The sequence below is a fragment of the Astatotilapia calliptera genome, chromosome 1 (assembly GCF_900246225.1).
Source record: "Astatotilapia calliptera chromosome 1, fAstCal1.2, whole genome shotgun sequence".
Classification (NCBI taxonomy): domain Eukaryota; kingdom Metazoa; phylum Chordata; class Actinopteri; order Cichliformes; family Cichlidae; genus Astatotilapia; species Astatotilapia calliptera.
The window spans coordinates 22,550,572-22,838,929 of NC_039302.1; the positions used below are offsets into that span (position 1 = coordinate 22,550,572).

At 39.8% G+C, this 288,358-nt stretch overlaps 11 protein-coding genes across 26 annotated transcripts in view; 3 read left to right on the forward strand and 8 right to left on the reverse strand.

The window, feature by feature from the left end:
• Window positions 1–50,857: 50,857 nt before the first annotated feature.
• On the reverse strand, window positions 50,858–107,252 carry kiaa1549lb (KIAA1549-like b). Of its 3 annotated transcripts, XM_026170039.1 has the most exons (24): window positions 106,029–107,252; window positions 82,117–82,470; window positions 78,610–79,086; window positions 78,368–78,483; window positions 74,216–74,435; window positions 73,769–73,902; window positions 73,035–73,203; window positions 69,202–69,261; window positions 67,893–68,044; window positions 67,254–67,425; window positions 66,507–66,670; window positions 66,016–66,051; window positions 64,211–64,401; window positions 59,195–59,325; window positions 58,162–58,286; window positions 57,494–57,723; window positions 56,567–56,699; window positions 56,359–56,397; window positions 53,490–53,858; window positions 53,313–53,404; window positions 52,847–52,995; window positions 52,499–52,650; window positions 51,655–51,729; window positions 51,191–51,251 (listed from the first exon to the last, which is right to left on the reverse strand). In XM_026170039.1, exons 1-23 carry the CDS (start codon window positions 106,246–106,248, stop codon window positions 51,700–51,702), a joined length of 3,915 nt encoding a protein of 1,304 aa, XP_026025824.1. In that variant the 5' UTR covers window positions 106,249–107,252; the 3' UTR covers window positions 51,191–51,251; window positions 51,655–51,699. The 3 variants fall into 3 exon arrangements, with proteins under 3 accessions (XP_026025805.1, XP_026025814.1, XP_026025824.1); XM_026170020.1 differs by lacking the exon at window positions 51,655–51,729 and having other exon boundaries at window positions 50,858–51,251; window positions 106,029–107,251; XM_026170029.1 differs by lacking the exons at window positions 51,655–51,729; window positions 56,359–56,397 and having other exon boundaries at window positions 50,858–51,251; window positions 106,029–107,251.
• A 3,623-nt stretch (window positions 107,253–110,875) lies between these two features.
• hipk3b (homeodomain interacting protein kinase 3b) lies at window positions 110,876–156,586 on the reverse strand. 3 transcript variants are annotated; one of them, XM_026170059.1, is made up of 16 exons: window positions 156,214–156,586; window positions 144,297–145,599; window positions 125,520–125,643; window positions 121,715–121,834; window positions 121,149–121,235; window positions 120,451–120,635; window positions 120,200–120,359; window positions 118,827–118,950; window positions 118,586–118,707; window positions 118,215–118,348; window positions 117,394–117,561; window positions 116,964–117,284; window positions 116,728–116,874; window positions 116,277–116,539; window positions 115,032–115,171; window positions 110,876–112,984 (listed from the first exon to the last, which is right to left on the reverse strand). In XM_026170059.1, the coding sequence occupies exons 1-16, from the start codon at window positions 156,284–156,286 to the stop codon at window positions 112,514–112,516; spliced, it is 3,942 nt and encodes a 1,313-aa protein (XP_026025844.1). In that variant the 5' UTR covers window positions 156,287–156,586; the 3' UTR covers window positions 110,876–112,513. The 3 variants fall into 3 exon arrangements, with proteins under 3 accessions (XP_026025844.1, XP_026025836.1, XP_026025855.1); XM_026170051.1 differs by having other exon boundaries at window positions 118,586–118,710; XM_026170070.1 differs by lacking the exon at window positions 156,214–156,586 and adding an exon at window positions 155,791–156,192 and having other exon boundaries at window positions 118,586–118,710.
• A 1,899-nt stretch (window positions 156,587–158,485) lies between these two features.
• Window positions 158,486–169,238, forward strand: cstf3 (cleavage stimulation factor, 3' pre-RNA, subunit 3). The gene is made up of 20 exons (XM_026170083.1): window positions 158,486–158,723; window positions 159,303–159,407; window positions 159,579–159,674; window positions 164,564–164,596; window positions 165,179–165,276; window positions 165,356–165,422; window positions 165,511–165,545; window positions 165,627–165,753; window positions 165,852–165,929; window positions 166,041–166,203; window positions 166,467–166,576; window positions 166,709–166,825; window positions 166,918–167,136; window positions 167,233–167,335; window positions 167,463–167,532; window positions 167,632–167,827; window positions 167,941–168,091; window positions 168,212–168,306; window positions 168,437–168,497; window positions 168,678–169,238. Exons 1-20 carry the CDS (start codon window positions 158,697–158,699, stop codon window positions 168,875–168,877), a joined length of 2,151 nt encoding a protein of 716 aa, XP_026025868.1. The 5' UTR covers window positions 158,486–158,696; the 3' UTR covers window positions 168,878–169,238.
• Window positions 169,239–169,472: 234 nt separating this feature from the next.
• depdc7a (DEP domain containing 7, paralog a) lies at window positions 169,473–177,413 on the reverse strand. Its single transcript, XM_026170096.1, has 9 exons — window positions 177,121–177,413; window positions 174,490–174,952; window positions 172,766–172,872; window positions 172,453–172,645; window positions 171,744–171,964; window positions 171,475–171,617; window positions 171,272–171,397; window positions 171,073–171,151; window positions 169,473–170,959 (listed from the first exon to the last, which is right to left on the reverse strand). Exons 2-9 carry the CDS (start codon window positions 174,942–174,944, stop codon window positions 170,736–170,738), a joined length of 1,548 nt encoding a protein of 515 aa, XP_026025881.1. The 5' UTR covers window positions 174,945–174,952; window positions 177,121–177,413; the 3' UTR covers window positions 169,473–170,735.
• A 5,176-nt stretch (window positions 177,414–182,589) lies between these two features.
• On the reverse strand, window positions 182,590–196,733 carry qser1 (glutamine and serine rich 1). Of its 2 annotated transcripts, XM_026170107.1 has the most exons (13): window positions 196,129–196,733; window positions 193,798–193,907; window positions 193,535–193,672; window positions 188,887–192,198; window positions 188,221–188,543; window positions 187,879–187,995; window positions 187,669–187,802; window positions 187,401–187,585; window positions 187,148–187,285; window positions 186,944–187,041; window positions 183,808–183,954; window positions 183,540–183,635; window positions 182,590–183,364 (listed from the first exon to the last, which is right to left on the reverse strand). In XM_026170107.1, exons 1-13 carry the CDS (start codon window positions 196,236–196,238, stop codon window positions 183,224–183,226), a joined length of 5,049 nt encoding a protein of 1,682 aa, XP_026025892.1. In that variant the 5' UTR covers window positions 196,239–196,733; the 3' UTR covers window positions 182,590–183,223. The 2 variants fall into 2 exon arrangements, with proteins under 2 accessions (XP_026025892.1, XP_026025899.1); XM_026170114.1 differs by lacking the exon at window positions 193,535–193,672.
• Window positions 196,734–198,447: 1,714 nt separating this feature from the next.
• prrg4 (proline rich Gla (G-carboxyglutamic acid) 4 (transmembrane)) lies at window positions 198,448–202,332 on the reverse strand. 2 transcript variants are annotated; one of them, XM_026170135.1, is made up of 7 exons: window positions 202,317–202,331; window positions 201,747–202,204; window positions 201,469–201,632; window positions 201,348–201,375; window positions 200,338–200,479; window positions 199,740–199,910; window positions 198,448–199,639 (listed from the first exon to the last, which is right to left on the reverse strand). In XM_026170135.1, the coding sequence occupies exons 2-7, from the start codon at window positions 201,883–201,885 to the stop codon at window positions 199,612–199,614; spliced, it is 672 nt and encodes a 223-aa protein (XP_026025920.1). In that variant the 5' UTR covers window positions 201,886–202,204; window positions 202,317–202,331; the 3' UTR covers window positions 198,448–199,611. The 2 variants fall into 2 exon arrangements, with proteins under 2 accessions (XP_026025920.1, XP_026025912.1); XM_026170127.1 differs by having other exon boundaries at window positions 201,747–202,332.
• A 3,623-nt stretch (window positions 202,333–205,955) lies between these two features.
• On the reverse strand, window positions 205,956–211,009 carry eif3m (eukaryotic translation initiation factor 3, subunit M). The gene is made up of 11 exons (XM_026170148.1): window positions 210,887–211,009; window positions 210,109–210,241; window positions 209,418–209,556; window positions 209,197–209,320; window positions 208,943–209,037; window positions 208,708–208,791; window positions 208,516–208,615; window positions 207,970–208,051; window positions 207,375–207,518; window positions 206,648–206,708; window positions 205,956–206,184 (listed from the first exon to the last, which is right to left on the reverse strand). Exons 1-11 carry the CDS (start codon window positions 210,926–210,928, stop codon window positions 206,061–206,063), a joined length of 1,128 nt encoding a protein of 375 aa, XP_026025933.1. The 5' UTR covers window positions 210,929–211,009; the 3' UTR covers window positions 205,956–206,060.
• A 6,496-nt stretch (window positions 211,010–217,505) lies between these two features.
• wt1b (WT1 transcription factor b) lies at window positions 217,506–228,832 on the forward strand. 4 transcript variants are annotated; one of them, XM_026170178.1, is made up of 10 exons: window positions 217,506–217,691; window positions 221,819–222,142; window positions 223,330–223,452; window positions 224,152–224,251; window positions 225,500–225,580; window positions 226,073–226,178; window positions 226,261–226,408; window positions 226,505–226,594; window positions 227,239–227,331; window positions 227,465–228,832. In XM_026170178.1, the coding sequence occupies exons 2-10, from the start codon at window positions 221,839–221,841 to the stop codon at window positions 227,584–227,586; spliced, it is 1,167 nt and encodes a 388-aa protein (XP_026025963.1). In that variant the 5' UTR covers window positions 217,506–217,691; window positions 221,819–221,838; the 3' UTR covers window positions 227,587–228,832. The 4 variants fall into 4 exon arrangements, with proteins under 4 accessions (XP_026025963.1, XP_026025973.1, XP_026025954.1 ...); XM_026170188.1 differs by lacking the exon at window positions 217,506–217,691 and adding an exon at window positions 218,549–218,566; XM_026170169.1 differs by lacking the exon at window positions 217,506–217,691 and having other exon boundaries at window positions 221,300–222,142; window positions 227,239–227,322.
• A 7,681-nt stretch (window positions 228,833–236,513) lies between these two features.
• rcn1 (reticulocalbin 1, EF-hand calcium binding domain) lies at window positions 236,514–242,688 on the reverse strand. The gene is made up of 6 exons (XM_026170201.1): window positions 242,106–242,688; window positions 240,189–240,382; window positions 239,887–240,065; window positions 237,864–237,924; window positions 237,041–237,240; window positions 236,514–236,683 (listed from the first exon to the last, which is right to left on the reverse strand). The coding sequence occupies exons 1-6, from the start codon at window positions 242,324–242,326 to the stop codon at window positions 236,576–236,578; spliced, it is 963 nt and encodes a 320-aa protein (XP_026025986.1). The 5' UTR covers window positions 242,327–242,688; the 3' UTR covers window positions 236,514–236,575.
• An 18,247-nt stretch (window positions 242,689–260,935) lies between these two features.
• pax6b (paired box 6b) lies at window positions 260,936–281,874 on the forward strand. 7 transcript variants are annotated; one of them, XM_026170221.1, is made up of 14 exons: window positions 260,936–261,107; window positions 266,943–267,131; window positions 270,181–270,234; window positions 271,110–271,133; window positions 273,591–273,721; window positions 274,023–274,058; window positions 274,143–274,358; window positions 274,727–274,892; window positions 278,143–278,301; window positions 278,605–278,687; window positions 278,775–278,925; window positions 279,501–279,613; window positions 279,866–280,007; window positions 280,716–281,874. In XM_026170221.1, exons 2-14 carry the CDS (start codon window positions 267,119–267,121, stop codon window positions 280,799–280,801), a joined length of 1,374 nt encoding a protein of 457 aa, XP_026026006.1. In that variant the 5' UTR covers window positions 260,936–261,107; window positions 266,943–267,118; the 3' UTR covers window positions 280,802–281,874. The 7 variants fall into 7 exon arrangements, with proteins under 7 accessions (XP_026026006.1, XP_026026014.1, XP_026026039.1 ...); XM_026170229.1 differs by lacking the exon at window positions 260,936–261,107 and adding an exon at window positions 266,578–266,726; XM_026170254.1 differs by lacking the exon at window positions 260,936–261,107 and adding an exon at window positions 269,827–269,900 and having other exon boundaries at window positions 266,823–267,131.
• A 1,962-nt stretch (window positions 281,875–283,836) lies between these two features.
• Window positions 283,837–288,358, reverse strand: part of elp4 (elongator acetyltransferase complex subunit 4) — a 56,534-nt gene continuing 52,012 nt past the window's right edge. The window contains exon 10 of the mRNA XM_026170274.1: window positions 283,837–285,923. Coding sequence (XP_026026059.1) covers window positions 285,795–285,923 — 129 coding nt within the window. The 3' untranslated portion in view covers window positions 283,837–285,794. The remainder of the gene's footprint in view (window positions 285,924–288,358) is intronic.

Below are 288,358 nucleotides of genomic sequence, written 5' to 3' on the forward strand. Positions count from 1 at the left end.
CTAATTGTGAGTCAACAAAGAGTCTGGACTTGTTGAATATGGATTTCTATATAGGTGACTTTTATTTTGGTTTGCTGGCTTTTCTAGTCTCTAAAGCAAATCTCTTTGTGTTTTTGTTTTATAAAGTACATGTAGCTTTTAATCAGACCAGGGATGTTATGCCTTAAATAACCACACGAGTTAATAGAAGCCGAGTGATGAAATTGAATGAGTAATGAACTGTCAGACCTTCAGCAGTTATTCTTTAGTTGCCCTTGAGTGGGACACTTAGCCACAAAAAGCTTCAAGAGAGCCAGTCATTCAAAAGCAACAGCAGGAAACTGTGAATGTGCTACTAGCAAGTTACTAACAGGTATGTCGGTGTGCAACTAGTGATGCAAAATATAGAAATGTTGAAAACGGCCTTTGTTCTTGGTAACAATTTTTGGACAAGAACAGATGTCATTACTTTTTCTTGTATTACTAAATTTGTGTTCAGTTGGATGGCACAAAAGTAAATGAAATAACACAACATTTGTCTAGTCTACATGTTGGATGGACAGAACTATGTGAAGAGAAATGTAAAAAAACAAATAATTTTGACTGATCACAGTTGTGCACATGATTTATTGGAAAGGCCTAATATGGGCAAAGAAGAAAGGGGATAGTTTTTAAGGATTCATGACTTCAAGTTAAAATCATTCGATCTGTTGAACAGAACACATGTGGCGTGTGGATGTGGTGTTATCAGCACACAAGAGTGTTGCTGTTGGTCTAGACACCCACTGCGTGGTTTCCTCTAAAGTGACGCCATGGTCTGCTGGTTGCTTGTGAAGTGGTTTCATCAACTGCCACATCTAAGGCATCAAATCTTAGGACAGTTTTCTAACAGCTGGTCTGAAAAAAACAGATCCTATCTTTTCTGGCTGTCATTTAAAGCTGCCATTTTGGCTTATCTATTTTTTTCCTTTTTTTTTTGACATACAAGAAATTTTTTTACTTGGGCAATATGTAAGGCATTTGTCATTTTTCAAGTCCATAGGAAAACAAGTCTACCACTCATTTCCACTATGGCATCAGTAAACACTTTCATCGGTTTATAGTCTTAAACACCCTTTAATTCAATTTAATTCAATAGTTTCGAGTTATTGCAATAAGATAAGTCCACTAGCTGCTTGTAATAGCTTTACTTTTCACATTTCCCCAAAAAGTATCAAATATTCTTCTTGAGTTTCTTTTTTTTTTTCATTCCATGTCTGCTTGTGTAGGTGAAAAATTCAAGATACTGCTCACGGATTTAAGGAAGAGTGTGGTGATATAAGTGCCGTCTATCATCACGGGCAAAATCTCATCATTATACTCTTTCTCCACACACCTCTTATTTTCTCTACCGCCTTTGAAAAAAAAAAATCCCCTGTGCTTTGTTATTTTCTAAGAGGAATAGAGGTCAAGAGGGAAAATGAAATTAGGCTCTCATTTGAACATGGTGGAGCAGGAGAGTGTGCTCATTAAACAGCCAAACCCCCTGCTGCAAAGTCATTAAGGCCATATTTACCATGCAACAGCAGTATGTGCAGAAAACCTAAGATTTACCATGTTGTTTCCACTTAATTTGAAGGAGAAAAAGAGGTAGCTACAGAATAATGCTAGAAAAGAGAAGGAAAACAAATATGAAAGTCACAAAATTGTATCATTAAATGTTGATTATAGTAATAGATATACAGTTCAGACATTATTACTGTGTACATTGAGTTGAGAGGCAGAGTCATTCACATAGAAATGACCCCTTGATGTACAGTAGTATGCATAACGACTGCAACTGTAATGTCACTCAGCTCAGTTCAGCAACCTTGGTCTGGAGATAGAGTTAATGTCTTTATTTCCACCATGGCTTCATGCATTCAGACCCCCATCTACAGCTTTGGAGGTAATGCATTTTGATGTCCCTCTAAAAGCCTGAGTGAAACATGTGCTGTTGGGAGACCAGCAAGCGTACAGGGGCTATCACAAATGATTACATTCAGCCAGAGGGTGACGGGGACCGCCAGGTGCTGGGGCTTGTTGAAGCATTACTTATTGAATCCTGTCTTTAACGCTAAGGAGACTCAGGCCATATCTAAAAGGCTTCGAGGAAATCACACAAAATGTCAGAAACTATTACATGTCAGCTTCTGAAACACGAATACCTTGGCCAAAGTTTGCCACAAGTTATATACAGGAGCTGTTGAAGACTTGTTGACTGGGGACCTAGCATAAATGTCTTTGGACAATCCCAAAAAGTTCATTGTGTTCATCTGGACATAGTGTTTTCAGTTTAAGAAATGTTTCGATATTTTTACAGGTGATTTACCAAATCGGGTCTAAAAAAGCTAAACACAGGCACAGTCAGTTAATTTCAAAATCAAGCACAAAAAATAAGACTTTTTTTTTCTACATTAACTATCACTACAATTAGTACTAAACTTCACACTGCAAACCTTAGAAAATTATGTCACATGCTTCCTTTACATATTATTCTTCTTATATTTTGCACCTTCAGAAATGAACTCCCAGAAATACCAGTATATACCTACAAGACTGTCAGTCACAAAAATCTCTGAATTTCCACCTCTTACACACAATCTTGTCACTTTGTTCTCTTTGCACTTTATTAATGTCAAAATCAAGTTTACACTGGTACAATACATTACTAAATCTGGCCCAAACCCTCCTAAACAGAATATGACCAATATGAGGACAGATTTCAATATTGTAAACTCAGTCTCAGGCAGCCTGAATCTACAGAGAACCTTTTTCATTTACTCCAAGATGTTCAGAGCAATGTTCAGTAAAAAGCATTAAACTGTTCTTAAAACACAGGGGGATGTGTTTGAATGTAGCTGGAGTGGCACCATGGTGATAGGCTTGATCCTCACCACTCGAGCAATGTAAATTTGTTGTAAAGGCCAACACATTATAGATAGCTCTGACAGTGAAACAGTCTGTTTTCATACTCCACAGCTTCCTCCATTTGACTTTTTGCCACTCTGTGCCACATCACCTCATCTGGCAGCCTTCTTGGGAGGCTGCCATGGTACATCTGACTGCTTCCCCTAGGCCAATATCTTCCCAATTTTTTTTTAGGGGACCCACTTTTTAAAAAGGAAAAATGCAGTCTAACTAAGGGAGGATTCAGGGTCACCTAACCCAACCCTAACTATATGCTTTATCAAAAAGGAAAGTTTTAATCCTCATCTTTAAAGTAGAGAGGCTTTCTGCCTCCCAAATCAATTCAAACTGAAAACTGGTTCCACACAAGAGGGGCCTGAAAGCTGAAGATGCTCTGCCTCCCATTCTACTTTTAAATACTATAGGAACCACAAGTAATCCTGCAGTCTGAGAGCAAAGTGCTCTAATGGGGTGGTGTGGTACTATAAGGTCATTTAAATAAGATGTGGTGTGATTTTTCAAGACCTTGTATGTGAGGAGCAGGATTTTAAATTCAATTCTGGATTTAACAGTCAATGAAGAGAAGCCAGTACATGCTATGCTCTTGCTGTCTGTCAGTACTTTTACACCAGCATTTTGAATCAACTGAAGGCTTTTCAGGGAGTTTTAGGATATCCTGATAATAACAAATTACAGTAGTCCTGCTTAGAAGTAATAAATGCATGAACTAGTTTTTCAGCGTCACTTGGAGACAGGATGTTTCTAATTTTAGAGATATTGTGCAAATGGAAGAAAGCAGTCCTACATATTTGTTTAATATGAGCATTGAAGGAAATATCCACAAAAATGACTCCATGATTCCTCACAGTGTCACAGAAGGCCAAGGTAACATCACCCAGAGTAAGCACCTGCTTAGATACCACATTTCTAAGATTTTTAAAGCCAAGTACAATAACCTCAGTTTTATCTGAATTTAGATGCAGAAAATTAGAGGTCGTCCAGGTCTTTATGTCTTTAAGACAGTCCTGCAGTTTAACTAATTGGTGTGTGTTATCTGGATTCATGGACAGATAACGTGGGTGTCATAGTGAAATTGTAAGCTATGCCTTCTAATGATACTGCCTAAGGGAGGCATGTAATAGTGTAAAAAAAAAAATGGTCCTATTACAGAACCCTGTGGAACTCCATATTTAACCTTAGTATGTGACGAGGACTCTCCATTTCCATGAACAAATTGGAGTCTATTAGATGGATACGATTTAAACCACTGTACCCATGTCTATTGGAAACTCTACTTCCAATAGACATGGGTTCTACACAGCATGTTTATCTGGATTTAATCATTAGTTATTATTAATCTCTGGCTCTCTTCCACAGCACGTCTTTGTCCTGTTTTCCTCCCCTCCCCAGCCAGTCACGGCAGATGGCTGCCCCTCCCTGAGCCTGGTTCTGCTTGAGATTTCTTCTTCTTAAAAGAGACTGTTTTTTTTCCTTCCCACTGTCATCAAGAGCTTGCTCAGAGGGGGTCATCCAATTGTTGGGGTTTTCCCTGGATTATTGTCTTTACCTTTACCTTGAATTATAAAGCACCTCAACGGCAACTGTTGTTATGATTTGGTTTGATATAAATTAAACTGAGTTGAAGTGAATTAAATCGTGTAGTCTTCTTCTTCTATTCAGATAAATTTTTCAAGGAATTGTGAGTTTATTCACATTTATCATCATCATACTACACTAATGACACTCTCCTGGGGTCTTAATCACCACTCCGAACTCATCCATCTTTCCCAAGGACCCCACATTTCTCATGACGATAGCTGGAACAGATGGTTTAAATCTCTTTCTCTTAGTTCTACGCTTAGTTCCAGTACTCTATCCCCATTGTTGATTTCATAGGTCCTCAGAGATCTATTCACTATTCAACACTATCAGCTGGTTCTATGTGTAAACAATGCAGCACTCCAATTACAAAAAAAAGAAAGTAAGCAAGAAAAAAGATGCTTAAAGTAACAAAGTCACAAACCTATTACTAAGTGACAATAATTGGGTGAGTGATTTAGAAAACATGTATTAGAAAATACATTTCATGAAGTGAACATGATCCAAAACACTACCATCTTCTTTGGGACAAAACTAAGTTAAGATGGAATGAGATAAATTGGAAAACCTTTGGGGGGTCAGAGGAATTTAAATTCAAATTTGTTTTTAAAAGAAATGGAAGTTTTGGAAGAAATGTATTCCTCTGGAATAAAGAGGTAAGGAACCACTTCAGATTTCAGTTGAGGTGATATGGGGGTGCTTCAGTGCCAATGGAATTGGTGTCCAGGCCAATTGAAAACATTTTGAGCCTCATGAAACAAAAAAATCTCATAAAGAAAACCCATGACTGTTGAGCAGCACTGTTAAAAGAAAAGGTGATGCTACACAGTGGTAAACATGGGGCTATCCTAATTTTATAAAAAGCCTGTTGATGCCATAAATTATTTCTCAAAATGGCAAATTTTCTCAATGTAAACATTTATTGCCACATAAAATATGGGTTTGTGAGATTTGCATATCGTTGCATCATTATTTTTTCTAATTTGGGGTTGTATTTTTCAGTGGCCGTTGGATATATTATACATAAAAATTGAAATACAAGACATCCAACTGTGCGGTCTGCTTTAAATGTCACATTAACGTCTATCCTGTCAGTGCTGTGGCATTCTCCAAAGTCCCTTTGTGTAGCAAACTCATCTTTCAAAATATTTTTGTACAATAGTTTGTCAGTAGAGAATCTCAGTTCATTATCTATCATATTTTCCAATAAAACTAACGGCACATTAGTAGATTTCATGAACCTGATATGAATACTTGTTTATGATACTATTTTGTTAGCAGCATTTTCAAAGAGACTTTGACCTTTTCGCAAGCTCAGTCTTCCACTTGTTCCTGACCTTTGGCTGGGAAACCACACGTGTTAGCTGAAGATGCTCATGTTCTCTCTTCTCAAATGTCATGCCCAGAAGCACTGCAGGTCTGTATCTCTTATCTAAACACTGCCTATTTTGTTACCACTTAAAAATCATGTTGGGATGCAAACTCATTTAAAAGGGTACCAAACGGTCTTGTACTATATGCTTATAATTGACAAACCAGTTATTACTTGATAAGATGAGTATTGCTCCTCAGTGCAAGGGCTGATTTGATCTTTAAAAAAAAAAAGGGGGGGGGGGGGGGGCTACCAGACCAAATGTATTCATACATATAGCAAGACATTCAGAAAAGACTTCAGCAAAATTTCCTCAAGCAGAATATTGTATTGTTTTATCTTCTGATTTCTATTTTTACACAAATATAATCAAATAATCTATGTGTATGGCAAAGACAAAGACATAGCTAATAATATCCAATATTATGCAATATCTAAAAAATTTTTCGGTGATGTTTAGACAGTTTAAGACAGATTGATTTCTATAAACTCTGTTCTCCAAAACAGGTAATACAGACACCTGTTCAGCACTGGACACATCTGACAATGTTTGACAATTAAAACATGTAGGCGTGGGAAGCTCAGTAGGTAGAGTGGTTGGTCCATGATTGGAAGGCCATGGGGCAAAAAGTTAATCAAAAGTTAAATATATCCATTGCACAAATATCATACATGATCATATTTTTCATATATAACATCTCAATGAACCAGTGTACTCGTGTGGGTAATTTCTAACTAAACCATTTTTGTTATGGCCTTTTTACTCGCATCCACCAGTATCCTAAAACATATACATGTTCGGAAGGCCTTAGAGCACATGTGTCGAACTCCAGGCCTTGAGGGCCGGTGTCCTGCAGGTTTTAGATGTGTCCTTGATCCAACACGGCTGATTCAAATTGCTAAATTACCTCCTCAACATGTCTTGTAGTTCTCCAGAAACCTGCTAATAAACTAATCATGTGATTCAGGTGTGTTGACCCAGGGTGATATCTAAAGCTTGCAGGACACTGGCCCTCAAGGCCTGGAGTTCGACACCCCTGCCTTAGAGCTATGGTAGCACCATCTCATTATAGAAAGATCACTACTGAACAAGTACATAACCCATAACAAAAACAAAAACTGAGTTGTAGACCCAGGACCATGACAGAGCAATTACATTATAGCACAAAGAGAATGGTATGGACTGGGTAGGTACAACAATATGTCATCTGCAAATAACACAATTTTTTGTTCTCTTTAATACATGACTCTATGTAAGTTAAGCATTATCAGTAGATCTAGAAGCACTGTGAAAGGATATATATAATATATAAAAAGATCTATAATATATCAAGAAATAGCATTCTAAAATTAGGAGACTGCTGATAGTTTTTCCTGTGTATCACAGATATATCAGGGTTTGGGAAGAATGGCTAAATGTTGCTGAATCCCTTCAATGACTAGTGTCCAGCTGGACCTTTCTTCTTCTTACCTATATTCTCTGTCTATGTGAACAATACAGATTTATTAGGTCCTATTAAACTTTTTAAAGTACATATTCACGTTTTGTAGTATGTTTTAACAATGACAGACATTGAATCTCTCTCATTGAGCTGAGTGCTTCAGAGATGAAAGTGTGGAAAAACAGAATGCTAAAAGCCAAATAATTGCACATGAGTGCCTTTGAAATAGGCCAGTTTCTTTTGGGGTCAGAAAACCTTCATTAATAACATCCATATCCAGCATATACATATTCCATTTTATTCATTGCACAGCACTCAAAAAACAGCGTGTGATAGTGAAAAAGAGACAGTAAAAAGAAAAATGACTGAAGTCTGAATAGATCTGCTAAACAACACCAAATAACAGATAATGATTATAATACATTCAGACTGAGTGCAAGACTCAGAGAGTTTGGGCCTGACATCTCACTGTAAACACAACTGTCCTATTAAGTAAGATAAAGCACTTGCATCAGCTTCATTCTTTCATTGTTGCAGAAGCTTAAAATTTTGTATCATGCCAAGAAGTAACTTTTGTTAGACTGAACTATTGTAATGTGATTGAGGCATAAAGGCAATGATTTACAACAAAATGTTGGTGAAAGTTTAATTAAACGGGAATAGAAAAGTACTTCATTCTCTTCTCTTTCCTTACACACTTCTTGGCTCATTACATACATATCCTTTAAGACATTAAATGGACAAACATCATCTTAAGTGAAAACCTTGTGATGTTATTTTTAATGCTAGCCACAGCAGAAGAAAATGTAATCCCTCCTCCTCTGTGTTCCATCTTCCTTCCATGTATACCTGTAGACATTAACTAGGTCTCACAATCAAACAATTTATCCTTTCACAGACAATCCACACTAGTCATTGTCCAATACAAATTGTCAGACATTAAAGCTACGGGGCTGCAGGCACTCTCTATCCTGAGATGAGCACACACCCATCCACTTGCCAGCACTACACCGCAGTCACCCAAACACACTCAAACACACATGCACATGCGCTAAAAGACACACTTTCATACCACCCTCCAGACAATAAACTGATGCATTTCTCTCTAACATGTACATTCTAATATAGATTTGGGTAGCTCTCAGTCTCAGGGATCATCACAACAGCGAGGCATTACTTGCTTGTTTTCTCTCATCACACAATCAACTCCCCCAAACCCCAGTACCTTCACATGAAACCACTCTTCCCATTCCCTACTTCCCAATATAATCTCTGCCTCAGGTGTTACTCATCACTGCCTGGCACGTTGGGAGGTGTGTTTCAAAAGAATATGGACAAAAGAAGCGCATGGTGCATGTGTCTGTCGCTGATACGTAACTGCAGTAGGAGTTTAAGGCCCCAGAAGATGCCACGGGCAGTGTGTTGACAGCCTTCTAACACATGTTGACTGATGATAGTCAAGACAGTTGGGTAAAACGATAGTAGGAATTGTTTTAAAAAAGAAAAAGGCTATAACTGCGATATTCCTTCTATCAGTCCTGTAAAATTAGATTATCATTTCTATGAAGTAGCCTTTTTTTGAACAACCTTCAATGCCTGAAATTTGTGAGAGCAGAAACGTCCGTTTGTTTCACGCAAAGATAAGTCTGTGTGAAAGAAAAAAGATTTTTCTGTGCTGAAGGGTTACTATGAGTGGATTGATAGTATAATATTACAAGACAAAAAATAAATAGAGAGAAAAACAAGACACAGAAAGACAAAAAGACAATCTTAGGACTAATTTCATATTGCAGGCACCTTTTGTTTAAAATGACTCCTTTGGGTACAGATGTTGTCATAACTGCAAAGAGAGCAGGTGTGACAGAAATCTGAGATAGCAGCAGATGTTTCAGTCACTTCACTAAAGATATAGGCTTACATAGCATCACAGTCTGATGCAGGCTTGCAGGCACTAAATAGAAACATAGAGCAAGAGAGGCAACGAGGCGAAAATGGAAGGGGAAGTGGGGAGGAGTGGGGTTGGCCATTTCAAACCACACTAATGTAGTGGAATAAATCCTGCAACAGAGGTGGATAAGCTTACATAAGGGTCGCTCCCAGTGTGGAAATTATCATTTTTAGACCAAATATTAAAATCAACAATAGTAAACACTGAGACTATCCACATGCAGGGAACATAACTTTATTTGTGATTTGGAGGTAACTACACTGTTATTTCCCACACTTCTCATGAAGGCATAAATGTATATAGCACGGTCCTTTCTGTTATACCATTGCTTAGTTCAAAACTGGTAGATTTAAAAGGTTTGCAACGATTCACAACTTTTGCAGACTGGCACGGATGCGAATGATGAATTTGGATGCTTGTTGCTTAACAGTTCTCAATAGCTCTTTGTTTGAGTCAGGCTCTGGCCACAGTTGAGGCCCACTCAGCTCCAGTGTGCTTTCCTACACCTGAATACTAATGAAGAGCTTGTGATCTTAACCTGACTTTGACTTTAGCAAGGAGGAGACAATGTCAAGCACTCTATTGGTCTGAGGTAGAGACTTGAATGAGGCTGTCTGACACAGGGCTGCAGAAGATCAGAAACAGAAACAGTACAGGGCGAGTTGACGTGAACGAGTGGAGAATGTCAGGCTGCAATGAATCGATGCAATGCACCGATTCTGTTGTGGCTTTAATGATTATGTAATGATTCATTTTTATTATTTTTATTATCTCCATGAATAGTTCAGCGGACACCACTTGATCCTCTATGTACTCCAGCAGCAATTAAACTTGTGTTTTCTATTTGAATTACAATAAAAACAAGTGGGAGAGAGGGGAGTTTGGAAAGTACTAGATTCTGAACCGCAAGTGTGTAGAGCTGACTGATCCCCTAGAGACTGGAGGCGTAGAGCTCTATGGGGAACATTTGTGATGTTTTGCAACTGGAAACAGGAAAAATGTAGGCCTATCAGGGATCAGAGGAGGCTGAAGCACACTATGAGGAATATAAAAAAAAAAGAGTAAATCTCCCACTCCTGGCTTTATCTCTGTGTGTTTGTCCATTTGTGTGTTGCTTAGAAACATACCAGAATCTCTTTTAACATGGTCTTTTGACGTGGATGTCGGCTGTTGGCCATGCTGACTCCCACTCACTTTTACTGCACTCTAGAGTATGCTTTATACTCAGCGTTTGATTGAACAAATCTTGATTAACGGTTAGTGCCAGTACTTTCCAGTTTAAACAAAGCACAGTAAAACATTCGGTGTGAAGCGTAATACTTATCCTAAAACTTTGAAGCCTAAAATGTAACACAACCAAAGAAAAACACAGTTGATATTGATTCAAATAAAATTAGAAGTTCATATCAAATGACTACAAAACCAACGCAAACCTCTTAAATGCATAATGGGAGCAGAATTTTAGGTAACAAAATAGTCACACTGCGTTGTGAGCTGTGGATTATAGCAGCATGAACTACAAGTTCTTGTTTGTTTACCAACTTAGCACTGATCTATAAATCATTCAAGCATAAAAAAGGCAGCTAACTATGTTAGGTTAAAAGTGTGTTATGGCTGCATATAACAGAAAACTTAGCAAAGAACTTAAATTGTATCTTAAAGTAAAGCATCTGATTGGCCACAGCCTCATTTTCCAGCATGAATGGAACGTCCTAAGAAAAAGAAGGTTGTAGAACTATTCCTGAAGACTACTTAAGACTAATTATTTATTTACAAGAAAGCTTGCTTAACAAGGACAAGCTATGTTGAGGAATAAAGGTGGTCATACAAAATATTGACTGTATAAACCCTCTTTTTGCATTATATACAATGTCCATGTATGTTTGCAGATATTTTAATTAACCTCTGCTCCCTTTCCTCAGTTTCCTAGCAATATCCATGTATATAGAAATGAGGGCTGGCTCTAAAGGATCTGTGAGCTTTAATGTAGTGCAAGAGAAACACTGCAGCAGGATAAGCAATCACACTCTTGTCTCACATGACATTTGATCTTGTTTTTCTTTGTCTCCCACCAGCATCTAACAATGTTTTTATGATGCATCTGGAAAACTGGAATATGTGATTTTATAAAAGAAATTATACTTTTCAAGCAAAGCCAGCATAAATTGGAAGAGGAAAAACTGTAGGAGTTCTTTGAAGAAAAGAAAATCTATCCAAACTAATTAAGGAACCGACTAGAATAATACCATCCTCTCAAACAAAGATTGATTAATCAGCGCAATAGGCGGGTGAGACTAGAAAAAACACATAACTCAATCGCTGTTCATAATTTGATACTATCAAATAAAAACCTCATTACATCTAATAAACTCAGTAAGTTCCCAAATCTCCTCTGAAATTAGAGAATAACTGTGCCCTGGAATAATGCATAAAAAAGATCAGCAGCGAACTGATTTAAGAAAAGAAAAAAAACATCATAGTTCTCAACATTTAACCAACACCATAAACTTAGAGAGGAAATTGGATTCAAACATGGTCTCTGATACAGAAGTCCTAATTTTATTCAAAAACCTATTAACGTGATGCATGGGGCAGTTTCAAATTATTATTTTGCTAAAACAAAGGTAAATGAAAGAAATACAAGCATTTCACAGAGCAGAGGGAAAAGCTCAAAGGAAATTTCTTGATGTGTGACAGACCATGCAGTCTTTAGGCAAAGGGCTTCCTCAGCACAGACCACCAAGCGAGGGCACAGAAACGTACCAACTCCATATGACAAATGAGCTCATATAGGCTTTTAACCTTATGAAAATCATTCCTTAACTAAATTCAAAGCCCATCCACCAAGCATCTATGAATCTATTTATTCTCAATCCAAGTCCTCCCTTCTAACAGTTCATCTTTTTTCATCTTTATTTAAATCTACAAGTAAAATGACACTATTGAGTTTTAAAAGATTATCTTTTGAAAGTTTGTTCTGGGGCCAGATAGGCAGCATTTACAACAAAGTCTGCACAAGGTCAGGAAGAACACACAAACTTCACAGAGAAAGGCAGCATCAGAAAAATGGTGTGTGGCTCTCTTCAATTTCACTACATTGATGTCATTGAAAATCTACCAAAATAAAAGAGAAATAATTTTTGTATTGAACAGCAAAATATGATTAAACTGACAAAAGTCAGAGTCACGTAAAGCGCTGCATCCCAGTCTACCTAATAAATCATCGACAGAAGAAGCAAGATAAATGTAATCCCAGTGGAAGGAGATTTTAATTACACCTATCTGCTGCATCACTTTCTCCCCATCCCATTCATTCATTGTCTTTCAAATAATGTGTCTCATCAGTGCTGACAAAATCATTCTCCATCAAACAAGGAAGAACAGCATGTCCTTTTATAGCAGCGATGTAATTTTCTGTGCTGCTGAAGAATGGTTTTTCTTTCAATCTTTGGAAACTGAAATTGTGTTATATACAGAAACTTGTAGTGAGTATAGAATGGTAACCTTGGAGATAATTAATAAAATCAGCTGGTTTTTAGTAAGTCTTTGAGCTGACTGTCCAACAAAATGCTTTTATCTAACTATCACATAATATGTAAATTGAAGTAGGATACCTTCTGATTTTAAGCAAGTTTTACCAATTAGCAGGTAACTGGAAACTGGGTAAAAAAAATATGACTTTTAAAACTATTTTTCCGCACCATCTTTGTTTAGTTGTATTCAGGATTATTTGAGTGCAGTGTCTCTCACTTATATTGCCTCTGCTTAACAGAACTCATCTTGGAGATGGCATCATTGTGAAACATCCACAAAATCTATTATTCACACCTTTGAGGAGTGCAAGCAAAACTTTCATGAAAGGTGCAATATTATTTGACTGGTATACTGCTAGTTGGACATAACACCAATAGTGTCTGGGATAGAGCTAGACCTTAGAAATCTAAAGAGGACTGGTTTTTCATATGCAGCAAAGAAGTCCATCTCTCTCAGCAGGTTGATGATAAACCACAAGAACAACAATGCACATACACAAGCAGCTCATTTCAGGTGCTGCTCATTCACACCCTGTCAAGATAAATGTAGAGATGAGTCTTCAGCAAGAGAGCAACACCTTGAGCCAGTGGGGCAGTGTTCGTGACTGCTTTTTCCCAAAAAAGTCACGAAGCACTTAAGCTATTAAAGTGCCAGAGGTTTTAAAATGCTATAATTATATTATAAATTTTTATATGACATACAAAAAGCAATGCTTGAACTGATTTATTGCTACTATGTTGTAAACTGATAAACGCGTTGTTAAAACAAGACTGTGATATTTTTAAGAGCCGTTTTATGACATCACTTTGTAATTCATGTTTAAGCTTGTTTTAGTGCCTTGTGTTAAAAGGCATTCTTTATTTTACATGACGCTTAGTGTTTTAAAACTACAAGACTATTTCTTTTAAAAAATATTCTTTTATGAACTACTCTTCGTTAAACTTTGTCACAGTCTTTAGATTTGGATCCTTCAGTTTTGGATTCTTGCTTTGAGATCAAGTTTGGTTAACTTTATTGCTATTTTCAAAAACGTTATATTTTTCATTTTGATATTCAGTGTTATTCCTTAACTTTGTTGGTATGACAATGCTGACTGTCAGTTTCGTGTTTTTGGTTTCTGCTGTTCTTCCTCTTGTTGTTGTTATTTTTTTCCAGTGTTTTTCTTTTCCTCTGTTTTGTCTGCACCTGTCCTTCTGTGTTCCCCCTACATTAACTCATTCATGTTTTTCTTTTCTTTTCTTCCATATTCCAGTGTCTCCTTGTTTCAGTACTGTCAATTAGTTGCAGTGGATTTGGCTTCCTTCCTGTCTATTCCTCCTCACCTGATACTGCACCTGTGTAACCCCCATCTGTAACAAATTTCCAATTACGCCTCTGGATCTGTAAATGTGTAGTTCTGTGTTCCTCAAGTCATGTGTTTACTTGTGCACAATCCTTTTTGTTCCTTTCAGATTTAGTCTGCCTTGTTCTTCTTTTTCGATTAAGGTTGTTTTTTGTTTTGAATTTTTTTTTACTTGTCAGCATTTGTTTCCTCATTTCAGTGTTTAATTTTGAAAGTTGTGAAAAAGAAAGGTTTTAAAGGACACCTGTGAAAAAACTAAATACAACCACAAATCAGTAGCTTACATAATACCACCATTGCTGACAATTATCTCTTCGAGTAACAATTTTCACTATGACTATCAATGTCTCACATCACTGTGCAGGAATGCAGGCTGACTCTTCTTTATTATATCTGTTGTATTATTGTAGGGTCTTTACATTATAATATAAAGCGCCTTGATGCAAATGTTGTGATTTAGCGCTATTGTTTCAGTTCACTGAGGTTTGTGGACATTTATTTATTAATGCACAGCTCTCTTAAGGTCATGCCTCGGTATTTCAATCAGGTTGGGGTCTTGATTTTCACTAGAACCCTGCTACACTTTCTTTTCTTTTCCAGCCATTCTGCTGAAAATTTGCCACTGTGTCTGGAATTGTTCTATTGTACCACCCAGTTTTGGATGTCACACGGAGATGTCCTCACATTTGACTCTAGAATATCAAGGTAGACAACATAAGCTGCAAAACAAGCCCAAATCATCACCCCTCTGTGGTGGTGGTGGTGGTGGTGGAGGAGGAGTGAGGATTTCTCTAAATGGTGCATTGTGGCAAACATATTTTTCCATTTTGGTCTTGTCTGTACAAAGGTCACTGGGTCTCGTTTATTAACAGTGTGTATGCATTTTAGTAAAGATTGTTGTTGTCATTGTTGTGATGTTTCCCAAAAGTAAAGTATAAAAGTACAACACTATACCACCAATGCTAAAACAACACTAAACTGAAAGTGCAGGTTTTCACCTTCTTAATTTACACCCATTCCACTATACCCCACCTTTTATTTTCTTAAATAATCTTATTTGTCATTAAAAATGGCAAATGAGATTATTTGCAGCATCATCACCATGATAAAATGGGTCACACGTGGTTATCAAAATCTCATTGTTTTCCCCTGCATTGCACTAAGGGAAGCATATCAATCCCTAGCAGTTCTTTGCACCCATTGCCAGAAAATACCTCAAATGGCATTTGGATAATGAGACTATGCTGTGAGGAGTTGCATTATCATTCAAGATTGCTACAACTTATTCACTCACAAGGTGAGAGCAGTGGACACTGCTGTCCCAAACCATGATATACAGAGGCCTCAACATCCCTCTCTCTTCGGGTGGTCTTTGATTCAGAACATCCGTAGAGTTTATTTACAGGACGTGCTTGCTACCAGTGGAAAATGCAGCCAATAGCATGGAGAGGATAAAACATTTTCTCATTACTTCTCATTAAAAACAGAATCTTTAATGAGAAAAATGTGAACATGAAACTAGAAATTATTCCACTTGATCTTATCTTTATCTTCTGGAACTTGAAACTAATATGGTTGAAACTAAACTTACCTATGTCTGACAAAACAATATTGTATGAGAATACAGTGTTTCAAAGTGGATGGCAAGGGCCAAAATGTTCAGTTCAAGAGGGCCTCGAGGTGGCTATGTCCACCTTTAATATCCTCTCTGTGAGTGCACTAAGAAATGTGAGAAGTTGTTTTGTATTGTGTGAGCCAATAGTCATACGGTGATACTGATACCTACTACTGTAAGAGCCCTCTGCCCAGTCATGTTCTTCTTGCATATTTTAAAGATGTTGAAGCTGGCCTTGTGAATAAGTGAATATTCTACATGCCCCCTTTGCTTCAAGCATCATTATTTTCTAAGAAAGAAAAGAGGAGTTTTTTTATTGAAATGTTTTTGGTTACTTATAACACCATCCTATTATAAAATATTACAAAACAAACTTACACATAATGGAGTAGTTCCTCGTTTCTGTGAAGATGTTTCATTGTAAATGATGTTGTATAAGGACTATGTCTACACTGTGACTGTGTAGACAGTCTGACATTGTTATTTCTAAATGATTCTTAATCTGCAGTTGCTGGTGCCTGGATTTCATACTGTCTAATCACATTGTTTGCCAACAAAATCTTCAGTGGCAACCTTCTGTTAAGCACTAAAATCCTGCCTCAGTCCTGCCATCACTATGTGGTAGTTGTTGGCTTCTGTTACACAATTTCAAAAAGAAAGTTGAAAGATTGAAAGTCCCATATAGTGCCTGATGAAACAACATCATTACTCACAGTTTGTTCTGCCAACAAGGAAATATAGTTGCTGAAAGATAAAACATATGCATACAGTAACATTTTGACTTAGATGTTCATGTTCATTTTTAAAAAAGAAGAAGAAGAGGAAATGCAATTTATCTATATAGTGACAATTCACAACAACATCATGAGGCTCTTTATACTGGGGTAAATATAGGGTATATAAGATAGAGTATCATACAATGCACAGTATACTGAAGGAAAACCGATGACCAGGTGATTCTTCATGAGCAAGCAATTGAAAACAGCAGGATAAAAGAACTGCCCATCAATAGGAAGACACCTACAAACAAAGATCAGGAAGGGGCAACCTTAGGGGAAAGATGAGAACAAAAAGTGGGCTTAGGGAAACTAAAGATATCACACATCTGTCACACATGTATATCTATATACATAATATCTATTTATATAGATATTATTAGAAAAAACAGATATTTCATTACAGCAGGTCATTTCTGTCAAATTGGGGTTTTTCTGTTATGTGACACAGTTCTTGCACAACTATTTATAAACGAAAATATTTACATATCTAAATGGCCTGTATTTGTATAGGCCATTTAGATATTAAGTACATATTTTCGTTTATAAATAGTTGTGCAAGAAGTTCTAAGAAGTTATTGCGCAATGACAGCTAACATAGGCTCCAGACATCCAACCCGCATAAGCCGAATAAACACTCAAGACAACAGGTGGCTGAGATAAAGTGTTAAAACGATAAAAGAAAAATAGAGACCTAAAATCAAATCAGTGACCTCTGACACTTCTGTAATTTAGTGTTGCACCAATGCACAAAACTGCTGGCATGGTATAAACCTTGGTTTGGGAGTCTGGGTTGGGGTAATCAAATTTTTTATTTTATTCACTATACTTAAGACCCCAAACACAAAATGAATAATAAATATGGCTGATTAGAATAAAAATATTTCTTAATAGTTTTACTAACTGTTAAAATGGCTTTTAAAATGAAAAAAAAAACCACACAACAGAAGATAAAAAGGGGAAAGATAAGATAAAGTGTGAAATTACTAATGATGATTTACAATATTTTTAATCTAGTATTTGCTGCTAAGTCTATTCAACATATTGCTCATTATTACACAAAGCAGAGCAAAGAAAAAAGGGAAATCCAGTATGTACAAATTTCTTTTTAATTTCCCTATAGAAACTCTGTGTCATGGTCCTGGGTCGTTGACCCAGCGTTTTGTGTTTTGTGATTATTTCCCTCTGTTCTAGTTATTCTGTGTCCTCCCCCCTTGTGTCTGGTTCGGGTTCTAGATTTCCTGTTTTGTTCTGAAAGTCTGTGTCTGTTGTCATTGTGTTCAGCTTGTGTCCTCCAGTCATCATGTGTATTCAGATCAGCTGTTCTTCCCTCCTGTGTGCGATTACCCGATTACCTTGTGTGTGTGTGTGTGTGTGTGTGTGTGTGTGTATATAGTGGGTGTCGGTCTGTGTTCGTTGTCGGCTCGTCTGTGTTTCTTGGTATCCTGGTCCTTGGTCTGCGTCTCTCTGCTCCACTCTCCGTTTTGTAAGATTTCAGTTTGCTGCATTTTGGGTCCTCCTTTTCCTCCACTCCACACGGCTCACTCCGCCAGCCGTGACACTCTGTGTCCTTTGCATCACCTTCGCTAGTTAATTTGAACACTTTTTTTCTTCAAAGGCACTTACACTACACTTGAGATGGGTGGTAATGAGATAAATTGCAGGACTTCATTTAAGGCACTTTTTTGCCCTTTAATCTAGTATGTGGAAGGAAGCGTGGCACTCTGAGGGGATCAATAACCCTTTTTGTTGTAGACGTGTTTCCAATAATGAGACGCAAGGAAGCATGGAACACAGGCTTAGACTTAGATATATATGCAGACATTTTCTAATTAATCTACAGATTGCTAGGTTCATTATGCTATACTACTATATGAATACCCTTCATTTAATTCATAATTAGATTTTGTTTTTTTCCATAATGTAACATAAAAAGTACAGCTTGAAGCCCAAGTAGGAATCTGACATCTAAAAGCAATGTTCTCCATTGGCTTCCTTGTGTTTGTGTATGTTTGTATGTGTGGGGGCTGGGACTGAGGTAAGGAGTCAGAAAACAGTGAAATAAAGCCAAATGTCAGTTCCAATTAAAACCAGCTAAACTAAACTGCATATTTTTTTCAGGATGTGCTTTCAACCTTGCTTTCATTATCATATGCTGCCTTCAAGCAGGTTACCCTTATCTGCATTCACCTGGAATGATTCCTTAAAATAATGATGGCTGATGAATTATTGAGTGATTTTAGCTTGCTATCTATAATCTATAAGGGCACATTGCATTGTACGCAGTGCAACTTAAACAGATGTGAATGCCGTTCTCTCTTTGTTAACACTGCAGTCAAACATTTAAACATATTCAGTGATTTTTTTTCCATAAGATTTTTTTTAGGCAAAGAAAAAATAGAAATAGAAAAATGATTGCAAGTTTACGTTGCATCAGAGTTTCAAATCGTACTGACCTGGACTTTGTGTTCACATTAATTTGTTTAAAAGTGAAGACTTACATCAGGTAAGGAATGCATATCTCCAGCTCCATAACCTGCATTTTGAATTTTCAGGAACAAGCTGTTAAACTCACAGCTGAACTATGAGCATCACAGCTGTAATAAAAACTGCTTCTTGTCAGATTAAAGGTGCTGCTTGCATGAAGAATGTATATTTCCATATTTCATATTCTCAAGACTATGAACTATATTAAGGGGTGAAAGTGTGTTTAAACTAAACATTATGCATTAGTAATGTTCACTATCATGAAATAAACTAGGACCCGAAATAAATTTACTCGAATCGGAGGAAAAGAAGATGAAGATTTATTTTTTTCACCAGTGGTTCTTATTAATATGATCTACGCAAAATAACACATTTGAGTGGAGTAAGCTGTTCATATGTAGTCCATCTTCATTTCTATATAACACATATCTGCCATCCTGTTGGTTAAGTTGTCCAGTGTAAGTCCAAGGAAAGGAGTCTCTAGTAGGCTACACTTTGAATCATTCTCTGTCACTCCTTTCCTTGATCTTGTGATATTTTCCACCAAGGTCAAGGAAAAGTAGGTAGCAGGTAATTTTTTGCAGCTGATCAACCTGTTTTCCTAAGGGCATTATGGAACAATACATCAAACAAACAAAGTAAAAATAAGAAACATATAGTTTTCCTGTTTTTATTTTTAACTGGATTGTGTATGGTAATCTCAATTTCTCTATCAGTAAATACAAAACATCTGGACAGTTCAGTCATTTAAAGCTTAACTTTAAAAGAAAGCAAGTAATGCGCCCTTTAAAATAGGTCATTACAAATCTAAAATTGTCCTCCCATTAATTATTTTCATTAATTTCGAAGTTTGGATTAAGTTATTTGGGGATGCAATAGCAGCAACAGAGTCACTCAGTTTCTCTGGTTATTACTGAAACTCATTTAGATGCAGAGCTTGGTACTCCTGCTGGGTCTGCATTTGGCAAAGCTCATTCAAACATCAGGAGGACTGCGGCTGGATGGAGTGAAATGTACCGGCCTGTTTGGCACACATACAACCATATAAACAAGCTGGCAAAAGATTTTTTTTTTTTTTTTTGTATAATCTAGAACCAAATTAAATATAACAAAAATAACACAACGCCTTCAGAAATGTGGTGCTAAATCTAAGATACATTATATTAATTATACAAGACATTACATATTTTATATTTGGCCACAAACTATGTCTTCAGGTGCCCTACAAAGTGAAGTTCTTATGCATTGCCGGAGAAATATTTTACAGTTTTTTACAGACGCTAGGACACATTTCTCAATACTTAGGTCACTTTTGCAAAACTCTTCACACAATCCTCCTAACTGACCGTCAGCTTGGCAAAGCAGTTCATTTCACATTCAAAATGCACTACAACTACCAAAACACTTTATTCAGGTCTCAAATAAACTCATTCTTCCAGAACACTAGCAAAGGTTGACAGCCGACAAACACACTTTGTCACCCACAAAACAATGACCTAAAAAACACTAACAACATGTAGCATTACACAGTGTTTTCTTGTGTAAAACAAGGACACATCTCTGTTTATAATTTCAATATATGTTACTGGAATGAATCAGACATCATGCAGAATTCGTTAATATTTGTTTATGTATTTTTATTTTTTTGCACTAAGAAATCCCAAAATACAAGTATTTATATACACACCATCCACTGATGAACATACAATAGCAATGCTAATCAACCCGGTCTTCTCCATTTGGCCACAGGTTCTCATCCACATCACATCTAATGTCATCTAGGGCAATACACCTAGGAAAGAATCTCCTGGCATGCCTGATCCATCCCTGGCAATCTTCTGCTGATATCTCCAGGCATCCAGCATTCATTGCATCCAGGAGGGACATTTGATCATGTGGATGATGGTCGTAAACCTTCCACCGCCATGAGGAAAAGAATTCCTCTATGGGGTTGAGGAATGGAGAGTAAGGTGGGAGGAAAAGAGACTCCATTCTGGGATGGGCTGCAAACCACTCGGTGACTGCACGGGAGTGATGAAATGCCACATTGTCCCATACAATTATAAATGTTGGCTGATTCCTTCTCTCCGCATCCCTTTCCTCACCTAGCACAACCCTTCCATAGAGATCATGCAGGAACGCAAGGAGCCGTTCAGTGTTGTATGGCCCAATCAGTGGTCTGTGTAGCAGCAGTCCATCAGATATTGCTGCGCACATTGTGATGTTGGCACCCCTCTGGCCCGGGACATTCACTGTGGCTCTCTTCCCAATCACATTCCTCCCTCGTCGCCGTGCTTTGGCCAAGTTGAAACCTGCCTCATCCACAAAGATGAAAATGTGGTGCGTTTGCCTGCCTTCAATCTCCATGACTCTCTAACATAAATCCACAAGGCAACATAAGCTGTTACAGTAGTAAATTTGTATAATTGTCTTTGTGTGTGTTTGGTTTTGTTCAAAAACAGATCTGTATTTTATTCTGATCTTACCTGGACATACTGGTTCCTGAGTTGCTTGACATGTTCAGAGTTCCTCTCAAAAGGCACAGTGTACAACTGCTTCATCCTGACCTGATGTTTTTTCAGGACTCTAGAAATTGTTGTTACGCTTACACTGTGAATATTTGCGAAGGTAACGTTGTCTGCCAAGACTCTTTGTCTAATTTCAGTGAGTTTTATCCCATTGTTTCTGATGACCATATCAACAATGGCAGTTTCCTGCACATCAGTGAACATCCGTCCTCACCCTCCTGTGTGAGGTAACCGTTGAGTCCTAAGCAGGAATGCAACAACAATTACACAAAAGCTTATTTACTTCTGAAATGTGCAAATGCCCCTGCAGAATACAAGTTACCTGTTGGTTTGCCGGAAAACTCTAACAATAGATGCCACTGTAGAGCGTTGCAGATTTGGCTGCACTCTCTGACCAGCCTCTCTCATTGAGTGACCATGATTTACTACATGATCAATTACAGTAGCTCTGATCTCATCTGAGACTACAGCTCTTGATCTTCCTCTTATTCTTCTTCCACCACGCATACGTATTCCTCGCCCCCTCCCAGCCACTCTTCTTCCTCTTTCAGCCACTTCTCCATTTCTGGCTGGGTCCATGTTTACGTCACAAAACAAACCTATTCAGCAGTTGTATCCTTTTGTAATGGAATTGAAGGAGTAACACCTGTGTAGAGGTTCATCTACAATGGGAATCAGCTGTGGCTGGTTAAACTGCATTTTTAGATTTAAAATATGTTTCAATAAAATATTGCTGTTGGATTTTGCTGTCTTTTCAAGTTTTGCATTGTGTTATTGTTTTGGCCATAAGTTTAACAGTTTTGAAAACAGTATGTAAGCACATGCAAAATGTCCTGTCCGTACAAAGATTTTTGGCAGTTGATGTGTCTGAGTGAGAAGATAATTCATGAAATTTGAGAGATGTAGTCATTGAATGCATTTTGTGCCAAAACAATGATAACTGGTCCTCAGTTTAGCCCACATAGACTTCTGTTGTGCTCACTGTGTGAGGAGTTTTGCAAACGTGACCTAAGTATTGAGAAATGTGTCCTAGCGTCTGTAAAAAACTGTAACTAACCAGCCCTATATTTATTGCTGAGAAGATGCACACAATGCTTAAGCCAGTTAGGACCTGGAACCTTAGTATCACGATGCAAGAAGACTTTAACTATAAGTCAGGAAAATTGTTAGAAGTGTAATAGTTTGTTTGTTTTGGGGGGGGTTTATTTGTTTGCTGTTTTTTGTTTGTTTTTTTCTGACTGCTTAAGTGTAGCCCTAAAACTTCAACATCACCTTATGTTTTCCTGAGGTAGGTGCAGTGTGAATGTCGAATGGAAAGTATGTGTAGTTCTGCATATCAAGCTATAAAAGCTTAGAGTTTAGCAAAAAGTATCTTATATAGTGTGTGTATACCCAGGAGAACAAGTGCAGAACCAATAATTTGTCTGTTGAAGTGAAACTAAAACTATGAGCTTAGAATTTGTCTTGCAGCTCTGACAAATTCAGAGGGATCAAGGTTGTTGTGTTATTTGACTCTTTTTGTCACTTGGACATTCAGACTCAAAAATTGGACATTTAATGACACGTCAGCATTCATTAAACAGTTTATTAACTTCAAAAGAGGTTAAGGAATCACTCCCGAAAACTACTTTTTCCTCTTGATCTTGAAGAGAATAAACTCAATGGTGACAAACTGCAAATAAAAGCTCACCCCAACCATTCGCAGCAGATGGCCCCGCCCCTCCCTGAGCCTGGTTCTGCTGGAGGCCTCTTCCTGTTAAACAAGAGTTTTTCCTTCCCAACGTTGCCAAGAGCTTGCTCATAGGGGGTCATATGATTGTTGGGTTTCTCTCTATATATATTATTGTAGGATCTACCTTACAAAATAAAGGTGACTGGTGTTGTGACTTGGCCCTGTATTAATAAAATTGAATTGAACTGAAATTGAAAAGAACAGTCACTGACCATTGCATACTAATCTAATGTTTATCTCCAGTACGTTGTACATATGATAGATTTGCCACTATGGCAACATGTTGGGCATGCCAATCATGCACTGACTGACACAGCCGAGAAAGATTTTTATTTACAGTTACAGTTAAATAGAGTTTCCTTTGTATATATGAATAGCTTGTGAAAGCTGAACTATTCAACACAAAGGACAAATGCATTCCAACTGAACCCAGTATTTCAATACAAATGGTACATATTATTATTTTAATAGATTAAATAAGAGAGATGTGATAAAAGTGTCTTGTAAAGAGAACGCCAGTAGAATTTAATCCATCAACAGAAGTTAATTGCTTGGTGATGACAAATCACCACCAAGCAATTAATCTTTAGCAATTTATAAAGAAAGAAACTGAGTCAAAAAATCAAACATTATAAGATTCCCCCTTTACTTTTCTTACTAAAGTACTTTAAGCCGAGCTCTATCTGTGCCACTGTTTTCCTACTCTTTACAGTCTTTATGTCTTTTACCCATCTTATTATTTTCCTTGACCAGCTTCTGATGCGACTCTCTACTTTTTTTGTACTTTATCCATTCATTTATTTTCTTCTGCTTATCCAGTTGAGGGTCACAAGGAGGCTGGAGCCTATCCCAGTGGTCATAAAGTGACAGACTACCAGTTTGTTGCAGGATGAATTGCCAATTAACCTAACCCACAAATGTTTTAGAACTCACACCGACATGGGGAGAACGTTAAACTCTACACAGAACTTTCTTGCTGAGAGCTGATGATGAGAAACGCTGTGCTGCCCACTTTAGAGTGTTTTATTTTATTTCCAGCTATGCCTAGAAGGCAGAGTTGAGGCTGGTGGTTTGAAAGTGCACTTTAATGAAGTTGCTATGTGAAGACCTGTGAGACATCTGTTCGTGATGTTGAATGCTCTGATAAGTCTCAGAAGAAGGTTCTGTTTAGGTCATTTTGTGACTGAACCTACAAAGGCACACTGCTAGTTTTCACTACTGTAAAGATGATATGCAGCTTTGCATCCCTTTTAACCCCAATTCAGTTCAATTCAATTCAATTCAATTTAATTCAATTCATATACCAAATATATAGCAAATCACGACAACAGTTGCCTCAAGGCACTTTATTTCGTAAAGTGAAGACCCTATAATAATAATGGGCATGAGAATGACTCAGTGCATTCAGTGACAGTACCCATAACATTAAACGATGGATGGCACTGCAGCTAAATATGAATAAGACAGAAGTGCACACTGATGCATCTACAACAATCACTACGATACACCTGAGCTCCTTACCTGTTGTGCCAGTATTACAAAAACCTTGGTGTCACTTTTGACACCTGACACAGCAAACAAACATGTTATTTAAGTTGCCCGCTTGCGTTTTATGCAGATTAGGAGACTCAGTAAGGTCAGCTCAATTACATTTAAAAGAAATCCAGAGATAGCCATAGGTGCTTTTATCTACTGCAATTCATTATATGCATATTTGAGCCAGCATAGTTTAAACAAACTACTGGTCACCCAAAATCCAGCAGCAAATCTTACTAAAACCAAAAAAAGAGAACACTTCATTGTTAGCTTCCTGTCACTGTGATCATTTTTAATTTATTACATTAATTAATTCAAAATTACTACTTTTTTTAAGATTTGCTTTAAATTGACTTGTTTGTTTAAATCGAGTTTTGCATAATGATAATAAATAAACTTTGAAATCTGAATATTTTTGTTTTTGATACAACTATGACCTTGACTTTAGATTATCAAATTCTAATCAGTTCATCCCTTTGTCCAAGTAACTGTTTGTTCCACTTGTGAATGAGATTCCCCAAAGGCATTCCTAAGATATCTTATTCTGAGGATGGAACATACGGACGATTCACAGCCTGAAAATATAACAGCTCAGCACAAAGCAGCATAGTCCTGTTCTGAAGTCTGGCTATTTGTGGCCACATGCTTCCACAGTGGCTGAAATACATAGTCTCTGGATGGAAAGTGACAGCCCATAAAGAGCCTGCATCATGATGCAGTGGATGATTAAGAGGCAATGACATTTAACATGCAGTCCTCAGGAGTTTCACAAGGACACAGCAGTGTCCTCTCACTCCTTCCACTAAAGGGGTACAACAAAGCTCTCATATCTACTTCCTTCCCTGTCCACTTCAACAATGTCAGTTTGTTTGAGTGTAAGATATGGGATTGTCAGTATTCACCGAGAAGGGTAGTAGTGTGATAGAACTGCAATTTCCAAGCTGTGGGTTCTTTCAGAATTAGAAATCATTTCTCCCCCTGTGGAAAGAGGCCACCTATTGTACAAATCCCTGCCTTGCTGAACCTGAGCTAGCCAAAATAGTACTGTACAGAGAGAGGACAGAGATTTTGGAGCTCTTTAGAAAAGAATACCATATGGCTGCTATTAATATCAAATATGTTTTCACAGACGTGAGTCAAAATAAAGAAAGAAGTGGGACTAATGTGTTCATAAGTGCTCACAGCTATTTTTCATTTTAGTTCAGTATAGATGGAACAATAGATGCAAGTTGCATTTGAAAAGAAGTCAGAGTCAGCCAAGCACTTCTCTTTGAATAGGACTGCATCTCTCACACAGCAAAAGAAAAAAAAAAAAGAAATGGACATGTTTAAGCAAATAGCAATGATTACAGTTCATTTCTATTGTTTGCAACAAGCGAGATAGAGCACAGTCGACTGGACACATTGTCACTACTAATAATGCTGTTTCACACATACACACAAGCATACAGCATTACTTAAAATGTTTGCCCATCAAGTCAGCCGAATCAACAACATTAAAAAATAATGCAGGACTCTTTTTTCCTGAAGAGCTAACAGTTGTAATTTGAAAGTTTTCACTGATATCACATGTTAGTCTTCATCAGAAAGCACGTTCTTAATTTTCTGAATAGTCACGACTTATTATATGAGTCACTTAGTTATTAAGTGACTCATAAATTTGGCTTCCCTGAAATGAAGACAACGTGGTGCACCTCTGTAAGGCTTTGCCATAAAAAACATCTAATTGAAAACCTCCACTAGACTAAGACTCACTCGAGCATTAAGCTCCAAACACATCTGGTTGTCCAGGCAGCACACTGGTTAAGAAACATTGTAATGGCTCTAGGTCACTTATTTATAAATGTGTTATTCTGCGATATTTACGGGGATAACAAAATTGCAAAATCTGTTCATAATTGTAAGACAGTTTCTTCAATACCTTAGCCATGTTTCAAAATGCAGAAAAAAGTTCTTTCTTTAGTAAATGTACAAGCTATCTGCTGTTTTCATGCATTTTAATTTAAGACGAATTTAATAAACTCACTCTAGTAACAGCACGCAATCTGTCAGAGTGACAATGATAAATAATTTGTTCAATTTCTACAACTTTTAAGAGACTGAAGAAGCAAACAAAATTGCACAGTAATAATTAAAATAATTAATAATATTTCTCCAGAGATACTTCTATTCTCCTTAATAGTCTTTCAGACCTGTGCTCTTGACGAACATTAAATAGAACATACCAATTCAAAAGAAAGCCCAAACCCTGAAAAGAACTGACAGCTGTATCCTTGAAAAGGCTAAACTAATCATTGCATTCTGACAGCCCTGAAATGCCAGACGTTCTCAGGTATTATTTCTTTTATGCTTTTGTGTCTATATACATTAAAGAGCAAAGTGAATGTCAGGCTTACAAAAATACAAAATGTGTTTTTACAGTCAATAGACTGGGTAAAATGTATTAATTAGGAACCACTTGGCAGACTGGCTATTGTACCTGTTATTTCATCCACGGCACATTATCCGAATGAGAATCCATCATTCCAGAGAGAGGGGAGGAAAAAAGGTGATGGTCGGTATATTTACATGGTCTTGTTGCTCAGTATCCTCGTATTTATTAGGGAGCATGAAAGCCTCACTGTGTTGCTCTCTACAACTCGCACTATTCATTACTCCTCAAGTTAGAGAATGTGGATAATTTCATAAAAGACATTTCTAACATGAGGTTTAGTGCCGCACATTTTCATTCATTGTTTTGGAAATGCTACACAGTAAAGAAACAGAACAAAAGCTTCTTTTTTCTTCCCATCTCACATTAGCTTACACTCCTGTGGAAAAATCTATAAAGAATTAGGATAAATGTCAAAAGCATTCTGGTGAATTCATGCAGTTTTTCACAGCAGTTTTGTGCAACACACCATTTACAAATTCATAAGTTCCAGTGTGTAATTTTTAAACATACAGCAAAGGTTTTAAGAAACTGGCTGTTTAAGTTCACAAGTGATCCCAATTTTATTTTACATTAAACGATAATGACCCCACAGCCAGGATCATACAAAACTACAGCTTTAGCAGCAATCACTTGAAGCACTAATTTACTTTTTTTAATTTAATTTTTACAGGGTCTGACCTTTCCCTGAGCTACTGCAACAGTTTTTCTTTTTCGGTTGTAGATTTGTTGGTGTCATTGGAATCAGTGCCCTGTTGCTTGACCCAGTTTCGGTCAAGCTTTAGCTGTTGAACAGATGGCCTCACATTTGACACTAGAATAATCTGGTCAACATACGCTACTTCATTGTCGACTCAATGACTGCATGGTGCCGAGGCCCTGTGGCCACAAAACAAGCCCAAATGATGACCACTGTGCTTGACAGTTTGTATGATGTGTTTCAGATGATATACTGCATTTGGTTTTTATCACATGAGGCCCTATGCACTATGGCCAAAAATCTCCACTTTCGCCTCATCTCTCACAAAACACGTGTTCAGGTTTTTCCCTAATTGTACTGTCGTGAATTTTAACCTTTAAAATTTAACTGAGGCCTGTAGAGTCAGAGAAGTAGCTCTTGGTCTTGTCGCAGTTTCTCTGAATTTTACATTTGAAGCATTTAAAAAAGGCTATTTGGATGAAAGAATTGTTCATTCAAGGGTGCAAATGACTTTTGAACTAAATGATCTAACATTTTACCCTGATTCCTGCCTGGGGTAATACAAAAGACATACCACACACTTAATTTCCTTATTTAAAAAAAAATACCCAACTAATTTTCCCACAGCCGAAGCAGCTCAGTAAAGAATATTAAAAACTGTTATGACCCTCTGCAGGAAGCACTAGTCATACAGCCATACAGTTTACATGTCCTGTTCTCAAACAAACTAGATAATCCACAAAAAGTTGTAACTGTCGAAGAGCATTAACCTTTTCTTGTGAAAAACAGAAGTTTTGTGTCAATAATTAGATTATTGCCACCAAAATGGAAAGCCCCTTTGATATCGCAAGACAGGTTTAGATACTCTGAATGACAATGGGCTCAACAACTGTTCTCACAATTATCTCATTTCTTCTTATCCTATACATTTTTACCATTATTTCTTTATAACTGAATTCTGTCCTGCATTAAAGTGAAGAATTAAAGTTTTTGATTGTACTTTGTGAATTAAGGGTAGCGTGTATTATGAAAGAGAAATATTTTTCTTTTAATAGACACACCATATAGTACACAGAAAAAGTGAAAGAAAAGAACTATTTACACAGCACTGCACATAAGAAAACATATGGACTAGTGTGAAAAACATGAAAGTTATTGGCATATTACAGGCACTATGAACTAGGTTGTGATTCACTGGAAAGCCTGTTGCTCCTGATCCTAATGTTCTCCTTTGCAGTGTAAAGAGGGGAAAAAACAGTGTTTATCCAACAACCATCTTAGATGTCCATAGATGTCCTAAATCATTTTCAAACATTATGAAATAATGAATGAATGAATAAATGAATAAGCAAAGGTATTTTTGGTATACACGAGTTTTAAAAAGTATGTTTTGAAGTATCACTTTGAGCCAAAGCAACTGAGAAAAAAAGTGTAATACTGTAACACGCAGATGCCTTGAAGCCAAAAGCCAAGATTACCCTTTCCTTGAAAGTGAAAGTGTGGAGTGAATGCACCATGCCAGATGTGGACATGGGATCAGAGTTCACCTATCTCTCCCTTCTAATAAGTTTTTTTTTTTTTTTGACTGAGGAATTTGTGCAATCGCTTCAGCGAGGCTAAAGCACAAGGAATCAGTCACTAAGTCAAAGTCACCCCTCAGAGAAAAGAGACAGATTGGGTCAGTATCACTGTCAACCTTTATAAGGCAACAGACAGGAACCGTGGACATCTTACTGAATCTGTCTCATCATTTCAAAATCATTCCTACAGAGATTGTCGTGAACTGATTAATTTAAAAAGAAATAAATTATTATGAAAATTGAGCAAGAATCATGTCGTTAAAAACACCTCCACATATAACAGTATCGGAGGTATTTAACAAGGTATTCATGTATGATATGTAATAGGATGGTCTAACAAATGACCAAAGCAAATGACATTGGACGTTTTAAGTTATAGTTGTGTAAGCAGGAAGCTAAACACATTGTTTATAATCATATTCACCAATTTAACTCTCATTACTCCAGTGACAAATATAGCTGCTCTACCATGAAGTCATAATCTCAGTTATAGTGTAGTCAATATTGATCTCATGATTATTTCAAATGATTGCTAACTTTGTGCTTTGGAAACACATTTAGATGGCCTTTAATAAATAAATAAATAAAAACTTGTGTTTTTAAAGTGGATCCCTAAATACTTAAAAATAAAATTCACCTAAAAAAAATGAAATGTAGAATTAAAAATATAATTTTGCAGCCTAATGACTGGCTGTGTTCAGTACTGTAAAAAAGATCAACTCATATTAGTTAAATCTCAGAAGTTTGAGAAAAAAAATCATAATTCTGACTCTTTGTTCAGAATAAAAAAAAGAGGTGTCACCACTTTTTTTTTTTTTTACCCCCAGTGGCCCTAATCCTCTTCCATAGGCCGCAGCCTCAGTTTCTACCTTTTCATATTGCTAAAGTAGAATTACTGTGTCGATTTCTGCAAAGTCTTTTTGTGCTGGTTTTCATCTTTCATCTTTATGTTGTTGACTTTGTACTCATACCTAAATACTAAGAGAAAGATCATATGTGTGTCATCATTAGCATAGGAATTTGCGTTGGTGTGTGGAACTGGAGCCTAAGGTTCATGTTGTTAAATGGTGATTATGTGACCGTTCATTTCAGGACATTTTACAGAGTAACACAAGTAATGTAACAAGTTGTACAATGAATTCATTTCTCCTGTGAATAATTAACTAACATACTGCATTACTTTGAAAAAAAAGTGTTCTGTGTAATATGTGCAATACTTATTTTGAGTAATGAATCTCAGTCTCATACTTTGATGAATCTCAAAGTGGAGCCAATGAAAACCTAATGAAAGTGAATCTATAAGGAATCGAATCGATAAGTGAATCTATAAGGAATCGAATAGATAAGTGATATCGATAATGGAATCAGACTCACTAAGTTATTATTAATTTCCATCTCTAAATAACAATTCTTTCCATGTAAAACAGTGGAACTGGCAGTGATATTTTTAAATGACCTACACAATGGATGCTTAGTAGTAAGTAAAAAAGGTGGGTTCACTAAAATATATAATATTGTAACCTGATGTCCAAACTATTTTGACATGAATAAAGATGCTCAGAGTAAGTCTCTTGTGGTGTTCAGGTCCTCAACCCCTGTGGTACAAATATGGGTCTGGAGAGGATACAGTAACACATCACAGTGCACCACACCATCACCTTGCAACTACATGCATTGGTTTAAATTTTGCATCTTGACATTCGTGGGTATTATTCACATGACGTCCTTGATTGCATTAGCATACAAGAGAAACACTCTAATCACTAAGCCATGTGGACTTCAATCAGAAGAAAATGGACATAATAATAGTGTTTTTTAATAATCCTTTTTTTTAGCATCAGATGCAAAACACATGAATTTAAATCATGTTTCAGACTACTTTGAGAAACAATGCACGAGGACATTACAGCTGCCTGGTCAGGTAGAAACGTGTGGGGTTTTTGTGCAGCATCAGGGATTAATACCACCCCCACTGAGCTGAGTAAGTACCTATTTACCCAGAGAGCAGAAAGGCAGTAACCTAAATACTGCTTATTTTGCAGTTCTGTATGGACCAAAATCCCTGCAAGAGGGCAATGGAGGGAAAAGGGGAAACAAAATAGAAAGCAACAGAATAATGTCTTCTTTCTCATTTTGCCTGTGGAGTCCCGCCTCTGAGTAGTACTGCTTGTGGTTACTGTGATTTACAGAGCACTTCCAGTGGAGATCCATTAGCAATGAAACAACATACCCTCGATCCAGGAAGTGATTTATGTATTCAATAAGCCTCTCTGGTACTCTGGCTTTCATTCCTTGCTTTGCCTCATTTCACATTCTTTTTTGTGACAGCAGCAGTATGACAAGTAACGGTACACAATGTAGGAAGTGCAATTTACCAGGTGATGCGATTGTATTCTCACCTACGTAGGAAAACACTTACGTAGGTGAGAATACAATTGCACCAGTAGCCTTTCTTTAACAAAATGTTATGTTAGTTGGTTTGCACTGATAGCACATTGTGTCTCTGTGAATTTTAAAGAGACTAGTCGGCATCAATACCTTAAATTTGCGAGGTTCACCTGTGAGATTGATTTTGTTGAACTGACTTTTTTAAAAACTATACGGTGCTTTAAATCATCATCCATATCGATTGAGATTATCATCTTCATTTTGAACACTGGTTAATGCTGTTTTGGATATTGCACTCTAGTGACTGAGAAAGTCATACAGCACTTGATCAAATCTGTTCTCTTTATTTGTCTACTCTAGTGTCACAAAGGCTTCATTAAGTAATAGCTTTAGTGCTGTCAGCGTTAATCTCGTTAAAATGACGTTAACGTCATAACTGCATTAATGTGCATGGGGCTGCACGGTGTCAACGTGTTAGCACGGTTAGCTTGTTAGCGCCGTCCAGCCACGAGCCACGATAACTTGCTAATAGAGATTTGCTGCGTTAATGCGGTTATGGCATTAACGTAATTTTAACAAGATTAACGCTGACAGCACTAAATAGCTTAATACCCGTCACTGCAAATTAGTGAAAAAGAAAATTGAAAAAGAAGTTGCTCATTACCATAAAATTAGGTAAACGTAAGTCATATGAAGTACAGCACATCAGTGTTGGTCAAGTTACTTGAAAATAGCAATTAGTTACTAATTACTGATTACTTCTCCAAGAAAGTAATCCCATTACTTAACATGATACACAACCTGAATACATAATAAAGCAACAGACCTTTCAGCCCAGTTGTATTTTTTCTGCATAATCCAGCATACAAAATTGAATCAAATGAAAAAGTCTCTTTTTAAAAATAGTTTTATTAGTTTTAATCTTTTAACTTTATGCACATTGCATCAAGCAAAATTTTAATTATATGCAACAGTCTTTGACCTGAAGACATTTGTTTAACATTTAAACCTATTTTCTGCATATTCCAGCATATAAAATAAAAATAATTTTTTGTGGTTACGCTCACTCTTTCAGATAGATGCAAGTAAAACACAAGAAAAAATAAATAAAATCAAAGATTTAGCAGCACTAAGTCCTGTTGCTCTTAAATCTATTTTCACCTGTTAAGCAGGAGCGGAGTTGGTGGAGGTTTGCCCGATGCCGGCCATGTCAGTGGGGGGATCCGGGGGTTTCTCTGTGAATTTCACATTCCCGTGCTGGCTTGCGAGATGCTTGCTCATATTTGAAGTTAAATATTTTGCTGTAGAATAAAGTTTTCTTTCCACTCAGAGTTTACAGCAGATGTTAATGTTTTTGTCACTTTTTACGGATTCAAACTCAAAGTAATGTCAGTACTTCCAAGCTTTAAATGCTGCATGGTCGTACTTTCTCCCGCACTCCATATTATCCACTGTTGATCTACACTTGTCTGTTGCTCCATGGACGTCGCACACTTGTACGTTATTATAATGAGACATTCTCACAAACAAAATCACGGTTTAGTAACGCAGTAACGGAAAATGCTTACGGGAAAGTAACAGTAATCTAATTACTTTTTTGCAATAGTAATCCCTTACTTGGTCGTTGTTGTACTGGTTGTTACTTGAAAAAAGTAATCGGATGACGCATTACTGCCCATCTCTGCAGCACGTAATGTACGCATCATTATTTTTTTAGTAAAAGTTAAGTTTGAAAAAAATTGCACAACCTTGCTGCTTTCATAGGAATTAGGAGGGTGAGCAGAAGCCAGGTACTGCTTATCAAATACAGTTGATTAATTCACCATAAAAAAAAGTATGAGCACCTCTATAAAAGCTGAATTTTTGGCAGTTTCCTAGTCTGGAGCATTCAGGTGTGTGTTAACACAGTGTCAAGGACAAAAGACATCAACAAAGATCTTAGAGAAGCACTTATTGCTGCCCATCAGCCTGGGAAGGGTTATATTGCCATTTCCAAACAATCTGAAATTCATTACTCCGTGGTGAGAATGAGTATTCACTACTAGAAAAAGACAGCTGCCAATTCTCCCAGGAGTGGAAATCCGAGCAAATTCACCCCAAGGTCAGACCCGGCAATGATCAGAAAAACTACAAATACATAATAATGGATTGGATTTATATAGCACTTTTCAAGGCACCCAAAGTGCTTTACAATGCCACTATTCATTCACACACTGGTGGAGGCAAGCTACGGTTGTAGCCACAGCTGCCCTGGGGCAGACTGACAGAAGCGAGGCTGCCATATCGCGCCATCGGCCCCTCTGGCCAACACCAGTAGGCGGTAGGGTAAAGTGTCTTGCCCAAGGACACAACGACCAGGACAGAGAGCCCAGGGATCGAACCGGCAACCTTCCGGTTACAGATGTGCTTCCCAACTCCCTTAGCCACGGTCGCCCCAAGATAAGAGCTACATCTCAGACTGTACCACCATCTATTAGGTTGTTAATATTAACATATATGATAGTGCAATTAGAAAAAAAAATGGAACTAATGTGGCTTGTTTGAAAATGGTTTCCAAGGAGAAATCCTCTTCTCTCCAAAAAGAACATGGCAGCATGACTTCATCTGAACAAACTTTAAAACCTCTGGAACAATGTGCTTTGGACAGGTGGGATCAAAGTGATGATGAAAATGTACAGTGCCAGTATTCTGGAGTCAAATGTAAGGTCATTTGTCTGACAGCTAAAGCTATGCCAAAAACGATGTCTAGTAGCAGTGATCAAGCAATGATTCCAATCACACCAAAAAATCTACAACAGAATTGCTGAAAAAGAAAAGAAAGTGTTGCAACGGCCCAGTCAAAATTTCAGATCTCAACAAGACTTAAAGGTTTTGGCATAATTTGAAAGAACTGTTCATAAATGGTTGTCTGCAAACAGCAACAATGGGAAGAAAAGTGGTGATAATTCCTGCACAATGATAAAAAATAATCAGGTCTCATCTTATCTTAAAAAACCCTCTAGTACCATAGAGCAATAGTACCCAATAGAGCGTTTTCCTCTGATTTACTTGTGGTTCTTAGGGTATCTAAAAGTATAATTGTCACGGTCTGCGGGGCAAATCGAGCGGAGCAGACACAGGCGAGGAGACAAAACTAGAGATGGACCGATCCGATATTACGTATCGGTATCGGTCCGATACTGACCTAAATTACTGGATCGGATATCGGAGAAAAATAAAAAATGTAATCCGATCCATTAAATATCACGAAAGCACCTCACAAAACTTGCAACACGCCGTAACTCACCTCAGAACGTTAGCACGTCGGAGCAGTATGCATCACGTGATAGAGCGGCTGTGGCATGCGGGACCTGTCGGTGGTCTGGATAGCATGTGGAGCTTCGCTAGCAACCCGGCATTTCATCTCTGACAAAGTTACCCCGAGAGAAGTAAAGCAAGTGTGTAAGTCCATCTCTGAATGTTTGTAAAGCATTCCTGCGTTAAGCTTAACTAGCGACTGCCTCTCGCTCTCCGGCTGCTACTTCAATCATGAAACTGCTTAATGATCAGCTGATCGGCTTTTCTGTCGCAAGTCCGTGTCTCTTGTTTGTTTTTGGCCCACTTTGCACCAGAAAGAGGAAACCAGCGGCTGAACAACAGCAGCACGTTTAAGCTTGATCAGCTGTTGTTAGAATTTATTTAATATTACTTTCTACTCCAGGATCTTTTTCTACGTAGCTGACGCTGGTAACTGTGCAGGGGCGGATCTAGCAAAGTTTAGCCAGGGGGGCCGATAGGGCATTAACAGGGAAAAGGGGGCACAAAGACATAATTTTCTTTCTTATTCTCATTTAAAATGTCGAGCTTTTAATTATTTAATATTTATCTGAATCTTACACCCAAAGTTTTAATCTGATGTAAAATGTATAGAAGTCCATTATTGTATATAGTAACTGTTAAGTCTAATATACCCTAGTAAGCTATAGTACTTTTTCCTTTGGGAAGGTACCATCTGTGCAGTCTGCAATTTTGTTGAAGAAAGATGTTGAATCTATTTAATATTTCTTGAAAAATAATTGATTTCTGTGCATTTTTTTTTCACACTGCATCAAATTAAGGTTGATTACGTCGATTAAGCATCATGAGGTGGAGCGTGAGGGGTGGTTCCCTATTTTTTATTTATTTATTTTTGTTGTTGCTGGGAGTTGGAACCCTATTAGTTAGGTTGCTTAATATTTATGCTAAGTACTCTTTAAAATACCAGAATAGGGAGGATGGTGCAGGTTTGAGTTTATTAGATTGATCAGTATTGCTGAACTATGAAATATTTTTTTTGCATACAGGTATAACAGAATAGCTTTAGTGTAGTTGTTGTTTTAAACTTGAGTATGAACTTATACAAAATGCAGCAAGATATTTAAAAAACAGTTTTGTTGATTAAAAAACATTATATCGGATTCATATCGGTATCGGCAGATATCCAAATTTATGATATCGGTATCGGACATAAAAAAGTGGTATCGTGCCATCTCTAGACAAAACTGAACTTTAAACAAAAGGCAAGCCTTTATTATGGCTGAAACAAGGTGGCATGACAGCAGGGACAGCGGCTAAACTAAACTAGAGAAACTAAGACTCAACTACAAAGCTTGTGAAGATTCTGACTGTGATGACATGGTGGCAGGTAACACAGATGACATGACAATGAACAAAGGGAAACGGAGCACTTAAATACACATGTGAGGTGATCAGGAGAACTGGAGACACATGAGGACACAGCTGACTCGAATGAAACATGATGATAGCACAGGGGAGAGTAACACTGGATATGTTAACATATGAGACTTTCAAAGTAAAACAGGAAACATGACAGACACAGACTAGACACTGATCTAAAACTTGAGAACAAAACTCTTAACCAGAACAACATGGAAACTTAGGATTATAATGTTAAAAACAGGACAATTAAAGAATCAGAAAATAAACCATAATACATAAAAAACACCAAAATACAAGAAACTGAAAATGCTGTGTCAAAATGACCCAAAACCATGACAATAGTGGGAAGCAGAGCCTTCGGCTTTCAGGCCCCTCTTCTGTGAAACCTCTACCAGAGGTTTCATCCTGTTAAAAGGGAGTTGTCACCAAAATGCTTGCACATAGGCGGTATTCTGACTGTTGGGTTTTTTCTGTTTTCTCTGTGTTATTGTAGGGTCCTTATCTGACAATATAAAGTGCCTTGAGGCAACTAGATCTAGGTGCTAAATAAATAAACCCAAATTGAATAAAATTAGAAATTCCACCCGCTGCTTTGGCATTTTGGTTCCATTTTTGTTATAATTTCAAGACTTGGTAAGGGCTGGCCTTTTTTTGTTGTCATACACACATAAAACCTTTTGTTTTATCATGACTTTAACCCACACACTAGCAAAGGCTCACAGTTGTAACCTTGTGTTTGGACCATATATGCAAAAAGACACTAGACCTTCTTTTTCATTTTTTGAAAGGTTTGTCCTATCTAGGCAATAGAGTATATGGAACCGATTTAAATAACTTAATCACCCTGTCAGCATGCACTTCACAGCGGCTGTGGCAATCAGCTGATAATGTTACTGCTCACACACTCTCAGCAGAGAGTCACTCATTTCCCATTCACTTCCCTGTGTGCGGTCACAAATCACACACAAGGCCATCTTCTAACATGGAAGGTAATCTTATTTTATGAATTATGCTGAAATTTGTTTATCCTTGTTATGTATATGAGTTAAAGTAATGCACAAATATTTGTAGTAACTCTCAGACATGATTTGGTGACTTCTGACTGTAGGTGCAGCATGTAAAGGACTTGAAATTTCCAGAGTAAAAAAAATGTAAATATTCTAATTACCATCACGTTAGGGAACCCAATAAGCCTCTAAAAATCAAACCACGGCAAGGATGCACAAACAATAACAGTTCAAAAGAGAGGCCTCTTTTATCATCACTCTACACAAAGCAATTAACTGTTGGGTCATACACAATAAACATAGTAAAGAACAAACGTGACAGCCTCTGTTGAAGTACTGCAATTAATTATTTTCATTATCTGTTGACTTGGTGGTTATTTTGCAATCATTCAGTTAATGCCAATCACAACTTTGCAGAGCCAATAAGGCCTTTAAATGTGTCATTTTGATTGGCAAAGGAAAGCAATTAATCAGCTATTTTGAGGCATTGTATTGGTTTTTCCTCAAGAAATAAAATGATAAAACCTTTTTGTTAAATGGCAAATATTATGCTAACTAGGCACTGATTTGGAACTGATTTTAAAAGGAAAACAGCAGAATTGATCTGAACTCATTCAAACAAGTTAATTGTGAAAGTTTTAGAATAATAATTATTTACTTTTAATACAAGAATGCAATATCTAGATTACTCTTGTTCTTTTGGCTCATCACTTTACAGGTTGCCAAAACAAGAAGATGGTACAGTATGGTAGCAACCTGTTCTGTCACATCAACCCTCTGCATGTCCTCATTTACTACATCGTAAATCTTCTCTGTGGTCTTCATTCTTTTCTCCTCCCAGGCTGCTCACTGACACCTTATCACATGCATGTCTTTTCTACATCCACAATGACGCAGTGCCACTCCTGACACTCACTATACTTCTACATCAGCACTCTCAAAGTAAATATCACATCTGTAGTACTCTTTCGCAACATGAAACTATACTGCTGTTCACCAATTGTCACTTCTCTTCTTAACCCAGCTTCAACAGTCTGTCATTTTCATGGTGTGGCTCATCAGCTTTATCCCTTTTTGCTACAGCTCTGCACATCACCCATTTTATGAAAATCAGTACCAGCCATCTTTCCTTTGCTTTCCTCAGGCATCCTCTCACTCTCCAGAACTGTGTTAAACAACCTGTTCAAAAAATCTACACCTCATACATGAACAACTATGTCATTTGGACCAACCGCCTTTTTGCTTTTCTTCTTTAGCTGGCCTCACTTCCCCTGTAGAGAAATGGTAAAGATATTTTGTTCCTATATAATCTGTAGAAATCTGCAAAAATAAACTTTTTGTCTTGAAAACATTTTTTTTAATGTTTAGGTTGCAACAGTAAAAGTAATCATAAAACTAAAACTGGCCACATCATGACATTTCTAGCTGGGAATATTGCAAAGAAAGCAGCACACAAGTGAGAAGGATAAAAGACAGAAGGAGGTCCATTGAAGAGGACTGGAAACGGAAGGAGCAAATACATAAGAAGTGGCAAGTGAGGGCCAGGCAGCTAAATTCTGCTGACTACTCAGGTTTCAAACAGCTGGGTAGGGGAGCTCAGCACTCTTTAACATATGGTATCACTGAGCAATTAATCTACAGAGGGAAAGTATGGAAGGACAACAGAGAGAGGTAAAAAGAACTGGCAGAAGGGGTCAAGAAAGTGAGAAATCAGCAGAAAAGATTTGAGGAAGAAAGAAGGCTGCTTACAGTAACACCCATTAATTTCCCAGAAGACAGGTGCAGGGGATATTAATCCAAATAAGAGAGGTAAGCTTTGCCAGTTTTCAGCTCATGCTACAGCCAAAGCTCTGCATATTCCACCCAGCCAAAGGCTTTTAGATGTTTCCCATTACAACCGAGACAGGGCTGGATTTTAATGGCCAAGTTGCGAAGGAGGAACCAGCCTGTTACTCACTACTAAGTGGCTTCCAACCCAGTTCAACATTAAGTATAAAGACTTTTGATGGTTTTTCCTCATAAATACTTGGAAAGACATACAGGGGCAACACTTTTTTTCTGGTGTGAAACAGTAACAAACTTAAAAGCAGTGAATATTTAGCTGTTAAGCACCTACGTCTGAGTTCTTTCCTTAAGTGTGAGTGGAAAACTTGACATTTTTCTTTAATAGGACACATTCTTGTTATTATAGTCACTTGAGCCACTTGCCAGAAAAATTTAATGAAACCCTTAATATGAGCACAGAGCTTATTTCTTTAAGAGCACAACACATCAAAGTGAATAAATATAGCCTGACTGTCTTCACTTGTTTAACACTTAACTTATTGTATTTCATTCACCGAAATATCCATGAATTGGATAAATACAAGCATGAACTACAGAGAGGAACACAAAGACAAGCATTGCACTAACTACTGAGCACTTACAAGACTTTTCCTGTTCCTATTTCAAGAGATTGCTGTGTTGTCATGAAGCACAATGAAGCTATATTAGCTGCTATATCCTCAAACTGATGTGTAAACAATGATGTGTAAGTTTGAGGTGATTTTTTTAAAGTTATCGAGTTTGTTTTCTATGTTATTCGTTATTTATTGCTAGTTTGAGTTTCTAATTGCTGTTTTAGTTTATGTATTGAAAGTCTACTATTTCATATATACTATTAATACTAGTTTTTCTAACATTAAGTATTTTGTTCCTGTCTTATCTATATTCTAGTAATGAGTCTTAGTCCAATGCTGGTTTCTTAGTTCTACATTTTGGCAAATCCAACACTGAACCAGTTTCACGAAACTTAGCAAGCAGTTTGCTAACTGTAGCATGGGAGATGGGTGGTCTCGTAGGGTGTCTTGCATTGAAATCTGCTGCAATGACTGCGTTCACCAGATATCAACACAATTTCGATCCACTCCTCACGTGTTAACCTCTTCGACATGTCAATGGCTGTGAACAAAGAGAAACTTGTAAATAACTCATGAAAGAGTAAAGTTACGTTGAAACCAAGCACACCATTGTTTTTCTTGTGACATTACCAATAAGTTTGATGTGTCACATGGCCCTCTTTCTATTGAAAAGTTGTATCCAAGATGGCCGACTTCTAAATGGCCACCATGGTCACCACCCATCTTGATGAGTTTGCCCCCTCACATATACTAATGTGCCACAAACAGGACTTTAATATCACCAACCATTCTAACTTTGCTAGTTTTGAAGTCCAGTTATTGGAGATGACTGCTTCCACAACCACTTTATGTGTGTTGGTCTATCGACCGCCAAAATATAACAAGTGTTTTATTTCGGACTTTCCCGACTTCTTGGGTTCCGTTCTTTTTAAATATGATTCCATTCTTATTCTTAGTGATTTTAACATACACATCTGTTGTAAGAATGACCTGCTTGCTAAAGACTTTCTTGCTTTAATGGACTCTTTTAACCTCCTTTAATGGGTAAATGAACCAACCCACGTTAAAGGCCATATTTTGGACTTGGTCTTTACGTATGGCCTGGATATTTGTATTAAGGATATAAATGACGCTGGGATTTCAGATCATTTTCTAATTTCCTTTGATATTGGCTTATCTGCCGCTGGACTGCAGCCTGGAGCACTTTCTCGTCCGCTACGCGTACTCAGCTCTGAAGCTGTGTCAAAGTTTGCTGTGTCTTTTTTAGATTTGGCGCCTATAATTCCTGACTGCTGCTCAGTTATGCTGATACTTTGCTATCATTATTTTCATCTATCTCTGATTTGGCTGTACCTGACGACTGTTCTCTCTGTTCGGTTGATGGTTGTGCTAATATCCTGTTATCTGTTTGTTCTTTTAGTCTTGATTCTGTTGCTCCCATCAAAATGAAGCACCCTAGAGCCTACTCTCGTTGCTGGCTAAATGATACTACACGTGCCTTATGACGTGTCTGTCGCCGTGATGAGAGGAGGTGGAAAAAAGATAAACTTCAGGTTTCTTATGATATGTTATGGACCAGCCGCTCACAGTTTCAAACTGCTGCTAGAATGGCTAAGGCATCTTTTCTTTCCAAAGTCATTTTGGCTAATGGTCACAACCCTCGTATGCTATTTAAAAATTTTAATTCTGTTGTTAATCCCTGTCCTGATATGCCTTTACTGTATTCACAAGCTCTTTGTGAGCGTTTTCAAATTCTTTTTTTAGATAAGGTTTCATCCCTTAAGCTTTCCTCTTCGTCTGCCTCTTATCCTGTCTTTTCCTCTGAGTGTAATTCAACTTTTCATCAATTTGAGCCCGTGTCGCTTTCGACTCTGAAGCAGCTGGTTGATCAACTGAAAAACACCAATGCTGTGTTTGATATTCTCCCATCACGCATTGTTAAGGGCTGTTTTGATGTAATTGGACCGAGCATTCTATTCTTAATGAATTTTTCTCTACTCTCTGGATGTGTCCCACTGGCCTTTAAGCATGCTGTAGTCCAGCCTATTCTGAAAAAAAAAGAATCTTGATTGTTATGATCTTTTGAACTATCGACCAATCTCTAAGCTTCCGTTTCATTCCAAGATCCTGGAGCGACTAGTTCTTTCTCAGCTTCAGGCATACTTAGACGCGAACAACATTGCAGAGAAATTTCAGTCTGCCTTTAAGCCACGGCACAGCACTGAAACGGCCTTGCTTAGAGTTCTCAATGACCTATTTGTAAGCACTGACTCTGGACGCTCTGTGGTCCTGGTTTTTTTGGACCTTTCCTCTGCTATTGATATGGTTGATCATAACATTCTTCTACTAAGACTTGAGCATACTGTGGGTATAAGAGGCACTGCCCTCAACTGGTTTAAATCTTATCTTGCTGACAGGTCTTTTTCGGTTAATTTGGGCAACTTCTCATCTTCCTCGGTACCTGTACACTGTGGTGTGCCTCAAGGATCTGTATTAGGCCCTATTCTCTTTTCGCTATATCTGCTCCCTCTTGGAGCAATTTTTGAGAAGTCTAATTTTGCCTTTCATTGCTATGCTGATGATATACAGATTTATTTTGAGATTACTGACGATCTTGCTATGCCTTTTCACTATTTTCGTGAATGCATGCGTGAGGTTAAAGGTTGGTTCAAGAGTAATTCACTTGTCCTGAACGAAAAGAAAACGGAGATCGTGGTGTTTGATAGTAAAATCCCCCGTGATCAACTGTGTGCTGCTCTGATGCCTTTTGCTAACTCTCCTTCTGATTATGCCAGTAATTTGGGCATACTACTGGATAGCTCGCTTAAATTTGACAAGCAAGTGTCTGCTGTTGTGAGGTCTAGTTTTAATCAGCTGCGCCTCATTTCTAAGGCTAAGCGCTATATTCCGCACATTGACCTGGAAAAACTCATTCATGCATTCGTGACTTCCAGGTTGGACAACTGCAACTCTCTTTACATTGGCCTTTCCTCCACCCTTCTCGTTAGATTGCAGACTGTCCAGAATGCGGCAGCACGCCTTTTGACAGGTAGCAGGAAGTTTTCTTCCATCACTCCTGTTCTTGCTGGCTTGCACTGGCTTCCAATTAAATACCGTATTCAATTTAAAATATTACTTTTCACCTACAAAACCATTAATAATTTGGCGCCGAGCTACCTCAATGAGCTTCTCAGGTTACACACTCCTGTCAGAGCACTTAGATCTGCTACCCAAATTCTTCTGGAGCAACCTCGTTCTCGGCTGAAGTCTCGCGGTGACCGCGCATTTGCTGTAGCTGCCCCGGTCTTATGGAACAACCTTCCTGCTGCTATTCGGGCGTCTGACTCTATGCCACTGTTTAAATCACGGCTGAAGACTTATTTGTTTAATCTTGCCTTTCCACCTAGTTAACACTTGGTGTGCGTTGGTACATTTTTATCCGTTATGCTTGTGTACTACTTTTATATCTTACGATTGTCAAGGTTTTTATAATTGATACGTGCCAGGTCCTTTCTCTTTTCCCTCCCATCTCCCTTTTCCTATTTTATTTTTGTCAAGCACCTTGGTTTTTTAGTGTGCTTTATAAATAAAGTTTATTATTATTATTATTATTATTATTATTCCCATGTTATTACGGTGTATCCATATAAATGGCCCACCCTGTATATTATTAGTAACTGTATTAGTCTATGTTGCTGTGTTCGCTTGTCCCTGATTTCTTATTCAGTAATTTTCTTCAGGTCTTTGTTAGTGTCCTTTAGCTATTGCCTGTTTTATCTTGAAGGTTTGTTTTCTTTTGTGTTTAATTTTAGTTTTACTTCCTGTCTTCTCCCTCCTTTGTGATTCTGTGCTTCTCCCTGATTGCTTTCCCCGGTTGTTTTTCTGCCCTCACTTGTGTCTCTTTCTCTAATTAGTGCTCTGTATATACATCCTCCAGTGTCTCCCACATCTAGTTTATCTGTTAGGTTCCTCTAGCTGACCTATGTCACTGTGCATCTTGTGTTTTTACCTTTTGGACTTTGTTAATGCGCAAATCTCATCATCAGCCTTGATTAAACAGATTGCTCTTGTTTGTTACTCCTTTGTGTCCTACATCTGGGTCCTCTCCTAATCACTATCTCTGGCAGATAATAGAGAAGTTGGTGGAAAAATAAATGTCAACTTAAAGGTATTTCAAGCAAATTAGTTCATTAGTTGATCAGTTTAACCAGACAAATATTTAGATTTCTTAATTTATTTAATAAGGTTAATAACATTTTGATTCTCAAATGGTCACACAAGTAATAAAATACAGAAATCTCAATCATATAAATGTAACAGCAACTGCAATACATTATTATCATATGATTTGTCTGTTAAGTATCTTTGACAGCCCCTAGAGTAGCGTACTGCAAAAACACTAAATATGAGAGTGCATGAAAGGAAAAGCAAAGGCAGAAAGGGACATCCAGTTATTTTAGCTTCATGGAGTCAGTTATGAGTGATAAACTTTGGAAAGTTTTAAACTTAGAGTAAGCAGGTCATGGCTGTGGTCCCCTCATTTTTTTAAGGAGGTGGACTGAACTTCTGCAGAGTGGAATTCGCTATGATGCACCGACTGGAGTAGGCAGATATAATCAATAGAATTACATGAAATGGCAGCCTGAATCACACCACACACAACCACTGTACTGAAAACCCTAAAGGTTTGTCTATTTAAAGCTCAACTGCCCTGACACAGAAAAAGTTGTATTGCTTTATTTACTGTACGCGCATGATTCATGCAAACTGAAGCATATGCTGCAGAGGCACGACAGGCACTAAGATAATTTTAACGTTCTATTCCACCGTGTAGTTCAGAGGCGCCTCAGTTAATGAGACTCAGTCTGTCTGGTTCTGAGTCTGACTTTCAATCCACCACCCACTGAGTTCACATATTAAAATTATACCACTGGGGAAGAGTTCAGTCAGTGGAAAACAATGTGTCATTTTCATCCATATCAAATGATATGGATACAAGAAGAAAATGTTATCTTTGGGGATATCCGTTGTCATTAGGTAATTTAAGGGCGAAGTGATGTATCATTTGCCTCATCGGGACCTCCTGACGCATACTAATACCAAAACAGTTACACTTCATTTCACAAATTCTCTCTGCTCCCAGCAATACCTCAGTCAGAATTCAGTTTACGAGTTAAAAGTGCAAACATAGTTGTGAATATCAATGTGAGAAAATGTCACTTGTGGTATCACAGGAAATTTGTTAAGTTACTTTCAAGTTTGTTTTCCACCCTGGACCGGTCCTTGTACTGATCATTATCAAATCTCTGTGCTGATGTCTTCTCAGAAGTCTGCATTATAATTACTTTAAGCAGCCTTTATTAGAGATAATGGACCTTCAGAGTTCGATCACATTTAATTACAACTGACAAATTAGGCTCTAACTATATCTACACTCTACCTGGGAAAAAGAATATCAAATACAAGAACGACTGCTTCCATGCGTTGTGCATTTCATTGAATTAAACGAGGATTCGGGGAAATAGATAAGAGTTAGTCAGGAGAGGGGACACAAAAGCAGAGGTGTGGATATGAGGCCTAAAAAATTGTGCAGCAACATCAAAGCATGGTGATGGACAAAAGCATCTGAACCGTACAGATTTGGTATTCTCATTAAAATCTGCCAAAAGTTTTAAGTCTCCCCACTTTTCTTCAAACCTTAATGTGTATTTGGATGTGTATGTGTATTTGCATTGATAACTAATATATGCAGTATATATGGACACAAACTGGACATGTTATGACACAGAGCTGACTTTAGAATGTGTCATATGAATGATGATGGTGGTCTAACTTCTAACGAATACATATACATCTTTCATGGGGCTAACAGGATTGAACTGTGCATTTGGAAACCACAGCAGCTGCAAGGTTTCACATCACACTGGTTTAAGTTGAATTATGGTTTAGTCCCTGGTTTTTCTTATGTCACAAATCAAGATTGCATTTACAAGTCACAAACAAAATTCCCACTCTCAGCAGATTCATCTGAAACAACCTTCTGCTATTTGATCCTGAACATACTTCAATCTGCACAACAAAGGTGAACAAAAAGACGTCACTTTGATTTTTGAGTGAAGGAGACTCTGATGTTTATGGCAACAACAGGCAAGAAACATCTCAGTCTTGTATATTCCCGTCTGTGCATCTATTCTTGAGCAGATTGCATTACTAAAAAAAGATTTAAATGCAACTTGATACATGATAAAATTTCGTTTACTTTTGGTTCATTCTACTTAATTGTATCGTATAATCCAGTTTTGTATAATTTTCCTGATACTGTGTCCATCTCATGTAACATTTTGTGCATATTACCAGTGCAGCTCTCTCTTTATGCAAGTAAAGGCGATTTAGATGTGTTCTGACTTGGAAGCCTATTTACCATTTCCAGAGAGAGGGCGTTTGTTTGCATGGCACTAGGGAGAGCCCTAGTGGTAAAATACTGAACTACAGATTTAATGCATTATTTTTGTACACACACACACACACACACACACACACACACACACACACACACACACACACAAAAGGCAACAGTGCCTGGCGCTCATGCTGGTACACAAAACATGACGATAATAAAATATGACATACATAAGTATTTTTGTCAATAAGGTCATATGAACAGAAGCACTGTATTATAGTGAATTAACACAAGTCATTTGACCTTGAAACAAGAATATGCTAGCTCTTTAGTTATGTTAAATTTCTGTAAAAGTCTGTAATTGTTTTTTAAATATTTCATCTCAGATTCTTCTGTTCTGTTTTGGGACCCGCACCTGAAAGCATCTCTGTGGTAGAATGTATATTAGGCTACATTGCCAGAAGTGCTTGTTAATATTTCTGATTTTAGAAAAGCAAAATGACTTTAACTCCATTCCCTACAGCTGCTGTAAATATAGCCAACAAAGACATACACCTGAGTCTCTAGGTAATTTTACCTCATTTTTTCAACAAGAAAGGGATGGTTATAGGCAGGGCTGCACACAAGTGGTCCGCAGGAGCGCATTCGGGGTCAAAATAAAAGACGCGCACCAGATAAGAAGTTGGAACGCGCGTTTGCGTACAGTATGATTATGACTGTTATTAGTACTGAAGGAAAATAAAGCTACATTCAATCCGCCCTGCCAGTGATATGATTCACTGCAGCTCAACTGTCAAAAATGGTATGTGTGCAAAGTCAAACACTATATGTGAGTAGAGTAAATTTGAGTATGCTCACCTGTCAACATGACAGAATAGTTTTTGCTGCACTGGTACCTGTCACAACTGTAGCACTTTCAGTGGCACCAGAATGGCACTTTGGGTCTTAGCTCATATAATCTCTAGCTACTCTGATGGGTGTTGAGCTTGCTGCAAACTTCTGCAGTAGTGTCAGAAATGACACTTTTATTCATGGACCTGAACTGGCAGGTAACACAAACAAGAATATGCTTGCTCCACAGTTTGCTGATGTGTTACAGAACCGAGTCAGGTCAAAGAAGTCTTTGACAAGAGACAGCTTTCTATATTATAAGACACATTACTTTTTAAATATTTGCTTGAGTTTATGCAAGTTAAGGCCTGTTGAAGCTTTCAATTGTTGCAGGTGAATTCACCTATAGTAATATGCCAAGTGTGCCCCAGAACCCTGCTCATATACTATGTATCTCTACTAAAGTCATGCTGCCATACAACAGGGGTTTCCAACTCCAGGCCTCAAGGGCCGGTGTCCTGCAGGTTTTAGATCTCACCCTGGGTCAACACACTTGAATCAAACGATTAGTTCATTACCAGGCCTCTGGAGAACTTCAAGACATGCTGATGAGGTAATTTAGCCATTTAAATCAGCTGTGTTAGCTTACGGAGCTTATTTCTTCTACGGTATTCAAAAATAAGCAACTTACTTACAGGAGAGATATATTTCCTGGCAATATGGCAATCATGGATGTGGCTGTCATGCTATTTGAGCCCAAAAACTTTTAAAATGAAAGAAAGCTTCAATTTTGTAATCAGTTGCATAGTGCTGCCTCTGGTGGCTGCACACAGCAAAAGCTGTTGGCTCACAACCATGCAGTCTATGAAAACAAGTTACTTTACACATTTATAACCATCTGTTGTTTTTCTGAATTACCATCAACCACGTCTGTGTCTCCATGTTAGCATGTCTTACAGAACATGTAGTAAATTAGGATACCAAGATAACAACTACACACATGGTTACACAATAAGTTGCTCTGACCGCTTCGATAATGCTCGACAGGTAAACTGATTTTCGGGGTAAAAAACGATGGAGGGACTGATTTGCTCTCCAAATAAAACCTTTTATTCCATTTTAATCATCTGGGCTAAAACTTCTGTCCCTCTCAATCATTCTCTTCATCTCTCTGTCAGAGTAATATGAGAGGATCATTGAATCTAACAAGGTCAAACAGATGAAGAGAAATAAGAAACCAGCCTGGAAGAAAAAAAAAAACACTGATTTTTTTTTAATAGATTTAGTTCACTTTGCATTTAATTTTAGAGAATAAATACTCATCTTTTTTCAAATCAAATAATATCCTAAAACCCCTTTGTTTCATATCACTAAGTTTTCTCAGATATCCAGCATGAGAATGTGGAAAGGTCTTCACTTCTGGTACTCACAAAAATGGTTTCACTGTATTACCTACAGCTTTTAAGACACAAGTGCTTGTCTGAATAATCAGTAAAATTAATAAAAACAAGCAGACAGTTTGTGTTGAGTTTAGGACAGACAAGATTTCTTCATTACTACATACACATCAACAGGGATGAGTATAAAATAACAGTTACTGGAAAAGAAGGAGACTTTTTAAGTAATCATGAGGCAAAAAGGCTAAATTCATCCAGGATTGCTGAAAAAGCAATACTGCTCTATAAAAGGAAACAATGATTTGAAGGCATCTTCACTCTTTATGTCACCACTGACTGTTTACCCACAACAGCATTGATCAGAATATAATCAGCAAAGCATTCCACGTGAATATCAATAAAAGTAGGCAATCTATACCATCTCAGTGTGTATACAAATATATTGCAGCATCCCTGGTGTAGGCCTACATGCACTCATCTTCAGTCAGTCCCACTTTCAGTTCCCGTGCAAGCAATTATGCATGAAGAGTTCAAACTAACCTGCTAGAGCCTTTCATGCCACAGTGAAATATGAGGAAAGAATTCCTTCAATGGGAGTTTTAAACATTTGTTTTGGGGCCTAATATGGTGTCCTAACATGAGGCTGACAAAGTTCATAAAGATGGCTAAATTAAACCCATCCCATTAGAAAAGTCAGCAGGATTTCTTTTCATTTTTCTAGAGAATAATCGTGACCGCCTTTCTTCTTGTCCTTGCTAAAATAATTATAATAAGTGTCCTTTATACTATTCAAGGCTTGGTCTTTTATTTAACCTGTAAATTTATATACTATATATCCTGTATTTACTGGGCCTGGATCACTATCATTAATACTCACATTTTAACTTTCAAGGTTGGCAGACATGTTTTATATTGTTATGTATGACCTGGCTTAGTTTCACTACATATGAAAACTTCCCAAAAAAATGAAGGTAATTGTCTTCTATAGCATGACTCCAGGGCACAATGATGATCCACAGTGATATGTTCATCTTGAACACTGTTTCTGAACCATGACACGATGGCTTGTGCGCTTAAACCTCTGAATGGGAGCGGTGATGCAGAACTTCATTATGTGTCAGTACTTTAAACAAACGTGGCATTTTATTCATTAAATGTGCTCATTGAGACCATCGAGATGCTTTAGGGGCAGTAAACAAGCATATACTCACTATCTTTATAGTTGAACTTCACAAGAAACGATGCCGATACTACTAGAAGTTAAGAGACTGGATTTTGTTTAAGGATTTGAAATTGTAGAGTAGGTGTGCTGAATCATCGGCAAATGATAAATTATAAAAATCCAGCTGAGCATATAAATTTGACTTCAAAGTTGTTCATTTGGGTTTGCAAAAGCCAAAGTGTTTGTGTTTTCGACATTAAAAAAGCCAAACATATGGTTAAGTATTTGACAACAGTAATATACTATAATAACCACCTATTACTGTTCAAAGGAAAGGTCTCTTAATGCTAACCAAGTGAATTTACTTTTTGAACACCCAACAAATACTGCAGTCATGAATGATTCTCTCACTTTGCATACACGGAGATATACAGTTCATCAGTCACATCATCATGGATGCATCGTCATGTTAACTTGGGTTAAACTGAAAACACAAATACCCATTCACTGTATTTAAACCATTTCTTAATTTAAAGAAACTAGTTTAAACTAAATAAAGAAAAACAATATTAGTCCACCAAAGATAACAAGCATTTGTTGTTATTGGTGTTATTATGTGATCTGCAAACAAACATTAAAAAGCGATGCACTGGTTTGATATTGTATGGATTCGGATATTAGCAGATATTGATCGAGCCCATCTTGTTCAAGCTAACGTTCTATAAAAGGAGATTAGATACACAATGTCCTTATACTGTACATGCTCATATACACTGTGGTTTATACTTACCCATCTGACAGGAAGAATTTGGTCCTCTCAGTACAGACAATAACGCTACGGGGTTGTCTCTTCTCAATTAACTCTGATTACCAAAAAAATTGAGATCATGGGAAAAAAAGACATTTTCCATATTTAGCGTCTCCTATTGACATATCTACAGAGAGATGTGTGTACTTACTTTGGACATCATCAACAGAGGATGGCAATAATCTTTTGTTAATTTCCCTAAAGTCAGGAGCTAAAAAAAACATCAATGGTGTATGAAAAGAAATCAATAAGTGGATCATCAGTGGATAAAGAACATCAGTCTGTTATAGAGTACAAACATCAAAAATCTGTCCATAGGAATGCCACCACTGTGTGCATGTCCTGCACACATGGGAGCAGAATCAAACCTAGAACTCAAACATGTCATTCTGCTTCTTCGCTAGCTTTGCCACCTCCTGTCGGATCGCTTGCACAAGTGCAGAGGTGGAGAGGCTGCTCAGGGGCATACTGTCCATGTCCTTCAGCACCTGGGGTAGACTTTGCTGGGATGATGTGCTTGGGGCAGGTGGTGGCTGCTCCAGTGTCTGGTTATACTGCAGAGGCAGCCTGGTGGGGCTCCCCTGTGGGTAGCGAGGATGAGGAAAAGCCTCTACGTACCCAGGCAGGGGCACCTGAAAAACAAGATGAACAGGACATCAGAAATACAGAAACATCATTACTACTGCCCACTAAAGATGACTTTGTTAGAAGACAGAATATTCGTTAGTTTTCCATCTTGCTGAGTGAACAGTTTCTCTTGAACCACTAATTTAAAAGAATGGGTGATAACGCAAAATATACAAAAAATGGACCAACGTAACAAGGAAAGTAATGAGTGTGGAGCTCTACAAAAATATTAAACTAAGATGCAACTTGATTCAAACATTGCTTCGAACAAAAATCTACTCTTGCATGAAGACACAAATTTTAAGTGTCAGCATTACACACCACAAAACTAAAAAAAAAAAAAAAGGGAAAAAAAGCAAACAGTAAATTTTTTAAAAAGGTGTTCATTTAAGAAATGTGCTCAACTACCCCAGTGTTTTGTTGTGTCCACTCAACGCCAGCCATAAATTCAGTTCAGCAAATGGTTTCTAAATGACACTGGTTCTGCAAAAAGACACTGCATGAATGCATTTGGTTGAAACAGGCAAAGAGACAAGAAAAAAAAAAAGACAAAAAACATTTCATACAAACAGGGAGAGTGCAGGGAGGGAGGGACACATAGGCCACACGGGTTGCAATAACACATCTAACAAGACAAATGGAGCCTTTCCAATTGTAATGAAAAACAAAGAACATTTAGGACTGTGCTTAACAGCTACTAAGTTAAGTGAGTTCCAGTCATCTTCAAAGTTAAAGACTGGGCAGAAAATGTGTTTTGGATCAATGTCAGTTCCATAATGAGACAAAGGACAAAAAAAATGTTTAATGGGGAGGGGTATCCCAACTACGCGACTTTTTATTATTAATTCATGTCAGTTCAGTACCACGCTTTATGGCTCTTTGGGCTTGAATTGAACTTATGGAGAAGCATTTTAATATTATCTAATATATTTTATCATATTAATAGTGTGTTTCAGGAAACTGTATGAAAATAAGAGAAAACAAAAAAAACAACCTTACATGTATGTTATGTTTGTAGCCATTCTCTAACCTGTTCAGAGTCTTGATTTATTCTTAATCCTTCAAGAAATTCATTTGGAGGAGTTTATTTTAAAGATCTAATTATTAGTCCAAGGATCTCTTGGAGCTATGGGACAACAGCTTAAGCCGGACTGTCCTGTTTAATTCCGACATCTGGTAACGACATTCTACCGCTGTACATTAATTATTCTGCAGTAGGCTCGGGTGCTTCGGGCAAAATGAGCTTCCTTACAGAATCTGCCCACTGTGGCGGCACATCCTCGGGTTCAGGTGGATAAGACATCCAAGAGGGACTGTGGTAGGAGGTGGGCGGTGTGGACACAAAGTATTCTGAGTAACCGGGCCTCGTGGCTGGGATGGCATAGACAGCCGTGATTGGGTTTCCTGTGAAAAATAGAGAAGAAAGAGTGGCACTGACTCATTTCATTTGTGGGTTCATAGATTTCAGCTTTTCACCTCAAGCATTTTAATTTGTCCAAATATTTTTCCATTCTTGACAAAGTAATGTTGGCATTTAAGCACACTGGAACACACTGTGGGTTGCTTTTAAAATGCAAAGTCATCTCCTTGTTATGCTTACCTGAGTAGTTGGACACAGGCTGCTCTGCAGTGATAGATGGAAGTGCTGCTCTAGTGGTTGGCCCATATGGGTTGTTGTCATGTTGACTCTGCATTTCAGCGACAGATGTCTCTAAGCTCCTTCCCTTAGGCCCCAAGTCAGAAGTGGAACTAAGTTGGACAGAGATTGGGGAGGCAATAAACAAAGACATGCTGCAATACTACACCACTAGATGGCAGACACATGCTGAGTGAAAAAGTGGGCACCTTATTAACATTCTTCCCATCTCTCAAGGCACTGCTCCAATATTAAAATTTACACAAGCCCTAAAATCGCGCTGGCCACAGTACATCACCCAGTGACTATCTAGTCCCTGAATATGCATTTAAATATGAATAAATGTTGAATATCTTATGGGTTTTGGGAAATACAGGCAGCAGTATGACGGTCTGTCTGCAGCTGTGCTCGTGTATATCTTCAGCATTACCGTCTTAGAGAAGTCCCAGGAGGGGGCCCAGTGCGAGGTGGTAAAGGGGGAGGAGAACCCATGGCCTCAGGAAGCTGGGTGAAGCGAAAGGCCTTAAACAGATTGTGAAAGCCATTTAGGGTTAACGTTTCTTTATTACAGGTATTAGAGAGCACAAGTGATTCTCAGCCAACTTACTGGTTCAGGCAGGCTACACTGATACATATCTGTACCATAAGATGGCACCCACTGGAGGCCTCCCTGTCCAGAGCTCATTGTACCCGGTGCACTGGTCACCACATCTGCATAAGGGAGGGGAGGCGGCGCAGGGTTGTAGTGGTTTGGTTGGTGGTGGTGGGAGTGCCTTCCAGATGTGGACTGCCCCCCTGAAGCCAGACTGAAAGCCTCCTCTAGCAGCAGGTGCATCTGCTGTCGCACTTCATCAATCGACGGTTGCGAGCTGAGAGTGGATGTCTCTGAGTGGCCTTTCAAGCCCCGTCCATACATGTATCCCCGCGGTCCCATGATACGATCAACATTTGTCTCCTCAATCAACTCTGGCTCAGTCTGAAAATATTACCGTAGGGAAACTATTGTGAACTGAGACTAAACATACTTTTGCAAAGTCTGACAACTTGTACATTTGGTAGAAAAGCCTATATTTATCTGTTTCATTTTCTTAAATAACAACAACAACAACAAAACAAGCAACATACAAACAAGACTGATGAGATATGCAATTTTGGCACAAGTTTAACCCTCTGAGGCCTAAGAAATTATCTGTGGTGACCCAAACCCTAATCTCAGGTTGACAGTTAAGATTTTAGCAATCAAGTCACAAAGAAATGATCATTCCAACTGAGACACATCAAAGCCTATTTTTTTCTCAAAATACAGGGTTATGATTAGAGCTTAGGCTAGGGTTAGGGTTGTCACCAGTGATGACTTTAGCCCTCAGAGAATAAAAGCATCAGTTTCACGGTAGCTTTATGCTGATGGTTTGTGGAAAGCATGCTTTGACTTTCAAATTTTTGTGATACTTTTAAACGTAGCCTTTCCACACTGAATTGTCTGGATGCTAACAGATACAAGTCCTGTAATGTATTTTGTAACTCTGTCACTTGGTTGCAAACAAAGTGCTGACTGAGCTAGAAGAGGCTGTTTAACATACACTTGAGTGTACTAGATTAATTTGCTGTAATAGTTTAATCCAATGTTGTTATGAGTTTGGTTACAGTAAGCTTAGGAGAAGGGCCACTGATACTTTATACATAACCACTGTCCTCTCAACTCTATGTATTCCACTCCCAGACTTAATCTCCTCCATCTTTTCTTACTTTCTCTTTAGCCACATGAAATCAGTCCTCATACTTAGTGATAAATTAATATGAGTTGAGGCTGTCCTACTTCCTGTGCGACTACAGACTAGTCATGGGAGACCTAGTGTGGTGCACCTCATAAATCAGCCCCTCTTGCAACACAGAACATCAGAGAAATATATCTGCAATGATGGAGCCTGCAGCTACACGAGGCCCTCTGTAATGTACAGGGCCAGGAGTTCTGAGAAAGGATCTTGTAATTTGTACTGGCCATTGTGCCATGTTTCTAACAGAGCCGAAAGGTTGGTAACAAAGACTTCAACACACTGTTTTGCTTGCGATACCAGCTAGTCATCTCAAACACCTGATCTATTTAAACTGGAAGCAAAAAGCTGCCAGACCAGATTTGAACCTGCAACAGAAGACAAAGCAACAGAATTGCATAAAACAGTAAGATTCAACATAGGCGCCCAAACTACAGCTATAAGAGCCAGTAGACCCTTTTATTTTTCTCCCATGAAAAGTCAGATGGCTGTCAGGTCAGTGGAAGTTCAGAGAAATATTTCCAGCACTGGCTCAGAATGAAAGCCCTCTTTAGGAATGGTCTGCCTGATTGCTCTTAGAAGCTCCCATGCCTGTGTTTGGTCTTCATGACAGAAAAAAGCCATACACAGAACCATAATGGACCAATAAAACAGTAGGGACATAAACCAGTCTTCCTGAGATGCATTATATATCAAAACGACAGGACCCAATAAATCTTAGCTCTTAATTATAAATGAACCACTTTTCTACCTTCAGCAGGCTGGGGCACACTTGAAACCACACCTGAGTTGAATATAACTCATTTCTAGCTCTGTTGCTGCATAGAGAATAAGGCTGAACTCCAGCAGGGATTGATTTTGATCTTTTAATTCAGTGCAAATAGGCAACCTTTTCTTTAATTACTATTAAAATGAATGAGAAACACGGGCACCGTTGAAGAGTAATACATCAGAAAAGTAAAAGTCACTTGTGCAGTCTTCTACACACAGGTTGCAAATTACCTCGTATTAATACATTTAATAAATACCAGCATTTGTTTCAGTGTTGCTAAAATGCTTTGTTAAATAAGTTTACACATAAATATCTTCCTCTGTCTTTAAGCAGGCTTTTACAAATGCTATACTCCCACATGATATGATCTCTTAATGCAATTCAGTGTAAAATGGCTGCGCAGAAACGCCTTTTAATGTGTTCTAACACATCCCTATGTCTAACTGAAGCCTTTCTCTTACAGGAAAGCTGCGTTCTCAGCTCTGGAAATACTCTGTTTGGTTCAGGTGAGGGTGCTGCCTGGGTAGAGCTTGCAGGAGGCAAGACACACGGCGTCCACTCACCCGATGTAAATTCTCCAGGTAATTACCTATTGTATTCTCTGACTGAGTCAGACATGCGCTTCTCGCATACAGCTCTGCGGGATAATGTCGAGAAAGGTTCAGGGCTGCAGTGCCAAATGTGAAAAACTGCTTTAGTCTTGTCAAGCTGCTCTTCCCCCATTTTGCTGGTAGTCTGTACAAAATTTCCTCTTGTCTTAAGTGTCCCTCTACAGCTGCACAGCAGCTTAACAATGTCTACAGAAATACGAAGGGGAAAATTTGCACTAAAATTAGCTGGAAATTTGAAAGACATGCATTCTGTTTGCCCAACACAGACAGATGAACCCTCATTATAGTTTTAGCTGAACTGTGGAAATATCTTTTACTCACAATGAAGCCTGTGGATTTTAATTCCCCATCAGAGGATCGCTTCACAGGCAGCAAGGACAAAAGTAACAAAAAGAGTTAAAATTACCAAATCTTTAATAAACTGGTGCATATTTTTTAAAATAGACTTGAACCTGTGTAGAGTTATCTTTTAACTGCTAGCTGGATGATCTAGTTGGGCAGACAGGGTCGGTGTTGAAATATAACTCACATCATAGCCGCTGTTGCGGATGCCTCTCCTGGGTCTCTCTCTCATTACAAGCAGGTCCATCTCTGTTCCTCCGGGGCTCGGACTGCTTAAGCTTTGTCTGCTTCGATAGGCCGCCTGCCCTACCTGCGAGTGCCTGCCAATTAGAGTAAAGAGTGGATTCAGTGCAAATCAAATCTGGTTTTGTTATTAACTTAAAACATTTACTCTTTCAGTTTTAATTTCCCCGCAGTGGCAAGTAGTGATGGGTGAAGGAAGACAATAAACCTTACAGTTTTTATTGAGCCAGACATTATGAACAGGGCGAGGAAAAGTATACATGCTACCTGAAATGTTAACAGAGGGATGAGATGTGATATGTTAGAAAATCCCAAGAATATCAAAGAAAAGTTCTGGGACAGATTTCAAATAATTGTTTGAAAGATTTATTTTTTTCAAAGTAAAATGGTCATCAAGTGAACACACAAACCCACTTTCTGGTTTGAACATTGCTGCTTAGCAGATGAGTGTGAGTTATTCTGATGTCTAAATGTAAAGTACAAGTACTACACATGTTTTTGTGCATCTGTGTGGTTGAAACAGGACAGAACCAGCATAGTGGTCCATCCAAAACCCTGAATTATCTCCATTAGGGAAGCTCTGAATTTGGATCAGTCTAATCAGAAAGGCCTAATGGGACTCCCACTACCTACTATGGCATAAATGGATAATAACAGTATTAGAGGAGGCACTTTCACTTATAGAGGTAAGCTAATTAGGCACAGCAGGGGTGAGCAGAGATTGCTAGCAGTCCATGATTAAAAGTCCAATCAACCAATATGAAGAACATGATACATGTGGTGGGTCAAACTTGTAAGCAAGAATGGATCTTTCTTTGTGTTGACAGTCAGTAAAATCTTGTTTCCAGCTGCTTCCCTACTCTCCCCTCACCTTCTGTGAGACTTGACATAAGTAGAACCTCGCTCATCATCAGGCTCCAGCGGTCTTCCATGCTCATCGGCAGCCCTCTCATGACCGTGTCGCTGTCTCTGTGCCACAGCCCGGCCACTGCTGCTGCCATTGGTGGATGGGAAATCATAATAGCCCTTCCTTTTAGCCTTCAGCCTCAGCTTGTTCCTGTAGTGTTCAATGTCTGACTTCTGCTTCAGTGCCAAGTTCACCTGCAGAGAGGGTAGGCCACAGGATGTAGCAGAACAGAGGACAATCAGAACAAATGCAGACATGAGGTTATTCTGTATGCAGTTACAGGTTTGTCTTAGAAGGCAGGTGTGAATAGAAAATGAACCCTTATTAAAAATTCATTATGTTGCTTCAGTATTACAACTGACATGAAAAATAAATTAAAACCCAAGAATAAATTATTGAACTATCCACTTCCAGGTTCTTCTTTAGACTCACTGTAAGTTGATGTTGATTAAAAATGTGCTTATTTGTGGGTAGCACACAGAAAGATGTGACCTTGTGCCAACTTTTTCCTGGCGATTTTAAACTTAAGAGAGAAGTATGCAAGGACAGAATTCTATGTCTTCCAGCTTATATGACACGTTTTTTTTTGTTCAAAAAGTATCCAATTGAGAGGATGTGTGCATTTGCATCACCTCTCCATTGACAATAGCCGAGTCCTGGCTGCGGTCAGAGGATGCCGGATGTGAGTAGTTGGTCTGTGCTGCCACTGGCTTTATGGAGATAAGCTGCAGGGAGCCAGAGGAGGTGTCATATGGATCTGAAGAACAGAGAAGGAGTTCACTCACAAAGAGACTACAAATACCTCTAATCATTACATTGTCAGTCAAAGAGGAATAAACGGTCACACTCTCTCTTTGTCTGTCTGTCTGATAACCACCCCCGCCTGCCCACCCAAGGGCTCCTGTCACCTCTTGACACTTGGGATTATGTCAAACATCAGTTGTCTGTGTCAGCAAACGAGTTTTTGGATGGAGACAATAGATCACAAAGATAGATTTGACTTCCAAACTTGTGGCATTGCATCTCTGTGATAAATGAAGAAAAACTGACTTTGCACTTTAGTTCCTCGTTCAGCATCAGACAAACTAGATTCAGTCCTAGCTTTCCCTTAACTCAGCTGATGAATTATTCAAAACTAAGCATTAAGAATATCATAATCGAGCACCCCTGATCTAATTTAAAGAGTATTAGATTAATTTCACTCACATCCACCACATATAGAACATTTAGCTTCAGTGGACGAGAATAGAAGAGCAAATAATTCAACATCTAAATGGATTTCACATAAACTGCACAGAATGCTCAAAGAGCACGAGAAGGCTGACTTCACATGGTCGTTTGGCTTTTTTTATGTTTTGCATTAATACATGTGTTCAAGCATGTGTTTGTGTCAGTGTGTCACAGCATCTGCTAGTCTGACACGGTGTATTATTCCAGCAGACTCTCTGTTTCATGTAATATTGATCAGATCTATCTATGCTTATTGCTGAAGAGGTACCTACTTTAGAATGTAAAAATAGCCGCAGTAGAAATGTAGTAGACATCCCTCCTATGCAAGTGTTTTGCATAGGAGAGAATGGAAAAACATCTGTCATACACCTGACCTCGTCCGCAAAGGAGCTATAGAGCAAATTATTTGTATTTGCATCAGCGTGTAACTCTCACCGTCCCTCTTGCGAGTCTCCTCCTTTGTCAGTTTCTGCTGTGCTGTGATTTTCGACACCGTCAGGCCCCTGCCGGAATTGGGCTTCTCTGATTCGTTGCTGATGACGGAACCATCCTCACTTGGCAACTTGCTGCAAGTAACCATAGCAACAAGAAAGGCGGTGAGCTCTCAGGAAGCTGGGCTCAGAGCCAGGTTATGTCATCCCTCGCTTTAACAACCTCACCTTCCTCTCTCGCTCACTCAAGCCTTTGTCCTGTTACCACAATGTGCTATTACTGTATTATTATTTTTTTTTGCATAGCAAAAAAAGGATAAAAAAGATGTGTGCTCATGTTAAAATCATCACCAAATGCTGCCTGCTCTTAGTATATCAGTGAAATCAACAGTATTCAATCAAGTATGTTCATTTTGTTCACTGAGACTCATTCGTTTTGCAGTAAAATGAAAGCAAACGATAGAAAAATCATCTTACTGACAAAAAACTTTACTACCATTATTATATTTGAAACATGTAATAACAAAATAATCATCTAATTCTCTTGCTAAAAAAAAATTGGCAATATGAAGGATTTTTGGACATTTATCTTCCCGTTTTGTGTCTGTACTACATATGCAGTGTCGATGTATGTGCAAAGTACACGTCAGATTATTTCCAGAGTGAAGCAAGGCTGGACAAACAATTGCTTCATCCAAACTGTTGTTTTTACTCGCTTCAAACGCCGTACTCTACTTGGAATTAGAGCCGATCAAGCCTCGGCTCAAAAGACCACGAGGCTGACAGTGACATCAAAGCACTATGGTCTATCCCCTAATTGTCTGCCTAAAATTGATAACAGCAAAGAAAGACAGTGGAACAGTGGCTACCCTCCCCGTGCTCTAACTGAGGCAGTGCTGCAGAGCTAGCCCCACTCTATAGTCTGAGGCTGCATAGAAACATATAAAAATTTATAGAGGTGGACAGATTGTGGTTACCCTGTCGGTGTGAGAGAGTTTTAGGTTTAAGGCTATTAGAGATACACTATACACGGATGCACATAATCATGTAATAAAATTAAAATAAAATTAAATGACATGATTTTAGATGTTGACAAAAAAAACGTTTTGGTTTTTACAAGCTATGTGTATTAGTTGATGCATGATAACAATTTTTTGAAATGCAACAGGGTGGCATTTTACCCCCTTTAATCTAAGTTTAAAGTATATCTAATATTCCACTCTCTTGTTATACTGAATGGAAAGTCAATCAGAAAATAGCTCATCCGGCTCATGATCAATCACAATTGACAGGTTAATAATATAATAGATGAAGTACAGAAGAATGTTATGTTGCTTCTTGTCAGTCGTTGGCTGAATTACACAAACTAATGACATCTAAAATCCACGGAGGTTCACAAACAGTTATATCTGCAAAAACTTAAGTAGCAATTCTTGTAAAAGTGGAAAAAGCACCAGTGAAATTACAAATATGACCATAACCTTGGGAAGTTTCGGTGAAGCCCCATTAGCAGATCATTGTGTACAAACTTCACTAAAATCTAACCAATACTTGAATTGTGGCATTGCAGAAGAGATAATCGAGCTAACAGACCATCGATGGATGCTTCGATATCCCATAAGCCATTCTTTTGGATGAGCTAAATTAACAGGATGGCAAAGTAAGTCAAACCACAGTATTCCTTGTCTATCGGTTTACATTATTGATGTGTCTATATTTATGAAAAAGCTAAAACTAAAGGTTATTTTTTGACGTTACCAAACAGTAAACAAAAATGAACAACCTTGAGCTCTCTGGATAAGTGACACTTGGGAAAAATCTTGAAGCACATGCTTCCTGTATTTTGGCACCATAGTAATAATAATAGCAGGATTTTAATTAATACTGGCAGTTTTACGTCTGCCTAATCAAATTTAGAAATTGGAGAGTATAATAGTCTTATAAAAATGAGTCACTGACACTGATGTTATTGGAACTGTTTTTAAAACCAATTAGTGTGATGGCCTTGCGTCAATAGTTGCTGTTTGGCCTGCTTTCTGCTTCCTCCTTTTTATTTCTGATACAAATCCCTGACTCTGTTTTCGCACTCACAGACTGAATTCACGTGATCAGGAGTCTGTATAAGCTTCTTTTCTCTGACCGTGGTTCTCTCTCCTCCCACCTTGAAGGCTGGTGCCTTTTAGCCACCCAGCAAGATTTACATTTGCTATGATTTGATTGATTTTCAGCTATTCTCCTGGGTGGCCACCTTCATTTGTTCGTTTGGTTTATATTTGTTGAGCTGCTATTAATAAATGCTGACATGACTGAAATTGCTTCAGCATGGCTCGCCCTTCTTTGTTGTATTCTGAACCGACCAGGCAAAACACTACCAAATTTGCAACAGAAATGAATGAATGAAAAAAAAAATGCTACAAGAATTCCAAACTAACCTCTACAGCAAATGTTCTGTGCTTTGAAAACTTGGAGCCAGGCTTTGTTTTATAACAGATGAAGCGAGGACAGACCGCAGGGTGGAAAAAGGTAAATCATAGGCTTGGTACGTCTTAGGATAAGTGCATATAGCTGGTTAAAAACCAGGAAAATCTACTTAATGATGACATATGAAGACTTTAATAGCTTTTTGTTATTCATTAGTATCTTGATGAATAACAAATTAAAAACTTTTGCTGCCTCAGGAGTGTTTAAAATCATTACAGCAGGACCACTAGTCCATAGATTCCCTTTTCTATTACATAAATTTTGTTCGATATCATTATCTTGCATGGCCTTGAAATATTATGCCCTTTTGCATTCCCTGATTAAATAATTTAGCATGATTTAACATGGCAATTAATTACCGAGTCAGCGCGACTGACTGTCAGATGGGGGAAAAGGTCAATTTCACCTGCCCATGCAGAGAACTCTGCTTATAGCTGCCTATCGCTCAGCACTGGAGTAAAATGAGGACAGAGTATAGGACAGGAAAATGTATGTTTTATCATCCTGCCTTTCTTTATATAATTCAGGCACTTTGCACATGAGTAGTGATCTCGTGTGATAACACATATATTGTAAAAAAAAAAAATCAATTAAATTATTTATCTAGGAAACACGTAAAACTCAAAATCCAACCCTTCACAAATTTTCATCTGGCCCACCTTTTAGTTTATGTACAAGCTAACAACCTTAACCTATATCACAAAGATGCAAATCCAATGCTGAAGATAGACAGTTGTGTAGTACAACAGATGTCTTCGCTGAGCATAAAGAGAGGACCATGTGCATCCATTTCCCAAGAAACAATCTCATATACTTCTATTGTCATTTTGAAACCACATGCCAGCAAAGTTACAGAGCCATGTAGAGAGTATAGAGGCTTCAAAAAGTCACTGCCTAAAAAGAGGCAGGCAGCTACAAAAATGTGATTTTACAAGCCAAATCCCAAAGTGATGGAGCTGTAAAGGCAAGCTTCATAATAGAAAATACAAGCCCATTAGTGGAGGATATTCACACGCAGCTACTGAGCTGTCATGTCGAGGTCTGTGAAAAAGACAATACTACACTTGTAAAAATATGTGCACAAAAAAAGGTTAAATTATTTTGCTTTTATCAGGATGTCTCTTCCTTATTAAGTGACTCACACCAGAATGTAGTTTGTTTGACTAAACAAATGATGGTTAGGCAACATGTGGAAGTTTTAGGGGCTTTCTGTGGAACAATTTATGTATAAGAAAGCTCTACGGGACATAAACAACAATATAATTCAGGATATTTTTTATTATTTTTGATTAAATAAAACCATGTTAGTGCTCTCATTTCCCAGGCTGGTCCTAGTGAAATTGAGTTTGATACCCCTGCTTTACAAACATCAGCATGCTGACTGAAGTATACAACTCAGACAGCTGGGAGGTTGAGTTTTGTTGTAGCTTTGTTTTAACCTTATGTGATGAGACGTTTCCTCAGCACCATCATCATATCGGATCATGATTTATGTCCTCAGAGTTCTTGGTTTAAATCACTAACAGATGATAGCTAAAGCTATGGCCTGTAAAAACTTTATTTATTTTATTTTTTATTCTTTTGTGAAAAGCATCAGGCCTAGCACAGAACCCTGTGGATCTCCATGATCATCTGTGTGTGAGGAAGACTCATTAGTTATATGAACAAATAAGGATTTATTGGATAAGCGTGACTGAAACCAGCACAATGCATTTCCTTTAATGTCTAGTGTCATAGTAGTTATTCTCAAAGCTAATGCCAAGAAAAACAAACTGAATAAAGATCAGCCGTTTCTAAAGCTGCTCTACTTGATCATACATCTGCCAGCTCTGTATGGAGGCTAGGTTTTTTCTTCTTTTCTTACTGGTCAGAGCTCATTAAGTCATTACTACTGATAGTAGGGATACAAGGTTCAAGAGGACTGTGATGAACAGAGCTGTGCTATTCCCTCAGGTCTATTTTTATGTTCTGTTTCTGTTTGCTTTCTCTAAGCCAATCAGCTCCCACTCCTTGTTCTTTAAATCCCGCCTTGAAAATCATCATACATCCCTTCTCTTCCTCTCCATCTCCACCTCATTTGTAATGTCCAAGACGTCTCATTCAAAATCTCCATCAGCCATCTGCTTACTCTGCTCCACCACCAGCTTCAAGGCTCCAGGGGGTCCTGTCACTGTCTCCTACTGTCACTGGACTCTGCTTTATGATGTCACTTCTAATCAGTCTAACTGCCAAAACACTTCAGTTTGCATGGTCCATTTCTGCTTATTGTGCTTGCACTACACTCTGAAACAATTATGACACAATTTTTAATTAACATGTCACAGGCAAGTTTTCAAGTATTTTGGGGGGTTTGTTTAGACTATTTGCACACACACACACACACACACACACACACACACACACAAAATCTGTAGGCAAACAGTTAACTGTTAACTAATGAACATATAATCATTGGTATCACCTGAGTAACATCATGCATTTTTTTAACCTCAGATCAATACAAGTCACGTAGGTAAAAAACATTTAGAGTGAGTGATACCTTTTGTGTTTGTCAGTGGTGAGACTTTTCTTGTTGGCAGTTCCATCTTGTTGCAGAGCCTTTTCTAGTGAAAGTGGTGTGTCCCGTATTTGTAGAGACATCACTAAGGTATCCTGACTGACAGGCAGTGTTTCCTCATCTCCTCCTTGTTGGCCAAGGTGCTGTTTGGCATAGTCAAAACCTTGGACTGGCTGATAGACAAGTTGGGTGAAAATGCAGAGTGACAAAAAGTATAGCTGAAGTGAGAGTGATTTCTTTATCACATACCTCTTGTCAAAAAAACTAACCATTTCAAGCAACACAGAACTATGCTGCCCAGAACGAGTGTTACAAATATCTCAGTATAGCTAAAATACACAGTGAATATTTTGATGTCCAAAGGATTTAGGAAAAAGAAGTGGGGATTACTGCACCGCTGCGCCTTTAAAAAAGATAAGCACAGATTTAACTGAGGCCCTTTTTCATGTTCTTCCAAATTCTTGTCAAATAAATGACTTGCAGTGGGCGGTGACAAAAATGGGATTTGCAGACTTTTACAGAAATACAGCAATAAAGTTATATATTAAAAAATATTTGAGGACAAGCGAGGAAAGGTACAGGCTTCTACCTAACACTTGAAGCCCATATACTAAAAAAAAAAAAAACAGTAGTAGCCAAAATACTTCAGACCCACTCACTAATACATACACATACGTTAAAATATTTAGGACCGCTCCCATCACGGTGTCATAAATTGTCAGACACACATCACTGCCTCAAAGTAACCCAGACATGGTGCAAAATCACAAAGTGTGACACTGCTGTGAACATTCATCCTCTCTCTGCTGATAGAGCACACACACACACACACACACACACACACACACACAGAGAGAGAGAGAGAGAAACGATTTTCACTGAATCCTGTCTTCTCACTAACTGAAACCCCTCCTGTTGCTGGTTTCAAAAGAGAAAACTCTAACAAGGGTGTGTGATGAAACGAGTTGGCTGGCTGACGCTGAGTAATGTAGAAGAGCTAGCACAAGAGACTCATTTAAATTTTACCTATTTGAAGCTATCTTTGAGCAACTGAGGGTTTTTACATTACTTATTAGAAGGAATCGGATATTCTTTCACTAAAGATTTTTCATAACATTGAGTATTTCATATTTTATAGAATTTAGCTGGTATGGTGGGGTTTTTTACATCATGCAAGACCTGTGTGTACAATTGGCGCTCTGAAAGCAGTGCTGAAGTTGCTTTTGCAGTCTAATACGAAGACTTTATTGCTTTCTCACTAATGAAAGTTCATAAATAAGACAGTGGGATACGCTGAGTTATACTTTGCATCTTCATGTATCTACAGTGATGTATGTCAGTAAACTACTGAGTCCAAAAATGACACTCATGCAGCTGGAGATATTAGGTAATTACAGAAACTCTGAATGGAGCAATAACTAAACCACTTTTCCATTTTCTCTACACAAACTAAGCAATTGTGAGCATACACACAAACAAAAGCGCTCATTCTGCTGGTAAACCATTCTTTGCAAGCCTTAGTCTTTCAGATTTGTCATGTGGTGACTGCTATACTGTAACAAGTACAGGCAATGCCATTCTTTTATCTACGGAAATCTCATTGTTGCAGGTTTGATAGTCAGAATTCCTGTTGTATCCTTAGTTTCCATCAGCACAGCAGGATTTATTACAATATATAATAGCTGCTGTCTGCCCAAAATCCCATTCAAATCCCACTGCTGGCACAGCTGAGCCTTGAAAATGAAAACACAGATCAGTAATGAGGAGGAATACAGAGAAATAGATACCTGGTGATAATAGCCCACATCTCTCCGGTACGCCATCTAAAAGCCAGAGAAAATGTTTTAAACATTATATGTGTGATTTGGGTTTGTGTTCAGAATTGACTAGGATTCTGCTAATGCGTTAAAAGAGGGCACTGAAACGGGATAACGCAGATACTGTGGAATAAAATACAGAAAACACAAAATCCGAAAGAATAACAAACAAAACATCGCTAACATATCCCAGCATCACTGACCCTGATCACGCAATGACAGATGGCAGACATCACACAATCTGTAGTCTGTAGCTACTAAATAAAGTGACAGACAGTACATCTCTTAATGTTCTATCAGGAAAAAAAAGACCCTGAACTCAAGGTCTTCACGTCTTTGTCTAGCCAAGAATCCAAGCCTTCAAATTAAGACAAGCAGCAAATGGTCACGAAGCCTGAAAATATATTTAAACAATGAATTGATTACCAAAATATAGCTCAGTACATGAATAAGATAAATACCTTAGCTCGAGGGTTAAGGTTACCGATGGCATCCGCTTTGAAGTCATTCTTATTCTTCCTGCACAGCACAGCTGTGATGATGATAATAATGAGTGTTACTACGGAGATCGGGGCCAAAACAGCAGCGATTATCCAAAGGTTATTAGGAGGGTTCTTGACGACAGCTGAAAAAAATTTAAATAAGTTGTTGTTTTATTTTTTGTTGTTTCTTTGTTTTGTTTTTTTGTTTGTTTGTTTTTTACCTGTCATTACTTTATGACATCCAGTAGGCTCTAAATGATAACCATTTGTCCTTTGATTTGCTCATTAAAATATAATGAAGTCCTCAGCATGTTGTATTGACAAAACATGAAGAATCATTCATTACACTGCAGCACTGCATACAGCTCAAGCTGACATACACTGCGCCTCATTCAGCTATTGCAGGCGACAATCCAATGCATAGGAGAATGCTGCATGCCCCCTCCCACACCTGCCACCCACAAACTCTGTCTCACCCTTTTTTCCCCCCTTGTCTCTTCTCTTAGCAGCAAGCTGCACTGTAGCCCAAACAAACAATGTCCCGCTGGGAGCATTTCAGAGAGATTAGACAGCAAAGAGCTTTCTCAACCTTTTCTTCTATGTCTCTCACCACAACACCAGCTTTTCTTTTCCAAACTCGGCATGAATCATGTGTTTTGGTTCACTTGTCTCTGTGTTTGTGTCACTTTTCCTAGCTGTCAAATGCTAGAAGGATGCTTTGCTTACGTTCTGCTTGCACCTGGACAAAGTAGCCCAGGGTGAGCGCCATAGTCTGAGAATCCACTGTGTTCAGGACCTTGGCAGCTGATGTGCCCAATAAAGGAATGCCATTGTGTTGGACATAGTAGGTCATCTCGGCCGGATTCTTCAACCCTGAGATCCGGCGGATGCTCACCATCTGATTGGGTATGAAAAGGGATGTGTGTGTGTGTGTGAACTGCTGTACAATCAGCATAAACCTATACAACGGCTATTACAATGTCTTATGCACCAACTTTAATTTCACAAAATACAACAAAAATAAAATCATGCATTTAGGAGAGTTTCTTAAGATGAAAAACTGTATGAAAAAAGAAAGGACTTGTTGGGTAAAATATTCAACCTCTGACTTGTTTTGATGAGCAATTACCACATGATGAGCGGAGAAGCTACCTAATTATCAGGGGTTGACCACAAATAATCGTGCAAGCATGTGCAGAAGTGCGTATCAAAGTGTATCAAATATTCATACTGTTGGGAGAAAAAAGCCCACGAAACAAATTTGACTAATCTGACTTCTGACATGCCAAGGCAGTCAGGCAAAACATCAGAATAAGAATCTTAGATGACTGGCATTCCCTACAGGCTGCAGTGCCAGTTTCTTACCTGGACAGTGTAGCTGCCTACAGTCGTTGCTCGTCTAAAACGAGTGCCCTGCTGGCCCGCCAACACAAACAACTCTGCCAGGCGCTGTTCCATTAGACTGGCGAAGCTTTGGTACTGTCCCTCCAGGCTGGCATTATCCACATCCTGGATCACTGCAAATGTAGTTGAAATAAAGAGGATGGCCAGATTGTTGTGAAGAGAAAAAGAAAAAAAATACATGGTTGGCAAGGGCAGAAAGGAGTACAAGAGAAAAGACAGAGGCACAGTTGGAAATGTGTGTGTCTGTGTGTGTGCGGGTTGTAATATAGTGTAGCTTGCTTCGGAATTCAATTCAGCTTTCATTATTGGCATGACCATACTTAGTTAAAGTGCTGCCAAAGCACTGTTAATTCTGATATGAACTTATGAGACATTCAGAACCTTATTATAAATAGGAAAAAGCAGAAAAGCTATAATTCTGGTTGGATCTCATCTTCAGTGTGGGGCTGACTTTCAACTATTCAAAGTGTCACTGGAGTAGGTGTAGAGCAACAGATTGTGATCTGAAAGACTCGTTCAGTTTGACAACTTAGAGATATACAACAACCAATGAGCCACAACATTAAAACCCCTGACAGCTGTCGCAAATACTATTGACCGTCTCATTATAATGAAATGTTCTGCTCGGACAACCAGGGTTCTGCTCCCTCCCTCCAAGCAGAACATTACACCCTTGCACGCTGATATACTTGATCAGGAAAGGCTTTAGAAAATCAACAATATGTGCATTGTCAAAGCCTCCAAACTCTCCTAAATCCCAATCAGATAGAGCGTCTGCAGAACGTACTGGAATTACCCCAATTAATGGATGCCCCACCCACAGCAACCCACAGAGCACAAAGGATCTGTTGCTAAACACCATACATGGCATGCCCACATCCCAACAGATACAGTAACAGCTGTTTTAGCACTATAGTGAAAATCTGCACAACATTAAGCAGGTTGTTTTAATTGTGAGGCTGATCAGTGTATTGCTCCTCAGCCAATTTAGTCATTTAAAAACACCCACATTGAAAACATTTACTAGGACTCATTTTGTACTTTATTTCTCCTCTGGAATGAGACAGTTCATCAGTTCATTTCTTAAAGTTCCCAATGAATATTTTCAAAACTGTAGAAGTAGAATGTTCCAGGATGTCGTTGGAGGACTGGGAATTGGTTGCATTTGAATACTGGTCATAAGTAAATGGCGACTCATAAGTAAATAATCCACTCACAAAGCAAGAGCAAAGCTCTGATTTTAACAGTCAGTAAGCAATGATATCCCTACCTGTAACAACCCAGAAGTCTCTGGTTGCTATTGAAGTGTTCAGATTGTGATATTCCATTGCTGTAATGACAACAAAAAAGTTGAAAGCAAAGTTAATACCAATATACGATTTCCACACAGTAGTGTAGCCTACATTTGCCTTTGCACGCTGAGATTTTACAATGAATGCTCAGTTGCACAATTGTATATGACCTGAATATAATCAACAATGCAAAAAAAGCTCAACATATATTGATGCAAGTGTGAATGTATCATTTTGGTGGTGTTAATTTGAGCCGAACATACCAACACTTTTGAAACCTTTCAAGAAAAATGTACAGTAAGCCGTTGAAGGTTTGGCACATTTTGTGTGTTGATATCTCACTTTAAAGCCTCATTATCACTGATAGTCAGACAAATACAGAAGCAAGGGAAGCTTTAAGCAGTCTGAGCTCTGGTTGTCTCTGTGTTCTCTTACATCTATTTCCTGCCTGATTAAGCTGTTGTGCTAGAGACTGGTGCAGTGTTTTGGGGAATGCTGTATCAGTGGTCTGTGAAAGCACACTCACAGAACTGTACACTCAGGCATGACAGGAGAGACGGGTGGGGGAGAAGGGTGAGAGGAATAGTAAGGGCTTTAGCAACAATAATGGATAGGGCTGAAAGGCTGTCAGCAAAATCAGTTCAGCGCTGTCTATAAGCTTCAGTCATTTGAACTATTAATCAGCAAGGTTTAGCAAGCTTTTGCGTGAACCCCTGCTGTTTTCTGATGAGAACGTTGAAAATCCCAAATGCTCTCCAGCAAAAGCTATTATTAATTTTCTCTACTTTGTACCTTCACATGTTGAAAAGTTAAATGATCTAGTCTAAAATGGTAACATTTCCAAATAGCTTCAGTCATTACATTTGAGAGAGGTTGTTGCAAATCAGGGGGTGTAAAAGAGCTGAGCTCAGCAGTCCAGACTGCACGTTGGAACGTATGAGATCGCGGGCCTTTGCTGTCAGAGCAGAGCCTAAGGTGGCATGAGAATCCCCCACAGTTAATTATTTACTGCAATAATTGGCTTTGAAGTGAGGAGGCAGCCGCTGCTGGCATATGCTTGCACCTCCTGTGAGCAGTGTAATATCACTAACTGTGAGGCTACAAAACAAACAAAATCACTGTTACACACTTCTGTCTTTAACCCCACTGTCTCTCTGGCATTTTCCTCCATGTCAGTATCTGCTCCCTCTGTCTCTTCTTTTTACCGAGATTGCCTTCCTCTCTTTCTGTGCTCAGCAACTGAAACAATATGCCTGTAGGCAACTTGATTTTCTAACTTAATTCAGGCTCAACACAAAGTGGTTTTTAGTTTAATGCTCACTACTGGAAATCCTATCTATCTTGATTTCAACAATGTGAAACCCAAGACTGCTATCTATCCTCAGAGGCACTTAGGTCAGATCCCAGATTTGTCAGATTGGAAGACGCAAACCAAATGTAAAATATTTAATCTTAGATTGTTTTCTTTCTTCTGCACAGGACACACCAGGCTACGAGCAGGGAAACTGCTCTTTCTAGACAGGCACGTAGATGCTTTTGAAACATAAGATCTTCATTTAGTATTTTTAACTGTTAGAGGTAGTACCCCATTTTGTTTTGTCTCAGCAGCACAACCTTTGGACCATCTTACTTCTTAAAATTCAGTTTTAGAGGCTTTTCTCCTTCCCAGTACATAGGAAGTACTATCTTGATTAGGCTAACATGAGTGCAACACTGTTCACACTCTAGATATTATATATAGCTTTATTGAGCTCATATGGGATGGAGAAAATGCAACTATCTTTGACTCATGACTCCGAAATCTCATATATTTTGATAACAATTTCCTTTAACTTGTTACTAAACTTAAACCATACAGAAAATTGATGTGGACTGAAAATATAGAGGCTATAAAAGGATTCAAAGAAATAAGAAAATCCACAAGAAAAGATGAGGATTCATTACAGTCACTGGCATGCTATTAAATTACTTCCTATTGGTGATGTGAATGGAAAACATTATTACCACTATTTGACAAACATTAACACTCAGTTCTGAATCTTTCTAAGATCCAAACAAGTTGAGTCTAAAGGTTAGAAAATCTGTTTGGTCTCTTCTCGCAATGTCCTTAGCAACAACAGAACATGAAGAAGACTAAAAGTTAAAACTAAGACTGAACTCAGGCAGAGGTTATTGCAAGGAAGCCTATAGTCCTATATAAAGTATCAGCTCTGGTGTGATCCTGACCATGACCATGTCCAAGTCCAATGATTAACAATTTCTCAAACTGACCACAGTCTAGAAATATTCAAGCACTGAACCTGGTTAGAAACTTTTGCAATCAAGCTGGGAGTCTTGTTTCTGCTTGAATAGAAAGCTAACCAGAGGTGCAGTTTCAACACATCAGCCTCTTTAAATCCACAGCTTGTCCCGTGGCTTCCTCTGTATTCCTGAGGTCTGCTTGACCCAGTGAGTCTTTAAATAGAATCTCTCCAGACCTGTTTGAGCTATATAACAGGTTTGCTTACACTGGATTACATAATGCAAGACACTAAGGCCCATTTTGCACATATAATGTTTAAGATAATAATGCTACTGGTAAAGCATGAGCAGGACATCACTGCTCTCAGTGTCTGCACAGGATGCCTTCAGGTTAGGAAACACACCTTTTGTATGAACTTGTAATGAGCAAAACGTAACTCCGACAAGGACGAGAGAAAAAACTGAAAAAGTGCCTCGCTGTATGACTGCTGAATACGAAAGATCATTTCCTCTTCCATGCATTTGGCTATTATCTGCAGGGGTTTCAAGCAAAATGTGTGATGTAATATGACAGGTTGACTTCAGGGTACATGATAGATTATATCTAGCTGTTGCTGACTTGCTTCTTCTGGTTAACACATTCTGAAGGTCCCATTGCTTTTGTTTACACAAACTGCAGCGCATCAAGGAAGCACAAATCCAGAAGCCATTATGTGAAGTGTTGCTGATGATAGACATAGACTGAAGCACAAAAAATCTCCAGGCGATTTCTGGGTAAAATCCTGTTTGTGTGTGCGTGTGTGTATCAGAGTAGTTCTGTTGCTGAACCTTTATTGTACATTTATGTGAACCGGGTCAAGCAAAACAACACAATCCCTCCTTTAGGGATTAATAACGTACCATAAAAATAAGTCTCATTATATTGCATGCATCTGAGGTCCATGTCGACCATATCTCCATCCACTGAGCAGTTACACAAGGGATAGTAACAGGCTGCCATAGGACGCTACTGGGATTGCTGTTTAGACTCCTGCTGATTCCCTGTCACTCTTTATTTTATTCCAAGTACAATGCTAACACAGATGGATGCTGACTATGCCCTCAAAGGAGGCTGAGATGAAAGGCAGAGGCTTAGTTGTGTCTTTTCATCAACTTTCTTTAAATGACTCAAATGTAAAATTGTGATTGTAATAGCATAAGAACAGTCAAAAACATCCAATTACTGAAAAACTGGATGTCAGTCAGGCTTAGCAAAGAAATTTATGATTTTTGCCAATGCCTAGAGAAGCTTTTTGAGTCCATGTGAATGCAAAAAGCTCAGAATGCATTAAATTAACTAGGGCATGATTTCTAGCATAGTTAATCAATACTAAAGTTTCAGTGTCCAAACAACTAGAGCCAAACATGAAAGCCCTGTGAGACACAACCTGAAACATCTGGAATCTCTTTTGTATTTAGAGAACAAATCATTCCCAGGAGAACTCAAGAACTACCTCTGATGCTTGTTCTTGTAGGGCCTGTTGCATTACTCTTGCCTAACACTCACTTAAGAATGCAAATTGCAACTTACGCTCAGCAACGATAAGTGGCGGATAGAAGAGGAAGTAGCCCACTAGTTCAGCTGACAGCTGACCAAGTAGATTTGAGGCAGCAGTGCCATTAAGAAAGCCAGTCCCATTCTTTAGAGTGTAGACCAGTGACACAGCAGGGGATCCTGCTGCCTGAGAGACACTCAGCATCTAGGAAAAACACAAAAGTCGAGGTCAGAAAAAGAACAAGGCATAGAGAAGTGTGGGTAATATGAGCAAAATGCTTAGGATTATACTGTATACTGTAATCTGCAAATTCTAAGAAATATTTTTCTAAATGACAGGGGAGGCACGGAAACAGTAACTGTCTTTAATGATAAATATCATCAAGAATCTCGACAGCAGAGAAATATGTATGTATAAATAAAAGAATTCAAAAATACAGTAGCTTTATCCATGCATAAACGGCAAATTAGTTTTAATATAGGGTGCACTTTAATGTGGCAGCACATTAAAATTAATATAACCAATGCCTCTCCCGCATAATTAAGTAGTTCTTGAAAAAAAGGCACAGCCTAATATGCTTAGGGACAATTTTGCTCAAACTGCACACAGTTTGCAGCCTTTTGTGGCTGCCACATCACATAAACCACATGGTGATACTGAAGTGTAACAGGGGGCAAAATTAAGTTATTTATCATCAATATCTATCCTGACAGCATGCGGAACGCCTACGCAATTCCAGGACCAGAACACAAAGGTTCCCCCGCAGTACCTGAACAGAGAGTCTGCTGTTAGCGTTAAGCACTTTGGCCTGCGCTTCGGAAAAAACCTTCTCAAGCCTCTGTTCCATCATTTGAGAGAAGCGACAGGACCGAGGATCATCACCTACTCCCACAAACTGTAGCACTGCAACATAAAAACAACACAAACTGACAAACTGCATTCTGAAAATCAAAGAATTCTTCAAAAGCCTGTAAGAGTGTGTTTTGCTATCTTTGACAGTATATAACTATATTAGGAACATTTAGAATTTGACTTATTTGTGCTTATTTTATAAGTACCTACATGCCATATTGCCATTTCTGTCTCTGATGTGGTATCACAGAATTTCTTTTCACACTTCATACCCTTCCAGTGCACAGTCAAAGAAGGAACATATAACGGCAAGTCTCAAGCAGACTTGTTTTTTTCTTTTCAACCTGACTGAGCACTGGCTGACCTGTTTTCAGCTGGAAGCCTGTGGCTGGGCTGGGTCTCCATAATGCAACTGGGAGGGGCAGGGCTGTTACCATGGGGAGGTACTGCCGCAGGTCTGCAATCAGCTTATCACGGCCATAGGATGCCAAGCCTTCCATCACTACAGACGGAGGGTAAACTATATCCCCTCCAGTCACGTGATAAGCCACTGTCATGTTGGGAGAACCAAATACAGTCTCCACCTAAGAAAGAAAAAGAAAAAGAGAGTTGGATGTCTTTGAGAAGCCATATTGCTTACATTTTACCATTAATTACAAAATGATTACCTCTACAAATCCATGATTAAAGAAGGTATTTTCAACATGTCTTCTATGATGTGCTAAGTGTTATGAAAAAGTTTTGAGCCATACCTAGAGCCCAACTAGAGCAAAAGTTCTCCAGGCTTTCAAAATTTATTCAGACATTTTAGTCCAGTCATTATATCTAATAATTTTCAGAGGATTTCTTTTTTACTTAACACATACCTATGAATCATCCAAGAATAAAAAAGTGACCTAAACCATTGGATGAACCAGTGTTCTGTCTAGAAAACGACAACTTGGCAAAGAACCTATTTTAAATTGTGTCTCTAACCACAGCCTGTCACACACACACACACACAAAAACACAAATTATTCTAGTTTCCTAATACAAATCTATAAAAACTACCAAATATTACATAGTTTGACAGGAATAAAATTCTGTTTTTGCACCAACAGAGTGATTTCCAAAGAGCTGCTAGCCAAAAACTCAACATATCTCAGCAGTGTCTACTTAAAATGTTGAGGAAACTGGACAAGTAGATGAAAAAAGAAGTGGCAGGCCAGTGAGCATATCTATATCAATATCAGAAAGTTATGTACTTAAGGAAAAGGCAAAAATCCAGATCTGTCACAGGACCTGAGAGATGCATCTGGCCCATCTATTTGATTCATCTACTGTTTGCCAAAGCCTGATTAGAAATGACCTCACTGGAAGGGTGACAGTCATTCATTCTTAATGAAGAAAAATGATCCCTTCTACACTTTTAATGAAACTTAAACATACAGTATATTAAGATAAAATAAATTCTGATTTCTGAAGAAGAAGAAAGCAAATATGCTAACCCACTAAATGTAGTCATAAAAAATACATAAAAATACATTACAAAATGAAAAATATCCAATGCCAAAAAAACAATATAAAAAGCAAAATAAAATTGTAGAGAGAAAAAAATCATCCAAACAATAAATTACAGGCTAGGAATAAAATGAATGAATGAATGTCTGCGTTTAGAACCTCCTTAAAGGTCTGAGTGGTTCCTTTCACATTCCTAAATCAGAATAAAAGATACTTTATTATAAGATGATGCAAATCACCATAAAGCTGTTATATGCAGCACTGCATACCAGTTTGCATCATTACCCACAATGCAACCACAAAAAGTAAAGTGACATCTCAAGTGGGCCTTTCAGATAGCCACTGCTTTTTGCCTTTTTATTCATCTTATTACAGAATGAAAATCACTTGCAGACAACGACTAGATGTCCAAGTCACTGGTGTGCTGCTTGTGGAGAAAAATATAATCAGAGGAATTTTGTTTCTAAAGGTCTCAAAGAACAACAATTTCTGTGTGTTGTATAGGGCCATTAACACATGTAGAATAAAGTTGTTCAAACATGGTGATTCATATGTTATGTCTGCTGACTTACTAGTAAGACAACTGAATAGAATAGCTTGTTAATGTCATCAGCCACACCTTTTACTTCTCCTGCTATAACAAATTGAAATTTCTACTGTAAAAAAAAACTAGAACGGTTTTTAAATTTATTTTAATGAATCTTACCATATAGTAAAAATCACTCAAATAGAAATTGCATACATGCTATGAAATCGTTCACAGTAAATCGGAAGATGCACTTGTTATCCAAGTCACTAATGAGAGCATCAGGAAGAGGAGGGAGTGATCGTGGAATACAGATATGTGGTGAGAACCATGAGGGCCTGAGGGGCTGCTGAGAAGAGAGACATGAGCGAGACTGTTAAATAGGTGAGTTTGGGACAAAGACGCTTATGTTCCTGCACCTCTAACACAAGAGGACTGGAATCAATACGTTCACGGATATAAATGCAAAATCTGTGTGTTTGGGAAATTGTGTCTCATTACAGAATAAAATTTATACAGTATGTGTTTGTCAGTTAGAGTTTGACTTCTTCGTGAACTCTGAGTACAGTGAAAGTGGAAAAGGGAATGATGGCAGATCTAGCGTGCGTGTATGAGAGGTGAAACCATTCAAATCCGTTATCTAAACCCATCTGAAAGCCTGTGCTGACAAGGAGATCCACTAGCCGAAACACTGAGAGCCTAGTCTCTGTAGCTGAGAGTCACCACTCTGCTTCCTCACAATTCAGCCTTGTTATGAGCTCTGTGAAAAGAGCCCTTTATTATCACTTCATCCTCTTGGGCTTCACCCATGTGAAGGTGTTATTAAGAGATTGCATTTCGAACACACACACACACTAACTCAGTCTCAAAGAGTGTGACAGACTGCAGCAGACCGAACAGATCCCACTATTGGCATTCAAAAACTCTCAAGTTGTGGCAGAATCCTAACTCCATGAAAGACACGGAAATAGTTCACTATTATTTTTTTAATGGTCTTAGTCCTGAGGTTCAGTTCATTTAGTCTATTTCTTGTGATCTTTTTAGCATCAGCTCAGCACATCACTCTCCTCCCAACCATTTATAACCTATAATTAAACACAGAAGCAATTTCCCCAGCCAACAGCTTGCCTCTCATTGGATGAGAAAGAAGTGCTACTAAAAGGAAACCAGGCAATGCTGAAATGGGTGACAGGAGTGCACTGAAGCAAGACACCTTCAGAGACTACAGAGAGCGAACATGTGAGAGCACTGACCTTCACATCGCCAGGACAAATACACAAGGCTCCCTCTCAAATATTTGATACTTCCAGATTGAGAAATACAACACAATAAGGCATTTCATTGAGCTACGCATACACAAACACACACACACACACACACACACAGGTGCAGTTTACATTTCCTGGAGCAATGACTGTGACTGTGACAGTGCTATGAAGACAGATTTCTCTGTATTTACTTCCAGACCTCAAAAGACTGTTTTTATAACAAAATATATTGTTTGCATGTGCTTTATTCGTATATTCATATGTTTACCATCTTACTGACATCATCACAAGAGCAAGTCTTTGGTAGATCCTCACAAGTAAACATTTCTGTTCCTCGCTTGGTGTTTTTCTCACACTTAAGTCACATTGAGTGAAGGTATTGGAGGCTTACTGCAAGGACAAGGTGGCTTTTGGCAGTGCAGGGACTATGACTGGTTCACAGCTAACCTATCCACACACAAAAAGATGATTGTGTGAAATATGGATGGGTTCTGCAGACACTCAGGTTGTGTCTTGTAAATATCTACAGCACCGATACAGTCCTAACATGCATCTTATTTTAATCCTGGTACACTTAGTCAAATATGTGACATCACTCTGTGCCTTCTGGGACACATTCAGTCAACCTAATTTCTATATTAGTCTTCATTTCTTTTCACACAGCCTACATGAGGGTCCTCGGTATGAGTGTGTAACACATGCTTATAAACCTCTGGTTTTCTGGAGAGTGCACAACCGGAAAACAATTCTTCAGTGTTAAAAATGTATTTATTTATTCAGTTATTGTCTAAGCTGAATAGTTTTTTAGGGTTCTTGAGGGTTCGAGCTATTTTTTTTTAAACCAAACCTCTGAAAAAGGGAATTTGACTCACATGAGCTCATGGCAAGCTCATAAGACATTAAAACCGTGTCAATGAAACAATCACAAGGTATCCACACCCTAGAAGATACCCGACTTTATCTTCTGTTCTTCTCTAAATAGGACTGTAATTTCCAGAAAAATAAATATTGTTTTTCTATTATTGTTAAACTGGTTGTTAAACTAGAGAAGAGAGACCATAAACGCATAATGAAAGCGTAACTTAAGTTGCAATTCAAGAGAAGCTGTAAAAAGAATACATTTGTTCAACCATATTTGAAGAAATCAAGTTATGTTATCCATCTATAAACATGAAAAAGATGTAGTTGTAGCACAATAAGCAATAACTGGTGAAAGTCTGACCTGTGCTTGGGCAGAGGTATCATTGAGAGCTTTCCTGAGGCCTTGACTTAGTCCCCTTCGCAGGTTTTGCCTCTGAATGCTGTCTAGCCTGTTTCTCCTCACATAGATGGAAACAACTAAGAGACAGACAAAAAGGACAAGACAGGACAGGCAACAGACAAAACAAGTCAGAGCAATAAATTTAAAAAAAACATATCGTTATATTATTTTTCTCTAGGACTTCTCCAAAAAGTACTGTTTACCTGTTTTCACCCACATTCTCTCAGTGATGTTGCACTGCTGTGGTGGAGTCTCTGTGGTAGTGGTGAAAGGTGAGATGAAGACAGCCGTGACCCCCCTGGGAGGGCTCGTTCTTAGGACAGGCGGTGTGAATGTTCTCCTGTTGGACTGAGTCCTGACGGTTGTGGTTTTCCCGGTCGCGAACGTGGTCTGTGGTGTGGTAGTGGTGGTTGACTGCGTAGTGACTCTTAGGGAAGGCATGGTAGTGGTGGAGTTTTTAGTTTTTGTGGTTGAAGCCGTAGTGGTGGAAAGCTTAACAGAGGCTGTCGTGGTGTCTTGTCGAGGGGTCAGAGGTGATACCTGAGTTGTCCTCTCGGTAGGCCCAGCAGAATGGGTAATTCTGACTGATTGAGAGGGGCTTAAACTAGCCTCTTTTTCTTTGGGGAAAGTGAGTCCAACTGTTTTGGAAGTTCCAGCGGTTAATTCATCCGTCTCTGCTTCTGTAAGAACAAATGTCTCAGTCACTACCGGTGAGCGATTAGAATCTAATAATGAGATCAAACTTGGTGATGATGATGGAAATGAAGATTGCTCAAGATTTAGAGAGACGGCTAACGATGCAGTGCCTTCATCCATGGTTGCTTTTCTTGTGGTGGGTCTTATGTATGAGAATGAAGATGGCGATGAAAATGATGATGATGATGATGATGATGATGATGATGATGATGATGATGATGATGATGATGATGATGGGTAAGAAGGGAAGGATGAAATCAGGTCAGCTGGGAAGGTTGATGCCTTCAGGATGGAATCAGTTGTCTTACTCTTGCTGTCAGTATCAGAGATACTATGCACAGGGCTATTTGAAAGTGTGACAGCAGAATCAAATGCAGATTCAAGAGAGGGAACAGCTGTCAGCGAGGGGCTGTTCCTGGTCTTATATATCAATTCAACATGAGCAGCTTGGGAAAATGCTGCAGAATCAGTAGTTATATGAGACAGGGGCAAAAAAACATCTTGCTCTACATTAAAAGCCACAGATGACCTAAAATTAGCTGGGGACAAGCTCCATTCCTTATAGTCGGAAGTTGCAAAAGATGGATAGTCACCAGTTGGATGAGCTGGATATGGATCACTGGCAACAGCTGTTGAATCAGCAGAATTCAGCATGTACGCATTACGCTCTTGTCCATCTTCCAGCTTTGGATTTTGAAATGAGGGACCAACTGTTGGTAAATTAGATTTTACCCTATCAAAGGTTATAGATGTGCTTTCTAATTTAAAGCCACTGCTTTCAAGAGCCATAGGCTTGGTGGTTTTCCAGTCTGTATATGGTGCCATTAGTTTTGTGCCCAAGCTGAAAATAGCACTCCATGTCTCCATGCTGTTTTGTCCATCACTGGAGGAAGTAGTTACAGCAGGGGAAACATCGGAGGGCATGTTCGTTTCTCTGTCCAGGTGAAAATTAGATTTATTGCTATTCACACTAGTGATTGGTCCCTGAGAGTGAGAAAAAGAGTTTGTTGTTTGTGTTAAGGTCATTTCGGACAGTTCATTATGACCCACCAATGTCACATTGTCTCTGTGAAAAACTCTCATAAGAGGTTCAGCTGTTACTGGTAAAAAGGGGATTTCAGTAGAGATTTTTCCAGAACCTGCAGACCCTTTAGTCAGCATGAAAAAATCTGTTTTAGTCCCGAGAGATGGGAAGCGTGTTGCGAACACTGATGGAGTTTCTTTCTTGTAAAACACAGCATCACTGATCAGAGAAGATTCATTGTTTCCATTGAATACAGGAGAACCTTGCAATACTTTACTATTTTCTGCTCTTGTGTGGGTCTCAGTCATGCCCTCTGATTTTATATGAGCAGAGGTTTCATCAGAGGACACCACTGTCTCTTCAGATTTTTTAGAAGTTAAACTAAGTGTATACAATTTATGGAAAAAATCAGGCAAAGGCCTTGTTTGAAGAGGTCTTTCTGAGGGAATTATTTGCGGTGATGAAACAGATTTGGGTTGGTTTGCAAAATATATCGCACTTCTGGAAGATAGCTCATCTATATTATTATAGTTCGGGTTGTACGTAGGCTGATTGAGGTGTGAATGGCTTCTGGTTTTATAAATTATGTCATTTGCAGATCCTGAAAGAGATTCTATCTTATTGCTAGAAAATAAAGTTTTTGAGGTTGTGTAATCTATGTACAAGTGAGTTATGCCCTTGGAAGACCCAGTTACAGATTCCTGAATATTTCTGGGTCTCAAATTGAACAAATCTGACTCCAGTGCAGACGATGTTGTTCCTGTTCTGGTGCTCAAACTGGGGATAGAACGAATAGTGGAATCAGGTTTCAGCTGTGTGAGTGAAAGTGAGTTATTCAGGTGAGCATGAGTGGAAACAGATCTGAGCTCTGCTGCCGTTATCTCTCCCTGGTTGTAAATTACATCAGTGGCAGGGACTCTGGGACTGCTGTGACCCGCTGCGATCAGTAAATCACCAGGATTAGATACATGCTCTGAGGACATCATGCCAGAGTGGCTACCTGTTAGCTTGGTGATTGCAGCTTCAGAGAGCGTCACTTTACCTGGTGGAGTCTCCAAGGAAACTGTAAAAAATGATTCACCTGGTGTGATCGCCATTACTGGTGACACAGTGGGAGTCCCAACATGCGAGCTGAGTGATGACATGACGGCATGACCTTCATGAATAAAAGTGTGACTTTCTCCTGCTGTCTTAACTTCCTCTTCCATGTATGCCGTTTGGTTTAGAAGCCACTGTGTGATATGACTAGAAATTGAGTAGCCTTTAGGATGGGCAGACAGCAGTGCTGATGTGGGATTTTGTGAAGCTCCCTGCTGCCTTTGAACAGTTTGACTCTCCAGTTTAGAGGGAAATGAGGCGTTCATTTCAAGATTATTGGCGGGTACAAAGTTCATACCTGGATTTTGCATTTGAGTAGGTCTGTACAAAATTTTTAAAAGATTTTGACTATAGTTAGGAGTAGAGTATAGTGTATATGTGCTGGTAGCTGGTGTCTGGATTTCTTTGGGTGTTGCAATTCTAGTGTATAATTCACTCACTGGGTAGATTCTGTCCACTGATGAATGTGTTGTTACTTTATTGCCTTTATCAATGCTGGTTTCACTTGAAGAGTGTGGCCGTTTGCTTGTTTTGCTTTGTCTCTCCTGTCTTACAGATTGCAGGTCAGCAAGTGACTGAGTGGTGGACTGCGGGAATGTTAAACTGTCTGACCAACCCTGAGACCTTGCTGATAACGCTGCTGTTTCTGTCTGAAGGGCTTTGTCTATCCACTCAGTGGAAGGTGACAGGAAAAATGAGGGCACGGAGGATGAAAGCACAGACAGTGTGGATGGAGATGGAGAAGACATTATTGGTGTCAACTCTGTTGATGATGGAAACAATGATACAATGTTGTTTCCGTTTGTGAAGGATACACGTGACAGCCTGGATACAGTGTAACCAGCAGTCTGAGGCGGTGTTGCGTGTTTTTGAGACATGCTAAAAGTCAAACCTGAGCTGGCTCCCACATGTGACGATGAGGAGGACATGTCTGAGCCCTGGCTGGAATTACGTGAAGGCCATTGGGTGGTATGGATCTCATCCCTGGTGATAGTTGGCAAGGTTCTACTTTGATCAAGGCTCACTGGATGTTTGACAGTTCCTGCCATCATGGTTAAGACAGAAGAAAAAGCAGGCTGCCCCGATAAGCCCTCCGCATCAGTGTCTGAGTGACTGTCTGAATGGACAACTGGGAAAGGCACCTCCTCAGCCACTGACAGGTCAGCCGATGGGTGAGCAGGAACGCCTGTGACTGCTGGGTCGCTCGGTAAAGGTGAGGAGCCTGAGGCATCGTAGGTGGATTTTTCTGTTATGAGGGCATAAGAGGGAAAGATGGTTCAGTAAGTTACAAACAAAACAGATTCTTGTTCTGCATACCCATGCACATCAGTAAATCAGCAACAAACAAATACACTGAGATTTCTACCGCAGTCATGGAGTTATGAATTCATCAAAGCTAACTTCTTAGAAGCCTTCAAGTTTGCAGTTAAAATGTTAATAAATCATTAATGAATTGATGTTGGTCCAGATGCTCTCCTGTTCTTTCTGCTGTCCAACAGTCAGTTGGAGATTAATTAATGAGCTATCGAAAAACATAAAGCAGGACAAGGTTAAAGGTAAAAGCAGTGGTACGGAATAACACATTTCTGAATTTTTAAGCCCTAGAACCTGTATGAAATGCCATGCTGATGCCCTGTCCTATTAAATGACAGTGTGAAAAATCAGACTGCCACTGCATTGTGCGTACTCATTCAGCCTGCATGTCAGCACAGTATTACTTTTCTGTAAACAAGACCGATGAGGCCATTACATAGAGACTGGTATGTCTCACTGTCACACAGGATCAAACAAAGCACATGTGCAAATGGATGTTGCTGTCAGTGGTAATTGTGATATTTTGGATAAGCTATCATTTAAAAAAAAAGAAAAGAAATAATACTTTCAGTGTACAATCTCTTAAGATTGTGAGAATTATCACAAATACTACTTAGTTAGAGGAATTATAATGATAGGTTTCTAATAGTCTCAGACAATATACCAAGGGCAAACATGTATTCCCAAAATAGAGGAAAAGGCACAGTCTTCAAAGTGGAACAAATTGAATTACTCAAGAGATAGCAACCATGTTCTAAAGTACAGCAAAGATTATGGCACGCCTAAAAAACCACTTTGGACTTATTGTTACTGTGTTTTGTGCCTTTGCAGAAATTACATCTCAGTAAAAGAAAGAGAGAGGCAGCTGGAGAATATTAGCTATCATCAAGATGCTGGAGGTCATTAATGTGCTGAAGCTGAGCTGTTTCTCATCCGTTCCTGTCCCTACCACTTCTTTTATTCACGGCACATCGTCAACACATCCATACAGGGATTATTTTATCCATTTATGAAGCTTAGCATTCCTGTCACATCTTCCACCCCCTCAACATGCTTGCCTTGCTAAAGTTAATCTAACTAGCAAACCCCTTAGTGTCTGAGAGACATGGACAGAAGACGGAGTTCTGGGGACTGTTTTGACATACCCGAGTACTCAGAAAAGCAAAAAAGATACTCAAATAGCGTCAATGTTATTTTGCCAGATCTATTTTTCAATTTCATTTCTTTTAATAAATACATACTTGAGGATAGAATAAAATATAAGATAAGTGTCCAGCACATTCTGTGAGGCCTTTGAGTCTATTTCTTTTTTTTGTACAACACATAACGATTAGCCTAAGGCGGTGTGTACTAACACAGCTGGGACTGAAAACACTTTTTTTCTATCAGTAGAATTACAGAACAAATGAGAACTGTAATAGAATTTAATACCCGTGCATTTAGCAAAAGTTCCAGGTTTATAACTGTGAATGTAGCCTTAAATGTCACCAATATCCCAGAGAACTGGAATAATGCTTTTCATAATTTGTTTTCAGAGAAGTAAATCACAGAATTTTATTATCTGCCAGTATTAGTTCCTTAAACACAGCCCCCTCATCCTGTATTTGTGATCCCACTTAATTCCTTTTCTCCAATAAATCTGTAACATGGTAAAATGTGATTAGTGAAACTGCTATACAGCAATTTTTAATCCATTCTTGAAATCCAGTGATACAAAAGAGTGGAAATAAGGTAATTGCTCTCATCTATTCACAAAGGAGTTTAACAAAATAAAGGATATCTGTCCTTCCTTAAGGCTACTAAAAGGTCAGAGATACTACCTTCCATTCTTCCATCCTATCCTCTACCCCCCATCCTCAATCCCACAGTTAGCAAGCCAACTTCTTTTGTTTCATGGGATGGATGCCAGTCCAAGTGAAGGTGTAAGTTCCACCTGTGGTTTGCCACCTGCTCCGATGGAGCTGAGCATATGGAAGGATTTTTAACAATGGACCACAGAGGACAATACTTGCAGATAAAAGCTGAGAGGAAATGTGAAAGTATAATAAAAAGGGTGGGCTATGAAAGTATATATAGCAGTGGGAGAAGAAGAAAATGATGACATTTTAGGTCATTTGGAAGAAAAACTGTAACTGCCTTTAAGTCTACAGACTGTTCACACCATCAGGCATCTGTCTCAAAAAACAGAAAATATCAATCAATCAGTGTAAAAAATGAAGATTTGCATCTCAACCAAAACTAGAACAATTCAAATGGGTTATAAATGCAAAGCGGGTGTTTGATTGTTTAGGTTACTTAAGTAAAATGACACTGTATCGACAAAACAGGTTATGATTTTAACATTGTTGCAATTGAAAGACTAAAAATGATCCAGTTAAGATAAAAAAAAAAGATGGAATGTGAACGTGTAAAAGACATCAATCATTAATTACATTTTGCAACAACTTCTTATTTTGGATGTCAGTCTGAAAGACACCAAGTACAGGTTTTGGAAATGTGTATAAGAATATACACCACACACCTGCGATGATACCATGTGAATGGTGCAGCCATAAAAACACTGTGTTGGGTTTACTTATTTAGCTCAGTATCATGTAGTTTAAACAAAGAGCTGGAATTTGTTGAAATACACAGTATATGATTTGTGCAAGGGAATTATTAGGCAGTATAGAGTCAGTTTCTAAAAACATGAACTAATCATGGTTTAGTAACAGCATTAGAGCCTTCTGCAAGAAGTCAAAACTACAGACATGTGTGATAAATAAAATGTTTAACTATTAGTCAAAAGACAGCTAAACATACCTGACTTAGCTCTTAAACCTTTGACAAGCCACACGTTCAAACCACAGACATCAAATCCAGACTGAATTCTTTTCCTCTCTTCAGCCAACACTATCTTTGAGCTACCAGGACATAGACATGACACTGCTGGGCTCCTGGTGTTGCACTCATATTATACATTGCTTCCCCTTTTGCTTTAAGCTGTTTTTGTTCTCTTATGTGTAGAAAATGGTAAACAAGTGAGTGTAATTCAATAGTGAACTGGATGGAGGCCTGGGAGCATAGAAACCAATTTGAGAAGCCTGGCCAACTCCTGCCGAGGAAGTGCCTCTTACATTTTTGGCTGTCTATGACAGGAAACAGCATATAGAACTGCTCTGAGCTGTTGTTCTTTTTAAATTATAAAAAATGGATCTATTTCACATACTGTCGCTGTTTTTCTCTCTGTGGAGGTATCATGCTTGTGCAGGGCTGGAAGACAAGTAGAAGGAGCATTTGGCAGTGATGCCAAGCACTGCTGTGGTGGCAGTGTGGATGCGAGGGAGAATGTCACACACCCAGCTCTGTCTTTTTTTTTTTCATGGGGTGCAAACAGCGCAGCAGGATGATACATGCCTCATCTGTCTGGAACAGAACCCAGTGGACACTTAACTCTGCAGCCATGCAGAGATGCGTACAGTGTACTAAAAGAGATGTTCGTTCACTCAGTCATGAACTCGAACAAAGTCTTTATCGTTTGCTTTTGGTTCTTTTTTACTCTTTGTTGGTTTGGTCATTTAAAAATAGTTCAGGATAGACCCAAGTACCAAGAGTTGGTTTGTGTTGTGAATTTTGATTTAAATTATGTACCTTATTTAAACAATAACAAACATATTCTTCTATTTACTAGGGTAAAACAATACTTTTTTATACTAAAATTGTGAAAATGCAGTGGGTTCTTTTTTGCATGAGAAAGGTTGGTCAGAAAAAATTGATACTTGGATATTCATTAATGCAAAAAATTGTTGTCATATTATATATTAATTAGACACGCATTTGCATAGGAGCTCATTTCCAGTGCTGAGAAAAATGTTTGACATGCGTAAGTCTAAGTTTTGGATTATTATGTTGAAATTTCAGGTTATTGTCTCAAAATTTTGAGTTCGATATCTCAAAATTTTGACTTACTAACTTAATTAGGGTTAGGGTTTGACACTTACTAATTCAAAATGCTGAAAAAATAACCCAAAGTCAACAACAACAAAAAAACCCTTGAAAACTGAATTAAGTTGACATTTTTAGATAACCAGATTTTAAACTACCGATGGTTAAAAAAAGGTTTTTAGTGGCAGAAACAAGCTTCTATAAATTTACAACATTCATGCCCTGATGAACCCATCAAAGAGCGACTAGTCGTTCAATATCTTGCCCAAAGACTGGAGCAGTCAGGGCTCAAACCACCAACCTTGCCATTAGCAGGTGACCTGCCCTACTTCCTGAGCTACAGCCACCCAGTTTTGTACATGCTGATTTTGTAGCCTTTTTGCCACATACCACACATAAAAAAAAACAGATATAGCCACTGTCACCAACTGGGCCGCAGAATCTTGCTGTGAAGTCTCAATTTGAGCATCTCGGTTTGTAGAAACTAGGCATCATATGTGTGACTGACACTGATCATTTGGTAGCTATTTGTCATTCACCAGGCAGGTAGCCATCCATTTAACACTAAATGTGACCACAGTTTACTAAATAAGTTACAGTCAAGTGTTAGGTATGATTTAAACTCCATAATTGAGACCATTAATTATTTTTAAAATGTATTCTACTACTTTGTTTAGCAACCAAAGAAGTCACCACCTGACTGACACCACCAGTTGAAAGGAATCTATTTTTAAGTGCAATAGTAATGTTCACTTAGTGCATCCATCCACCTATAGTGCTTTTTGCACTTTTTTGATTAATGTTTTTGCATAAATCTTATTTGTTTAGAAAAAATCCACTGGCCCAATCACTGTCCCTTTTTTCCACTGATGAAGTCCTCAGAGGAGAAAAACTATCTCCTGACAATGCCCTGACTCAGGAGAAGCTGAGCTCTCTCTAGCCACCTATTTTTTTTTTTCTATTTCCTCTCTTCTCCTTCTCTTCACTTCCTCTCTCTGTCCCTCCAGATGAAAGTCAGCCTTTCTACTGACGCTGAGGCTCTTCAGCTTTTTCAGCCTGACATGTCAACACACTGACTTCTGTCCTGATGTAGCTCAGAACACTGTAGTCATGGCTTATGTTGTTGCAGTCTGTCTGCTCATATTACTGCTTACAAAGGCTGTCCTTGTCCCCGCGTCTGAGTTTAACCCACCCCATTTAGGTTTGACATTAGATGCTGTAAGATTAGAAAAATCTGATTGTTATGAGTTGTCCTGATTTTTGAAGATACGAAAAGGTACACAGGATCGGTTTGGAAAATGTAAAAGAAAAAACAATTTGAGAAGCCGTCACAATCACTTTGGGGTATCATAAGAGACTAAAACAGTGCTGTTACATTGTAGTCTTTAATTAGCCCAACACTAATTAATTCCTCCCAGTATCTGCATCGCTATATGGCGTATTGGGATAATGTTCCTATTGAGTGTCTCTATGTTTGTCTCGGCCAGCGCTGGCTTAGTACAACACACCAGAGTGCAATAATTCATGGCTTTTAGCAAGCTTTTGGAAGGTGACAGGGGACACATTCTCTCCACTCTCACATGAGAGATCATATATCTGCTTGCTCAGACCCTCTGGCAAAAAAACAGAGTAACTGAATCCAAAATTAACTGATTTCTATGGCTCATTATGTAAATTCGTAAATCAAGGTGCTGCTTCAGCAAATACGTGAAAAAGCGCAGCACATTACTCTTGATAGATTTACCTATGCCTTCATTACTAGTGCAAAGGACTTTTTGAGAAATGTTTGACCTAAATATTTATTAATTAAATTAAATATTTATTTAATAATTTTCGTCTACTGTAAAATTTAGGAGCATCCTGTCGCAAAAAACTACTCAAGATATTTGATACTTCTAGGCTAGATTGCTGTATTTCACTGTGTGATGTCCCATGGTCTGATGTCCTCACGCAGAAGCAGGGCAGCCACCAGCTGTTGCAGGTGGCTGCCCTGCTTCTGCATGAGGTCTCTTCCTGTTAAAAAGGGAGTTTGTCCTCCTCACAGTCTCCAAATCTTGTTCATCTTCCTTTTAGAACTGATTATTGTACAGATTACAGTGTACAAACACTTTAATTCATTAATTACACCTATCTAAGACAAGGTTAGATGGTTATGGTTAGATGCCTGTTGCCTCCAAAAATTCTTTAATTCTTTGTGACATAGATTCCAAAAAGTGCTTGAAACATTCCTCAGAGATTTTAGTCAATATTGATACGATAGCATCACACAGTTGTTGTATTTTGTCAGCTGCACATCTGCCACTTATCCTCTTATTTTCTCTTTCTCTCACATTGCCAATACCTTACATTGGGTGGTGGTCTATTAAAATGATTGAGCATTGAATGTACACACCAGCACTTCTACACCTTCAACTGTGCTTTCATGTTATCTGAAAAAAAAAAGACAAGCCAACAGAAAGCTCCTTTCAACCCAAACTCTACCAAGCTCTACATGCAAATAAGAAAAAATCCTTTTAGAAAAAAAGGAAATTATAGGTTGAATTTTATTTTTTGGAAAAAAGTGTTTTTGGAAATAGTCTTTTTAAATCATTTATGTTTTGCGAGAACAAAAGGCAGACAATCTGATCTTTAAAAGTAGGCATAAAGTCACATCAGTCATCTGTACCACTGCTAGTGCGTAGTGAATGACTGCATTTTAGTTAGTTTGTTTTTCTTTCTTGTTTTTGTTGCTACTTTCACATTGCATTATGTTTTGTTTGTTTTTTTTATATTATGACAAATTTTTGAGTATGTATAGGCTGCAAAAACTATAGTCATCATGACCTTGAGTTGACTTTCCCAAAAGTAAAAAGTAACTAAGCTAGTGTTGGTGTGCTTGTCTTATTTCCAAAAATGTGACTTCACTGATTTATCAGAAACCAAAAACATTTGTTTTGTTTTTTAAGAAGAAGGAATTGTATCAAACCAAAGTGTTCATCTCCTGGGAACATACATTTCAGAGCAGGCGAGGGTACAAGTGTAGGAGTTGAGCTGCATGCTGGGGGCTATGACGGGCCAGGAGCCATTACAGGCTGTCATCAGATAGTGACGCGGCAGCTGACTGCATATGAGTGAAGATGAAGGTTCCTTCTAAGGTATGCAATTGTACCACTTAATTTAAAAGCATCCATTCATCCAGCCATCCATTCTAAACAACCTTAGATGGCCCACAGTGTAAGATTAAAAGCTTAAGAAAGGCATAGAAATAGAAAATTATGGGCCTCCTTTGCTAAACTGGAGTGAAGTCACTAGTCAGCTTTCCCTTTATACTATATACTTACACAATCTGTTCATTATTGTGTTCATTGTGTTCATATTCATTTTGGTTCTTCATATAGACAGTTTAACATGTGGGCAACTAATCCGAGTTTTATCTTCTGTTTAAACATAAGTAAATGAATTGACTTAATCAAGATTTTCTTGTTTGATTGCTTTGTTGTTATCATCCCCCCCCCCCCCCCCCTTTTTGAGTGGGGAAACAAAGAGATCTTAATGAAAAATTATTTTTGAAGCCTTGTAGCTTTATTATATTTTCTTTTTAATTTGATTGCACACAACAGATAAACAACAGCAACCAAATGTAATCCTATTTGACAGCAGACCAATAGCCATCTACAAGGTTGACATCATCCAATAGATTTTATGATCCCCATTCAAAACTATATTTAAATAAATGTACAATTCACCACATCCTTGCTAACAATAAAAAAGGCCCCACAAAGGTCTACAAAATATATCAGAATCAACATCTGCTTGCAGGATGGCCTCTCTAAGTATAGCTGTGGCCTGAAGTCTGCTATTTAAAAGACCATAACATCACAGCAGGTAAAGTTCAGCTTGGTCACCTGTGTCACCCTCTACTACTCTATTCTGGTTTTGCTGTAGAGGAGATCACAAGTTCCTGCACTCACTATTTAATTGGGTCCTCAGAGAGACTTCAGAGGAAGTCAAAGCTTGTCCTGCAAAGTGATAGAGCAGTGAATTTACCTGCTGTATCTTATATACCCTGCACTAAACCCCAGCACAACAATATCTCATTGTTCCAGTAGCAAAAAGGCCTGCCTTTCTGAACATGTCTAGATTACAGTCAAATCAGTTCTGCCTCTATGATTTAATTACCTGGAGTAACAATTTAGAAAAATTCATTACATTTTTTCAGTGAACTCTGTTCATTTTTCTCAAATCTTGCTAAATGCTGAAACCTGCTGTCCTCCCTTGGCATGTCTTTGCAAGTAATTGTGTTTTGCAAAGCATGAAAAAGGATGAGCAGATATTTAAAAAGAAAAAAGTAATAGTATATGTATAAACGTCAACCTCCTCTAAGCATTTCCTCCATGTGTGCTAAAGGCAAAAATCCTTTCTCTCTGGTTTTTCAGTTTACTAATGCATAAATCGAATCCCCAAAGAACACAATTAACCTCTAAAAGGTCTCATTTGTTTATAGTATAAATACTCATTAACCTAAACAACTTCATTCACGGTAAATTGTCAGACAAGCCGTCTTGTCTCTGAAGTTTTAACATCAACGTAATTAATTGCAGTAATGGTGACTCTGATTCTGTCGCAGCCATAATTCATGCTTTCCATGTCAAACCAACTTGGCTCTCAAGCGTATTAACATAAACACAAAAGCAAAAGCTGAATATTTACAAGGCTCTTAAGTGACATAACAAAGACACTGCACAGACTTGACCTTGATCATACACATGGGATGGTGAAGCCGCTCAACCAAAGACCAAAATTTTCATGCTGTTTCATATAATTGGGTCAGGTTTGGATTTACTGAGGAAAACTACAATTTAAAGGTAGAGAACACTAGAACTGATAATATATCCCCAAAGCAACAACACTAGAACTGTCTTATGAATCCTTTTGATTTCCAAATCAGTGATCTATAAGACCTATAAGAGCAGATGTGTGGACTCTGATACCATTTCTTGACCACAGGGCTGCAGAGGTTAGCCGTAGCATGAGGATGATAGAGGGAAGAGGACAATGAGGGATAACAAGGTAGGATAAGCCTGTTAAGCCTTTGGGATTCCCTCTAAATCCACACTGGAGTCAAGCACAAGAATGTCAAATCTATGTAATGCAATCACAATGCTCTATAATCTGGGGTCACTGCAGCAACAGTCCCCAAAGTCACTGGCTCATGTTGATTCTGTTTTGGGAAGGGATTCTATGGGATTCTATGGGATTCTATGGGATTTGGAAATTCAAGTTTCCAACTGTTATTAATGGACAATGTGTATTTCCAGAGGGAAGGCACTCAAAAATACTTAATAAAAATCTAAAGAAGAATTTGTTAATAGCAAACATGGCGGTCATCTTGCTTCTGCTACCACAGAGGCAACCAAAGCTGAACTGAGGAACATGTAAGCCAGTCATGTTGTTACAGAGACAAATGCACATGAGTAGGAAATGCAAATACGTGTATAAAAGTGTAAGGAGCTTCTTTCCAAGCTCCTTAGACTACAATGACCTGGATGACTGAGAACCTTCACAGACAAGTGTATAAAAAGCATTTCTTCATGTGATCTGAATATGCAAGAGATGTTGAATCTAGATTAAGATCTCATTTTTACACTGAACTTTTGAAGAATTTTTTATTCACACTAGAGTACATGAAATCTCTGTTTGCCCACAAATCCCCGCTGCATGATCAGGGTTTGTGTGGCCAAAATCACAGGCACATCTATGCCTCCGAAGTTTCTTATTTATATCAGAAATTGTGATGTCATCATGATGCTTAGCAATCACTTTTGAATGGGTTACAACGAGGCATTTGTAGCCTTTATGTGCTTAAAACACCTTATAAAGGTGATGATAGGATTTTAATTTAATAACGTATTATACCGTAAATACTTGAATTATGTTAAATTATATATTATTTGCCATCATTTTGCATGGCAACCACATAAAAACAGTCTAAAATCAAAGCATGTATGTAAATATAAACTCATGTTTTATAAGCAAACTGTTTAACTAACTATTTGAACTCTGGGAAATTTTCAGTAATTTTCTTTCTTTTTTTGCACAATTTATGACAGTTCATCTCATAGCCTTCTACACATTCTATTGAAAAGCCTCATATGGAGGATGCTATTTAAGATGCTTGTACAGATGCTTTTGCCTCTACAAGCCGCTTTGCAACCTGACTTTCATCCCAGCTCCTCGTTACAATATTCATACTATTTCTGATTAGTGCTCTGATCTATGCTGAGGTCCTGTGTTGCTGCTGCTCTTCTGTTGTAAGTGCTGGAAGGTCCCAGAACAACAATATGCAGATGAAATAATAGCCCTATTTTGACTAAAGTAGCCCTGTCAGAAATAATATAACTACTAACTGTGCTTTGTCAATGTCTGTGAGCAGCAAAATGGGAAAGGCTTGGTTATGCACTGCAGGGCAATTCACCTCAATGTAGCAGTATCATATGTCCATATGCTGCCTTTTAATAAGGAAAGAAAACACAAAATGATTTGTTGAAGCATGAACTAGAGAATGCAAGTGATAATAAAAAAGACATTGGTCTATCATGCAGTTTACCATAGCTGAATACCGGGTCAACCAGTGCATGTTTGCGCTACAACACTGACACTGTTCATCTTCACATCACAGCGAGTAGATGCTCAACCTTGACATGCCACACAGTCGAAGCAAACAAAGGGATCACCACTGACTTCAACAGGCAGAATGATGGATGTGCTCTCAAGCAAAAACCTCCATTACAGCCTGAATTCACCGCAAGGCCACTGGTTGTCACACTGCAGCTGCTTCTGCAATGGTGGCTACCTAAGATCCCTCTGAAATACAAATACTGACAAGCCAGTGAGCATGCTAATGCTGCAGATATTTATAATAGGATCATAATGGTGAAAATCCTGCTGGCTGCATAAACTCTTATCACTGGAGCAACCCCCACTTCTTAAACATACACATTATTAAACAATATCCTTCTTTTGTTTTCAGTGTCCACTCTGGAAATGGTTTTATTTATATCATTACTGGTTATGAAAAGGATATGCTGTTAGGTCTACTGCATGCTATTTTACTCAGGTGTTGCATGTTGCAAGGCAGCTGTAATTGCATACTGAAGATTAAAAAAATCTTTTTTTTTTAAAAGTAAGAAACTTACATGTAATCAAATGATTAAGAAGTAATTACGTAAGACTGTTTCAGCTCAGCAAAAACACAAACATCTAATTAAGCTAGTTAATTACGGGAATAATTATGTGAAAAGAGAGCACTTATAAGACATGCTCATATCTAAAAGATACTGCATATAGAATTTATGGACATAAACTCTTTTTACAGGCTGTCTTATGAACTGTCAGTAAATTAAAAATTTAGGCAAGACAGAGAAGGTTTGTTTGAATGAGGAACTGACAGAGATTGAAAAGGGGAAACCGAATGGATAATGCCTGTGTAGGTACTCAGTCATGTTAATCTAAGAAGCTTGGAAACAAAGTGACTAGACCTCTTTAAGTTTCCTGTAGAATTTTCAGCTCTCATTCGAGAAACTTCTTCAGTTTTAAAAAACAAACGGTGGAGAGTCCCAGGTATTTAAACCCTAGTGGGAGTTTTCCCTTAAGAAGGTTGTTGACCCACTAATGATCATGTGTTTCACAACACGTGCCAAAGTGTGGAAAAAAAAGCGTGGGTCATTATTAGCAGAGGTTTCAGGTAAACCATTGTGAGACCTTGCCTCACCATTTCATGTGACCCATTGAGATTACCTGACGCAGGTTGCGAGAGGCGCCTGGGAAGAGATCTCGTTCAAAGATGGTCGTTCACAGTGGACATAGATGGCTTCTTTAACTCCTCTTTCAAACAATCTATCTTCTCTGTCCAAAATGAGAACATTAGTATCCTCAAAAGAGTGACCTTTATGCTTTAGTCCAGACGCTTTCTTTCCAAGCTCCTTAGAATGGATAATAATAATATTGTTCATATTTTATTTTTAAGATAGTTTCATAGTTTTTTATGTTTATTTATATTTTTTTTCCTTTTGGGTGTGAGGGGAGAGCAGTAGTATATAAAATGTAAATCATGCATAAATCATACATATAAAGCTGGCTCATTGTCTGCCTGTGTAAATCCTAATAGGGTTTTATTTGTGTGCAATAAGAGCAGCAGTTTAGCAGTGGCTGCTTTGGCATTATGAACAAAAAAAGCTGTCAGCTCATTAGCTCAATTGTGCTTACAACATATATGTGTATATATCTATCTATCTGTATATGTGTGTGTGTGTGTGTGTGTGTGTGTGTATAACCATCAATACTTTACCTGAGTAGAACTGTTCAATGAATCTAGGCCATAGATTAACTATATTATTCAAAGGTTTTCCCTAATTAGGGAAGATTGAGATGAGATTGAGATTATTCTAGTGGACCGTATGTAGACAGATGATGTTATTGGAACTGTGAAAGGTCAAACTGAACCATCTGCTATTGTAATGTTTTCTAATTTAGACATTTTGGCAGACATTTTATAATTTAAGAAGAAATCCTAATAATCTTCATCTTTTTAACCAACATTACACAGTACATGCACTCAGCGACATGAACTGTAATGCTGAAGATATTTTTGAGACTCTAATGTTAGGCAGACAGATACTATTAAGCGGACGGATGCTTTTACAGAACCCTTTTTTTGAGAATGAGAAATAGGACACATCTGTATCAAAATGGGGAGATAACTCTGATGTGCATTTAATGTCATAGGATTCAAAGTGTTAGCATGTAAAAATTGGACTGTGGGGTAATTTTTTTCTTATCGCTCTGTCATATTATCTTTTCCTATTTATTCCCACTATTTGCTGCACCACTTTATAATCAGTCTTGATTCGTTTTATAAAAATGAAAAGACAAATGAGGCAATTTTGCCCTGATTTTTGATACATGATTTAAATTTTAAAGGTCTTCTCAGTTACAGAACAATGCAGCCCTCTTCCATCAGTTTGAATCTCAATCCAAAGAGTTTCTGTCTCTTTATATCAACGCCAAGCTCCACTTATTTGTCTTCTTTGCTTACAGACTTTCTTCTTGAATTGGATATTCTGTGATTCTTTTAATGTGATGTCACACACTCCCCCGTCTCTACTCGATCGTGGCTCAAGAGTTGGGCGTTCGCCTTGTAATCGGAAGGTTGCCGGTTCGAGTCCCGGCTTGGACAGTCTCAGTCGTTGTGTCCTTGGGCAAGACGCTTCACCCGTTGCCTACTGGTGGTGGTCAGAGGGCCCGGTGGCGCCAGTGTCCGGCAGCCTCGCCTCTGTCAGTGCGCCCCAGGGTGGCTGTGGCTACAATGTAGCTTGCCATCACCAGTGTGTGAATGGGTGGATGACTGGATATGTAAAGCGCTTTGGGGTCCTTAGGGACTAGTAAAAGCGCTATATAAATACAGGCCATTTACCATTTTTACTACAGTGTTTATTATCCACAAATTGTCTATCAACATCAACTGTTAAGGAGTGGCCAGTTTGCTGACAATAACATTACTGAGATGTACCGTGTGTATTATAATCTAATCCTGGAGAGACATGTTGCCTTTGTTAATCCTACAACATGCTGCAGTTTCACAGGAAATAAAGAAACACTGAGGTAGAAGCACAGTCGCACTTTTAACTGTATTTCATACAAACTGCACCATGTGGTAAAATGGGTAATTCGGTTTGCTTCTTTGGCCAGTGGATGAAAAACTGAGACATTTACTAATGTTATTTAATTACTGAGTTCAAGTTCTCCTGTGCAATATATGGGGGCTTTTGTTTTGCTATAGTTCTACCTAAAATTAGACAAAGAAAAGATGGGATACAGCTGATATTAAGAAAACACAATATCAGCAACTAATACAATGACTTCATAATGTTAAAATGTATCATAAGTTTTCATTTTTGGGTGTCACAAAGTGCTAAGATGTACATAACAAAAACCACAGAAACACAAGTGAACTAGTATCTGAAGCCTGAGAAGGCTATCTATGAAAACTGAAGAGAAACAAAGTCTGGAACTTGAATAACTTTCCCACAGATGAACAGAAGAGTGTGTAAAGGTCTTTTCTATTTCAGACAGTGCAGTTACACACTCAGATTATTCCAGTAATGAATGAGCCTATGGGAAACAACGTGTTTCATTTTTAGACTTTGTGGGTGACATGGTTAAAAGCATGAAGGTTTGGAGATAAATCTAACAAATTTTACAGTAAAAATTTATGAATGTGCGTGCAAGTGAGTAATTTCATCACGTGTTTAAAATGCAAGGCATGTTTTATACTTTACACGACGATGTAGTTCAGACCACTTATATTTCAGCACTTAATGGCTATAGTTCAGTTTGTGCAAATGTTTCAAATCACCTGCAAATGAGACAAGTGTGAACACTAAAACCACCTCTGTATCCTGTCAGAGCACATTTTTAAGGTCACAAGACAACTGGATTACTGATTAAAAAGCTAGACTTATAAAATGTAAAATTTCTCCTTTAATGCTCTCCACGAACTGAGCTTACTCTTGAAGCTTCACTGATTCTGTCATCTTCACATAAAGTATGCTGCCTCCACTTTCAGCCTGCTTTACTGAAGCTAGAAAGAAAAACAGAGTAAATGATAATTGAGTCTAAAAATTCATGGTATACTGTCAATGGCACTGTGAGTCAAAAACGACCTAAATCAGCCTCAGCCTGGGGACAGTCTGCACTCTAGATTGAACTGATAACTAATACTGATAAAGTAATACTATTTTTATGAATAATAAGAGGATGTGCATATCACTATATGGTTGGAAACTGTAAGATTAAAAAATAAGATTAAAAGAAACCCTTATTTAAATGGGAAAATTTTTTACATTGTAAAATCAGAATTTGTTTGCAGTTCTACTCATGTTATGATGATCCAGTTCTCTTGGAAACTGACAGACGATTAACTATCCAAGCCTAGCCCCAATTTCTATATAATCCAATTAAAGCGCACAAAAGAATAGCATACGCAGACTTACACGGCAATGTGAAAGCGCTTTGACAGGTCGGAACGTGAGAATTCTCGGACTAAAACAGGGTCACAGACCAACAATGAACTATTCATTCGTAATTGGTAATAACTGTTGTTGGCACACATTTTTTTTAAAATTATCAACTCAAAACAACAACAACAAGCACTAAACTATGCAAACCTCTCTTTGTTACATCAAAATTACACTTTATCTTTATCATACATAGTTTTTTATTAATAACCAATAACTTACTGGTGTGCTAAACACAAAAACTCTTTAGCGTCAGTTTCAGTGACTTCATTTTAAGTTCCAATTTTGATTAGCGTAAGTATGCAGACTGTTGGATATGGTAGCATCAGCACTGTGTGGTGGAGACTTGTGGAGTTCTTCTTTGCCCTAGTGGCCAAAAACTGCAATTATGGTATTTTGCCTACTTCATGCTAGCCATTGTTGTCTCTGGCAACGATGACACCAATGAAAGACACAGCTACAGGCACACGCCGCACTTTAGTGTTGTTAAGGCTAGCTTTGTGCCTCCTGATTTTTGCAACTTGTGTGCGTGGCACGTTTTTCATAACACTGTGAGAGGGCTGAGTAGGAACCATGCCCGGTTTATGCAATAAGTTAAGAAATTTTGCTCGTCAACATCCGAGGGTTTGACCTGTCTCAGAAACTGAGGACACTGCACACTGACATGGGAGTGACTTCTTTTTTGGAAAGGTAGCCATATCCTACCCTGCATGAATATTATATGGTATTAAAAAACTGCTGAAATTACCAACTAAGACTTTAAATTGATCACGACGTGATGGCTAAGGTCATCATTCCGTGAACAATAATGTAGTTTTCTCAACAAATCTGAAAGTAGGAAGCGTTTTTGGCGTTTTAACCCATCCATTTACAATATCTAACAAAAGCTAGATGTGACTGACAATTTATCAGTAAACATCTGATAAACAGTAAACAAGATTTAAATCACTCCATCTATAACTATATTGACTATTTATGCACCCATATATCAAAATCTTGGTCTGTTCACATCTTAGTTTGTTTGAGCCAAAAGGTCTTAAATCCTTTACGTCTTTAAAATTCAAGCATGCGACAAACCCAAGAAATGCTAACCTAAAATAGCTAATAAAGCCCTATCCATTTGAATGAATGTACTTCAGCTCATTAGGTCACTTTTCCACATTCTACCAGATGCTCTTGATTTGCTAGGCTTAGATAAATAACACATCATCCTCATCAGTTATATTATTACATGAAGGCTGGTGACAACCTGTGTAGCTGGGCCCACCTTCAGCCACTGCATGATAACTGTAGCAGCTATGTGAGAATGCAGTACCTGTAAACACTAACATAAACCGCTGAATTTAATTCACTTGAACTTCAGTTCCACTAATATGATAACCACTAAATTCAAACAGACAGATTCTATCCATACAATTGCGTCACGTAAGTTGATCTTTCCTGACATTTCCTCAAGGATCAGGCCATCTTGTAAGGCAGTCCAGTGTTATGCAGTGTGTGCTCAACAGTGGCCTTGTGCAGAGCAGTGTGGTGTATTATACAGCGTGTCCCAATAAATCAGACGGCACGCTGTTCTTTCTTAAGCAGCAGCAGAGCCAAGCCTTCATCGGCCATCAAGCTAAACCAAAGAGCCAAAATAGAGAAGGACACAGGAGGGAAAAAAATGAAAGCACATAGGTACAGATAGATACTGGAGAGAAACATGCAGAAAGCTCTCTACACAAACAATACGTCCTGATTTTACAGAACTATACGTGGGGCAATGTGAGGCAGATGGTCTATGATATTAATTAGAAGCTAGTTTGCCCTTCCTAGAATACATCTATGTGTTGTAGAAATGCTGCCTGCATGGCAGTGGAGGAGGGGAAAAAAGGCATGCCCCTTTAAGATTAGATGGAAACAGTCTGAAAGAGAGTGAATTATAGCAGAGATAAATAACAATAAATGTTCTTTGTTCTCAGAGTGATTGGCAGCATTAATAGATTTTAATTACTTCACAATATCCGTTCAGCATTTTCATTTCTTTCATTCCTATAATTTTAAAGTCCAACTGTCTCCCAGTAAAACATCTGCATAGCCTGCAAAAAACGGCAGATGGAGAACGAAACAAAGTTGTTTTTTCTTGTGTGTGTATTTTACAGCATTTTTGCTTTAATAAATTGAGTTTTTAGTTTAATAACTGGTCACAAAGACAAACATTTGCAGCACAACAGAATGCAATTAAATTATACAGGGAGTGCAGAATTATTAGGCAAATGAGTATTTTGTCCACATCATCCTCTTCATGCATGTTGTCTTACTCCAAGCTGTATAGGCTCGAAAGCCTACTACCAATTAAGCATATTAGATGATGTGCATCTCTGTAATGAGAAGGGGTGTGGTCTAATGACATCAACACCCTATATCAGGTGTGCATAATTATTAGGCAACGTCCTTTCCTTTGGCAAAATGGGTCAAAAGAAGGACTTGACAGGCTCAGAAAAGTCAAAAATAGTGAGATATCTTGCAGAGGGATGCAGCAGTCTCAAAATTGCAAAGCTTCTGAAGCGTGATCATCGAACAATCAAGTGTTTCATTCAAAATAGTCAACAGGGTGTGCAATACTCAGAGACATGGCCAAGGTAAGAAAGGCTGAAAGACGACCACCACTGAACAAGACACACAAGCTGAAACGTCCAGACTGGGCCAAGAAATATCTCAAGACTGGTTTTTCTAAGGTTTTATGGACTGATGAAATGAGAGTGAGTCTTGATGGGCCAGATGGATGGGCCCGTGGCTGGATTGGTAAAGGGCAGAGAACTCCAGTCCGACTCAGACGCCAGCAAGGTGGAGGTGGAGTACTGGTTTGGGCTGGTATCATCAAAGATGAGCTTGTGGGGCCTTTTCGGGTTGAGGATGGAGTCAAGCTCAACTCCCAGTCCTACTGCCAGTTTCTGGAAGACACCTTCTTCAAGCAGTGGTACAGGAAGAAGTCTGCATCCTTCAAGAAAAACATGATTTTCATGCAGGACAATGCTCCATCACACGCGTCCAAGTACTCCACAGCGTGGCTGGCAAGAAAGGGTATAAAAGAAGAAAAACTAATGACATGGCCACCTTGTTCACCTGATCTGAACCCCATTGCGAACCTGTGGTCCATCATCAAATGTGAGATTTACAAGGAGGGAAAACAGTACACCTCTCTGAACAGTGTCTGGGAGGCTGTGGTTGCTGCTGCACGCAATGTTGATGGTGAACAGATCAAAACACTGACAGAATCCATGGATGGCAGGCTTTTGAGTGTCCTTGCAAAGAAAGGTGGCTATATTGGTCACTGATTTGTTTTTGTTTTGTTTTTGAATGTCAGAAATGTATATTTGTGAATGTGGAGATGTTATATTGGTTTCACTGGTAAAAATAAATAATTGAAATGGGTATATATTTGTTTTTTGTTAAGTTGCCTAATAATTATGCACAGTAATAGTCACCTGCACACACAGATATCCCCCTAAAATAGCTAATCTTTCATGACCAAATACTAAAAACAAGAATTGGGTGCAAAAGTTTGAATTTATTTTGGATTTTCTCTCAAAATTATATATACAGGATCAAATATATAGAACCCCACTAATAATTGGTCACATGGCCCTTTGCACGTTGCAACTCAACCAAATGCTTTTGTTAGCCATCGACAAACTTGGCATAATTCTGGCTGGATATTTCATCATTCTTCTTGGTAGAATTGGTAAAGTTCATTTAAACAGGTTGGTTTACTGGCACAGATCCAGCAAATTTTCAATAGGGTTGAGGTTGTGGCTTTAGAAAATCCACTCCAGAAGCTTGATGTTACTCTGATTTATCCATTACAAACTTCATTTTCATGTGTGTTTGGGATTATTGAGCTGATGGAACATCCAAATTGTGTCCAAGCTTTAACCGTCTAGCTGTCGATTTGAGGTGAAGTTTAAGAATTTTGAGGTAGCCCTCATCCATTTCCATTTTGTGCAATGTAGCAATGCGACTGGTGGCAAAACTGCACCCAAGCATGATGCTATCACCACAGTGCTTAAAAGCTGGTAGAATTCTTATTTTGCAAAGCCTCACCTTTACTCCTCCAAACATATACTTCTATTCAGTACATGTGAATAGTACTCATTGATCAATGGTCATGACAATTTGCTTATTAATGATCATGAAACTGACTTCATGGCCCATTGTTAGTCAGTGGTGTTAGTTTCAGTCGTTACGCAAACGTCCTGCTTATAAGGTTGGGGAAGCCTGCAGTCAGCTGAGACTGAAGAAGTCACTTGGATGGGTGACGAAACGTTTCTCCCAGTGAAAACACAATGTCCAGATGAACAGAAGCAACTATTTGGGTTTTTGGATCAGTGGTTTCTTTCTTGGTCGCCATCCTCTTAGTCCTTGATTATCTAAAACTTCCTTCACTGTGGACAGTGACACCAGTGTTTCAGCAGTTTTTAGTTTATGGCAGGCTTGAGCCTTGGTGGTTCATTGATTGTTCGTGAACATCCTAACATACTTGCTCTTATTTGAGGGTGACAGTTTGGATCTTCTTCCAGTCCTTGGCAAAGTGTTGACAAAGTGATCATTAGTCATTTAAACTAATGATCTAGTAACCTGTAGTAGAAATGGCTCCAAGAGACCTTCTTAGATCTTCACTGAGTTCCTTGGCCTTTCCCATTGTTCAGAGTGCTATCAATCAAATCCTTTTTATGCTGACAAAGAGAAACTACCAGTTGTAGTCAATCATGATCATTAACGAGAAGTTAATAGGCCTAGAACCCTAACTGAATATACAGGGAGGGCCATTTATATGGATACACAATGAAATGGGAATGGTTGGTGATATTAAAGTCCTGTTTGTGGCACATTAGTATATGTGAAAGGGCAAACTCCTCAAGATGGGTGGTGACCATAGTGGCCATTTAGAAGTCGGCCATCTTGGATACAACTTTTGTTTTTTTCAATAGGAAGAGGGCCATGTGACACATCAAACTTATTGGTAATGTCACAAGAAAAACAATGGTGTGCTTGGTTTCAACGTAACGTATCCATATAAATGGCCCTCCCTGTACTCTTCAAAACCCACAGCTCATGTAGACAGTGTACCAAACCAACCGTGAGTGGTGTTTAAAAGAAAAAAAAAAAATCTGTAGAAGTTAGTTTCACACTGACCATCCTGACAGCTCTGAAAAGACTCATCTAGATGCAAGAAAACAGAAAACACACACACAAAAGAAAACTGCACAGCTAGAAAGACTTAAAAAACGCAGGCACACAGATAGTGTCACGAGCCACTCAATTCACATTACCATTCATTTTATGAGTAAAAACCCCCCAGAATGTTTTGCAAATAGGAAATAGCTTTCAATCTTACTTTCATGCCTGCTTTCAATGAATTCCTAAGCACAAAGTGATGACTGGCAACAGCTCAGGGATGGCTTCTCATACTCAGAGGTCTATGAGGTTAACCCCGCGTCAAAACCAAGCTGTCAGCACTCATAAGCGAACGGGCGGGCTGTGCTCGCAGGAGTAAACAGAGCTTACGTCAGAAGAAGTCAGTTGATCGTGGAAGGAATACAGAAGCCTTTGCTTAGCTCGCTCTTCTGCATGTCCCTGGGCATAATTTCAGCAGCTGTTGATAAGAAAGCAATAAAGCCAGCACGAGATTCTGTGAATTTATTCAACAACAATCTAACATGAGGCAAAAGCTTAGTCTTTGCTTGGAAAATTACTCGAGACACACACACTGACGCAGCATCTCACATTGACTCTGACTGGTGAGGGCTCTGAAGGGGAAATGTCATTGTTAGTCAAAAATTGGTGTTACCATAGAAATCACATGTTGTTCTGGTTCAGCAGTGAGTTCAGAAAACTAAGTGTGTTTTTTATTTAGTAATCCTTAGAAAGGCATACACAAATATAGCACTAAACCAGAATATATATTGTATATTAGTTTAGGGAAATGCAATCGAAAGCAAAAATAAATAAATAAAACAAATGAGCTGCTCAGTGCTGTTTCTTGCACAGTATAATGAGGACAATTTCTATAACAGAGGTCAAGCATTTATCTATAATGATAAGGTGAAAGTGTGCTGACAGAAAATTGAAATGTTTTATTAACAAACATGCATAAATCCTTAATTCTGGGCTTTGTAAAAGCCACTTTGGCAGAGCGTTATGGATAAGTTTTTGCAGGCTTTAAATACCTGGATTTAGCCAGTTTACCCAGATCTCCCAGGCATAACCTACTCCTATCAAGGTTTGTCAGATAGGATGAAAAGCATCTGTGAATTGCCACCTCTAAGTCTTTGCAGTTTAATGGCTTTTTTTGTTTTCCTGATAAGACCAGAAAATTATTTTTTCTTCTACCCAAACTCTAGGCAGGCCATCGGTGATGTTTACTCAAGAGTGGCTTCAGTTTATCCATTCTACCGTAAAAGCCTGATTTTTGGAGTGCTGCTGAGACAGTCGTCCTCTGGTCTCTGTAGAAGGCTTCTGAAGCTTTGTTTCCCCCCCCCCCTCCTTTATTTAACCAGAAAGTCCACCAGAACCTCCCCAGCATAGGCATAGGGAGCATGAGAGCAGGGGAACCCCACACCCTTGTGTGAACCCCTGTGTAACTAACCACCAGATATCCAATTTCAGGCGTGCTGAAGGTTCCAAACTTCTTTCACGTCACCTTCACCCCATTGTGCTCCTTTAAGATTTCAATGCTATAGAATGCTTTCTATTAGTACCTACACATTTAATGATGCCCTACAAAAGTTTAAGCTAAAAAGAGAATTTATTAGACATCGAGGTCTGATTTTATAAATGTCTGACGAGCCTCTGTTAGTGTTGGCCACCTCCACACAGTTTAGTTTGCTACTAGGTTTTTCTTGATACATAGAGGATAAAGAAAAAGAAAAATGGCATCAGTATTCCCATCGTTTCCCATTACACCTCAATGATAATTGGAGAAAACGTAATGGACCCCAGTCAATGTTGCATGAATTAATTTATAGAAGACTGCAGTGTTCAAGTTTCTGTGTAATAATTTTGTACTTTATATCCATTATGTAATAGTATTATTTTTTTTATTTGTATTTTATTTCTTTTCTTTTTTTTTTTTGCTATAGCTCATAAAAGGAATGTTTTATGTCCTTTGTTGGACACTTAAATGCAAAAATCTGTCAATTAAACCTCATGTGGTGTAGGCTACATACTCTCATCAGCTGAATCAAATGTAAGAAAAGGTGGAATTATTTTTTGGAGGAAAGGGTGCAGGTTGCACTGATGCTAACTAAAAGACAGCACACAGATAAATGCAAAAACATCACTTAAATACTGTAAAAAATGCACTTCTATCTGTACAACTCAGGTGCTGCTGCTGTGTTCATGTGTTTAAGAATGGATGTGCTGACTGTGAAAAGGAGGAGGTGGTGGGAGGGAGGAGGAGGAGACTCTGCTACTGTAGCAGTGCATCAGCAGAGGTGAGACTACAGCCACCACTACATCACAGTATGCAGACTGGAAAGGGCTGATGGAGCCACTCTCAGTTTAGTTCCTGCAAAGAACACCTTGTGTTTGTTCTGTTTTCACTCGTGGACACACAAGATTTCAAGGACACCTGTGCAGTCGAGGCAGTGCACATGAAGAGACTGACTGTCTTGTTCTTTTGTTTCAACCACTTTTCCCGGCAAACGGTGATGGCTGAAGGGCAGCTAAGTCGGCCAACCTTACCCCAGCTGCCTCACATGCCAGAGGAGACAAACAGACCTACAGTGGGCAGCAGTATGTGTGTCATTAGTGCTGACCCAGATGCTCTGAAACACTGTCCTGTGACCGCACTGCACTGCATTCCCAGAATAACTCCTTACAGCTCATTACTGGCTGTAATAATGGGGCTTAATAGCCTCTGTCATTGAAATGCAACACAAATAAAATGCCATCAAAGGAACAATGGGGAAGTGAAGTTGAATTGGGAGACAATGTTGAGGATGAGATTGCTCACCCTGAGGAGAAACAGAGCTCTGTGCTCTGTGCAGTGCAATCTGATCAGTGAGACAAAGGCTTCAGGCTCAGGTGAGCGTTACATCACATATGAGCAAACCCCGAGTAGACCAGAATCAACAGCATCCCTAAAATATCATCTCGTGGCAGTGCCGTTTATAAGAGACCTTGTCCAGGGGAGAAAATACTCCCTAATCTCATTCATTGCAGAAGCCCAACAGTGTATCACACTGTAGAGATTTGGATTCATGGCTAAAGGATAGAAGTTTTCTTTTCCTAAAAATGATTTAGAAAGCTGTTGAGCAGACCATAGCTGCATCCACACAGCCCGTGAATCACGCACCCAGCAGCGGATTACAAAACGCTGCCCGTGTTAAACAAAAGATCCATTTTCCACTCAGCATGTTCTCATTCTTCCACAGCAGATGTCACAGCCTAGATGTGAAAAATGTGAACGCATAAAAATCACACTCTGCCACGGCATGTTGGAGCAGATAGCGCGACGGCGCGTGCTTACCCTCTGCGGCCAAAGAGCACCGGACAAGAAGTAAAAGCACTGCTACAGACAGCAGACAGTTTGCAAGCATCCCCGCTGCTCCGACTCGCAACCTGGTCCTCAAACACCTCCCCTCTCCTCCTGCATCCGTCCGCTGCGGCGAGCACCCATCGGGGTCTGCCCCGCCGGTTCCCGCCACTCTGAGGTGACCTGTCCGCCCACTCCTCAAACCGGGAGCCATATCCAGTGGACAAGTTGCTGAAGTTTCGCTCGTGAATAATACATTGGATCGCTGTGTGAACGGGAAACAGGGCCGTCCCGCGGTCTCGTCGCGTGTCCAGGTCTGGATGGTGGGGGAAGCGGCGCTGAAGGGAAATTAAGAAATGTGCCCTATCGCCCCTCTCCGCTCGGTCCACCCATCATCACTGTGTGGCGCAGGGCGGCGCGCGCACTTTGCCAAAGGTTTGACATTTAGCTGTTGGCGGTGAAGTGCCACATCCAGATCTGGTCCAGGTGGATGGCAGGCATTTACTTGCGCACAGGCAACATTCAGTCATGAAAGAAAGGCCAGCCTACCGCTGATTGCTTGTGGCTGGATGATTTTGAAGTGTGCCACCTTCCTGGCCAAACTGGGCGAATTAACCTCTCTGTTAATTGTAGTGAGAATGGAAGCGAGAGGGCAGGACGACCTCTTCTGGCGGTAACTCGTTAAGAATCAGATTTCTATGTGGAGCTGCTTAAAAAAAATGATGGTTGGTCTTCTTTGCGCTCTTACATGTTGGGTTGATATTAAAAACGACAATAATCACGTGACACTAGCCTATTAACACGTACATTATCTTTCTTAATGGTTACCGTAATTAATGCGTGAATACCTAATTGTGCGGATAATGGCTGTTGTACCTCTTGATGTCCACAGGATGGCAGGCCAGACCCAGAAAACACAGCAGGTCGTCAACACCAAAGCCCACTGAACACGATTTTTTACCAATTTGAACATTTTATCATTTGAACATTAACACGTCTTTCCGGTTGAGGTAATTTAGCAACCATAATCATTTGACATTTTTCAGAATTGTGCTCACTCGTGTTTCTTATTTAAGAATGTGTGGAACAAGCTCCAGGTTTTAATTCGGGAGACACTTTTCTGTCGTCGATGTTTTTCTGCTTTTGACGCATACACTCCCGTTTTTACCTCCTGTGAGTTTCTACAGATGTCAGCTGTTGATTTTTTATTTTAAATATAATACATTATATTATAAATAAATTATTAAAAATATAGATTTTAAGCATATAGTTGGGACTGGATCAGGTGACCCTGAATCCTCCCCTTTAGTGACGCTGCAGTAGATCGAGGCTGCTGGGAGCTTTCTTCTTATTAACGTTTTATCACTGTGTCATAAGCCATTATTCATCTTTTTTACCCTTTCACAGTGTCTTTTGTCCGGTCTTCCTCCCCTCATCCCCAACCGGTCGCAGCAGGTGTCTTCCCCTCACAGACCCTGGTTCTGCCGGAGGCATCTTCTTGTCAGAAAAGGGAGTCCTTCCTTCCCAGTGTCACCAAAGTACTTACTCATATGGGCAAATCTGATTGTTGGGTTTCTCTGCACAATATAAAGCCCATTGAGGGAACTGTTGTGATTTGGAGCTTTCAATCACAGCACAAAAATCTTCTTCAGTAGGTGCAGTTTATTGTGTTCAGGTTCAAATTTCAGTTTCATCCGAACATATTCATGTTTGGAGATTAAATGCAACAGATTAACTGACAGAAAACTCATCTTTTGTCTGATTCCAGGTTCTCATGTCTGATAATTGAGCAGTTTTCTCCTGAAACAATTCTAAAGGATAGTCTTTTTGTTTTTGACAATAAATGTCAAGATACTACCTTGCAAACTCTACTTTTCCTGTCACACACTAAAACAAATAGAAATGAGTCCAATCCATCATTTATATTAATGTGCATTAATGTGAATGAACAGACCAAATCAGAAAGAACTGCATCAATAGATTTTTTTTTTTTAATTCAAAGTGAATCTTAACAATAATACACCATAAAGTCTTATTTTGACACTCACCAAAAGAGTCACCTGGAAAACCTGCTTAATGTGACAAAGTAGAGAAGGCTTGGTCACACCTAAATCACTGAGAACTAGAGAGGAAACACTATCGCAAACTGTAAAGAGACATCACATCCATAGAGTTAGTTTTCCCAGTCCTCATACTGTAAATATTGCACAGTGCAATTGCTACATGGCAAACTAGTGTAGCACAAAATTAAAAAAGCAAACGAACCAAAAACAGGAGGAAATAAAAGCCACAAAACAAAACAAAAAAAATCTACAGGTATTAAAACAGTAACAGTTCAGATTTAATTATCAAGTCTAATTGATGAGCAATCCAAACAGATGATTCCATAACTTGCAGTGTGAATTAACTCTGAAATTGATACAAGTGACCAGAAAACTGAAAATAAGAGCTTGAGTAAAACAAATCTCATATTAAAATCAAACAGTTACACAGTAGCACAATTAGACTAATACACACCCTGAATTAAGATCTCTAAAGGATAATACCGCAGCAGAGGATTTTTTTTTTCCATATCAAAGTCATAACATTAATAGAAGTAATTTTACAAATGACTGTTTTATCTGTTAAATGTTAGATGAATCTTCAAAAAAAAAAAAAAAAAAAAAACAGAAAAGAAATCAAGGTGTCAATCTTGTGGAAAATTAAAAACAGTTTTAAGATTTCTCTCCTCTTGCATCCATTCTTTTCCTAAACAAGTATGGGAGAGTTTATGCAGGCGCATTGCTGGTGAATACCTTTGAAGGAATCAAAACACAGATTACATTTCACATGCTTATTATTGGGGGAACTATTTCAAGCACTAATCTGCCAAGTCCATGCCTTGTCATCATAAGCTTTCTTTCCCAAAGGGATATTTGAGTATGATCAGTAAAGCATACAAGTCAGACAAAAGCTATTAAAAAACATACAACCATATCAATGTCAGTGGCGAAATGTGGAGTATTGCACTCATGACTGACAGAGAACATGACAACCTCCTCGACAGAGCTCTTTTCGTCCAGAACCCAGAACAAAAACACCCAGATATACTCTTGCTGGATATAAAGCATAGCTTCTGATTTTTAAAAGGCCAGTGTTGTCAGCCGTGCTCTGGTTACTCCCACTCAGCTTCAGCTTGCATGATAGGAGCGCTGCTCTAGGCAGTCAGCTTCTAGGCAGACAAAGTGAAGCATCTAAGGTGTACATGCAAGGTAATGTAAAGCATGGAGATTATCTAAGAACACTTGGTGGTGCAATGACCGCACAATGTAAAGTATTGCATCTGCTGTTCAGCCAGAGTGACTATCCAAAGACCATTGAGTGAGTGTCATTCAAAGCGCACGCATGTGTGTGTTAATCAGAGAGGTTTTACGTGGCGACTGTGTGAAACAAGCGGAGAACCACCACTACGCTGTTCATGTGTATAAGCTGATCAGAGTCACTGTGATGAAGTCCTACTTTGAGTTGTTTTTATTCTCTGCTTCTTGTTTTTCTTACTTTCCTCTTTAAACTCTTGGTCAAATGTCTGTTAAAAACTTGTCCATTCTACACTGTAGGGAACTGTTACTGAATTCTACTCCTTCCTCAAATAAATCGGGAAGAAATCACCAGCATGAATTCTCACTTTCTGAATCTCAAGGCACATAAACAGTGCTGCTCACACTGTCTCAATTTCAAGAAAGGACATATCACAACGGTAACTGTTTCGCACCGACAAAACATCATTTTGATATTAGACACTCATAAAGGGGAGAGCGATCTGAACTCAAGGCAGTTTAGAATATCAAACTGTGAAACTGATATCCTAGCCAGATATAACATTGAACAGATAAAAGGGCTGCAATAAATACTTTGATCAAACCAATTTAACAATAAAAACAAATCAGAAAACGTCATTTTAGAACAGAAAAATTGGGCTAAATTTCTCTCTTACAGTCTAATCACCCAAACCCTAACAAGCCTCCCTACCTCTATAAGTGCTTAGTGGCAAGTGCGTTTGTGTGTGACTAGTGGAAACAACACAGAAGTCTTCCAATGGAACACAATGTTTTTGTTTTCCCCCCCGGCATCTCGCAGTGCCCTCATAACCCACGAGAGTACTGGTAGCACACCGTTTACTCACAATAAAAAAGTTAACTCAATCCTGCAAGCTATAGCTTCAGATGTGTACAAAACGTCAATATGAAAACATACAAAAATTAAGTTACATCGATACATCATTTATATGCAGTGACGAGCCCAAAAGGTTAATAAGGATAAAATACTGATGCAAAAAACACGCACCCCGAGAAACGACAAATGCAACTAATGTTCATCATCAGCAATACAGTAGTTACAATGACACTTCAAATATGAACGCAAAACACAAAAATCAAAACCACTTCTATTTCAGATAATTAGGGACCTATACAAAAATAGCAACGCTAGGTTTAAACTCAGAGAGAAATCACCTAATTTCACAGCTATTGAAGTGGCAATCATATAGCAGCTTATCTATGATACATTCAAGAAAGAAATGATACGACTTATTAATTGCCCAATAAGCTAGACAAAACCTCAGCTGTTTTTTTTGTTTGTTTTGTTTTTTTTAAATACAACTTTTTTTTGTTTTAATTTAACCCCATTCTACAACTACAGTACAACTGAGGTCTATGCAAACAGAATAGCTACCTTGCTCAAGAAATGAATTACAGTCTTTGGTGCTGCACAAGCAACTTCATTTGAAAAGAAAAAGACAAAAAAACCCACACATGTAACTAGTAAAACAAACAGAAGAAAAAACAAAAACGCACACACGCAGCATATCTACATATATATAGACTGGTGCTACAGTCTTATATATGTATATATATCCTCCCTGACGGAATGTATAAAATAAGCAGTTGACACCGATAAGCTGTAAGCCTTTAACAAATGGTATAATGTAAAGTGAAAAAGTTAACTTTGTCACACATGCATAAATGAGAGAATTGCACACAATTAACTCACACCTTATCAAGCATCTGTACTAAATAGTCTAGCTCTATAATATATGTCCATATATGTGTGTATATCAAATACTGCATGGTTTGCTCAGGCTTAGAAGATTCCATACTGTGAATTAATTTGCATTTTTTCTTTACCTAATCAAAGCCATGCCCACCACACTTCTAAACATCTAAAAAAAATAAAAACAAAAAACAAAGTGAAAACACTCAAAAACGAAAATACGAAGACGAAAAATGAAGAATAATCAACGACTATTTAGATTGTATTGCAGTTTCAAACAGTACAAATACTGTTAGTAGTAAGAGTTTCACTGAATAGAAAGTGATTATCAAATATTAAGCAATACTCAGTACTTGCACTTTGTACACTAGTTCATTCGGGAACTGGAGAATGAAAAAAATAAAAGAATAAAATGAACTGAATGAAACAGCAGGCATTTGCAACAGCAAAGCACGCTGTTCTACTTGAAAGAACAGAGGGGAAAAAAATTAACTCACTACACGCTGAAATATACACAGACTCGAAAATATAAGCACCGCTATCCGCGATACATCACATCCATGCAGGCTATGCATGGACATATACACATGTGCATATATATACACTCACACATAGGATGCATCGACTGATTGGAATTTCAAGTGCTGCAGTCCAGTACATTAATATTCATGTATATAGTCATATATAAGTAGTAACATTAACAACCTCAAATATGTAAGGCACTATGGCTGGGGACAGTTATACAATGCAGCGAGTCTTGTGACACAAACAATAAGAGCAACGTCTATGCATCTTTCCGTTTACATTTTTGCTCATGCAAGACCACATGCAGCGTGAGGAATAACCCTATTTAATTCGGTTAATTGACTTGACATTGCTAAACACCAAAAGACACCGAAAAGGTACAAATACTTCAAACGCAGTACAACGTACACTGTGGACGACATGTGCATCTGTCAATCTAGAGCTAGAGACTGGGATGGCTTTACAAAGATGAATGTGTCTTGCACACACGTAAGAAGGCAATATAGAAAAATAGCTGGGATCAGGGGTGCAAAGTCTAACTATTCAACAACACCCCAATTATTCACCTGTCTTGAGGAGTATTCGTAGAAGATCCAATGCAAAGATATATCAAATGTGCAAAACACATTAAGTGTGAGTTTAACTATTCATTCATTCTTTCATTCAATCATTCATACGTTACTTCCTTCTTAATTTTTGCCAAATCATCTCTACCATTGGAACTCTTTTTTTTGTTTTGTTTTTTGTTTTTTAAAGCTTGAAGTTCAATTACACTCAAGTCTACATGATTCAAAAAATAGTTTGCTTTCTCTGTGGTTGTGCCATGGTTTTTCAGAAATAAAAACCATGTTGTTTGTGGTTAAAGATATATTTCGCCCTGCTCACTTAGCCCTCAGGTGGTATGAAGGGTACCTGAGCAGCCATGCTCAGATGTAAGGGTACTGGTTTATTTTGGTAGGGCTGAGAGGGAAACTGCCATAGGCGGGAGAGGCAATGTAGGAGTGCGGGGGAAAGAGGGGCTTGAACTGGCCCTGGGGGTGCAAGGTGGGGGAGGGTAGCAGCCGGGGGTTGATGCCTACTGCGACTTGATGCACAATGCCTGCCGGATGGGAGATGCTGTAGGTTGGCTGAAGGACGGGGCGGGTGGCCCCAGGAGAGGCCAGGAGGTGGGCCACAGGTGCAGCTGTGACCAGAGAACCAGACGGAGGGTAAGACAGTATGGTGGGCTGGGAGTGCGGATGTCCACCAAGGTGTGGGTGGGGGCCCGTAGTGTGGTTTGGGCTGCTGTGGGAGAGAGTGAAAGTGTGCCCATGCATGGTGGGAGGGATGTAGGCCTGTGGTCTCCGGTGGGAAAAGTTCCCGTTCCATTCCTGATGGCAGGAACTGAAATGTTGCACCTGAAGGAGCGAAGAACAACAACATTTCACATTCAACGACCTCAGATTCATCGGTACCGAGTGAGTCTTTGCGAGCCACTAGATGCTGCTGTTTCCATGCGCTTGCATGTAAACACCTTCCATGTTATCAGTCACCAACAGCGGCATCATCTGCTTGTGTACCAATGCACATAAGAGTAAATGAACAGTATCAAAGTAAAATACCTTCATCTTTAAAAATATTTGGAAACTTAAATCATCTGACACCATTTGGAAGCACTGCTATGATGTTGCTCCTCCCAGGGAAGTTCCACTTACAGTATGAACTTGACTGCTGCACTACCTCAAAAAGGAAATATTTGAAATTCAAATGTTGTGCTCTTTATCACACATTAAACTGTAGTGAGTGTAGTCACAAGTACCTCTGTTACTTTAATAATATCATGTTATTTTACAAGTTGCCATTGCTGCTTTACATTCCAGAAAAAGACTTGACGCTGACAAAAATTATAAGATGAGGCGTTCTACAAGCAACAGCCAATTACGTTCATAAAGACACACCAGGATTATTTCTGCCTGGAGCTAAAACCAAGCTTTTTATGCTTTTGCTCAGACTTCTTTTGAAGAAGAAACATATTTTGCCCTTTCAGGACAAGTTTTTTATGTCAAAATTGTTGTTCTCAAAATCTCAAATTTGTGCAAATAATTTTACAGTCAATATTACTTGATGAGGCAGATAGAATTTTTTTTCAAAAATAAGTTTACTTGTACTAGAGATGGACCGATCCGATATTACGTATCGGTATCGGTCTAATACTGACGTAAATTACTGGATCAGATATCGGAGAAAAAAGAAAAAAAAGTAATCCGATCCATTAAATATCAAAAAAAAGCACCTCACAAAACTTGCGACTTCCGAGGAAGTTATCCCAGAGAGAAGTAAAGCAAATGTCTAAGTTCATCTCTGAATGTTTGTAAAGCATTCCCGCGTTAAGCTTAACAACCGATATATGGAGTGACTGCCTCTCTCTCCCTCCCTCTCCTGCTGCTACTTCAAACGTGAAAATAATTACTGATCAGCTGATCGGCTTTTCTGTCGCGAGTCCGTCTCTCTTGTTTGTTTATTGCTCACTTCGTGCCAGAAAGAGGAAACCAGCGGCTGAACAACAGCAGCACGTTTAAGCTTGATAAGCTGTTTTTAGAATTTATTTACATTCTACACCAGGATCCTTTTCTACGTAGCTGACGGCTGGTAACTGTGCAGGGGCGGATCTAGCAAAGTTTAGCCAGGGGGGCCGAACAGGGAAAAGTGGGGCACAAAGACATACTTTTCTTTCTTATTCTCATTTAAAATGTCTAGCTTTTAATAAATAGTTATCTGAATCTTACACCCAAGTTTTAATCTGATGTAAAATGTATAGAAGTCCATTACAGTATATAGTAACTATTAAGTCTAATATACCCTAGTAAGCTATACTACTTTTTCCTTTGGGGAGGTACGATCTGTGCAGTCTGCAATTCTGTTGAAGAAAGATGTTGAATCTATTTAATTATTCTTGGAAAATAATTTATTTCTGTGCATTTTTTTCACACTGCATCAAATGAAAGTTGATTACGTCGATTAAGCATCATGAGGTGGAGCGTGGGTGGTTCCCCATTTAAAAATTTTTTTTTGCTGGGAGTTTTAGAACCCTATTAGTTAGGTTGCTTACTCTTTAAAATACCAGAATAGGGAGGATGGAGTAGGTTTAAGTTTATTAGATTGATCAGTAATGCTGAACTATGAAATATTTTGGGTGCAGTGTATTTTTTGCATACAGGTATAACAGAATAGCTTTAGTGGTTTTGGGTTTTTTTTAAACTTGAGTATGAACTTATACAAAAAGCAGCAAGATATTAAAAAACTGTTTTATTGATTAAAAAACACACTATATCGGATTCATATCGGTATCGGCAGATATCCAAATTTATGATATCCGTATCGGACATAAAAAAGTGGTATCGTGCCATCTCTAACTTGTACTAGTGTCTTTATTTACGTTCACGGTATGCGACTGCATGTGCTTACCTGCCCAAAGCCAATAGGCTGCTGTTGCTGGGGCTGGAATGCAGGGGTAATTTTCTGAGGCCTGTTGAGGAGGGGAGTGGAGTGATGATGTTGTCGCCCAGGAAAACTGCGCCCTTTGGACTGGCATGAAGACTCTAAGCCTGAGGAAGCAGGTCATGTGAAAAGGGGTAAAGAAGAGAACACGGAAAGACTGAAATGACACTTATAAACACAAACAACACAGTGTCCTACTAACAATATTAGATTGTAAATAACAGGCAAACAAGATTGAGCCAGAGATCCAACTACATCCAGAGAAATGGCAACATTTGTGGCAGGAGGCTCTGAAGGCTTATTGGTGATTTCAGCTGTGCTTGATCAGTTCCAAACCATTAAACACAGTTATATCTGTTCTTTCATTTAGATGATCATAAATAGATATGTTTTGGGGGTCAGGGAGTAGTTTGTAACCAAGCTTGTTCATAGAGCTTATAGTGAGGGTCAGACCATTGGCTAAAAATACACATGGCAGCCTTAGAATAGGAAGCTGTGCCCTTTTATGTGTGCCTTTAGTTGTAATAGTTTGGAGGTTGGAGACATAAAGGTAATATGAATCTGTATGATTTTCTAAGGATTTACAGTAAACCTTGCACTTTAAAGGGTCTTATTTTTAAAAAGAAAGGCAGATCTTAAATGACAGTTGTTGCCCGTGGTCCCACTTACCACAACTGTTATAAAGTCTACATATAGCATGTGTCCAGTCTAGCACCAATAAAGAAATACTGACTGGTATCTTTGGGGCAATTGCACATGCCTTATGCAGATTCAAGAAATGCAAATCCACACAGAAACAGAGGGTCTCTCAGCCTTGAGTAAGAAGTGTTGACAGCAAACAGATATCCACTCCAACGATCAAAGCAGATATGTCAGGGCATGTAACCCATAATCACCTGTGAGAACTTCTGTGGCCTACTAAAACGACATAATCCAAGGCCACGTGACCTGTGGAGCAGACGGCAGCAGTGGTGACAAGACCTTTGAGCTAGCGCGACCTAGTCATGGATTTGCAAGTTGTCTGACTCAACAATTATTTAAAGTATACTTCAGACACTTAGCAATTGAGCACAATGAAGGAATATAGTCATGTTAACCATATCATTAACTATCATTTTAGTTTAGAATGATCAGTGTGTTAATCTACTGCTCATCCCCCTTTTAAGTAGAGTAAGAACGTGTATAAATCTGGCAGCAAATGTAAACCATTACCTGTGTTGCCATGAGTTTCACTGACTGCAGGGTTATTATTGTTGTTGTTCTGCACCCGCATTGGAGGCACCACAACAGTACGAACTGTTGGTTTGCTGGGCTCGGTCTCCGGGGCAACACATGCGACGCAAGGCTCGCAGTTCTGGTTGCTGTCAGCAATATAGCGCCTTTCTGTGAAGGGACTGTTGCTATGGCCAGAGGTATGTGATGCAGGCGAGCTGTCCACGGTGTCACAACCACTCTCCTGTTCATCGTCCGACATGCTGCAATAAGAATGTATGCGGCAACTTACGGCGTAGTAGCTGAACAGAATATCTCTCAATGTTGCACACTTATTTTGGTTGTCATGTACTATTTTAAAATTTGGGCTAATCTGTCCAATGGAGACTTTTAAAACCAGGCAGTATCTCATCTGTTCAAGGACAGTCTGAAGCTACTATCCCTACTTTACCTGTTGGGGTGTTTGCAGGGAGATGTGCTGGACTGAGATGAGGCAGAAGAACTGGTGCTGAGCGTACTGTCTGGACTGCTGAGAGAACAGACTCTCTCCATACTGACGGTGCTCTGACACGCTTCACAATCTGCACTCCCCTTACATCTATGTGCAGAGAGATGTATCAAATCAGACACTCAATTTGAATGCTTTAAAGAGATGTTAGGAAGAGGAGCATGGTAGTCAATACTCACTCTCCAATTGAATGTCTTTGCGCGCCCTCCTCCTCATCGCTGCTGATACTGATGACGCTAACAGTTGGGCTAGCGAGGTCAGAGATCACCATAGCCTGTCTCTGCTCCTGTGAAACTGAAAGCTCCTCACAGTCTGGCTCCACTTTGCAGCAGTTCTCATCCTCCTCCTCCACCTGCTCTGTTCTTTGCTCCTCTCCAATAGCGTGGCCTTCCTCTGGACATCTGGCTTCCTCTACCTCGTCCACATTCTTTGCTGTATCGGCCATCTTTGGGGACTGACATGCTAAATTTTGGATGTTAGTGTTTTGGGAGATGTTGCACCTAGAAAAGAACAGAGGAGGCTTTGTCAGATTCATGTTTTTGTGTCCTTATTTTTCTTCCTAAGGGGGGGGGGGGGAACAAAACAAAACAAAAAAAACATGAATCATACCTGTTCACAGACGGCTTGGCTCTCTTGTTGGCAGCTGGCTGTGGCCACACCACATGTGCAATGCCTATGTTGATTGGCTGGTGGGTGGACATGGTCATTTGGTTGGTTAAGAATGGCTGAGGGTGTGCAATCATGGAGCTGTAATGGTTACCATGGGGACGCACTTTCCTGCAAATAAAGCAAAGATCTCAAATTGTGCACAGCTTTCAATAAAATTGGTAGGCATAGCTACATCTCTACCAAAAGTACTCAAGAAGTTTTAGTGATTTTTTTCAAGGAACTAAAAGTTTGCTTTGGACTGTTGGATATCTGGACTGCCATGACAAAGATTAGACCAATTCTATCCACCACTTTGGGTGGGGACTCAAAGAGGCAAAAATGTTTAAGTTGAAACACGTTTTATCAGCTATTATGAAGACTGAATGTGCAATGACCAAGGCAGTGTGGTTCAAATAAATGTTTGGTGCTGCAAGACACACACACAAAAACACACACGCGCGCGCGCACACACACAGACTTCCCCAGAACTTATTCTAAACTGTAATTCCTGTGGTGGAATAACAGAGTTTTGACAAAGGTTTGTGGTCCCCGAGGAAACTTCCTGCAGCACAAATGCAGCTTATGACTCATAGGTCGTTAACATTCAGTGGAGCAAGCATGAGAACAGCATGTCCATTCCTACCACACGGAAACTAAAGATAATTAAGCATCAATAATTTTTACAATATGCGATGGAACTATAAATACAGACGCGAAATGATATGGATGACACATCAGGAAGACGGTGTAGTGTAACCTCCTGAAATAGATGCATGTCTTACCCCCAGTCACCCAATCTCTGTGAGCCTGCCACTGTGTCCGACGCCATAGTGGTTGGTGGTGGGGGCACCGATGTCACCGATGTCACCTGCTGCCAAGTGGGCACCAAGATTTGCTGTGCACGAGCTGACCAAGACTGTTGGAGTGCAAAGAAGCAAAGTTGCATCACTGCAGACTTTACTTTCATCAGATTGTACATTAAAGGTCAACTCTGAACTTCTTTCGCACGTGGTTATTTCTCCCCTTTTAAATGACTCCCAAAAATGATTAATATATATTAAATGAAAAACATTTCATTGATCTAAGCACACTAATCACCTCAAGCTAACATTTCATATCAGTACATATTCTGTCATTTTAAGTGCCTCCTTACCTGTGTGATGACTCCAGGTCTGATTTGTATGGGCTGGATTGAGGGTGCTTGTGTGACTAGTGGCACAGAGGCCTCCATGCGAACAGAGTAACCTGCTGGTTTAGCTGTGTTGTGGGGGATTCCTGCTGTGGGAGGTAATAGAAAATGTCTTTGTTAAGTCTATCCACAAAAAGGAGAGTGACAAATAAATATAAGAATGACTGAAAGCATGACAAATAAATTAAAGTTTTACATGTCCTACCTTGAATGGTTGGGGGACATAAAATGAGAGCCTGCTGAAATGATTCATTGCATCCAAATTGACCACTTCCTGTCTGCAGTGGTATGCCAGGGTGCATTACTGAGGCTGCTGATGGAGCTAACCCCTAAAGGAAAAAAAAACAATAATAAAAAGGGGATAATGGCATTTTTCAGATTTATTGTAATTACGATCAGTAGCACTGAAGAGCCAGCAGATGGCAACATGCCAGCAGCATTTTTTCCCCCAGGTGAGCGAGATCAGAAGCATATTAAATAGAGAAATTATTGGGTAGTCAGTTAACCTTTGGCTTAACAGTAGTATATAAGTCTACAGATAATGGTTCACAAGGTGTAGGCCCACCTGAAACCCATATCACACATAATTTCATAAATTGCTGAATCAAAGCAGGTTCAAGGTCCACTTTTGTACTAATGCAGTCCTTGAAGAAATGAAAGTCACTAAGCTTAAAGAATTGTGGTTATGCTCTTACGCTGTTGATATTCTCTGTTCTAAGACACCTTTTGCTATGAACATGCTCAAGAATTGACTGGCCTTAGGGGTAAACAGTCGAGCATGTTCCTTTGCTTCCCTACTAATGCTTCTCTCGTGCCTGGGTATAATCACATTTATTGGCTAACAACAACTAGGTCTATACAGTCTGCTACAGCTCCTACATGTATCCCAGCCCCCGCACACATGACTATAAACGCAAAGCAGCCTTTCAAATCGGTAATGCTAAGAAAGCCACCACATCCTGAATGATAAACATTGACTTTCTTTTATAGCGGCCCATAAACATAACAGAAATGACAGTGCATCAGTTTTATCGTTCAATAAATGCCATCTGGTACTCTTATCCGTTTTTAGTTCTGATTTGGAATGAGGGAGACATAATGTGATCTTCCCGTGTACTAATGGTTAACTATGTCACCATTACATTGTTATTCAGGTAATGTATGTATGTATGCATGCATGTCACTATTAGTCATGTTCATTGTGAGTACATGTTAAATAAACTGAGTTGTTTTGCATTATAAAGATCCAAAACCCAAAAAAGGGTCAGTTGCTCTTTTCTCCTCAGCAACAACACTGATTTGCACTGTTGCCATGACCTCAGAAACATGACGTGTTTTTGTTGCCATGACAGCAGTGCGAGGACGCAATAAGACGGACAAGTCAGTACACAAAAAAGCAATAAAAGCAAGGTCTGTACAATTACTCTTCACAGAAGCACAAAAACAAAGCATATTATTATTATTAATTCACATCATGTGGGATCATTCCATCATTCAGGAAACAAAACTTTGTTTTTGAATATTTTAATTTCTGGATGCAATAATTACTTTGTGTAAAAAGAATCAAAACCAACTTACTTGAGGATGGACAGCAGTCATCTTGCTGAAAGGGTGATTGGCTGAGGCAGCAGCGGTTGTAGTTACAGGCCTGATGAAAGGCCCTTTGTTTCGGTTTGCGGCCTCATATGCACTGGGACGAGTCCAGCAAACATCCATGATGTGGAAACATGACTTCACACTGAAGACAGAGACATGGGGAGTACAAGTTACCGGTATATAGGAAGGTCAAAATTGCACCAGTTCCACAATATGAAGCAAAGGTAACTCACTGGTTGCTATGTGGAAAATCAAGCAGGTGCTGCATCGTCACAAATGGATGGCTGAGAGCTTCTGCGGGGGCAATCCTCTCTTCTGCATCAATCAACAGCATCTTCTTCAACAAGCTCACAAACTCCCGGCGATCTGCCTTCTCTGCCAACAAGTCACTACCTTCCAAGTTCATCATCAAGTTCACCTGGAATACAGACATTTATTTAGGCTGACTTGTCAAAATAGCTGACAAGTAGCAGATAAAATAATCATATTTTTAAAAAAAAAGTAAATTATGAATCTATAATATAATCTGCTTAAAATTAATTAAAGCACTTTTATTGGAACACGCATTTTCCAGAAAAGCAAACGAACATAATTCGCAAGAATCTCTAGTGACGTTTAAATCAAAAGTACAGACGTGAACAGGCATCGACAGTCACTGTGGGAATTTCCACCTGTGGTTTGTTTTGTGTGACTGAAACTTTAACCTTTTTTCTTCTGAATTTAAGTTTACCATTCAACTGAAGGGGGAAGGCAATTCAAGAGCAACTTTTTTTTCTTTCACAGTAATAACATGTGTGCTGTCTTCTCCTCATACATGTGTAGGTGTACTTCCTCTGGTAAAGACCTAGTAGCCTACAACGTCTAAACCTTTGATGTTGTACTTCCTCTGAAGTCCCGATAAGTACATTGTGGTCCAAGTTTTTGAACATACATGCGCTATGTCATCCAAACAGCTGAAGATGTACTTCCTTGCTTCCTTTGACTTCATTCCCGTCTCCACCTCATGCTCATCTGTTGACTGTAGACAAGAAAATATTTAGTGGTTATGTACCATATGAACGAAGTAGAGCACTTGCTACTTGGGATTTGAATATTTTGTTACTATGAACTGAATCCTTTGTATTCACAGCTTTAGCTGTAGGCTGGGTCATTTACAGCTACCAATATATACTGGCTCTGCCAGTAAACTGTTTCATCAGAAAAGTCCAAAGAAAAGCCCTAATCTGATACTGAGATTAGTGGAGTGTAAATACAATATCTCCATTGTACTTGAGATAAGACAATGATCTTAATTATGTGTACAAGTTTCAGTTTACTGCAGGAAAGACACCGCCATGTCTATACTAGGAACAGCAACTACTGTTTACCGACAGGAAGAATGTATTTCCAATTCATCTTTACCTTTAAGCTTTTCCCAAAAAGGTTAGAAACTAGGTATTTTAAATAAGGAATTCAAATTCTATACATTTCTGTGACTTGTATATAAACACTCCTCACCTTTAGTCTCCATGCTGCATAAGGCGAGTCAGACTCCTTGCAAAAGAACCGAGCTGTCTTTGTCCCCGAATTTAATAAATGTTCTCCTGGCAAACCCTGCGTCTGAGAAATGTAGCGAATCTGTTGAATGTGAGAAGAGAAAGGGAGGAGAAAAGATTCCATGAAGAAAATAAAGTACTGTAATAGTCACTTCAGAAAGGAAGGCTGTTTTCACCATCATTATCACTCTCTCATAAAACTAACATCACTGCAGCACTGTTGTGTACAAATGGAAATTTACAAGGTCATTGGCAGTGACATCACACTAACAGGTCCCTCAGAGTTACTTTGTGTGGATGTGCGCACAGTGGTAACTGCTGAAAAGACCTTGAATGTGGCATGTTCTTGAAAGGTCTAAACCCAAATAAGACCTTATATCGAGTCTAGTTTGTGATGTCTGAAAGATGTCACTGTCTGTTCATGAAAACGTATGAAAACAAGGTTCCTATGGTATCAAAGTCAAATACATTCCTGGGCAACGGCGCCTGTCAGTCACACGCTGTGAGACAAGAATGTCATACACAGGTTTATGAGAGGACAGCAGTGAGAAGCCTGACTGACGTCAATCACACCCAAGTGTAATGAACAACAATCATTACAGATTCAGCAAAGCTAAGACGCAGAGAGAGCAAAGAGCCACACTGTAGGAATGACAAAGATTAAGGGAACTGTACACACACACATTCATATGTAGCACTAATAGACGAACATAATCCTATAACACTGAAATCAAGATAACTGTAAGGCAGAGAATCATGCATGTCCCCAATTGTATACTGGGATGCCAATGTTGCGTCGTCATTTCAACATATGCAGGTTTGTTTGTTTTTTTAACTAACGTGTTTTTGTTGGAATCATTTACTCCGTTAACGTTCTTCTTGGTCTCTTTGGCCACCGCGATGCTTAAGCGTTAGCTAACTTGCATCAGAGTGTTATTGAGGTGCAAATTCTGCAATGTGTCTATGTGTGGGTGGGACAGTTCATTCATATCAGTTGGCCATATGTGAGGTTATAAAGCACTGCATTCGCTCCCACTCTGATGGGATGCATGATGAGCGCAATCTTGTTTGTTAAGTGACTTTGATGGGATGGTGGAGATCCCCTTACATTCAACTATTACACAGCACACTGCATCACAGTCCATTTCACTTTTGCTTTTGGAAATGTTCTTCCTTTCATATCAAATCCCATATCCCCAATAAAGGCTGATTAAAGTACATCAAGAGGTATTGATAAAATAATCAAAGATTACTGGAACTGCCAATTCTAATAAACTTTATCCCAAAAGTACCCCTAGCCTTAATTCCCCTCTTTTCATGAAATACTGCAGCTAAGCTTTAGTCATGTCAACAGCAACAGCCAAAAAAACAATGTGCGTGGGTGGGAAAATTTTTGTGATGGGAAAACCCTTATTTTTCCTTGAAGGCGTGCCTTTGGTAAGAGCTTAAACCAGTGAGATCACTGGCGCAAAGCTACAGCTTTGCAAAACAACTATCAAGCGAGCCTGGGCCTGCTGCAGGGCAAACAGGAAGCACAGCAGCTTTTATTTTATGACAGTCCTGATAACAGAGCAGACTGTAAATAATGCTTTTCAAAGTACAATTTATAAAATAAAAAAAAATTAAAAAAAATCTATCTATCTATCTATCTCTATCTATATATCTATCTCTATCTATCTCATAGCCTACACTCGCTCCTTCACTTTTGACACTTTAACCCCTAATAACCCAACATTCTTTATTGGTGACCATGCACACAACCTCTTAGTCTTATACAAGGTTGAGTACCAAAGGAAAATATTGGTGAAATGATAGCAAGGACTCCTTTTACTTTGCCATCTGCAATTCCACATGCTGACTGCCACTGTTCTCACTTGCACGGCTTAGCAAGGAAGAAACAAAAAGAACTACGGAAAGGATATAAAAAAGGCCAAAGAGATAACGGGTGGTATAGTGGAGACCACAGCATCTTAGCTAATCGTAGCCACTAATAAGGCAACACTACGTAAGTGCATTAAAAACAGAAAAGAGGCCACGTGTAGAAGTAGAATATAACGTGACTAGGAGATGAGGTAAAAGTGGGGTTGAGTAAGTAAAAGGAAAGCAAGGAAGCAGGAGGAGCTAGAGTTATAAATACAATATGCTGTGTAGGATGGAATAAGACCCCATGTAGAAAGACGAGAAGAAAAAGGGAGAAGAAAGGGTGGCAGAGGGTCAGCCACTTCCTGGCAAATCAACCTATGACTCTTGGAAAATACCTCAAACCAACAAACCACTGCTTTGCTAAGGTTTGCAATGGAATTGCCAGTTAATGATTACTCATAACTTAAACTTCTCAAATGCTTTCATATAAAGAAACTAACACGATTGCCAATGTACCCTAGCAGAACATTTAGACTGAAAGACATCTTCTTTAATATGTATAAATTTGGAATGTTTACGATTTTGTATTTCAGCATGTTTCAATATAAGTGATGGTAGGTAGGCTCTGCTAAAGGACTGTAAGGCTGAAATGGAAAGAAAGTAGTTTTGTATGTGTTTTTTCTTTTACTGACAGAGCTGTGGTTCTCTTTGGGGAAAAAATAGTCTGACTGATGATTAAATTCAAAGAAGGTTAATTGTACTGGTTGTTTTCCCATTCTTGGGGAAATTCAATAAGCACACAGGGAACCCTTTATACCAGTGGGCAGTCTTTCAGACATGTGGGTTTGGTATCACAGGACAGTTCAGTCACAAAGTTCTTTTTAAAAAAAAGTATCAGTAAAAAGTATTTCAACCATTTTGTGAGAATAAAAAAAAAAAAAAAAAAAAAAAAAAAGAAAAAAAGAATGAACTCTTCTCTACATGAAACCACTGCCACAATCGCCAGTGTTCGCATTGTGTTTAGATTCAAATACATAAAATTTAATCCTAACTTGAGGTGGTTCTCTCCAGATACCTCTAAAGCACTTGTGACATTCTGCCTGGCTTGTACAAAAACAAATTAATCATATTTAGGCCTGTCCTGCTGTGTTCGAGTCAAATCTCTTTCAGAGGAGTTGAGTTCTCTCTCCTGTCTCAGCCCTACAGAGAGTGAAAAATGATACCAGGGCATAAAAATACCTTGGTATGATTACAGTGTGCAGCACGCGGCTGAGGGGAGTAATGTAAAGTGCTGCATTGGACAGAAGGGATCCGACTGAGGCTCTGCTGGCAGGCTTTGAGTAGATGGGGCTCCGAGGCAGGGAGGGAAAGCCGCTCAGCATAAGCCCAGATCAGTCTAGCCCTGGGAAGACACCGTCAGGGCTCCACTGGGAGGGGCAGGCATCCAACAGCTTTTAATAGACATACCATCAATCACAAAAATATACCCTAATGCTCAGTGCCACAAATACAGTCCTCAGGGTCAGTACATCACAAAGTAACCAGAACATCAAGCACCTCTTTTTTTCTCTTCTTCTTCTTCTTTTTTAAACTGTAATTTTACACTCCTGGTCGCTTTCTTTGCTCAAACAATCCATCGCAATATTTATTTCAGAGCATAACTATGCACAAGAGCTTTTGTTTCCATAAACCTCCTAAGTTTTATTTTAAAAGCTTCTGTGTTTTGATGAAGAGGAGAAACTGAGTCACAGAAAGTAAAAGTAGAAGTTGGACATGCTTAATAAGTTACTTAAAAAACTGAAAAGAAGGGATAGTGGGCAGGTACACAGCAGAGATGAAGAGGCAGAAAATCCCCAGAAAAAGAAATGAGGCAAGAGTACACGGTGAGAAGGTTGGCTGTTTACCTGGTCGTACTCCAGGGCCCCGGGGTAAAGAGGCCAGCCCAGAAAAAGCTCCGCTATCACGCAGCCTAGGGACCACATGTCTATGGCTTCACAAAACGGCAATCCCAAAATAATCTCTGGAGCCCTGTGGAGCAGAGAAAAAACAAAAAAATACTTAAGTACCTTCAAAATGCTTTTAAAATTCATACATGACTGTACTAAAAATAAATGTTCTATTGTGCCTTTTTTAATATAAAAAGAGCATATACAAATAAATCCAACCACTTCACTTATTTATTTTTTTTAAAATTGTAAACTACAAATCTTCAGAAAAATACCAAATTTGCATTTTGCAGGGCCTTTGCTGTTACAGCCATTTAAAAGCAAGAGTTATGAGCTTAGCTATTAACAAATTAAAAATGTGCAGACATAATCCATGCATCAATAACACCTTAAAATCTTCCCTTCATTAGAAAAAACAATGTTTGCTGAAAATGTTAGTTGTATAAACCAGAGGTGAAGTATTGAGCAAACAGTGGCACTGAATTCCTGATGATAGCCAGTCAAATAGGATTGTGCTTTACGTGTGTAACAGTGCCAAGAGAATTGTAAGCCAGTACTGTGTGTGTTCTGGAGCTGGAGTGCGTCAGCAGGCCATGCCAGTGGGTTAGCAGGTCAGCCAGGCTGGGATCAGAGCTTTGACAGGCTTTGACGCTCAAGTCTGAGAGAAAATAAGAGCCGTAGTCACTAGTTTATTTAACCCCACATGCTTGCTCAGTGTTACGTCTCCATAAAAGCACTGCAATGCCACTTCAAGGGAAAGGCTCATGGTGACACAAGTCTGTCAGGATGAATATGTGTAAAATATGCTGACAGTCATTAACTTAGTATTCAGAACACACCACAAACCTTAGCAACATGACAGAGCACTGACAGGATCATGTATTCAGAGCTCACAAACCTTAATGTGCAGGAGTGACCTCCAAGCTCATTAAAATCAATAAGATACTAGCAGTATCTCGCACACCAACAGTACCATATTAAACAGAGGCTTCACAAAGCTGCTTTTTGGAATAATGTCTTAAGAGTGCCATTCAGTTCATTGCAGAAAGAAATAATGCTCTTTTTATGCCACGTCTAAAATTATGAATAGTATGCGCAAGAACTTAGTTTAAAAAATATATATACACAATTTTTTAATCCAAAGGGCTAACAGAAAACTCAACATAATTTCTTCAACTTTTTGGAAATTGTATCAGTATACAGATTTCGATATCGTACCAGATGCTTATGGATGCATTTTCTATTTTCTATCTCTCCTTGAATCGCTACCTTATCCTGGTGGAGGGGTTTGTGTGTTCCAGGGATCCCAGGGGCTATGTTGTCCGGGGGCTTTTGGCCCCTGGTAGGGTCTCCCATGGTAAATTGGTCCTGGGTGAGGGACCAGACAAAGAGCGATTCAGAAGACCCTTATGAGGAAAACATCGAGGGAACAGTTCACCCTGCCCGGGATAGGGTTACCGGGCCCCGACCTGGAGCCAGGCCCGGGGAGGGTGCCCTAGGGCGAGCGTCTGGTGGCCGGGCCTTAGTCCATGGGGCCCGGCTGGGCACAGCCCGAAAACGGGACATGGACCCATCCTCCTGCAGGGCCACCACCCGCAGGAGGTGCCATAGGGGTCGGGTGCCTTGTGTGCCGGGCGGCAGCCAGGAGCGGAGGCCCCGGCGGACTGATCCCCGGCTACCAAGATTGGCAATTGGGACATGGAATGTCATCTCTCTGGTGGGGAAGGAGCCTGAGTTAGTGTGCGAGTTTGAGAGGTACCGCTAAATGTAGTCGGGCTCACCTCTACGCATGGCTTGGAATCTGGAACCAGTCTCCTGGAGAGGGGCTGGACTCTGTCTCAGTCTGGAGTTGCCCCTGGTGAGAAGCAGCGGGCTGGGGTGACTATTCTAATATCCCCTCGGCTTGCTGTCTGTACGTTGGGGTTCTTCCCGGTGGATTAGAGGGTTTGTTCCCTGCGCCTTAGGGTCGGGGAACGGGTCCTGACTATCATCTGCACTTATGCGCCGAGTAGCAGTTCAGAGTACCCAGCCTTCTTAAGAGTCCCTGGGTGGGATGCTGGAAGGTGCTCCACCTGGAGACTCTGTTGTCCTACTGAGAGACTTCAATGCTCACGTGGGTAACGACAGCAAGACCTGGAGGGGCGTGATTGGGAGGAACGGCCTCCCTGATCTGAACCCAAGCGGTGTTTTGTTATTGGACTTCTGTGCAATAACAAAATAACGAACAAGGTGTTTGGCCACAAACACCTTGTTCGAACATAAGAGTGTCCAGTGCACGTGGCACCAGGACCCTCTAGCCCGCAGGTCGATGATCAATTTTGTAATCTTATCACCAGACTTGCGATCATATGTTCTGGACACTCGGGTAAAGAGAGGGGCTGAGCTGTCAACTGATCACCACCTGGTGGTGAGTTGGATCAGGTGGCGGGGGAGGACGCTGGACAGACCCAATGCACCTAAATGCACAGTGAGGGTGTGCTGGGAACGCCTAGCAGAGGCCCCAGTCCGTGAGATCTTCAACGCACACCTCCGGCAGAGCTTCAACAGCATTCCGAGGGAGACTGAGGACATTGAGTCCGAATGGACCATGTTCAGCATCTCCATTGCCGAAGCTGCTGCATTGAGCTGCGGCTGCAAGGTGGTTGGTGCCTGTCGTGGTGGTAAACTCCGAACTAAATGGTGGACACCAGAGTTAACAGGAGCCACCAGGCTGAAGAAGGAGTCCTATCGGGCTTGGTTAGCCTGTGGGACTTCGGAGGCTGCTGACAGGTACCGACAGGCCAAGCGGAATGCGGCTCGGGCAGTGGCTGAAGCAAAAACTCGGGTGTGGGAGGAGTTTGGAGAGGCCAATGGAAAAAGACTTTTGGACTGCATTCAAGAGATTCTGGCTGTCAGGCGTCTCAGGGGAAAGTGGTGCTCTACCTGCACTGTGTATAGTGCTGGTGGAGCGCTGCTGACTTCGACTGAGAAAATTGTCGGGCGGCGGAAGGAATCCTTCAAGGACCTCCTTAATCTCACTGACACGTCTTCTGAAGAGGAAGCAGAGTCCAAGGATGTGCTGGAGAGATTATATCTCTCGGCTAGCCTGGGAATACCTTTGTGTTCCCCGGATAAGCTAGAGAAAGTGGCTGGGGAGGGGGAGAGGGAGGTCTGGGCTTCTCTGCTTAGGCTGCTGCCCCCGCGACCTGGTCCCAGATAAGCGGAAGAAGATGGATGGATGGATGGATGGATGGGTGGATGCAAATAACTACAGATAATGGCATTGCTCAGAATAACTTGGCCCCAAGATTACATTGGTGAGAAACCCGAGAAGTAGAGAGTTATTTAATTTCCATTAAGCATATACATAACAGTAAAATAATCCATTGCATTGAACTGTCGTACACACACGCGCGCAGAGGCGCACACACACAGCTTAATTTCAAAGAAATCTGCTCAAGAAATATCTTGGGTCTGCCATTTTGCAAACTGGACATATGAACCAAGATGATCCTGTACTTTCAATGTACATATTAAAGGGATCCAGGATACAAGCAGTCAGCAACTCTGTGAAGTCATATCAGACTAAAGGGTGTGGGACACATGGAGAGAAACAGGAAACCAACCGTCACCTATTAAAAACAAATGCAACAGCTGCTTGAGTAGCCAACATAGTACCAGAAAACCTAGGTAGAAGGTATGCGAACCATTTCCGCCTTACAGGCCTGTCCTATTTATATTTAAAAAAAAAAAAAAAAAAAAGAGTGAGAAGCCACATATCAACACATCCTCTCATTCAGATATGCATGGAAGTATCATGTTATACGATAAATGTCCAACCACTGTGACAAATTACCCACACGTTCAGCTGCCTTTTCAGTGAGTCTCTTGTCCCACAGACAGACTGTATTTTAGCCTACAACTGTCAACTGTCCCCTGTGCTTTCTCAGAGACGAAGGCATAGAGAAAAATGAACCGCTTCTTCACCTGACACAGGTTTTGGCTGAAGTGGTCCTCCAGCTTAGAGCAGCTCTTCAGAGCAGAAAAGTAGTACTATAAAAAGCTGCAGTCTAAGGCGGGGCAATATCAGCTAGTCTTTCTGCAGAAAAAAAAAAAAAAGACTCACTGAAGAGGCAGCTGAATAACATTGAGAAAAAGCATCACACACGCCCAGCAGGAAGGAGGCATGAGAAGGCCGGGGGACTAGCTGCTTAGCAATAACTGAGCTTTCAAAATAAGATGCTAATATTCTCTCGGAAGGAAATAAATAAAATAATGCTAAAATGGATCACTGATTATTAACATACTTCAGCAGCCAGCAAGAAATGTCTGTGTGGGGAAACAATGTAGCATAGGGTTGATAAGTCTCATTAAAACAAATGCAAGACATCACTAAGTATGTCTTCCAGTTAGGCACCACTGTGTAACAAAAAACCAAAGTTCTTTTCACAACGAAATGCCAAATCAAATCGAACAACAGCTCCATCTTCATCTGTGACACCCTACCTGCTCAGAAAAATTAAGATTCACACAATTATTCTGATGTCAATAACCTTCCTTTATGCACAATCCTTCCCTATTTCTAAAAGTCAAAGCCAGCGTACTAAGCCCCACACAATGCCCCCACGTATTCAAAACAATCCAGTATTATGGCTTTATAAGCATTAGTGCAGCATTTTTGTCAGAAATATACAAAATGTCAACATGAGGGCGTAGAATGGTTGCTGACCACATTAATTGTTTTCAGAGCCCTGAGCCATCAACAAAATCATGGACTTAAAGAATGCATTAGAGGTCTGATAAGTAATCATGTGAATTAAAGCGGGTGACTCATTTATTCATTTCAAAATATAAAGATTAATGTTCTTGTTGATACACATAGAAAATGAGTGCATTTTCCTTCTGCTCTTCTGAATGCACAATAGTAATACGACACGTAAAATGCCAAACGGAAATAAAGAGTACAAAGAAAGACAGAAAAACGGAAAACTGCAAGACTCCTTCATTTAGTTTTGGGGGATAAGTGGATGTTGCCATGGTTGCCGGGCTCCATCCTAATCAACCTAACTCAAGCTCACCGCCTTTCTATGAAACTGAATCTGTTTTTCATTCTGAGGATATGACGCACAAGTTGAGATAGTGAAGCCTCGTGACTCTTCACTGCCACGTGCAAGAATTCCAGAAAAAAAAAAAAGACAGGTACAACAAAACTGTCTACATCATGTTACAGACCCACTTCATAAAACTGAGCAGGAATAAGTGTGCACGGGGAATAAATGAATGGAGGAATAGACAAAAAACTCAAAGTCAAATGATAAAGCATCCGGTAAGTACAAATGATCAGAAGCAGTGACCTGATGCCTCATAGCTACTCCGCAACGGGTACCAATTCATCCAAAACCAGTTTATGTTTTACAGGCACAGAATACAGCAACAGATCAATGCTGCATTATTTTACTTTTACAGGCTATTAAATGCAGTCGATCTGCTTCTAATGTTTTAGTGTGCTGTAAACCTACAATGTTTTTCTCCATTAGAAGACAAAAGAGTGTCCATTAGGTTTGTTGACTAATGCTAGTGCATGAGTTTAAAAACAAGTCTAATTTGTGAGATACGAGTTGACTATTATATTACTTTCCTCACAGCTTCAAAGCTTCCAGAAGGCCTCATCTGTTATCTCTGAAACGTACCTTCAGAAGAAACGAAGAGAAAAAATAGATATTTATATAACAGTTTTAGCTTTGGCATTTCAACCTTTCTGTTACAGAAAAAGTGCTCTTTTAGCAGGTTAGTTGACAAGAAAGCTCGCATATTGCCTTGACAGTTTTGTATTCTCAATAAGCTTTAAAGAGGACACCTGGCCCAATGAGGAAAAGTTGAAGTGTGGATTCCAGTTTGTCAGTCTGGTCACTCAAACAGAGTGCATCTTCTACACTGATCTTATTTATAAGGTGCTTTAAAAACTCGAACATTACAGCAGTTACAGTAATAACTGCTTATCAAATAAAGTCCTTAAACTGGTGCAAAGTCAAATAGACACAAGAATTGAGTGCCTGAACATTTTAACAGAAACAGATATTTGCCAACTGTGTATCAACAATGTATTGCATTAGAAAAACGACACAATACATTGCCATATACTCCCAATGGCAAGACCATGGCAAAACTATTGTGAGCCCCCCCCCCACACCCACAAAGAATTAACAGTAACTATACACAGCAATTATACCCAATATCTCACATTCTACATCCTTCCCAGCGTCCTAGTAACAGAATAAAAGAGGTAGGTGGCAACAATATAACCCATTGGTTCGTAAAGACACTGTGGTCAGGTTGGAATTTTGAAACCAGATGTGAGAACAGGGGTGGATTTGATTGCCAAACCCCAAAAGAAAAACTTGTCAATCACCGGTTATTAGCCAATGAGCATACCTTAGACCAGGGGTGTCAAACTCAAATACACAGTGGGCCAAAATTCAAAACTGGAACAAAGTCGCAGGCTAACGTTAATATTTACTGAAATATATTTATTCCTCCAGATATAAGAATGAATCTTTTCTTATGGACTCAAACACATTTTGCTGAAAAACTGAATATGGAACAAGCAAAGCTTAATACTAAACAATATATATATTAGCTGTATAATACCAGTAGGCCAGCTCTGATAATAATTTGGTATGGCTTCGTGGGCCAAATGTAAGTAGGCTGCGGGCCAAATCCGGCCCGCGGGCCAGAGTTTGACACCTATGCCTTAGAGAGTCCTCCTTTCTGAACTGGACAATATTTTCAGAGAATCTTTCATTTATTATGATTCAAAATAGGTGACCGAGCCAATATACTGATCAGAAAGGTTTTTACAGATTACAGACCTCTGCATTGGCTTCACCTTCCAAAGCCCAAAATTATCTTTTTTTTTTTTTTTTTTTTAATACCTTCTATGGACAAAACCAGATATTTTACTTGGAAAAACATAAGTAATCCATGTGTTTGTGCTGTGTTGTAAGTAATTTGTTAATTGGTGTGGATTGAACAATTCTATGGTTTTATAGACACATAAAATATGTGTAGCATTTGGTTTGTTGAGGTCACTTCAGAACAAGGCGTTAATACGTTAATAACACTGCACTGACTGCTACCTGGTCTTTGACAGAAATCATCCTACTAAACAATGCCGTCCTCAGAGAAGGCCTGCCACTATGCAAGGTGTAACCTTCCTACACTGCAGTTATGACATTCATCTACAGTAATAAAATTAAACTCAAATAGGCAGAGGCAATGGTAAGAAGCTGCAACTACATTTTCAAGCTCATTTACAGATTTGTTTATGTGTGCATTAAGATGTTGACCCAAACATTTTCATTTGTATCCAATTTTCTACCTAAAAACAAAAAAAAAATACTGACAACATATTTTATTATTTATAACCAACAATTCTATCTTTATTTCTTATTCATGGCCACTATCTCACAATACAGAAATAGTCCTTGGGTCTTTACTTTGAGGACAAAGCAGGGTGGATTAAAGTGTAAAGAGATATCCAACTAGCTCATACAGAAAAGAGCAAATAAGGGTGGTTACACATTAGAAGAGGGAAGGATCACTGTCGCTGCATGCTCACACAAGCCTTTGAGTAAAACTGTTGTGACAGAGACATTTATTTGAACCACACTGCAGTTGTTATAAGGTCAGCTAAAAAGAAGAACTGACAACATGGTTCCTCGATGAAGGAAGAATGGAGCCACACTGCATGCTTTTACCAGGAACTGCAATACCACACACACACACACACATACACACAGAGCTTCCTGCATTATTCAGTGAAACACAGAGTCAGTGTAACAAAGGGCGGGGGAACCACTTGCACTTTGATCTGCAAAGGCTTTAGATTAAGGATACAAAGCTTTCAGACATGTTTTACAGATGTAAACCATTCAACGTGTTGACATAGCGCTGAGCTTTAGGAAAGCTTTTTTTCCCCCCAGTTCAGGTGTAATGTGTTTTTTACCGTTTTGATGGTTTTAAGAAGGTACTTAAGATGGCCTAAAGAAATTGTTTCTGGGCTTAGGGTGACAGGAAAACGAAATACCTCTGGATATTTAAGATCCACTGGGAAGACTGTGGAAAAATTGCAGGTACTTACCAGCTTACATTTTCTTACCCCTAAAATACCACTCTCTAAAACGAAGTAACTACAGAACAGGGTAGAAAGCAGATATTGGATTCAAAGCTTTAAAGCTAAACTTTGTGCAGTTTTGTTTTCCCCCTTATGTTTGCGCTCTAAGCTACCAACTCAAACAGACAAAAGCAAAACCATTTAATTTGATGCAGTACTAACAACTAAAAGAACAATGTTTTAGTGAACCGTAGCTTTACAGCATTGATAATAATACTACAAAGTTCATTATTCAAATATTTGTATCAAAACAAAAAAAACAAAGTGTCTATACTGAGTTATGTTCACATATATTTAACCTTTTGAAACATTAGATTCTACATTCTTTGTGGGATTACTGATATTGCCTGTGGTAAAATGCTCCATTACCTGCTCCAATAAAAAAAAAAAACCCAAAAACAAACACCAGCTTTAGCTCTTCATACCATCATACTGTTTGTAGGGCTGGGGAATATTCTCCTGAGTCCAAACCTCACATCGTGACACCAACAACAGCTAATACCACTCTGGTGGGAGTGCAAATGTGCCGTTGGGAGTTTACAAAAGGAGCCATCCACACCACTCTGTGACACAAACATAATAATGGAACAAACCTACTGCTGTTTGTGAGAGCATTTAGAATCACAAAAAGTACTATGAGAACTAGTCTCGACAGTGCATAACTTTTAAGTGCTTGCCAAATGACAGACTGCAAGCCAGTGCAAGCTACTTTGACCACATCAATACTTAGAAAAAACCCTTTACCCAACAGTCTAGAGAAGGACTTTGTTCATAAAATGGAAGATGCTTGTGTGTGCACAAGTTTCCATGCCCACAAATAAGTTTCTAAGAGTGTCCAATGGAATAAATGCTCACAGACCTACTTTTCAAGGACAGTTAATCCATCAGTCTTAGGCCAACTATTCTACACATGGATAGGAGAATAATGCACAGCTTATTGTTTCACAGAATTAATGACCATGTTAATGTAAACCTGTCTCAATCACTCATGTCTGTGATTTATCCCATTTAAAAAACAACAACATTTTTTCAAGAACATTTCCTGCAAGAGAATGGTATTTGTTCCTGGGGAGGCTTTTTAATGAACTAACAGAAAATGTAATGAACTCCTCCCAGTAAAGACTCAGGATACTTACTATGATATGTTCACGGTAAATAAATGCAACTTAATATTTCCAATTTCCAAATATTAAAATAGCAGATGATTGGAGGGACTGTAATTTTTAGATGTCAATTCTACCCTGGAGCTGTGAGCACTCCAGCTTTGCTGACTATGCAAACTGGAGTGGCAAATTACAAGTGGCCAACGGCCAAATGCTTGTAAATTGTGGCAGCAGTCAGTGTAGCTGTCAAACTTATTGGTAAGAGTGGGTGATAGATTTGAGGTGTCCACCATCTCCTGTCTCAGAAAGGTGAACTAAACATTCAGCACAGCGAACACAGAAACGTGCATCGACATATGGGAATCAAAACAGCTGACATTGTCGAGCTAGTTGACCTTGAACAAGTAAGTCAGAGTTCTCTAGTATTTCAAGCTGTCCTTATTTCATTCTGGCTGCCTATGTGCATCACCATCTATAGAAGTCAAAGCACACTGGCCAGCATCCCATGAGCTATTTTTAGCAACCCTCCAATTTCACCCTCAGCAACGCAGTTTCCCCACAGTGTGCTTCGCATACTCTTGTCCCACAGGGGTAAACTACAGAGGGACGACAGAGTTACAATAGATATTTCACTTCATTAGTCTGTTGTCATTCCAACAATTTTGCTGTAACAGGAGAATGAAATCAAACATAGGTAAAAAAAAATTAATAAAATGTTAATATAGTCCAAAAAAAAAAACAAAAAAAAACAAAAAAAAAAAACCTGTCTGCTACAGTTTGACAAATCTTAGAATAGATGTTAAAGATAGATAAAGATGGGACATCAAATATTGATCAAAGCTCAACAGTTGTGCATTCTAAAAGAAGGTACATGGAAAATAGGAAAACAACAAAAACAGAAAGGCCTGACGTTACTTTCCAACAGCATACAAAGACTCCAAAAGAGCTGAGGAACAGAAATGATAGGACAAAAGCCAGCCTCCATCAAATTGATGGAAAGAGTAAAGTGTGGAGGAAAAACAAAAACAGTTATAGCTCGGTTATGACTTTGGAAGGAAAGGCTAGAATTAGAAATTAATAAGAATTGTATAACTCATGAAAGCATACATTTTGCTCCAAATCACAAATTTTGTTGGCTGACTGGCCAGCTCACAGCTGCTAAGTGGGGTTTTTCCCCCTCACAGCCAAGAGGTTTGCTAAATGAGTATTTGTGATGAAAAAAAAATGCAAGAATTGAAATTCATGCATCAGAAATTGTTTTCAGACAGTTTTGAGAGACAGTGAAGTTAAGATGACATCCATCCATCCATCCATTCGCTTCCGCTTATCCTTTTCAGGGTCGCGGGGGGCGCTGGAGCCTATCCCAGCTGTCATAGGGCGAAAGGCGGGGTACACCCTGGACAGGTCGCCAGTCTGTCGCAGGGCTAACACATAGGGACAGACAACCATTCACACTCACATTCACTCGCACATTCACACCTAGTGACAATTTGGATTAATCAATTAACCTATCCCCACAAGTTGCATGTCTTTGGACGGTGGGAGGAAGCCGGAGTACCCGGAGAGAACCCACGCAAACACGGGGAGAACATGCAAACTCCACACAGAAAGAACCCGGCCTGATGGTGGAATTGAACTCAGGACCTTCTTGCTGTGCGGCAACAGTGCTAACCACCGTGCCACCGTGCTTAAGATGACAAATAATGGAAATATTGGAAAGTCCAGTTCTTAATTGCGTCACTGCTTGGCTGTTTTTATGCATAGCTTGGTTTCTCGGTTTATTTTTTTTTTTTTCGGTCACCATTTCCTGTGCTACGTCATACCTCTGTCCACAAAAAATAAACAGCAGAACCAGCAAATATATGAGCCAAACATGTTACTAAGTCACACTTTCAGCTGTGTAGTTGCAGGCATATCTACACATTATCATAGTAATGGGTATTTTTCTTGGCTTGCTGTACATGCAGCAATTATTTCCAAGCAACCATTAAAGTGGTGAGACTGGTTTCTAGAACCTTGACACTTTTATTTTTAACAAGTTCCTGAAATGAAGTGTATATGCATCGCAACAACATTCACACAAAAGCCTGATGAGTTCCTGGAATGAAAGGAGTATACAAGGAATAATTGCAATTAGCAAGTATTTTCCACAGTTCCCATAAAACAATGAGCAGGGAATTGGTCAAAGTAATTGCCAAGTTCTCACTTTAGACACTAAAGAACAATCTACAGTAAAAGCAAATGAATACAGCTATCAAATACTATTTGCATCAATTTTATTCAAAGTACAGAATTGCCTGCAATGCACACTGTTCCACTGTCTGAATGTGCAGGCAGGGACAATTATTCAAATTCTATGCAAAAGCTGCTCACTATAATAGCCAGTTCTGAATGTGGCTCATAAATCCTCAACCGTCCCAGGCAAAGAAACCAAGTTAGAAGCACCAAGAGTATGAAGCCCTTCATATCTCAGTCTTTCCATTTGAATAGACAACTGCTCTGATAAAGTGTAGTTCTCAAGTTTTTAAACAGTAACGCATCATTTTTTGAAACCTCATTTCTGTACAACTACAGTGAATTTTTAAAAACAACAATTCTAAATGTGACTGAAGTGCAGACTTTCAGTTTTTATTCAAATTATTAAAGTATGATCATTTTAAACATTTTAAAGCTAACATTTTAAATATGAAGCTTGTTTTTAATATTTACATGAAAATCCTTATGAATGCTTGAAGTCTACAACCCAAGGCCCTTTTAAAATGCTTCCTCCCTTCAGATGTTCTGCTGGTCATTTCCTTCAGCCACTTTCAGCTGCTGCTGGTTTGTGGGTCTTACTTCTGTTTTGTCTTTTTTAACTAAAAATCATGCTTTGTTGGTTCGAAATGTTATTGCTTTTGGGTCATACTCTATTTGCACTGTGACAAAGTGCCATCCAATCGGTTTTGCAGTATTTGTCTGAAACTTAGCAAGAAACACCAATTACCCAGTACCATTGGCAGCTATTGATGCCCATTACATAACACTGCTTCCACCGTGTTTGACAGATGATGTTATGTTATATCTATCACTCCTATTCTTAAGTGTGTTCTGTATTTACATTGATGATGGCGCCTCTTGGCAGTAGACTGACGATGTCACAGCGACGGGACGAAGGCTGTCCCAATTCAAAGGCTGCTCGAAATGCGGCCCTCAAATGCATCCTTCATGTCACTGAATTTTAAGGATGTGGCGGTATAGACTTCGTGGCCCAACATATCCCAGAATGAATAACGCGGCGGTGGGTGTGGATAATTTTGCCGGGGGGAGGAAAAAAAAAAAAAACGGCAGAAGAGGGGTGGCCGAAGAGTAAACTTTTAAAAGTAAGTACTGAATATTAGGGCTGCTCGATTATGGCAAAAATGATAATCACGATTATTTTCACTGAAATTGAGATCACGATTATTTGACGATATTTATTTAACCCTTTAAGACCTACTATAGAACCAAGTCCACCAGAGCTTATATTATTTTTTTTTTACATGCTGTAGTGCCATTTGTGGGAGCATTTCAAGTTGCTATACATCAATACAACTGTTATAGCCCATATTTTAATAATATGTATGCATTAAGTCCATAGTAATTACATAAATTGCAAAAAAGTGCAATAAACTACAAAAAAAATTGAAAATCGCTTTTGTTTTGTTTACATATATTTCTACTTGGAGAAATTTAAGAGGTTTATCCCTCAAAACTTTAAATACAATAAAGTTGCAAAAAATAGTTTCCCACCACAGGAAATTTATTTTGAGTGTCTTCATAGTTTTATTTTGGAGATACAGCAATTTTTATATACTGCAGGAAAAACAAAAAACAATCCTATGATGCAAATTTGCAAAGAAAACAGCATGTGCATCATTTCACTGTGGGAAGTGTTACGAACAGCTGATAGGAACGGCAAAGCGTGTTTCTGGAATATTATGTTTTTGTTCCTGCAAGCGCTTTTTATGCAATTTTTGCAAAGCTATATGTGGAAGGAAACCGTGACCGAGGACAAGCTGATGGCATAAGATGTAAGTACAACTCCTCCGGTTTCATATGCAAAACAAATTATTGCGCTAGCTTACACGGTTCAGGTTCTACAGGGATTTAACAATAGTTACGCAAAACGGAGCATGCAGCTCTGACCGGCTTTAAAGGGTTAACAATGACTTTAAAAAAATAATATAAAATAGTGTGCAACACCACTGAAGTTTTTTTTTTTTTTTAAACTCTCTTTTCAACCAACGGCAGTCACTCTCCAAATAACTTCTGCTTAGCTTTCCGAGCTTCCCTCGGGTCCTCTTAATCAGCGGTCTCCAACCTTTTTTGCGCCACGGACCGGTTTATGCCCGACAATATTTTCACGGACCGGCCTTTAAGGTGTCGCGGATAAATGAGGGAGGGGCTAATAATCGGCTCAGTCATTTTTAATGATCGTTGAAAGCCCAGATCGTAATCGTGATTAAAATTCGATTAATTGAGCAGCCCTACTGAATATTATGTTACTTATTTATGTGCGAATGTTTAATAACAAAGAACATTAAAACATTACTGTTGGCCACATGTCGGCAAAGTTATGTGACATTAGCGATGTTTGTACCAACTTCGTTAGCCTTTACTTTAAAATATACGCCGTTCAATAGTTGACGTTAGTCTTACAGAGAATGTGATGATTTTATGGATATTTAAAGTAAGCACTGAGACAAATTTAGTAATGCCAACATATTAAAAGAACAATATTTGTCTTTCATATATATAACACAGTTATATATACAGTGTCAAAGAAACCTGTCTTTGAGTGAAGATTTAAGGTGACAGGAAATATAAATAAATGCAGCTTGAATCTTTACTGAAGCTCAGTATTTGAAACAGAGTTCATTCACTGCTGTAATAACTAATAATGATTGAAATTATAACTTTAATATTGGCCATATTATATTTACATTACCAAAGTGAGATGACTTTAGTCTCATGAACAACATTAGCTAATTGTTATTTACTAGCTAATCATAAATGACTGTTCTGGGCCCTATTTCAGGAAGCCGGTTTAGGGTATACTTACTCAGTAAGTATACCCTGAGTTAACGAAAACTCTGGGTTTTCAGTTTCACAAAGCGAGTTTAGATTAATTCTGAGTGAGTTACTATGACGACACACTCCGTGAAGCTAACCTGCCCCCTAGCAGGTTTACTTCAACTAACCCTGACGTTCTCCGCCTCTTTGTCAGAAACCTGACTGTAGGAAGTGTCAGACATGGCGTGCTCCTTACTTGAAGAGCCAGTAGATGTTGAAGCCCAAATTCTCCGCAGAGCTCTCCGCCGGGAGAGAGTGATTAGAGCGCGTTTGGTCATTTTATCATTTCCTGATGATTTCCTGTGTGAACGTTACCGTTTTTCAGCACAATCTATAATTTATTTGAATAACATCCTCAGGCCTAATATTGCTCATGTGACACATCGCGGACATGCTCTCAGTTCATTACATATTATTTGTATTGCACTTCGGTTTTTTGCAAACGGGAGCTTTCTGTATAATATTGGTGATGCTGAGCACATTTCCAAGGCTACCGTCTGTCGGGCAGTCAGGAATGTTACAGTTGCACTGAAACGTCTCCTGTACTCGTTTGTGGTGTTCCCCGGTCATAGACCCACAAGATTCATCAAAGAGCGATTCCACAAAATTGCAGGTATCAGGATGAACGAAACTTAATTCATGATGTGGTGATATTTGAACTACTACTTAAATTTTACATTTATTTTCACGGTTCCCAGGCGTGATTGGCTGTATAGATGGCACTCACATTCCAATCATTGCTCCCTTCAGTAAATGAAGGAGACTATGTGAACAGGAAGTCTTTCCACAGCATTAATGTACAGGTACATAGTTCCCTGTAGCATTTCAAACTAACAAATTATTTCATTATAGTAATGGATGCTAATTTGTGTTCTCTGCACTGTGAAGATCATATGGGATGCTGCCAACATTATCACAAATGTGGAAGCCAACTGCTCAGCCTCTGTGAGTGGTGGTGGTGGAGGACCCCCACCTGTTTTCTGGGCTTCGGCTTTTTTTTCTGTTGGCTATAACGGGTCACATTTGAGCATACAGAGTAAGCAAATATGTACTTGTAATGTGCTCAGATAATTTCAATAAGTGCTTACAGAGGGGAAATTAATGTAGCCTCTAACTGCAATTGATTTACATCGGACAAACAGACCAAGCACTATGGCTCATAATACAATTACACCTTACCTGTTTGGACTATATTTTTATATTTCATTTTTACTTGCTGCCAGGAACGTTTGGGGGCTGTTGGGTTGCACCTGCGCTCACATCACATCATAAAATAAAATGTATAAAATAAAAAATAAAATATAATAAAATAACGTGTTAAATGGGTGGAAATCCCTAGATCAATGTTTAAATTAACACTCACGCATTGACTCTGTCGGATATGTTCTTTTGCAGCTGAGGCTGTGTTACTTTTTTTCCGCGGAATTTGCATGTTATTGGCATATGCTGCCATCAGAATTTCGGCCTCAAGCGCTGTAAGATACATTGACCGCGCCTTCTTTCCCTCCGTCTCCATGGTGACTCGCTTAATCTGTGCTCCACTAATCAGGGCTTTATGTATCCTCGTGCGCGCTCTTAATTTGGGGTTAAAGCAACTCTGCGTTGACTGAACTAATTGTTATCAGCCTTTCTGAAACCGAATATTCCGAGTTGGACAGTTCGGGGTTACTCAACCCTGAGTATCGTTTTTCATTTTTAGTTTTCTAAACCGGCTTCCTGAAATAGGGCCCAGTACAGAAGTGAAGCCCAATAATCATGATTTCACAGTCCCATGGTCTCAGTCTCAGATTAGGGCTGCCACAAACGATTATTTTGATAGTCGACTAGTCACCGATTATTTTTGCGATTAGTCGACTAATCAGATCATCATCCATTGGACGTAAAACGTACAGCTTATTGCACCAGCAGCATCTGGTCTTATATAACTATCATTAGCTTACAGCTTGAAGTGTTTGTGCTAACTAAAAATAAAGACAAGATGGTAGTTTATTAATTTTTAATGAAATTTGCAGATTGTTTCGGTGAAGTTTAATAAACTCCTTGCTTTCTAAAATATAACAGGACACCGGAGTATATTCTCCAGCGTCTCACACTTCTGATAATCAGCTGTCTGCTTGACAGTTTTAGCTGTGTAAAAACTATAACTTTAATCTCAGCCAAACCGATTTACTCAGGAACAAATAAAATACTAAAGAAAGCCAAACAATAACATTTTTAAGTTATCTAAGTGACTTATATATATGTTTAACCTGACTAGCGAAAGACGGCAGTGGGTTTGAAAACGATTTGCCGGGAGTCCGGTGTTCTCACGGCTCTAGTTAGCCTTGCCCCCGCCTAGCTAACGAGCTAGTGGGTAACAGACGTCTCCGAAAACGTCGGAGAGCTTTTGAAAATACGTGGTGTCTTGATAAACTGAGCAGATATTTGAGGTTTACACAGCTACATTCTCGCCTGAAAATATGTTAAACGTTTATTTTGTGACCCAGAAAGAATAATAAGAGTAACATTAAAACTAACTAGCTGCCGCCATTGTTGACAACTGCGCTGGGCTGCGCTATGAATTCTGGGACACAGCTTCTTCTTCTTCGGGGTTTAACGGCAGCTGGCATCCTTGTACATGCAGTGCTGCCATCTTCTGTTTCAGTCCGTTATTACACTCTTAAATCCTACTACTCATTCCTGCGTCCTTTGTGATCTTACAAAGCTTCAAACGACGCGTCGACTATTAAATTAGTCGTCGACGATTTTAATAGTCGACATAATCGTGACTAGTTGACTAATCGTGGCAGCCCTATCTCAGATACTTATCAAATCAAAGCTCATGTAGAAACAAACAAACAAATGAACAAAAGATTTTCTCCTTCATTTCTTTCAAACAAAGCTGTATGAAACGTTTCCAGCTGTTAGTGTCATGGTTGCTAGGCAACCTGAGCAGCGCGACGGAGGCTTGACCGTCCCATTTCACAAGCCTCTCACTTCCGGCCTTAGCGGTCTTTGAGTACGCGGCCCTTGTGGACTGTTAAGGCTGCGTACTTTAAGGCTGCAGACCCTGAATTGGGATACAGCCATTGTTTCCAGTAGTGAGAAAGTGACAGTCACAGACTGTCTCCATTTGTTTGTGATATGTGAGCTGTGTTAGCAGAGCTTAACAATTACATAAGGATTTGTCTTAAACTCATGTATCACATTTACTTCACCCATTTCCTCTTTCTTTGACTTGCCCATAAGACCTTACATTTTGATCATTTGCCCACAGCCTTTAAGTCAAAAAAGATGTTTTAAACAGGGTCACTAGACTGAACGTTTTTTCCCCTCTACCCCCAATCTCAAACACAATATAAAATTTCGTGTGGTTGGGCTAAACAAATCCCCCAATTACAATATTAGTTAAAAATATCTTGTTGTTAAAAGCATATGTACAGAATACTGTTATTGTTGATGTAATTTTAATGTTTCTCTGAAATGGGTCTCTTGTAAATGAAACATTGAGTCTCAATGGGAAAGTTGTCTTTATGAAATATATACGCAAGCTATTGCAAATAATTGACATCTGAGAACCTATTAGTATGAAAAGACTAATTTATATCCTCTTATCATTTCAAGGTTCCTATACAAGAAAGACAGAAACCAAACAGTGAACTAGGACACTCCTGACTTACACAGCAGTTGATATCACTTCAGGCCTGTTTTTCTATTCAAACCAAAGCATTCATAACATAATGCCAAAAGTAATTTGTCTCACTGTTTGTTTGTTTTTTTATTGCATGCCAAAGATTATCAGAAGCCCAGATCTTTTTCCTGCATAAACAAAAGACATTACATCTACTTTGCATCTTATACACAGCCCTGTAAGAGAAACCCCATTAGCCTCTGGCATGGCATTCACCAACTTCTGTCATTACCTTTCTTTACTTAATCTACATGCACACATAATATCAATCTTTAAATGTTTGCTTTTGCCTTTGTTTTCTGTAACATAATATATTTAATCCTCTTAACTTTTAAATCCAAAGATCCACCCTGCAAGAATGCAGGGTGGATCTTTGTTCACAAAGACACTTTTTTTTTAAAACTTGATTTAAAGTCTTTTTTTTCCACATCTTACATATTTTTCAGTGGCACCAGGAAGATGAGCAGTTAGCTTGTAGTCTGTTAGTAAACACTGCAGGGTCACATTTTTAAATTTTTCACAGTCTATGGTATGTGCCTTCTAAATACACAGGATGTTGTGCAGTAGGGAGAGATTTCCTTGTTTTTCTTGAGAAAAGACATTTTTAAACTAATTATGCTGGGATGGATACAGAGTACAAGACTGCACTGAACTAATACCGAACCCATTAAAAAAAATGAAAAAACAAATACAATCTTGTCATTCATATCTGTACTCACCTATAGTACCGAGACTGGAGGTACGTGGAACACACTGCTTTGGACACGTGACTGGCTGAGCCAAAGTCTATCACCTTCACCCTGTAGGGTTGCCTCACTGGGTCCACCAGCATTATGTTCTCTGGTTTAAGATCTGCATGAATCAGACCCATGCTTTTTAACTTTTTCAGAGCTGTAGCTACCTGTTGTAGCACAGGTCTGATCACTTTCAGGGGCAGTGGGCTGAACTTATTTTGCTTCAGGAAATCATACAGGTTCCGTTCAAGCATCTCAAATACCAGGCAGGTGTGACTGCGGTGCTGAAAGCATTCAAAGGCTCGCACCAGGTTGTGCTCATCTGCATTCTCTCCACTCAGACGAGCAAGGATGCCAACTTCAATTTGACCCTGCCTTGCATATGAAGGGTGATTTTTCAGGATCTTGACAGCCACTACCTCACCTGTGCCCCTCTTCCAGCACTTCACTACCTGACCAAATGTGCCACGCCCCAAGAAATCCAGCACTTCATAAGTATTCTTCATGGAACAGAGGACTTCATGCTGCACAACCTGATAGTCTCCATCCACTCCTCCCGTCCCTCCTGCTGCCCCTACAGCCCCATGCCCTACACCCTGTTTGGAGGGGCCCGCTCCAGCCCCCACAGCCGCTGGGGCTGTCATGGCTGCGTTCCCCACAGTCGTCGTTTGCAACATGGCAGGCAACATTGACAGTTCCTCCACAATCTGCATGGTGCTCCTTCGGTTATCCAGCTCCTCACTTTTACGTTTCAGCCCACATCGCTGAGAGCTGTCAGCTGAGTTCAAACCTCCACAGTTCTCTTCTCTGTCGCCCTCTTCCTCTTCACCTCCCTCACCACCCTCTCCCCTTCCTCCTCCTCCTGCCCCTGTTGCTCCACTGCTGCTCCCACTTGCTATGTCTGTCTGCTGCTGTTGCTGCTCCTTGTCCTGTGACTGGACAACCCCTGCTTCTCTTTGCTGCTGGGCCACAAATGGGCCTGGTGCTCCACCACCTCTTTTACCGGACTGTTGTCTCTGTACACCACGCACCACGACCGTCTGCACCGGGTACTCTTGTCTTCCACGCACTTTCAGGCCCACTGCCAAGTCTCGGTTCACAAACGAGTGGGCTTGTTTCGTTGGATGCACAATGCCAAAGGTTCTGCTGTTCAGAAAAGTCCGTGGGTGTGCCCTCTCATGGTACACACAGCTGCTGGGCTCAACTTTGAGTTTCTTCACACTGCTAAAGGCACTTGTCTGGGTTTGATAAACGTGTGGTGGGTAGACCAAGACTTGTGAGGCCATACCTGTGGAGAACAAAGAATAGAAAGAATTTAATTAGATCCACAGCAAATAATGTTGTCCATTTTTGTCATGTTACCACAAAAAAAGAGCAATTAAGCACACTTGAACTCAACTTTAGAATCTGTCAAAAAAAAAAAAGAAAAAAAAAAAGAAAATACATGCCAAATTTCCCAGAGCATTTTTCTCTTTGCTTGGTCAAGGGCTAGACTAACTTACTTTGAGTGCACAAAAACTGACCCATGGCACCAGTCTAATTTTGCTGTTGTCTCACCCCTCCTTGATGACAGTGCAATGAGTTGTTCACCACTAACAACAACCCACCCATGACCACATCCACATATGTTATACGGTTCAGAGAAAGATTGTTGTAGTGGACGACATCAGAACACCTTCACCGTTCTGCACTATCCCACCAACACCTCCACATAGCAGATGACTAACTTCTCAAAGGTTTGCCGGACCTTTTCCTGCCATTTCCATGCATCCTACTGCAGGTCTCTAGGCAACCAATGGAGAGGGAGCGAGTTTGAGAGACAGATAAACATAAGAATAAAGTTATATAGCAACATCAATCCCACATGTCCAATTGTCTAAGAGTGGCTTATTCTTTTTTTCCCCCCATCATTTGTGTATGTTTGTGAGTGAGGGTAAAGCACTTAGAACTCACAGAAACCTGCATAGTTAAAATATTCTGAAACTAAACTATGTGGAAAAAGAAACAAAGAGTAAAAAGTATAACAAATTTCAGAATTCTAGTTACCTCTAACATGCTGCACCCCCATGACCTACTTTCATGTTGGACCACATTGATTGAGATGCATGCTTCTGGACTCCAAAGACTTTAATACTTCTATTGACACTACATTTAAAAGAAGCATGTTCATCTAAATACAAAATTGGACAAATATTATTAAATGCTCTAAATGCTAAACAGGAGCACTGTTACTCTTAATGTCTTATCTCCAACTAACTGAAAAAGATCAATCAAAAAACAAGAAGTGTACACAGCTTAGACAGGTATGGGCTGTTTGGTCCCTCTGTAATATCTCCTTAAATAAATATCCCTGATGGAAAGCCTACTTGTGTTGTTGTGATAACACTAGCACTGTGCGCCATCCCTCTGACTCTATTCTGAGCAACGCGATAAGGTCAACCTATTCTGTTGGCAGCTCTCTGCACAATCACAACTTGCGTTTCTATTTGGTGGGACCATTTACCGTCTTTTTAGTAAGAAGCACTTTATCACATTTATCCCAAATAGGGCTCAATAGAAAAAAAAGAAAGAAAAAGATAACAACAATAAGAGTCCAAAAAGCAAGTGTCCTGAGATCCACTGTAAAAGAAGTGACATAAGGACTCTACTTTTAGACTTCAAACCAAAATGAACTTGTAATGGTGTTCATTAGACTTGGGTAGGTTAAAGTTAAGAAGCTGTAATTATATAATCATTGTTTAATGTTGTTAACAATTATTTTGATAGTCGACTAGTCACCGATTATTTTTGCGATTAGTCGACTAATCAGATCATGCATCCATTGGACGTAAAACGTACAGCTTATTGCACCAGCATGCATCTGCTCTTATATAACTATCATTAGCTTACAGCTTTAAGTGTTTAAGGTAGGGCTGCTCGATTATGGCAAAAATGATAATCACGATTATTTTCACTGAAATTGAGATCTCGATTATTTGACGATATTTATTTAACCCTTTAAGACCTACCATAGAACCAAGTCCACCAGAGCTCATATTATTTTTTTTTTGTTGTAGTGTCATTTGTGGGAGCATTTCAAGTTGCTATACATCAATACAACTGTTATAGCCCATATTTTAATATTTATTTTATTTTAATAATATGTATGCATTAAGTCAATAGTAACTACATTAATTGCAAAAAAGTGCAATAAACTACAAAAAAATTGAAAATCGTTTGTTTTGTTTTTACATATATTTCTACTTGGAAAAATTTAAGAGGTTTATCCCTCAAAACTTTAAATACAAAAAAGTTGCAAAAAATAACAACAGGAAATTTATTTTGAGTGTCTTCATAGTTTTATTTTGGAGATAAAGCAATTTTTATATACTGCGGGAAAAACAAAAAAACAATCCTATGATGCAAATTTGCAAAGAAAACAGTTTATTTTGATGCACATGTGCATCAAAATAAACTATTTCCAGCAGTGTAATTCGAGTTCTAAGCATCCCAGCAACTATTCAGAAAAGTCAAATATGACTTATAAAAACACCAGTATAGGCTTTTAAGGCCTATACTTTAAGGCGTCACTTCCGGTTTCGGGCAGGAAATGGCGGACATGCGATAGTTCGCGCTGACGTCTGTTTCAATGTGGGAAGTGTTAGGAACAGCTGATCGGATCGGCAAAGCGTGTTTCTGGAATATTATGTTTTTGTTCCTGCAAGCGCTTTTTATGCAATTTTTGCAAAGCTTTATGTGGAAGGAAACCGTGACAGAGGACAAGCCGATGGCATAAGATGCAAGTACAACTCCTCTGGTTTCATATGCAAAAAAAATTATTGCGCTAGCTTACGCGGTTCCGGTTCTACAGGGATTTAAAAATAGTTAGCAAAACCGCTCTGACCGGCTTGAAGGGTTAACAATAACAATGTATTGAATAATGACTTTAAAAAATAATATAAATTAGTGTGCAAATACTGATAACAGTGCAAATGTTTGCAATATAAAAAAATAAATGAAAAATGTAAACACCTATGTTTAGTGAACTTTGCAGTGTTGCTCTGTGGTGCAGCTACGACACCGTAGCAAAGTTTACACACTGTGTCTACTTGATCCACGTCTGACTCCGCGAACCCATAATGTTTCCACACCACTGAAGTTTGTTTTTTTTTGTTTTTTTTAACCTCTCCTCTCCAAATAACTTCTGCTTAGCTTTCCGAGCTTCCCTCGGGTCCTCTTAATTGTTGTGACCCGTGTTCGAAATGCAGAGAGGTGCGCTCGATTTGCCACACGGAGCAGCGTGAGAATAAAGCATGAGGGAGGGGCTAATAATCGGCTCAGTCATTTTTAATGATCGTTGAAAGCCCAGATCGTAATCGTGATTAAAATTCGATTAATTGAGCAGCCCTAATTTTTAGTGCTAACTAAAAATAAAGACAAGATGATAGTTTATTAAATTTTAATGAAATTTGCAGAATGTTTCGGTGGAGTTTAAAAAACTCAGCCATCTACTCCTTGCTATCTAAAATATAACAGGACACTGGAGTAAATTCTCAAGCATCTCACACTTCTGATAATCAGTTGTCTGCTTGACGTTTATTCAGCTGTGTAAAAACTATAACTTTAATCTCAGCCAAACCGATTTACTCAGGAACAAATAAAATACTGAAAAAAGCCAAACAATAATATTTTTAAGTTATCTAAGTGACTTATATATCATGTTTAACCCGAGTAGCGATAGACGGCGGTGGGTTTGAAAACGATTTGCTGGGAGTCTGGTGTTCTCATGGGCTCTAGTGAGCCTTGAACCCCGGCTAGCTATAGAGCTGGTGGGTAACAGACGCCTCCGAAAACGTCAGAGCGCTTTTGAAAATATGTGGTGTCTTGATAAACTGAGCAGATATTTGAAGTTTACACAGCTACATTCTCGCCTGAAAATATTTTAAACGTTTATTTTGTGACCCAGAAAGAATAATAAGAGTAATATTAAAACTAACTAGCTGCCGCCATTGTTGGAAACAACAACATTCATAGCAGGGCCGTGCTATGAATTCTGGGATAGGTTGGGCCACAAAGTATACACCCGACCCATCCTTCAAATCTGGGGAAATGAAGGCCGCATTTCTCGGCCACATTTGTTGGCGTCTTTGAATTTGGACAGTCTTAGTCGTGTCGCTGTAACGTAATCGGGGGCTTAATGTTGTTAACGCGATTTAAAGTATCCCAGGTGAGACCTCCAAGACTTACTTTAGCACTTGCAAAAATACTATATTATTTTTTCTCTATTCATCAACCACACTAGGTCTATATTTTATTTGCTTTTACACATATACTGATCTGTCCCAGATACGCAGGTTAGTTTATTTACAATTACTGTTTCAGAGTTGTTTCTGCACACAGGGCTCAAGTTTCCAGGGGGTCAAAAGCACAAGTGACACACCCAAACTAACTGCAAGATACTTGAAGTTCAAACTCAAGACTAATGTCAATTTATGAACACTTCCTATTAGTCACCTGTGTAACCAAATACTTCCCAACACAATGAAAAATGCATTGGTAGATCAATTCTTACTCTTATCGAACCCATCTTTGAGCTCCATTTTTATGAATCCTGTACAGAAGTGGACAACATTACAAAAGGATGACCTCCGTGTTTCCACTGTTTGTTTAACAACTATGCAAGTATTCCAAATGTAACCACATGCAACCACTAAACATACAATGTAGCGATTCACAGCAAAAAACAAAAACAAAACACCACTGACATTTCTGAGACCATTATTCAGTCAAGTTTTACACTGTTTAGCCAGCATGATCACAATATTCTTCCTGACCCTCATATGAAATACTTATACTTTCAGTTTCAGCTTTGTGCATTGTGATTTGAGACATTAATTGATGGGAGTCCCAAGACAGGAGACAGCACTTGGAGCCCAACTGAACAATTAGGATGTCTGGATTTGGATGTGAGCTTCCAGTAATTTCAATCTAGAACTCGATTTCAAAGGAAACTAAGATTGATTTAATTTGGATGCCTACAAAATTACAATCACTATATAAAGTAAGTTGGAGGAGCATACCACAAGGCTGTAAAAGCAGACAGCCTTAGTTGTCAAGGCTAATGATCTAAGGCAAGAAATGGCAGCTGCTGCTATTATTACCATCTGAATCCAGATACTCCCCTGGTCAGCTGTGACGCTCCTCCTGTGGCATTACATTACATCCTTCAAAGCTGCAGAACCTTTTCAGCAAGCATGAGCTGCTAAGTAATTGCTCACATTTAAACTTTTGACCCCGAGCTACTCAAAATTAAATGGAAAAGAAAATAAACACTAGACAGCTGGCCAAAAGGAACAAATGGTACTGACTGAAGTCATAATAGGTGAGATGACAGATTAAGACCGTCAGTGTTTTGCAGAAGATAACAACATGACAATTTTTTTTAAATTTCAGATTTTGAATATGAAGGCTATATACAAGCACTAATCTTCTTTCAAAAACCCTGTGTTCACTTAAACGTAAATTTAAACATTTGTTTTACTATGAATGCCATCCAACATGATGTTCATCAATATTTTTTTCCACAGCTATCATTTCCTCTCCTGAGTATTATTTTTATTCTTTATAATCAGATAAGAACAGAAATGGTACAGCTTAACATCGAGTGACACTAATGACTTTTTTTTTTTAATAACGATGCAGCTTAGGACACCTCAACAATCATGTAAACATAAAAGTGCTGCAGGAAGAGAATTGGGAACTATACACGCTATTTGTGGCAGTTCACACACCATTAGCAACAATAACAGCATAAATTCTTCTGTGCTTTAAAAATGTTGTATTGCGATATCGTTGCTATAGCAATTAGGGCTGCCACAAACGATTATTTTGATAGTTGACTAGTCACCGACTATTTTTGCAATTAGTCGACTAATCAGATCATGCATCCATTGGACGTAAAACGTACAGCTTATTGCACCAGCATGCATCTGCTCTTATATAACTATCATTAGCTTACAGCTTTAAGTGTTTAAGGTATGTGCTAACTAAAAATAAAGACAAGATGATAGTTTATTACATTTTAATGAAATTTGCAGGTTGTTTCGGTGGAGTTTAATAAACTCGGCCATCTGCTTCTTGCTATCTAAAATATAACAGGACATCGCAGTATATTCTCGAGCATCTCACACTTCTGATAATCAGTTGTCTGCTTGACGTTTATTCAGCTGTGTAAAAACTATAACTTTAATCTCAGCCAAACCGATTTACTCAGGAACAAATAAAATACTGAAAAAAGCCAAACAATAATATTTTTAAGTTATCTAAGTGACTTATATATCATGTTTAACCTGAGTAGCGAAAGACGGCGGTGGGTTTGAAAACGATTTGCTGGGAGTCCGGTGTTCTCATGGGCTCTAGTGAGCCTTGAACCCCGGCTAGCTATCGAGCTGGTGGGTAAGCGCTCCGAAAATATGTGGTGTCTTGATAAACTGAGCAGATATTTGAGGGTTGCACAGCTACATTCTCGCCTGAAAATATGTTAAACATTTATTTTGTGACCCAGAAAGAATAATAAGAGTAATATTAAAACTAACTAGCTGCCGCCATTGCTGGAAATTGAGCAGGGCCGCGCTATGAATTCTGGGATAGGTTGGGCCATGAAGTATACACCCGACCCATCCTTCAAATCTAGGGAAATGAAGGCCGCATTTGTCTGAGTCTTCGAATTTGGACAGTCTTCATTGTGGCGCCTACAAATGTGGGCACAGGAGGATCCGATTCCTGAATTTGGACACAGCTACGACACCGGACACTGCTTCTTCTTCGAGGTTTAACGGCAGCTGGCATCCTTGCACATGCAGTGCTGCCATCTTCTGTTTCAGTCCATTATTACACTCTAAAATCCTACTACTTATTCCTGCGTCTTTTGGGATCTCACAAAGCTTCAAACGACACGTCGACTATATTAGTCGTTGACGATTTTAATAGTTGAGGTAATCGTGACTAGTCGACTAATCGTTGCAACCCTAATAGCAATGCCATGGATTTGCGTTCCCTAGGGCACACAACAATGAGACAAGTTTGGATAAGACACGATGAACGCATTTCACCACTTTAGACAAAAACACACCAACAAGTACAACCAGGCTATGACAGAGGAGATGCTAGCAGCTGATGATGTGCGACCCAAATATAAACAAATATAACAGCACTCAATACAACAGAGAGACCAAGCAGTGGCTGGCAATTACTGATGCAATTACACAGTGGAAAAAAAAATAGAGCTTTAAGTAGCTTTAAGCTTGACCCACAATCTAAAATAGCAAATATTTTTTAGTTTTATTATCATTATTATTATTATTATTATTATTATTATTAAGTACAGGCTCCTGGCAAGTTAAAAGGATATTTATTTTAATTACTTTATATTGTTATATAATTGTTATAAGTGTTAAGCAGTCTTTTTATGCGCTTACTTAAAATTTCTAATAAAAAAAAAAAGTTCAGTAATTTTGTTCCCTATATTGTCACAAATATCACAAATTTTCTTAAAAATTGCAATATAATTTTACGACTATATCGCCGACCTCTAGTGTGGCTGTTTGTCATATAGCATATCAAAACATCATTTCAACATTCTGTTAGGAAGCTCTGCTTACTGTACCAAAATCAAAAACAAACAAACAAAGAAAAAAAAAAAATCTGTAAAACAGAAGTCCTTTTATATATAAATATTTGACTAAATCAGCTACAGTTTTTAAACAAAACTGAACCATATAAACTTTTTATTCTAGTGGGGAACAGTGTAACACCAAGCATAAACACCAGTCCTCTTCAAAACACACGATTCAAGTCTGATGACTAATAACAGATAATAATTATACTTATTATGAATTGGCAGAAAGTGGTAACATTTAATCCCTTGTGTCTTTTTTCTCCATCTTGATCTACCGAAGTTTAAACAACAGTGTTGCTTAAAAAAATTTTTCAAGTAGTTGCATTTCTTGTCAGATGTGCTACCGGCAGTTGTAACAAAATAATTTCCCAAATATTAGATAAATAAAGTATTTCTCATTCTTAAGACCAACTTTAAAGAACAAACTCGTTATGGCTACTTTTTACCAAACAGGACCCAGAATATGAATGTTTATGCATGAAACAAAAACAGACATGTTCTCATCAGATGATGAAGGTAAATACAGATGGTCATTGTGGAAATAAAAACACCTACTTTGAACCAACCCAACTTTCTGCTTTTGCCATATAAGCTTGAGAATTAAACAGTCATTGCTGTTTTATATTGCAGGCCTACAGCCTCACAGCACAGTGTGGTGCTGTGTCTCGTGAACTTGATCTTGTATGCTCATTAGATAAAAAGCCTCTCCATTTCCTAAAGCATGTGACCTCATGATTTCTCAACTGTGAACTTATGACTATCATTTAGCAGTCTTCTTGTTGAAATAGCTCCAGTTAGTAGGCAATGCGCAGTATAGTTAACTATTACAATGAAGAGATTCATTATGGTGTCAATTACAGAGCAATCCCCCATTTTTTCCATTCACTTCATTCATTCTCTTAAAAATTACCCACTGCCTTATTGCATCTTGTGAACTAAGTTACACAAGAAAATACTACTGACAAAAATAAGAATTTACTTCTATCAGGTAATCGTTTATCATAGCCACCCACAAGGTCTTACACTCATTAAGCCATTATAGACTAGAAGAGAGTTATTTTACCTCTCCACTTTCTGAACAAAAGCAACTGAAATGTAAATAAAATAAAGGTTTTGACCAGATCACTGGTAATTATCCCCTGTGAGCTGTAATAGATGTTTACTTTTGAGATAACACACAGTTACCACCCAACACTTCTGCAATTCAGTCTACATCACAGCTTCTTCATGTCATGGTGGTCTCTTACGTACACACTCAATCACTCCGTTTTGTTTATGCTAGGAAGCACTAATGTAACAAAGTGTTCTGCAGGTTACCTCTGTGGTGGCCATCTTGTTTTCCCAGTAAAGAGGAGGCCAATTGCAGCTCTTTTATAGGCCAGTCTGAATTGAGAAGGCGTGGTCTTTAGAGTATTTAAAGTGGGCAGGAAATGGATTGGGGGCCATTTTGAGAAGATGCTGTCTGTATGTGCATGATATTGGCAAGAGACAATAAAGCAATTACTTCAGTTAAGATAGAGTGAAGACTGATGTTTCCCTCACCACATCTCTCTGCGTAACCGTTTACTACCTCTTGTCTGTACCCACACCTCAAGATAACATCACCCAAGAACCGGTCTTTAAGCTTGCCACAGTGCAAAACAGATAACCAGTTGCCCCAGGTTTAGTAGATATGTGCAGTCATTATTCCCTCACTCACCAACCAAAATTGCTCACTAATACCAATTACTGTAAGGTAAACCACTAGTTATGTTATTTACTGGCCTGACTTTCATCTGTCATTACTGCCATCATTGCCACCCACAGCCATGCATTAGTGGCCTTTCTATGCTACTGATAAAGTGAAGAACACAGACATAATCAGCAGACAAGAGTATCGAGGGGAGAAAAAAATTCACAAAAAAATAGCAGTGCAGTGCTGAAGTTTACTCTGAGTCTCACAAGTGCTCACTGGTGGTAACGTCACCAAGGTATTATAATAGGCTGTGAAACTTAAAGACTAGTTTATCTAAGTTACTCATAACCAAATGAGCAACACATTACTGGATAGTCACTTGATGCTATTTACATCAGACAAGTGTTACTGGCAATGTAAAAAGAAAAAGAAACTGTAAGGCAGGGAAAGTACATTAGCTTTACAAGCCACAGTCTGGGTATTGAATTTCTCTGAGTTTTAAAAGGAGAAGGAACCTCACTATGGCTGCTGCCACATAAATAGCTGGCTGTTCAAATAATCTTGCCTACAATTACACAGCACACTTTAATTTTGCTGGATCACACAAAGGAACTCACTTATACGTCCTAATCTTTATATTTAACACAAAACCACCACAGTCAATGCGGCAAAACACCAAGCAGATCATTACAGATATACTGTATGATTAACTTGATACTTTGGGTTCTTAAACCTTTTTTCTTCCAACGTGTTTATGCCTGCTGACAAAAACAGCTTCATATTTTTGGTCCAGGAAAACGCAAGTCTGGGTGCACTTCAATGAGCTGTTGTTAGTATTCTATCTTGAAAGGGTTTTTTTCTAGATCATCATTACCGAAAAACATAAACGTCTGAAAATGACAGAGACACTTCAAATGCTTCATCACAATTAGACTTCCAGTTAACTACAATTTAACAACACGTGGCACTGCCATACATCTGGTACAAATTTAAACCAAAAAGTATGACTGGGTTGTACATAAAGTCTGCTTATTTTTGCCATGCCTGATTATGATAAAGTATTAACATTATTGGACAATCTTTGACTAGCATATGTTAGCTGACTCACAGGCGAAACCCAATGTAACCTTAACTAACACAGCACTCACTACTTAAGTCACACGATCCTTATCGTCCAGTTAGAGTTAGTTAACAGAACAAACGATTGCAGTTTCCAAAGCTAAACGAGTCGACCTTGAGTTAAAAGAAATCAACTGGTCGCCGTGACAACACTGAAAACAGCAAACGCGTCAGTGTTGGCACTCACGCCAATAATTTGCACATAATAACACTGCAGTTTGACTAAAAGAGAAAATTAATTCAGGTTTAACCAATCAAATATCCAAAGTGCTGGGGGAACTACCTGCGCACGAAAGGTACGCTTACATATTGGGTTATAAAGGCAAAAGCTCGCTAGCTAAGTTTGTAGCTAAGTTGTCACTTAGTATTGCGTCACATTTAGACTACCATTTCAAAGGTTAGGCTAAATAAACACCACAGAAAAATAGCCTTCCCACCACCCCGCTGCTTACCTTCACATAGAGTCACTATAAGTATAATCCAGGGCTTCTCTGAACATGTTATGGACTTATAAATCCATACCATGTACAGTTCGCCTGCATTGCTGCCATCTTGTCCTAGACGACAGGAAGGGAGAGCTCGCTCTCGGTAACGCCACCATCTCCCACATTTTAAACACTAAATAACTCTTGCATATGAGCTTCCAGAAACACCACACCGAACCCACGTCGTAGCTACACAATTCAAGCGCGTCTCCGTCTTCTTTGGGCAGCGTTGCCCATCTCTGTAAAGGGTGTCCGTTACCCTGTCTAGACGCACCGCTCCGCGGGCCTGCCAGCCTCTAACATGTCTCTTTTCTCTAGGAACTGGATGCGAATGTTTGCGAACTGACGGCATTGGCCAGTCCAGATTAAACGATTACAGAGCAGGTGCAAAGATGGGGGATTCACTGGTTCGTTTCTGGGAAGTCGGTTAGACAGAAAACAGTACACTACAATGGGGAGCTTTTTTTTTCATAAAAAGAAATAAGGTATACTGAAAATTACTGACAACATACATGATAAAGACAAAGGGGGTGAGAAGGATGAGAGGAACAAAAGAATGAACACAGAGATGTAGCTTACATTTGAAGTATAATAAAGCACAGGCAAAGTGTTAATGCAATACTATAGTCCCCCTTCGGGTTTTGCCAGGATGAGATGGATATATAGCTAACATCAATAAATGACAATGTGAAATACAATTTCCAACTTTTGGTTACATATATTCAGAATAATAACAATAAAGTTTGAATTGTTAATGTGATTGCTTCATGATTTGTTCCTCTAGTAAAGTGTCAGCAGCATACTTACTATAGCCTAGTAAAGTTAGAAGAAAATAATAAAAATAGAATATGAAAATGTACAATCCAAAGGCAGCAGCATCCTCTTTTTAGCCACCCTTCTATCATGTGTTCTAAAAATAAGCTAGCTAGTACTTACTCTAGGCTTCACATTGACACAACCCCTAATGCCCCAGATAGAAGGTGCTTAACCGATTGTCCAAGCACATCTTCATTCCACTCCTGACTTTTTTTTTCCTTTTATCTTAATTTGTACTGCTCGCCTGATCTGCTGTGAAAAGACCAGCAATAACAGTTTTTTTTTTCTAATTCTGATCCTGGAAGAGATATGAAATCTAGATCAATATGATGAAAGGTAGGACTAGTGATGCCAAAAACATGCTGACTAGCCTTCAAAGGAAATACAAGCTGAAATCTACTACTCAGACAGGCAGGAGGCACCCAGCTGGCAAAAAAGCTGCCCATAAGCCCCTTGTGTCTGAGTCGACCAGCTATAATGTAATCCACCAAAAGGCAATTGTCTTTGTCAGTCCTCATCTGTCCTCACCCGAGTCACACACAACAAATCACAGAGCCTGCCCGGTCAGCTGGAAAACAGGTGTGAACACCTCTTGTCTAACTTGGTTTATCTTGGGTGAGGACAGCTGGGATGATAATGGGGGTAATCAGAAGAACCCACATGTGCAGAAGGCCCCGTATATCAATTCCTTTAGCACTGAAGACCGAACACGGCGTTGCTGTTGCTGAAATAGTTTGTATGGACGAAAGAAGAAGAAAAAAAAAAGGTAGCAGTCTACTCGTGATCTGGCTCTGTGGTCTTTTGCTTTGGTCTGCTTGGATTTTGCCAGACGGTTATATGAAAGTGCGCGCTCTCGATGGTTATCGTTTGTCTCCCCCTATTGGCCAGTGAGGTGGCCAGCAGTCTGCAGCACAAAACAAGCTTTGTTTTACTGATTGCCATATCTTCTGCAATTTCAGTAAACATCGGATTTGCTTTAATTTATGTATGTATTTTTATCTACACAAAAAGGATTAATAAGCCTAGGGGTCGAGGTACAAGTTAGTATTTGTAAACTGACTGACTACTAGACTACTAGAGGCCGCCTATAGGTCAAAATTGTAACACGGTTTGCAGTCGCATAGGAATCACCTGAGTGCACATTAGCAGATGCACATCACAGTAAAACATAATTTACAAGGCACATTTAGAATTTCATGGTATTTTATTTATTTATTTTAAAAAATAATAAACTTGAAAAAATGCAAATAGACTATAGTTTTAATCGTGTAAATCATTTTTCTTACACAATGTAGTGTACAGAACATACAATTTAACTTTAGATAAACTGCACTCAGAGGAGCGGGGCAAAGGGCACACTGTCAAACTCGCTTTCGTAGAGATCGGCGCTTTATTTTGAAGGACTCGTGCCGGAACTGTTATTGTTGTTGCCATTGGCGGAGCGGAACACCAGTGTCACGCCATTTTAAGACATCGGCGAGCCGTTGAGCGGCTAGTCGCTTGATGGCAATGTGATCGTGTTTTTTGAAGCTATGCCGATTACGAAGTGTTTTTAAAAAACGTGCCATCGCGTTATTCTTTGAGTGTTCACACAATTGATAAAGACATTTCTAACCTAGGTTACTCTTCCAGCCATGTCGACGGAGGCAACGGCCGAACAGGTAGCTACACGCAGCGGGTCAAGCTAACCCGTGCTGAAAAGAATGCATGATTTACACCGTGTTATTTTGGATAATGTTAGCAAGTTGACAAAGCGGTAGTATTTGCTTATGTTTCGACTTATTCTACGTCGATTTTAGCTAGTACTAGTAGCAGATATGTATGTTTGGGTTACGACTGAAAGCTGCAAGTTTAGCCCGTCGTTCGCCATATTGAGTATAAGCGTTTGTAGTAAAGTCGCGACTTAACGCTTGTTGTTAAACCAATTGAGTTAATTTAAACACTTTTATAATCTATTAGTACACATCAATCGAATGTAGTCTTAGTCGCGCCACGTAAAAGGAGTTAACATGCCAGCTAATTGGACATTGTTCTGTATTTGTAATGTGAATTACCACCCAAATATTCGTAAATTTCTCTACCTGCAGTGTTGTAGCCAGTTATTCTATTATTGACTACCATAGAATACTAAACCTACTTATGTATGTTCTAAGCCTCAAGATGGGCCCTTAGATTAGTTTTTCCCAGCACTATTCAGAGGCATAACTATGTTGTCCCTGTGCCTTTGTGCTGTCTTGCAGGCAGCAGCAGAATATATCCCTGAGAAGGTGAAGAAGGCAGAGAAGAAGTTGGAAGAAAACCCATATGACCTTGACGCATGGAGCATTCTGATTCGAGAAGCACAGGTTTAGTGACACAGAGTTGTATTCCTGGGGTTAAGGAAACTGGGGAATAAGGGTGGTTGGGCTTGGGTTATAAACTGTTAGAATACAAAGCAGCCATAAAATCTTTTCCTCCCATGACTGGTTTTTGATATGTTAAATAGTGTGAGGTGTCAATGCATTTTCCTTCTTTAGAACCAACCCATAGACAAAGCAAGGAAGACATATGAGCGACTTGTCTCACAGTTCCCAAGTTCTGGCAGATTCTGGAAGCTATACATTGAAGCTGAGGTTAAGACTTTTGTTTTTAAATTTTATTTAGTGTGCATGGCTGGGATTTTAGTTTTTTCCTCAAATGATCAACAATGTGATTTTCACACAACCAAACTGTCTTACTTTAATGACCAATAAAGTCGCAACTCTTATTTTGGATCGCTGAGCCTGCCTACTTCAGCTGGAACTATTGGTCCTAAATTTTGTAGTTTTCATTACAAGATTGCCATCAACAGTCACGATTAACAAGTGATTTAAACCTGAAGGACATGGATTGAACATGTGTGAAGAATGATGTGGAACGCTTTATATTTCCCAGGCTCTTGCTTGACTTCTTAAGAGTTGTGCCTTTTTAAAAATTCAAAGGGGGAATTAGTTCTAACAGTATCTTTTCCACAAAATTCTTCTTATGTTCCCAGGATTTTAAAGTACACATTTTCTGCGCCATATTTTTAATGGGGTAAAGTGCATTTGTTGCATGTTTGGTCTGCAACAGTATTAAAACTATTTTAATAGTATTGGAGTGCATTAGCCTTTTATTCACTTGTTGTGTCAATTTATTGCCTCCTGTGTCATTTCTTTTGGGTAACTGTATAAAAACATTTTAACTGTGTGGCCCTTTCTTTCTCCCCACTCCTCCTGAAGACAAGTGACCCTATTGCCTCAATGCCATCAACAGGCTTCGCTGCTACTGATAGAATGACTTTTTTTTCCCCCCCCCCCCCCCCCCCTCCCCAAACAAATAATTTTTGCTAACCAAATAAAATAACCTTGATGCCCTTCACCTTTGCAGAAGATGACTGCAACTGATTTTAAACCAGTGCTTTCCAAAAGTTACACAGGAACTTGCACCAAATCATCAGACTTTAGTTTCCAGTTAAAAGGCCACTCCTGCCTTCTGGAGACTTGCTACTTTTGTGCTGTGCACCAAATGTGGGTTTATTTGAGGTTCTAGTGGCTGTAGTTGGCTGGTTGAGGGGGTTTCTTCCCTGTGTGAAGTTACATCACCCCCATGTGTCCACCCCTGGTCTTCACACACTGAAATACAGGGAGAGATGTGCTTTTCCAAACAGACTAGTCTCTTCTAAAACGACCAGTAGCAATTTCCTTAATTTGCATCAGTAAAGCATCACTGTTAAAGTCCACACTTTTTAGGCCCTCTAAAAATATCAACAGCAAGCTATTAAAGAGTTGTCTACTATTACTGTTATTATTGGGTTATTGCTTGGTAATCTGCTGCAGACAAGCTAGAGGGTTAAAATAAAACAGTTGCATCTACACATCACTGGTGCCTCTTTTTTTTTTTTTTTTTTTTTTGTCTGGAAGCTTGACTCGTAAACAATATTTTTATTTAAAGTCGCTCTATTTAAAAAAAACAAACTTGAACATATGTGGTTTCTAACTTTAGATGTTTGCTTAGGATCCATTTTTTTTAAAGCAGGAAAGTAATTATAAATTTTAAACGAATAGTAGATACACCATCTACTGTCAGCTTTAAACAAAGCTGTGGACCTGCAGAAGACATGACAGTAGACTGATTTTTTTTTTTTCCCCCATTTTACATAATATTAACATTTACAATAAAATGCAAAGCAAATAAAATGTAAACAGTACTGACATTAAAAAATATGGCATTTCAAGTTAAGTAAGCTTTTAGTGTGTGTAGTTTTAGAGGTCAGCTAGTAGCAACAGAAGATGGCAGGGAAGAGCTCTAAGCAAGTGTCAGATTTGTTATATGGATAAGCATGCTCGACTAATAAAGCTGATTTTTGAATCTGATCTTATACAATACTTTTAAAGTTTGTTTTGTTTTTTAAACCCACGTTGTTTAGTCCTCTTTCCCCACCAAACAGTTAATTCCAAAACCCCAAACCCAGTTTTTATTCCGGCATACTTGCATTAAGCCTTCTGTTAGCTGAAATAACAGTCAATAACTAAAACAGTGTTTTTTTTCCCCCCAGCAACAGAAGGCCTTTTTATACTATCGTAGTTTGATGAATGTGTTAGTAATGTATGTATATTTTTAAATTATTTTTTTTATTTTATGATAATGTAGAAAGAAAGTCTGTGTGGTAAGTATGTGGGGGATGATCTCAACTTAAAAAAAATTAAAGAGTTAAGTAGTCAAAAATCGTCATAGTGTTCTTCACTTAAAGTCGATGCAAAATTCTTTTGTGTGTGTTAGGCACATTTTCTAAAGACTTCATTTGCTCTGTGCAGATCATAGCATGTCTTCTTCATAACTCACCACTTTTGAAGACCTAGTTTTAGAGACCACGGCTCAGTTGGGTTTATGTTGAGACAGCACATTGATCAAAATACAAAGTTATGTCTGATTAATATAGGCACTTTATAGTGAGACTAACCAGCTGTTTTTAACTGTTAGACTGAGGTTTATCTATATTTTGTACCCTTACTAAAATATTTTACACACAGTTTGTAAGAAGAGCTTAATGGGGCTAACTTACTTTGGGCTTCCTTCAGGGTGCATTAACTTGTTTGAGTTATACAGTATGAGCAGCCTGTGCTATGATGGATAATGTTTTGAGAGGAAACAACAGGGTAAAGTGTGCCTACGTTTGTTAAGTTCGTGTCTTGTTTTCTCTCAGAGTGGATCCTCCTGTATAACCTTTATGACTATCATATGTGAATACACAGTAGCTCAACTGCATTTAGTTAGTATTATTTAGTATTTATTTATTTATTGTCATTGTCAAGAACAATGTATGGAAGCCCCAAACGCAATTTCATTGTTCTTGACAATGACAATAAATAAATAAATACTAAATAATACTAACTAAATGCAGTTGAGCTACTGTGTATTCACATATGAACTGCAGATTTGCGCTACCATAACAGCAGTGTTGAAAGATAGCGGCCAGTACTGTATTCATTTGTTGGATGGTGGACCTCAAAAATTGGAAACTTAGAAAATCCGCACTCTTATACATTAGGACTATTTTGATTGCATTTCTCAGAAACTAGGGCACCTCAAGGAAAGTTCAGTGTAGTTATCTTCAATAAATAGTGGAGAAGTTGCGTTTAATTTTTTTTAATAGAAATTATGTGGCTTTACTAATCTTCTGCCTTGAAGTGCTTTCTCTACTTTAAGCTGTTTGTCTAATTATATTCATGTTTTTCTTGTGATCGTTCCATTTTTTTCAGTTGAAGTAAGCTGATAGTAAGCTTTAAATCATTAACAAAAAGGTGTGTTGCAGCAAGTCATCTCAAGTAGAATTTTGTGCTTGAAGCGATTATGCAACTTAGTGCAAAAAGGGATGTGGCATGTTAAATATCAGGAGGAGCTTTTCTACAACCACCTAGGCAGATGCATCCAAACAAAACATCACTGCAGTGTAATTTGTGCACATTATGTAACTTCTCTGTTCCAGTGTTACACAAAAACAGGATTTGCATCAGCTCTAGTAAAAGCTTTTGTTGACAAAGCTACCTGTGATTCTCTCACACTTAACCCTTTCAGCAAGTAACCCAACCAAATACACTACATTTCAGAAAGCTTAGACATTCTAGTATTAAATCTTATGCCATTTCTATTCCTATGTCAAAGCTTGCTTAAATAACTAAAGTTTTACTTTACTATATACATCGATCGATAGATATTAAGCTGGCCATTAAAGAGTTTATGATCTCATTTTTTTATCAACAAAGTACAGTGTTTGGTGGTAAAGGATTTTTAACTTGAATATTTCATCAAAATCTGATGTGGTGATATAAGTGTCCCCTAGATTTTTATTGTTTCTTGAGCAACATTTACATTCGAAGAAAAGTTTTGTCGCATGCAAAAGTTGCTGCACACCTTTGCAACTTTTCCTATTTTTTTTAAAGAGTATTTAACAGTATTTATTTTTCGGAGTAACTGTAACAGGTTTTGAAGAGTTGTTCAAAGATTTACATGTCACTGTATTCTTCCTCTTATTATTAAAGGTTTACTGGTGCTTTATGTCTGGGTTTGTTCTTTTTTTAAAGAGTAGGAAGTGTAGGTTATTTCTTAAGCGCCTTAAGACATTTCCTAATGACTGAAAAAAATGACCTTGAAATCTTTTATGTTAATGTTATTCTTGTAGGTCTAAAATGGCTTTTGTACATACCAGTGCAGTTACATTGGGCCTTACAGCCATAGGAACGTTGCAGTCTTAGTATTTTTGTTTAATAGGTCGCACAAAAACAACTAGTTTAGAATTTGGTCCACATTTCTGTGTAAATATTAACATTAATCTGTAAACTGTCTAAACTGCAGTGTCAGGACATTGTTAATACGGTAATTTCATGACATCTCTGTGACGTTTTACATATTTAAGCCTCCTTAAGTGTGTTATAGGAGTGACCTTTGCTTTGTCAGTGTAGCCATGCAAAGTTATTGTTTTTGTTACCATAAGCCTAATTCAGCGCACCCACCCCCCCCCCCCCTAATCATTTTTCAAATTTTTATTATTGCACTATGGATAAAAATGGATGTGCTTACACATTTCTACAGTGCTTATGCCACAGAAATAACAGCCTTACCTCTACGTACCGGAGGATGGTTTCAGCTCATTTGTAGTAGGCCGTAAGAAATTCATCGCTGCAAATTTTTACTAATGGATCGAGCACACCTGAGGCTTTGAGCTATGTGGAAAAGGGCCCTTTTTTTTTTTCTCTGAATACTGGATTTCTCAGCCTGAAGTCCAATTTCAGTATTTTTCCTGGGTAATGTGGCGCAACTACAATGAAAATAAACCCCTTTCTAAAAGTAGTTTGTCATTCTTGTGTGAATTTCACTTTGTTGATCTTTGAGGTCGTGTATGTGCGTGCGTTTGTGAATGGTTGTTACATTTGCATGAATGCATGTTTCCGATAAGCCATAAAAGTACTGGAAAATTAACATTGGTTTACACTCTTATTTTCAGATCAAGGCTAAAAACTATGACAAGGTAGAAAAGGTAAGTGTCCGCCTCACTCGTGAAATCTGAAAGTGAAATTTTAAAATCTGGGAAGGGTGGTATGACTTCCTAAATACACTAGTTAAGTATTGTTTCTGATTTCAAAGGGAATATGCATACAGACAATTATAGTACCCATTAAAAAGCACCTGGAAATGGTGATTAAATAGAAAATATTAATTTTATAAATCAATAATAAGTCTTTGAAATGTTAGAAGTGGGTTAGTTGCTTTTTTGAACTCAATTGATGACACTTTGGGGGATTTTTCTCACTAGGTTTCCACACTAGCAGTGTGTCTTTAGATGTCTTTAAGCTTTTCAACATTTATCCCCCTTATAAATATTAAATAAAAACAATAAATTGATATACATGAAATACATTTTAGGTCAAAGATTTGAACATGAACAAATCTGGTATTCTGGGTTTAACTTCATGCCGTTAAATGTAGCAGTCCTGCTACATTGTAAACAGATGATCTGCATCCAGAGTCAGATAGTTAGGAGAAAGTGTTGTGACTGTATGTGACATATAAAAGTGTGTTTCCATCTGCTTTGTTGTCTAACATCTTCTGGCCCCTGTAGTTGTTTCAGAGATGCCTAATGAAAGTGTTGCACATCGACCTGTGGAAATGCTACCTCTCATATGTTCGAGAGACCAAAGGAAAGCTTCCCAGCTACAAGTAAGATGACAAGCTGCATTGTTTTATTGAGCATTTATTTACTGCCATACAATTTTCCACCTCTTCTTCTTGCCATCAGAGAGAAGATGGCCCAGGCTTATGACTTTGCCTTGGATAAAATTGGCATGGAAATTATGTCATATCAGGTATGCAAATCTGAACAATGTATTTGTACTAATGGTATGAGTGTTTTTTAAACTACTATTGCATAACCGCTACCTGTTACTCTTTCAGATCTGGGTGGATTACATCAATTTCCTCAAGGGAGTGTAAGTGATTTTTGTTTCATGACCTTATTGCTACTCAGCTCTCTTAGCATCTCTTTAATGTTGAAATTTTTGTTTTATTAGTGAGGCTGTGGGTTCATATGCAGAGAACCAGCGAATCACCGCAGTACGGCGGGTGTACCAGAGAGGCTGCGTGAACCCGATGATCAACATTGAACAGCTCTGGAGAGATTATAGCAAATATGAAGAGGCGGGTGGTCCACCTTTTTCTGCTCTTAAATGGAGCTTTTGGTTTTTCATCATGAGTACCGAGTGACTGGTAGACTGACTTGTCTGTCTCACAAACAGGGTATCAATGTACATTTGGCCAAAAAGATGATTGAGGATCGAAGTAGAGACTACATGAATGCCAGGAGAGTAGCTAAGGTGAGATATTGCACAGTGTCCCAAGTATGTACAGGCCTACGTGCAGTCCTTTGTCCTGTGTACTCTCATTATAAAGCTAATACAGATTTCTGTATTGTTTCCATATTTCAGGAGTATGAGACAGTGATGAAAGGGCTGGACAGGAATGCACCATCAGTACCACCTCAGAACTCCCCTCAGGAAGCACAGCAGGTGGAAATGTGGAAGAAGTACATTCAGTGGGAAAAAAGCAACCCACTGCGCACAGAAGACCAGACCCTCATTACAAAGAGAGGTAACTGCTTGTGGCCAAGCTGTTGTTGGTAAATCTTATTCTGTGTTTGTGTCGGGAGGACTGTAATTCCAGTTGTTATGCTGATATGTAATTTTTTAGTACGTTTTCAACTGTAGTCAGTGGGTAATGCATGACATGTGGGATTGAAGCCACTAGAGGGCGTGGATTGACGCCTTTCTCCACGTGCATTCTTGAGATGTGCTTAACCTCAGGTGGTGAAGAGCCAATATTTTAGTCACTAACTCTTATTTTTTGTGGTGCAGTGATGTTTGCCTATGAACAGTGCCTGCTCGTCCTGGGCCACCATCCTGACATATGGTATGAGGCAGCACAGTACCTGGAGCAGTCCAGCAAACTTTTGGCAGAGAAAGGGGTAAGAGATTAACCTTATCATTGTGAAATTTAATGTGTATTTTTGTTTAAAGGCTCTTAAGTATTTTTCAAATAAAGCCAAACTTCAGCTCAAACAGTCCCATAAGTCTGTATTTCTCCCCCTACCCCTCAGGACATGAATAACTCAAAGCTGTTCAGCGATGAGGCAGCTAACATCTATGAACGTGCCATCGGGACTCTTCTGAAAAAGAACATGCTTCTATACTTTGCTTTTGCTGACTATGAGGAGGTGAGGGTCCATTACGAACTCTGCACACGCTGTAACCCAGACTGAAAGAGGCACGCTGGCTTATCGGCACATTTCCTTTTCTGCTGTCTTAGAGTCGCATGAAGTACGAAAAGGTCCACAGCATCTATAACAAGTTGTTGGCGATTGAAGACATCGACCCCACACTGGTCTACATCCAGTACATGAAGTTTGCCAGGAGAGCCGAGGGCATCAAATCAGGTCGCACCATCTTTAAAAAAGCCAGAGAAGATCCACGCACACGTCATCATGTGTACGTCACCGCAGCGCTCATGGAATACTACTGCAGCAAGGTAAGAACATGTGATCAGATGTGTAGTGTATGAACTGTGTGTTTTTCACGCATACACGTCTAAGGGCTTTTGTTGTTTTTGTTTTTTTGTTAAAAGGATAAATCAGTGGCCTTTAAAATTTTTGAGCTGGGTTTGAAGAAGTATGGCGACATTCCAGAGTACATACTTGCATACATCGATTACCTCTCACACCTCAATGGTACGTAACAAGTTCTGTGGGTTACTTTTGATATCAAAGAAATAGTGATGTCTTAGTTTCTTCCTTTGTAATGCAAAAATGTCTCCTGTTGTTGTTGTAAATAATCAGGGGGTTTTTTGGCTTTCAGAGGATAACAACACCAGGGTTTTGTTTGAACGTGTCCTCACCTCAGGAAGCTTATCACCAGAAAAATCGGGGTAATGTCAAATATTGAATAAATTGCATACATGTACGTTTATGTCATAACTGTCGATATCAATGTTTATTAACTGTGATGTGTGTTTTGTTTTTTTCAGTGAGATCTGGGCCCGGTTCCTTGCCTTCGAGAGCAACATAGGAGACCTAGCCAGTATTCTGAAAGTCGAGCGCAGGCGTTTCATGGCCTTTAAGGATGAATACGAGGGAAAAGAAACGGCCTTACTCGTAGATAGATACAAGTTTATGGACCTCTATCCCTGCTCCACCAGTGAACTCAAGGCCCTTGGATACAAGGTGTGTGTTTTCCCATTTGGCGTCGCAGTATCCTGTTCCTGCAAAATAAGCAGATTCCAGCTTTTCTGCTGACATGAACTGATACTTAATTTGTATCCGTGTCTTTTTTGTAGGATGTGTCACGTGCCAAACTGGCAGCACTTCTACCAGAGACTGTGGTGGCACCCTCTGTACCTGCTTTAAAGGACGAAGTTGACCGTAAACCTGAGTATCCCAAACCAGACACAAATCAGATGATCCCCTTCCAGCCACGTCACCTTGCCCGTACGTAGTCCTCAAATCCAGTAAACCTACGAGCACGATGCATCTTTCCACTGCTCTCTCTGCTGCATAAAGCATGAAAGGATTCATCTTTGACGTAGCTTCTCGTGTTTCTCCCTGCAGCTCCAGGTTTACACCCTGTCCCTGGTGGAGTTTTCCCAGTCCCCCCAGCTGCTGTCATCCTAATGAAGCTGCTCCCTCCGCCTACGTGCTTCACTGTTAGTAGCAGCAGCTTAACACTTATCAAGCTCATATTTACTGGCAATGAATAAAAGATGTTAGGAACAGTTTTTTCCCCTCTCCTTGCTGCTTGGATTCAAAAGAGTGTGTGATTGTTTGTTGCTGCAGGGTCCCTTTGTTCAAGTGGATGAGCTCATGGAAACTTTCAGGAGATGCACACTTCCTGAGAGTAAGTCTTTATTTAGGATGAATCCATACAACTTCTATTTTTAGTCACATTAGAAGAAAAGCTGTGGTGATGGATGCTGTAGTGACAGAGCAGCTGTTTTACACTGCCTAATTGTGTGTTAACAGGTTGTTGTACTTTTCATTTGACCTGCTTCTCTTTTTTTACCCCTGCTCTTTGTAGCTGTTGATGCTGCTGTAGAGCTGATCACTGGTAGACAGCCTGATGTAGGAGGGGAGGGCAACGGATCCATGGAGAACCACACTATTGCCAAGTCACTCAAGAGGCCTAACGCAGACTCAGACGAGGAGGATGATAAAGGAGCGATCGCTCCTCCCATACACGACATCTACCGCGCACGCCAACAGAAGAGGATTCGATAAACTAAAGAATGTAATCTTTAACCACTGGTCCTATAGGATAAATGTACATGTCCACCTGACAGATTATACATCAGCTGATCTTGGTACAGAAGAGCAGTGTACACACACAAACCTACAGAAAGTCTGCGCACCTGAGTGTTTTCGTGGCTTTTGTTTTGTCAGCAGTTCTTATTTTTAAAGACTGACCATTATACTGTACAAAATTTTTAATTCAGCCTTTGACTTTGGCACACCTCCCAGTTTTGGCAATGTTTGATGAGGAATTGCAAAGTGGAAGCAAGCTCCTTTTTTCCCTTTTCCTTTTTTTTTTAGATAACTGGAGGAAAGACAATTTCTTTCAATAAAAGTGAGAAAGAAGTAACCCGACTGTGCTCTTTTTTGGGGGGGGGGGGTTGACTTTGAAACTGAAGTAACGCTTCATTGTGACAACTACCAGCAGGGGGCACAATATAAAACTTTACAATTTTTGTGGGAGAATCTATGTTTTGTCTATAAATTTAATAACTAAAGACTTAAACAATTAGTTGGTTAGCAGCATTTTGCTGTCACTATCAAGCAGATCTTCATTTTATGACAAATTCAAAAACACTGCACATAAGCAACCATTTTTAATACCAACCAGCTGCTTGTTTTCACATGGTGCTCAGAAGGTAATTTTCTCTACCTAGCACAGCTTTGTATGCTCTTTAGCAACATACAATCTGCCCAATCCATACGACACAAATTCTTACAGAAGCAAAAACAATGCATATGATGCAAATAACGCATATAAAGTAAAGTAGTTGTCGGTCTTCTCTTACAGCTTTTAGTAGTTTCAATTTATTACAGATATTTTAGTTTTGTGATTTAGTGTTCTAGCTTCAAATTATCTCAGGACTCCGTAACCATTCACTTTCTTATTTAACAAACAGGATGAAAACTGTTTCACATTTCCTCTTAAACTCAGCTGAAAGCAACATTAGATTTCAGTCAGTCAAGTAATAAAAAAAATGAATGCAACGGTCTGTTGAACAAAAATAATTTGTTAAAGTAAACTAACAACTGGAACACTGATGGGTTTTTCAGCATTCTGGTGGCAAATTATTTTTTTCATTTAAACACATTTTGTGTGGAATCTACAAATTTTAGATCCTTCTTAAGTTTATATAGTGTTCCATAGAAATATGGAAGCAATTTCCTTGTCTCGTGCAGAGGGTTTTATTGAACCTTACTTAAAAGGCATTGAAGCTGCCACTAAAATGGAGCTAAGGTTTTCAGTTACAAAAGAAAAAAAAAAAAAGCACAAACATCTGTTTTGTTGATGTGATGCGACAAACAAAAACCCAGAGGGTTGATTCTCATGAATGCGTCTTATTGTTTACTACAGTTCAACATCAGACTTTCAAATTTCCAGTTTCAAATTTCCGTTTGAGGGTTACTTACACAAAGCTATACTGTACATCGCATTGAGAACATTTTGACTGGTAACACTGTTTCTATTGCACAAACACACGGAACATTTACATCTTTAAAAAATAAAAATCTGGCAAGCAGATTTGCCCTTTTCTGCCTACAAAACATCAAGCCATCAAGATGGTTTGCAGTGAGAAAAGGGGGGGGGGGGGAAATCACTAAAGAACACTTGGTTCTTTTTGTCTTTCTTGGAAAGTAACAGTTTCATTTAAAACTTCATGTTAGCGTCCTGCACCAAAAGAAAATGTCAAGTTCCTTAAATAATTAAGATTATTAAAATTCACATTTGCGTTCAGTAGTCTAAATAAAATCCACTCGCTGACATGGACGTTTTCACATCATCTGGATTGCATTGGCTTTTTTCTTCTTTACCTTATAGTATATGGTCTTTTTAAATTAATAAATATTATTGTAACAACATGTTGATACTGGACAATTTATTTCCAAAGTACTGAACGAATATCTCCGGATGGCCTTTATAAAACTGTCCAAGCAGCCGTCTCTTTTCTTTATCAGAGAGCGTAGGGCTCTCGTGGACTGTCCGCAATAAAGACACGAGCTCCTCTTTAGTGGTTTTTCGTGCGTTTTGTGAATACACCTCAGTGCTTACTCTTGTTGAGTACGCTGATCCTGGAGTAAAGAGAGACAGAAAACCAAAAATTAATTCCTCTTTATGCCCCCAGTTAACAGTTAAATATCTGAATGTACGCAATGATGCCTGTGAGGGGTAAAAATCTGCAAACCTGTCAACATATCTGGATCCTTCCCTTTCACAATATTCGTTATTCTGTCACTAACCATCTTGTGCAGTGAGACAGGAATCTGGTGGGAGAGACAGCAAAATATTATAACTTCTCCTACAAACAAATATGCTGTTACTTGTTTGTAGCGGCTGTAAAGGACATAAGATAACATCCCTCCTACAACACTGGGAACACTCACTTTGAACAGATCACAGTGGTTATCCATCATGAACAGAACCATCAAGTCCACCTTTCCTTTGGCGAGTCTTCTGCTGTAGACGATGGCACGTGAGAAAGACCTTTTCACTGCCATTCGGTTCTCAATCTAGGAGAATTATGTAGGGTTAGTAAAAAGCCAGCAAAAATGTACAGACTTCCACAAGATACACCCTTAGCGCTGACCTCTTTGTGCAGTTTGACCTCCTCCGGTTTGGCTGCAACAGACATGAATCTCAGGAGCCGACGCAGCTCCTCCCTGCTGCGAGAGTCCTGCAGCTTCAGGCTCAGCTGGAGCGCTTCCACAGCTTGCTCTCGCTTCCCGTTCACTGTCGATAAAGCACAAAATTTGCATTAAAAAGGCAGGGATGCAGTTACATAAACCTAAAATCTGATTCACATCTATCACTGTAAACTTGTATCTGTACAAAAGATCTGACAGAGCCTTCTCATACCGAGTAGTTCAGAAATGCCGCAGTGGATATCGAAAATTTGGTTGCTAAGCAGAGGTGGCTGTTGTGTGTGTCCGTAGTGCTTAGTCAGGACTTGATACAGTAGTCTTTTACACCGGATCAGGTCGTCTCCACAGGCGGCCAGACCTCGGCTGATCTCCACCACCAGGTCATCAGGCAGAAACTCCAGACAGTCCACTGCTCCTGACATCCACTCATCAGCCCTGAAGAGAGGAAAGTATTATGATTTAATATTTATATGTGAATTTGAAATTTGGCCTTTATTATTAGAATTAATAAACAAAGTTCAAGGCAGTCTGAAGTCAAACTGAGGTTTTGCAGTTTTGTGGTGTGCATATAACTACTACATGTAAATGCAGGGACACTACACAGTTCCAATGAATAACCATTATTACGATGACTCTTATCTCTACACCTCCACATAATTTTACTACCAAATTAAAAAAAGCAGCGGTCAATTGGTGAGCGCTTTTCTTTAAGTTAAAGAGCAGGACAAGTGCAAATAGACATGCTGTGCCATTCTATACACATTCTACGTCGGCAGAGCAGCAGAAAATGAGTATCAGCAGACCAGCTAATCTGGTGAGGCGTGGCGTGAAGGTCTTAAAGTCTAACAAAGGTCACCAGAAACACTCATGTGAATTGATCAACGTTTATAAAACGAAGAAGAAGAAAAAATGAGTGGACTTACTGAGCCTCACTGAAGGCCTTCAGAACCTCTCTGTCTAGGTAGCTTGATGTATACAACAGGTCCGGGTCGCTGTCCATGCCATGTAGGGCACGCCTCGATGTCTCCTTGCCCTCTAACAAACTCTCCAACAGGGGGAGCTCTATTAACTGCAACAGTCTGAACACTGCCTGCTGGTGCCACACTTCATCTACAACTGTGAAAACACCATACAAGTCACAAATACACAGACACGTCGAGAATGCTGAGTCATGTTCAGCATGAAAACACGACGCCTGTTTTATGTCACGCTCATCAAAGACAGAAAGCAACTTACGCTCTTGCGAGAGGCCGAGGTTGATCATCTGAGGGGTAATCGTCGAGCTGAGGTTGAGGTTTCCCAGCACGTCCTCAAGTGATTTGTCTGTTGTTTGCGCTTCTTTCCTGCAGAGTTGCGTAATAGCAGCAATCAGTCAAAACAGAGGAGGCAAAATAAACAGACATATTACAGGAAGAGAAGTGGCATCAGTAAACAAATGTTTTATGGAGTATGTCTGATTCAATCACAGTTTGCTGCTGTTTTGATTGTGCATATTTCATTTTTAAAAATGCTTATTTTGCAAATAAGTGTTTTGCAAATGAGCTATTTCTGACTGAAATTAAATAGGACAAACAGGATTTCCATTAAACAAAAGCCACTGTTTTCCCTGTTTGTTTAAATTATACCTATTAAGACTGACTTAACCCATGCTGCAAATAACAAAAGCCTTGTCCAAACACTAAAACAGCATATGGTTCCTTTGAATCTTTCATCTCTCATTACAGCCATCAGACCTGCTGTCTGCCCATGTCTGTCCCTCCCACAACAAGATCAGATTTTAAAGAGATCAAAAGAGTGTAAACACAAAGTGCTGAGGCCATGTGTTAGCCCGTATGCTTAATGCATTCTGCCAACCTTTGCTATCCTAACAGCCTCTGTAAAACTCTGAACTCTCCAGCATCAAGGTAAAGGAAATTTTAAAGTTTAGATGCTCACCACGATATTTGTTTATATGCTTTCAAGCCGAGGCAGATGAGATGAAGCCAAGAAGAAGAAGTTTGATCGAAATCCTTACAGTTTACGAATGTGTGCAAGTGTTTTATGTGAGCAAGTCTTTATATCGTTAATTTAATCTGATGTTTGTTTTGATACATTAGTGGTGCATTCATCTTGGCCAGATATCCCATGTAAAAGAGATTCTTGATGTCAGTGATTTAACTGGATAAATAAAGCTTAAAAAAATTAAACAATAAAATGTACAATTTTGTGTTTCAAAAGTGTGTCACAATTGGGAGGTCACCCAAGAAGTTAGTGTTATAAAAGAGGTCTCACATATTAACATAACACCTTGATTGATGATGGTCGTAACTTGATCTATACTAGCCTGCAAATCATTCCACCCATTTTCTGTTTTTGTGCTCAGCTTTATTTTCAGTATTCAGACAATCACGATGGATGGATATGGCACAGGAGGTAAAGCAGGTTGGCTACTGACTGAGAGCTTGATGGTTTAGGGTCTGACATGTCAAAGTATCCTTGGACAGTTGCTCCCAATACATCGATCAAAGTGTGAGTGCGTGACTGTTATGTCAAAACTGCTTAGGGATAGAACAAGGTGCTTATATGAATATAGGTGAATAAGGCTTGCAGTAGGAAAGCGCTTTGAGTGCTCAAATGAGAGCAGAAAAGCACCATGTTAGTACCATTCCAGTCCAAACCCTCAATTTGAAAACAAATCAAGTACTTGGGAGATAAATCAGTATGATTTATATCTACCTAATCATTATTTATAAAATACTAGATTTGGGAAAAAGCATTAACTGAAAATTATCAACTGAAACTGAAAATTTGTGAAATCAATGCATGACTGAATGTTCTGACTCTAAATCCTTTTGTTCATGCCAAACCAGTTTTTAGAAATCTTACTATCTGAAGCTAAACTGGATTTAACAATTACCTTAAAGGAATGAGAGCTAAGCAAATCACAGATTACATCTAAAATAGTTACTTTATGTCTGTACCTTTCCCGTAGAGGACTATAGCCCTTTGTGTTTCTTTCAATGCTCGGTGAGTCATAGCCACTCTCAATGGTATTAGTGGAAAGGGAATTGGTGCCAGTCAGCGTAGAAGACGAGTTGTTTTCTGGACTCAGGAACCTGTATAAACTGAAACTGCTGTCCTCAAATGTAGTTTTCTTCTTTTCCTTCCCAAATACTTTAATTCCCACCGGCTCAAATACCCTTGAGTCCATGAGCGCCTGACAAAGTTTGACAGCTTTATAGCGGGGTACTGCTTCATCTCCAAAAAAACGGTTGAGGGTGATGTGTGCCAGCACCACATCCACTGCCTCTGAACCCAAGAAACAGTCATGGTAAGACTTCAGGTTGTGACGCCGACGCTTGACCTCCACGCGAGTATGCAGATTCGAAATGATGCTGGTCCAGATGTAGGTGGCTCGGAAAGGCTTCCCAGCCATGCCTCGTTCTGATGGAAGGAGTCAAGAGAAAGTGTTAGAAAGCTGTGACTAATGATTAATGATGATATTGTGAGTTTTCCTTTCACTCCAGATAGCCTAACCCATGTTCTACTAACTACTACCACATCTTCAACAATTGATCGTGCAGTTTGTCAACAAATCTTCTTTCCTGTTCTGTGTTTGATTGTTGGGTCTTTCGTATTTTTGTCTTTGGAAAGAAAAACAAAAAAAACTGTGTCATCCACCACAGGCCAGACTGGTGAAAGAAAGCAGAGCTAGCCTTGTTGAGATGTTGGTGTGGCTTTCATCTCACAACAGGAAACATTTAAAGCCTGCTGAGCAAATGTTAGGAGTGAATTGGAGAGAGGCTCGCTGAGGCCAGGTGCCATAAATCAGGAACTGACAGCAACAGCCAGACTCCATGTTATGATAGCACAACATGACAAAAATGATTACTGACCTATCTGTAAAACTGGAATGTGAAAAGCACTTGGGAACAATACAGCGGCAAGCAGATGTTCTCCCACTCTTTTTAAAGATACAACAGCTCATTGAGAACACAGAGAAGTGTGTGCCCGCTAATCTCGGTGATCTGTTGCCTAATGACATACAGCTACGTCAAACCACTTCTTCCTCTGGGAGAGAAGAAACTGTCCTCCGTGCAGATTTACATATCGGGAAAGAACAACTGGGGCTGCAGCTGTTCAAGGAAGAACACCTTGCAAAGGTTTGTATGCATAATAGGAACATAACAGGGCGATGAGGCACTGATTTGAAATGTTTATTTCATTACTTTAAGACACCGAGAAAAGATTTAAATCCATACTATGCACACGACAGTCAAAAATTAATGTAAACTCCCAATGAAAGATTTTTTTTTTTTTTTAAAGATTTACCATGCTTTTTGTTAAGCGTAATTAGCAAAAGGAAAGAGCTGCATTATCACAATGAAATCCTTGATTTAGGAGTTGCAGCAAGACCATCTGGAGAATCCCTTCAGGGGTCCCTGGATTAGCGGGATTACCACAGTAAATTCGGATTTGATCAATTTCTATTAATGCTCGTTAAAAAGAAAAGAAAAAAGTGGGGAGGTCAGATATGGGTCAAAGCAATCCTGGGAACAGGCTGTGCTCTGTCACCTCTTGTTGCTTGCGCCAGGTTGAGATTTGAGCCCTGTTTGCATAGTTGACCCCAGTCACCTTCCCTATGACTATTGTCCTCTCTATGTAATAATAATAATAATAATAATAATAATAATAATAATATAAAAAGGGAGAATGCAAGGAGTGTCAGGTCTGCATTTCAGCTCAGGATAATAGTGCACTTCTGTTTGTACACATCAGTGGGGTAAATAATCGCACAGGGAGCATTCAGCACTGTGATCATTCCCTCGTGAGAATGCTGGCTCATACAGGTGTTCCTACTGCAGTAAAGGGAAAAGATTTAGATTTTTTAGATTTAGATTTTTTTTTTTTTAAACAAGAAAGAGGACCAATGCTTAAAAAGAGGCCTAAGATGAGAAGCAGTGCAGCACCATCAGACCTAAAACAGCAGGTTCTTAATAGCCTGTGGCAGATTCCTTCATTCGTCCAACATGTTGTGACTAGTAAGATTAACTGATCAAGCTTCAGGGCACAACATGAACACGCTATGGCTGAACCCCGTTTGGCTTTTTGGCCCCTATGGATTGGAATCCACATCGTAGACGCTGGCCCACGTCCACACAAAATACCCTTTTCTACCCGCTGTTTTTAACATAAACACTGCCCCACCTGCTGCTACACTCAGCAAATGTCAAACTGTCCCAAAAAAGTTGCGACCTATCAGTTATTAACTCATTCTCTGAAGAGTTAACAGAGCATAAAAATAGGCTGGAATTCATGAAGGTCATCCTCCTTTTAAAAGTATACTTTCTGTAAAGATTAACCGTGGTTTGTCATTTTTCACAACGACTTCACTGAATCAAGCTTTCTGATTTCTTTCCTGCTCCAGACGCACGGAGTGCGTAAAATCCATGAAATCGACATTAAATTGGGATTAAAAGACACATGTCGATAACGCAGATTACAAACCTAAGTAAGGAAACTCCTCAGATTGCAACAATATATTTACCACACGCACAAAAAAAGTAACATCTGGCTTGGTGAAGTCCGTGAAGTGGTTAAATCGATCTTACCTGGTGTTCGATGAACGAAAACTTCCTCCAGTGACTGTAAAGAAAGCCATTCAGACCATGTCCCGGTCTTCAATACACACCGTGACGCTCGCAACTAAACTACAGTCAACGCCGAAACTGTCTCCTCCCACCCCGATACATTATTCATGACCCAATCACCGCCTTCCCAGCGTGATAACGAGGCTCTCACTGTTTCCCTGAAGTTTAACAAAGGCTCATTAAGTACCTTATTTTGCATCTTACATTGTTTTTACGCTTATCTCCACCAACTGAAACTAAATAAATGGAAGGCAAGCGATTACTACCACTGTTACAATCAAACAAGGTTTCACTATCGGCGTTAGCTTTAATTATTTTATCATTTGGTCATTATAATAGGATGCAGTGTGAGCTGCAAAGGTGCTTATAAAAAAACCTCCCTGACTGGTGCAATCTGGAGTTACAGTAAATGCCTTTCATTTTCAAGTAATGCTCCAGCATCTAGGAAGCTTTCACATAACCTTTTACTTACTAGGTCACACCCTAAAAGCATACAGAGGAAGTAAATCTGGCCTGATTAAAAACCTGCAGATATAACTGTTCCCAGGAAGATGGGAAGATATTAAACATTTTTTCAGGATAAAGTTCTAATTTAAGAATAAGGACATTTTTTTGGGGGGGGGGGGGGGGGGGGGGGGGGTGGAGGGAGGGAGGGAGAGAGAGACAGAGAGAGAGAGACAGAGACAGACCTTTCCCATGTACTGCTAAAACAGTAGACACCACAAGTTGGACTGTAGGGACCCTCAAGTGTCAAAAGCAAACCTGCCTATTCCACCTCGTTTGGGGTCATGTGAACACCGTACTGTTGAATATACCGAGCTTAAATATCTCAAAAACAAATACTTACACACCCAAGAGCAAACACATATGAGCTGTAGCAGGAAGAGTTTTTTGTGAACTCAGAATCTACACTCTAAACTGATGCCTTTGTTCTTTTCTAGAAAAAATGTCGATTACTTGCAGGAAAGGAGACTGAAAGGCAGAGAGCTATTATTATCAACACAACAGACAAGTATGGTGCAACAAGTGAGGTATGCAACCGAGGCAAACCGGTTCGATCAGTGTCCTCTGGGCTCTACGTATCTTTTATTTTGAAAAACGCTGCTATTCATCAGCAGGTATGAGCAGAGACCAGTCTGTGCCCACAATAGATCCTACATTTCTTCTAATCAAGCGCAGATAGACAGATGTGGTTTGAACCCCCTATTCATGCATCCACCTGAGCTGCTTTACACATGCATTTTGGTTTTCTTGTTTACTTTCACATTCAATGTTTTACAGGCTTGACACCAAGTCTCTGCCTCAGCTTTTGTTATATCCGGGGGGGGTTTGTGCGCGTCTTGTGTCTTTCTGACAAAATACCCATGACGCTTAGTCTCGAAATACCTGCCTCACATTCTTGGCTCATAAGAAAACAAAACCAGGGATGCCTGTAGTGCCAAACTGGTTGGTAACACTTGTTGTACCTCGGGTTTGGAATGTATAATATCGAGCATTATGTGTGTTAGCAAAGCATGTCTCCCATTGTGGATTTATACAGTGATCACACATCTACATATGAAGAGCACATATACTTTCATTCAGGTGAAATTGGTTTCACCCATGCATAGCGGTCAAATATGCTGGTATTTTGTAAACTGACGACAGTTTACAAGAGTGCTGAGAGTGCGCTGAACAGTAAAACCTGTTTTATGCCAGCACTGATGGCTGACGGACACAGAGAAAGCACCCTTGTTAACACCATTAGTAATTCTAACCCGCAAGGTCAAAGCAATATTTACATTTCTGTTATTCGCCAATTACCTGGAAGCTCCTGTATATTTCCCTCTCCTTCACCTTCACACTTATCAGTCATGCAGGTAAGATGATAACAAAAATATCCCCTAGGAATTTTCTCCAATAAAATTAATTCAAATAAGACGACTACAGTTCTCTGAAAAACTAAGTACAGCCCACGATTCAGTAGCTTGCTGAACCACATTCAGCAGAAATAACTTTAATTGTTTTCTGTACAATTTTATCAGTGCCTCATCTCGGGAGTAATTTGACCCCACTCTTCTTTACGATGTTCCTTCAGTTCATTGAGGTTTGTTTATTCACAGCTTCCTCAAGATCCCATCACAGCCTTTGAATCAGTTTGATGTCTTTTCTTTGACCAGACCATTGCAGCTGCTTGATTCATTAAATTTTCAGCCATTGTGTTGTAGATTTGCTACTGTGCTTGGGATCATTGTCCTGTTGCATGACCCAGTTTCAGCAAACTTTAGTTCTGGGACAGATGTGTTCACATTCGACTCTACAGCACTTTGTATTTGTGTTGGTATGCCATGTTTGGTTTTCGCCGGGCGTGGCACTGGACATTTTCACCAAACATCTCCACTTTGTCTCATCTGTTCAAAGAACAGTATGACAGAGCTCTTGTGGTTTGTTCAGATACAACTTGCAAACCTAAGCTGTGTGGCCACGTACTTTTTAAACAAAAAGGGGCTTTCTCCTGGCAACTCTTCCAAACAAGCCAAACTTGTTCCAGAACAACAAGAAGAAGATAGTGCTGGATTAATATTTAACCTTGAACTGTATTCTATAATAGGAGAATATTAGATTTACACAAGTTGGGAAGGTCTCTTAGAATGACTAAACAACTGCAGATTCCAAGATGAAATTTACAGCCATGCACGTGGACAAGTTAAATCCCTTCTGAAGAAACATTTTATGGTCAGTTGAGACAAAGATTAAGCCTTTAGGTCACAATGACAAGAAGTATGTTTGGAGGAGGAAACATTAAGCTTTCAAACCTACAAACACTGCACCATCGATCAAGCATGGTGGTGGTAGCACCATGGTCTGGAGCTGGTTTGCTACAATTGGCACTGGTACAATAAAGAATAATGAAGAACTACTCCAAAAGTCTTGAAATTCACCTCAAGTCAACGGCAAGATGGTTGGAACTTAGACATCAAAACTGGTTTATAGAGCAGGCTAACATTAAGCTTCTGGAATGGCCTTCTCAAAGCCCTGGCCTCAACTTTATTGAAAATTTAGGGACTATGCTTTAAAGCCACGTCTGTGCCGGGAGACCGACCAATAAAGATGAACTCTGGTCAGATTATCGAGGCAGATTTATGCCAAACGCTTGTTGATGGCAACCTGTAAAACACCTTGGAAGGTCTAGGCGAGGTGCAACTTTCTAAGTGGTATTTAACTAAATATCATTGGGCTTGTATGTATTTATTTGAGCCTGTATCTTTACTTTTGACCCTGTGTGGATTAGAGAAAATCCTTCAAACTCATTAAAAATGTAGGCTGTACAATCATTCCACTCTAGAAAAAGAACAGTTCAAAAATGATTAAAAGCCTCAAATTACCATAGTATTAATGCCCGTGAATGTATGTAAACGTCTCACAATGGTATGTAAGTGTTAGACAACTTTTGAAGTGCTGCAGTCGAGTAAAACCCAGCATAAACTACAGCAGCAAAAGTGGAAAACCTTAAGTAAAGAACAAATATTTCAAGACTGACCGTAAATAAAAACGTAGTTGTATTTTTTGCTAATTGCTAACAAACGCCCAAATACAGATCTTGACTTTGTCAGTAGAAGACTCCAGCTGCAGCAAATACAAATTGGTAACTCTACTTGCAACAGATAACTACTTTTCACCCTGCACGTGTACACACGACAGGTCTGATTTTAAACTAGATCATCATCGACACTCAGTGCATCAGGTTTCACGAAGAGACATTTATTTCTAACCTCAAGACTGTCAGTGATATGCAGCCTTACGCAGCACACAGCCATCTCGTTTCTGTGCCCTTCTCACATTCTCATGCTGCCTCGGGGGTGCCTCCAGTCTGTCTCCCACATATGGAACAATGCAGTGCATTAAAATTCATATGCTTTTCATCTGGAGAGCAGACGCTCAGTATCTCTCCCTACCCGTTGTGCCCGTAATGGAATCCCAAACGCTTGCCTGACTAGTTGTCCTCCACCCCCGAGCCTCTCCAACTCCAAAGGACAGAGGACAGTGGCTTTCCTCACAGTGCAGTCAGTGAAGTACAGAGACACTTTTGTTTTTTGGGGATTGCCAGTCATTTTTTTGCATTGTGACTGGTCTGGCTGGACAGTCATATTTTATTCAACAGCCCAGAGACTCTTTCAGACGACACAAAGTCAGCCACCCATAAATATGTGAAAAGTTCAGGTCACGAGAGCACTGTGGGCGAGCAACATGGCAAGTTTCTCACTTCGTTGTGTCCTCATGGAAGATGTGAGCCAATATTAACAGCACACTTCCAACAAGCAAGAGAAATCTAACATAACCAGACCCCTCAGGAAGCTGAGAAGCAAACTGTGACTGGCTACGCTGAAAAATCCATACAGACTATTTGGTTGCAGCAAGACTGTTGTAACTTTTTCTGCTGGGCTCTTCTGTCTGATTAACATTTCAAATATGTTAAATGTAGCACTTGGCCCCTGTTATAGCAAAGTTACAAATAAAACTGAAAACAGTACATCTATGTTCTAAAAAGGTTACAGTTGATAATGAAACACAATCTCCTTATATCGACTTTGATCAAACATTAGTCAAAAAAGAAAAAAATCGTATTTGGTTATTCTATAATATTACGGCAACACTGCAGAAAAGTCCCCATGTGGTTTGGTGATTGTGCAAAAACAGATAAAAAGGTGTCACATGCCTAGTTAGTCCTGCTGCAATCTTCCCAAACTATGACCAAATGCAATGGTGGCATTATGTGACGTGTCTGTAGGGATTCTATGAAAATTCATTGATTCAGATTGTAATCAGTCTCAGAAGGTATTCACCCAAGAAAATCCAGATTCCAAAATAAAGGCAGTGTTTATATATGCACCTCACACCCTGTTTTTTTTTTTTTTTTAGAAATAATTGCTCTGAAAAATGGGATTCCAGAAAAAAATCTCACGGAGTTCCTGGCAAAAAAATATCCTAGAAAAACACATACCTAATACATGCAGTGTTTTATTTACAAACTGCATCTTTTAAGAACAAGATTATTTTTGACAGAATAAAATAAATGACTTAGAGTAAATTCTGGAAAACTGTGAAAAGATAATCAAAACGTGTCTTAGAAATAACCATTTTCTTCTGTGAAAATATATACTTTTATCATAAAATGTAGGCTATGTCTGTAAAGCAATTCATTTGCATTCATTTACCCATAGATAAGCCAAGGTAACAATGTCTGAGATTAATAAAAAGATTAATAAAAAGCAGTACTGGAACTGCATTGATTCCAATCAAAGATGTTTCCTATAAGCAAATGGTTGGCTTGAAACACAAATGTTAAACTATAGTATAGACGCACTATGTAGCTGCTAAAGAGAGATTTGCTGCTGTTCCAACGTCCTGCTATTTTTTTTCTCCTTTTTTTTTTTTTTTTTTTACAAAATGTACATTATACATATATATAAGCTGGCACCGTATTACAAATGTGATGTTTTGCAAACAGTATATAACTATAGTTATATATAATGTATAGTTCTTTTTTTAAACAAAACAACAGATCAACTTTGCATGTGAGCTTACTTAAAAGATTGACAAAGGCTTGCTCTGCTTGTGTATTTGCTGTGTTCTACTTCCTGTGCTGATTGCCTTCTATATTGTGCATACAATCTGGTCATGATCTGGCATTTAACTTAAAAAAGAAAAAAATTAAAAAGAATATAAATCTATGGAAAAGCCCATAAAAGTGGGCTTTTAACTATAAAAACCTACAAAGACTAGGAGAAGTACTAGGTGGGAGCCTTCCAAAATGCTCCCAAGAACAAAGTTCTTGTCCTCTGTTGATGAAGTTCCAGGTTTCTGCTGGGATGCAGTGATAAACACTGTGTGTCTCACTGTTGCACTCGTGCCACTTTTACTCCACAGTCTCCCAACAGTCTTTAACAGGCAAATCAGTTGATCCGAAACACCCTGCGCTTGAAGAAGAGACTCACTCCATCCTTCTCGGTCACATTTTGAGCTGGAGGCATTTTCTGGTTTTCAAAAGTTGGACTTTTTTTTAAACCAAGCATGTTAAAGGCTTTCATCTGCAGGCCTGCTGCACTTGATTGATTAGCTCTCCAAAGCGATCAAAGAGCCCCTCTACCCAAGCCCCGTTTTGCAGACACTTCTGCACAGTCTCCTCTTGCCCCAGGTCCCCTGCCTGCACCCGCAGAGATGCAATCTGAAGGACAACACCACAAACAGAGCATAAAATACAATTAATTCAAATAAATTCCATGTGGAAGTAAGCAAGTGACGTTAAATCTGCAAAATAATATTTACAGAACTCACAAAAAAATCTAAAACTAAACAAAACAGCTTTATGCATTCAGTAGAAACTAGACACATTGTCTTACCTCATCCTTACACATGAGGTATGTGTGGTACTTGTAATGCTGCAAAGAATGGTATAGAGAAAACCACTGAGTTTTCTGCTGGTCTACTGTATACTCCTAAAAGAGGGAAACATAATTAAAAAAATTTGAATAATTAGTATATTTCTTTTTTTATATTAGTCAAACAGCATGAGAGCAGGAGGTAGTCGCTTCAGTGCTCAGCAAACCTAAAGATTAACAAACGGTGAACCTGCGCCCTCTTATGGACAGACATTAGAAGTACAATTACCTGAGGCATAGTGTTGGGGCTCTTCTGGGGTTTCATAGTCTTCTTGTTGTAGGCACGTCCACTGAGACGTACTTTGAAGGCTGGTGTTTCCCCATCCTTCTTCAGTTCAGTCACCACTGAGATCTCTGGGAAGCTGTCTAGTGCTGCCTAAAGAACACAAGTTACTTAGGTTCACACAGTGCAGTAAAGATCCTTTAATGCTTATTTTCCTATTGCAATGAAAGTAGATCTAGAACGCATATGCAAAACCTTTGAAGTAAAACATTTGCATTTTGCCATTACTATCTTACTCATGCGAAACCAGAAGTGAAGCCAGAGGAGGGTTTCCGACAGTGAAACTAATGAGTCAACATGCTCATTGGCTACCAACTGATGACTGACTGGGATCATTGTCATACTGAAAACATGAAGATGTTACACATCATACAATTATATGGTGGATCAAAAACTAATGCTACTTTTCTGTGTTCATAATTCCAAAAACCTTTAAAAGATCACCACGACCACTTGCTGAAATGCTGTCCGAAATCATGACAGTGCCTCCACCATGTTTTATAGATGGCTGTCGACCTGGGAGGTCAAACTCATTTTATATTGCAGGCCACAAACAGCCCACTTTAGATCTTATGTGGGCCAGACTGGTGAAATTCCAATTTCTGTCAATGTAAAAAGTTTAAATATGCATTTAATCAATGAGATGTCTTAATATAAAGACAAAAAAGTGCAATTTCAACATGATGTCTCAGTTTTCCCTACATGGTAAAGAAATGCTACTGTAGTAAATGAAAGAAATCTGACAGCATGACTCAGCTAACCCTAATGTGGGAAATGACAGAATTCTAAAATTTAATTACTTTGGTGTACTGTGAATGGCCATGAAGGAGAGCTTTATGGGTAAGAAAAGCTGTAAAATGACAAAGAATTATGCCCTCATTCACATTTTCCAAAGTCAACCAACTGGCTGAATTTGGATCTTTGCAGGTCCAAATTTGGCTCCCAGGCCTTATATTTGACACCCTTACTACAGACACTGTTAAACTGTTGTTTTGATGAGTCAGATGTATCTCTTCTGTGTCAGGACTTTGCTGGATTTGTTTTTCCTTTTCTTAATGTATAAATGTATCTTTTTTTGGATAGTCAGCCAGTACCAAGGTGCCTGAAGACACAAATTAAAACTAGTTCTTTGTTGTCTGTTATGTGCAGATACAACACCGGTTCCTCCCTTGAGTTAGGTATATCCTTGAATGATTCATAGGGCAGTGTTACATGTCTTCAACAAACAAAAGAAACATTCCTCTAAAAATGGTTAGGCACCAGGGCTGGACTGTGATGAAATGAGGGGTGGCTCGCGACCTTTGCATGATACGGTACACATCCACCATTTTCAGCGCCCATGGGACTAGAACACAAATCGACCCTAAATGAAATGTATTCTGTTCTTCTGGATATTTTGGGGGATTTCCTTACCTTGCGCATGCATCAAGACAACACAAATCTACATTTACAGTGGGGCAAAAAAGTATTTAGTCAGCCACCGATTGTGCAAGTTCCCCCACCTAAAATGATGACAGAGGTCAGTAATTTGCACCAGAGGTACACTTCAACTGTGAGAGACAGAATGTGAAAAAAAAATCCATGAATCCACATGGTAGGATTTGTAAAGAATTTATTCGTAAATCAGGGTGGAAAATAAGTATTTGGTCAATAACAAAAATACAACTCAATACTTTGTAACATAACCTTTGTTGGCAATAACAGAGGTCAAACGTTTACTATAGGTCTTTACCAGGTTTGCACACACAGTAGCTGGTATTTTGGCTCATTCCTCCATGCAGATCTTCTCGAGAGCAGTGATGTTTTGGGGCTGTCGCCGAGCAACACGGACTTTCAACTCCCGCCACAGATTTTCTATGGGGTTGAGGTCTGGAGACTGGCTAGGCCACTCCAGGACTTTCAAATGCTTCTTACAGAGCCACTCCTTTGTTGCCCGGGCGGTGTGTTTTGGATCATTGTCATGTTGGAAGACCCAGCCTCGTTTCATCTTCAAAGTTCTCACTGATGGAAGGAGGTTTTGGCTCAAAATCTCACGATACATGGCCCCATTCATTCTGTCCTTAACACGGATCAGTCGTCCTGTCCCCTTGGCAGAAAAACAGCCCCATAGCATGATGTTTCCACCCCCATGCTTCACAGTAGGTATGGTGTTCTTGGGATGCAACTCAGTATTCTTCTTCCTCCAAACACGACGAGTTGAGTTTATACCAAAAAGTTCTACTTTGGTTTCATCTGACCACATGACATTCTCCCAATCCTCTGCTGTATCATCCATGTGCTCTCTGGCAAACTTCAGACGGGCCTGGACATGCACTGGCTTCAGCAGCGGAGCACGTCTGGCACTGCGGGATTTGATTCCCTGCCGTTGTAGTGTGTTACTGATGGTGACCTTTGTTACTTTGGTCCCAGCTCTCTGCAGGTCATTCACCAGGTCCCCCCGTGTGGTTCTGGGATCTTTGCTCACCGTTCTCATGATCATTTTGACCCCACGGGATGAGATCTTGCGTGGAGCCCCAGATCGAGGGAGATTATCAGTGGTCTTGTATGTCTTCCATTTTCTGATGATTGCTCCCACAGTTGATTTTTTCACACCAAGCTGCTTGCCTATTGTAGATTCACTCTTCCCAGTCTGGTGCAGGTCTACAATACTTTTCCTGGTGTCCTTCGAAAGCTCTTTGGTCTTGGCCATGGCGGCGTTTGGAGTCTTACTGTTTGAGGCTGTGGACAGGTGTCTTTTATACAGATGATGAGTTCAAACAGGTGCCATTCATACAGGTAACGAGTGGGGGACAGAAAAGCTTCTTACAGAAGACGTTACAGGTCTGTGGGAGCCAGAGATTTTCCTTGTTTGAGGTGACCAAATACTTATTTTCCACCCTAATTTACGAATAAATTCTTTACAAATCCTACCATGTGAATTCATGGATTTTTTTTTTCACATTCTGTCTCTCACAGTTGAAGTGTACCTCTGGTGCAAATTACTGACCTCTGTCATCATTTTAAGTGGGGGAACTTGCACAATCGGTGGCTGACTAAATACTTTTTTGCCCCACTGTATGTGCAGCTTCATTTCCACACTCACCTTCAACACCTGCTCTATGTGTAGTTTGTGAAGTAAACGTTTTCTGTTGTCAGTGATCATTCCATCCACTCTTTTCATATGTGGCAGCAGCAATTCATCTGAAATGGATGAGACAAAAGAAAAGTCAGCAAGCAATGATGTGAGGGATCCTAAACCGTTAAGCCAATCTAACTAAGAACAATGTCCAAAAAGTATCTTGCTCACCATTTGCCCTTTCAAGTGCTGTCATTACATCTTCATCTAAGGCAATACTGATAAGCAGTTCCACGAAGCTCCTGAATGTCTCTTTCATGGTTCGTGTGTTGAGTAATCGGGAAGCAAACGGTAGCGGAGGGTTTAACTCTGAGTGTGTACGGGAGAGAGATAAAACACACAGGAGGCATCGAAGGGCAGTGAGAGTGTGACAAAATCTAGACAACAAACTAGAGTTCCTTAAAAACTTAAACTTGTTCTTTACCATCCTCTTCGCCTCCTTCTTCTGCAGATGATCCAGAGGCAGTGGGTGAAAACTCCTCCTTCCATTTCCTCCTCTTTTTTGGTGGAGGCTCTGCTCTTGGCTTAAGTTGTTTGGGTCTGGGCTTTTGGTTTTGGAAAACTGTAGGAGTGGCTGTCAAGCCCAGCAAAGTTTTCACCTGAAAACCCCTGTGTGATAAAAAAAAAAAAAAAAGCTGAGATAACTCAGAAAAATCTATTATGAATTATAGGAGCCAGTAGTCTACACTTACCTTAGTGAGTTCATGGGTTTGCAGCGTGGCTTCTGACTACAAACTCGTACATATTCCCTTTTGTTAACTGTATCCAAAAATTTCACATACACCCTCTGGTACATTGTCTTGGCATCACCAAAGTACCCAAGATACTAAACGGACAAGAAGAAAGTGTTAGTTGACAAAACTAATTTGTATAATCAAACTATATATGCATAGTCTACTTACACTGTTTGTAGCTGAGAAGACTCTCTTTCCATCCCTCAGCTCAGGCACAAATTTCTGCAGCAGAGCCTTCTGTACCTTCCAGATGGCTGGAGGCTCACTGCCTGCTTTCATTGTCACCTAAACAGAGAAACACAGCACAATGCAGAATAGGCTTCAGTATGTGGAAGCAGTTTTTTTTAAGTCTATCACTTACAATTGAAGAGGAATTAAATTAAGTTACACTGCATTGCATCAAGGCTTACTTTTGAAATGCTAGTGTTATATTATAAACATTTTGACCTGTGCTACACTTTCAATTTTGCCCATATCAAGTGTTACAAGCATTCATTTCACTTCCCGTACCTTTAGGTTTTCGATATCCTCATTCCTGACAACAAACTCGTCTCTCTCACGATACATTCCTTCTCCTCCGCTGTCCGACAGCTCCTCATCAGTGAGTCCTGCCATGGCTACACTCTTTAAAGGCATAGCCAACTGGCCAGGTGGTGTCTCTTTGGACTCCTCTGTTGCTGCAAAAACAGTCTTTCCTGAGGCTGCGTTTGTTGTCTGTGCAGGAGTGGGTACCTGCAGCACACAGGATGTCACGGGAGGCGCACTGTCGGTGACAGCGTGGGGCATGCTGGGAACCTCTTCTGGCTTCAACATCAAACCTTGAAACTGATTATCTGAAGAAGCACAAATTCACAGACAGAAAAAGGAAAATGAATAAAGTTCAATGTTCACTGTCTTGTATTTAGGCAAACAATACTTCTGTCTCGAGCATGAGATACACACTGTTACAGAATGTCAATGTTTTACAGGTTTCTATAACAATATACAGGAAAAAATACAAATGGGATCCAACTAACCTAGTTGCTGGTTTTAAACATCAGTTTAATTTGGTTGTTTCTTTCTTTACTATCGCTTCATTAGCATCAATACCCTGGCATTTTTGGGCATGGTTATTATACTTATTTACACACATACTTATTTACTGAGCATGTACCATATGCTACAGAGTGTGATTACCTGTCCTAGTTTTCCGATCTGAAGATTCATCCAGAGCTGAGAGAGCTGAGCTGATGCTGTTCCTCAGAGCCTGGTTCTTTCCAGTGTTCTCTTCTTCATCAGAGCTGAATGATGGCAGGGTCTCCAAGTTCTTCTGTAGATCTTCATCAAGACGTTTCTGCTGGGAGTTTACTGCTGGACTGTCCTGGGGAATTAAGGGCGTGGGCAAAGTTGGCAGTTTTGGGGGCAAAGCTGGCATAGTACACTGTTTGGATGAGGTACAAGCCTTTCTAGGGCGATTAATTGTTCGTGTTGGACTTGGAGAATATTGCTGTTTGGGCCCAGACTTGATAAAGTCTAGGAAGGAGCCAATAAAGCCAGTTTTGACTTCTGGTTGTTTCTCTTCCACCTCACGAATCTTTTGCCTGATTCTCTCCTGCTGTGGACAACCATCATATAAACCGTGTGCCGCAGATGGTGAGCTCACATCACTACCCCTCGAGTTTTGCCGCTTGGTCTGCCCACTACGTTTGGCTGGTCCGGCCAGTCCACCATCCTCTTTGTGACTGCCTGTTTTAGTCAATGACTTAGAGCGAGCCTTCTTTTTGGTAAAGTCCTCACCATTTGGACTTTCCATGAGTCCATCATCAGTTTTAATACACTTTGCATTCCCTTGAATTCTATTCTGGGGACCTGAGGAGTCGTATACCTGCCCAGCTGAGTGATAGTTATTGTCAGAGCACCTTATGTCTCCATTAGCATGAAGCTCATTATTGTTGTTGTGGGTACCAGATCCACCCTGACAGTCTGTTGTCATCTGTGGTCCGTTTAATGTCATGGTGATGGTTTGGGAGATAGTGTTAGTGATAATTGGCTGTTGTGCTGAAGAGAAACTAGGTGACATGTGTCTTAAATCAACAGTCTGGAAGTGACCTTTGGAATCAATAGGACTTGCCATCACTGCCATATCAGCCTCAGCAGAGGATGTAGCTTTGACAAAGTCCTGTGGTGACACGCCACAGGCAGCTACTGTGGCAGCGAGGATGTCATCAACATTTGACAAAATATTCCTGTCATCTGGAAGTAGAATAGAGTCAGAGAAACAAATAGAGTTGACAGCAAAGTGGTTTTTGGCATCGCTTGACTGCTGATTTGTCAACTGGCTGTAGTGATGTTTAGACGTAGGACATTCTGAGCTTGGTTCAGACACTACTGTGCCCTGCTGACTCTGGGTTTCTGTAACACTTGGACCCAGCAGGTCTCGGTCCATCTGAAGATACTGGACATGAACAGGGCCAAGGCCTTGTCCCGATTGAATAGCTTGCACTGGAATCACCTTTGATGTGTTCTGACTATTATTCAAAATTGGCTGCTGGAGCAAAATTACTTGATTGGTCTCAGGATGAACCTGAGCACTGGGAATAGCAATAAACTGGGTGTGGGCTGCTAAAGCCTGAGTCTGGTTATGGTTCTGTTGATTCTGTTGCTGTGCCTCAGCAGATTCAAGTTGGAGAGGATGCTGCTTGAGCGGCTCTGAGCACAGGGGTATATGTGAGGATTCAATGGTGGAGTCTGTAGTTTTTGTGTTAGAAGTTTCATGACCATTGGCACTAGTTAAATGAATGTGCTGTTGGCTTAGAGAACCCATTCTTTCATCCTTTACCGGCACTGTATTTACATGACGTAGTCCCATAATCTGGTCATCAGAACGTGAACTGCTTCGAATAACACTCTGTGCTTTAGGGTGATCATCCATTTTTGAAACAACGTAGATGACATTGTTATGGGAAACTATACTGTTACATGTTATGGAGGCCTCCACGGAGACCTGCCGCAGAGCCTCGAGGCCTTGGAGAGGCACCTCTTCAAGTTTTTGTTTGCCATATGTTGGCTTTATGTCCTGTATGGAGGTTATGTTATTTTGTAAGGCTTGAGCCGCTGAAGAGTAGGTAGGCAAAGGTGCAGACAAAACATATGTGTTGGGTTGTGAGTGCTGCTGGTGGGACAGAGTGTCGTGTGTTTTGCCTCCCACGGAGGCCTGCATGAGGGTGTAGTCCACTGTAGATGATGTGGGCAGGCTCTGTGCACATGTGGGTGGGAAAGAAGAGTTAAGGGATTCTCCCGTGATAAAGCTTTGAGACTGGGTCACTGAATTCTGCACCTGTGATTGAGAAGTATAAATCACATTTGAGGCACCCTGCGAGTGGGATGTGGGATAACTCTCAGACAGATTTCCTTGACACAAGCTCTGTACTTGGGCTCCATACTGGATGCCCTGCTCTTGGTTCAGCCCAGGAGTAGATGAGTAAACAAGAGACTGACTAATGGATGCCACATTGTCAGACTGGCTGGAGAGTGAAGGGAGAGTATCATAAAGGGAGGAGAGCTTGTCGGAAGTGGAATTGGAGGCTTGTGACTGTGTATGAGGTGTGATATAAGTTTGAGATAAAGTGTTGGAAATTAGGCTAGACAGCTGGACTGCCTCTTGGTTAATAATCACAGAGTTTTGCTTCAGTCCAGGGGAGGAATAACGCTCAGGAGACCCCGCTGACAGGTTCTGAGAGTGCATCTCTTCATTTCCTGCAGGCTGTGGAGCTAGTTTGGAAGAACATTCATTCGTCTTCTGCAGCGAAGTGGATGAATATACTTGTGTTGTACAATCTGTTTTGGGTTGTAGGGAACCACTGACTGCTTGAGAGGAATCTGCTCCTGTGGAGGGGTTGCAGGACACGGAGGGCTGATGGGATGGTTCCTGCTGGTAGGATACATCCGCTTCGCTGCCTGAACCGAAATATCCCTGTAAGGACTGCTCCGAACTAGGTAACTGCTCTGAGGCTATATGGATACTAGAAGGCCTCTGGTGGTGTTTGATCACACTACATTCACGCTGAAGGGCTCTTTCAATAGAGCCTGAGAAAACTGTCGCCCCAAATGGCTGATTCGCACTATGAGTGGCAGATAGGGTAGAAGGTAAGAGGCTAAACTGGGGCTGCAGGAGGTGGGGTGCAGACTCTTGGGCTGAGCGGTAAGTGGAGGACTGTACAGGGAGCGGTGAGCCCAGAGCAGAGGCAGAAAGATGATTGAAGGCCAAGGCAGTGGGAAGCACAGTCTGGTTAGACTTAAGATGCAGGAGGGGATCATGGTGAGAAAACAGGCCATTGGTAGAAGTGCTAAAGGCAGGATCCTGGAGAGTCAGGGAAGGGTTGGTGGCATAACTCCTGGTAGGATAGGCACCTGTGTGCTGACAGGATGAAAGCGCAGGTGTAGAGGGGAAAGTAGCTGTAGAAGGCAGGGCACCCGTCAAATATAGTTCTGTGGTCGAGGAGTTGGCACCTGCATGGAAACCACACACACACAGAACATAAGTACAAGCATCTTACACATGCAATATTTTCATAATAAACAAAATTCATGTGCAAAAGGTAATACAAAATCTGAAATGCCAACATCCCCCAACATATTTCATTTTAATCATACTCAGCCTTTGGACCATAGGTACACAGTGCAAGGTCTCTACTAGCATATATTAACAAAGACCTGGCAGGGTGCTAGAACAGTAATGTAGTGTGGCCAGTGGTTGAATTGCAACAGGAAGAAGGCATTAAAATGTTATCACCTTTCCATAAACATCAAATGCTTACACAGGTCCTCAGCAATACACTCAGGAGAAAAGTGAAGAACAGACATACATACAAACATTGTTTGCTCTATTAGTGAGAAGAATTGAGAAACAGAGCTGGACAAATATTTTGTATCCATGCAAGTTTTTCTTGATTCACAAAAAAAGATGCTAAAGGTAATTTATAAAGTGTGTCATCACATATATCAATTTGTCTACCAAAGCAGATCAGAGAGCATTACAATACTCTATCTGTAGTACTTGTATACATGTAACAATGTAGCCAGCAGAATTGATGGTGGTGCAAAGTCAAGTTGTGTCCTAAGCTTCTAAGCAATTTGTGAAATAGTGACAAATTGATGCTTACAGAGTGCATTTAGGTCCCACCCAAATTGGAGAAAAAGAAAATTGTGCAATTGTTTCTATTGACTTTACATTGCACAAAAAGGGCCTCCTTGTGAGATCCAAGGGCCTCCTTGTGAGATTCACCTGCTAGCACTGAACTGAAAAACACCTAAAAGCTGCTGTGTAGCATGCACTACCAACAGGGCAAAGAATGCAGAACTGAGTTTTTATAAGCTGAAGAACTACAGAACTTTGAAACTGAGCTTTTTATAAGACAAAAATGGATACTGTCAATAAGACTTGAAGCACTATGAGCAAGAGTAATGGGAAAATGGAAAGATCCTGACACTGCATGGCTATCTATGCAGCATGTGTTTTTTCATGGATAAGTTAAAAGCGAAGAGTAATATTACTGCACTTGCATGTGCCTTATCAGATTACAGCAGCTTACAAATATAGACAACGTTCAGTTTCTAACAGCTAAGGTTGCTAAAACAATCCCTACACATAGTGAAACCAAATATATTTAGCTAGTAAGAGTAGTTTTTTCACTGTTCCAACATTTGGTTGCACACTTTAGGGTCTAAATTTTTCCCCAATCTCGTGGGCATGGTTTTCAGAGTATGGCGTGTTACATTCTCTCTATACTTAATGATTTCTTCTTTAAATAATATAACTAAGATTGAAAGATTGATGTGTTCTCACCAGCAGGCCATGATGGGGGTCTATAAGGAGAAAGCAATGAGGCACTAACAGGACCAGCCTGAAGGCTTCTCGACTCCATGGCTGAAAGGAAGCTCATGATTGAGGTCTCTGGAGTACTACTGTTTGACTCTAGTGCTCCTGACATTCAAAAGAGGAAGAGAAAGATGCGTCTGTGCTTAAACCAAAAATTTCTGCATGAATACATATTACCTGGTAAAACTGGTCACTTTAAAACAATATTTCATTATAATGCCATAACTCACCTGTTGCAACAGGAATATGTGATGTAGTGTACGTGGGAAGCTGGTGTGTCGTAGTGTAGCTTTGCCGCTGGAGGAGCTCGGCATCAAGGTATGTTGCACCGTAACTGGGGCTGCATATACAAACAAATGTAGGGGATTCATTAGAACTATCATCTCTACAAACAGCAGTGCACAACCAAGTCAAATATGAGTATATACAGTGGATTAAAATAAGCATTTATAGTTTTTTCTTCTTGAAACACTTATAATAAAGTTGCCACTCTTATTCACAAATTAACATTAAACACTGACAAAGTTATGACATGCTGTGACTGATGGAGTGCTGCCAAGATGGCTGCAATAAAATTGCTAAATGTATCTCCTTGATCAAGGTTTACTCGACTGGCTAATCAGGCTAGCATAAGAGACAACAGTCAAAAATATCCTGATATATATTCCTTTTAGAAATGATTGGGATGGCTGTGCTCAAGGAAACACTGAAACTGTTATACTCATAGTCTGATTTATACACAGCTCTTCACCATCTTAACTATGCAAAAAGTGAAGATGTATGAATATTTCTAAAGTAACTGTGAATTGCTCTTCATGCACAGCAAGCAAGATCAAGTAATCAGTCTGTAAAGTTTTGTCAGTTTATTGTCGACAAATTCAGTAGACTCACTTTCTCTGCACAGGAAGAAAACTGCAGCTCTCTGTATTATAGTTATAACAAAACATAGCAACCCAAGTTGTGTATGTGTCATGTAGAGTAAACAATACCAATCACCAGTGTGGTAAAACCGTCCAAAAGATTTCTTGGATGAATGTATTATTGTTTCAAGGGTTCTCGTGGCTATTTGTCTGTTATGGAAAAACGCTAGTCCGAGAGACCACCGCAAATGCTAACAACAATTATATAACAATACAGGACACTGATTTGTCAAAATTTGTTTGCTTAGGAATGTCATTTGACATTTTGCTGTATAACATGAGGCACTTCATTCTTTAGCAACCATTTTGGCTAAGCGAGTAAGGCATTTATATCTTGTAAACATTTGGATGGTGTGAACATTTGGATGTAAAAATGGTGTGAAAAGTCATCAATAAATAGACTGGTCAAGTAACTTTTATCCATCTTTTTTGGGGGGGATGTTTATTTAAAATCTGACGTATGACATTTTTGCTCTCCAGCTAATCAGATGCAGTTTGGCTTGAGCTAAAGTGCTGCCTTAAAGGTAAATACTGGTGGATGAAGCAAGCTAAGGAAGGTCTCTTCCCTCATCTGTTCCTTTCAACAGTTGCACACACCAGATTATTTCCCTACTCATCTTTGCTAGTTTCTTTTTACACTTTAGAATCAATAACAACAAGTGCAACACACAACATGCTAATTACCATGTTACTCTGATGAGTTAGATTTCAGAATGGAAACATCCCTGCTAATCAGCAGCCACTATCTTATTTTATTTAGGTCATAAAATAAGACAAACTGGTGTAATCTTAGATTTTCTGAAGCAGAGATCAGCCACAATAATTTACTTCATTATTTATCATAGCCACTTGATTTTCATAATTATTACATTTTTTGCCATCCAGCACATGACAGTCTTTTTTTTTTTTTTTACAGGCTAATTTATACTCTTTGTTTATCTGTTCTACGAAGACTGTTACTTTTGTTCCGCTTGTGAGAACAATGTAGCTTATTTGTACCAGATAAAACAATGTTGCCATGAAGGATGGCCCCTCTTTATAGCAAATTAGAACAAACTATAACACATCAGTCATAAGTCACGAACTAAGACCTCAACAGCTTTTGCAAGTTCTGTGGTTACACGGACTATATATAACGAAGGACCTCAAGCTTTCGTTACTAGAACAAAAGCACAGATTTACAAAAATGTAGACATGTCGCCACAGCAAAGAAAATTACTAATTTGAAGTGTTGTAACTGTTATATAGTAACTAGCTTCGGTTGCTAGTTGTCTCTCTTGTTTTACCTTTGACGAGCACCTGTGGTTGAAGAAAACACAACGATTAAATGCTACTTTAGGATACCCAGATGACCACCTTATTGTAGAGATATAAAGCAATTATCTTGTGTAGTTTGTGTTCACTGACTCTGTGTGTGCTCGTGCTGAAAGCACGATATGCTAGCAAAAATTAGCAAGGTGGGAAAAAAGTAACGCACGGCTAAGAAACCACTGACAAGTCAGCGTCTGTGACATTTAACCATTTCTCCCAGTGTTCCCGACAACCGCAAGGACCTGTGCACTTTTCTCCAAAAGCAAAGCTAGGCCCTCCATCACCGAAATTTCCTTCGGAAGGTGACCCGCCCTCTCCTTCATCTTTTACCTTGGCTTGATAGTAGCTGAGCCGCGGTCATAGGCCCACGAAGCTACGGTCTGTGCTGGTGGAGCCAGCGCGTCCGCAAAGCTGGAGCTCGGGTAGTTCCTGTCCATCATCCGGTGAAAGATTCACTTCCCCAGCAAAGCTTCGTGGAGCAGCGGACACACATCGTAGCAGCCCGGGACCCACCGACCGAGGCAAGTCCCGTCAATGCAATTTACAGTCCACAGAAAAAAAACAGCGTCAAGCTGCTATCATGTGGAAAAAAGTATCACCGGGTGATTTCGTTATTTTTTTGTTCATCTCCCGTCACGTAAAGTTAGTCTGCCACGAGACTTCTCTAAGGCACTGACGCTTGGCTGCAGCTAGCTGGCTAACTGAAACTTCTCACATTAGAAATGAGTTGCAGTGTCACGCTAGAAGCAAACTTCTCCGACAAGCTACGGTATCGACTTCACGAGCAGATGTATCGAAGCGAGATGTTGTACCGACGGTTCGCTTCACCACGCGAAAAAAGTCACGTGACCACCAGGCGAACCCTAAAGCTGGTACCAGTGCAGCGGCGCTGCCTTTGAATGAAGGGTGATCCCACCGGTCTGCCACAGCGAGTTGTGAACTCTGTTCTCCCTGAACTAAAACAAGTGTTCAAGCATCTGGCTACCCGAGCTTTGACCTTCTGTTTAACAGCAGCAGCATGTACAAAATGCTATGCTTTCTTTACTTCAGAGAATGCTAGCTGAACTTATGTTCATTTCCTCATTTACCCTAACCACAAAATATCCATGACCATCATCAGTGTTAAATCTAGCCTCCCAATCATTTACATGATGTGGTCTTTATTCTTATCTGATTTTGTTCTTCACAAGTACAAATATACACAAAATAGTCTGGTCAATAGATGGGTGGTACTATAAATAAAATAAAATAAAATAAAATAAAAGATAAAAAATAATGTAAAAAAAATATAACAGAAATGTAATTTTCAGCTGAATGTTTTGTCATACATTCGCAGGCGGTTTAGTTTTAATTTAAATCTATTTAACTTTTTTTTATACTGTCAAGCTAGGTTGATAATTCATTTGTTATATTGCATAAATTAACAAAGTACTTGAAATGCTAACCATTTGTTCCAGAAAACAGTTTTATATAAACAAAGGCACCCCTTCCCTCCCCCTTTTCCTTCCCCTTCCAAAGCTATAACATCAAAACATGTTACTGGTCATTTGCTATGTTGATCCTGGATGAACATTATTACGATGTTGCAGTCACAACACCAACATATAACACCAGCAATAACAGATACGTCTGATATCGCCTCATCAAGGTCAAGCTGCAGCTGTTCATGTCTGCATGTTTGTTTGGTGAGTGTGAGAGAGTGAAAAAGCTGTATTAACCTCTTTGACTGAACAATCTGCTCATGTATTAGAAACAGAACACATGTAAGGCGCTCCAAAATCGAAAACTGCTGTAAATCCTTCATTATTTGCCTTGGATGGCTGTCTAAATTACACTGGTAAGTCACTGAATGTGCAAAAATGAAGTAAAATAAGACATAACCAAATATTTTTTTATGTTAGTATCCTGTGCTATACTGAATACTAGCGTTTTGAAGCCATACTACAACAAATGTCCAAGGTGGGGAGTTTTGAATTATTTTTCTTTTTAAGTAACTAATGTTAGTGACAGGAATTAATCCTGTATGTCCCAAATCAGATCTGTGTAGATTCAGAGAGACTACACAGGGGCGATCGTGGCTCAAGAGTTGGGAGTTCGCTTTGTAATCGGAAGGTTGCCGGTTCGAGCCCCGGCTTGGACAGTCTCGGTCGTTGTGTCCTTGGGCAAGACACTTCACCCGTTGCCTACTGGTGGTAGTCAGAGGGCCCGGTGGCGCCAGTGTCTGGCAGCCTCGCCTCTGTCAGTGCGCCCCAGGGTGGCTGTGGCTACAATGTAGCTTGCCATCACCAGTGTGTGAATGGGTGGATGACTGGTTGTGTAAAAGCGCTTTGGGGTCCTTAGGGACTAGTAAAGCGCTATACAAATACAGGCCATTTACCATTACCCTGGGAACAGCATAAACAGTGTGCTGATAAAGGAAAGAAAGCCATATTGAGCAATAGATAATAAAATAAAAATGATACTGACGTATCCATCATTGTTCTTAATACTGATTTACACCCTAAATATATCCACTGAAACAGGAACACATAAAATAGCTCCTAACATCTACTGCAAGGCAACTTGGTATAACAGCCATGGGCTCCTGCAACTGCTGTTTTCATGTCACAAAGTCATACATAGACACACACACCAAAAGACAAGACCAAGTTAATTAAAATAGCAATTTTAATTAAAAAGGAATATAAAAGACTTCCATTTCAAATACTTCTGCATCAGATCAGCTTTAACATAGCTATATTAATAAATTCTCAAAATCTGTTTATACAAATTTTTTAATCTTTGAACCAGGAAGTCCCTTGAGATTAAAATCGTTTTTTTTTTCTTCTTAAGGGAGACCTGGAAAAAAAGATTCTGAAATCCATTCAGAGGAAAAGGAGGCTCTGTGAAACCCCTCAGGCCTTGCAATAATTTACAGGGACACAATGAGTGTGAGATCCTTATCAAAACTGCAGTTAAGTAGCTGACGTCATTTCACTCAAATTAATTAAATGTTCTAGATAAATAGAAATATTTTGTGAAGCCTGTGCTTCCACATATCTGTATTGCATTAAAAAAATATTATCACAATGTAGATGAAAAAAAAAACAAAAACAAATTCACATTGGGAGAACAGTCATTAGTTCAAACATGCAGATGTTTTTTGACATATTGTAAAACAGCAAAAAGATCTGCCTATGTTTACAAAAACAATGAAAATATGCAGTGAATATTAAAGGTATGCTGGAAGACCAGTGCATTAAATACACAGGGAGTATTTGTAAAAGTATTTTTTTTTTCAGTTACGTCAACATTACCATCAGACAAGTACAAGCAGTATTGCAGGTTTTCCTTCTGAAGGAGCAACAGCTGTATGAAGCTGCATGACTACACAAATCCGTCCATCTCTGTTTTATTACAGTTGACACTGTATAATAAAACATCTTCATGATCTTGCGCTCAGTGTCACTATACATGCTGTGTACAAAGCAGCTCTTCCTTCATTTTCATCTTGATAAAGCAGCAAAGTGGATAAAATATTTTAGAAAGCTTATTCATCACAAGATTTCAGTTATATTACAAAGAAGAATCAAATGTTTGGAACTAGGAGATCAAGAAGGTGGAACAAGAAAAATATTTAAGAAAAAAAAAATAAAGAAAAGACTATCCAAACAGACCAGGAAAAAAATAAATATAAAAGAGGAAAAAGGGAGGCTAATCGAGGAAAGTTAGTATTTTGTGATATTTGACAAATTGATACATCATAATTGCACAGTTTAGGTGTTAGCTGTTAATTGTCCTCTCACAGACGTGCACACGTGTTGCACTGAAAGCCTACTGCCGAGTACTCCCAGTTCGTGAGCTAAAAGAAAGAGAAAAGATATCTTTAAAAACAACAACAACAAAAAACCCAGCATAAAACTGCATCATGGACTGCAACAAAAGCACAAACATGCACGTACCCAGGATAAGGAGGAGGTGGGGCGTCATGCGGCCCATTTCTCGCGATTGCCTGTTCATAGGAAGGAAGCCCGGGTGGGTCATCGGAGGGAGGCACAGGGTGCAGGGAGACCTCCTCTAGCCTTCGCATTATTAGAGAAGCATTACTCCTCCTCTGGCGCACCCTAATGGAACTGTGAGGAGCATAGTGGTCATTCACTTGTGACGTACTTCAAGCTCAAAGTGCAAGTATCAAAGGTGAAAGTCATCTTTGTTCTTGTTATATAACCTACAGTTGGTGTAGCAAAAAGGGGTAACAGAAGAGCAGCACTATTTAAAACTCAATGAGTGCAAAGAAAAATACACATCCAGAGTACTTTGGACTCTTTCATAATCATGGTAAACTGAATGGGTTATTTCATTTATTTTTGGGTTATGAAAAATATTACAAGTTATTTCTATTTATTCTGCTTTCATCAGATTTGGGAAATGGACACATAATTTATGCATTGTTTTACTTTTTAGAAACAATGACTAAAGAAGAAAATAATTGGCAGAATAATGCTCATAAACAGGTGAAAAAGACATACTGGGACAGTGTCACAAATTCTTCTCACTCACCTTTCATGGCTTAAGTTACCCTTCCATCTGCGCTGACACAAAAGCCATACAACGATGCCAAAGATAACAATGGCCACTCCACCAGCAATGAGTCCCACCAAAAGAGCTACCACATCAACACGTGAAGAGCGGCCACCCTTGTCTATGAATCATCACAAAGCACAGAGGAAGTGTCAAACTTGTTTCATAATGGCAGTGCAAGTTATTACCAAGTAGACAACCATCATTTCATTTACATCTGATATATCTGATAGGTGAATAATAAAGGGTAGGTGGCATAGTTAACGTACATCAATACAAAGCTTTTGAGCGATCACCGGTATCTTGTGATGAAGCATTTCTAATGAGGGGGATTGATCTTTTCCTTGCAACCATTATGACGACATGACGGGATCAATGAATGACTTGGTGAGTAGAAAAAAATATATACAACATTTGAGTTATATTTGAGTTATATATACACAAATATATATAACTCAAATGTCATAACTTCTTTGAGCAACAATCAACTGTTAGCCCAGCACCTAATATAGGTACTTTTGGCTGGGTTGCTACAGTGGATGAAGCTGTGTGTTAGATTTGGAGCAGATCTCAGACTGGATCCCCTCCCTGACATAATCGTTCCAACTATTCCAGCTTCAAACTGACATAAGGATCATACTCGCATGTGACCTCCTGAGGGTGTTTTTGTACTGTATCCCCTCCCGACCTCAAACAGGGAATCTTTTCCATGTGAGGCCTAGCACTAATTTCTCACTCATCTGTAAACTGAATACAAAAATAGTCTAAATTACTAATTGGATGGAAAGAGAACTGATGAATTGGAATTCAGTTTGACTGATTTAACGTATATAATCTGTACTTTCACATTTACCATGCATTCATTGGTGTGTGGTGAAACAGGTTTTACACAAACAACAACAACTACAGTCAAGTCATAGTTTCATCAACAAACTTCCTGGATGACACATTTTATATAAACTTGAAGTATTTCTTATTCCCCCTCTTACCTGCAGTGTATTCCTTCCAAAATCTTTCCTGAAAAAACAAACCAACAAACAAAAAGATTAATCAACATGGCAATCCCTCTCAATTGTTAATTATTGATTCCACCCATCAGCATCACTTAACTGTATCTGGGATGTTTTCAAACACCTCCCTTGCTTCTTCGTAATTACAGACTTCTTCAATACACTCCCTTTCCAAGTTTCCAGGTACGAACATTTCAAAGTCAAACCGGTTAAACAGCAGGTGGCGACCCAGGAAAGAATTTGCGTGCCCCTCATCTACAAACACTGGGCGGATCCAAAGAGATTATTTCCAGGAAAGCTACAATATCGGGATGTATACAGGGTAACACGAACTTTTAAGAATCAAATTCTTAAAATAAAGTATAATAAAAATCTTACCTTGGTTTTGTGATTCTTCATTTTCGGAAGGTAACTGCCCCACAAAGGCCAGATCTCCACAGGTGAAAAATTGAAAAAGAACAAACAGATGAAGCAACATTGCCATGAGCGCACCTGCGCACTGACAATCGCGCGACATTAACTAAGAGTACAGAAGGCAGATGATAACCAACAGCGACCCTGCTTCTGGAAAATACTGTGTGCGCACTTTAACGACAAATCACAATATTTCCGTCCTCTACATTATGCTACATAAAGACGAACAGAGCTCAGCGTCAACAAAACGAAACCAGTCCAAAGGAGCGTCAGGTGTTCCAGGCTCGGCGCGGATGAGATCAGTCAGGAAACGTTCGGTGATATTCACAAACACCGGCTGAGCTTGCCGAGTTCCTCCGGCGAAAGAAAAAATGACAGCATTATTTGTAGTAAAAATACGATCATTTGAAGGATGAATTCGTCTGAAAGCAGATTAAGAAAGTTCCGGTTAAAAAAGGACTTGTTTACTCAAAATAGATGTGTCGTCAGCTACTCTCGCACTGCCTGCGCTGGCGAGCTATCTCTCACGTTTACCTGGGCAGACTCGACCAATCAATCACCTACCTGAACTGTATGACAAATATGTACAACAGTGAACGCTAGGTGGCAGCTGAAGCCGGGAAAGTTAACTTTACACAGCAAAGTATTGAAAAAGTTTTATATGACTCAGATAGGCTGTTACTCCACCCAATGAACAATGAAAAATAGTTTTCGGGACTTTTTTTCTTCTTCTCCTAAGCATCAACTGGCTGTTGATATGCGTTGCAAACAAACAAACAAACAAACAAAAAAAAACATTATTTGATCGCTTAAAAAGAAAAAAAATGCGATTGTATCCAATTTCATTAAAATCATCCAAGTGGTAAGGCACCTCCGCCTTAAAAATACCAGTCATGGCTCTGCTGTTATATATCTTTACATGTGTCGTATGAGCAATAAACACACATAAATGCGTTTGTGCGGCACAATCTCATAAAGATAGCTATTAAACACATTTGTCATACTTCCTTCTCACTCACATCTTGGATTAAGGAGTTCTCTCACATAAACTCTGATTTACGGGGGTCATTTTACTTTGTGACCTTTAAAAGGGACAAACGTATAAACTTTGCCCAGACATCTGAACTGCTTGAGTCTCACATGTTTACAGTGCTGTATCTTCACGTTTAATGGTTAGGTACAAATTACTGCTGTAACACAATGCTATCTTTTTGGATCTGTGCATCAGATCTCTTTTAAAAGCACTAAACTCTGTCTCAAGAGATCTCTCAGTACTGGTGACTACACTACAACACTAAACACAGGGCTTGTGTGGGAAGTGTTGTGTAATGGAGTCTGGAGTCATTTTTACAAAGAAGAGGCATGCGGGTTACATCAAATTTTTGCCCTTTCGAGTGCAAATAATAGTTGCTATAGAAACCTTAGAGACAAAACAAATAGGACTACATGAAGCACCAACAAAGTAATGGGAGGACACATTTAAAGAAGAAATTTTGTTTTGCTTCATTTTGTTTTTGGCTGGTAAAGCACATCCTATAATAGTGTTTATGCTTCACACTCTCCCATGTAAATATCTGTCTCAGAGCCTCTGGGCCTCTTACTCTGTGTTTATGTAAAGCAGAGATAGGATACAACAGAACATTATCTTGCAGCCTACTGGATGGTGCTAATTGAACAGCAGTGAGATCCTCTGTGCTGTACTAGGCTACATCTCTGGATACTGTCAGAGTCCCCAGAGGAATGTCAATCCAAAGAAAAGGTATGAAGGAAAATTAGATATTCCAGACTTTAGCTAATGTGTTATCTCAAAGAGCAAAGTCAAAAACAAGCCCTAAAGGACTTAAAAAGTCATCACTGCTTTTGTTACATGTTGAAGATCAGGGTCTGGCTGCTGGGCTGGCTTTGGCACTCAGCTTTAGGAACTCAAATCAACTGATTGTAGCACAGATGCTCAGGAAGAAAAAAATATGTTTATTTGATTTTTTTAATATGTTTTTTTCTTTCTATTTACCTGGCACACAGATAACTGAAGAACCATTTTTAACGACATAATTGTAACGCAATTACTAAATTTAGTAAAGTAATGCTTTGCATTACTGCGATGCTGGGAAATGTAATGTGATGTTACTGTAATACACGTTATAGCCCACACTGGTAGAGACTGAACTTGAACTTGACTTTTTTGTTTCTTTTACAGTTAGTAGTTCAGTGGGTCACATGGGGTTAGGGCCTTTCCAAAACAGCACAAGCTTGTTTTCTGTGGTGGAACTTCTAACATTGCTTAAAAATTGTGGCAAGCAGCCCACGAGCTTCTGAAACCACACAAACTAAATAAGTGGATTTTGTAAGGGAAAAGGAAACCACCGTGTATATTTTAAACAGTGCATTTTTTTTTAACAAATGTGTTTTTGTTTGTTTGTTTTATTTTATTTGAAACTGATTTCCAATAGCAATAATATACACGTGATGGAATAAAAAGAACAATGACTAAAGGGCTAAAAGATAAATGGACTCTTATAAAGTGCTTTTCTATTCTTCTGAGCACTCTAAACAACTTGCCTCACTCACACAAGCACTTGTTCTTTCCACTTGAAGTGCTTTCTATCCAACATTCACACACATTCATGCTGGATGACTGGAGAGCAACTTGGGGTTAGTATCTTGGCCAAAGATATTTGGTATGCAGACCGGAGAAACCAGTGATCGAACCACTAACCTTCTGAATCGTAGATATGAGAGTAAACCGATATCGTTCATATTTTTTGTCCACCTCTGATAACCTTCGCTGTAATGTGCAAAAGAGGCCGATTTAGCAGCTTAGCTCCCAAATGCAATATGAAGTAATTTGCTTTTCTTTACTGAAATATTAAAAACTGCAAGTGGTCATGCTGCTTGCATACCAACTATGGTAAATAGCACTTACATCTAAGAATCTCAAGACAAGTGTGAAACTGTTACTTAAATCCAGTGAGATAAATTAGATACAGGAAGGGGAAAGGACCACTACCCAGAACAATAGAAGTACCTGAGAAGTAACTGCTCACTGAAAATGGAGTATATGCTGAAAGAATGTAAGATATAAGAATTTGCACACATTCTGTTATTTTATCTGCTCTGTGCTCCACCTTGCGGGTGGCTATATTTCGGAGAAGGTGTTTTGTGATTTACGCCCTATGATAAGAACGGGGGATGCTGCTCCCTGTGGGCAGCTGGACAGAAGTGAGCAGTGAGCCATAGCAGACCTCTGGTATGACAGGAAAAAAAACAGTGTACTATAGCAAGAAATGTATACATCTGTGCCCATTTAATCTTAGTAAAACATTTTCTTAGCAAGACTTAAAGAGCTAATTTTACAGAATTAGAGGCAGTCCAATACAAAAAGTAAACAGCTGTAGGTTTAACTGTCAAAGAAAAAGCACTGTAGATTAGGGGGTGGAGATTCCAGGGTGCAATGTCAGTACTCTGCACTTTGTCAGTTTGTGCTGATTAAACCATAGCCCCTCAGGGAGATAACAGACCCCTTTTACACCTAATGCCTGGGCAATATATCATTAGATTTCACACATCCCAATGCTCTGGAGTGGTGCCTGAAACAGATTATTGTGCTAAATGATGGCAGTTTACTTTATATCAATGGGCGAGGCCACAGTAATCTAACAGCAAAACTTATTTTTAAACTTCTCAGATGCTCTCACACAATGCATCATGCTGACCACAGCTGAACAGTATATCTACTAACCCAAAGGGCAGCTTCAGATTTGCACAGGCACTGAATCAACCAGTGCCGTAAGTGTTAATATTACAGTATTGTAGCTCTGACCTCAGCAGACGGGGTCATTCTAAGTTCACACTGCCATTGTCACTTCTCTTGTGTTCACACACAAGTGACCCTCCTCTTGAGAGCCATTTTTCACCCCAAGCCTCAGCTCATCTGGTTTACCGCCATGCTTACCTTTAACTAAAACCAGATGTTGAGACCCACTAGAGGATGAGCCCCAATTAAAGTCACTGTACAGCTTGGTTAGATAATGATATGGGGTAGTTGTTTAAAAAGATTCATTACTGCACATTTATTACCCATTAATGGCACTTTAATGTACATAAATTAAGTTTGGTTTGAGCATTAATAAAACAACAACAAAAAAAAAGATTAAGACACGAAGAGCAACACAGTTGACTGTCGCTGTTCTTTTATTGGATGAATAAAAAACCGACCATTGCAGTCTGGGAATTTGTAAAGCACTAAGAACCAGTCTAAACAGTTGGGGTAAAGTGGGATTAAGCAGAAGGTGACAGGGCTTGCAGACTGGTCTTGACGGTTGCTAGATTGCCCTTCCAGGAGCTGAGGCTGTCGTACAGCTGCTGCCACTGCTGCTTGCCAAAGGTGCGGTGTGTGCTGTGGCTGAAGGGGTGGAGATAGAATTTTTTGTTTTAAAAATGACACAGGCCAAAGTCATACACAGAGCTCGATAAATGTGCTATGATAAGCTAATGACACTGCCATACAGACTTGTTTAAGACATGACTAAACACTCAAAAAGGAGGCAGGTTTGACTTTAAAAAACAAAAACAATTACATTTTCTGCAGCCTCCAGCATAACATAGATAAAAAAGCAACCCTAATCAAAGAAGATGAAAAAATAAAGCCTCACAAATGTGAGACCTTGAATATAAACCTGAAGTTTTGTAAATGAACAGAACTGCAGTTTTTTAAAGTTGTTTCACTTCTACTTTTGAAACCAGTGAGAAGACAACCAAGGTGATCAGAAAGTCTTGTCTTTAATAAAAAAAACAAAAAACAGAATAATATAACAACAGAATAATGACGCAATATGTTTAGAGAACAATGTATAATGACCACATACCTCACAACAACTTTTCGCTGTGTTTGGTCGATTTTGCAGTATACCATTTTGGTCCGAACAGCTAAAATGAAAAAGCAGGTAAGAGGTGATTAAAAGACAGCAAGAGTTCTGACATTACATCAACAGGTTTGTTGTCGAAAAAAATAAAATCAAGTGGTTGTTACAAAGAAAATGCTATTTAAGATTTCAAACCGACTTGATCCCAAATTGCTGTGACATAATACACCTGGAGGTAGGAATAACCTCACAAAAATGCAGCTGCAGTTGTATGGCAGGAAAAACCATTTGCTCTAAAGATTTAACACGTGACTGGTGGAAAACATAATAACCTTATAAAAGATTTAAATTTTATGTTTAAGTGGAAGGATTTTACACGGGGAAAGATTATTTTGTAACAAAGCAAAAACATGAACCTCATTTTTTCACCCAAATGAAATTATATTTTCAGTGATGGTTTTGATTGATAGATTGAAATCTGTCCAGTAGATTTATATAAAGCAGTGACGTAATGAGTACTGAAATTTTTTTTTGCTTATCTTATTTCTTTGCTGAATAATAAAATGCAAAATTGGGACTAAACCAGAAAAAAAATGCATTTTAATAGGCTACTCTGCTTACTGATGAACAAACAATGAACTGGTCTTGTATGATTCATTAGAATCGCTTCACATCATGTTCAATCACTTTCCTTTGGGAAAGAGAGGAACGTGGCAAGAATTGTTCATACCGTCAATGACAAAAGCCTCAACGTCATCGGCTCCAATCTGCAGTTCCTGCTGCATGGTGTCAAAGGAGATCTCCTTGAATTCCACCGCCATGCCCATGAATGTCAGCAGACGCATCTTGGCCATGTTTTGCTCATGAGACAGGCCTGGAAAGCAACGTGCAGGGATCATTAAGCACAAAACAGTCACAGTCAATTAGTCTTGACTCAGGGAGTTTCCCTGTGTTAATTGTTTCTAGATTTAGGAGACTGCAGTAAGGGAATCTACTCATTAACACAAACATCACTCCACAGGGTCTGTTTTGAGAGTCCATCCTACACAAGCTTTTAATTACACTTAAACCTTTAGTAGTGAGACGATAACAACGTGAACGCACTTTTCTGTAGTGCTGACACAGCACAAGATTGTGTGAGAAACACTAGCTCCTCAAAGCACAAACGATGCTCAGCTACATGTAAACTTTAAAAGAAAATCTCATCCGTGCATTTCTATTACATATAATTAATAATCTATACACTTTTTTTTTACCTTGTCTTCTGGTTTCTGTTTGCATTTCCATGTGTCATGTGTATAACAGCTCACATTATGGCTACTTACCAAGAGAATCAATGAAGTCTTTGTTATTCTGGTAAAATTTGACATATGCTGCCAATTTGGCGCTCACAAAGATGGTTAATAGCTGAAAAAGAAGAGGGAGAAGAGGGTCAAATGCCACTGTATGATGTACAATCAGCTTGATTGTTGTTTTGTTCACACAGGCTAAAAGTTGTTAGACTTATCTACGTCAGATTGCTGAAAACTGTAGACGCACCCTGAATAATTTTTTGTCATAGACTGAATGCACTCAAGTAGAAATGTTCTAGATTCCTCAAGTGAATCACTCAAACTTAATAACCAGTCTCATGTGTGACGTGGATTGTACTGTCATGACACAACATTATAAAAATAAATGCTTTATGTGCTTTGTGGAGTATGAAAGGCACTGAAAGGCAAATTGTGATGAGGGTTATTGGGGCAGATGTTTCCATTTATATACAAATATCCATCCATCCATATTCTTCTGCTTATCTGCAGCCGGGTCGTGGCGGAAGAAGCCTAATAAATAAATAATTATAAATGCTCTATGCAATCTCTAGCACTTACGTCATGGATGAGTTCCCCCTCCAAGAAGCGAACAGGTTTCAGGGTGAGCAGGTGGTCAAACAGGAAAGTGTTGGGATCTTTGAGAGCACGGACGATACATCTAAGAGACGGCAGACAGATGCGTTAATGTACTGCTGAGGAGGACAATGCTGAAGTGTAATCTCAAGCGTTCAACAAGTTCTACAAGCTTACCTGTGGGCATCAACGCGTGCTTGTGAAGCATTGTCTTCTGTGTAACTTCCAAGTAGCTCAACCATCACTTTTGCTGCAGCTTCGCTATAAAATAAATAATTATATTGTTGAAAATGCTTCTACTGAGATATTCTATGCAGAACATTTTCATACACTCTTATGTCTAAATTTTATCTTGTCCTTTTTCTTTTCTCTTGAAGTAATCCGTACACAAAGAAACCCTATGTGGATTTACCTTTTCTTGCAGTCAACAAGTGCTTCGTATACCAGCCTCAAAAGTGTGTGCTTCTTCTCTGTGTTCAGGTTCCAGTCAACAATCCACTTGCGCACCTGATTATGGGCACAAATACATATGATACATTAATTACAAAGGGCAAAAAGAAAATGCAGAAATATTGGTTTACTAGCTCAGTAAACCAAGGCACTGCATTATAACACCAGCAGTGTTTTTGGCCAGTCATACGGATTAATCACCATGAACGTATATACCTGATCAAGTTCAGTGGGGATGAAGGATATGGCGTTACAGGTGGCGGCCACTTTGATGAGGCTGCAGAAGACTGTGTACCTCACGGGAGTGTTCTCATCCATGCCATGGAACAAGTTACTCAGCCTGTGACACCAGAAAGTAAAAGAGATTACATATTTGCAAATAAATAAGCAACCTCTTATTTTGATAGTTTTCAGGGAAAGGACTCGATGGGACTAACAGCTGCATTCTGAGGGAGGGTCTCTCTCCTTCACGGAACTTCACAAGCTTCTCACATAGGCTTTCAATGAGAGCCTCCTGCTTGTCTGTCTCCAGGATCAACAGCAGAGACACGATGCTGTTCATCACGCTCTCAACATCTGTGGAGAGAGAGAGGGGGCCATGAGCATTAAGACACTGTTGCACAATTTTAGGGCATTAATTGTCAAACAAACATTTAACAAGACAGCAAATTTAACCAGACAAGTTAACTTAACCCTCTGCATCCCACAACAAACATGGACAGGACACACCTGGACGGGAGGTGTGTTTCCACTACTGTTTATGTACAAAAGTGTTTTTATAGACAAAGTATATGAAGTGGCTCTAATGTTGTCAGACTCTGACACTCAGCAAATGAACACTCATGCAATGTGAGAATGTAATCAAACTGTTTATCAGAGTGTGACTTTTAAGACACTCGAGCCTAAAATTATGTTGTAACCAGATGGTGTTGTTATACCCAGCTTGTTGTCCCCAAGATGGGATGGTCTGACAACAAGGAACTCTGATAATATCCTGAAAGAAATTACACGTTTTATGCATGTTCTTGTGCATTCGAGTCCTGCCTTCAGTTCAGGAGGTGAAGCCTGAGGTAAGGATGAAGAGGATGAACTAATCAAAAAGGAGCAGCAATTTTCTTCATCGCCTACCTTTATCATCGTCTCTAAGGCAGACATCGCACGCCTCGATGATCTGAGCCAGATCTACATGAAGACCGCCTTCAGCGTTCTCCTCTGAGATTTCAGCTCCTTTAGATTTAATATAGGCTCTCAGCTCTGAAGCCTGCAGTACAAAATACATTTATATTAAAAATAATACATAAAATACACAGTAAATACAGAGCATTTCAACATTTAAGAGAACGAAAAGTGGCAAATTACGTGCTCGCATCAGAGTGGACATTATATTTAAGAAAAAGGTATGGACGACTTTATTTATCTATACTCTTACATCTCTTTTTTTGTGGCTGACTAAAATATGGACTGTAGATATATAGTGGACAGAAACAAGCAACTGTTTGAGTGAAGGTATTATCCTTTCTATATCCAGTCTATTGAATCGTGTGTGTAGAATTTTTACGCCTTTGTTTGTTTAGATGTGCGGCAAAACAGCTAGCAACATTAGCTATTATTAAACCCCAAAAGAAACTTACGACACGCTAAACCCCAACCACGATGATCTTAAAAATATACCTATTAAATTACCTACAAGAAAATGTGGATGACAGGATATTTAACATATTTGCTTAAAATGTTTTACCACGCATATCCTAACAATAAGCGTGCAGATATCAGCTGCTACGACCGACAGTTAGCATTTTAGCTAGCGAGCATGCTAAGTTTTTTGATTGGGTATCATTTAGCGACTCATCCGCGACAATATAACGCTTATATCTACTCCACGAGTTATTGTAAACGTAGATTGTACCTGATCTTCTTCCGTTATGTCGATAAATGCTGGTACGCTCATTTTCTTGTGATTTTGTGAGCCTAGATGATGAAATCCACGCTCGCACCACTACAGAGCTCTGACCGGAAAAGAACAAGCGACAAAATTCTTCTTCCGGGTCATGTTTTGTTAAAGCCACAGTAGCCTTAACCGAAGGCTGTTGGTTGGCGCTTGTGTAATACCCGAAGTACGTCTGTCCTTATTGCTACTTTTAAATACGCCGAGGATTAATCTAATGGACACGAATTAGACTATAATCTGATTCCTGTCCATGATGGTTTATATATTGTGAAAACTGCTAAATTGTATTTGTCATGACTTCCTCTGACTTCCATTGCCTCTAATTTATGTATTCCTCTCCTTTCCTGGAGGATTATCCCTGGATGTCTTGGATGAGAGGTGAACCTGAACCCTGTGAAAGGTTATCTGATTTAGCTGTAGTCCATCTTTGCAGACCACCATGGAAGGCCTGGCCAAGAGCTCTCCAAAGTAGGAAACACCGCCAGTGTCAAAGGGCAGTGTTCTTCACCATACACCCGCTGACCTATGGGTGCACGTGTTGGGCCCCTATACCGTGCGGGATCCTGTGTATTGTTACAATGGCAGGTTACTTGGTGATTGAGGTGAAGAGGGTAAGTGCAGCAGGAGGTCACCCTGAAACTATGGAGTCGAGTTACTGACATCTAAGTACAGGGTGACGACACTGGAGTCTTATTAAACTCCAAGCTCCAACATTCACCTCATCTGCCATCAGGATCTGTGTATTTTTCACAAAATCGGAAACTATGGAAACCCATGACACTGCATCATCACTGGCTGGTAGTCAGTTATTTCTCATAGCACTTACAGAAAGGGAACTTAAATCTGTTGCATCGAGGATAAATAGCTCAAAATAGTGGACTGGGGGGAAATGGCTGAAGAAGCGTTTCATCATATTGCTCGTATGATGCGTCATCTTGTTGGGAAGGCAAGTGCCTGGTACGATATCCCAGCTTCAAGATCTCCCTGCCCTTGTGAGCTGTCATGGCAAAGAATTTATAGCCATTTCTCTACAAGTGTGCTTGTGTAACACCGAGGCTTTCATTATCTGATTAACAGCTGTTGTCAAGTGCCTGGTGTATTTCAAGTCCAGAATAAGAGTTTTGTGTGCTTTGAAGCTCCAGGTGCATGTGAGACATTGTTTTTGTCTTCTTTAAAAGGTATTTAAAGTGTCATGGAATGTTATGATGCTTAATAGTCTTTATCATATTTGTCGAACAGTGCTCTGAAAATAGCACTGAAATTGGAGCGCAATAAACCTTTTAACTCAGAGGAGCCCGTACCTGGTACATGTATTAAACTGGGATTTAGTCTGTCTTATATCATTAAAAATCTAAACTGGCATAGATGACTTTAGAGGAAAGAAAATAGGCTAGCAGCAGATTTCACCCTTTTTTCAGGTACTGACACTGATGTGTCTTAGTGTGTATTTTTTCCTCTCTTTTATTCATTTGTTTGTTTTTGTTGGCAGAATTTGTGAAAGGCTAGTTGTAATTCTGCTTTTGTCAAGCATTGTTCCCGTATAAGGTTGTGAAATAATGGTAGACATTGCCAAAGATTTTTCATTAAAATCTTCTCTTCTCTTGTGTTATGGTAAATTCCAATTCTCCTTTGTGTGTACGTGTGTGTGTCTGTGTTACAGTAGGTTGTTATTTTTCTCGGGGTAACAGAAAGTGATAGTTTTCATGTGTTTATCTTGTAACTATTACTTCTTTCTTTTTTTTAAAGACTGCATTGTAGCTATAGAAAAACTTCAAAAATGACTAAAATGCAAATAAGAACTTTAGGTGTTGGTTCATGCTCCATCTTTAATATTCCTCAACCCACAGTATATGTCTGCTAAAGCTAATTGGAAACAATATTTATTGTTAAATGTCTGCACTGACTTCATCCCTATTTGCATGAAGGAAAATTGCACACGCTTTCATGCTAAACTGCTGGCGAATTGCCTGCTCAGCCTCCTCAAAGATAAATGACTGTGTCATAATAGCTGGTTGAGCCCAGGTGTCTGTTTTCTCCCTGTCGGCCAGCCAAGTGATGAGTATCCATGTAAACCAGTCTCATGGTTGTCATCCAACATGGCTGCCTACCTTCCACCCACTAATTGTCTGGTTCCCACAGTTCTGCCTGCTTTCACAGTCTCCAAAAGATCCCCTTGCTCAGACTCATCTATCAGCCAGTGACCTTGTCAGAGAGCGTCGCATGAGTAACTTCCCTATTTCTCTAGGTGGAGCAAATTGCTTGTTAATTACTTATAAGCTGACCCATCCTCCCTTAAAAAAGGTAAAAACACATACAGTTAACAAATAAAACATTAAAGTCAAAGTCTTAAGTATGAATAAGTCTAAGGCCAAAGTGTTGCATGGCATATAAAATCCTATGGGGCCAATCTGATGGGCTTTTGTTGTTCATAAATGCAGGCAAGAAATGTATAATAAATCACTTTGATGATGACCTCTGGGTTTTTATTTATTTATTTCACAATAACCAGTTTACTAGCACAGAAACTAGTAAACTGGTTATTTTATTTTATTTACCTTTTCTGCTCCGTACTGAAGTTATTTTGGTTTGAAAGTTGTCTTTAATCCTCTTTAAATAGTTTTTTAAAAAGTCCTGAGGCTAAAAAAGTGCTGATTAGGTTAAATTCAACATAATTGTAAGGGCAACTGGTAATTGTGGTTAAGTCTACAGGAAATGGATATACAATAAGCCTGTGTAATGTCCTTTGCAGTTTTGTGTGTTTCATTTTCACGCTCTGAATACATGTTTGATGAGCAGTCTCATCAAGCTGAATGCCTGTTTATTCTTGTGATCACTTATCTCCTCTTCAAGCAGATAATCAATCATGCACTGCAGCTAATGTCACACCTTTGCACTTGTGAAAATTTTTTTTTAGTCCACATAGAATTTCTGGTGATCGGCTGTGTTGTGTACACCTTCTAGATGGGTGAAAAAAAGTCTTTAGATCACCAGAAAAAAAAATCAAATACCATTGTTATCTTACCGCTGTTATCTCACACAATGCTCCGCTTTATATCACACTGAGGATCACAGCAATCAATCAGTGTGAGTTTGCATTTGTGGTTTTGAGTTATCTGAAGTTGCTAATCCCTCAATGTGGAATTTGTGTGCTCTGTTTCAACCTAATGGCATCAGCAGGGAATAAAAGCTGCTGTTTTACAGGAACTCTAGCGTTCCTGTCTAGATAGATTGAGTCACTACACTAGAACTGTGGCTCTGTCGATGATGGAATGGCCTCTTGTCATCAGAGAGTGTTTATATTACACACTCTCACAGGCTAGTAGGGGCAATAAGAGTTTAAAAGTCACAGACACAGTCAAAAAAAAAAATCTAATGTGTTTCCACCAGGGATACATTGTGCAATGTCTGGCGCGAAGCTATAGATGCCAGAGCTCAGAAATACTAATTAGAGGCATGTTCAACTACGTGACCCTGTAACTGCAAGATTCTGTTTAGACTGTTTCATCAGTGCTGATAAATGCAATGGTGAAGACAGAGAACAGACAACTGTTAAAACTTTCTCAGTAATGAATGTAACTGACAAAAAAAAGCAGAATTGTGTTTTTTTCTTTTTCCAGAAATTATTTAGGGTTTTCAGTTCAATTCAATTCAGCTTTATTTAGATCTTACCAAATCATAACAACAGAGTCGGGGCAAGGTGCTTTATACTGTACGGGAAAGATCCTACAGTATTCTGGGGTGGCTGTAGCTCAGGTCAGCCACTAATCAGAAGGTCGGTGGTTCGATCCCAGGCTGCCTCCTGGCTGCATGCCAAATATCCTTGGGCAAGATACTAACCCCGTGTTTGCCTACTGGTGGTGGTCAGAGGGCCTGGTGGCGCCTGTGTCCGGCAGCCTCGCCTCTGTCAGTGCGCCCCAGGGCAGCTGTGGCTACAATGTAGCTTGCCATCGCCAGTGTGTGAATGTGTGTGTGAATGGGTGAATGACTGAATGTAGTGTAAAGCGCTTTGGGTTCCTATGGACTAGAAAAGCGCTATACAAATGCAGGCCATTCTGGATAAAACCACAACCATCAATCAGCCCCCCTGTGAGAAGCACTTTGTGACAGTGGGAAAGAAAAAATCTCTTTTAAGAGGAAGGAACATCTAGCAAACTGGTTGGGTAGAAGGTGGGGGAGGGGCTGAAAGAGAAAAGAAAAGAGGACAGGGAGACAGGACAATACACGGAGTAATGAAGTAAGAAGACAAGTGAATGGCATCCGGCAGTGCTATACAAAGACTTGGGAATGGAAAAATTGAGTGGTGAAGATGTGTTGTTTACATCACAGTGTATCACAGTGTTGAAACAAACAAACTTAGGTTGTTGTTGTTTTCTTTTAACAGACTTATTTTCCAGGCCAAACAAAGATCGTGTCATGAACTAGCTGTGTGCAGGCAGATGAGGACCCAAATGCAAAACTCACGGAGACAAAGGCTGAACTCAAAATCTCTGCTTTATTGCAGGCTTCACAAAGAAACAGAACTAAACTGGGAATGCTAAATCGAGGGAACACAGGGAAGGGAACACAGAGAAGGGAAGAGACGTTGACGACGCGACACTGAACTGAAGGAGATGTGGACATAAATGCACAGAGGGTTAACGAGGGAAGTGGGAGCACACGGGGAACACAGGTGACACTGATAACCATAACAAGACACGGCAGGAGCAAACACAACACTGACGGGAGACCATCAAAGTAAAACAGGAAGCACACAGAGGCAGACCAGGGGGAGAGAGAGAGCACGGGGAGAGCACAGACATAACGGGCTGGGGAAGACAAGGAATAAAACACAAGGAGGGGAAACGAGGCCTCACAGATACACAGAGGGGGCACACAGGGGGTAAAGTCACGAGGGGAAATCAAATAAGCAACATCTTAACAGAACAACCTAGGAACCATGGCATAAATAAAGAACAAAATACAAAAACAAAAAGCTTTATTATGTGTTTGTATCAGGACTGAGAAAATTGCAGCAAATCAGTATTTCCTTACAACCATGTGTCAGAGTTCACGGTCTCATTTTGTGCTGATTGCAGTAACTTGTATATTTTCCCATCACTGTTCGCATATCTCATAGTTATCCTGTAAACATTTCCTCACCTACCTTCAGAATGAGCCTCGAGGGTATGACAACAGTCTCTAACCGCTACAGATATCTTAAAATGTTTTCTGATGACTGTGTAAGCCTCAGCCACAGCTGCTAGGGTGCGACCGCGTGGAAGAGGTTGTGAATTACTGTAAAGAACCGATAAAGACTGACCTTGATCTTGACACACACCCATCTGCTAGGATGAGACATCACTGAGGAAAACTCACTAGTGCGGCACTGACATATGAAATGAGTGTAAAATAATAATTTACACTTTCCTCAGAATTAAAAGTTGGTTTCTTAACTTCTATAAATAATAATAATAATAATTATTATTATTATTCTCATTTCAGATTGCGGGTTAATGATGATGATGATGCGTCATATGCTTATGCTTGTACTTATACATTCCCATAAAGTGACACAAACCACTCTTAACTGAATTTTAACCTTCTGAGTCACAGATATGTCCCAGAGTGAGATGTAGGTCATGTAGTCATCTTATGGCCAGACGTTTTAATCAATGCTTTATGCAAGGTCAGGATCATTATCTTTGGTGGCTTGCACAAGGCTCATTTACCTTTTTGAAAGTAGAGATTACAAATACAAACATGTGAATAAAGTGCCTTTATTTATAGTTGTTCTTTAACAGATCACCAAGAGTAGCAACAAAACAATTCAAACTCTTCTTGTCGTTGGATATCATTAAAAATGTTTTTTTTTCTTTCTGTGCCTTAATGCTTCATTGTCCCACAACTCGTAAAGAAAATGCAGACTAACATGTTGTAATGAACAAGAGTGCTGACATTTGTTGCTGTTCATTAATCACACGCATACCACCCTGTTTCTTGTTGGTGGATGACGTGTTATTATGCTGCTGAAAATAGCTACAAGCTAAAAACTGCAGTGCTCAATTTGCTTATTGTTTCATTTCGTTTTACAATTAATTCATGTATTTGTGTCTTTACTAGTGGAGTCGTGTAATGAGAAAAAAACTAGTGTTAATGATCTGTGTAATTTATTGACTTTATTGAGATTAATAAAGCTTTCAGAAATGCATTTTAAAGACATTCTTTTTTTGAAAGCATTTATCTTGGTTGAGTTTTGTTAGATATACTTGTTAAGCTGCTTATTAATGCAAATATCTAATGAGCCAACCACATGGCAGCAACTCAATCATTTAAGCATGTGCCGTGGTCAAGATGACCTGTTAAAGTTCAAACTGGGCATCAGAATGAGGAAAAAAGTCATTTAAGTGTGGTGCTGTTGTTGCTGACAGATGTGCTGGTCTGAGTACTTGAGAAACTGCTGATCTACTGGAATTTTCTGCACACCAATGTCCAGGGTTTAAAGAGAATGTTCCAAAAAAGAGAAAATATCCATTTAGCAATACTTCTCCGGCAAACATACCATGCTGATGAGCGAGAGGTCAGAGAAGTATGGCCAGACTGCTTCGAGCTGATAGATAAGCAACGGTGACTCAAATAACCACTTGTTACAACCAAGATAGGAAGAAAAGACGGGCTACAGCAGCAGAAAACAACATCGGCTGCTACTCCTGTTAGCTAAGAACGCTAAACTCACACTAAACTGAGGTTGCATTTCAAGCAGATTCACCAAAACTGGACAACAGAGGTTTGTAAAAACGTTGCCTTGTCTACAAAATTTGTGCTCTTACATTCTGATGGTAGGGTCAGAATTTGGCGTGGGCAACATGAAAGTATGGCTGCATCCTGTTTTGTATCTGCAATTAAGGCTATTGTAGGTGGTGTTTTCTTGAGACATTTCAGGCCACTTAGTACCAACCTAGCATCATTTAAACATCTGAGTATTGTTGCTGCCCATGCCTATCCCTTTATCCCTGACAGTGTACAGTGAATCATACAATGCTCTCATAAAGCTCAGATCATCTGAAACTGGTTTCTTGAGTTTGAAAATGAGTTCACTGTACTCAAATGACTTCCACAGTCACCAGATCTGAGTCAGATAAAGCACCTTTGGGATGTGGTGGAATGAGAGATTTGCATCGTGGATGTGCAGCTGACAAATCTGCAGCAACTGTCATGTGAATATGGACCAAGATTGCTGAAGAATGTTTCCAACACTTTGTTGAATCCATGCCACGAAGAATTTAGGCAGTTCTGGTGGAAAAAGGGGGGCTGAGCCCCTATTGTAACTATCAAGGTGTACCTAAAAAAGTGGGAAGTGAGTGGATTTCCTTTTTGCATTTCACAGAGGCTCACCTACTGAAGCTTTTCAAATGAATAAAAATGGCCAATAAGAAGAAACCAGTGGGTGTTTAAAACATCACTGGACAAGTGTTGAGGCTGACACGTGACCTGTAGAACTGCACATTCTCCCGCAGACCTTTCTTCTCTGTTTCTTATCTCCAGTCTGATATACCACGCTTTGAAGAGTGCTTGGAGTTGATATGGGCTAATTAAAACAAGTGTACAAGCTTTATAAAACATAGCTTGGTGTTCTCTTTAAGAAGAAAAAAGTAATTTGAGGTAAGGAACAAACAGTTCCATGTGTACCCTTCCTGTTTAACAGAAACCAGCATATTTAGAAATAAGCAGGGATTTGGGTTTTTCTGTGCCACTCTCAGCACATCAAACTAACACCTGCTGCTCTTTGGCATTTCTCTGCTGCTGTTAAATGCTATAACAAAGCTACTGCACTGCTGATTACTAATATTTCAAAAATGTTAATAAATCATTTTAAATCAGCAGTGCTCTTGTTTTGAAAAAAACAGAAACTGCCTTGTAACCTATGATCAGATCCAATAGCTTGAACGCAGATGTTTATTTAAATGGAAAAAGTAATTTATTTTGCATCTGTCCTGCCAGGTCAAATATCTCTGTAGTTTATCATGCATCTCTCTGGCTTCTCAAATTCCCCCTTAGTCATCGTGCTGTAGAAAGTTCCAGTCTTGTGTATTTCTTGTTAGGGGTCAGAGGCAGTATTGACCATTTCCTTTCTACTGCACAGTAATGTTGTTTTAAACCCTGAGTTAACCATAGATCGATCTGAAGAATGGGTGTATTTGGGGACTGCCATTCGTCATAAGGCTTGAAAGGGTTGTTTTCTCCCGACCCTGTCACCTTTGATGAATTCCCATTAAAGGCTCCACTCTGGAAGGCACAGCCAGCATTTGCCTTGGCTCAGACACACTGCATTTCCTCCTCTTTCTCTTTCTAAGTTTGACAAGATACTTTTAATTGTTCCACAACCTTTTGTCCATAAAGGACATCATTTTAGTTTCTGTTTGTTTGTGATGGGCGGACCACACAAGGTTTTTAAAAACTGCATTGGGAGAAATTAATTTTCTTCGCTTCTATTTTCAAATCTGCGATGTGGACATCCTCTAAATGTCAGCGTGTTCCTCAGGGATGTGGGGCTGCCTTTGCACTTGTTTATTTCCAAGAATAGAGCAAGTAGGAAAACTCTTAATCTTCTCCATGTCCGCAAACCACCCAGATGAATCTGTGCTTTAAATTTTAAGGGCATTGTAAGGTTATGACCACTGTAATGGATTTCATCAGATATGGTCAATAAATTCCTGGAATATTTCAGAAAGCAGCAATTCAAAGTACTTACCATGAGTACTGAAAGACGCATCACTGTAATTTTGCAACAATGACTGACAATTGTCTCTGTAACGCTACTTCAGCAGTTTGTCGGGTTATTTCATCACTCAAAGCAGCTTGTCACCTCTTTCCTTCACTGTTTCCTTCTCTTTCTGTTTCCCATTTCAAAAGTAACTAACCCACCACTTATTTTTAAGTTGATTCTGGGGTCAATAACATTTCTTGAATTACATTGGAGAAAGTGATGAAAGAAACTGGTTAACACTCTTACCATGTCTCACACTAATTCACCGATGGACAATTTATCCACAGTATTGTGGTCTGAATCGTAAAGTTATCCAATTTGGCATCGGTTCAGAGTTAAAGTAATTGGAAGTGACAGACTACTTAAGACTTTTTGCTCTCATTCATGTCCCCAGGAGGAAAAGAACAAACATTATACACAGAGTATGAGCATATTACCGACACACTCTGGGCTACAATAGAAATAGTACATTTTGTGTTTTAGATCCCAGTTTTCTCAGTCGATAGGCATGGTGAGGACAGACAGTTTTTGCACATGATCCATGTTTCAAGATTTCTAACATGAACCTCATTAATCCAATACCAAATCACATTTTTTATACATTTTAAACAAATGCTAAAAATGATACAAGCACTTTTTTTTTAGCTTGATGATTACCATGGTCTTATCTCGGGCCAGCTATGATTGATTGTTTCACTGCACTGCTTATAGCACATATTGTGATTCTTTTAAGCTTTTAAAGAAAAGAAGGAGGAACCCGAGTGCTGATCGCACAAATACTGTAATGTTAAAAGATCCAAAGCAGCTGTCTTGGTTTTTATAGGCATATTGAAGTTACTGCATTCCTGTGCAGTTCCTCTGAGTTAAGCTAGAGTTAAGGTCAAAACCCAATCTTTAACATGCTCATACACACACACACACACACACACACACACACACACACACACACACACACACACACCCTCTCTTCTAATAAATAATTATCCCTCAGTGTGATGTGGCTTTGGTCCAAGGCCCTGGAGTTTATGTGAGCTGCTTTTAGTAAAAAACAGTACCATATCCAAAATGGAAACATTCCGGCCACATTTTATGCATTTTTGTTTTTACCATTTTTACATTTTGAGCAATTACTGTTTCACCTGTAATTTTTATTCAGTCTAGTGCAGTGTTTTTGCAAGCAGCTGTCTTGCTGCTCGCTAAACTGTTGCTTCATCCAGTAAGTATAAATTTTGAAAGTGTATATTTCTGAAAACAAATGAGTCATAGGAGTCCAGAACGATAAGCATTTGTAAGAACAGCTCAGGTCACTAGTGCACTGACTAACATTTTCATTTTGCTGTTTTTGAACACATGTTTGAAAACATTTTTTATTTTCAAATTGTAGTTGCTCAGGTTTCTAGTTTGTTCTGCATCCTGAACACTGGACATGTAACACTGACTCCCTCTTTCATGCACATGTACGTGCAATCGATGAGAAACGCTTAAACTTGAACAAAGAAGGAAGAACAACACCCTCTAATCTAAATGTGACATTAGTTAGAATCTACTCAGAAGTGCAGTCTGTAAAAACAATAAAAAGATTTGCAGTCTCAGCTGGCTGGGGAAAAGCAAGGGAGTCATCCTCTTCTCATCCTCTCTTGCTCCTCCCCTTCTTCACTGAGTTATTCAGTATTTGAGCCTTCAAGAGAATAAGGAAAGCCAGACATTATAGAGACAGAGGGACAAGGAACTGTTTATCTCACAGGCTCCCACTTCAAATCCACGGCAGGTACCCAGGGAGCCTGAAATTTGGCATCCAGATTTTGTTCAACAGTCAGTTATTTTCATTATTCACTTTCTCACAAAAGATTGGAAACATGGCTCCTCTAGCGCATTGTGACCACTGATGTCTGTTTCTGCAGAAGTATTTCCTCCATGCTTCTTGTTTCTTCAGATATTGTTTTTGTTATGCGCTTAAGAGTTCATTAATGTTACTGTGATTTCTTAGTTGTACCTTCTTTTGGAATACGATCACTACTTTTTTGGACTGGATTTTCTTGAATCTCCTTCGCTAATGTTGACCGAACCGTGTGGAACCATGTCACTGGGCTCAGATGTTCGCGATCTGACCCTTTTACAACCTGCGCCTCCTGTGCCATCCTTACCAGGAGCTGGTGGCGGCTGTGGGATGTCTGTTGGCGGGGGCCCGTGGACCCAGATGCTGGACCTCCACCCTGGCTCTCCATACAGCTCCCTGCCCTCCCACCATTCCCTCATCAAGCAGGAGCCTGGCTGGGGCACCGCTGATCCGATAGAGGACCCTCACTGTGGACTTGGGGCCTTCACAGTGCATTTCACTGGCCAATTTACAGGCTCGGGCCCCTGTCGGACCGGGGCCTTTGGAGAACCACCTTCAAACCAGCCAAGAATGTTTCCCAATGGAACCTACCTGCCCAGCTGTGTGGACAGCCCTCCTACACCTAGGAATCAGGGTAAGCATTCTTACTGCTAATCCCTTCTGTGATACCATCAGTCAATAAAATGTTTTTTTAGAGACAGCATCATTCTATACTGCCATTAAATGTGCTCTTGATGTTTAAGAGTAATGTTGTGTCTGAGCAGCATGTCATGTTCTTTACTAGGTCATTTCAAATCACAACAAATCCTTTGGCATCACCATTATTATTACCTCTCAGTTTTGGGTTTAATTAACACAGTATTGCATGTATACATAAAAAGTGTAAGTATAAAAAATAAAAATTGAGTCCTTTGACTTCAGCTGCTGTTTGAGCAACTTTTTATACAAAACAGAAGATTAGTTTGGTTCTTATCTGGAATCATAATTAAAAATGAAACTACATAAATTTTGTTTCAATGTTTCTGTACAGGAGATAAGACACATCTGCCACTGTCATAAACAATTCTTGCATTTGCTATCTGCTGGGGTACATTTAACCTACATGTTTGCCTGCTGCTTTCAGAGGAAGTGTGCATGTGAGACTTCTTTGCCCAGCGCAAAGTAGTTTTTGATGAAGTGATAAAACAGAGTGGTTTTCTGCAAGTGGCATGAATCAGGGAGTTTGTGAGTCATTTTTCTTAGAAATTTACTGACATCCCTTTTGGGCCTGACGCTGGGTATCACAAACTGTCCATACTGCGTTTGTAAAATAGACATCACATTCACTTTCCTTGTGATTGTACAATTCTTGTGTGCTACAGCAGAATACATCAAAATAGTTTTCGTTACATGTTTCTTTCCCCGTCAAATAACTAAAATGATACTCTTTAAAATTTTCTCTCCCCTTCTATTTTTTTTTATTTTTACAAAGCATATGCTACAGTAGCTCACATCAGTCCATCTGTGGTGTGTCTGCCAAATTTCTTTTTCCACCTGCCATAAATAATGCAACCACAAAGCCAAAGATAGATGGGGGGAAAAAGAATATGTTACAAGGAAAGAGGATTTAGTAGTGCGATGAATGTCTCCCTGCGGTAAGCCTGCCAGGGACTAAGAGCTACTATCAAGGGGATATAGATAACTGACCAGATACTGAAGACTTTGCAAGCTTCAGAATGTTGCAGTGATGTTTGAGATGATGATCTAATGACTCGAGCAGGCAAATAGGCTCATTTTATTTCCATCACCTCTCTTTTTTGTTGTTTTTGTTTTTTCTCTCAGGTTACGGAGCAGTCGGTTTAGACAGCAATCCCAGTTACGGTCACACGCCGTCTCACCACACTCCTCAGCTCTCCAGCCTGTCATTCAAACACGAGGAGACACTGTCACCGCCAAACAGCATAGGTAACTCTTTACGCCCCGGCGCCTTTTCATTTGATCTGCAGACTGGAAGGCTGTCGTGTCACAGCAAGGTTATATAAGTAACCCATCATTTTTCATATCACAACAGAACCGCTATTATCCATTTCCCTTCATCTCTCCCCATCTCTGTCTGCACACATATTCATATACGCAGACATACATAAACACACTCTCCCGCTTGCTCTTCAAGCATACAAAAGGTTAATGATTCTGGAAATTATAACTTGAGGAAATGGCTTTATGCGACTCTGTTGGAATGTCAAAAACTGTCTAGGGACCAATATAGTATGTGAACCTGAAAAGGACCAGTGGTTCTCAACGACCTGTTCTCCATTCTGTTTTTTTTTCTCTCTTGCCGTTCATGTGTCTTTGAAATGAACTCATATTTGTTTTACAAATAAATTTAGTGTGTCTGGAAAAATGATTCAATATAATATCAATGGTTTAGAAGCATTTATATCGCAAGTGGAACAGTGATGTATTGTATGTAATATATAGTTTTAACCAAAAACCACTAAAATTAACAATGTGTTCAGTGTTTTCTGTTTTTTTCTATGTATTTCACAGTTTCATGATCTTTTCTAGACTCCCAGCTTTTCATTTAAAATCTGAAAATGAAATTGTTGTAAACACTGCATCCATATTTTAAACCAGCCTTTGTATTTTTTTCATTTGATTTAGTTGACCAGCAATTTCCAGCGCCTAATCCTATGTTCAGCTGCCATAATCCTTCAGACTCTTGTCCGAGCAGCCAAGCGCTGCTGCTGCGAAATTACAACAGGTACAATAATTTATCCCTGTATGAGTTTGTTTTTGCTTTATTTCCCCTTTTTTCTGGTCCTCAGTCATCAGTTCATGTCAGATTCTTTCCACTGACACCATATGCAGCTTGCTCACTTGCTGGTAATTTTTAGAAGTGTGAACTCTCCCTGATCCCACATTAAGCCCCGTGTTTGCCTCTACAGCGTCTGGGTTGTGAATCCTAATTTGTTCTGAGGTTAAGTGCTGCCCACTGGTGCTCAGCAGGCCAAAACAAACACTTAAGTGATCTACTGCTGATGTGTCTTAGTCCACCCTCAGGAAAAATGAGGAGAAAAGTAAAAAGGAGAAATGTTAAGTGAAAGTGAGAGTTGCAGAGAAGCTGCCACTGAAAATCTGCTTATTTGAATCTGTAGATGTGTTTCTCACTTGTTTTCCTTTGGATGGAAAACATCTCAAAGGGTAAATTAGGATGAAATTCTTCAAATGCCGCCCCGCGATGTTGTTGAAGAAAAGGAACATGTACAACTCAAATACTAGGACGGCAGCTGATAAGAACGGGGAAGACTGCACTGTTGTTAGAGCTATTGCATGAACTGGAAACCCTCAAACAAACACGCACACGAGTGCACGCGCTCATACACATGGTGTACATATGTCAGATATCAGTGAGTCTTTGCACAGTTTTACTTAGTTCAGAACTGATTAGTGAGCCATCGCAATCCTTCCCTCAAGGACTTCTGAAGGAATGTGGTCCAGAATTCCCCTGAAAGTCTTTCCCGCCATTAATGATACCGAGGACAGAGTGATGTCATCCACGGGTCCAGGGTGTACTAGGCACAGAGGCTCTCACCCCCACAATGAGTGCACAATCCCATCTTCAAGTGTGCGAGTTTGTGTGCTGTGTTTGTGTGTGTCTGTGTGAAGTAGTGTGATCTGCCAAGGTAAAGAATGGCTCAGTGCCTGTGTCTTTTAATGAGGCCAGTGAGGAGTGTGGTGGGTGGACAGCATGTGTTAATAAGTGAACCATTTGGACTTCCCCTGAATGAAACATCTTCATTTTATGTACAAGGGAAGAAAACTGTCAGGAGGAATTCAGAGTAAATCTTGTCTGTGATTATTAATTTCAAGGTTATTTCCAAAAAGTAACCAAATAATAAATTTAAAAAAAACCTGAACATAGCCTATAAATTACTTTCCCCGCTTTCCTAACTCTGCTGTAAGTGCAGTGTTAACCCTGTTAATGCCGTATGCTGTATGTTTTACTCAGTGATAACCTGTACCAAATGGCATCTCAGCTGGAGTGTGTAACATGGAACCAAATGAACTCCTTGGCATCATCTATGAAGAGGTGAGACTTTGTCGCTTTTTATTTTCAACACCATATGGTGCAGTTTTTAGTCTTCACTGGTGCTTTGTTTATGTGCAGTCTTTCACTTCTAATGCATGTTCTAAATGCTGAGTTGAGTATTTGAAGGTTTTCTGGTTTAGGCTACTATAAAGTCATTCAAACTTTTAAAAAGGAAGAAAAAAGAAGGAAACAGAAAGAAGGGGCCATTTGTGCTAAAGAATGTGAGACGAAGCTTTCCTTGCTCAAAAAATTAAAAAAAAGTCTCAGATGAAGTTTATGTAGGATCCCGTCACCTAAATTTACAAGCTGAGTGAGAAAATATATCTTCAGGGCCCTGGATATATTGTTAGAGGCAGGCATGTTTAAGGGTTGTTTGGAAGAGAAGAGGAGAAAGGCTTTTGTTCAAGTTGGAAATCACTCAGGAAACATGGCATTTATGTCCTAAATACTCCACTGTTGTAATTAACTTGTAACTTTGTTCCTGCCTACCAGCGGCCATCCAACCAGCTATGACAGTGACCCCATAGCCCCACCTCCACCCATGCTTGTCAGCACCCAGTACCACATACACACCCACGGTGTCTTCAGAGGACTTCAGGTTAGTCAGGTTTGGTCACACATATGAACAAAGACAGAAAGTGAACTTCCTCAGTGTAAATCCTTCTCCTTTCTTCTTAAAGGATGTCAGACGGGTATCTGGTATCACTTCCCCTGCTGCGAAGACTTCAGAGGCCAGTGAGAAGAGACCGTTTGTGTGCGCTTATCCCGGCTGCAGCAAGAGATACTTCAAACTGTCCCATCTGCAGATGCATGGCCGCAAACACACAGGTGGAGGCTGTTTAGAACATTTGTACTCATTTGTCCTGCCCACTTTGAAATGTGACGACTTTAGGCTTCGATGATGACGGCTGGTTTGTATTGCAGGAGAGAAACCATACCAGTGTGATTTCACAGACTGTGGACGCAGATTCTCTCGCTCGGACCAGTTAAAGAGACACCAGCGCAGACACACAGGTAGAGTGGTGTTAAGCTAGTATATCTAATCCCTCATTCCACTATAGATAGGTACATCAGGTTTCCTTTTTGGACAATACATTTAAAAAGTAATTACTTAAAGGATTTTGAATTTCCTGGTAGTGTGGAGGAGGCAGTTTTGAATGAATAATGAATATTTTTTGAAGCGAGAAATGAGTCATTGTAATTAGTGTTTCATTATTTATAAAATCCTGGCTGCTGCCTTAATTCGCCTTTTAACTCTTTTTTCTTAAACCTTCTTACTGCTTTCTAAAAATATAGCGGCCATCATTATTGCTTCAAGACCCCGTAATGCATGAAACTATATCATTCAATCCAGGAACACAACAAAATAAATATTTAGAAATTAATTCACTACGAGAAACAAATAATTTTTCTATGTATTGTGATTTTGTATTTATTTAATTGATAATACTGAATGCTGCATAACCAGAGTGATCAATTATAATCCATGAATGCTAGAATTCCCATATCTAGAATGAATCTAGAGTAAATTTGATCACATTTTCTTAATAGCAATTTTTAACCACTTAATCTTACACTTAACTTCTGACCCTCTTCTTACCGTTTCCACACTCATTCATGTTTCTGACGGTGCAACAACAACCGTCATCTCTGCGTAGGAGTGAAGCCCTTTCAGTGTGAGACGTGTCAGAGAAAGTTTTCACGGTCAGATCATCTTAAGACACACACTCGGACTCATACAGGTAAAACAAGTGCGTATACCTTTATTTTCTACTTCTCCATTCGAATTGATTTACACACAATAAGTGCCTTCACTGAATTCACTCTAAAGCAATGCTTTCTCCTGTTTTTCCCCTTTTTTTTTGCGTGTCCCCTCCTTGTCAGGTGAGAAGCCCTTTACATGCCGCTGGTCCAACTGTCAGAAGAAGTTTGCCCGCTCTGACGAGCTGGTGCGCCACCACAGCATGCACCAGAGGAACCTGACCAAGCTGCAGCCTGCCATCTGAGCAGCAAGAGGAGGAGGAGGACAAAGAGGAATGTGACAGTATGTTGTGCCAGCTAGTAGAAAAAGATGCCTGGATCCTGGTCAGCGGTTATGGTGCTTTGCCAGACTTACCGAAGTGGCGAGCGCAGCTGACGCCTGCGTCAACGTCAAGACTCACAGATGATCCCCAAGGTCGTCAAGATGCACTTCAACCACTACTAGCAATAAAAGTGCCATTTTGAGAGGGTATAATGCCACAGTAACGCTGAGCCAAGATTTTTGTTTTTAACTTCATGAGATGAGGAAAATGTTGACATACTATTTTGAATATTTTACAACACATGCACTGGCTTCTTCTTTTGTTTTTAAAATGGTCTCACCTCTTCAATATGTTGGACATTGTAAACTGGATTTAGAGCAATAAGAACAACTCCTCAGTGTTTGTCTGTTAAGTTGAACACAGAGAATCTTCGGTTGTGGGAATGTCGACATCTTTATCTTCCTAAAGTGTACATTGACTGCCCAGATTGCTTTGTATATACTTCATGTGGTGCATTTGCTCACAATATATGGTGCCTTTTATATTCTTGTGCATTTATAAAATCTTGAGTCACATCAGTGCACGCTTGTGTTGGCGAGAGACAAAGGAGGTGTGGGTGTTGTCAGGTTAAGAGGCCACCTATGAGATGAGGTGGGGGTGTGAGGTGGGTGACAGACAGTAAAACAGCACCCCTCTGTGACTCTGACAGGTTGCAGATCTCACCCTCCTAAATCTCAAGCACACATCTTCATAAATAGGAACATCTGGAGCCCAATAAATCTCATTAGAAAAGACACATACCTCAGTGTCAGCAGGCTGCTCTCCACTGACTGCCCCCTTATACGCAGGCTGGGCCCCAAAATGCACACATGCACATGCTTGAGTTCTTGCTGTACATAATAGCCTGCAGTTTAGAACAACACTTTACACCTTTTATCCACATGATGGCAGTGTCATCCTTTCTCGTCTTGCAAATGGAACTTGTACTCAGAGTTCTCGACTGTGACTGAATTCATATACTGTTTATATTTTACCACCTCAGCCTGAAGATGTCCAATTTATTCTTGCATGTTGAGTATCAGTACAGACTATATTTCGGTCCATGAAATATACATGGTTTCAATAGAATGTGTGTTTTTCAGCTTATCTGCAAATCTAGAGGAAAGGCGATGGGATGATTCAGCTTCAGAGGGTGTGTTAATAAAATATGACTCAGTGTGGGCAGAAAGTGTTGTTGCATGGCTCATAGTATGTTTTAACTGTTATCAGTGTGCTCGCATATGGAAAGCACAGTGTACGTTTAAAGAAGACATTTATCCAACAGAAGCCCAAACAGGGTACAGTGTGTACCTGCTCTTTTCACGGCAGCCCTTTTACACTTGACGAATTAACAAAGATTAAAATGCCTTTCTCCTACTTCAGGGTCACAGACGGCTCATTTGAAGTGCAGATTCAGGTTGTTTTCCAATTCCCATAATGGCAGGGAGGTAGTATCTCTGTGATGTTTTTTTCTGCTTCTTAATCCAGTGCACTTTGATTAAGAAGGGCTCGTCTTTGTTCTTACTCAGCGGGGGTGTTGTGAATTGCTGGAAGATCAGACGGACAGAGTGAAAGACAGAGCTGAACATTTTACTCACTTCAGTTCACTCTTTACTGGATATTGGCAAGGCTTTCCGGAGCAAGAGGTTCTGATGCTTTAAATGTCCTCAGTCTTTACTACCAACGACTATCACACTCACTCAGATCTGTGCCCTATACACTGATCTTCTGCATTTCTTTGCGGGCATGTGTATTACCCAAACAACACAATAAATGTATGCACTCAGTCCCATCCTGCCAAATGTTACCCCCAGTCTGAATGCATGAACACACACATAGGCGTACACACACTCGCTCGCGCACACGCCACCAGATGCCCCCTCAGCTGTACTGCTGGCAGTTTGCCTTTAAGGGGTGTCGGCATGGGTAATCTCAGGTGACGTACACCTGGTAAGGCACAGCCCAAGACATCTGTAGGACAGCAGGCCTGCTAGCTTCACAGCCTCCACAACCACATGCAATGTCCCGAAAAGGTTTCTATCAAAAGTAAAAGTTATTTAAATTCACTGTCACAAGGAAAGCAAAAGAAAAAGGTGCATCTTTTTCATGATTTAGTTGTATGGAACAACAAGCTGTTTTTTGTAGTTGGTTTAAAAAGGAGTGGTCTTATTTTTCACTATGTCATTCGGTCAAGTCCCAGGTGCTTCCAACATCAGCATACATTTCCCGCTGCGTTTCTTTGGGCCAAAAGACGTTATTTAACCTCCAGGAACTGGAAAGGTCAGTGCACATGTAGCACACACAGGCTCTTAGGAGCCCCAAGGGATTGTTAACAAGGTCAACCCTCCAGAGAGACAACTCAGAAGGGTTACAAGGAGGCCCGCATGCAAAAACAATGCTGTGCCAACAGGAGGCGCTGTCAGGTAATGTTCACATGTTAAGTGAAGCATGCTGTTAGTTTTATTCCCAGACAGCTTTCTCCCCCTCCCTTCAGGCTAGCTCTCTGGTGCAGAGCTGCTGCTTCACAGTCTGAGGGGGTCTAGGGGTTCTTGGGGGTATTCCCTGTAGTAAAGCAGGGAGCCTGAGGGGCTCTGGTATGTAGGAGCTTTGGGAATGCAGAGGCCTTGGGGGGCCTGGAGCTCAGATGGGGCCTACAGGGTAAACTTTCTCACTCAGGGAGCAGAGATGGAGCAGATACAGAAAGACAGCGAGGGGAAAACACCTTGAGAGGAGTCTGTTAAACATGCAGGCAGCAGCCGGAAAGATCCCATGAGGGTACACAGAAACGGGAACAAACACACACTTACGTATACCCTAACCACAAACCAATATGTGGGACAGCAAGGAGAAGCAGATAGCACGTTTTATGTATTCACGTTCTCATCAGAAATTTCATCTTTTATCTTCCCATCATTTCTCCCTCCTGCTGTCTCTTCTGTGCCACGGGAAGATATTAACCTCTAACAGGATTAGATGTGTCTCTATCATGTGATCTAGAAGCTCACAAACCAACTCATGCCCCCTGGGGGAACAGTGGGATGGGAAAGACCTTGTCTCCCCTCTTCATCCCAAAGGTATCCAGATGCTGGGACATGGGGAGAGAAACCCACAGAAAGAGAGATGAAAATGTCGACAAATGGAGCGAGAGAGTCATTTTGTCCAAAGATATCAAGTCTCACGGGGACAGCATTGTCTACACCCTCACTGTGATGAATTTCAAAACAACTCAACTGCGGGCCACTTTGCCCGCCTTTTAATTAAAACTTGAGAAGTTCCTCTCAGCGTATATCATGTGAGATATGCTGCAGCTTGCCAGAATGTGTGAGTGACTGAAGAAGCCATTTGAAATCTGTTTGAAACTGATTTCGAGTCTTCCTGACCTCAGTCCAAAGGGCTCCCATTTCTCCTGAGGCAGTTACAATTAGTTACCAACTCACTAAGTTTATGGTTCCTAAATTGAAATATATCGCTCTTTAAAGCCTTCTCTCTAATTGTGTAGTCATTAATTGCTGATTCCCTATCTACACTGTGTTGATGGGCGCATAAAAACTCATGGTGATAGATGAACGCAAGTGCAGTTCACAAAAAAAAAAAAAAGTCAGGGTGTACGTCTTATTCATCCTCACCACCACTAGGAGGAGTAAAGTCCTCGGATAATTCTCTTTGGTAAAAGAAAAGATACAAAAGTCATTGTCCATAAGTAGAAACACATTTATTAGCCCACATTTACAATTAAATACAATCACATGAATTGGATGACAGACATAATGGCCTTTGCATGAGGGCAGTTCCCTCAAATCAGCCTAGACAGGAAGGAAAAAATATATTTCTGCAGTCATCTGGATGTTGGAAATGTTTTCACACACAAACAATTCCTCACACAAAGGCTGTTTGTACATATTAGCCTGAATAAGTCTGGTGGAAAAATCCTGAATACCTTTATTTATTTATTTATTTATTTTTGGCCAAAAAAACCCCATCAAATAAAGACATGCTGAATGTTTTACATAGTGGAAAGACTTAATTGTGTGATTTAAGTGAGACTGAGGATGATTGGATGTTTTAATGTTCATTATGACAAATGGAGGGATCCGCTCTTTCAGTGAAATGTCCATTTCTGATGAGTTCTTCTAGAACAGTGATTGTGGGAAATTTCATCTGGTGAACAAGAAACTGAATAAAAAAAATTTGTTTAAAGTTCACAAGTAGGTGGTAATGCCTGGTACATTTCACTGTAGTTAATGTAAGCTAAGGTAAGTTCATGTTGACTGGACACTTTATATATGTATATTTTTTTCCATTAGTACATCTATCGACTACACAGCTTGTGTAACCAGGAAGTAGGTGCGATACTTGTATCAAACAATAAATAATCTTAAGAACAATGTTACTATTCTAAATGTTATGTATCTTTTTAACAACATCTTTGTTTACAGCAAATGTTTAGCCTAATAAGTACAGAAATTAATATATAATATTGTTTGAGCTGTCACATTAAGCCACGTATCATATCTATATGAAAAAAAATAGTTGGACTTTTTTCGCCTTTATGCCTGTTATTATATAATGGGCATAAAGCTTGTTATGAAAGCTTCAGAACGGGATGGGTCAGATGTCCCAAAGATCATTATAAACAACACCCTGGGCTATAAATCCCCAGGGTGGAAGGAACAAACACAGGACATAATAATAGACAAAGATGAGGGAGCGTACACTTGGATGAAAAATAGGGCATCGTGATTATGTGAGTCAGAGAGGAGCAGGGGAGCTAAGGGGGAATTGGATGCTATGCGTACTTTGTTATGGTGGCTGTTTAATTGTAGCAGTCATTTTGGCTTTGGAGCTGTTAATTGCTGATATGGAAATAGAAGTGTGCTATAAAAAAGCTCTTTAAGAGGAGATTGTTGGTGGACACTTGGAAATTGTATTGGATCGGAAGGGTGGGTGGGGGTGAGGTTGTAGACATTAATATGGTGCACTTTATGACCCTCCTCTCCCACTGTCTCCACCCTGTTTTCACCCAGAGGGCTCATTATTGTCAGAGGAGAGGAGCTGATCTACGCACACACTCATATGAGAGCCGTCTGAAGGCATTAATGTGCACACACTCCCCCAGTGTGAATGACTAGAACCTATCATAAACAGCAGGAGCAGACCGTTAAACATGGCCGCTAGGCAGGTAATCCACGCCCCCCCCCCCCCCCCCCCCCCAGTCCCCCATCTTGTTCATGCAAACACACATTTGGTTCTTTTACATCTCTGTGCACCACTAATACTTGTCCACCTTCACTCACACATTGGCTCAAGGACATAGATGCACCCTGACACATGACAACCCTCATATGGTATCTGGAGGAAGTACATTGAGTAACTTAGTGCAATTATTCAAATGTATGAAGCAAGACTGACTCCACACTCCTTAGCAAAGCAGTAGAGAAAATATTATGTTATCTAACAGAGAAAAAAAGAAGAAGCAGATAATACAGACACCTCCGCTCTGAACCTTCCTCAGAGCTGGACCTGTTTTTTTTTCTTTTTGACAGATAAAGAAATTCATGTATTCTTGGATGACTGTACAACTGGAGCCATGCCCATGTTTGTTAGCCTATTTCAACAAATTCTTATGGAAAAAAGCAAAAACCAAACATTCTTATTGTTAAGTTATTTAAACCTGAAAAAAAAAGCTCTCAAGTAATTCAAACCAGAGTAAAAATATCAAACATGACTTGGATATTTGGAGGATAGTTTTGTAGCCATTTTTGGCTTCTAGTTTGAGAGTGAAGAAGAAGGAGGTCTTTCATTAGAACGGAATAAAACAGCCCACACATACATTGCTCTGTCCCTTGTTCCTAATGAGCTTTATCGCATTGGTCCCGCTTGACTTGTCTTGCTAACTGGCACACATATATCCATATGTTCCACATGAGCAAGCAGAGGGGACAGGCTGGGTGGCAGAACTGCTTTCTCAGTTACATCTGAGAGTTTTACTGCAACAGCCAGGAGCAACAGCAAGTCAGCTTAACTCCATGTCTGCTTTCCATGTGTGTGTGTGTGTGTGTGTGTGTGTGTGTGTGTGTGTGTGTGTGTGAAGTCTGTAATTAGTCCTGAGAAGTGTTAATAGTGTTAATAGCGTTAATAGTGCGCTTGTTCCTGATGTTCAACGAATAAAAAAGTTGAATCCAGACTTGAAAAGTTGAGTTGCCTGGACGATTAGCTGTCTTCATTGGTGAAGCTATAAAGACAGGCAGCATTCAAACACAGGGACGTTTTACAGAGGTTAGGAAGGCAAGCCCCCCAAAAAGACTGACAAATAAATAAATATTGCAGCACAATAGGAAAGAAGTTTTGAGAAACTCAGTGGTGTGTTTAAAAGTATTACGTGTTGTATGTAGGCTGGTGTCCAGTCAGTGAAACAGATGAACACCAGTGTTCACCTGTACCTGTTACCATTTGTAGCAAGGACACAGAGAGAGCACGACACCATGTCACACTGACAGTGGAAAATTTGTATTTTAACTGGTTTTCTACATGCATAATGATTTTTATTAAGTTGTGACGATGATGCTGTAAATAAATGTAAATGTTGACCATTCAGAAACTGCAGAAACCCAGGATTATGTTTGAGGTTATTAATTTAGCTAGTAGTATTAGCTATATGAATTCCCAACCCAATACATTTAAGCATTTAGACTTCTACCCATCCTCTTCTGCTTATCCTTGTCAGGGTCGTAGGGGGGCTGGAGCCTATCGAGGCTACCACAGGTCACTAGCCTGGCGCAGGGCTAACACAGAGAGAGGGAGACGATTCGCATTCACATTCACATTCACATCTATGAGCAATTTAGATTCACCAACTGCATGTCTTTGGATTGTGGGAGGAAGCCGGAGTAGCCGGAGGGAATCCATGCAAACGCGGGGAGAACAGACATAACTCCACACAGAAAAAAAACCCCAGCCAGGTGGTGGAATTGAACTCAGGACCTTCTTCTAGTGAGGCGTCAGTTCCATCGTGTCACAGTGCTGCATTTAGACATAGTTAACCTAAAACTGCGGTTTGCCTTAAATGAAGTTCAAACTGTGTATCAGAATGAGGAAACGTGGTTATTTAAGTGATTTTAAGTGTGGCATTGTTATTGGTGCCGCTATTTTGGCACTTACAAATATGCAGTCTGTGGCAAACCCCTGAGTAAAAAAGCCTTATTGATGCCACAGATCAGAGCCTCTGATCTGATTCAGAGGAGAATGGCCAGACTGCTTTGAGCTGATGAACAGTAACCCGAATAACCACTTATTACCAAGGTATGCAAAAGAGCATACCCAATTGGAAAAGTCTAACCTTCAGGCAGGTGGGGTACACCAGCAGCAGACCACACTGGATGTCACAACTAAGAACAGGAAGGAGAATTAGGGCCATTCTGATGGCACAAGAGATCCAAGTCTCTATTGGGAAAGTCTAACTAATAAAGTTCAACTCACTGCTGAAAGCCCTTTAACTCAGAACAAACACTGAACAATGTGAAATAGCTGGCCTCTAATAAGACGTGTCATATTTAACTCAAACACAAATTAAAAGTGCAAGTAACATGGAGTAAAAAAGAAAACGCATTTCTACATGTGTGGAAACGCATAGCAACTGTAGTTGGATACATTTTGTGAGCATGTGCAGTTTCTAATGCAGGTTTGTGCCTGTGTGGTATGCAAATTATGCAACTTGGGATTGGGATACATCAAGACAGGGAAAACATTAAAGATTTTTTTTTAAAAGGTGTGTGTAAGAGTGAGCGTGGGTGTGTGGGGGGATTGAGCAACAGTGTCCTGATCATTTACTGACATTTATTTTCACACACACACACACACTACATTGTTCTAATAATAATAATAATAATAATAATGATAATAATAATAATCCAGGTTGATAGGTACAATGCCAAGACAAGGAATAAGTCTTTGGAGTGAGGTAAAAGTAAGCAAGAACTTACTCGTGAGAAATCAAGGAAGGGAGACTTTATTTCCACCCATTACATATTCAGTAGGCCTTAGCCTAATTGACCTTAAAATCAGACAGTTGTAAACAGATAAAGTTAAAAATGAAACATCAAAAAGTGAAAATGTGAACACTGAGCACACAGTTGGCCTTACGTATACCAATAAATACATTTCAAACTAAATGTGGAGAAACATTTTTTTCACAGGCTACACTAAAACCAAATGCGTGCAAAAACCATGCCATTAAACATCAGTAATCAACAATTCTTAAAATACTTAAAGGATATAAAAAGTCTTTAGTTAACAGGACAATAAAACTGTAAACAAACAAACGAAAAAACTAAATTTGTGTTGTCTGTTTTTCTGAAAAGGAAAAGACCTTTAGTAGAACACTATATTCCTCTCAAACCTAAAGTTCAGAAGCAATTTAATAAATAAATAAATTCAGAACAAACGTTCTGAGCTGTGGTTTCACATTAGCATCAAAAATTGTTCCCATGTCTGACAATACTAAGCTTTGACAAGTTTTGTTACAGACTATCTACACAAATCTCTGAGGCAATGAATCTGGCGATTCGGCTGGAAGGCACCATTGTTGGAAAGTAAGTCCACGGGGTCTGGCTTTGCTCCTGAATGTCAGAAGCACAACATCGATACGAAGACTGAAACAGACCCACAGAGTTAGTGGTAGGATCGACACTCGTGCGTCCTCTCATTTGGTACAATGTTGGTTTGAAGTCTAACAAACTGACATCTGTCCCACTCTTACTGTCACTGTGTGTGATTGTGTCTTTGTAGACCAGCGCTCCACACACACACACACACACACACACACACACACACACACACACACACACACACACACACACACACACACACACACACACACACACACACACACACACACACACACACACACACACACACACGAAGCTGCAGTGAGAGCTCAGAGCTCGTCGTGGTTCCTGGTGAGGTCTTCTCCATAGTTAGTAGCCTGACTTCCCACAAACATGTTCCAGTTCTCGAGGATCTCCTCTTTAGTCAGCATCTGATCCTGATAAGGGAGATAGAACGTGTGAAATATGATGATTAAAAAAGCTCTTATTTAAATGTAAACAAAAACACTCTCCCGAAAGCAAAAAAACACTCAAGTGAAGAATTCTGCTGTGAACTGAAAATACACAAATACGAAATACACCAATAAAGAAAATTAACTTGTTTGCATGCCGTCTCTGTGCCTGCACTCTGGCGGCCCGTCCAGATCGTACACTTACTTTTGCCCTCTGTCGGCTAGGACGGGTTCCAGCTCGTACCCGGTGACTCTAATGAACCCTGTGTTGACAAGCTCTCACATCCACAAGGGCACAAGCAATAGATATGAAACCATATCAACATAGCTCTAACAGTATACCTTGTCCTGATCAGACTCGTACACCAGATGTCTGGCCTCCGCCTGTGCATGATCATAGTCCTGTGGCATGATCCAGTGACGGATTTCATCCTGGTCCATTTTTCCATCTTTGTTCAAGTCTCGGAAGTCAGAGAACTGTTCCCTCTCAGTCTTGACCCACTCTGGTTCTGGACCACCATCCTCATGTGCAAACATGTCCGCTGAAACCCAAAGAAATGATGAAAGAACATTTGAATAAGACATTTCGACATTTTTTTAGTTTGCATTTAAAGAGAACACACAATTTACACCTTAAATACACTCCTGGTATAAATTCCTACAGAAATGGCATACACACAATGTACACTATTTCACATGCAAGCTTTCCAAAGCAAACACCAATGACACTGAAGCTCTGAACCCTAACATCCATCTATAGTGGAGGTGAAGTTTAAGTCCTGTTATTTCGGCAGAGTTGTCATTTCAGTGCACTGATAGAAAAATCATCAACACTAAATGATTCATAATTAAAGAACTGTGCACACATAATGCTATCAAGAGGACATGTACATATTTCGTATTTCTAAAAAGAGCTGAAAAGTTCCTGCAAACTCCTGCAACACTTTAAAATCCACTTTTTCCAGTGATTAGGGGATTGAGGCAAATTGTTGAAATATTATATTATGCTCCTTATTCACATTCCTGTTCGTCTTTGTATGCTTCAAATTGTCAGTGTGTGTTTTAAAAACACTGAGTGGTATATTGTTAGGTTCTAAGTAGATGTTTGAGTGCTAACGGGTTTTTATTTTTTTACCAATTGCTTTCAATTTTTGAATTAACTCACCGATATACTCGTCCTCATCCACATGCCCGTCACTGTTCCTGTCAATGTCCTCCAAGGTTTCCTGCATAGAGAATGAGTTAATAATATCATTAAAGGAAGACACAAGGGTCCGTCAACTATAGAGGAACTTTCACTTTGAGTAATAGAAGAGAAACGTGCAGCCCTGGGGTGGAAAAGTGAATTTATAAGATTCTGCTCACAGCTGGGCCGGCAGAGTGACACAACAATACAGGACTACTGATGAGTTGCACTCAACAATGATTTACCCTTTTCAGCAAACACTTGGTTCCACTAGATTTATCTGTAACATACTGGATCTGACAGTATGTGAATTTGGCTAACTGGTTAATTAAAGGGAAGGGAGTTTAAGTATCTCAGGGTTTTGTTCGTGTGGGGGTGGCACTTGTAGTGATGTGGATGCTGTAGTGATCTGAACATGAAAGCAAAGCTGTCAGTTTGGTTCCTACTCTTACTTATGGTCACGAACTTTGGGTAGCAACCAAGAGAATGAAATCTTGGATACATGATGCAGAGACTATTTTCTTCCAAAGGGTGTTCGGGGTCCCCTTTACACACAGGGCAAGCAGCTTGGCTGTTCTGGAGTTACTTAGATTAGAGCTGCTACTCCTACATCTGTGCAGGGTCAGCAAAAAGAGATTTTTCTCCAGTGTAGATCTTTAGAAACACTGAAAGGGTAAGATGTTCTCCGTTTTATAAGGATGCAAAAAGGACACGACAATTCACAGCAGTATAATCAGTATCATAATTAAAACCTATGTTCTGCTATAAAATCTTGTCTTTGCTTGGAAAATAACATAATGGGTTCAGCAATGAACTAAAGCATTTTATATGAGCTTTCATTTCACATCAAACAGTTTCAGATCACTAAAACTGACCCTTTCGTAACTCTTTTTAGGTTGAAATTCAGAAATTCTCTTAATGGTGTGTTAAAAGGAAGAAATGAAGACCTACATAAACACCACCACATACATCCAAGTTTTGCTTCCTGACTAGTTTTCCCAAATTCCTAATCAATAACTATGCCTCCTTGATTATTCACATCTCTCTGACTTAACTACGACCGGTTCTGTTCTGTTTTCTTTGGCCAAATACATGTGAATGCTCATGGAAAGTGTTACGCTTCAGAATGAAAGATTTCTCGTCTGCCAAATTTAATCTACTATTCTTAAGGACTGGTATTGTTCCACGTTTGCAGTGTGCAGGAGCTCTCTGGTGCCAATAGTAGATGGCAGCAACACAAGCAGTTTGAAGGTAGAAATGTGAAGTGTGTGTAGGGTTCCAGTTGGCGCTTACCAACTTCACGTTCCTCCCTGATCCTGCACAGCAATCTCCTTCAGTTATTGTTCACGCTAGCCTACAGCCACATCCTTTCTAATGTTTTTCCTATGATCGCATGTACCATCAGTTACTCATTCGTTTGCATAGTTTTAGAAAGATCAGTGTTTCTGAAAAATTCATTGTAAGTATAAAGTATGAATGCAGCATGTATGTATGTGTAACTATCATGTTAGCTCTAGCCAGATTCACCACAATCAGTGAAGACACCCCTGGCTGAACCGTTCTTTGGTAACATTCAGCAACATCATAAAAATGAGAGATTAATAATTAACTCTGTCAAATGGGTAGTACAAATTTTATGAACAGAGCAGCATAGTGCATCACTGCTAACATTCGCCACCCCACATTCCACGAAGCCGAATTTATATTTAAAGATTGAGTTTTAAATGGGATGGTCGGTTTGTCCCACTGGACCTGTTCCCAAAAAAAAATATAGGAACTCAATCATTTCTGGGCCAAGTTAAAATTTCATTAGGAGGTTATTCAAATGTAGCACATTTATTTAAGTAGCGAGATCAAACACATGGAACAGAAACTCAAAACTCTTGGAATTAAATCATATTTCTTATTATTCAGACGTGCTCTTACTTTTGGGAACGTCACTTCTTTCAGGTCTGACGTGCGTACTCCTTACTTAAAGATCATGTGAACACAAAGGGCTTACCAGAACCACAATATCCTTCATGTGTTCGAACTCCTCAGGGTGGAGGAAGGCTGTGAACTCTTCTCTGTCTGCTGCCAGGTCCCTGTTCAGATCAGCTGCTTTAAACCTCCTCTCATCACGAGGGAGCATCTTCTTGAAGCTGAACTGGTCCGTGGCATCTTCAAATTCTTCCGGGTTGGCTAAGAGGGTGAAAAAAAAAAAGATGAATAAAAAATGAATCAGGTTTAATAGCCATGTAATACTTTAATACTAAAAAAAAATAAAAAAAATACACCATGTGTCTTGAACTAGTGAGCCCATACCGAGGTAGTATCCATATGTGGCTTGTTTGTACTCATCCCAGGAAATCTTATTGTCCTTATTCAGGTCATAATCAGTCCACACCTTGGCTACATTCTCATACACATAACGCTTCTGGACGCGCTTTATCCAAGCCTTGAGTTCAGCTGTGGTGATGTAGCCGTCTGCATCGCTGTCTATTCGGTCCACAATTTTTCTGTTGGGCAGGGGAAAAGACCGATATTAGTGGTATATTAACTAGATCTTATAGGCATATATAGGCAACATACAGTGTTGTGCAAAAATACTGACTCAGCCCCTCATTTCTTTATATTTTGGTTGAAAATATTTATTTATTGAAATGTGCAGAGATTTGCTGAAATTCAATATAGAAGGCAAAAATTGAGGTTTTACAATTTAAGAAGTTTAAAAGTCAGTATTCGGTATGGCAGTGTTTATTCTTCTTTAAGTAGGCTTCAGGGCCAATTCTCCAGGCTTCTTGAAGAACAGTCAAAGCTCTTATTTGGATGTTGGCTGCTTTTTGTAGCGTTCTCTGTCAAGATGATCTCACACAGCTTCAGTAGTGTTGAAGTCCGGGCTCTGGGGAGACCAGTCCATGACTGATAATGTTAATGTGTGTTTTTCAGTCCAGGTATGCTTTAACCGTACTGTCATTGTGTTTGGGATCATTGCTATACTGAAAAATGAAGTCTTGCTGATAGGATGCTTTTCAGATGGTATTAGATGGTGGATCAAAACCTAATGGTATTTTTCTGCATCAGTAATTCTGTCAAGTTTGACAAGGTCCCCAACACCACCGGCTGAAATGCAAATGCAAACCCTGACCCTCTAGTCCTGCGTCAAGTCTTCGGTTGATTTTTGTCCTTTTTCTTAAGAACATAGGTTTCAGATACCGTTCATCTGCTGTAATTAGTCCTTTACAGGCCTGCTACTTCCTTTTTATTGTTCACAGATTGTCCACTTCGTGCTTTCTAACGCTTGAATGATTCACATTAGTGTTAAGTGATTAAACAAACAAACAGACAAAAATAAAAATGAAAATGAAAATAAAGGAATGGACTAAAAATTGGGGGGGGGGGGGGGGGGGGGGGGACCAAAACAGATGTCCAAAGAAAAACTTTGAAAACCAATTAAATGTAAGAAGGAAAGTATAAAAGTAAAATATAGAGTGACCGAAGACTTTAGTAATGAGATACTGATTAATGACAGGCTGGATTAATAATTAATAAATAATTAATTTCCTACAGGTAATGTGGATTCATAGAAAGGATTTCTGAGGGAGGGGCAGGCAAACCCAGGTTAGAAAGCTAAAAACTGCAGTGCATCTGTGGTGTATTCTTAGACCTGGGCTGCCACGTTGTGATATTACAGGGGTCCTCCCTCTTTCAAGACAACAAGCAGGAGTTTTATGGACTAACTTGCGTCACATGGTGCCAACTTGTCACTGCAGCAGTGGCAGAAGAAAAAAAAAACGTTTAATACTTGAAGAATCCTGCCAACAGAACCAAGTGGCACACTGAGCGTGCCCTGCAGTTTTGTACAGAATACCTACATGCAGAACTTCGGCCATTAAACTTTCCTTAAACTTCACCCCCATAAATGAATCTTTAATGAGTATTTGTAATTAAGATTTCTGCAGACTATTAAGTGTACAGTGTGTGCAAACAGTATGGGTGCCATAATAAAGCAGGAGTGCTTTCACAGGCACATGTTCCCATGTTTTTAAATGTTTAGTGTTCTTAGTCTGAACAGTTACACGAAACGGGCTTCAGCGGCAGAGTGTGTGATTTAAAACAAACAAACAAACAAACACAAAAGCTCCAACCTGTCCTTCGAAATCCCACCAAGCCTGTCACTAACTTCACTTTCAGATACCAAAAATCAGCTTATGTGGCAGAGTGCTGGTAGCATTTCCTTACCCGAGCTTGTCCTTGCTCTCTTCAGGGGTGAGCTGATCAAATGTTTTGGCCTCCTCTTTGCCCAGAAAGGCCTCATGGTCATACTGGAAGCTCTTATTGTCTTCGTGGGCTTGCCTGCTTAGCTCTGGCTCATGATGAACTCTCTCTTTTCTCAGCGTCGGCTTGGTCTGCGCCACAGCGGCGCAGAGGAGCACAGCGCACACGAAGCTGAAGCCGGCCATCAGTCGGGGTTCAAGCTGACTTCTCTCAGAGGGCACAGCGATCTCCGAAACGGGCCTACAACACCACAACACACAATGATCAAGCGGCTGTGTAGCTCCTTTCACTGCTGGACCGCTAAACGCCGACTTTTTGTCCTGTCTTCAGCGGCGGAGCGCAACAATGTTGCAGCAATGTTCAAACACCCTCAAAACGCAACCTGCGCCCGCAAACAGGTCCTCTCTGAACACCTACACTCCTCCCCGGTTTAGTCAATCCTGTCCCTTATCCCAATGAAAGGGATGCAACCAAACAGGGATTTCCTGCCGCCTTACGTACAGCCATTCACAGACTCCGTTTGATTCAGGCCCCAGCCTCAACCACTGCCAGAATATCCCCCATTGGTCCACGGGATGTCGGTAACACGAGAGGGATTCCGGCGCCACGTTGCAAGCTGACGAACGACCAGAGCAGGAGAATCAACGTGGGTCAGCGAGCAACCAGTGAGAACGGGAGTAACACACACAGTTTTAGGGAACTATTTAAGTGTTTTCTGCCAACTTGTAATAAGGTGCATTTGAAATGAAAAGGCTGTGTGCACACAGCTACGCTGATGTACAGGGATATAAATAAACCATTGCTGTCTAAAAAATCATCAGTCACAAGTATGCAGCTCGCTGCTTCAGTGTAAAATTTAGATGGATTATTCTATATGTTAGTTGCTATAGAACTGAATGAATAACTGTGACATCATGACACAGTTAAAGTCTTGCTAAGATAACAGCTGTGGAATATCTTTGAATGTGTCTATGTGCGTGTATGTGTGTTAGTGTGTCTGAGAGTGATGGAGAAAGTGAAGGATGGCAGGGTAACTAGTGGGAATGTTATGTACTGGCCATGCACTATATTTAGTAATAAAAAGACAACATATCCTATCAGATGTTGAAACTGGGACATTTAAAAAAAATGCTGATTTTAACATGCTTTCAGAAACATATTTCAAAAGACTTAAGCATCTGGAAGCTGAGGAGGCCAATTGCTTTTGTTACATTTTGTATTTCATAATCCCCAAAACGTTTTCAGTGGGTGAACGACAGGCAGGCCGGTTCAGCACCCACTGTCTTTTACTCTTGTAATCATGTGCAGAATGTGGTTTGGCAATGCGTTGCCTGAAAAAGACAAAGCCTGGATGGCAGCATATGTTGTTCCAAAACCTGATTTATCGTTCATCACTGATAATCCCTTCACAGATGTGTGTGTCACTCGTGCCATGTGCACTAATGTATCCCCTTAATGCCCTTTATTTTTAAACTGCTTTCTGGAAACGAGTTGGATGGTTAGCTGAGAGGATGCAGCCTCTATTATTTCTTTTGTTGAGTAGAGAATATATGTATGTATGTATGTATGTATGTGTATATGTATGTACAATACCAGTCAAAAGTTTGGACACGCCTTGTGATTTAATAGTTTTTCATTATTTTCACGACTATTTACATTGTAGATTCTCACTGAAGGCATTAAAACTATGAATGAACACATATGGAATAATGTCGTAGTAAACAAAAAAGTGTGAAATAACTCAAAACATTTTATATTTTACATTCTTCAAAATAGCCACCCTTTGCTTTGATTACTGCTTTGCAAACTCTTAGCATTCCCTCGATGAGCTTCATGAGGTCGTTACCTGAAATGGTTTTCCAACAGTCTTGAGAAGTTCCCAGAGATGCTGAGCAATTGTTGGCCCTTTTGCCTTGACTCTGCGTTCCATCTCATCCCAAACCATCTCAATCAGGTTTAGTTCAGGTGACTGTGGAGGCTAGGCCATCTGGAGCAGCACTCCATCACTCTCTTTCTTGGTTAAATAGCCCTTACACAGCCTGGAGGTGTGTTTGGGGTCATTGTCCAGCTAGACGCAAACCGGATGGGATGGGATGTCGCTGCAGGATGCTGTGGTAGTCATGCTGGTTCAGTGTGCCTTCAGTTTTGAATAAATCCCCAACAGTGTCACCAGCAAAGCATCCCCACACCATCACACCTCCTCCACCATGCTTCACGGTGGGAACCATGCACATAGAGACCATCCGGTCACCTTTTCTGTGTCGCACAAAGACACGGCGGGTGGAACCAAAGATCTCAAATTTGGACTAAAGTACAGATTTCCACTAGTGTAATGTCCATTCGTTGTGTTTCTTGGCCCAAACAAATCTTTTCTGCTTGCTGCTTTTCCATAGCAGCTATTTGACCATAAAAGGCCTGATTCACATGTTCTCTGAACAGTTGATGTAGAGATGTGTCTGCTACAGGAACTCTGTGTGGCATTTATCTGGGCTCTAATCTGAGGTGCTGTTAACTTGCGAATTCTGAGGCTGGTGACTCTGATGAATTTATCCTCAGCAGCAGAGGTGACTCCTTCCTTTCCAGGGGTGGTCCTCATGTCAGCCAGTTTTGTCGTAGTGCTTGATGGTTTTTGCTACTACACTTCAAAGTTTTAGCAATTTTCTGGACTTACTGACCTTCAGTTTTCAAAGTAATGATGGACTGTCATTTCTCTTTACTTAGCTGATTGGTTCTTGCCATAATATGAATTTTAACAGTTGTCAAATAGGGCTGGCAGCTGTGTACCAACCTGACTTCTGCACAACACAACTTATGGTCCCAACACCATTAGGAAAGCAAGAAATTCCACAAATGAACCCTGACAAGGCACGCCTGTGAACTACTTATCAATTTTTTTCTTTGCTACATAATTCCATATATCTTGTGTCATGTATTTGATGTCATCAGTATCTATCTGCAATGTAGAAAGTAGTAAAAATAAAGAAAAACAATTAAATGAGAAGACATGTCGTAGTGTTGGAGTGTTGGTGTTGGAGATTTTGTCAAATCAATGGATCTGACATCCATCCATCCATGGATAGCCCTCCCCAGAGCCTGGACCTCAACATTTTTGAGGCAATGTGGGATCATCTTGACCGAGAACAGAACAAAAGGCAGCCAACATCCAAAGAAGAGCTTTGAATGTCCTTCAAGAAGCCTGGAGAACTATTAATGAAGACTACTTCAACAAATGAAAAGAAAGCTTCTGTATGAGAGCTCAGGATATGTTGAAGAACACTCTGGTTTTGTTTGTTTGTTTGTTTTGTTTTTTGCCTCAGATACACTATTTATTTCCCATTTTCCTAAAACAGTATAAAGTATAAAGACGTGTGAGGCTGATTCAACACTTTTGCACTGTAGATTTTAGTATTTACTTAAATTAGTTTAGGTTTTAGTAATTTTAGTTAAAGTAGTTTTTAAGTTAATTTTTTTCATTTTAAGAAATACGGAGCATGGGTTTTGGATCATTAACAATATCTGAGAATGTGGAAAGTTAAAAGATTGCTTCAACTACAGATAACTTCATAAGTCAATGCGAGAGTGTGAAGTCGTCCAGTTTAGTTGAGTCCTAGCGATATAATGTTTCGAGATAGAGGAAGAGTTGGTGTAGGGAGGGGTGTGTGATCATATCCACGTGAAGAAAACGAAAAGAATCACATTACTGAGCCCCATCTCAACATGAGGTAATATGGAAGAACAGACTCTGTACCCTGGAAACAACTTGCTGACACTGCCATGCCTAATCCTCCTTTGTGGGCAGGAGAAACATGTATTTTGCCATTCATCATTAGCATAATAAGCCAGCACATGGCACTTTGCTGTTTTGCATAAACAGTACACCCTAGTTTATGATTATAAAGAGGCCCTGGGGCCAACTAGCCTCTTTATTCAATTAATGAATAGTTAATGTATTTAAATTAGTCCTGCCTGGTCAATTTGAATCAGTGTGCTGTGCAGACATGAAGAAATACAAATGTGCTTTCCCAAAGAGATGCATTTCCTAAAGATACATATGGATATACAAGAATACAGAATTTTCATCTTGGTGATGATGATGGTCTCAGCAGGATAGATAGTTGGACCCTTTCATTAACTTTAGATCACACAGCAGGGGCAGATTTTTAGGTGTTACCTGTATGCTGAACACTATACTCTCAAACAATGGTAGCATGGCTGAACAACAGCGGGCATTAACATGTTGGAAGGAGAAAGTGGATGGCAAGAGTGGCTTTCAACATGAATATTTCACCAAGGAATAGAACGGGGAGGGGGCTGCAGCTACGGGCGTGTTCAGTTAACCATGAGATTGCACACACTGCAGAATGCATTTGGTTAATGTAATTAAGAAAACCCTATGGTGGGAGACACAGAGCATTAGTGTCCAGAAAATTCAGTTCAGTTGTGGCCTCTTTTTGCCCTGTGCTTACAGACACACACTGCATTTATCAGATTTTTGATCTTCTTTTGGTGCGACAACAGTTTTGTTAGTTTGATTAAGCAACAACAATTAATCAGCGCATCTGAATAATTAAAGGGTTATAAACAACTGAGATCGTGCACAATGGAAGTGAGTTTGACAGTAAATATGATTGTAGTTCTTTTTTTTTTAAATCGCTGTTTACTGTATACCTGAAGTCATGCCTGCAACATTTCATTTACTAGTATTATCAAGTATCTTCTTTAAGCTTTTGAAGACAGAGAAGCTAGAAACTTGTCGATGTTTGCTTTTTAATGTCCTTTTCCCCCTTTTTTGTTGTCTGTCTTTCAGTTGCAGCTCAGGACTAGGTGGTTCTCTTTTCTGTAACTCTGAGCCACAAAGGCGACAAAAAACTAAATAAATCAAATAAAACAATGCAGACTTATGCAATGATTTTAATGTTAAATGAGGAGCCTCATGTTGTATTTCGCTAAGACACAAAAACTGAGAATGTTGCCAACATGAAGATTATGAGAAAGAACTGAGCTGTACTCCCACTCACATAAAAGATTGATCGTGCTGTGGCGTCACTCATTGGATAGTGAAGCCCCGTTATGAAACGTCAAGCTGAGCGCGTTCAGCGTCCTCATCTTGGTGTTTTGAAAGTAGATGGGATCAGCGCGAGGTGGAACTGAGTTGAGGATACCACACCCTCATTGGTTTCTTGTTTTATTCAGTATGACCTGAAACTACCGACTGAGGCCGTAAAGTTGTCAGGAAAGTGTCGAGGGCAGGTTTTACATGGATTTCTCTAGAACCGGGATTCTTTTATGGAAGAACAAAAGAGTCACCCCTCTGCTGATCATTATAAGAATGCTGGTTTAAAGCACTTCCACACTGGTTTTTCAGACCCTGAAGCTATTTTAAGTTATCTGTGGATGTGACCTTGTGTGAAGTTGCCCTTTCTCACACATAGTGTCAGACAGTTTCTCACTACTGGATACAAACTTTTTGATTTTTCATTTTATGTTTACCTTTATCAAAGAAGTGAGACTTGAGATTAAAAGCCTCTTTTACATCACAAGCCTCTCAAGGAGCTCATGCAAAATCCACACAGCAGGGCTCTGCCTGGATTTGAAATCAAGACAAAAACAGTGGCAACAATTGCTAACCATGCTGCCTGGTTTAGCCAAGGGTACCTGGGTAATGAATGTGGGAAAATGCATGTTAAAGACTGTTTTATATCTGATTAGGTAATGTCGAGAAAAGACTGCAGGGTGGAAACAGCTTTAGAAGCTTAGTATAAAGCACTACAGAGTTATAGCGGCACTCTAAGTGAACATATTCAATATGCTTTGAAGTGAGACTTTACAGACAGTATACTGCTGAAGTTCCACTTGTATTTTTTAATGTATTGTTTTATTTTGATTCACAGAAACTGTGAGCCGTGTATTTTAATTTCTTTTTCTGCTTCTGCAGATGGGTATGTAACAAAATGTTTAAGAAACTGATTTAAACTATTACTTAAAAAAATAGTTAACAGGCCACATCATGTGTACAAGTGGGGGGGAGTTTAGGGACTCTTGATTTACATCTCGTTTTATTCATTTTTCTTCACTGTATTTACCACAAAAGTGATTTGATACTATTCCACTTTATCCACTAAATTGTTTGGTTTGCGTTCCTGGGATTTCCCTCTGCTTGTTTCTCATTAATATGTTTGTTGTTGTTGCTGTTGTCAGGTTTCAAGTTGTGGAAGATTTGAGGTGGAATAGTGATTAGAGTGGAACAATAACAGAGAACACAGAGTCTCTCATCACAGAATTAAACAATTTTCCTCTTCCCTTGTGAATTTTCATAGTAACAATAACTCACCACCCTCACTATACTCAATAGATTAATAAACTTCTCATTGCTGCCACACAGGAGAAAAGAAACCTTTGCTCTGTTTAATGACAACTGTAAAGTGGAGGCAATCATGGGATACCTCCCATGACATTTCCCCCGTTCCTGTCCGCTCCACTTATCTTAGACAAATGGCCGTGCCAGGCCACTATCGAGATGAAGCGTTTTCCCCGAGTCATTACGTCTGTCACCGGGGCCATTTCCATATTGAAAAATCTGAAACAATAAACGACGCCTGAGCCTTTAATAACTGTGAAGGAATCATATTTGGAAAATTGCATTGAAGCAATAACCTTTTCTCCCTGTAATTAGATGACAGAGAGGTCCTGGTTTTAATTAAGTCAGCAATTTATAGTCACACAGCCATACCTCAGTGTGCTGATTAGTATAGGAGGGATCACAGAACAGCGTTGCTTCAATTTGAACAGATTTGATCTAGTAATTACTGTGTTATATGGCAAAGGCCGCTGCAAGTCTCAGACTCTAGACTCTGTTGATGCAGTGCTCCGTGAAGCATGGCCCTTCCTTTCCAGCGTTACTCGAGCTGAAAATATGTGGCAAGCAAGTGTCTGTCTGAATAGGTTTTCAAAGGGGGGTCATCAACAGAGGACATAATCTTTGAGGAGGCATATTAAGGTGGAATTGTGAATGCGGGGACCTCTATATGTGTGTGCGTCTGTTCGAGAGCATTTGTTTTGAGCGCAGCATGATTTCATGCCGCATCTTAATTGATCCTCTTGGTCACTGTTAAATGTTAACATTTGCACGAGGGGGCAGGAGAGTTAAGGATGCTGTTTTAGCGCAGTGTTAATAAACATGGCAATTTACTGTCAATTTATGTTCTGACAGGTCGTAATGAAGACCATGAAAAGAAGATTAGCTGGAGCTGTTACAGCAGACCGTCTGGGGACCGTCATCATGAGACTGTGGGGACCAGCGCTTGTTGTGCGAGCCGGCAGCCTCTGGCTCGCTGTAGCCGTCTACGTGATTGACAGTAATGGTCTGGTTTCAGAAAAAGAGCGGCAAATTTATGTTCACTCATTTATCAGATTACACAGACGTGCATCTATAGGCGATCGGAACAATAGCGCACGGCAGCCCCCTTGACATATCATTAGTGACATCTAACAGATGCTTGTGATCTGTGCTGCTAATTTCATTTGTTTCTCTGGCTAACCTCAACAGGATCTTCACAGTGGGGTTAAGGCCATGGTGTGGAAGAACAGGGAGATTTTTGATTTTCAGAGATGTTCAAAACCACTGAATTCTTTGCTTTTTATGTTTGTTACTTGTTTGCTGATTGTCTCGAGCACATGTGAAGTGTGCCTCGAGTGGCTCAAGTCCCAAGGGTAAAGGCACTATGATGGTTTAGTGAGAAGTGCTTTGGATATTAAAGTACTGCCCATGAACCGCTTCACTAGTTTGGCTGTAGACCTCTGCTGCTTGTCCCACCACGTCTTTCCCATTGCTTCCTAGCATCTTTCTAGTTCTACCACAGCAAATAAAAATATAAAGATGCCCCAGTTGAAAAGCAGCACTTAATATGAAGTCAATACACCTGGCAGAGATCAGAGAGACAGTATGTGGAGACTCCTGCAGGACTTCTTTCAACCTAATTAGCAATCCCAATGGCCTAATGGAAGAATGGGGTTAATTAATCCTAGCGGATATCTCAGATTGAGCAGAGGCACTCTTTCGGCCCCTAGATCTTCCCTCCATAAAGGTCACACTTCACAATAAGAGAGCAATGCATGTGTTCCCCCTCTGAGGACCTCTCATCCAATCCCTCAAAACATAATTTGATGTCCTTTCTTCAATCAGCATAACTATATAGCCAGAAAACAAACCCTGGAACACAGTGGAACATTAAGTGCTAATACTAAATGCTGTCTCCGGGCTCTGAATCATCCATAGATATGTGACAAAGCACCCTCAGAGTTGATGGGGTCTGGTGCTAAATGCCCGCCACTGGCTAAACATCATTTGTGTGTGTGCTGACGCTAGATGCTAAAGGGTGTCTCTAGGCTTTGGCTGCATGACTGTGGCCTGTGATTTATTGGTCATCATTTGGGTGACATCTGGTTCAACTTTCTAGTCAGTTGGCATTACAATACTTTCTTTACACCTTCTTTACACTGTGGCATGTTCGAGGGAAAACCATGCTCAAGTGTGTGCACGTGCCACAAATACTGTTTTCCAGCTTTTGCGCTGCAGGCTTTTTTCTGTGGCCGAGGACACTCTAGTAGATGAGCACTACTACAAAGACCTTAATAGTATGTGATGTAACGAGACTCATCTTCTCGGAGCATTAACAAATCATAACTGAAACACAACATCAGTGGAATTTAAGTATAGAGTAATTAAGAAACTAAATATCGGTGTTTTTAGTGTACTACTATTGCTTCCACTTATTAGGTTATTAACAGCTCTTGCAAACTCTTTCACTGACTTGCTTCTCCGCTCCCTCATCCAGCAGATAGAATAGTGGAGAGGTTTTGGCTGCAGTAAGAGTGTCTCCCCTGGGCTGCAGCGCAGCTCCTGTCCCCCTTCTCTCCCTGCAGCTGGAGCTACTAGAGCCAGATGCTTCGTAGCTCCACCACCCTCTGTCCCCCCTTTCTCTCTTCCAGGAGGATGGTGCCCAGAGAGGAGGATGACAAACGCCTATGCCTCCTCTTACTGACGGATTTGGACGACCTGACTCCAGCCCTGCACTGTTCCAACCGCCAGCACAAGATGTTGACTTAATGGAAGGGGGTTGGCTGTGGATGGGCCCATATGCGTTTGTATTGGGAAAATATGGCAGGGCGGTGTGTGTCTGTGTATCTCACTATTCAGTAGGATTGTGTGTGTGTTTGTATGCGTCTGCGTGTGTGCATCTTTTCACCTAGCCCAGACTGCCTACATCCATCATGCCATGGCGCTTTGGCAAAGAGTGGGACTCAGACAGCTTCACTAACACACGGTCAGTTAAATTGCCTGTTAAATTGTCCTGGTCTGTAGCTATCTTAGGTGTAGATAAAAACACTGCACTTAAAGCGTGCACTTAAAGGCAGAAATTGTCAAGTAAATGCCAGCCTCCCTCCATGCATAGAGTGAGAAAGAGCAGGACAGAGGGAGAGAGGAAAAAATGAAGATTCTCCAAGGGAAGCACATTTCCATTACAAGACAAAATTCTTCAGCAAACTAAGGTGAATGTATGTGTGCGACTATTGTCAGTGCCATAACTATGGGTCAAGTGGAAATATCATGAAAATATTCAACTTTAATGTTAGTATAATATTCCCGTACAGGCCATTGCAATCTATATTCCAAATTCTAAAGCACTTTGACACTTTGGAAGATTGACAAAATGATCAAAGTAGGACATACGTATGAAAGCCGCATGAGCTTCAGACCCACCTGATCAATAGACTAAATTATGCATGAGGAGCAAAACCTTAATACCTCTTCATCAACCTTCACCGTTCTCCTTTAATGATTAAAACAACGGTTTCAATCCAATACATTTGACATTTCTCACCATGCAACCAGATGGAAAATTAAGTCCCATTCTTTTTACATTACTGGGATATTAAGGATAATTGCTTGCTTCCTTCTTATGTACCTGGAGCAGAAAGATTTACAGAAGTGCTCTCCTGTAACAAGTGATGTAGCTGTAATAATATAAAAAAGATGGGTTAGTTCTGGCCACTGGTCAGTGTTCGTGAAGGAAACGGCAACAAAGAGTAGGAAAACTTGAGCAAATGTTTGCTGTTTAAATAGGAAAAGTTTGCTACACTCCTTGATAGATCACTGACCAAAACTTAAAGTCTACATAATGAACTGATATCCAGTCAAAATCAGGCTTTGTAGGTTTTTAGTACCCTGAAGTCAAACAGCTCAAACCAGGAACCTTTCTGTACACTCTGATTCATTTTTGAAGTTTAATGGTGATTTATTATTTACACTACTTATATATTAGTGTTTTTTCAAGATTACTATATTACTTCAGAGGGTGTGAGAAGTATGATTTGTGCATAAAGCCAGTAGATAACTTGTTGGTAAAGCTTTAAATTCACCAAGCTGACAGTGTTCTGTTTTATCTTTTCTTTCTTTTATTGTTTGGGATATTTAAAGCTGATTCAGAAATATATAATAGTAAATCTCTAATCTTTTTTCTTCTTACGCATATCTATAATTTCATTAGCCAGTGTGCCAGATATTATAAACTGACCTATTCAAGCCACACACTGTTTATAGCAGTATTCGAATTTGACAAGTAGATGGATGCATGCAGTCTGCCAAAGTAAACTGTGAAGTGATATGACAGGTCTGTTGACTCAACGGGGAACTCTGTACATATATTAACTGCATCACTGCACGATGTGTGAAAGTGACAAAAAGACAATATTTGTCAGAAGCTATTAAGATTTTCATATTTGAACAGATGCATGAAAATGTCTCAGATTAAAAAACTCTAGTAAACTACAGAGCATTTAATTGTATATATTGAAATTGTTCATGAATGTAGCTTTTTATAAGATTTCACACCGACATCATAAATGATGATGTCGGTGTTCTTGCAGGAAGGTCGTTATACATATCGTCATCTTATGTGGATCTTAAAACAAAAGTCTGTATATAAAATCTGCGTCTCCATTCGGCCTTCCTGAACAATGATGCCAAACATGCACAAACATAAACAAATGAACGAAACAACCAAATTTTAATTAAATCCTACAGCCTAATTCGAGCCAGAACATAAATAGTGGACTCAAACAGTGAAAGCAATCATTCGGTACAATGTCTACCAGTTGAGTTGATTACAAACTGCGCCAGGTCAGTTTTGGTCAGGAGAGTACAAATTAACTCAGCGGCACGTTCCGGTATTTACACTCTGCAACATTATATGAATTTTTGTGGATGTCTAACTCGGCGCTAGGGGGCAGAAAAGCTCCACAAGTGGCAATGATGAAGCGCTATGAAGCTGGCAGTGGAGCTGAGAGCAGCTGCGGCTTGCAGGCCAAGTTTGGAATGTTTGCTATGATTTAGACTGAGCTTAATATGTAATTCGAAATGGTATTCATGAGTTTTATTGTGAAGGTTTGGTGAAATTGCGCTGTTTTATTGTCAGCATAGACTGTTCTTAAATAGTATAGTATATCACAGAGGTGAAGTCTTAACAGTGCAGTGGGTTATAAGGCAGTTATCATAAAACATCGCAGTATTGCTAGGTTGTGTGTCAGTAGCAGATTACGAAATATAGACTGCGCACGTGTCTCTGCAGCAGTAAGAGGAAAGTTTAAGGATGGAGACTGTTTTGGCTGGAGTTCTCGTTCTTGCACTCTTTTAGGGGGAAGTTGAATGGGGATGGGTTCTTTCCATCTGAGAGTTTTACTTTAAAACCACACGGTGAATTGTCGTTTGTCCAAGTAGAGCTCGAGAAGCCAAAGTGCAATCTCGTGTAGGTTTCTCCAGTGGTGGCTGAGCAGCCAGAGAACTTTGCGGGAGATTTTGGCTAAACTTCTGCCCATCTGTCTGCCCATCTGAAGAGGGGCAAACCTTTACTTTTAGGGTGCAACTTACGGAGAAAGACTCGCGTGGTCTATGTGATAGGGTGTGGTATGAGCTTAACGGGAGCAGAGGCTTAAAGTGTGATGTTCCAGGTGCACTTTTACACACAATATATACCTGAAACACAGGAAGACTCTAAAATTCAACTGTTTACCCAATAAAGCGAATTGATTTTTCTTAGATTGAAATGAGTTAATAATATGCACACTGAACCAAAATCTTGCGTTGATGTGTGATGTGTCCTGCTTGGACCCTCAGTGTCGCGCTAATGTTCAGACATGACACTAATGCAGGGTGACCGGGGGCTCTCTCCTGCTACAAAAACCTATGCAGCTGTCTTCAAATCAATACATGTCAAAGAAATATGAAAACAAACACCATAACCACCGCGTCTCCGCTCAGTAAATGGGCACGTACCTCTGATCTCAGATTATAGTTTAATACTTTATTGTATATCGGAACCTATACGCACAACTAACCTACCTTGTTAGTGTCAAGGATAGAGTTTTGTCCCATTTTCTACTCTGACATAATTATACTTCAAATTTCAACCCAGTGCAAGTTACACGAGAAAATAGTTGTATTTAAATGAGTTTGTGCTTTTATTTCGCGTCGTGATGCATTATGATGAGCAGCAACCGCAAACCTTCATCCATCATGATTTATTGAATATTACATCCATACATAAAAGACTATGCGAGTCTTGGTTTGTGTGCTTTTTTTTCCTTTTTTTTTTTTTTGCACCAAGGCAGGAGGAGGGTTGCATCTGTTAGGGTCCAATGTTAGTCTTAATTACTGGCCTTCTTGTTCTCCGTGGCCCTCAACCGTCTTTAATTAAAACCTTGATTAGGGGGGAGGAGGTCTCGGGCAAGGCTATTACCAGATGGGTTTCCAGTAATAATAATAAAGACTTTATCCGCCGCTGCTGCCTGTGTGCCATAAAGCGCAGAACTCGCTGCCCGTCCATATCAAAGCACAGCGAGCAGAAAGAGGCTGTTAATTACGCCGGTAATTACTTGTCTAATTACGGTTCGTTTGTGATTAGATTTAGAAACGTTTCGCGGTTTGTGCAGAGGCTTTCTGTAGCCAGTATGTCGGCTTAACACTGTATAGACTGAAATGTAGTGTGTATCCACAGCGGGGTGCTGCTGAATAACCGGCCTGTAAGGGATGGAGTGAATAAGATCAATAAGGAAGCACTGACCCGAAAATCATCCGTATTTTTCTCAGAGAAGTCCTCAATAATCTATATGTTCAAGGAACAACAAAGTGTCTCTGGAATAAGATACAAACATGTTGTCAAATACAATTTTCACAGTTTTTTTCGCGTTTTCTCCAGAACTTGGCTACAATTCCTACGTTTTTTTTTTTTTTTTACCCTTCAGAATTTGGCAGGCTTTACAGAGCTTTTAGTGAGCTTTCTTATAGCGGAGAGGTCAGCTTCTTCTGTTCTGTGACGTTTCAGAGTCTCTGCAGCCCTCTTATAACTCCCATTTCCAGTGTTAAAAGAACATTTGCGGCTCGCCAAAGAGACAGAAAAGCCAAATCAATAATGCGTCCTGACATATTCAGCAGAATTGCATATTAGCGACTTAAGAGTCGCCACATTATGAATATATCTTGCCAATGGTCTGAAAGTCATTATGACTGCGCACAGGCACGCCGCAGCTTTTATATTCAAGACAGAGAAACTTGCAAATAACAATCAGTTCAATTATCCTCAAAATATTTACTCCAGGATAGGATTTGTCATCCAGACAAGGAGAAGGAGGGAGAGGGGAGGAAGAAGTGATTTCTTGCTGCACTATGTGCGTCTATTTTCCAGACGGTTTGTCGTCGTTATTGCCTGATTTAGTGTGTGTTGTTTTACATAGCCCAGTTATCTGTGTGAGTTCATGTACAGCCTTTTGCCGCGGCATCCATTTATACATATCACATAGATCTACGTTGAGTTTGTCACATTTGGTCTTTTATGTTCTGTCTCCTCTGTTGCTGGAAGGGTCATTGGCCTATCTATCTATCTATCTATCTATCTATCTATCTATCTATCTATCTATCTATCTATCTATCTATCTATCTATCTATCTATCTATCTATCTATCTATCTATCTATCTATCTATCTATCTATCTATCTATCTAGTCTAATTACCTCCCCTCTGCTTCTCTGCAGCAGGTGTTCCGGCCTCTGACCCTGCATAGAAAAGTGCCAGAGGCCAGGTGATGGCATTAGCGAAGTAATGTCTATTTTTACGCGCACAGCCCGCCTCCTTCACCGCTATAGAAAGAAGCCATGTCGAATAAGTTTTTATACACTTGTCACTTATCATGCTCGTTGAAACTAGGGTGTATAACCCTACTTCGCTCACTTTTTAGGTTAAATTACAGGATCCAAGGCTTTGTGGAAGCATCATTACTCTGTTTGCTGAGTTTTATTTGTATGATGCTCAGACATTTTTGTCCACCTGGTCGTTACTAAGACGGCGGACTTGACTAAGTCAGATTGTTTTCATTGACGTGCGATGATCTCTTACATTTACCAATCATCGGTTATTCTAGTTATCCCGAGTCAGCTGACCAAGCAAATATCATTTTAAACGAACACGGAAAGACAGAGCAGCTGCTTGCAGTGCACGGCACATCAATTACACTATCAGGCGGGTTAACCAAATATTAACAATACAACGCAGACCCAGATAAATTGTCCTAGCAGCATGCTGGAGCCCAGCTTCTGCCAGCCCTGGGGATTATGTATCATGACCACAACTACCATACCGTGTGTTGACTATATCGCGCACCATGAATTACACAGAAGAATGCACAACCTCAGTGCTCAATGTTATTCACAAAAATACAGTCAGACCACAGCCCTAGCATGAGTAATGGTGAAACCCTCTTAGCGCAGACCACTGCAAAGCTTGTGACTGGTGACAAGTGTTACATTTCACCAAAAAACACTTCGAGTTTTGTCTGGATTTGAACCCAGCTCTACATACAAATTAGTTATTTTTTAAACAAACAAACAAACAAAAAAACTCCTAAAGAACCAAATTTTATGTAGGCGCATTGGAAGAAAAATAAGGACTCCTCAAAATAAGAAACGTGAAATCTATAATAAAATAATTTCCATCTACGAGGTCTGAATTTAAGTTAGAAACATGCTTTAAGGTTCTAATGACATAACATACTTAACAGGTCAAGAAATACCCAGTCAAGCCAACATGTTAGATCTTTGATTTATATTTGATCTATTAGCCAGGTAAATGTTGATGCGTACGAATCTGTTTTGTCATATTTAAGCTCTTCCCTCTCAGTGATTTTCTATTTTCCACACAAACATTTCTTCCAACAGTTACTAAGATAATCTTTGAAAAAAAAGACCTTCATTGTGACTAAACTGGCCACATGTTGAAAAAGTCTTTTAATTATGTGCTTGGTCTAATTAGCTGTTGAAAATAACAAAATCCAAGGTCGAGTTGCTCTATTACCTACAAATCATAGGTTTTTTATATAGATAGTCCTGTTTGGTGGTTCTGAATCCATGCCAACACCCTTTAGCTGATGCGTAATTTACCTCGCCGTGCGTAATTAACTGAGTCGCCATCAGACCCCGGTACGTGTAACACTTTATTTTGAACGGCGCAATACGTTTCCATTAAACGTTATTAAAGCGCAGGGAGTGACGAGCTCTCATTTGTCTTGTCAGGACATCTGACAACCTCGTTAGCTCCCATTTTCCCCTGTCAGCTCACAGCGCGACACGGACACTGACTTCAGCCACTCCTGGCAAGTGAGTGATAAATGCGCCTACTCAGCCCTGCGCAAAACAGCAACATTATTGTTGCCAGCACGAAGCATCAGAATCAATCACAGTCAAGTCTGAGTGGCAGGTGTCAGTCTTAACACTTTGCTATTATTATTATTATTATTTTTAACTTCAGACCACTGTCAATCTTTAATCTAATTTAAAGGGTCACAGATTTGGGGGGCATAATATCGCCTCTTTGACTTCTCACTCCAGCCTAACTGACCATGAGTAGCCCACATTTAACGCTCCACACAGGCTGGAGGTTTCGCAAAATGAACTGTTATGAATATTTGTAAGCAAATGGATGATCTCGTTACTTCGCAAAAAAGGGGCAGAAGAACACTTAATGGCATTGAATCTTTCCGCTCCGTGCACTTTCAGATGCGATTGTAGATCGAAGTCAGACTTGTCACGTTGAGGCAAAGTGAATTCCTAACATCCAGGACGTGCCTGTCTACTCCGGACAAATTGCATCCAATCACCCCGGGGGAATTCGGCTAATGTCTCGATCCAGGGCCGGGGAGCATGGAGAGAAAACAAATCAAACTCTGCACACAGAGCGTGTAGGGCTTATTAAAACATTTCGCACAGGGGAAAGAAAGGACGAAACGAGGAATATGTGTCTGTACACGTGTATGCGTGCGTCGGCTGAGGGGGTGGGCTAATTATGATACATTATCTTTGGACATTGTAGTTTTTAATTGTAAATATCAGATGTGCAACCTAAACATTTTCACACTACATGCCAGCTGTTTGAGTGGCGGAGAGCGCATGAACTGGGCCTGGCTGTTTAATCACTTCAGCAGGTTCGAGTGGTTGACTAACTTTGGTCTTATTTAAACTCATGTGGGCCTAGCAAGATATTCGTGACGCTAAATACAAACAATATGCTCTAAAAAAATCCTAAGGCTAAATGCACACGAAAGATTCTAACAAATTCTCGTTTGAAGCAAGTTTAAACGCGAGGTTCAAATAGAACTTACCTCCTTATCTCCATTGCAATTAATCCTAATTTAGATGGATGAAATGCCCCCCCTTTGAACGCAGCATCAGCTCTGCGTGCACCCTCTGCTTTCTGGTAACGTGCTCGGTCCCCTGGACATTTTTCTCTGTCTGCTACAGCGACAGTAAACAATAAGCTCATGAGGCGTAGGCTATGGCAACATAATGTTCTGCATGGCTACAGAAGGGAGGTCGATCATTACACAATTTGTTTTAAATTTGATCAGTCACAAAGAGATTGGCATCTCCCTGGAAAGCCCGGGCAGGGTTGAGTTACTGTAGCTTAAATCCAGGTTTCACTCGTGTTATCCTTACAGACCCCTTCACGTCAGCATCTTCACTGTAGGCCGAAATAATGTCAGGTATTTAACTTTGGCTAGAGTGTCCGTGGTTGTTAAATATGCAGTATAGGCGGAAAGACTGGGATCGCATGCAAATGTGGGTCGATATTTGCTATCATAAATATTTGATTTGCAAAATTGTTTCCCTACTGACATAAAAATTCAGAAACTGACAGTATGATTTTAATGTGTGTGTGTGTGTGTGGGGGGGGGGGGGGGGGGACACAGAGAGAAAGAGGGGGAGAGGGAGAGAGAGAGAAAGGTTGGTTTGTGTAGCAGCGTGGTGACGGCAGAGGGAAAACCGGCTGGACAGATTTGCGTTTACGCCTGATCTGCTTCTGGAGAGCGGGGCTGTGTGGGAAGGGAAAGGGAGCACCTGGCTCGACCGCTGTATCCCATCTCGTTTTATTGACAGCCTGATAAGCAGGGACCAAGCCGTGCGGTTTCCAGCGCGGATGTCGAGCACCCTGCTGCGTTGCACAGTATCAAGGCCTCTTAATGGCTGTTCCTCTAAATAATGGCCCAAACACAGCCAGTCCTGACTGGCCCGTACCTGCGCTGCCCCGGTCTCTTCCTGAGAGACAAGCGGTGGCGCGGTTGCCCATTTACTCAGTCTTGTTCAAATTGACACAAACATCAGAGGTTGTGAAATAGGATTTGAGGCTTTTAGCCTGTCTTAGTAAAAGGGAAACTAAAGCCCCCATTATGAGTCACAGTGACAACTTTATAGGGCTGTAGAAATAAAAAGGTTTTAGCGCAGACTAAAACACTGGGATTGTCTACAAATATAAGTAATGTAATGACTCTTACAGCCGGAGTACGTCATAGGGAGCAGCCAGGGGGCATCTATAGACCCCGAGCGGGACTTTCCTGCATCCGTTCCCCCCACACCTGTTGCGCTCTGAGCATGCTCAGATTTAAGAACACAACAGTGTACTTGCTAATCTATTAATATTCATATGACCTATCTATGACCTAACACCAGCAACTGTTACAAGCAGTAACTGTTAATGGGGAATTTCAAAACTTGTTGTTAGGAAGATGCATTTTTGTTACTTATAGCCTGTACATTCGAAAGCTGGAACAAATATGTAAATAGCGCCAAGACTCTTCACAGTTTCAGTGTAAAACCGGATGCTCGCTCAATCTCAGCCAATCCTCTTTATTCTTAAAATCAACGGGAACACATCCGAGTCATAAAAAAAATTATTATTATTATTATTATTATTATTATTAATAATAATAATAATAATAATAATAATAATAATAATAATAATAATAATCATACAGTGCTTCGATCGGGTGATTTTGAGCGCAAACAGCTCAAACCTTTTAAACCATACGGCACGCTTCTTGCTGAAGTGCTCTCGAGCAAGTTTTCGGCTAAGTTCCATGAATAAATAAAACACGAACAGAAAGATAGAAATCAAACTTTGGATTGAAGATAAAGTGGATAACATTCACTAAGGTGATGATGTAAATAAAAATCAAATCAATTATCAATCGGGGAGCGAGCCCGCAGAGTGAATTGTTAGCTGTCCGCCCCTGCACACAGCCGACACACCGGGAAAGTAAACAGGCCGGTGTGCTCCACATGTTGGTTACCTTGCGCACTTCCCCATTCTGCGCTCAGCGTCCTGTCCAAGGCGTGACGTCGAGTCGTCGCTCCAGCCAATCACCGCCAACTTGAGGCTGATGCTGAAGGGAAAGTTGCTGGTAAGAGTCGCAGATTTTTCCCCCCTCTCACTGACATTTCAACTTCACGACGGATTCAAAGGTAGATAGATTTTCATCGGGACCTATAAGTTTCTGTTTCTGTGACACGGAGGAGAGATCCGGGGAGGGAAGAAGCGAGTTTATATGCACAGGATATCGGTCAGACGCCTCTGCTGCCTTTCTTCCGGTGAGTTTGGCTGGACTATAGCCTACTTTTAAATAGTCTCTTTTTAAAATTTAAATCTACTGTAACTTACACGATAAACCTCTGAGAATATTTACAGGGTATCCTTTCTGTATTTTTGTATTTTATTTCATTTTATTAAATCCTGAAAAAAAACGCAGTTAAAAGCATGCAGACTGATTTCAATTCGGGCGCACTGGGAAAGTTGGGAAAATTATTGGTTAAGTGTTTGCACGTTGCTTTGTGTATTACAGAGTAGGAAAACACCAAAACAAAGTGGAAAACAATAAGCCCAGTTCGTTTTTGTTTTTTGTTTGTTTTTTTGTCATCTATCGCACACGCGCACACAACGTGTAATTAGCGATCTTCACACAGGAATTAAGCGCTCGTCATTTCTTTTAAAAAGCGGCTATTATTGTGCGAGTTACGCCTGGAGGGGAATTCAGCCTATACATCAGGAATGTGTACAGTGAGATCCATTCATCTATGCACGATCTATAAGCGCAATGGAAACGTCGATGTCCATCACCGGAAGATTTGATTCTGTGGGCTTTTTCATCAACATGACACGTCTGTGACATTTTGGAGAAACAGCGCGATATTTTGGTTGAAATGCTGTGAGTTAACGTTTAAAGTCAGAGGTACTGTTAAAGAACTATAACACTTTAAAAAAAAAGTTGTGAAAGCAAATTGCAAGCACGTGCTTCAAATCTTCAAAAACAACGAAGTGAAGTGACACGCGCGCCTTGGTGGTTTTCAGATTGATTTTGTTCGGAGGGCCCGGACCTGCTGTTTATGTTTGAGGTTATTACCATTTAATTTCTTCACACACCCCCTCGTCTAATTACGAGCTTTCAGTTGCATTATTATTTACACCCCTCACACATGTACTCATTTCCACACAGTATCTGGAAGTCTTTGGAAGCCTCGGGTCAAGGTTCTTGTATGTTTGGCTGCAGCGTGTCTTCCTGTCACACTGGCCGATCAGCGCTGTGACACCATTAGCCCCGGTGTTTATCACAGCCCTCAGCCTTTTGCTGAGGGCTTTAGCCTTTTGTGGACTGTACACATTCTGGGAACTACACAAGAACACGCCGTAGTCTTCACTGTGTCCCCACAAACTTTACAAATTGTTAGGTGGGGTTAAACTACACAGGATAAACTAAATAAAAACAAAATTTACCTTAAACGATGTACAAAGCACTCCACACTGTGGAGGTGAATGTGACTAGAAAATGAAGCCATTAGATGAGCCACGAGGACGTTAACTGTAACAACATGCTTAAAAAAATAATAAAGAGCAGGGTTTGAGCGTGTTTGGCATCCCGACAGAGCAAGACGGGGGCCACCTTAGGAAGCTACATGCGGCTGCCCACTCCGTGATGGAGTTGCGTTTCTTTATGTTTACTCACTCTGATGAAAAATGAGTTGCCACTAATGGAGCTTCTGTTGCGGTACGCTCTCCACGTGCGCCACCACGCTTTCAAAACAGCAGATGGATAAATATCGGCGCAGAAGTCGAACAAGCAAGTGACTCTTTGATTATGGCTCATGAAAACAGAATAATACAATCGTAAACGCGCGGATGATTTATGCAAATAAACCGGCGACGTGCTCATGAGGAGAAATGTGACCGGTCGGCTCTGTCTGATGAATGACAGCTCAGAGCTTTGCAAGAATGCAGCTACACGTAAAAGTCGAAATTTTATACATCGGTGACAACAACAATAACAACAACAACAACAACAATAATAATAATAATAATAATAATTATTATTATTATTATTATTATTATTATCAACATTTACAATACTGCTTAAAAACACAAATGATAATCATTTAATTGAGAATTTCTATAATAATAAGATTATTTTAAAAAGAATAGTAGAACGTTTATAATAAAAGGTAAATTAAAGTACATTTGTTATATTCATAAATATTTCATTTATATTTATTTATAATAAATAACAAATTTATTGTATATAGAAAACTCATATTTATATAATTATTTGCTCACCAGTGAAAGTAGGTGTAATACAGTTCTGGGGCTTGTATGTGTACACCACTTAATATGTATTTAATTGTCTAAGAAAAAAAAATTCCCCTCCTATATTAGATACAATTTAAATACAGAAAATGAAGATGCACACCACACCAGGCTTTTTATTGTCTGAGTGAATCACCGTGTTTTCCAAGCGATTACTAACTCGAATCAATGCTGCAACAATATTTATAATAGAAAGCTCATATATATATATATATATACACACACACATATACATATGTACATGTATATATAATTTTTTTTCCTAAGGTGAGTAAACTGTGACCTCCAGTGGAGGTCATCACACAGTTGTCAATTTTAAATAAATAATAAATCAAAGCAGGCTTTTAGGTGTGGGGGTCGTGTCCAAATATAGTGTCAAGTTGTGAAGTGAAAATGAGTTAAAATACTCTATCTTTCCTTCACCAAAACAAGGTTTTGTTTTTTCAGCTAGCTCTCTCTTTTTCTTTTCTTTCTTTTATTGTATTTAAAAGTTTCTGCAGGGGTACGAATACCACACTGCCTCAGGGGAAAATAGCGACGAGATTAGGCTTTCCTTTCAAGGCCTGTGACATTAGTTGCTGCTAATCCGAATTGGGCTAATTGCTTTCCCAACATCACCCTTAAAGACTTTTACAGCAATGCAATCTACCTTATAAAAAGATAAATGTACACATAAGAAATGTATATATTCATAGAGAGGTGCCGTTGACCGACTTGGCATATCACTTAGGTTTCTGAATAAAAAAATAAAAAAATAATAAATAGATGAAAAACCAAAAAGAAATATCTTGAGAATGGAGACAACGAATTAGCTCTTGGAGCGGATTTACAGCTTAACCAAAGAAATCAATAACATGCTGGAGGTATTGTTTCCAAAGAAAACTACTTGACACACTCATCGGGGAATCCGTCTTTCTATGAAGGCAGGTTAGTGGTGTGAATTTTTGACAGCTGCAATCTGTGACAAGTGAGTAGCAATAACATTTGCACTACAAAGGTGCCTCACAAATACACTTATTCAAGCGTCTCACCAGAAAGAATTTAACATTTAGGCAAGATGTTGAATGTGTTTTCTCGCTCAGTACTGTTACACTGATTATGAGAAGATGACATTCTACTTTTGACAACTTCCCTGTCTTATTACTAGAAACCAGCAGCTGCTAAAAGTGGCACACATCCCGTGCACGCGCGGCTGACCGAGGCGTCCACGAGGACGCAAACTTTAGCGCAGAAAGTTTCACCTTGCGAGTATTCTTGCGTCAAAGAGTCAACAACCCACCATAGATTTTTTTTGTATTACACGTCGACTTTTAGTTTAATTCCTTTCAAATATCTTTTCTCAAATTAGCCACAACATAATCCATAAACCTGTGAACTTGAATTGCATTGATGTTTCATAATAACTGCTAATTGAAAGTTCCAACTTCGCCGTGTCCTTGATGTATTTTTTTACAGTAAATTATAACCAACACGAGGTCTCTCACTGCACAAACCCCTGTCAGGAGGGGCGACAGGGTTGGGTTGTGTGTGAGGGGGTGTTTGTGGTCTGATGCATTCTAATGGAGGGGTTCTTGACGTAAAAATGCTTGGGACCCCCCCTCCTCTCTTAACTGATATAAGCTGCGGCCATTCACGGTAGGCCTATAGGCTGAGCCACCAGTCTAAGTGAGTAGAAACAATGCAGGAAGGAGAAACAGATGAATGTGCTCGTTTAGTTTACGGGTTGTTTGATGAAGGAGTATTGGCCAAAGTGTTGTTCCTCACCGCGGGACCCTCAGTGACAGTTTGAGCCGGTCCTCTCAGCTCATTATCTCGCCGGCCCACTGAGGGCCCCATTCAAGCCGGGCAGTCCCTCTCCCCCTCCCCCCTGTCCCTTCTCTCTCTCTCTCTTCTCTCTCTCGCTCTCTCTCTCACCCTCTCTCTGGCAGCGTCGTTTGTCTACTCATTGAACCCGTAGTCAGGAATGCGATGGTTGTTAGGGAGCCCTCTTTCACCTCCGAAGTGTTTTATTGATGAGCTCGGACTTCTCCTACTTTTTCACATGTCAAAGAAAGTCAAGTGTAGGCCTCCACGACTTCATTTCACGGCCTCCCATCCCAATAAGAAGAAGAAGAAAAGGGAAAAGAAAACGCATTTCTCTCCCCCTCCCCCTGCTCATGTCTGTCCCTCTCCCGTCTCTCTCGCTCACTCTCTCCCTCTTTGCCCTTTCACGCACCCCCTTTTCTGCTTCTCCACTTTGGCTTCAGCATCCACACAAACCTCATTCTCTTCTCCTCGGTTTTCCTTTTTGGAATAAGCAACGGGGCTCCTCAGTGCCGAGACTGGTGCTGGCCAAAGCTGGGAGTGTACGCTCAAACACGGGCGCAGAGGGGGTTGATTTTGGGTGCGCTGAGGTGTGCGCTAATAGTCGGTCATTCAGCCGGCTCAGTTTGGGAGCGTGTGGCCATGGCTACGCACTCATTTGCTTTTACTTTATTTACGCGTGCTATTTGCTGTCAGGTCGCAGGAGTGACGTTGCCGTGCCTCGCAAATGTGTCCATAAAAAGCACCCGAGCCTGCCTAAAGGCCGGACTCTTTATGTACGGTGCTCTTGTTGACACGATGGGGGTGGTGGGGTGGGGTGGGCAGGGTGATACTCAAAAGAATCAACAAAAGCACGTGGTGGACATTTTTGGTTGCTTTGAGTGTGAGTGAAGGCCGGACAAGTGCAAAATGATTTTCAAAGTAAAACAACTTTCTTTTTCTTTTTTTGGTGGGGGTGATTAGATGATTTACTTTGGAGCTCAATCGCTGTGGTATAAGAGTTTAAAAGTGGTGGTTTTTCAAAGTAAAAGTTTTTAAACCTTCAAAGATGACTCCCAATTGCGGCACTTGCGCAGGTGCAACATCGCGCTACATTCAGTCCAGAAGGGAAAAAAGGGCGCTGAAAGTTTTACGCAGCGCGGATGTGCGTCTCTATAACGTTAATCGCATCTGTAGTGCATCGGCTGCTTCATAAAAGGCACGCTGCAGCTCTTTGTAATTTTAATTTGGTGTTACGAGCTCCAGCATTCCAAGTGTGCGCTGCTCCACTGCTAGTTTCCGTCCCCCCCACTACAACAGACACACACACCACCACCCACCGCCCACCCCCCTTGCGGCTCCAGCTAGCCTCAGGTTGGCGCTGAGCATGCCTGAGATTCCCTGTGCGGACCCAATTCAGCCTGGAAGACTAGAGCCTTCCGTCCAATGGGCATTTCCGAGGCACTTCCTTTGCAATAGGGCAATATTCAGCAAGTGAGCGCAGAGTATTTGCATGCGTGGGCTGATTAGTGGGTTGGGAAGACGCGACTCTCTCTTTCTCTCTCTCTCTCTTCCCCGCTTTCTCGCTCTCTCTCTCTCTCTTTCGCTTTGGCTCGGCCCCGTTTCCCGCTTTGGCTGTGGTGCAGGGGGAAGTGTTTATATGGGGGATGATGACAGAGGTCGGGTCGCGCTAATGGGCCAGTGAAGAGCGGCGGAGGGAGGCGAGGCGAGGCGCACACAGCAGACCAGGAACACATACATTAATACACTTGTTCCATCACCAATCAGCATAGGTGTGTTCATTCTCTTACCCCCACCTCCTCCTACCACCACTCACTCACTCACTCTCCCTCCCTCTTCCCCTCCTTCCGCTCTCTCTCTCTCTCTCTCTTCCCCATCTCTCTCTTCCCGACTCTCTCATTCGCTCTCTCACACGCCAGCGCGCATCCTCGCCAAACTCCGTGCGTCCTGACATCTGAGTTCACTGTCAATCTCTGTCTCCTTCGCAGGGATATCCCCTTTGTCTCCGCCGAAGACCACTGGAAACTAAATTTTTTTTCTCTTCGAAACTTCCCGGGAGAGAGCGATCCTGGTCGCCGCTTTTTTCTCCCCCTTCTCTCTTTCTTTGGTGTGGACAACTAGGCTGCAGCCCATAGTTTACCCAGGACTTTGATAACGACGCAGGATGCCCCAAAAAGGTGAGATCCTGACTAAAAGTTTGTCTTGTTGCTGTTAAATTATGCATTATTATTTGTGATAGCCTAAATTATTATTATTATTATTATTATTATTATTATTATTATATCGGGTTTATTCGCGGCTGTAAGTGGAGGGTCAGTGTGAGGTAGAGAGTGTTTTATCGTTTGGACTGTGCAGCCTGGACTCCCTCAAAAGTGCGAACAGCCTTTTAGCGTCTCTGTCGGTTTTATCTGCTCGATTTTTGGTTGTTGGGTTTAAGCCCACGGATAGCTTGCTGCTTATTTATGACAGCAAAGAGTAAAAAGTCACGTTGGGCCAGGACAGTGATCATCGTGGAGAATGGGGCGCAATGACCCGTTGAGGAAAGGTGTCAGATTGATTCATGCAGGCGAGTCACCCAAGCGCCTTCTTAAAAAAAAAAAGCCTTCATGAAGCACTTGCTGAGGAGGCCCGTGTTCAGCGTGTTTGTTTGTGTGCCGGGGATAACACAACTTTACTCCTTGTCTCTAATCTTCTCCGCTTTAATGACAGCGACTGAACTGCTTTTACATTTTAGCAGTCAAGCTGTGGAGTATTTTAAAATACTCAGATAAAGAGTCCTTGGCTGGCCTCAAATTTAAAAGTAAATGTCTCAAAAAAATTTAAAATTAATAAAAGACAAACCGAGAAACAAGCACAAATTGTTGATGCTTTGAAACTATTTTTTTAATCCACGTAAATAAGCAAAACCTATATTTTAGTGCAAAGCCTCTATTGTAATTTTAAATATAATTTTTAAAGAAAAAAATACATAAAATAATTAAAATAAAACTGCAATGAAAGAATAAATCACTGTAGCTTTCTATGTTAACTTACTCCTTTACTCTTAAATCAGATTAAGCTCTAATGCAATAAATGCTTTCTGTGACATGTGACTTTTTAAAAAAAAATTTAATTCGCCTTCATGTGCATATTTTGTCTGTTAGCCAACAGCAGGGCCACTGTAGTTCAGGCCTACATGTTCTCCTTCCTTGTATGAATGTTGTGAGCGCAGGATCCAGCGGTCAGAATAAGCATGTTGAATTAACACATTGTTGTTGCGGATTACTAAAGGGAAAGAAATGCAGATTAGATCGCAGTTAACCTCAGGAACAACAACGTTTGAGCTTTCGACCTTAAATAAATGATTAACCACTTGGACCTTACAGGGCTATAAGCTACTGGCAGCAGTGTATTTGCAGGCTGAAGCCGGTCTCTTTTTATTTTTATTGTTATTATTATTATTTCACGCACACATACAGAGATATTCACACCTGCTAAAACCGCCGTGACATTAAGTCGCGGCTAATAAAAATATGTAGTATTATTTACAAGTTTCCCGTGTCTTTAAGATCAGTGGGTAACTCGGCCTATGCGGGCCAGTGTGAAGGAATCTGAATTTGATTAATGACCGAGCAGGCTATTTGTTACAACATGAAAGAAAGCTACACAATCTGAACGTAACGGCGTCCCTACGTGCATCTCACCGACTAGCCCGAGACTAAACACAATCTGTTAGACGTCGACATTACAGGCCATTTTACTCTGCACACAACACAACTTTGCACGGAGAGAGAAAATGAAAACTTCAGACTTCTCCCTCCGTGGCCCCCTTTTTATCTGTTCCCCCATTCAGAAGCTTCTTTAATGCATTTGTCTTTTCCAATTGAGCGCCCTACTGCGCTGTTGTGTCTTTAAAACCGCTTTACAACCCGCACCAGCAGCACAAAATAACCACCAAATATTTATAACAAGAAATTACTTTTCCAAAAAAAAAAAAAAAATCTTGTTCTATAAAAGCAGGGCAAACAAAACCCCACATTCACGCACTAGCGGCGCAGGGGTCACGGTCGTGTGTGTGTGTGTGTGTGTGTGTGTGTGTGTGTGTGTGTGTGTGTGTGTGTGTGTGTGTGTGTGTGTGTCTGCGTGTGTGAAAAAGAGAGAGTGCATGTGTTTGTGTGTATGTGTGAATGGTCCCGGAGGGGGTGGATGCATGCCTCCGGCTCTTTGTATTAATCTGAACTTGTTGGTGTGTTTAGAGGGGAAGCTGCGTGTTTCTAGTCGTGGAGGCCGAGTTTTCGCCCCGGGTTTGAGGTATACGGAGGCAGAAAAGGGGGTGCATTGTTGGGAGTCCAGCAGGCTTTGTACACCAGCTTTGTACCCCCTCCTGGTGTGGACTTTTGCGGATCAGTGAGGCGAGGTAGACAGCGTGTGTCACTGTACAGTTTCCACGACAGACTCCGCAAGAGGAAGGCTATCAAGTTTTAAAAACTACACTAAAGCCTCTTGCTGGGACGATGAGGAGCTGATTTCTTTATAAGAACTAACAAGAAAAAAAATGGGGGGTGGGGGTGGGGGGGGGGGGGGGGGGGGGCACACCAGGACTATTTTTTTAAAGAGACAATGCTGTAAAGGAGTTACAGGCCCAATATCACATCATGGCTAGGCTGTTAGCTGAGATTTATTGTGACAGGTGCTTTCGGAAACAGGCCTAACAGAGACGTGAAAATAACGAAGATGAATGTTGTCCCGCGTCGATTTTAATTGATTTGTTTGGCACCAAAATTTAGGTTATCTGTAAAAGTAGGGCAAAAAAAAAAAATAAATCTGAAAATACAGTAAGTACATCAGTGTAGCTGTGGCTGTGCTAATGTGTTGTTTTGCTTTGTCCTATAGGGAGACATTAAGTAGTGAAAACGGCAGATGATTGACTAAATTGTTATAGCGTGGACAGTCAACTCTGTTTCCAGGCAAGTTTAATTAAAATACATACATACACTCAGGATGTTTTTATTTAAAAAACAAAACAAAATCATAATTATGGATCAGTAAATGTTTAAGAACCAGATCCGCAATTTAAAAAAAATAAAATTTAAATCGGACGACATGAGAAACTTTTTTTTTGTTGTTCAAAGAAATGTTGCAAATTATTTGACACCTTAAAACAATAATAATAATAGTAAAACAGATCTGTACACCAGTTTTCTGATTTGCTGCTAACCACTTTTGTTATTTCCTTGTGACGCTTAGAATACCACAACCAAGCCACGTGGGAGTCTGGCGTAGCTTCAATGATGCAGAACAGTAAGTTGTTTTCTATATATTTTATTTTGAAACTTTTGATTACAGCCGCAATGTGGTTGCATGGAAGCAACACCCACTGACATTTTTCTATTTATAATTTTATCTTTTATATTTATTTATTGCACTGCTTGTTAACATACATTTCAGAAACACTATTTTTTTAAATTTGATTTTTTTTTTAAAGAGGGCAGATGCATGTGCAGCCATACATTTTCAGGATTTTTTAAGAGCAGGGATGATAATATTTTTAAGTTATTTGATGGCGCTTTCATTGCTGTTATTTTATTATTATCTCCCTCCCAAATGATAGGTAGGCAAGTTATTATTGAACAAGTTAATCACACGTCGTCCTTCCTTCTCCAGGGAGAGAGAGAGAGAGAGAGAGAAGGGGGGATTAGAGGGGGGTGCTGGGTTGAGAGGGAGATTTTTGTTTCTGCTTGAGTTGGTATTAAATAATTGCACAGCCGTCTGCATTAGCGTTAGAGCTGGCTGCCAGGCTGCATACAAGATTAGCTGCGTAGAGAAGAGTCCTGCATGAAACATGAGGGAATAGCAATAATATCTTATGTAGATTAGTCCATATTCTTCACGGACAGACAGCATGAACTAGAAAGAAAATGCTCATATTATAACCGCAGGCCTCACTGTTAGGTGCAGGCTGAACTCAGAGAGGAAGATAAATATTAACAACCATATTGTCGTGGGTGCCAATCAAAAAAAAAAAAACCCAACCCAAAACATGGTAGATGAAGTTGCTTATAGGCCTCATGTGTTTAAAGTGGCCTCTTGCAGATGAATGATTTGTCTTGTTCCTGGTGTGTGTTGAAACCAAAAAGGATAAACATGAAACATTTTCTCTCTTGCTGCTGGACAAGAGGTGTATGACATCTGTGATGAAGGTGTGTGGAATAATTTTATTATATTATTCTCCATATACCTTGATGACGTGTCTGTGCTGTAACCTGTGCGCATTAGTCCAAGTATGTTTGAATCCAATGTTGGACCACGTGAGAGGTGGACTGTTTTATGTGTAGAGAGCTGTGATTCATAAGAAAGCGCTGCGGGGAAAAAAAACCCCAAAAACACGAGTGGCTTACTTTTGTTTTTCTCCTACTAGATTTTTTTTCTTACGTTAAATGGCACAGCAATGTGATTTCTTTCTTTTAATCTTATCAGTTGTCAGTTATAGAGATGACAGAGCCTTAACAAACCTGTGTACAATACCCACTGGATTGATGTTAATAGGATGCTCCCCTGGCTTGGCGTGTGATGTCTGGTGCGAATTGCCGAGGAGATATCATTGGGCCCGGCCCTTTGGGTTGTCTAAAGGTCGCGACGGCCTCGCTGGCTTTTGTGCTAATAACTCCTGGGTGTATATAGTGGGGAGCGTCCAAATTGACACCATATGTTTTCCTATTAGTCGACTTGCAATAGAATACAAGGCGCATAATCAGCGCCAGCGGGCGAGATCGACTCCGGGCACTTGAGGGAATTGTGCCATGATTAAGACTTAACCTTAGGAGAGTTTGATTTTTATGTGATGTCGTTATCTGACGGGTTTTATCGATCCGGAGGATTTATATGATGGTTATAAACCAGAGGTGACGGAGCAACCCTGGAGAACCCGCAGAGCAGGGCTGCTTAATGTGGGTAGGCCAATTTCAGCGTAAGAAGTCTATTAATTCCACTTAATCCTGGAATTACCAAAGAGCAGGAGGGGATGATAATGGATTTACTATCAATCAGATCCACGCAGGAAGATTATAACACATAGCGGCCAAAAGGGATATGTTGCTCAGTTAAACAGGTTTATTCTCACTCAAGTAGCTATAAACAGGCCCGATCCCCCTATTTTTAATTTTCTTTCTTTCTTTTGTGTCATCTATATAAAATAAAGTCCGCATTTAAAGCCAACTCCTATGGCACATTTCAGCAAGAAGACGCCAACCGATTCCACACAACAGGACTGCGGTGGCTGTGAGCATTTGTTGTCAAATACAAACAAGGGGGGGAAAAACTGCATGTCACTTTTAATATGTTAAGAATCCAGGCGCGCCCTCGTTTGTGTGACCGCGCGTAGCCCCTGGCCACCTTAAAAACGAAGTCTCCCTCGGAGGGTAAACGAGTAGCGTCCAATTTTGTCTGAGTGATATCCAAATGCAGACAGAAAGGGTCGTTTTATCATGCTACTATTTGTCGTGACGATGCGATTTTCAAAAGCAGAGCGGTGTCATAAAGTGACATGCCTGCCACAAGTGCTCCAACTGATCTTTTCAATTAGCCTCCCATGCATGATCCGAGGCGACTTCCGCCTATTTCCAGAAATTAAGCTCAAACTTGACGTGCAGCTAGCTTTATTTTAAAGACAAATGTCAGGCAGGCTCATCATATTTTCCCCCTCTTCTATATTTGGAGCTTATTTATTGCTAAGGAGCCTCTGCTCCCGGAGTCAATGTACCGGGCGGCAGCGCAGGGGAAGGGAGCGGAGAAACAGAGAGCAGCTCAGGCACTCCGGGGAGTCAGCTCTCCCTTTTGGCTTCAGGTTTGCGGGCTTTTTCTGTGCTTTAGAGCGATTCCATACAATAATTTAAGGATAATTTCTAAATATCACTAAATTTTTTAGACAATAAGCAAAAATAAAACCTCATATTTTAAAGCTAAAATCTTATTGTTTCCTTGTCTTTTTGATGCGTAATTATGGCATGTTTTTTTTTATTATAAAGGATTGTCATGGGAAGGATTTTAGCGATTTAATATCGTTTTTCCTACAAGATACTTTTGAATTGATGCTAATTTAACACATTATTGTAGTGGAGTGTTTATGGGATCGTCGGTGTGGCTGGTTATTGTTTTAAAGCACTGTTTGTGAGAGAGGTGCAGGTCTTGGTGATGGGAGTGGATAACGGTGCGGGTGTTTTAAAGCCCAAGTTTGCCGGTTTGCTACAGGATTGGATGAGTTTTTTCTGACCAGATCATCGACTGAGCTGTAAAATTACTATGAGGAAAAAATTCTATATTTTTTTTATTCGGTGTATGTCGTGCTGCTGTGGTTTGATCAATGTTTTTGCATGTGTTACTAAATAGCTGATGATGCGCCGAACCTCACAACAGCTTAAAAAAAGATTTCTGGAGTGCACTCCGGTTTAAGATATTTTTATAAAATCGTGTGAGAGTTTATTGTGAAACTTCTCTATTGCTGTGTGCTCTGCATCATATCACATTGCATCTATAACTCGATTATTCTGAACGCTTAAATCATTCTGCTCACCATTACTTGGAAGCCGTTAGCTTTATCATATATTTCAAGAGGAGCTGCGACATGATTTGATGACTCCGGTGCTTTTGTCTCCATGTAGGTCACAGTGGCGTAAACCAGCTTGGTGGTGTGTTTGTTAATGGCAGACCGCTGCCGGATTCCACCAGGCAGAAAATAGTTGAACTTGCTCACAGTGGTGCTCGACCTTGCGACATCTCCAGGATACTCCAGGTGACAATCCCACTCCTTTTTATGAACAGAAAACGCCTTCATAGAGACGTTGGTCTCAGTGAATACAAGGAAATTAATAATAATATCCAAAAGCAAAAATATTGAAAACAAACCGATTTGAATTTTCAATTAAAGCCAGGTTTCCAGTAGCAGTTCACGACCGCTTTAAGCCAGTAAAACCACTTATTACTTTGCAATTAAAGGAATGTTTTAAGGACAACAAACGGAAAAGTAATCTGCCTGCTGTTGTAAAGAATAAATGCCTAATATATCATTCAAGGCATATTTTCTGTATTTATAGACCCATGATGAAGTCCAAGTGCTGGACAGTGAAAAGGTGATAATTATTTGAGCCATCTTAGCAATTCCGTTCATAGTCGTAAATAATGTATGTGAATTGTGTCTTTTGTTTCCCGTCCAGGTATCCAACGGCTGTGTGAGCAAGATCCTTGGTAGATATTATGAAACAGGCTCCATAAGACCGAGAGCAATAGGCGGCAGCAAGCCCAGGGTCGCCACTCCAGAGGTGGTCGCGAAAATCGCGCAGTACAAGCGGGAGTGTCCGTCTATCTTTGCGTGGGAGATCCGTGACAGACTTCTGTCGGAGGGGATCTGCACCAACGACAATATACCCAGTGTAAGTGTATTGACTGTAAGTTGTGTGCATGATTTAATTTGCCACATGAAATGACTTTTTTCTCATGCACTGGAGGAAAAGGAGAAGGGCATCCAACCATTCAGTCTTATTAAGTGCACTGCGATTCAAAGCGTGGGGCACACATTACTGCGTATGTGATCAGCCAAACATACGCTCGGTTTTGATGGGGCTCGTTGTTCATTTGTGCGCTTTGCCAGAAACATCTTCCTGTACATATTTATTATGATTATAATGCTCGCGTTATGCGTGTAAGAACACGTGTTTTGCCCGCACGAGCAGAGACGTGCCGATGCTGCGCTCCATCCAATCCTAATCCAGACTTTTATCATATGTAATTTGTCATTCAGGTGTCATCAATAAACAGAGTCCTCCGCAACCTGGCTAGTGAAAAGCAACAGATGGGCGCAGATGGCATGTATGACAAGCTGAGAATGCTCAACGGTCAGACAGGAACTTGGGGGACCCGGCCCGGCTGGTACCCCGGAACATCAGTGCCAGGGCAGCCCAACCAAGGTGAGCCTCATTGTCATGCAGTAGCAATAAAGACACCTTGACGCACGCACAGTTGTGAGGTTCTCTACCAAAAAAGAAGTATACATCCGGGTGGTGTGCTGACACGCAGTAACATTTATGGTCACCCACAAAAGCATCTGATTTGAATTCAATGCATTAGGTTTAAAGTGAACTTAGTGAGGTCACCACAAGTTGCCATGTATGAATATGAATAGGTTTACGGCCTACTCTTCCGGTGATTCCGACCCGTGGCTGTTTGCAGGAAGGTATTGTATGGTCATGCTTTTGATGCTCTGAACAAGACTGAAAATGTAAAACTAGTCGATCAGAGGAAGCCATAGGCCATGCATGCATTCTGAATGTCTCCACTGTCCCAGACATGGATGTGCGTGACAGAAGCTTGTCCTTTCAGCAGAGGTGTCCATCCAACAGCCTGCATTTTCCTCCCCGATGGGGAGGCAGGGAGCCGGGGGAGAGCTGTGTGCGGCGATGTTAGCACAAAGGAATGCTTTTCCTTCACACGCAATGATTAGTTATGGGAACAGTCCTCACTACGTGTAATTGCTCATTAGAGAGGGCTTTGTCTCTCATTATGGCAACATGCAGGAGTGTGGAGATGGTGAGGCTGCTGTGGAAATGTTCCACTTCAGAGGGTTTCCTGACGGCCCACTGCAGGCCAAATACAGAGCAGCTTTTCTTATAAGAAACTACAACTTTGCAGGCAGGAGTTTGCGATCACGGTTTATTTGCACATGTAAAGCGGAAATGCAAGGGTTGGAATTAAGTCCGACAAGATTTAATAAATTAACTAAAAAAACAAAAACAAATTAGCATTTGTGTGACGGCAACTGGTCACGTGGGGCTGTCAACGAGCAGTAAAGCGGGAAAGATCATATTCATGGCTAAAATAATTCATTTAATGATGAAGCTATAACGGCTAATTTAAATAATAATAATAATAATAATAATAATAATAATAATAATAATTATTATTATTATTATTATTATTATTATTAGATGTAACTATTTAATGTTAGGTATTTAATTATAATAATGATCATCATTTTCATCTGTTGTATATATTGTTTTGCAACCTAGATTAAAAAAAAATCTCCAGAAATAAAACATATAATAATAATAACAATGATATAAAAATCTAAATATAACAAAGTTGTGTTTGATTAAGTATTTGGGTAAAACAGTTGTTTCAAGGGAACGAAAATATGTTTTCAATCAGACAGCCGAGTAAGCACATATAATGGCTACATGGAGAGTGACAGGGCCCCAAAAGAAGACAACTCTATCCAAAGAGAAACGAATAAAACTCCACACCGATGCTGTCTTTCATCTCTTTCTCATGCTCAGTCGCTGGCTATATGGCTCTAAATCCCGTCTATAGGATTTAGTCTCTCACTTTCTCTTTCAGTTTTAAGCGGTTTCTCAAGAGTGTTTTGATCCAGTCTCAGCAGCTGAAAGGTGCCGCAATTGGTTCGGTATCTCTTTTTTTTGCTGCTTTTCCGCCTCACTGGCTGAGACATCGTGATACTAAAGAATGAGTTTATTTCCCAGCGCTTTTATAAAGAAAACAAATCCCATCCTAGCGTCAGTGGGTCTGGCGCATGGATAATAGCTGCACATTCACTCCTTTTTATAGATTATCCGGAGTGAAGAAACAAATAGCGTGGATACAAACTATTGGCCTATAGAAGAATACTTTGGCTATTATGCAGCAATGGAAATTGTCAAGAAATGTGTCCCATCAGGTTTCCTTCACTGAACAAAAACGGACACATATAGACACACTAAATGTGTTTGGAGGCCTGCGTGATGCAGGGAGAATTTGCACGCAGCGGAACTATGAGGAAATGTGTAATTTGGTTTATTTTTCTATGAGGCAAACACGTGTTTTATTTTGTGCTATCGCTCTATAGTTCATAGAAACACATTAAGTAATTGGCTGATCTTATAATCCACGTAGGTGAACAGTTACTCGGCCTTTTTTGCACCTTTTCCCCAGTTTTGCAACAACCTGGAGTACAGGGCTCCAGCTGCTCGGCTCTGGGTTTTTTAGAACACAAATAAAATTTGCTCTGAAAAAGAAAATGCTGAAATGCCACTTCGTGGCCCCAGAGCGCCATCGTTGAGATATTACATAAACCTCTATCAACGCACCCGCTGCTTAATTTCGCATTAACTTCTTGGTGTGATAATGATGTCCAACAACAAGACAGACATTAGTCGATAAGCCTCGCCCTGCGAGTGAAGGGGCCTTCAGGCCCACCGCGGACAAACAGCAGCAGTGAATAGATTGGCCTTATTTTGGTTGTTCAGGGGGTTGCATGCTCTCTCCTCACTCATTTGTTTCCAATTGAAGACAGAAATCCTGACTGGCGTGTAGCTGGCCGGGGGACGTGATTAATGATGGTAGTGGATAAGGGTTAACACACTGGACTCAAAGCTCTGTTGACTGGGATCCTCGTGCGCACAATGCCAAAGTACTATAGCCTGTGTGCCTCCAGAGAGAGGGGATCCTTTTGTCATCTCCTCCAAAAGCTCCCCTCCACACACACACACACACCCACCCCCATCCCATCCCATCCCATCCCATATATTACACCCACCGAGGGCTCACTGCTCGTCCCTGGCTGTGTCCATAGTTTAATGGTTTCCCTTACTCCTGAAGGCATTGTATCATTCTGAAAAGCGTCTTCTTCTATTCAAAAGTTGGTGGTCACCTCAATGGCCATACCAACGCCCATATGGGAACGGCCATTGAGGCACTGCTCTGTCCTGGAGGAAAAAGGGAGGGGGTTTTGGAGCTGTGTAGAGAGTTTGGGTTTTAAATACATTTCATAGGCTCTGAAAAGAGGCTCAGCACATCTTGTCACATTTCTCTTAACCTTTTGAGAACACACGCCATTGTTGGGACACGATAAGTACGCGGAGCTTTCCCCTTAGCCAGCCTGTTTTTCCCACAATATTTTATCAACAGTTTAACCACGAAGCCGGTTTGATGTTGTTCCTTTTTCACGCAGCCAGTCGTCTGTAAAGTGGCAAACATTAGGAAGAAATTGCAATAATTCCTCCAATTTTGAAACAAATTAACCATGATGGGTGCTTTAATTAATGATGTACCACCGAGGTCTGTACAATTAGCGCTAGGCTGATACAACACGAGCCCCGATAATTAATTATTCAATTAAGCTTAAGTGAATGTATATTTCCATTAATTTCTCTCTCCTTTTTTTAGATGGCTGCCAACAACAGGACGGTGCAGGAGAAAACACAAACTCCATCAGCTCGAACGGGGAGGATTCAGAGGAGACACAGATGCGTCTGCAGCTCAAGAGGAAACTACAGAGAAATCGCACATCCTTCACACAGGAGCAAATCGAAGCACTGGAAAAAGGTCAAATATGCAGTGGATAATTTGTATAATTCGTTTTAAACACCCAGACTAATGTTTCATCGATAACACAATACAAACATTTTGGTTATTGTAAGCAAATTCAAAGAAAACGCAAACTGCGTGAGGGACTACATTTCTTCATTACACTGCGTTAAATAAGAAGCCTAATTAAAAACCTAATGTTTTGGATCCAGGGCGAAAGACACGCAATTGTTTCACTAATAGCTCTGAATAAAATTAACTGCCCTTGACCTAATCTTATATTTACTAACACTTATACCTGTGTGATTAATCCCACTGCAGAATTTGAAAGAACTCATTATCCAGATGTTTTCGCGCGAGAAAGACTAGCAGCGAAAATCGACCTGCCCGAGGCAAGAATACAAGTGAGTGATCGCAACTTTTATGAGCACGTTTAAAAGAGGTTTTAAACTTGAAGCTAAAATTATGCTTTTCCCATCCTTCATCTGCAGGTATGGTTCTCAAATAGGAGAGCAAAGTGGAGGCGAGAGGAGAAGCTGCGGAATCAGCGCCGGCAGGCCAATAACTCCTCAAGTCACATTCCCATCAGCAGCAGTTTCGGCACCAGCGTCTACCAGGCCATTCCACAGCCCACCACACCGGGTAGGTCAACCTAATCAGAGATATTACTTTGACCATATGCCCAGTAAGGTAAAATAATACTTAAATTTAATTTTTCAACTGAAATTATTAAAAGTGCAGTCCTACTTCACACACGCTGCACAAGCACACACTACTTTGTTAAAAAAAAAAATTAATGCATTAATACTGTGATGGGTTCCATAGGCTCAGTGGGTTGAATATTTACTAAACAGTATCATGCCACAACCTGCGGATTCATATAAAAAGGGCAAAGGAGGCCTCGGTGGCTGTGCGCTCTAGTTCGCATGAAGAAGCGCCGTTGCTTCCCTTTGATGGATGATTGAGCAAAACTTCTCAGCTGACTATCTGAGCAATTACCGAATCAGGCACGAGGGTACACCGGCAGAGCTGAAGCTCGTGAAGTCAATCACCTGAGGCTCTCGCTGTAGAGCTATCTGTCCGGGCCCATCAGCCTGTCAAATAAGGCGTCACCTTCCGCACGCACTGCTTAACGCTAATGAGATGACTTCTCTCACCGGAGCTCAGTGTGTGTGAGATTTCTGCGGTTTCAAGCGAGTTTTCATTTTCATCCACAGTGTCTTTCACCTCGGGGTCAATGCTGGGTAGACCTGACACCGCACTCACAAACACCTACAGTGCGCTGCCGCCGATGCCCAGCTTCACCATGGCAAACAATCTACCTATGCAAGTAAGTCAAATACTCTGCATACATTACATACGAGTGCTTAAATAAAATGAATTTAAAGCTGGGTTTTTACAGTGACTGGTGTGACTATAAGAGTGGCAAAAAAAAGTACAAAATTACATAGGCCTGCATACTGTAACTAAAGGATTCGTGAAATAATTTGATAGTGTTAAAAGCAGACAAACTAGATTACAGACTACTGAGCTGCAAATTATGGTTGGCTAAGCTAATGTAACATTCTCTCCTCATTTTTAGCCCAGCCAGACCTCCTCTTATTCCTGCATGCTGCCTACCAGTCCGCCTGTGAACGGGCGGAGCTACGAAACATACACGCCCCCTCATATGCAGGCACATATGAACAGCCAATCTATGACCACTTCTGGTACCACCTCAACAGGTAGGCAGAAAATTTCACTTTTTTAATTTTTTATTTTTAAAGCAGCCTGCTTGGGAGTTAAAAAAGCAAACACTGCACTCTTTGAAATATCTGCCACCTTTCCAGTAATCAGGGGATACTACAGAGTCATGTCTGATTCATGATCTGTCATCCCAAGTTTCCTTTTCCTTTGGTTTAAATGTCTGAGGATCTATATCTCTACATCGCACATCATTTTTCTCTCCGCAGTTGCATGAACGAGGCTCATTTCTTTGCCACTCTGGGCCATCATGTCAACCCCACTACTCCAGCCCATAGTTTAGTTCCACCCCATTAGGATGTTACTGAGAGCCATATATACCGGTTATAGTCATGAAGAGTTAATCATGCATAACCACATTTCCTCTGTGCTAAATTGCTAATTAATTTGATTCATTTGCTGTTGTATTCTCTCTGTTTAAATGCCATTGCCAAAGCCTCAATTTATCGAGCTTGCAAGCATTTTACCAAGCCACCACGTGCAGAGCTTTGTGACTCATTGCAGGCCCATGCTCATCTACCTATTTGCAAGCATTTAAAGCACAATGCTCTGTTAGTTAACTGTCGTACTAACCGTGCATGGTAAACCTGCTCATCTAATTTTAGCATTTAGACAGCTTTTTTTTTTTTTTTTAAACTTCCTTACGTGTTTCCAATCTGACATCAATCTTTCTCTCTTTGTCTTCACAGGACTCATCTCTCCTGGAGTGTCTGTCCCAGTCCAAGTCCCAGGAAGCGAGCCTGACATGTCTCAGTACTGGTCAAGACTACAGTAGAGAGAAGAGCTACTTCACCCTGTAACCACCCACTCCACCATCGCCCTCCGGCAGTGTTCCTCACACATACACGGCACAGGAGAGTAAAGAAGGCGAGAGAGGGTTGAAAGGAGGCAACAGACAGAAGAGGAGGGGAAAAAAAAGAGAGCTAAAGGGACTCTGGGAGAGCCTTTGGGACGTCTGGGCTTTGTTTTTCCAGTGGGACAGTGTGCTGTTATGTAGCTCTAGGCACATTCAAACGAGGACTTGGAAGAGTGAACAACGATGGAAAGATGGGGGGGGGGGGGGGGGGGGGGGCGGAATGGACCTCTGTAAAGTGCCCGGTGTTAAATTTATATGGAACAAAAACTTCTTATCTGTTTTTTTTTTTTTTCTATTTCCAACTTCAGTCATTGTTTCCTTTTGTTCTCTGGTGTGTTTGTAAATGGCCATTTGTATGTTAATATGAAAAACCAAGATCAAGTACTGATAGATGGACTGCTAGAAAAGCATGTTGGTCTTGCGTTTGTTTGAGAGAGGAGAACCTGAGAGATTCTGCCATGACTATCTTTTAATCTGCTTATATCAAGACGTTCTACCAGCCTTTGCATGGTCTCTGGACGCTGTTGCATATCATTAAAGACGAAAAGCTGGAGGGAAGACTCTTACTGTGTCAAAGAAAAAAACACAAAAGAAGCAACAACTATTTATTGGTCTTATTTCTTGCGAATGGATATTTTAGCAGAGGAAACTCAAACTCGATCCACCCACTGAGGCTGTGGTCTTGGCTCCTCTGACGTGAGCCTGCATTTGCTGGCTTATTAGACACGGATCACTATGAACAGCTTCAAGTGTGCAAAGAAGGTGCGACACGCAACCCAACTCGGACCCTTTTGCTTTGGTGGTTGGATTGACACTTGATTACCACGAAGAACGTTAAATGTGGAAAACACGGGTGCAAAAAAACCCTGTAGTCTGTAAATGGTAGACTGCATCTTCGATATAATCCAGTTTGTTTATGTCAAAATGTAAAGTACTTGTCTTCCCTAGAAATCTTCCAGAAAGATTTCACCAATAAAAGTTGATTTCATTTATCCCCCTCCCCCCCCAGAATATTCTATAAATGTTCCATGCATCATAAAATACATTTTCTTTAGGGTCAGGTACAATTTGTCTCTTAGGTATAGTTGTATTATAGTGTCCTATGGTCAAAAAAAAATGTGCAACTAGAAATATTTAATTCCTATAATTATGATTAAACATTGCTTGACAGAGTTTTAAACTTAAGTGTTTGGCAGTTGTTTACAAGTACATATCAGATTTAATCATTGTTGATTGTAAAACAGACCAAAGCCTTTGTATTTCATCTAGTACACAATGTTTTTTTAAAAAAAGATATTAGTCTTGTGTTGCAAAATTTTGTAAACACGTTCTGTTCAACTATATTGGCTTCGAGTTCGTAAGACTGCAGTCCAAACCCGCAGTCCTTATTTATAATTGAAGACCATGGGAGGGTTTTTCTAGCATCATCTGTCATGCTCTTTTGAGTTTTGCATTTTTATTTCAGTGTGTACGTAGAACATGGACACATACTGGGTTTACGTCTGAGCATTGCTTCTGAGATAAAACGTCTACACGCTGTCTCTTAAATATTTCAATTTAATTTTATTTAAAATGGAGCTTTCTAAATGTATTTTGTGAAAACTATAAAAAACATTTTGTACAGTAAAATTGTGTCTTAAAGAAAGCCTTTTTGCCTGGTTAATGCTGTGTCAGCTTTTACTGAGCAAGGAGAAACTCTGTTTTTTTTTTTTTTGCATCGTCGCTGCTAAAGTGAACAACTCTAACACGGGCCGGTGCCAGTGCGACAGCTTGTGGTGAACGTAACACGTTCGATTCCTTCCCAACAAAGGCGTCCAAAATAAAAAAAACACATTCCTGATGTGTGGGGCCGAACCAAGTCGACACAGACCACACAATGAGAAAGGTCAAGCAATTCAACGTCCCTTGCTCCTGTTTTAGTAGAGTTACGATGGTATGGAAAAAGAAAAAAAAATACAGGACCGATGACGGGACCAATGAGGAAAAGGAGGGAGCAGAGAAGAGAAAGGGGGGAAAAAAGTCATGAAATAAAGCAGTCAGTGCCTAGAGCGAGGTGGAGGAGCGATTGTGTGGCAGAGTGAGTTATTTTGCTTCACTTGCTGCCTCAGCAGGGGGTGGGGGGCTTGTGTGTGTATGTGTATGGATTTAAAGGGGTATGGAGGGGGAGAGAGAGAGAGCGAGAGTAACCATCTAAAAGGAAAAGTTATCCATGAGAGAGTGAGGTCAGGTAAGATTCACTCAGCATGTACCAGCTCCGAACATCCTGCTAAATTGATCAACTTCATGTAGATGTCTCACTCGATATTAAATAGTTCAGTTAGAAGTTTGCAGGATTGGAGGTTAATCAGATTTTTAAGAGGATTTTTTTTTTCTTGGACTAAAGCAATTTCTCTGTTCATTTAATCCAGTTTATCACACAAATGGAGGAAGTCTGTTTCGGGAGCACGAGGAGGGGAAGACGGAGCGGACTCGATGACTGCGGCAAGACAGAAGAGGAACATTAATAATTACAGAGAGATTCAAAATGCAAGAAAGACTGCAATTAGTGGAAGTCTAAATAATACACAGCTTCGGGATAAAATGGTTTAAATGTAATTCTTGTGCGGAACAAAGTCAGGCAATAGAAGTTTCTGTAAAAGTTGCAGAGAACTTTTTACTTTTCGATATGATTTTTAATGAGACACAATAATTCTGACCTGGAGAAATCTGAATCTGAATTCCCACAGCAAGTGAACAAATGCTGACGCCCGGCTACTTAGCGTCTCAGCGTGAGCGTGTGCTTGAAGCAAACATGAAGTCATGCCTCCCTCATCATTATGAATACAAATAAAGAGTAGTATAAGCTTTGAGTAAGATGTTTTTGACAAGTATGGCTTAATTGGTTCTCATCTCTAAAGCAACACACAACAACACATTTGAAGGGGAATCTGCTTTTACACTAAACTTCTCAGAGAAATAGTTAATGCAGAAAAAATTTATTGAATGTGGTTAAGAAAACACCCCACTTTTTACTTCTTTAATAGTATGTGATAAAATACAATCCATAAAACCCAAGTAAAAGCAACTATATTCAAATAGTTGGCTTTAGCTAAGAAACATATAGATGTGCAATCTCCACACTACTTCAGGAAGAGCTGCATAATATACCTACAGCATCGAATGTTCATCTTATGCGACAGTAATACGGATTTCATTTACAGACTGGTAACATACCTAGTAATAAAGGCGCATTGCATTTTGAGCAACAAAACTGAATCAATCAGAAGACAGGTGACAAAACAGGCAAACACTTGGCTAATCATAAGCCGCTGCATTGTGGGAGGACGCTGACAAATCCGCTCTATGATAAGTCATATGCTAAATTCTAAATTTGATTCAAAACATTTTATAAATTAAAAAAACAATCAACTCAAGTGCTTCTGAACCGAGTAGACAGAATGTGAATCAGCATGCTGACATAGAAACTTGGGCTAAATAATGTAAAACAAAAAAAACAACAAACTTGCATGCTAGTGAAACGGGAACATAAACACGTGTCAAAATGAGTCTGTTCTATTTTAATCTACCTTTAATTTGCACCCTGAATATGTCATCAGCAACAATAACTTTAAAAAAAATGCGTTTTTATCTTTCATTCACATGCGTAAGCGACCTGCGTACGAAAACTCGTTCTTGCTCATAATATACACCTGATACAAGAGCGCTCCACTCATGTATGAATCCGTCAGGTAACACTACCCTCTCCCGACAAGTGTTGCAGATGGTTACCAATACTGCCAGTTTTTACGAGCAAAAATATTCAAACTGGCATCAACAGCAGACTGAGGAAAATAAAAATGAAACATTTAATTTTTCATGTTGATTTTTTTGTTCTCCTCTGTTTCTCCATGTCACCGTTTGACCTAATTTGTTCTTTTGGGCTTGTCATGGCAAAGCAGCTCATCCAGCAAACATGCCTGATGAGGTGTGAAGCCTGCACCCAAATTCAGCTCTCCTACCCTCTGCCCACATTCCTGCTCTGCTCTGCTTACTGGAGGTATACATCACTCACAGGCACAGTCTCAGGGTCAGATGGAGGCATCCCTATCCAAACCTGAAACCAGTCAGGCAAACCAGAGATCAGTCCCTCCCAGTCTCACAGTCTATTTTCTCCTCAGAGTTGGCGATATACACAATATAGTGTGTGCCATGTTCTGTATATTTATTGTTTATTATTTACTTTTACATAAGAAAATTTGATCAACCTGCAAAATAAACTGTATTTATAGACTTTTGTAAAGTGGAGTGAGTCGACAGAGGCCCAGAGATTAGTTAAATTATTCAATATTTACTTCGACTGTCTGTCTGTAAAGAAAGGTTAAAAAAAAAAAATTAACGGCTGCACTTTGCTTGTAAACATATTCTCTAGAGGCAGAGAAAACAACAAAGAACTTACAAAATGTACCAAACCTGAAAAAAACACCCAGCTTGTATTTTATTTAGGTTAAGTAATCATCACCTTACCAGCCATTTACATTACATTTCAAAACAACACAGTGTTTCTATGTTTCTGCAGCTTGCAGGAAAAACAGAAAAAGGTTTGCTAGCAACAAAAGTGAAATGAGTCCGTAATGACAGCATGGATTGTGTGAATATCAGCTTTCAGAGTCAGGAAAAAAACAAAAAGCATGTAGACTAAGTGTAAATAAAAGAAGAGCTGTGAAATATAGGAAGAAATGTGTCAGTTATGAGAAGAGGTACTGTGGATGTTTAGATCTTCACCCCTGGCTGTGTCAGTTGGCAGGTGGTAATGGCTGGCAGGGTTATAGATGTTGACATTATGTGGGCAAGGGAACAACCTGGTCACCGCAGTGAAGAGGACAACGCTGCGGCATTCCAGGTGTTGGTTGCCTATAGCGACTGTGTGGGAGCTCTAGAAGTCCAGGTGTTTGTTGCCGGAAGTGCCGGAGCCACAGGCTGACGCCACCGCGACTGCTCCTGCCAGCTCCCCCCTGCTCACACGACTCACTGTCTCAGACAAGTCTGGAGGCAAATGCAGTCTCTGCACAAATCAGAGAGAGAGAAGAGGGACAGAGGGAGGGGGCAGAGCGTCAGTGCAAGAAGAAAGCTCTGCAGTGGATCAGCATACAGTAGATGTTACTCTTCAGTGATGCTTATTCGCAGAGAGCCATGTTGGGTTGAAATTGCATTAGATGCTTCAGCACTCCCCTCAGCACTGGCAGCATGGAGTAAACCTGCCAGCGTGTTGCTAAATGCTTCAGAGAGCTTTAGGTCTGTTACACCTCGTGGGGAATATATATATGTGTGTGTGTGTGTGTGTGTGTGTGTGTGTGTTAGGGTTGTTTTGGAGAATTGTGAATGGGACACAAAATCACTCATTTATGAAGTAAGAGAAAGTGTGTGTTCCAACACAACTGTGCCCGGAAAATCTAGATGGATGCATTTGCATCAGTGCAGCAGCGCTGACTGCTTTACTGTAACACAAATTGTGCTCAGTTGTCTACAAGAAAGTCTTTTACAGTAAAGCTTATCTACAGAGCAGCCCTGTGCCAACTCAAAGCACAAAGACGCTAAGAGGTTAATGAGGGCCACTCGTGTAAACCCCCCAAACACCAACATGCTTACTGCTATAAAGCTTAAGAGGGGTTTCACTGCCTGCTCTGCTTTCTCCAGATCTGCCGTGAAAGGCTGTCGGCGGCCCTCCATGAACAAAGTCTTGAAGAGCTGTTGAGAGCGTGAGAGGAGGTGAAGTATCTCCGGAGTCAAGTGTGGCCCTGACAATGGTGCTGAGTGGCTTGTTGCCCGAGTGTCTATTGAGGAAGTTAAATCAGAATACTGCCATTCTGGGTACAAGAGAAGTTAAACCCTATAATTTCCCCCTGAAAGAATCTGCCATGACATCTGAAACCCACTGGCCAAAGCCTGCACTCCCACACCTAGCCCACCTCAACCCTGTAAACCTTCCCTGCCCGCCACGTCCTTCCCCTCCAGACATCCAGCTTTAGCAGAGCCCTTCCACTCCCACAGATACTTATCTTTTTCCTAATGACTAGGTGTTTGGGTACGGGGTTTAAGAGCGTCATTACTTAGAGATAATCAGAACAACGCCGCACTCTTTACCCCTTCAGGGTAGATGACTTCCAGCCTTTATTTTTTTAGAGTGCTGAAACACCTGAGTGTGTTTTAAATGACTGATCTTCGTGTCTGATATGAAGCCTTCTCTTCCTGCTCCTGTGGCCGACAGCTCAAGTTGTTGAGCATATTGCCTTTGTGTGTGTTTCAGAAAACCATTTGTGAGGCAAACAGAGGAAAGAAGAGTAGTCTTCCTGCAGATTATCTAAGGGAAGGTGAGAACTGAGACACTTGTGAAGGACCTGTAATTTAATGTGAGATGGTAAAGCTAAGGTTACATAGAGGCAAGGAAAATGATTCCCAGTGAAGAACAAACATGAGGCACATAATAAGCATGAACTAAGACTGGTGAGACCAGAAGATGAAGTTGTTAGAAAAACATGAATCTGTTCAACTTCTCTCTGCATGTTAGTCTTTCTTTCACTCCTTTTTTTCCCCCCACACACATGCACGCACGCACACACAAACATCCCAGGCAAACTCATACACCGGCCTTGAGGGGGCCTCCAGAAGCGCTGCTTTGCTTCCATACCCTGCCAAACCTCACCTGTGTAACCTTTCGTGTCTTCAGCTCACTCGAGTGTGATTGAAAAAGAAAAACAATGCATTGATCAAGCCTGGACTCAGTCCTGCTTAGTGCACTGCAGCGGAAACATGTTAGAGAGAGAGGTAGGAGAAAAATCAATCACATATACATCATCCTCAGTGGGTGAGTTAAAGGGGAAAAAAAGACATCACACCGTTGTCTGGCTGTCACGCACCCACGGGCCTGGCTACACCATGTCTGTTTGGCTCTGGGCTCTGTAAACCCACTGAGCATGTGCAGAGCGAAGGTCAAAGCAATTCAGAAGTGCAGCTCAGCTCCTCTAACCTTTGAGTTCAGGGGCAGATGAGAACAATCAATGGTAACATCAAAGTTGGAGGGAGGAGCAAACAAACCAATCGATTGGTTTGACACACAGGGAAAAGACAGCCTAGTAACAGCCAGCAACCACCACACACACACACAGCCAATATAAGAGCCGATAAATGTTATCAGAGCCAAAAAACTCTCTTCTATACCAAATGAAGTAATCCTAAGCACAGCTAAATGCATGAAGACAATCAAATTATTTTCAATAATTTTGAATTTATCTTTGAAATTTACACCAAATATTTTAAAAGCATTGTAAGTACAGTAGATTATTGTAGCAATGTTTACAGCAAATGCATTACTGCCCTGAGCATTTCACACTGACAACAAATGAATGGAGGTCAGTGTAGGACTTCGAGAGACATAGTCAGGGAGGCTCTGAATCTGCTTCCCTACGTCCTGCACACTCCATGATGTAAACAAGGACATCC

Bases quoted from the DNA above. Each gene is read 5' to 3' on its own strand.
- prrg4 (XM_026170127.1), bottom strand. From the start codon at position 201,885: ATGTCGCGCGATTGTCAGTGCGCAGGTGCGCTCATGGCAATGTTGCTT. The intron at 201,633-201,746 runs GTAAGATTTTTA...GGATCCGCCCAG, and splicing joins TGAAGAATCACAAAACCAAG to TGTTTGTAGATGAGGGGCAC. The intron at 200,480-201,347 runs GTAAGAGGGGGA...GATGATTCATAG, and splicing joins TTGGAAGGAATACACTGCAG to ACAAGGGTGGCCGCTCTTCA.
- wt1b (XM_026170159.1), top strand. From the start codon at position 221,725: ATGTTGACCGAACCGTGTGGAACCATGTCACTGGGCTCAGATGTTCGC. The intron at 222,143-223,329 runs GTAAGCATTCTT...TTTTTCTCTCAG, and splicing joins TCCTACACCTAGGAATCAGG to GTTACGGAGCAGTCGGTTTA. The intron at 225,581-226,072 runs GTGAGACTTTGT...CCTGCCTACCAG, and splicing joins TTGGCATCATCTATGAAGAG to CGGCCATCCAACCAGCTATG.
- depdc7a (XM_026170096.1), bottom strand. From the start codon at position 174,944: ATGGCTGGGAAGCCTTTCCGAGCCACCTACATCTGGACCAGCATCATT. The intron at 171,618-171,743 runs GTATGAGAAGGC...CTTTATCGACAG, and splicing joins CGGCATTTCTGAACTACTCG to TGAACGGGAAGCGAGAGCAA. The intron at 171,152-171,271 runs GTGAGTGTTCCC...CTCTCCCACCAG, and splicing joins ACCACTGTGATCTGTTCAAA to ATTCCTGTCTCACTGCACAA.
- pax6b (XM_026170221.1), top strand. The intron at 270,235-271,109 runs GTAAGTTGTTTT...CTGCTGGACAAG, and splicing joins AGCTTCAATGATGCAGAACA to AGGTGTATGACATCTGTGAT. The intron at 274,359-274,726 runs GTAAGTGTATTG...TTTGTCATTCAG, and splicing joins CCAACGACAATATACCCAGT to GTGTCATCAATAAACAGAGT.
- kiaa1549lb (XM_026170020.1), bottom strand. From the start codon at position 106,248: ATGGCTCCCGGTTTGAGGAGTGGGCGGACAGGTCACCTCAGAGTGGCG. The intron at 74,436-78,367 runs GTCAGACTTTCA...TTTCTTTCTTAG, and splicing joins ATACCTCTGCCCAAGCACAG to GTGGAGACTGTATTTGGTTC. The intron at 66,671-67,253 runs GTAAGCAAAGCA...AATTTTTTTCAG, and splicing joins TGTCCAGGTGCAAGCAGAAC to CTGTCGTCAAGAACCCTCCT.
- rcn1 (XM_026170201.1), bottom strand. From the start codon at position 242,326: ATGGCCGGCTTCAGCTTCGTGTGCGCTGTGCTCCTCTGCGCCGCTGTG. The intron at 237,925-239,886 runs GTAAGCCCTTTG...TTCTCTATGCAG, and splicing joins TGAAGGATATTGTGGTTCTG to GAAACCTTGGAGGACATTGA. The intron at 236,684-237,040 runs GTATACTGTTAG...CTCCCTTATCAG, and splicing joins ACGAGTCTGATCAGGACAAG to GATCAGATGCTGACTAAAGA.
- hipk3b (XM_026170051.1), bottom strand. From the start codon at position 156,286: ATGGTATGGATTTATAAGTCCATAACATGTTCAGAGAAGCCCTGGATT. The intron at 120,636-121,148 runs GTATGTTCAAAA...TCTGTATTCCAG, and splicing joins GTTTGGATGACATAGCGCAT to GTGAACTTGATGATGAACTT. The intron at 117,562-118,214 runs GTAAGACATGCA...CTTTATTTGCAG, and splicing joins CAGAGATTGGGTGACTGGGG to GAAAGTGCGTCCCCATGGTA.
- eif3m (XM_026170148.1), bottom strand. From the start codon at position 210,928: ATGAGCGTACCAGCATTTATCGACATAACGGAAGAAGATCAG. The intron at 207,519-207,969 runs GTAAGTAGCCAT...GTTGCTTTCCAG, and splicing joins AGACTTCATTGATTCTCTTG to GCCTGTCTCATGAGCAAAAC. The intron at 206,709-207,374 runs GTATGAACAATT...TTTTCATTTTAG, and splicing joins TGAGGCTTTTGTCATTGACG to CTGTTCGGACCAAAATGGTA.
- qser1 (XM_026170107.1), bottom strand. From the start codon at position 196,238: ATGATGGACAGGAACTACCCGAGCTCCAGCTTTGCGGACGCGCTGGCT. The intron at 193,673-193,797 runs GTGAGTTATGGC...TTTGAATGTCAG, and splicing joins ACATATTCCTGTTGCAACAG to GAGCACTAGAGTCAAACAGT. The intron at 187,803-187,878 runs GTAAGTAGACTA...TTGTCCGTTTAG, and splicing joins TCTTCTCAGCTACAAACAGT to TATCTTGGGTACTTTGGTGA.
- cstf3 (XM_026170083.1), top strand. From the start codon at position 158,697: ATGTCGACGGAGGCAACGGCCGAACAG. The intron at 165,930-166,040 runs GTGAGATATTGC...TCCATATTTCAG, and splicing joins ATGCCAGGAGAGTAGCTAAG to GAGTATGAGACAGTGATGAA. The intron at 167,533-167,631 runs GTAATGTCAAAT...TGTTTTTTTCAG, and splicing joins TTATCACCAGAAAAATCGGG to TGAGATCTGGGCCCGGTTCC.